Genomic DNA, 288358 nt, shown 5'->3' on the forward strand with positions numbered 1-288358 from the left:
CAATCATTCATGTTTTCTCTTTCATCCTGTCTTTGCTAAAATGGGATTTTCATGGAGGCCGTGAAATTGCAAAATTTAGTCTGTTCTATGATTTAGATTCCATTAATGGTGTTTTGCAGCAACAGCTGGATAAGGAACCTCTCTCCACCCTGGCGCTAGAGAACATCCAGTGATGTTCAGTATTTCCCTTCCCTTTTGGTAGTCTCCTCTCCGTGTGACCCCTGTGTGTTTCTGCACACTTTCAGACTGATCATCCTTGGTAGCTCTCTGGTACGGGGTACTTGCTTTGTTCCCCAAGGATGCAAGTTGGTTACACTTTGCCGATGTGTGAGAGCAGTACTTTCCCCAGGACCAAGGTTAAAAATGTGTCAGAACTTTCACAGAGGCCTGCAATGCTGCAAGCATGCAAATACTAGTTATGTCTCCCAAGGTCCCTCCCAAACTGAATTATCCTACCACATTATTACATTCATACATATCAATGCAGAGATGATGAAACTTGAGGACACCTTCTTTCTGAAAAGACTACAAAGCTGCAAATACTGCTTATTTTTGCTTGTTGTGGAAAGGGAGAAAGAAGGAGATTTAAGAACTGAAATGTTCTCACGAGGGGCAGCCAGTAAGACCAGCTGATGACTCATGTGAGTTGGAAATTGCCTGAGAAGGGGACTTTGCTAAACAAAGACCCATAAAAAATAATAATCCCCAAACAAAGCAATTCAAAGAACAATCAAAACCCACGAGTTCTTATGACTCTTGCGTGGTTCAAGTCTTTTATAACAGCAACCAGCTTGGTTATCAGTGTTCATATTCACTCACTTTACTAATTATGTGATTCTGCTTTTCCAAGTAAACTGGAATTTCCTCCCTCTGATTTGTGAGGGCACTTCTCAGGGCCAGTATTTCCCTCCATTTAGCTAAAACAAACAAGAGCTTTCTCTCTGAAAGTATTTCAACATCATGAGATAAGTTTCCTTCCTCCTTTTAATAGCTGCAGGGCTCCCCAGAGGGAAGTGTCAACAACATTATTCCCTTCCAAATTCTAAGAGAGATACAACGTTCTGGTAGGTGTTGGGATTAGATTACAGTAAAATTAATCATTGGTTTCAAGCTTTCACTCTTCAGGCTGCAACCTCAGCTCTCACAGACCTGTTACCATACCTGTTACCATACCTGTACCAGGTTACACGTGTGGTGTTTATTCACCTTTCCCACTGCTCTGTGCCAGACACTCATGGAGCACACAGAAGCCACAGTGTCATTTAATTGCAACCCCCAACCAAAAGCCATAAAAATCCATTAGTTGATGTGATCACTGTACTTTAATCCTCTACCTGTTGGGGAGTGTTCCTTAGGACAGGACATGAGCACTTGGGATCAGAAACGGGATCAGAGGCTCTGTCTTGATGAGCTTACCATGTCATTTGAAATATGGTAAGAAAAGCCCATGCAGCAGCCCAGAGGACAAAGGAAGGAGCACCAAGGAGACTGCATGTCCAGCTACTGTACATCTCAACCCAGTTCCTCAAGCTGACCCATTTTGGATATTTCTTTTATGAATAAATAAGTGAATAAATAAAATCAGCTAGCTCCATCTGTTATTCATCTGAACCACAACAGGGTGAATTGATAGCTTGTAGACAAGGTTTTTGAGGAGATATGGAGACAGTGTCCTTCCAGATTAATTCAAGGACAGGACTCCAAGGAGTCTGTTGCCCATTTTTCAAGTGATCCTATGTTTATTTACTGAAACAACAGGAGTAATATGACATCATAAATCTTTTAAAAATTCAAATAGTAGTGCCAGTCTTGAAAGATTAATAATAAGGAACGCCTTTTAGAGTGTGCTTGTGGAAATGTAATATAAATGATTAGTGTTTTTGAACGTTAGAATTACAGTGTATAATTGTAATGTTATAGCAGTTACATAGGAGCCAGAGATCCCTTAATGGGATACATTGTGAATTTAATTATTTACATGGAAAAATCAGGACTGATATAGTCACTGAATGACAGACCTACAGTTTCCTACATTCTTCAAGTGTCATGAAGGAGCAGCATTGTTATCCACGATTGTTATTTAGTTAGATTTAAATTCTACCCTACAGTTGATATCCTTTGTGCTCTAGAGCGTGGAGCGTCTTTTAGGCTATCTTCCTGCAAGGCATACCATAGGTGCCAAAATTCATTGAAGAAGGATTTTGCTTAAGGAAGGTTGGTTCCTGGAGCAGGAAGGGACCTGTCTCCGCTAAGAAACAAGCGGCCACATAGGGTGCTTTGCCCCTACTCCTTCTGCAACAGTTGCTTCAAAACTCTTTGGGTAGAATCACATCCAGCAAAAGCATGATTAAAAAATATCTGTATATCTTTGGGATATATAGATTTCCCTAGATTGACTTCAGGGTATATGTACAGCCACTCAAAAAACCCCTCTAGAAGTTCTGTGGCTGTTTTTATAATGTCAGTAATACTAAAAGTACAGTTTCAGGCAAGAGCAAAACATCGCTCCCGTGCAGAAAAGACAGGACTGTGTAGACTCAGCATCTCTGTGTCGGCAGCTCTCCCTGTGCTTGCCACTTGCAGGGTGCACCTTGCAGAGCTTCCCAGCTGCCCCAGGACGCAGGCATGTCCCTCTGTGCCTCCCGGCTCAGCCAAGGGGCTTTCCAGGCTGGGCTGCACCACTCCAGGGGTTTCGCTTGCTCGGTGAACAATGGATATGATAGCAAAGGGAAGAAAGAAGGAGGATTTTTAAAATCCTCTCAGTCCCAGCTGAGGGACTTATCATACAACTATCAGACAGTATTCAGCAGAGTGGAAATCCCTCTTCTGATAAGCCCTAGCCCTGAAAGGTGAGAGATGCAAAGTTCAGGATGGAGGTGTGCTGGTTGGATGCCCTGCACTCCCTCACACTTGGCTTTCCCAGCTGTAACCCACGCCTGGTGTTGAACATTGTTATTGTTGAAAAAGATCATCTAACCAAATCGAGCTGTGAGTGATTCACACCCAACTACAGACCTTCCCTTTTGCTGGAAACAGACTGAAATTCAGTGAAACACTATTTCAAAAAAATCCTGGTGTGTGCTTCTGCACATGGGCACGTGTATTTTGCATGCAAGGAACTGTAAATGCACTGCATAAGAGCACATTTGTTAACACAGTTTATTGGCACACTTATTGGCAAAGCATACATAAAATACAGTTGTATTATATAACACACTGACTCACCGTGTCTTTACATAATGAGTTGAACATATTAATATGTAAATGAAAAAAATTAGTTTCTTTTATAAAGTTTCACATAAATACACCGGAATTAAAAAAAAAAAAAAAAAAAGAAAAGTAAAACAAAAAATGAGGGCTTTACAAAAATATTATACAAGAAATATACTATGAAAAGAAATAACAACAAAGCCAACTCAGATACAATAATAAAAACACAAAAGTTTTAGATTTATTAAGCTGCCCACAAAGTTAATGGATTACATGGCTTTAAAATATCTGGATCGACAGCAATTTTACAAAGCATAAACTCTCATAGGACTGGGTGTCTTTTTCCACATAAAAATATTTCTCATGTCTTCGATGAAAAAAAGACATTTCTTGTTTCAGTATTTTTATTAAATGATGGATAGAGTATCTACTGGCATCAGCTAAATGTAAATTAAAAATGCTGGATCCTTTATATGATTAACTGATGGAAGAAAAGTTAAAGAAAGAACGAAAGTTACTTTAAATTACTTTTCCTTAAAAGCTGATCTTTTTCTGAAACAAGAAATTTCAGGTGCAAGTTGAAAAGCAGAAAATATATTACAATTGTAAAAAGTTTTACATAGTTACGTTAATGAGATCCTGAGCACTGATGACTTTAAAATATGGCCATTGTTTGATGAGGAAAAAAACAACCCCTTCCAATAAAATGCACTGTCAGAAATTTTTCATGAGATGCTGTATCATTTCCAATTATTTTAATCGAGGTCAGTGCCAGTATCATGTTGTATGAGAATGCTTCCAAGGTATGTATATGGAAGCTTATTCAAGAGTTTTTCCTAATGAAAAAGAATTGGATAGCTTTAGTTTAGAAATAGATACTGTATAATTTGAAAGGTGTTTCTTTTAAATTTTATTTTGAAGAATGCTGTGAAACAGTAATTAATAACCCACTGACATACATTGCAGTGGGTACGGCTGCAGGATAACCTATTGGGAAGCTTGTGGTGTGGGGTTTTCAGATTTAGTCTCCTGGTTAGCAGGAGGTTTGCTGTTCCATGGGCTGTTATTTCCCAGTGCAGGTGAATTGTTGAAATCTTCTTCATCATCCATGCCATTTGCTGCATCATACTGTGTGTTCTCTAATCTAGTGATAAGCCTTTCGTCTTCATCCCCAAATTCGCCTCCCATCAGAGTTGGTTCTCCTACCACCATCACATCCTGTGAACAGCACCCAATATTTGTTATATGGAAACCTTGAGAGAGAAAAAATCAACTTAAAAAAATTATGTTAGAGAATTTGCATCGCTTAACTTTGTGATATTTGAACAACAGAGTTAAAAGTTCCTGCATAGTAGGAAGCAGGAGACAGGCTTACACTTTATTTCTAATTAAATGAAAAGCTGTAACACATCTCTCTAGCTGCATGCTCGTGGCTCTGGATCTCAGAAACCCCAGAACTGAAAAGCAGGTAGACTGAAAAATGTGCCTGATTTTAAGCAAATAAGCAGGCTATGAAACTGCCTTTAAACTCCTCCTTGAAATATTTAGCCTTTATCCAGTAATTCTTTCCTAAGCCATTTTCTTTGGAAAGGCACCAGGGTGCATCTCAGTTGGAACTTGGCGGTATGTGTATTTTAGAAGTAGTTTAAAACAAACTGCATTTCTTATCCTCAGACTTCTCAAATGTGGAGCACAACACTCTAATAAAGATGGTAACTCTCTAATCCATAGCCAGCCAAGCCCTTTTACGCATCTAATATACTTGACATTCTGCTACTTAATTATGGTAATTAATTTAGGTAAAGTTTTCGATAAAAACAATGTTCACACTGATTTGACAATTTGCATAGCTAATTAAGTCATTAGCAAAAACCTGCTGATTGCCAACAAGCCCTGAATTTACCATCTGTTATTTCATGGTGCCTGTCACCTAACTCCATGTAGGCAACCCTGCCGCCAATCTGTGCAGTAAGAGGACCAATCTGTCCAGCTGGTACCGTAAAAGCAAGATGAAGAGTGCTAATTATAATTACACTGATGAAGCTGGTAGTCATCAGAAATAAAGCATGCAAGAAAGACAGAATTCATCTAATCACTGCTTTAAGTACAAATTGTCCTTCCATGAAAACAAGTAAACCGCCTACTGTACTCCAGTGCATCACAGATTTGCTGCAAAAAACCTAAGCAGCACGGGATAGAAAGGTGCAAACTTGAGATTGGAAAGCAAAGGTGCAAAGCCAGAGAGCTCTCTTGTTCTCTCTGTTCAATGAAGAATCAGGCTGCTGTGCTAACTGCTAAAGAAATATGTGGGATGCATCTTTTCATGCAGCTCAGGTGTCAGGGCATCAGCTAGTGCTTGGTAAAAGTGCAGTAATTCCAGATGTCTAGCTTCGTTCCTGCTGATTTAACAAGCCCTTCCAAGAATCCTAGTGAACAACAGATTCATATTTTAAAGTATCTGTTCCTCCTTTTGAATGTAAAAGCATTTGTAAAAAGCAAACAGAAGACACGTTTGCATTTAATAAGGTTTCTTTTTAATCAGATGTGTACTTCCTTCACCACAGAACAACACAAATTATTGCCTTTAAATGTTTATACTATTTTTTGAAATCCCTCAACAAAGGCTGGCGTGATACAGAAGAATTTTTGTATCACATTTTCAGCCTATGCTACTTAAAAAATTTTTGAGTATATGGAAACTGTTACATGACTTCTTCTCCACTTTCTATATTTTGTTACTCTGTATATCCATAAAATATTTGGTTAAGTAAAACTCACACATGGCTTTAAGACATAGAAGTTTTAAAGACAAAGGTGTTCATAAGCAAAAGTTTATTCTAATTTATTCCATCCCTCTAAACAACAAGACAATATATAGTGTGCACTGCTGAACCAGACCTGACCCATTGTATTGCGAGAGCATTAATGACAAGAGAGACCTGGCAGAGGACAGCAGGTTGGGTTTGAGGTGTGCAGTGTGATATTGCAGGCAAAAAGACCAGAGTGGCTGAAACACAGAATCACAGACCGAGGTGGCAACAGTTTGTTTTACTTCAATGCTTTTGAGTACAGGCCTCAAGTTCTCCCTGTTGCCACACCAGCAAGAGGTCAGTGACTTGGATGAGACTTAGAGAAGCGCATCAAAAATCACTATGGGGCTAGAACAGCTGGCTGGGGAGGCCACATGAAAGAATTAAATATGTATTACATCCACCAAATGATTGGGAGGGGTAAATATGCTTAACAACTGCAAGTGCTGAAAGGAAGATGATCACTTTAGGCCAATCTGAGGAGATGTAAACTAGGGTACTATGATGATATTAAGCGAACGAAAATGTAATCCCCACTGCTAAGACAAAATTCCTGTTACTGATAATGGCAGACTGAGGATTAATGACCCCACTGGCACAGTGCTAACTTTGCTGCTCAGGTCACCTAATGCTGGGCTGGGAAAAATCTCAATCTGTGGTAGGAAACATTTGTGCATCAGTGGGGAGATGTTCAATTACCTTGTAACTACTTCCATCTCTAATTTCTCAGATTCTTTGCAAATATTATTCCTTTAGCATAATGACATCCACTGAGAGGGCAGTTTGCATTTCTATTTCCCTCCATGCTATGAAGAGTCTCTTTCTCTCTCTCTCTGGGAATTAAACTACAATTATACTAAGGTTAGTGGAGTTTTCCCTCATTCTATTTAAAAGATAGATATCACAGCATTAGTTACAGGACATTTAAAAAAAAACACCTTGACAATCTTGCCACTTATGTCAGGCAAAAATAGTGTCTCAGGAAGCGCACATGCTGTTTCCTCCCCAGAGGATTCTGCTCCTTAGATTGAAAGCTGAAGACCCCACCAAGTGCACCCCATTGAACCTCCACTCACTAGATCCCGTGCAATGACCACCAACCTCTGAGGAGGACTGGAAGTGACTCCTTTTAGAGCCCCTCAATGCTTCTCCTTAAATTGGCCAGTGGGGGTCACTGCTGTTGAATGACACAAGGCTCCATCCCTCCCAGGGTTGAGGCTGCAGCTCTGGAGTGCTCCTAGCTCCTGCTCATGGAGTGAGAAGCAGAATCCAAGAATTAAACCCTAGTCTCTTGCACGGCAGCACACACTGCTATGGCCTAGTTATGGTAGCACATATTTGACTAGATTAGTTTAAAAAAGATTTAGACTGTAGTCACTCAATCTTATTAATTTACTCTGTGATTAGAAACAATATTTTTGGTCAAGGAATGTCTCATGATAGTAAAATATGGTTGCAGTGAAGCACTATAAATAAAGCAGTGGTTGTTTTACATTGTGTGATAGAAATGTATTATTTTATAATATAACCACAAAAGCAGCTTTCATGTATATCATACCTTTCATCCTGAAATAACCCTAGTTGCCATCCAAACTTAAATTGATGCATAACAACTACACACAGAGGTCACTTCATACACAACTCAAATACAAGCACTTCTATTTAACAGACCGGTCGCTTCTCAGGCTTCATCTTTTTTTATACCAAGATTCAAAATTTAGCTCTGCTCTGCCCAGTTATGTAACTAAACTCTTTTAGTTTATCACCCTGTACCTAAACAATGTATTAGTGAAGTCTGGAGGTAAAGAAGTCTGGTGGGCCATATAAAATTCCCCATCCCTACGCCTGCTATCTTTGCTCCTGTTAATACGTAGCCCCGCCCAGTGTGTTACAGTGATTAGTTCATAGTTCAGGTGTCACAGTCCTCAGAAGTAGATGAACGGTGCTTCACAAGCCTGAGATAACTAAAAATGCCCAACACTAGCAAATATATTGTTCAAGCACGTGTCATACTCCAAGGACTGCAAGTTGCACTAGTTCTAGCAGCTCACGTACCTCTAGTGCTAAGTCAAAAGAAGAAGGGTACCTCCTCCTGCTTTCCTTCTTATGGAATTGTGTTAGTGGTGATTATTTTAATAACTGACTTCTTAGCTCCTTACCACAAAAAATTATTAATCACTGAGAGACCCAATGCTGCCCATACACATCATGTTCACTGCTTCCACTACAAAAACATCAGACTGACGATGGTGTTGAAATGATCTATAGAAACAGAACTGACATTTTAATTAGGCTTCAGAGTAAACACTTTCTAGAGGAAAATCTTTCACATCTCATCATAATCCTCCCTGTTAACTTGACATTCTGGTCTTGTTTGGAATATTTTTTCCTAAAGTGCAGAAACTGTAAACCAATTTATTCTCTCTCATCTCCTTATGACTAAATCTTGGATTCTGAATTGCACAGTTCTGAGACATGGGATAATTTCTGACACTAATCTCTGGCCTTGGAACTGTAGTTCTGGTTCTACAACATCCGTTACAAACCACCTAAACCTACCCTCTGTTTCTGAAACACATAAGAAATTGTATTGCTCCCTTCCACATTAGCAGGTTTTTTTATGGATTTGGTTTCTGAGGAGCTTACAGAGAACTACAAAGAGAAAGAGAGATTACTGAGGTATGTAACTTGCTTAAAGAGTGCAAGGAGGTTCTAATTATGGCTCTGGATGCAACAAAGAACGTTTGATTTACTTAGTGGCATTTAGTGGTGCTTTATTCTTTCCAACCCAAATGATATTTCACTGGATTCATGGTTACAACACTACACTCAATAGAATCTTCATTAGTAAATGAAAGCAAAATCCAACTATTAATTTCTGTGCTGATGACTTGGAGCAGCCTGGAGCAATGGTTCTTACAGTTTGTGAGAGTTCTGCATTGCTGTCAAATTTCAAATATATGAAAATGGATCAGTGTGCCCTGTTTTTATTAAACTTAACAGAAAGTGATATTTATTTGATGATGGGTATATACACCCTTCTGATGATCTTGCATATACTTGTAATCCACAGATCACAGTGAACAAGTCACTATTCTACAGTACAGGAGCCTGGACTTGCAAGAAAGTTTTATTTGAAACAGAAGAGAATGAAAAATGCTAAGGATTATGATTTTAGCCAGTAAAGAGGCTTGAAAACTGAGCAAAGACTTGGGAAAACACTGCAGCTTGCTTCAAATATCAGAGGAAATGATTAGTGCTGTGCAAGTGATAAGGCAATGGCACACCCAAATTAGATAACTAATTTATTTGAATCATAGAAGTCTGACATTAGAAAGGTTTTCTATGAATCTTGCAGGAGGAGTTTGCCCATCTTTGTTTAGAGAAAAGAGGAAACTGGTAACTCCAGTTTCTGCTCAGGGGGCTAATGTTTCTTCCAAAGATCAGGTGTGATTAAGAACATGAATAAACCCAAAACTAGTTTAAATTACTGGCACCTGCTGAGGCTAAGGCACCTGAGTGAACTACAGCTTCTCAGTCCCTGTTCTGTCAGTTTTCTTTATGCACTAAACCCTGCCAATGAAGTACTGAGCCTGCACCTATGAGGGTTTGAGAAAAGAAAACTTCTGGTGAGAAAAATGTTTCTGTGTTTGTGCTATTGGAGTGACTTCAGTGGGATTGAGTTCTACTTTCAGCACACTACAGTGTGTTGCCTCAGCACCTACAGGATTCAGGTCAAAAGCATCACTGGACAAGCAATGAGCCAACCTAGGTATGAGTTGTGTGGTGCAGTAATGAAGCACACTGGCTAACTACATTTGTTTTAAGAATGTGGGAAATATGTAGGAAATATGGAATATGTAGAAAAGATATTAAACATGGGACTTGGGCCACAAGAGTTATGTTGACAAGAGATGAGTGTGCAATCAGTAGGTTGAGACCTAACAAAATCACAAAAATCAATGTTTTTCCCCCCATCATAAGGGAAAATGGGTGCAGTAGAGTGCAACTGTCAAAAGGGCAAGACTTTGTATTTTATTTACCACAGTTTAGAAAGTATAAACAATAGTTAGAGACAAAAGAACGGACTAAGACTGAACCTTTTCAAATTACTGATGAGAGGGAAGATGCATACCCACCCACTGGCAGAGACCCTTAAGACGCTTTTAAAGACTGTGTTATTAAAGATGTATCAGAATGTGTCAGTGCTGTGAAAGTGCTAATCAATTTAAAGCAACACAAAGAGCACAAATGATACTGATTGATTAGGCTTCACCAACCGAGCATCAGGGTGCAGTGCCAACCTGACCCATGCATGGAAATACAACCACATCATTTCACTTTCTGGGCTTGGCTCTGTACTGTCAGCACTGTCCCTGCCTGAAGAAATGATCAACAAATAATGCAGGTAGAAGAAATGGCACATCCTCCTCCTCCAACTAGAAGAATGTGTATGTGACAAGTACCATTCCCTCTCATTAATCAAGGTTGGCTCAGCCCAATGTATTTATCTGAAGAGCTGGAAGGGGCTGTGGGGAAAATGACAAAACTCTGAGAAGTTTCAAGCTTTGCCACAGCTGCTGGTACTTCAGCTGTTTTCTGGACACTACCCTGAACATGACACTTGCCTCTCCAGGCATGAAGACCTCATTAAAAAAACAGAAGTTAATGATGTGAATGAGGTGTGGATGAGCTGAATGGTAAGTTCACACATTTGCCAGAGTGTACAAAGCATTACTGTAGGAGCAAAACTAAATAATTATGAATGTTCTAAACCAAGATTACATAGAATAGAAGCTAAGAAAACATTGTCTAAACAGGATTATTTTAGTATCAGAGAGAAAACAACACAGAAGTGTAAAAGTGACAGGAAATTTGTAATTAGATATGACTATGGTGGAGAGACTGACTTTGCTGGCTGAGAAGAAATCATTGGAGAAAAAGAAAAAGCTGGACCTCATATTAGTTCAGATTTGATGTGGATATGAGCCCATTTTCAGGGTTCTCTAGAGTGGAAGATGAGAAAAACTAGGTCTGGTTATGTGAGTCATCTGGATAGAAGATGCAGTGATTCCATTCCTCTTCTCTAATAAGGAGGAGGGAAATCCTTTTAACACTGAAAATGAATTATTTCAGTAGGGTTTTGAGGTTTCTTATACTGAGCAAGACAGTCACAAAAAGCTGTATGGCCAAATGAAGCTTTTAATGGGTTGAAAACTGCCAAATTGTGTTCAAGGATCTCGTCTTCTATTGCATAAGGGAAACCAAACATTTACTACTAAATGATACACTTCAAGGTACAGTTACGGGAAAGAAACAGAAAGCAAGTTACTGCTACCTGCAGATAACTTCAGAAAGCAGTGGTATGCCTGTAATAATGTCCACTTCAAAGAATGCATAATTTTGAAGAAATGTGATAACAGCTCTCTATTAAGCTGAAAAGCATCGAATAGTTTTGCACCAAAATATCCTACTGCTAAAATTATTTCGAGTTCTGTCTACTCTACAGGGTGGCCCAACCATCAATTCCATCTGGTTTGCTATCTTTGCTGTGGGGAAGATAGAAAGAGCTGTTAGTATGTCAAATCAAACAGCTAAGCATTTCCCCTTTGCAGATGGAAAAGAAGTGTCCTAAAATGGAACCTGATCCTCCATAGGAAAGAGTTTGGACCATTTTGCTACTCTGGTACAGAAAGAAAAGAATATTGAAAAACATTGACTATGCAACATCCTGAAAGTAAATGAAGGCTAAAAATCCATCCCTCATACCATGATAAACTTCACCAGTGTGTCTCAGATGCTCAGGTATCATCTCCATCAGGAAGAGCAGCCTTGACTACTTCATCTGTCAGGAGTAGCCTTTCAGTACCTGAAGTCAGCTTCGATATCAGCAGGAGTGACAGGTAACTATCAGAGGGCTTAATTATACTCATACACACAAGTACACATGGCTACCACTGAAGCCAACAAAAGTTGTCTCTCCAGGGAGGGGCAGGATGAAGAGTGGCAGGGGATCAGATTCTGGTCTTACTGAACTGAACTCAGAGCAGGAAGTAGCTGAGATAAAGTGATTTTATTGTCTTTTAAACTTGGGAGACAGCAGGGAACTAAACGGTTGCTCAGTTTTGCACTTAGTTGCTGGTTTTTTCTTAAATATGTTTGAATATTGATCCAAGCAGTTTTGTAGCAGATGTTGTCAGTGAGTCAGAGTGGTCCCTGTCACCAGGGGAGCAGGTAGCTGGCTTCTAACTGTTTTGTGCTGCCAGAAAAACACAGAGATGCCTATATTAGGGAAAGAATCTGTCTCTGGGGATGCGAGTCATGTGAAAATGTTAATATGACAAGGAGGAAATATGAGTTTAATGTACTGAAGCCCAAAGCTTCTGTAAACTAGTGGATTGCTGAATCAGTTGCTAAACAAAAAAATCTTCATTTCATTTCACTGATGTTAGTCTACTTTTTTTATCTGGGTATTCAAGCTTCCTAGGAAGTGTCTGCTCTGTGCTAACAAAAGGCCTATATTCTTTGTCAGGTTTCAGAGGAGACCTAGTCCTTTCCTATCTGCTGATCAGAAATCCAATAAAAATGCCTGCATGTTATTCCCATGGTATGACTTTATGTTTCCTATAATATGAAATTAATTTCACAAGCTTTAAAATGCATAAGCTATCTCCTTATTGACTAAAGCACACTTTGTTGCAATTTGGGGACTGATTACCCCTATATTGTGAATAAGGCAGTAAACGTGACATTATTAGTGCGGGTACAGCTACTCCTCTGGAAATGACTCGGTGTCTCCCTATACAATTAGGATTTCAACAGTTAGAGCTATCAGGGCTCATAAGCTGAGAGCCATATTCCAAGGGATCTACCCTCTGCAAGTGGAGTGGTTGGAAAAAGAGATAACCCTTTCAGGTAAGTTAATTCATAACCTGTTCCTGTTCAGCATCTGAACCTGGCACCAATTAGAAATAAGGTACTAAAGTAGAGAGACCAGCAGATTCCTCAGGTATGACTGCCCTGCACCACAGGGACACATCCTCACTTAGCACCTAGCAGACAGAAGTCTGCAAGGCTCTTGCTATATCTAAAAACACGAGGCCCAATCTAGTCCCACCACTAGTGGAAGGACTCCCATTGAAAAGAAGAGGAGCTGGCCCAGGCCTTTAAAAAATCATATCTGATCCTCAGGACACCTGGGTTTGAGGGTCCTTTGTTAAAGCTGCACTGCAGAACAGTTCCTTCACATCTCTTCACTAATTCCCCAGCTTCCACAGCACGCTGTGCAAGATTGCCTTTTGCTTGTGACAGTTTTGGCTCAAGAATGCACCTTCTTTACAGTGTAAGGAAAGAATAAAAGCACCGTAAGTGATTCAGGCCTAAAAGGAAAGCGAGACTTACAGGTACCTGACTTGATAGACTCAGGTTTGCAGCAGCTGACTTTTTCTTGCTGTTGGTACTATTTGCATTGTTCCCAGCACTACTGTTGGAAGTGCTGCTGGTAGAGTTTTTCCTTTTTCTCCGTTTGGTGGTCGGTTGTCTTGTGGGTTCTGCTGCAATAAAATGATAAGAAGGAAAGCAAATGGCAGACACTGTAAAGCATGAACTAAAATGATCCATAAGCAGAAGTGCTAGAATATTTTTTCATCTAGTTTTAAATTTCCTAGTTAAATACTAGTAGTAGCAGATTTAACATATAAACCATAGAATGATATTTGGACCCAAACCAATGGAATCTGCTTTCAATTTTGTGTAATGGATTACCAAAGCTTATTGTCCCACCATCATCTATAAAGACACTTGAAAGTGTTTTACCAATGGGAGTATCATGAGAACTGTTACGGTGCTCAAAGTGACTGTGTAACTTGCTGAAGGTGACACAGCAAGCAACAGTGCTAAACAAAAATCCAGGTCTTACTCTGATGTAGGGTACAGCCTCAACTGGCCCAGCCAGAGAGAAAGGCTGAGGTAGCTCTCTACCCTACTGCTGAGCACACAAACAACTACCATTTAAGCTCCTTGTGCCTCTGACTGTGGCCTTCACCTTTAAATCAGCCACTCCCCAGAGAGCACTGCTGAATGCCATTTCCCTGCAAACCTTCAAAACTCAGGCCAAAACAGGACAATTACCACAGCTTTGCTTAAACTGGCAAAGAACAGAGGGGCAATTGTACTTCTCAAAATTTGACCTGAGCACCCGTGCGAATAGTCTTAGATACACAAACCTTTATAATCTGAAAAAAAGAGAAAATTATTACTATTTTGAGGTGTAAGAAGAAGGAGATTAGGTTCAGGCCTGTAAATAACTTTATATTAGTCTCAAAGACAATTAATTATGAATTGTAGCTGTAATTTCAGAGTCACAGCAGGAAGCTGGATTACATAAACGATGAATTCTAATGGAGCCAGTAGGCATTTTGCATTCCATCTACACATTTTTTTGTACTAAATTATATCCCAGTCATAGTGAAACCATCTGAATGTGCACATCTATAAATCAGTTGTGTCAGACAAATCATAAAACATCAGAATAATTTTCAGGCTTGCTTTTGGAGCAGTGCTAATTACTTTCCTTTAGAAGTAAATTTTCCTATTGTTTCTCCATTAAACTTACTGTAAAATAAGTGGAATACTGGAAATGAAACATACCTGGTGGGGCCACCATTCTCTGCCATTTTTGAAATAAGCAAGTCTTCAAGCAGTCTCGAGGACTTAGATTGTAAGTTTTATGTCTTGACATCAGTTCCTGCATTGGCTCCAGTATTACACACAACTGGAAGAAAAAATCAGAATCGAACAATTTCATCCAAGCAAAGCACAAGTTGATCTGTATTTACATAACTGGAAATCATATTGCTGCTTTTTTTTTTTTTTTACTCTTGCTAACTGAGTATGACTGTAAAGTTCAATTTAACCTGCACTGGAATTGCAGGATAAAACTCTGAATTGGGGAAACTTTTGCTCACTATTTGCTATCTTAAGTATTTTTTAGATATATCAGATAAACTTCATCTCTGGTCTTTCAGGCTACAGAGATTTCAGAAGACTAGGAGATGTTCATGCTTGATTGCTAAATCTGCAACGAATAATTAATAAATAATAAAATGCCCATAGTGGGTTATCATCCCCACACAGCAAAATGTACACACAATGTTCTTCTGACCTGCTGCACTCCAGAAAGAGGACTTCTCATAAATGATCTTTCATCTTCCTATTGCACCCAAAATAATTCAGATAATTTTGGAGGGTTTTTTGTGTTATGAGGACTATACATTCTCTTCCTATGACATGAATGTCACATCCGAGAACAAAGAAAAGTGTTTTATTTTCCTTGTCTGCTTGAATGCTGCATGTATAAGGTGGAGATTTCTGAAAACAAATGGAATTTCAAGCAAGCACTTCTCTTTTTTAAATCGTCTTATATATTTTCTATCTGTTCACTTAATAATTAAAATCACTGTTCACTGCTTTTTTTAGAGCATAAAGAACCCTGAGCTGGTTTCTCTTCTCTCCTATTTATCACCACAGATCATTTCCAGTCATTTAAACCTCATGAAAAACCACAGAAGAATACAGAACTGCACACATATAATTGAGAGGTTACTCTTGCTTGCAGGATCCTTGGTTTTCAGTCATCCTACATGAGAAAAAAAAAAATCCAGGTTGACCCATAGGTTCCACGAGAAGTTTGCAGGGTTGGCACATGTAAGGTAAAGGCACTCTACTTACTGAGCACATATGAGAAAGAAGTATCTGGCACAGAATAAAAATGGACTTTGCATGCCATTTTTAGTCACTTTTCAAAGCAGAACTGCATTTAGAAGCAGGGGCAGGGTTTTTTTTTAACCAACAGTGAAAGTAAGTTGATCGAGTTATCAGAAGTTAGAATGGCAACCCTAGAAAGGCATAACTTAGGCCAAGTCTTTTTTTTTAGTTATTTACTTAATTTTAACAAGTTCTGCTGAAGGAGCATCTAAGATTTAGTTCAGGAGGAGATGTTTTCCCTTCATGCTTTTACAAATACATAAGACAGGACACAAATTCTTCTCTCTGTGCTGCAGAGCTGATCAATGTTTGCTCCATTCTGCCCGTGTGCACCCCACTCTCGTCCATATAAATGGAGATGCAAAGTATGCAGGAAAAAAAGCTGAAAGGGAGCTGCCATGAGGACTAAGAGACTAATTCAGCATTTAAATATTACTCTGTATTGGCACTGCCATTTGATGAGCCTTTCATTAACAGCAGTTAAAAGAGAAATAACATAAAGCAGCAGGGAGAATGAAGAGCTACAGTATGAGAAATTATTTTTTTCCAGTTGCAGAAATTGAATCTGCAGTTGCCTCATTGACTTTTTTCTTACATAGAGTTTTTTGCATATTTTTTGTAGATAGATATCTACAAGATAATGTAATATTCAGAGAGCTGCTATCAGATCTTTGCTGTCACTTTGGGCTCAGATTTTCCTCTAGCTCAATATTCTAACAAAAATTAAGAGCATCAGGTCTTAAAATATGTTTATGCTGTGAAAGATCTGTTGTATTTTGAGATCTTATTCAATTTATTCTGAAACCAGCAGACACTTGCTCAGGTTTTGTGCGTGTGTGTGTGTGTGTGTGTGTGTGTGTGTATGTGAGAGAGAAAGAGAGAGATTCATGATAGCATGGACACCATTGTTTTGGTTCTCAGAAGTCTGGGTTTCTGGCATGGCTGCCTAAATTTTCTCATTATAAGCAGATAGCTGGATAATTCTGAACAAACTAGTTACCCTGGGCAGAGCACGAGATTCACACAGCTCTACTGCTGCTGGGACTAAAAATCTGTAAATATACACATCGGGTCTTCCAAGATTTCCTTAGGGACACTTTATTCATGACACATTGACTCCTCCCTATATATTTACTATTGGCAACAAAGAGAATGTTTCTTTATCATCTTGGCAAAGATATTTTCTATTGTGCTCTAACTGTAATGTGCACTGAAAACTATGCTGTCCCTGCCACCTGTAGATATCTTCATTGCTAGTCCTGTCTATAATCTCTTTCACTTCACACACAAGACAAAATGGGTTACAGACCCAAAATGTAGAAATGTCTGACTGACCTCACATGCACAGAGTCAAAATATGAGCACAGAGGGACTTACACTAGGACATGGGACAGTCTCATCTTCTGGATATTTGGGAGCTGTATGGACTCTTGTGAATTTCTCTTCTGGTTTGGGGGAGTTCACTAACATTTTCTCCCTCTAAAGTCTGCAAACTGTAAGGTCAGCTTTGGATGCCTGAGTAATAGGAGGGTCTTGCACTCTATAGTTTTAAATGCATCTAGCTCATGTGAATTTGGCACAAGTGTTAAATGATCTGGATTAACAATGATTGATATTAAATCTCACAGTCTTTTTCAGTGACCTTTGAAACCTACTTGAAATCTAAAGTGACTCAAAACCAAATCCTTGAAAGAGGAAAAGATCGTGCTTCAATTATTTTAAGGCTGAGTAACTTGCCACTGAGCTTGGTTTATGCAAAAAGCAAGATTAAAAATGTGGGGACAAGGTGCATTTAAGAGCTTAGTTGGCCAAAACCACCTGCTATCTTCAACTACTACTGAGCAGGCTAAATGGCAGGCTGGGTTAACTGCATTATTTTACAGAGTGACATCTGAAACAAAGCTAACAACATGTTTTAAACTCCTACATTCATTGGCATATAGAAGAAGCCTGAATTTTAAACTGCCTAATCCCCACAGATCACCTTGTCTCACTCTGTGAGATTTCTTCAAAACATCCATTTTAACGTTTTTTTTTAAGCATTGGATAATACCAAAACATACAAGTCTTTACTGTAGTACTATATTTATAATATTTGGAACACCAACAAAACCAATCTCTTCTACAAGGAACTTCTTTGCAGCTTGAAATCAGTCACCCAGGAAAATACCCTAAAGACTTCAAGAATTTAGTGCAGTGATGATGTATGATTACAGAAATAATTTCTACATTCCTAGGAATGCAGAAATTTTCATGGTAATGCTTCACAAGACACAATTAGATATTTCCAATCTCCACGCTTAGGCAACACTAAAGGTGGGACTCATTTGCCCGCAGGTGTTTAGTGCCAGATGAAATGTCCTAGGTGATGCAGAATCTGATCCACCAGGTCACTCTTGCTGTCCCAGAAGACCTGGATGTTTCAGGCACTAGAACACGTCTTAATCCCACGGGCAATTGAACAAGGCCCAAAATTCAAAGAAAATTTATGTTTCTTTTAGCCTTTAAAGCATATTTGGAACAACGTGTATCATAGGAGATTAGATATTTCCCCTCTGCACTACTAAAATCTGCTGAAAGAACTCCACATGATGCTTAGTATCCCAATATTATTAGAATTCGTTTCCAGCCATCTTTTCTTATTTGAGCTCATTGCTATGATGTCTGACCATTACTCAGAATCAGAAATTGCTGTTTCACTGCCATAGCTGCAAGGAGGAGACAGCGATAGAGATGAACACAGCACTTCACAGAGAGAGAAGTCTTTGGCATGAGAAGCCTGTACTTGTGGGTGCCCAATGCACACTTTTTGTTACTACATAGAGTGACAGTGATTTTCTGATTTTCCTAGGGTTCTATACGGATCCTATGGACAATTCATCAGTTACAGGGCTTGGATCCAACTTGACAAAATGGTGATGTTATATCCTTGGGGCTCAGGGAGGTGAAAGTACAGAACATAATCAAACACTTTTTTTTTTCTTTTTTTTGGTGTTAGTAAAACACATCTGGAAGGATTTGATTTTTTAATGACTTTTTATTTTAGAGGAGAAGACTAGCATTTATAAGTTTCAAAACCCAGTGTGTTTTAAGAAGGGAGTTATATGAGGAGATACTGGAGGCACTGCAGACAGGGGCTAGAGGGTTCTGAGAATATGGGTCCACACATAATTTCCTGTAATACTTCAGTTATCAACAGAGCCCAAGCCAGTCTTCATCAGTAAGGGGGCCGTATTCAGCTCTGAGATCAGTCCAGTCACACCAAGGATAGTTTTAGCCTTCTGATTTTTGTTCTAATCGTGGGTTTTTATTCTATTCCGAGAACAGACACTCATTCTGGTAGCAGTGAAGATTTAGCAGAAAGACCGATGTGAAAGCTCTCTTTCACCTTACTTTTGCATACCATAAGCTTATGTATTCTATTGCTAATTTAATTAGCAATTACCGTCTTCAGTGAAATCTCCTGTCTCCACGAGATTTTTTCCATTTGCAGCAGGGAAGGAAGGTTGTGGGGCTGTTGGTGAAGGCGCTGCGGTCCTGCCGGCGCTGAGCTGCAGGTGGCAGAGCTGCCCCAGCTAACAGGCGTCCCTGCCTCCACGCCGGCAGCACAAAAGAACTGCAGCCCTTCGGTTTTTCAATGCTTTTTGCATTTTAAAGAGAAATCACTGAGACTCGAGTCTTGCAATACTTAGGTGGTGAGACTGACATAATCACACAGCCAGTTTCTTTAAATCAGGAAACATATCTGGTCAGTAAGTGCTGGACGGCCAACAAGTCCCACAGTCTACCAAAAGAAGCAAGTTTTAAGTATCTTCCCATGGTTACCCATTTTGTCTGTAAAACCATAAGTTTCACTAACCACAATTTAAAAAATGGAATTAACTAAAATTTTCATGTAGATGACACTTACAAATGTTAATGCATAATGTAACATCAGTTTTTCTGAATGAGCCAGCAAGGAACCAGGCAGCAACGAGAGTGTTCCCTGAAGTTTTACTGAAATGTACTTTTAACTCTTTAATGCTTGAAACTTCTCCTTGTTGAATGCCTGTATTAATCACTTGAAAATTACAGGAACTGCTGAAAATTCAGAGCTCATGGAAATTTACAACCTTTCTTAAAAGTGACAAAACCCACATTTGAATGGGAGTATTAATCACTGTCTAATGTTCAGGTAGGATGTTGACAGTGAAGGTGTACCTGGAATACAATGTACAGCCTTGAACGGGTTCAGTGCTTTCTTTTAGAGCTCATTTTTTATCCTTCACAAACATTCTGAGTTATTAACCAACGACTCTCTGGCATTTTATTTCTGTGCTGAAATGCAGTCTTCCCTCTGCATATCCTGTATGTGCTCTAGGGAAAACAGTCCAGTTGATGGTGCTAGTGAAATTTTGGCCCCAGTGCATTTCCCTGGGAAAGGCCCCACTTCTTCAGTGGAGCAGGATTTCTGAAAAGAACTGAAATGTCTCTGCCCACTGCTTTATACATAATGCACAGATACATATTTCCAGAGGTCCATGATATGTTACTGATACACCTGTGATTAGGAAGGGGACACATTATGGGAATTTTTTCAGTCTCTGTGAAACAGCTATACCTGGAAGTCTGACTTCCTGGATTGGTTTCAAAGCCCTGTATGAATGCTCTGCACTCCCAGCAGTATGGCACTGAAACAGGAACACATTGCTGCAGTCCTCGATAAAGTTCATTCTTTGGAGTTAGAAATAGAGAAGGCTTATAGCTGAGTTTAAATTTCTCTGCTTATGCTTGTTTTTCAGAATTAATGTTAGTATCATTTCTCTGCAGAACAGAGGGAGGAATGAAAATTTCCTAGGAACATATTGCTGCTTCTTTCACTGGCTGGCTTGCAATTCACTGCTCAAAATAGCTTGTGTTTTTTAAGGATCACATGTGAATACAGAACATTTTCATCTTTAAAACTGTCTTTGTTTTCCATTAAAAACATGAAGATATAAATGACAAGTGTTTTGGGTTTTTTCTGAACTGAAAGAAATGAGGTGTTTTTTTACATACTTGTTTCTCTGGAGGGGATTGCTTTGGCATTGTTCTAAGTTCCTGCCCAGTATGTCAAGTCAAATACAAGTCTCTTCCATCAGTACATTTCAGTGGATCAACTATATCTACGCTCCTTCCCTTCATAGTAGAATTTAAGCCAAAAGAAGGGGTTTTGAGATTCCCATCACTCAGCTTACTACCCTTGCGACCTGCTTTCCCTTTTTGAAGAGACACTGTGCACTCCTGCTGAGATGTGGATGCAAACAAATGTTCATTGTACTTCCCATGTAATGGTATACGTGGAATAAATATATGTTCAATTTTGGGATTTTGCAGTAGTTAGTGTAGCAAGCAGCAAATTCAGGAGGTGCTTCAACTTAAATTATAAACCCAGTAATTTTAACCTGAACATGCAAAATCCAGTCTGCACAAGATCATTTATTTTAGTGCAACCTTAGATGATCTTTGGGACAGAATGAAAAGGCAGCTCTTAGCCCCAATAGCTTAAGTTAGTCCAATACCACAGAGTAATCCCTGAACTGTTTACTATGACTGCTGTTCTCTCCATATTTCCAATTCCTTCTGCACCAAAGATTTTTAAATTGGCAGTGTATAAACAGACTGAAGTCCTTGGGTTTGCTACATAAGTAGGGAACAATATGAGCTTTTGGCATCTAGAAGGAGGTGGGAAATTGCTTGGAAGCACAGTAGGCACACCTACTGTATTAACTCCTAAATTAAATACATTTGATCTAAACAGATAGTAATGGAAAGGTTTGAACCTGTTGCCAAAAGTACTTTCTTTAGACTTAGACTTAAAATGTCATTGATATGAATGGGATCACGCCTCTCAAAGAAATTGTTTTAGGCTAGTTCAGGGCTCATCAGCAAGGCAGCACCACATCAGATTGAACTTAGCTCATATTTTAAGTACATTTCCAAAACGACATGGAGTGGATATTTTATGTTAACTTAAAAAAATACAGGATGAGTTTCTGTAGCACAACACAAGAGAAGATTCTTGGACAAATTCCATAACTGGAGATTTACAGGGTCTGGTATATATATACGTGATAGCCATCGCTCCCAACTGGAGAAGGTTCCATGTTTTGTAATGCTTACCACATTGAGTCAAGAAATATTTATATTTACAATCACCTAACAAGCTAAGAAATAGAATTTCTAGCTTAACATTTGCAATATTAATGATCATTAGCATCTACAGCTTATTATTTATTAATTATACAATGCCAGAGATTTACATGTATTTAACAAACTACTGAGCCCCTTGTCCTAAAAGGATTCCTATCTCAACTAGATATGAGGTAAAATACTAAGCCGGGAGTCATTTGGCAATAGAAAGGTACACATGTAAAACCAGCAATTTCATGTAGCTATCTACAAGTCCCTTAAGGACTACTGATATATTTTGTCACTTGGAAATATGGCTGTTTTGTCTGCTGCACTTTAAAAAACAAAAAAGTCATTAATTTCATTGATAATTTGGTTATTTAGGAAAAAAATCTGCCACAGGCTTCTGGCATTCACTGTTCCTTTTGTGTATGTTGCCAACCCTGCAAGACACAGTGGGATGACATGCAACTGCTGAAGCTCCATGCTGGATTCACCAGTAAATACTCAGCACTCAGTAATGTTTATTCATCCTACGCTCTACCCTGAATGCCAGTCTAGGACTCTCCAGTTTCTCACTAAGACCCAGAGGTAGGGAATGATTTCTCAATAATGCAGTATTCAGCTGCTCAATTGCTCCCAAGCTACATAGCTCATCATGTTTTTACACTGCTCTATATCTGCAGCCATTTCAATTCCCAGCAATAGTGATAATGGAAAGAAGCAGCATTCATTTCAGGTAAGACTAAGCTTAAAAAACATGGTTTTCCAGGCAAATACTATGAGTGCATAGAAAATGGATCTTAACACAGCACAGCCATCACCAGTGTTGCAGCTAATTCTTGTTGGACTCCAATTTAATTTCTCCTTCCCTCACCCCCCCCGCCCCGCCCCCCTCTTCTTCACATATCAGCTAGATAACAGCTTCCACCAGTGCCCTCTCCTTCACGCACTCTGGAGCAATTCAGGTGATTATGGAAACTTTGTTAGTTCTTGTGGCTATTAATTCTGCCCTTCCTTGTGCTGACATCATGACAGCATCAAAACCCTGCCCCTGGTCATCAGGGAATCCAATTTCCTTTACAGTTCAAGAAATTTCTTTCTCCTTCCTTGCATCCCAGCCAGGATTGCAGTTCCTCACATCCTGCAGTGTGCCCAGACTAGTAGAAGGGCTTTGAGTTCAACATATTTGTAACCTGGAAAGAATTCCTGTCAGTGCTCCTGTTCCTGTAGAACTGCTGCTGAAATGCTTTGCAGAGAGCTGAGCCCACCCACCCCCGAGAAGAACCTCGTTGGAGGGGCCTCCTTATCACTCATATTGTGTCAAACTAAAACTAAACCAGGAGAGCTCGCTTACCAAATACCATCACGGGCAAAACAGACTCAACTGTGGGATATTAATTGAATTTACTGTGAACAAAATCAGAGCAGAATAATGAAAAGCAAAACAAATCTTAAGAACACCTTCCCCCCACTCCTCCCTCCTTCCCAAGCACTACCTCCTCCCCTCTAGGGGTACAGGGAGACGGGAAATGGGGGTTAAGGTCAGTTCATCACAGATAGTTTCTGCCACTGCTCAGAGAGGAATCTTTCTGCTGCTCCAGCGTGGGCTCCCTCCCATGGGAGACAGTCCTCCATGAACTGCTCCAAGGTAAGTCCAGCCCATGGGCAACAGTTCTCCATGAACCGCTGCAATGTGGGTCAGTCTTCCATAGGGTGCAGCCCTTCAAGCCTTGACTGCTCCAGCGTGGGTCCCCCACAGGGCCACAAGTCCCACCAGAAAAACAGCTCCAGTGTGGGCTGCTCTCTCCATGGGTCCACAGGTTCCTGCCAGGAGCCTGCTCCATCATGGGTTTCCCATGGGTTCACAGTACTCTCTCAGGCATCCCCCTGCTCCACCATGGGTCTCTTCCATGGCCTGCAGGAGAACAACCTGCTTGACCATGGTCCACACCACAGGCTGCAGGGGAATCTCTGCTCCAGTGCCTGGAGCACCTTCTCGCCTCCTTCTTCACTGACCTTGGTGTCTGCAGAGCTGCTTCTCTTGCATATTCTCACTCCACTCTTCTCTGGCCACATTCCACTTTTCTCTGGCCACAGTTACATCTCCCCAGTAACTTTTTTTTCCCTTCTTAACTGTGTTATCACAGAGGCATTACCACCATTTATGACTGGTCTGGACCTGGCACATCTGTCTGGGAGCCACCTGGCATTGGCTCTGATGGACATGGGGAAGCTTCTGGCAACTTCTCACAAAAGACACCCCTGTAGCACCCCTGCTACCAAAGCCTGACTATGCAGATCCAATACAGTGACAGCTTCAGTTTGTAAGTAATGAATGGTGTGGAGCACCTTTGAGGTGCCATGCAATGCATGTTGAATTGGACAGATGTTCTCTCCTCCCCATGCAAGGGGAAGCACTCATGCTGGAGTGCATTCGTGGAGACAACTTTGACATGTCTCATGTAGTTATCATTTTGTCAGTACGTTCATTATTACAGGATGTGCTGTAAGGAATTCTGTTTCACAATATTCTTTAAGCATTAAAAAATGTTTTAGGCCTCTCGGCTGTTGCTGTAACTATTTGAAAACCCTTTCCCCTCAAACTCTGAAAAAAGTCTTTCCCTGTGATTTTGCTTAGTCTTTTTATTTAAGATCCATAGTTCATGGGCTTAGAAAGGAGCTCCACTGTTTGTAGTTTTGCTTCTCTCTTTGAAGTTTTAATACTGTTTTTTTAATAGATTTCTAATTTTTGATTCTTTGCAAGAACTTTGCAACTTTAAATTATTCACTCTTCCTCTCATCACCCAGACATTAAAAGAATGTCTTTGTAGCAAATGCTCTTTTTCCTCTTCACCCTCTGTACAATAGGGAGATGTTTTGAAAAACCCTTCCTTCACAGCATCACACAAATCTTACGAGCTTTTAATATTGTTTGCCCAGCTGGGCTCATGCTTCTTTCTACACCAAAGTGGACAGGGAAGGTTATCTTCTTCCTTTCCCACAGTGACAAATCAGACAAAGTAAGGGCACTTGGTTTCAATAACATAAGCAGATATTCCTGGAATCCTAATGGCACAGGCACACTGCATCCAGTTGCTGCATGTATTTTCAGCTAATGAAAACAGAAGGACTTACAGGAGAAGTCCCATGTTCTTCCTGATGGTCTTAGTTCTGAAAACCATGAAAATCTTTAACCTGAGTTGTCTAACTTCTAAATCTTCCTTAAGGATCTCTTGGTGAAATTTGGTCTTACCCAAATTGTATCGATTGTTTGGTGTTTTCTTCAATGAGGACAACCTGCCTGAGCCTTTCCTTCAGCAAAGATCCTAACCTAAGGATCAATACATCAAATCTCAAGCCTGTATCATAACAAAAAGTCTTGGACAGCTCATCATATTGTGTGATTCTTCTCTCACAGCTATCTGTATAGTGCAGTGATCAATAGGAAAGATTTGTGTCTTACACATCTCAGATCAGAATTAAGCTCTTAAATGATTTTAAGAGAGACCATAAAATTTATCTTTGTAATTTAATTTAACATTAGTGTTAAATTACATTGCAAAGTGCATCATGTTGACTGCATGATATGATCTTTTATACTGCATTCAGTATTGCAGTGAGTATCAATTTCAGAGAGCTTGTCAGGATAAAATTAAATTTTAATGTAAATCAGAGCAGATGCATTGATTTCAGCCTATACTGGATTTGGATGGAGTTCCACCATTAGGTAGGGCTTAAGGCTGGTCTGTAGTAATTAAGAGAAGGAACTAAGCTCTTTGCACCAAATATTTTTTACTTAAGCCTTGTCCTGTGAACTAATATCTCCTTTTTTACATCCAATTATAGGTTATGAATTGACATAGAAACCCAATAGCTATTGTTTTATCTCACTGTGTTTCAGTGGCCTAGTACAAAGCACATGACATTTGAAAGCTTTCTTAATTTCATTTTCTCTTGATAGTTCAAAAATCATACAGCTTAAAATTTGTCTCATTTCAATATTGTTGCCTCTGCTTCTAACACAATCACCAATTTTATTTCTTACACAGTACTGAGCTAAAAACAAAACAAGGGTGACTTTGGAGACTTGTGTACTTCAAAAGAGGTTCGTTCCTCTCTTATTCTTTGCCAAGCGCATATACTTAATAATCAGAATTCCTTAATAATCCACCATCACAGCCAGTCCAAACAGTATCTCTAGGAAACAGCATCGGAAAGGTCTATTTCCTTGTTTGCCATCTCCCATCACTATCACGTGTGATGTTGCTGCATGACATTTCCTTCCTCTCTATTTCTCCAATGGTAAACAAGGCAAATTCAGCAGTTCTGAGTTAAATCCTAACACCTGATATTTCTGATATGCAAACTGTTAGCTTTTCTATTTGTGCAACAATGAGACCTTATCAGTTTTGCTGCTTTTCATTTTGACTATGAAATGCATCCACTATCACTCTTCACCTGTGTCCCTGGCAGCTCCCTCAGGTTCAGATGGAATCCGGTATGTTGTTTGTCTTGTTCAAACTACTGCTGATTCAAAACAAATCACAGCATTATAAAAAAGATCACGAGTGTAGGGACTGCATTTGAATGCTGACAATTTTTAGTGTGCAGCTGTATTGCAACTTGGAAATAAGTTTAGGAATGTTTTCATGGTGAAGTGGTCTGCAGACAGCAAGTGCTGACTTAAAGATACTGAAAGTGGAACAATAGGTGATGCTATGCCTGGAGAAAATGCAATTCTAAAAATTTAGTGGTTAGATTGAAGTTTTGGTTTAGTGTATAATTTTTGAGGCTAGTTCAAAATAGGTGCCACAGATGAAGACGGTCTTTATATTGAAAACCAAAACATCACCTTCACCTTTGAGTTTACAAATTCCATACATTGTGCTATTTTCAGGTTTCCTTGTATAGGAAATCATCTTTCCTTCATACAATAGATACACATGAAGATTCATACAAACTGAGGCAATACAACAGCTGTGATTCATCCTTCAGACTAACATGTACATAGCAACTCTATTTATCTACAATCTAGCAGAAAGAAAGCTTTTTCCAGAGTATAAGCAGCTAGCTCTTCTGTGTCATGAATCTCTTCCCCCATCCATATAAAATCCTCTTGTTTCTATACTGCAGCTCAAGCACAAATGCAGTGTTTTTCACATAACCAGTTCTATTTTTAGCCTGAATTGTAGGAAGTCTGCAGCATTAATAAATGGAAGAGAAGTACAGAACTACACCGCACGGTAATGTGCCAATGCAAAAGCTAGCTTGGCCTTTAGCCAATGAACTGTGGTTAGATGTTCGAGCAATGAAAGTAAAAACACCACTTGTAATGGAATGATTATTAAGCTCACAAACTTCCATGCATTTATTTCATACTTTTTGAATGCCAACCTTATTAATACCAACATATTTTCTTTTTATTAGAGATCTTTCAGCTTGAAGCACAGAGGATATGTATACAGATATGTATTTTTATACATGCAATTGAGGTTTGCTTAATTCTGTGTTCAAATAGAAAGCATGATACTTTGCAGTGCAGAGCTTGACATAGGAAAAAAGGAATAAGGAAGGAGCTTTGCTTTATAAACTAATAATGCAACTCCACTAGGCATTAAGCCCATTGTTTCATGATTTTCTCTCCTATTGACTCTGCAATTCCCTTGTTTGCTACCAAAATTCTGAAGGCAAAAATCCTCCAGAGCTGTTACACAGAGGACAAAAGTTCACAGTTCTTACAGGGACACAGAGTCTTCTGTAATCTCTTCACTTCTCACCCAATCCACAAAACTTGTCCCAGCACTGTTACGCTGTGGACAGATGGATGTTTATATAAAAGACCTTGTGTCTGAATAACATTCCATTTTGAGGTTATATAAAAACAGCAATTACTGGAAAATGGAACTTTTTAATTAAATGTATTCGAAGAAAGTAGGGATTAATGACTTTAAAGTAGGGAGTATTTAATGCTTGCAGTCATAGATCATCCACTAGTGAAGCTTTATTATCACCATCAGGCAACGATGCTTTCAAGTATTGATAGCATGTACATTAATAATGCTTCAACTGTTTTCAAGACACTATAGTTAGCAACACAACTAATATACACTATACCTATTATTAAAATAGTGCTTTAATAAACTTAATTCAGAGCAACATCTTCAAAATTCTTAAAGATACACTTCAGATCAGGCTAGCTGTAACTTAGCCCAGCGAGGTGCAGATAAGCTACATTTTGAATCTTTTTGGTAATGCTGATGTAGTACGGTACGGTACCTGATAATTACACCAGAAAAATGTAATAACTGCCCATCTGATCCTCTGATTTGTAGGTAGGAAGGAAATTATTACTTCGCGCTTCAATTAAATATAGGTAATAAAACATAGGCAAAATTATTTACTGGCTCTGAAACTGTGCCTGCACAAATAACAGCCTGGGTCATCATGGACTTGATGATCTTGGAGGTCTTTTCCAACCCAATCTATTCTATGATTCTATGATTCTATGATCTTAAAAATCAAGCTGCAACTCTGTACTTCACATGGATCAAATGCTATATGTGAGTACAGAAGCCCACACACAAAAGTCAAAAGAGATAAAAACCAAACCACCAACATTAGTTTTGTTTTTCTGTTAAGGATTTTATTCAGGTACAGCAAAATCAATACTTGTCCTCTAACTGTACACAGTGTACTGGAGCTGTTCTGTCAGGATCTATACAAAAAACAGAGATGGAATTTAAGGCGGGTGGATATGATGATCAGGTGGAGGTAAAACACACCGGCAAGTGCAGTCCCTGCTTCCCAGAATGACCGCCCCTCACAGCGCTGTGGGGACACTGTGTACAGCAATGGCCCTGCCTTACACCATCTGCTCTCACAAGCGCTTGGGGGTCTGAGTGACTGTGCTGTGAAAGTAGCCCCCAGGGGAACAAAGCTAAGATCCCTCCTAAGAGGGAAAAGTGCCATGACATGGCAGCCACGTCCAAACGGAGACAATCCAGCCTCTTCCCACCCACCCCACACTGCAGCATAGCATAAACAGAAAGATGGAGAAGTAGCAACAGTATCAATGAACTGACAGTTCCTACACACTTAGAAAAATCAGATTATCCAATCTGCCTGGTTGCTTAATAAATTAGATACCAATCATTCAACTGTGTTATAACACATGATGCTGTACCTCAACTTGGTTTCCTCTGCACTAATCTTTTGAGACATGAGCTGACTAAAATCTGTGCTCCCTCTTTGTCCATGTCCAAAGAGACTTATGCCAAGAAGTCAGCTAAAAAAAAAATAGGAAAAAACAATCTTCTTAACTCTTTCCCATCTTCTGTTTTTCCCTCTCTGGTACATGAAACTGTTCTGTGATAGTTACCAGCATTATCACACAGCTTGGTGTGGCTGTTGTCTGGTCCCAGTGTGTGTCTTGATATGCCTGTGTTGAATTTCTGGGTTAGTTGTACAGGTGAAATGGAAAAAGGAGAGAGCAATAACACACAATTGTTTCACAAAAAGAAACCTTTCAGAGGTTGTCAAATTACTTAATCCAAGAGTACTTAGATGAATAACTGAGCTGCCAGCTGAAAAGGAAATGTATTTTCTGGGAAGTCTTTCAAATGCATCCATTCATTTGAAGTTCTCAATAACAGCAATATTGAAAAAGGTCTTCTGTGTATGTATCAGTGCTACCAACTGCAGTGCAGCACTGCTCCCAACGCTGTTAACTGTGTGACTAAGGTAGTGCTTCAGTAGCACAGCAGCCCTGGTGTTAAAGCTCCTGGGTATCAGTAATCCAGAGAGTTGTGCCTCTGGAATTAATCTGACCAGTTTTTTTTGAAAATATTCGACAAATTACTTTTGTATCAGAATGCTTCATGTCACATAAAGAATCATCTGCCAGTTCCATACCAGCATCAAGTCTGTTATTGTCCAGCACAGACAACAAAGTCAGCCTAAATTCCACAATGGATGCTCTGTTATTATGACAGAAATGTAAATTTGCTCTTATCTGATCCATTCTAAGTTTATATGGCTTGATGATCCAATGCACAAGGATACATTACTAATGGGCATGGAACCACAGACTTATGGGTACATTATAAAACACAATATTCCCAAATGAAACAGGTGAGGCCCATTCTTCAGTTCTCAGGGTGTGTGCCAGTGTAGCACTTGTGTGCACACAGCTCAACCCTGCCTGCTGCCAGTGGAGGGTGGCCCCAATCACTCTTCTTACAGAAAACCATCCCTTGCCCAGGCTGCTTCAAGAATGGCACCAAGACAGGTTTGGGAGAGAGCAAGGTGGCACGGGATAAATTGAGAAAGTGTGCCAACAGCTCACCTGGGTGGATATTCATATGCCAGCTCTCAACAGCATCACAGGTCTGTCTGGTTTACCAGCAGAAATGCAGCTGGAGACAGTCATGCCAAGAACATCATCTACCCAATGACAGCTGCAGGTCTGGTGACTGGAATGTCCGGTTTATTTTCCACAGTGAAGAGAAACTGGACTAATTGGATGGAGCTACATTTCTGTATCATGAAGTTACAAAATCTGTGATCTCTTGCAAATAGCACTGTCCATACATCACTGATGCATGCAGTCAGTGTGTAGTGGTCCCAGTGCTGCTGGTGACAGTGCAGTTGTTATTTCCAGAGTGGTCACAATGTCTTTGGAAGCTCACAAGACACAGTGTCTGTCACTGCAAACTCTGACCACAAAAAACAATTATGATTTGGCTTTTTATACTTTATTTATATATAAAAAAATACAATTTACACCTTATTATGTGAGCAAGGCAATGTGAATTTCACTTCTGGCATGTGGTTTGGGTAATTTTGCCTATGCTAACACATCTATTTTCTTCAGGCAGTGCAATGCTTTTAGAGAGCAAGGACAGATTTTGAACTTTTTTTTGCTAGTGTGATCACAGTAATGTATCCTCTATGTTCAAAGCAGCTTTTTAATGTGTTCCAGCCAGGACTGAAAATATCACACAAGTCACAGAACAATCGTCAAATTCTCATTATCACCCCTAGTGTCAGGAGAAGTCAGTTTTATGAAGAAGGAGTTACTGAGACCTTAAGATTTCTGCGGTGTTTTCTTTTTTTTTTTTTTTTCCATGAGAAAATAGCCTCTTGGTAGAGCATGCAGCATCCAGAAAGACCTTCCAATGGTTCCCTGAACTACTCTATGTCCCATCTATATAATAAGGAAACTAATAATTCCATAATTTGAAATGGGTACTGTGAGGATACTTTCTGCTCTTGCCAAACACCAGTTATGTCTCAGTGAAATGGAAGTCACTAGGCTCAGTTTGGCAGTAATTCAGTAAAATATAATAGCCTATGATATACACAAAGTCTGACTGGATTCTCTGCTGATGCTTTATGTCCTTTAACACCACCTATCTGCGAATCAATGATGCTTTTATGAGTATTTTTGAGGTGTTCTGACACTATAAGAACTGAAATTTAAACTAAACGATGACTACTTTTTACCACATTTTAAAGGGACCTTTCTAATTTTTACAATCACATTCCAGAATACTGTCCTATTCAAAACCAGAACAAGGGACACAGAAAATTCCTTTCCTTTTTTTTTTTTTTTTTTTTTTTTCCCCTTGCAACTAAACCAGAATTTTTCAAGTCTTTAAAGATGGGACAGTATTTGCAGCTCTTATGTGTCATCTTACACAGGAAGCCATTAATCATCAAGTTAAACTTCTGTGCAAATGTCTTTTGAATTCCAGAGCCATTATCTTTTGTGGCACAGACTGTGAAGTGCAATTATTATCAATTAAATAAGTAACAATTCATTTACATTTCTTATAGCAATTTATATTACAAGGGAAAAACTGTAACTTCCAGTATTTAAGCAGTCTTGATGAAGAGAAATAAACACATATTTTCAAGGGTTGAAATGAGTTGGTATATGCTAATACACCATATGACACTTCAGAGAGAGATGCACCAGTGTTCCCAGACTACCACAACAATGGGATATTTTCTCCTGTTTTATTTTTCCTATGTTTGGCAATGCACAAATCCAGTATCATCTTTTGACTAATACATATTTTACAATAGTATCTGAACAATAAAATTTCTCAGCTTTTGATCATATTTTCCAGGGAAGCATTCTCAATAACATTATTGATCCAAAGATCAGCTGAAAGGTTCCAAATGTCTCTCACCCACTCTGGACAACACAACGGATTTTTAGTAAGCACCTACAATGTCTAAACCATCTAAACCACAGTCAGTCTGTGGCCGTATCCTGGTGACTTTGTCAAAACCCAAACTTTGCATGCACTCACAGCATTCAAGCACATTTTAAAAACCTGTGCTTCTCATTTTCTGTGTAATAATTTCCATGCTTGTGTTTCCTATAGTTAAATAGCAATTCCTATCTGAACCAGACTCCAGAGTAGATGATATTAAGCTCCACAACCTCCCCCACTCCTAAAAATGGTAAATGAAAAAATCAAATCTCTGAGGTCTATGAAATGACATCATTCTTCCTTCCCTCTCCTGGCTGCAGACTTGTAAGCACCCAGATTTTTGTTTTCATAGCTTTCTGAAACAATTTTCTTTTTCCAAATGTATTTCAACACACAGTCCCATGTGTCTACTATCCTTTCCCCTTCTGATATTTGGTTCAGCAGATGGTGCAAATGAACTGGCATATACAGTATTTGCTTAATCCTATGCTCCTTCGAATTGCTGTTTTGAGACTAATGCAGCTACTTTATTGTTGTGAATTGTCTGCATTATGTCCTTGCCTATATTTGATTTATCTTGTTTTTCGTGAGTGGGTTCATTCTGGGAGACGTTGTTAAAGAATCATACAGTTTGAGGAGCCCTTTAGTTAGCTCCAGTGAAAGGTGGAAACCCTTGCTAAAAAATTTCCTGAAGTCTAAGAGATGACACAAGGTATAAAGCACAGCCAGAGCCAGAGATTTCCAATCATTAAAAACATTCTGATATTGAACGGGAAAAGTATGAGATCATTATGGCATGAGTCAATTGATCAAGACATGAGGATTAATTAGTCTGCAGACACCACTGACCAGCAAAGCTTTAGCAGGAATATGCTCTTTCAGACCCTTTGTTTTTAAGCTTTTAATTAGTTTTGCAGACTGCAAAAGAGCCCTAATCTGGGTGTTCTGGGATGCAATATGGTATTTGTACCATGAAGTGAACATTTAGGGTGTGGAAAACATGAAACATTATGGTGATATTTTTACATTCATAAGTATGCCCCAGTTTCCCCAACCCTAACCCCTCAGCAATCTGTGGCTAAGTGGAGAAATGAGTTAAACTTTTCTTCTAGGAAGACTGCAAGTATTTGCATCCAACCTGTGATTGAATGGTCGATCAAATATTGAATAAACTGCTACTCAGAAAAAATTCTCATTTAGAGATGTTAGTGCTAATTGGCTGTTTTCTTCTCTTTCTTCCTCTCTCCCAGAAAGCAAGGCTAGAAGAAATCATGTGGGTTTAGGAAGGGACAGGATCCAAAGGACACTATGCATAGGGTTCTGTTTCTTAGGTGGCAGTGGCAGCTTAAGCAGCACCATGCTGTCCCCACTGCTGTGCAAGCCCAGCTATTTGTGTGGCTGTACAGCAAAACAGCTGGGGGAATAGATCTCTCCAAGAGATAACTAAGGAAATAGGCAGCATGTGGGCAGAAATGCGTGGCTGAAACCTGGTGATGTGGGACAAATGGTGCTAAGAAACTGGTATAGACAAACAATCCATGTGTGGGTTTCTGAAAGCAATTGGAGAAAGTTTTCTGCTTGGTGATAGACAAAGGCATTTTTAGGATTGTGTTCTGAGCCAGATCCTTGCTGGCTTGTTTAAGGAAAGCTATCTTACTTTAGCTCTAATTGCTGCTGATTATCTCAGCCGCCCAGAAAGGGTTATTCTGCAGCAGAGACTGAGGTACTGTAGAGGCTTGTGGTTCTCAGGTCCTGACTGAGAGGAGATCTTGGGGATCACCCTTACTCTGCTATGGCTGGGCAGCATAACTAAGATGACATAGTTGGGGATCAAATCTCTTTGGCCAGAAGCCTGGAGAGATGACAACAGAGAAAACTGCATTTAGTTCTATATAGCATTTAATTTTCTTTTTATTTGTGTATGACTCTTCTAGTTTTCCCAGCAGCCAAGTATGATGAAAAAAAGAAAGGGGTATTTAGGAGAACCATTTTCCTGATGTAAATCCAAAGAATGGTCATATAACTTGCAGGTTGAGCCAAAGCAGTTTTTCTTCTTATTGATTGAAGCTAACCTCAATCCTGGAAGAGTAGCAACGCTAGGAACTCACCTTCATCTAGGGCTTGGTATTGCAGTACCATGTAAAGTACTGGGGACATGCAAAAAGACTATGGTTGTTCAGCCATTTAAGATTCAAGAGACTGTATCAGAGTTGACCACCTATACAACAACTTGCATTCTGTACTCAGAGTGTAACAGCTGGCTTCATTCCAGGATGGAAAGGGGCGGCACTGGGCACAGATAAGGCTAAATCTTTACTTTTCATGGCTTTACTTTCCATGTTGATCATTTGTAACCTCAGATCTCCCCAATATTTGTTATGTGCCAAGAAGGCAAATTAAAACAGACTGGCCATGGGCAGAGTATGGGCATAGCTGAGGACGCACAATCTTTTGTCCCAGTCACTGGGTTTTACTGCGTGCACAACACCGCATCCCCTCTGAAGAAGATCAATCCCTACGCCAATACCACTGACCAGTGGAGCAACAGGTTTGCATAGCCTGTTACATCTGACAGAGGAAAGCCCATCTTCTGGGCATGACCATGTCAAATAGATCATTTTGGGGGGGAATTCCTGCAACGCTCCCTTAGGCAGAAAGGTCAGCCAGTGCCTGGCTGCCAGGTAGGCAGCACCCAGCTGACTGCCAGGTCCATTGAGTACTGGGGCAGCAGGCACAGCCACACTGTGCTGCTTCACCCCACCAGCACAGCAGGTCCTTTAGCCAGAAAGACCCCTGTGTGCTTGTTACGAGATGTGTAAGAGGTCTAAATCAGACATTCAGAGAAGAACCTAAATCATGAATGCTCCCTCCCATTTTATGTGGGAAGATCAAGCAACTCTCTCTGCTGCTCACAGAAGAAAAAATATATTGAAACTCTGCACAGTCTCTAGACAAGACTTTGAGCCACGTAACAGTCTAGCAGTAAAAAGAAGCACTATCTTTTTCCCTATTATTGACTACAAAATAGCCTAGGGCAAAATGAAGGTGCAAAATATCAACCCCATGTGCAGGCTTGAACCAAAAGTTAAAATTATATCAAATCAACAATTACTCATTCCCATGGTGTTCCACCTGCCCTCATTAGGTTATAAAGAACAAATGTCAGAGATAACATACAGGAAAAAGGTGTTCTTCTGATAAGGAAAATAGCTTTGTAGCAGTTCCTTTGGGGGGAAATAAATAGTCTTCCTTCCCTCCTTTTAAAAACAGACCAGCTGATCTATTACTAGTTTTGTGCAAAGTTTCGCACAACAATGTCCTCAAACTGCTGTTATACTTCATTTGTGTCTTGGTAAAATAACGTCATAAGGTCCCAAGATTATTATCTCCGCGATTTTCAGATAAGACTTTCAGTTTATGTGTAAAAATATCTTTTTCCTAATTGCTAGTACTGCAAACTCTTGCTTGGAGTTTGAAAGTCAAGCTGTGTTCCTTCTGTTTCATATATCAACACTGCACTTGGCACTTAACAATTGTGTTGTAAAATGAGACTCAGAAAGGAAGAACCCCTCTAATCTGTGCAAGCTGCCTGACTTTGCAGCACTAACAGAAGACATCGAAGGGTAAATTCTTACTTTACTCAGACAGACATGTAAGGGCTAGAGATAATTAAGAAGAGCTGTTTCCCCCCCCCCCAATTTTAGCCCCATTTTGTGTACCCAGATACACACTTCCAAGTGTTACAGGTTCTTCATGGCATTCAGAAGCTGTCCTCACATAATGGAATATGTTCTGTTATGTACCAGTTGGGCACTTTGATGCTTGGCTCTACATGGCTGCTTCCAGTCTAGGCTGGCCTCTTCCACAGAGGCAAGTTTCTTTCACTTCTAGAAGTGTATATGGGAGGGGAGTAAAAAGAGACTGCCATCTCTCCTGCTAGCTGACAGTGAAAAGTGTTATTATCTACTGTGATCCCACTATGCAGAACAGTAGTAGCATTTTCCTGTGACAGAAAGGAGAGATACACACAAGCACGTGTTTCTGTTAATATGGGGGAAAAAGCTGAATGAAATGGTGTTAATGGTATCAGGGAAAAAATTAGGAGAGCTGGTCTTTAAGCTCATTGACAAGTCTGTGACTACAGTTTTATGACTAAAGGGAACGTCAGAAAAAAAAAATGATCCCAACCTTTAAGCATTCAACTCCAAGAGTCTGAGCCATAAAAGTCCTGTGTTTCACCCACCTTGGTTGAGGTGAGCCTGGCACATATTCAGACAATTCAGAATTCATATACTTAAGCCCCCTAAAGCCATAGAAACCCAAGTAAACGAAATATGCCAGTACAGTTCTGTGGCAGTGAGACCAACTGGCAAGGAATGTCCCACCTTCATAAAGTTGAGCCTTCTCATGCACCAAGACAGAAGACCACATACAAACTCCCTTCCAGCAATGGACTCTATATCATGCCAGCTCCTGAACTGTGCCCAGGAATTCTTTGAGAGTCAGCAAAGCAGGCAGGAACAGCTCCAAAAGAGTACAGACATTCCATTCAGATACCCAAGAACACCACTGGATGCCGTTTACAAGGATGAGCCTAACCCAGGAGTTTGAATATCCAAATGAGCTCTAAAGTCTGACAGACCTGGATGGCTTAAGTACACAGAAGTGCAAGTTGAGTACATAGAAGAGCAACCACTAACACCTTCACTCCAACCTGCTGTTCAGTGATTCTTTAATTAAAAAAAAAAGAATCCTGAGAGCAGATGGGAGAAGAAAAGTCCTCATACTTAGCCATGAGTGCTCTCTGCCAGCCAAGACAACCTGGCTCCTTTTCTGACCCAGGGAGCCATGCCCTCCTGGTTACATTATGGCCCAGTCTCAATAGGTTGCTCACAGCACCCACTATTTTTTTAGCATGTTCATGGTGTATCAGCACCCAGGGCTTTGAACTCCCTCAGGTGAAGGAGGATATTGACCCATACGTCACGACTTTGGGGCAAGGGTTCTGGAATACCAGATAAAGCTGGGCATCACCTGCCACCTCCCATGCTGTGCTGTAAAAATAAACAACAGAGTGGCTGGCTGAAACCAGGATGGTACAGATGCCTGTGGTGTCCTAAGCAATGAAATCTAAAAAGATAAGACTCTAGCTGAAGGCTGCAGTGAAACCACAAAGTCTGACTGTGGCTTTATGTCCTTCTAAGCATCCTAAAGCTCCTCAACTGTGCAGTGAATATAAAGGTTTTTATAACAATATTGCTTGAATAAAAAAAAAAAAGGCAAAACGATGAGATACTGTGATGATGGGAGTGCAGGTAGATCTAGACTTCCAGAGTCAACAAAAAATGGGAAGGCATAACAAAATTCATTATAGGAAATGGCTTTACTATGCTAGAACTTGCAGGCACATTTTCAATGATGACATGGACATATACTATAGCAAATGTATGTGGATGAACTTTTTTCCCCTCTCCATAATTATTTCTATTTCATAATAGCTGCAAGGGGCTGCAGGCAATGTACTTTCTTGTACTTTTTGGATGGCTGAAGTCATCTGGTTTTCCTGATGCTATGCAATTTATTCAAGGTGTTTAACACTGATAACCAACCACAGATGCAATCCCTAGACTTTCCCATTGCCACAGTAACAGGCTGCCTAAAATGGCCAACAAATATAGGGGTGTTTTTTTTCAACTAAACTGAGGAAAACACAAAATTTTATATTCATATAAAATATCTATATGATAAGCAAAAAAGCAAAAAATCATCATAGATTAATCCCTTTTGGGTTTTGTTTAATTTTTTAGAGCTCTCCCAGGCAGAAGGTTGAATTGTTTATCACCAAAGGTACTTTCTGCACTGTGTCAATTCCTATGATATTCTATAGATTCATACAGCTGTATTTATTAAAATAGAGAGTGGTGTGTTAGTAAATGGATGTTTCTAACAGCTCCTCCAGATTGGAATAAAGTAGCTAATGAGAAGAACTGCCCATATTGCCTTATTCCTAAGGCACAGACCATCTTTAAGCTAGACCATGATGACAAATGGTTGTTTTCTCCTTTATATACATCACCTTCCATGATTACAGATGTAGATGAATAGCTCTTTGGACTGCATCCGTAACTATCCTCAGACACTGTCTCAAGAACTTGATTCCAGCCTTACTAGTAGAAAGCTGAGCAAAGATGAACTTTAATTTGTATTAATTGTTTGGGAAAGCATATATTCATGTACCCCAAAGAAACAAGTGTGAGCAAAATGTAAGCAGATCACCTTTTAAATGTTTTGTCAAAGCAAGCCTGAAGAATATTAAATGCATTTACTTCTCCTCTTTTTCCCCTGTTTTGACCTGATTTTTTATAACTTGGTATAAAATTCTACTGAAATCAACAACCCTCTTGCAGCTGATATCCTTTGAAGTTCTTTCTAATCTAATTTTTGTTCAGAAAGAAACTAGGAAAAGAAAGAAAAAAACTTTGAACAATGAAATCAAACACTGGAAGTTCAAAATGTAAGCTCCCTTTAGGTTCATATGAGAATATGAATTAGGGGTAAAACTGACATGATGCATCCATCTTGAGAAGTACTAAACAGCCACAACTTCCCATTACACAAAGATATTATCAAGGACCAGTAACAGCCTTCATAGCAGGTATCAAAAAACACTGCTTTCTTTAATTTCACTTCAAGGAAATGGAGAGAAAAAAGCCTAAAATATCACTCCAAACCAATCAGTATTGAAAAAGTATTTTGTTTTATATTTAGTTCCTTTTGATGATTTCTCTGGTTTTCTTTCCTCTTTAAGGAAGTGGTCTTTAACAGAATTTGATGCAAGAAATGTGGGAGGACAGTGTAAGTAGAGAAGTGAGAGCATCTTCATAGATAGCATCATTCCCAAGTCCCCTTGGGGGCTCAAGTGCTTTGGCTTATGTGGGTAGATTTTCTTTCTGCTGCTTTTCCTCTTGCTTCATGTATTTATAATTTCTAATCCCTGCTGCAGTAGTCAGTGAAAAAGAAAAAGACAGCCCTTGAAGACTTTGTGGTCTTTTATGGTTTTCTTGGTCCATAAGGGAGGCAGCCTTTTCCCTCTAAACTGGGTTTGTACTCAGAAGAGTCTTGAGAACTGCCTGGTTGCTCCCTGTGATCTCAGCAGAACTGGCCCGATTAGCAGAGGCTTGGGAACAAGCCTTGGAGGTCAGACTATGACAGTGTCCACATGTCCTTTGCTGATGTGATTAGTCTGATAGTGTTCATGCCCTGTATTTCTAAAGGTAATGAAATATACAAATACCACAGGAGAAACTTTGCACCCACTTATGTCACTCCAGAGGAAGGTCACTACTTTCTGAGATGGTATTCCAGTTTGTATACTTCTGTGATTCAAAGAAAAAATTTTCCTTACCATTTATTATATCAACAGGAAGCTTACTTCAGGTAGCAAAGTGGTCCACAGTAGGAATCTAAATATTAAAATACGACCAGAAGAATCAACCTATCCATATATTAAACTAAAAAAAATTGAGGAAGCTGAGAAATAAAGAGACCAGATGGTCTTCAAAATACAATTAGACACCAAGAAGGTGCAGAAAAGAAACTAAAGTATCAAGAATATGATTTTGGTGATAACATTGAAAGACTCTAAGAATATACATTTTTATCTGAATCATTTGTCATTCTCCTTACACTGTTAACTATAGTAATGAGCAAGCTGTATTTCATGTTCTGTTTCTTACTGCAATTATTTTAATAAAATTAATTCATTTTTAAAATTACATTGTTCAAGGGCACTTTTAGCAATAGAATATATGACATGGTCTCCTTTGTAAGGCTGAACATCTCATCTCACATACTGTGAAAGAAAATCAGTAAGGCATCCAAGGATACACTAGAATACCAACATGATGTTGGGGGAGTTATAAAATAGAGACTTGCTATTAAATAGACTATAATATTCCAAATTACACCATAGCTCTAATACAACTTGTCAAAAGATAAGTGAAAAGGTCTAACGTAGTGTTTAGAAGACTGAAATTTACTTCCTTCCTTCCTTTGCATATCACTCTCAAAAGATTATTCCGTTTTATATTTCATTACTTTGAATGAAACTGGAAATTCCCTAGAAAGAAACCTCTGCCTTCTTATAGACTTGGGATCTACATCACCTTGTGGTATATAGTAGTAATACTTCTGATGAAGCTGGAGCAGCAAAGCACCAGAGTGAGACAAGGTCTGCTCCAGAGAGTACTGAGATCTCTGTCTCATCACCAATACCATTCTGTTTAAACAGTGCTTGTGTTTTCCTTGAAGATTTTGATCCAGCATGACTGGGTCCAATCTTTGCTTTATAAACAAGATGCTATAAAATCTCAGCTGGGGAATACAGCTGTGGGGTTTTTTTTCATGTGACTCATACTTATTTTATGTAAAATCATCTTATCTTGGGTAGAAATGGTGCACAGTCCTTTAATTAAATCAGTTCTAAGTTTTGCCTGAATGATTAATAAAATGAGAAAATTCTCTGTCTTGCTATGAAAGCTCTATTCTTTTGTATTCCTTCATTCTTTTCTATTCTTAAACCCTTTCTTCAAATCAGATTCCCAAGCTGATATTTGTTCATTTGGGCTCACCTAAGAAATATAGTCTGTGGTTAATCAAGTTAATTTTCTTTTGTTACAAAATTCCAAAACAACAACAAAAAAAGCAATAAAAGTAACCATTTGTTGTTGTTGTTCATGAAGCATAGCATTTTCATGGCTAAAACTGCCTAAAGGAATAGAGAAATTAATTTCAATAAATTGGATTTTATGTGTATAAAATACCTCTGAATAAATGAAAAACTCTGAGATGACATTTGGATCAAAGAAGATATATCTATTGACTCTAATGGATGTTGAACTGGATCTTTGTTTAACAAACCGCCTTATTATGAGCAGTGGGGAGGCACCAACACCAAGTAGAAGAGGTAAGAGGGCCCAGGAAGCAATTCAGAGTAGGGAAGAATATTTAACACAGCACAGTTTTTCTAGCTGTGCAGAACACACCACTGGAAATGGCACAGCTTAGATGAATCCTGTGTTATATTTCTGATAATGTCTTTTCCCTACACTCTGCTCACAAGCCTTATCTGTGTGCCAGTACAGGTCTGGTCCAGCACCTTTGCTCATCGACACTGCCTAGAGATTCTCCCCATTGCATCCTGTGGGTCTGTCTGAGGCAGGGTGAAGACAAAATCATGGGCATCCGTTTATGAGTCTGATACATCTGTTGATGCTCCCTTTAATATCAACAGAAAGTATGCTTAGAAATCAAAAGGAATGCCCAGATTTGCACATTGATGACGGACAACTGATGGACACCAATATTGTGAACCAATATTCAGTGAACAAGTTTACTGAAGTTTTCCAACAGGTTAGTACAAATAGACAATACTGGCAATTAACTACAAAGTTACTAAACAGTATGGTTCATAGAATACCTACAAAATTGATATTCCATTTATAACCATACATATATATTTTTTTTTTCCACTCAGAAGCAGTGCAAAAGATCAACTGTTTCTTGTTCTGCTTATTTTGTTTTCAATTCAAGTTTTGTAAGTTATGGCAATCTGTTCTGAGCAAGAGTCTACTCCAAATTCTACTGCTGGAAGTCAGTAGTCAGTCCAATGAAGTAAACACATTTATAGCAGTGTCAAACCATAATAGGTCAGACACAATCAGCAGAATGTTCCAGATCCAGAAGTAAGAAAGGGAAACTTACAGCTTTACAGCATCCTACTTAACCTGTAGGATTCCCCAGCACTTTCTTGCCTTCTCGTATCAGTGCTGGCAAATTTGGAGATGAGGTCTGACTTCAAGATGGGTGCCAGCTGATACAAATTCATACTGCTGCTCTTTTGTCTGCCCAGCACAAGTAGCACTTGGGGAGCTAATAAGAATGGTCATAATTTAGGTGGAAAGGATTAGATTATTTTTTTTCATCAGATCAGTCTCCTGACCCGGCTCCAGCAGTGCTTGCACCAGTACGAGGGAGGTGACTGCAAGACAAATTTAGATTTGTGTGTGCCAATCTCTAAAACTCACACAAACCCAGTTAATAGTCTTTAAACTATTTTACTGCTTAGAGCCAGGTTTTGGTATTTAGGGTTTTTGTGAATATAACATGGCAAGATTACAAATTAAAAAGTGGAAGTATATGGACAGACTAAAGTGACAAAGTGGGGAGATATCCTCCATAAAGACAAGAAAGATAAGAGCTTTTCAGGAACATCTTAGAAACAGGATCAATCTCAAGAGCCCAAAGAAATCCTCCAATGTATGTAGTTATGGAAAATCAAATTTTATTTTGAGATGCATCAAACAGGGTCTCTCCAGTAGAGAGAGGTAAGCAATAATGCTGTTTTACCTACAGAAAGGGTGGCAGAGGAAGGGGAAGGGATAAGCAGGCTAACCAGTAAAGTTAACTACATATAGAAAATTATTTTAAAAAGGTTATATGAGCTAGTTGCTTGTGATATCACAATAGACCATGAAATTATCTTTACGAAGATTAAAATCATGAGTGGATGGGCTGTAGGATTACCTTTCCAGATGAAGAGCAAACCTTAGGGAAAGCCATAAGCTTTCCACTATAAATATTTCAGATTCTAAAACAACTTCCAAGAACAAAGATTTGAATGACCAGCTTTGCATTAATGCCTATTTCTTGACCTCTCCTGAGCACCCACTCCTCCCTGCATAACAATTTGCACCAAATACCCATGGATATTCAATATTAAACAACTAATTAAAATTTTTGCTGTTTTCATTGCTTTGAACAAGAAGCTGGTTTTGGCATTTTCAGGTCTTCATACAAATTGTACCTCTGCAGGTCTCATTCCTAAACTTAATTAATAGTTATTATTATTTATGACGGCACTGCATACTAGCCCAAGTTTTAATTTGGTCTTCTAAAAAGAGAGCCTGTGGCTGTACTCTTGGACTTTTTACTTCATCTTTTTTCTTTTTTGAAATAACATTATTATTTCAAATCTTGTAGCTTGTTTTTATATGACTAGTGCTCTGTCTTTGTCTCTCTTTTTCTCTCTTTTACCCTTCTGACATTTTTAATTTTAACTGCTCCAACATAACTTCATTTTGATTTCTTACTCATGGATGCTTCAAGGACTCACATTGCTGATTATCATCCTTCCATTCTCGTTAGTCCAGACCTTAATTTTATTTCAAAGGTCATATGGGTTTGTATGTCCAGTGGGCATGATACCTGGCTTGTGTTCATAGACACACACATTTTTGACTTAACTAATACTCATGAGCCTTGAAGTGCTCTTTATGTGAAGACTGGCCATTAGTATCTCCAGAATACTGGCAAAATATGCCATTTTTGCTAAAATCCCAATTTGTTCTCTTACATCTTTTGTTTCTTGTGCTCTGTTCCCATTCCCCACTTTTCACTGACTTATGAAATTCCTGATATCCACAGACACTAAAATCTGTTTCTGAGTCAGGAGAAGCAGAAGTGGACACTGTTGCACCAGCTCACTATACTCTCCAAAGTGTGGTTTAAAATTGCCGTCTGATTTTTTTTTAATGCTCTTGGGTTTCCTCCATCTTTTTTTTTTGCATCTCACATGCCATAATTTTCCTATTTTGTTTCCTAATTTGTTTTAGCAAAATGCTAGAAATCCATGGATGAAAAGCACACTGCTATTATTTCTAACAATATGAATGTGATCTTTCCAACCCATGTCCTATCAGAGATTGCTTCAGATTCTATCTTCCCTTCAGAACATTTCTAAGTTGGTGCTTCATTCTCTACCTGTCCTGTCTTCTGCAACTCTCCGATTCCTGTTCCCTTGTCCCACTCATGCCATCTTGATGATTTCTTTTTTAAAAAACACTACTGTATCATTTTATGTGATCTTTCATGTTTATTACACAATAACTCTTGATATAACTGTTCTGTGATGTTCTGTCTTTACTAAAAAAAGTGAAAAGCTAACATTTGACTGTACAAGCTGTTGCAAAGAATACACTTCTTCTCATTTATTATTATGAAAGTAACATATAACACTGTCCCTAAAGCATTAGATGCATGAGAGGAACAGAAACCACTGTGATCATTACTAAAATAAATGCTCAGAAATTACATTACCAGAAAACCTTGGCAGAATCAGCTAATTATAGTTGGCAGAAAGAGATTATGGATAGCCAGATATAGTCATCTGAATCCTTCTGTGTGAACCCTCTGGTTCTGACTGCATTTTCCTAGGGAGAACTGCCCCAAGTTGGATTGGTTTAGATTGAAAAATTCTATCATTTATTAGGAACTAAGTTTACAAAATGTTGTGTCTGCTTTCAGCATCTACAGTTCAGAGCATTCTTTAAAATTTTGACAGCTTTCACATGAAAATCTCCGGAATGATTAAATGATCCAAACTCTCTCCTTTGAATGCTTGTGAACCCTTAATAGAACTTATTCACATCCATTAGGATATAGCATCTTGCTACATGAACACATACTCCGTTTCCCCAGCACCCCCCAGTCAGTGCACAGCACAAAGTAAATGAAGTTGCCCTGTGTGGGCTTCATTCATAGAAACATGGCAGAAGCATGAAGCAGGGGACTGCAGAACAAGAAAGAGTAAGCTCAGAGTAACACAATGGTGCTTTAACAAACTGCCCCTGCTCCCAAGCCTTACAGTGGTACTCAGTCATGGAAAAAGCATTTTCACCAGTGTGTTCCCAGAATCAACATCTGCTCCTTTTTCAACTACATAGCTACAGCTAGCCTGAGACAACAGATTGCAGCCAACAGCAATAGTTCTGTTATTAGTATTTGGGACAAGATGAAATCCTAGTTGCTCTGCAAAATCAGACCCTTGTTTTCTAAGAAGGGCCACGTCCCCTTAGCTGACCCCTCAGACTGCCCCAGGGCCTCAATGCCACATGTGTACACTGGGAATGACAGTGCCTCTTCAGCTGGTGGAAGCCATGCAGCCATAAACATTTGCAGCTGAGATGAAATCATAAGAGTCATTTAGGTTGGGAAAGATCATTGGTTCTAACCACTAACCTAGAACTGCCAAGGATATCACTAAACCATGTCCCTAAGTGACACCTCTAGAGGACTTTTTTAAATACTTCTGGGGATGGTGACTCCACCACTTCCAGAATGGTAGAATGGCAGAAAATGAGTAACACTGGAGCACTCGCTACTGAGTGAGGGCTGGTCATCCTGTGCACTGCATGTGGTTCAGCCTCTGTGGGAAACACAGTGCTTAGAAGATGATGGCATACTGCAACTTGCAAAAGGAAATTAATTCATATTGCATGAGTGACTATAAATATAGCATTTCTTATCCCCCAGGTACCTGACTTTGCATCATTAACATGCTTGTATGTAAACTTTCTCCTTCTGCACTGAAAATACACTGTAAAATACTGACCAGATAGCTGCCACAAACTGCTACATATTAGGAGCAAAATAGCTCCAAAATGATTTGAGCTCAAATCTTTCCTGTACATGAAACCATATTTAGAAAATCAAATTGCCCTGCACATTATTGGAAACTGTTACATGTGTGTCTATTTTTCATGTGCAAAAGAAAGTTCTATGTACACAATGGGTATACATAAAAATGGCTTTTGATTACAATGTAAGTAATGTCTTTAGAAAATTGTGTCCCATTAAATAATTCACATTAATTTTCCTAGCAGAAGAAATCCAAAAGTGTCTAGTGAGGAACTAAATTAGTGGAAGTGAGGACTCTGAAAATATTGTCCTCTTTGTAGCAATAGGAACACCTTATTATTGGTTTATATAGAAAACAAACAAATTGGATAATTTGTAGCTCAGATAAGCCTTGGTTAACAGAGTCATACAGGATGTAAGGGGAAATGGAAGTGTGCACTCCCCTGCCTAGATACCTCTCTTGATGCAGAGTGGGAGTGTTTTGCCACACTAACCCTAACTTTGCAAAGGGCAGATGCAGATTCAGCTCCATTAACATCAATAAACTGGCTACCAGAGCAGAGCACAGTGTGGGGAGGATGCAATAGATATATCTGTGGTAGAGCTCCAAGAAATGACTCCAGCCCAGCCAGTGCAAGAAAGCAGAGACAAATTTTAAAAACCAGCTGGCCAAGATACAACTGTATTTGATATTTCATGCCAGGTCGTCCTGCATAATTGACAGTAGGGGCTGACTTTTTTATACTATCAGAAATTTTAGGAGAATAAATGAAAGAAATATCCAAGCTCCAAACTGTGAATACTGCTGCTAGTCTAAAGCTGTTGTTTTTAGAGTACATTCAAATCTATTACACTGAAGATCTAAATAAAGTAGCTCAGCAACTAAAAAATTACAAAGAAAAATAGAAGGTAACATGAGGGGACTGAATTATTCTAGCTTGATGGAAACTGTTCTTCTGAATGTTAGTCTCCATCTTCAAACTCCATACAGGATTCCTTCTTGTTCCTGGACTCATACTGACTGAGACTAGGCTATAGGTCTTGGCCTTATTATCTGATAGTTCTTAATATCTACTACTTGATGACTTGACGAGAAATTACATTTTAAAAAGCTTGATATTAATTTTAAACCTACAAGGTTTTCCTCATTATTTCTCAGACAGCCTATTCGACTCCTAGTCAGCAGCTACAGCAAAGTACGCTGACCCCATTGATGAGGTAATCAATTATGCTGGAACAAAACAAACTCGTAACTAGAAAGAAAGGAAGCCTATGGTTTTATACAGAGCCAGAGAAAACAGAGAAAAAGAGCATTTGGCAATTGACACAGGATAAAACATTTCATTTCCAGGTTCCAAGAAGATATATTTTAAATTTGTATTAAATACGATTTACAAAATCAATGTTCTTCTATGCTGGACAGCTTTACTTGGAGTGAATGAAGACAAACCGGGGCACACATCCAAAGCTGTGGCTCTACGGGCATGTGGCACTCAGGAATGGAGGTTTACATGCCAGCAACTGCAATTATCCCAACTAGCAATGATTTAGCATTCTGTGATGTCTAGAGCCCAAAAAACACAGGCTCTGCCTTTATATCACAACCATCTGAAATCCAGGTTTAAATTCTGCCTTTAAAGAAACTGCAGCACAGCTTGCTGCTGTGTGCACATTAGAGAATAAAAATGATTAATTCCACCCATCAGTGAAGTCTTGGCTTATGAGTATCACAAGCCTTTGCTGTGTGCAGCAGGAAAAAAAAAAAGGAAAATAATTTTTATGCTTAGTTTCTGATCCTTATTCAAAACGATGTAACAGTGCTAATTACTAAACACTGGGAAGACTGAATAAAATATCATAAAATGCTTACTTAAAAAAGCACAAAACAGAACACTTTAAAGCTAGGTACATTTACCACACTATTTTGCTTCATGATTTTACAATCCTGAGCTCAGAAAAGATTTTTATGTTAAAATTAACAGAGGAAAGTAAATGGAAATAAACCATGTAATACGAGCCACCGTGATGAGCTGAACATCTGAAAAAAAGAACAGAATGATCAATTCCTCACCACAAGAAAAAGAAACATATAAAGATTGGCTTGGGAAAAAAAATTTCCTCTTGGAATCATCACAGCAGGAGTCAGAGGAAGCTTTGCACCCAGAGACCTAATGTTGTCTGTTAAGCTACCAAAACTAGTCCAGATGAAAAAAAAAGGTAAGACTTCATCTTTTCATCCCCTTCCACTTCACTGCTCATCTCCCTAGTGCTTATCTTGATCCAGTTTTCTTTTTCTGAGGTTTTTTTTCCCTCCCTCCCCCTCTTCCTTTCTTGCTTTTTCTGATGCTGACAGAGGTAGCAGCATTGGTGCCTGATGCCAGATGCCTCCTAACAGGAATCCTGCCTCTGTCATTTGCATCGTCACATCCAGCGATCATAGACTATACCACAAAGCACCCAGAAGAGGTCAGTGATAGAGACAGTGCTGAGAATCCAGCATGGCCCTCCGAGCCTCATGGGGGACAACTACAGAGTCCTGGTGTGTGTCAGCCCAAGCGCTCGACAGTGCGTCCCTTCGTGCCAGGGGGATCAAAGACCTCAGAGGAGACTCAATGCCACTGGACAATTTGTAAACAAATCACAGAAACAGCGTACCTGAGCCAGCCACTTGCTGCCCAGTTTGCCACTAGGGTGTAAAGCCAAACTTGTGGTGACCGAGGAGGAATTCCCAGTAGGATTTTCTGTAGAACAAGCTCTAGGATGCCCCACCAGGTGACAATGAGAGTGTGACTGTAGGCTTGTTGCCAAAGCACAAGGGGCTGCTCTCTGTACCAAACCACAAACTAAACTAACCAAGAGAATACAATATGCTTTACGTAAACTTGTCATTCTTACATTTACACATGGAAAAATTCTAATGCAATGTATTATTTATTCCTCTGAGGTTTTATGCCATATTCTTCTTTCAGCTGTGCTACAGCAGACCTGCTCTGCTCAACTTAGGGTATAATTTTAATAGTAACTTTTGCACTAACACCAAATAAGCAAAAATCAGCAATGGCTTATCCTACTGGGAGAGTAAGTACAACTACAGGCTGTCTATAAATTGCAGGGATACAGTGAGAGAGATCTCACCACACATTCAGTTCTGCAGACTGTCTCCCCTGGAGTTCAAGACACACTGGGGATAGGACTCCATCCATCCATAGGGAAGGTATTACAGGGTTCACAGAACAGAATGAAGTACAGCTAAAATATAGACTCAGGTACAGCTCTACAGTAGACAGAAAATAACTGCATTTTCTAGTGTTATTGTTATCATTAATGACTCACACAATTAAAAGAAATAAAACCAGATACTCTTGGCCAAGTTAGCTTGGTGTATCATCAAGCAATTAGCCTCATTTTGTCTACTGATGGCATGTCTAGAAATAGGAAAAATCTGAATTTTAACCTTGAAATATGAACTCTACAAATCTGTATTTCAGTGTATGTATTGTAAGCCCACACCGGGGAATACTTTCAAAAATAAAAATAAACATCCAAACTTTGAATGCACTTTAAGGGTCAAAAAGCAATGGGAACAAATGCATTATTTAATCATAAAAACCACACTTGATTCAGTGCAAGGCTGAGGAGGAAGCTCAGGCTCCCAGAGGCATGTGAAGTGAAGACTGCTTTGAGGGACTGCTGCAAAGAGGGCTGGAGCTGAGCTTTCCCTCAGCCCTGCCTCTGCCTGGGAAAGGTGGTGAGCTAGAAAAAGCTGAAGAATATAGGAAGCTTTTAATAAGAATTATCTGCCATTTTCTCAGGAACATTGAAGCAGAAAGAAAAAATGCTGGGAACATTTTGCTTACAATAAAATAAAACCATTATTCAAAACTGAGAAGAAAGACTTAAAAACCAGAGCTATTCAAATATGGCTTGGACTCCATGATAAAATTCTTAGCCTTTTTAATGGCACATTGTTATCAGCTACATCTCAACTACAGTGTCTGTGTTTTTCCTTCACCTTCATTAAGGGTTAGGTCAATTTTGTACCTGACTGACAAAGGCTCTGCTCTCATTACCTTGACTCAAAGCTAACAGTAACTTTTAAAAAATGCTCACAATAATCATCAGCTATGGTATGCTTACCCTGAGGTAGTTGAGGGTGAAGTTTGTCAGACCCATTCGAGTGATGTTTTTGGACAGCTGCTCCAGCACCTGAGGGTCTTGTGCCTAAACAACAAAGGAAAAAAGAATTTTCACTTTGCTTTTTGTCGTTTTGGTTTTTTCTATGTCCTTAGTGAAATCCAGGGAGGGTTCTCGGAAAAGCAGTGCAAATTCTATGGGAAAATTACACATTGATACTAAATTTCTGTAATAGGCTAGAGCTCTGTATGCATAGGAAAATAAACACTTTATGAAATGGGAGCAGAATAAAGACTGTTTTCCAATATCTTCCTTTGGTCCCTGCCCATTCAAAAGATAGACCTAGGAGGTCTGGTCATGTAAGCGAGCATGGCCCCACCAAAGAGCTTCCTGAGGGATTGCAGTTTACTTTGAGCCTTCTATTTGTTGGCTGGAGACCCAGAAGACTAAATAGAAAAAGGGAGTAATAAAGAGGGTATCACTTTCTTTTTGTGGGTAAGAAATTGCAGCAGAAAGACCTCATCAAGGCACCTTCAGCAGCGCTCATCACGTAGGTGACATTAAGCACAGGCTGGAGAACCCTTCTGATCCAAGTTATTATCCCAGAATTAAACAGGCAAAATGCAAGTATAGTCCTTCTCTGACCCTAGACAGGAGCTTTACCAGTGAGACCAGCCTCCTCTTTAAAATGAGATCAATCTCATTATTAAAATTAATACCTGCTGGTTTCTGGCTAACCTGCTTCCACTCTGATTTGTAGAAGCCTCCTAAATACATAATGTCGCTCATGGCCATCCTCATTGTCCCTTAACAGGATACTGTTGAAATGTTCAGTTGATCAGTCCCTTAAAATAGCAGATAACACTGGGACAGAAATGCTGGGGCAGATTTTCAAAGATGTTTTCTTCAGACCTGCAGTAGGTCTTTGAAAAAAAGTCCAGGCTGCTTAAGCTATTTAAAATACCTCACCAAGAATACTCGTTATCTATGGATATCCAAGTAACTTGATGTCAAAATACAGGAACATCTTTGGGGCTGTGCTCTTACCCTCTATAAACACATACTCCTGCAACTGATTTTGTTTATGGGGGCACTACTAGGAGGAATGCTTCTGTGGTGCAGAACTGAAAGTGTCAATGAGAGTATGTTCTTTGTATGTTCTTATTATTTTTTAACTGCAACTTACAGAACATTTAATATTTTAATTTCCATTGTGTAAAATCTCATTCAATTACAAAAGAAAGTCATGAACTGTGGAATAAAAAGAAGATCTGGATTAAAATTCCAAAGGTTCTTAGGTAAATATATGGTTATTACTTATCTTCTGTCTATTCAAGACAACATGAGTTTGCTTCATTTAAAGCATAAATATAATTTGTACCTACAATGATAAAAATTCACTGACTTTGCTGTAGTTCATATCAGTAAGAACAGATTTTGGACCCAAATCATACAGACCACTGAGTGGGATTAAAAGGAAAATTACATGCTAAAACAGAATGAAAACACAGCAACAGTGGCAATATTATAGCACTGAGGAACAAGGGAGTGATGAAAGGACTTGTAAATGGCCATAGTTGCAGGCAAACCAAAATATTTAGAGCTAATTGCCTTGGGTGTGAAATTTGCTGGTGTTTTTCATAAACCTCATCTCTTTGTATTAGGTCAAATGAATAAAGGATTACTTACATGCATGGCTAGAATGCTGCGTGGGACTAATTCTCTGTATTGTCTAATAGTAAAGTGCCATGTTTTTATTCTCATAAGATCATCAAAAGTAAACTCCAAGATAAGACGTCCTTCTGTGCATACCTAGAATACACAAAATGCATGAAATGAATTCCCAGTAATTTTGTTTTCAATGGTATTGTATCATCGATTAAACAACATTCAAAAATATCAGAGCAGTATTCTATTGCTCGTCTCTGCTAGATTAATTGTTTCTAGTTCTCTTGGGGAGAAAAAACAAATGTGGGAAAATTACTTCATTGGCCTTACTTCAGAGACAGTAACTTATAATGCTATGGATTTTATAGCATTTCACAAACATAGAATATTGTACGCTAAGTCTTATTTATTGCAACAATTCCCTTTCCCTCACAGTTCGCTACTGCAAATTAATGACTGAACCTTGCAGTGGAGGTGACTGTGGTGTACCTGTGTGCACTTGATGGCAAGTTGCTGAACCAGTCATTCCCATATGTAGCCCTTTCCTTACAACAGCCTGGCATATAAACCTTTCTTTCACGTCCAGTTGGAGTGCACAGTGCCCTTAATGCCTGTGACCAAATCTGATTTTTTTCCTCTTTTTTCCTTATCTTTACCAAGTGTTGTCTTTTCCAAGCATTTTGTCCTGTTTTGGTTTTTTTTTTTTTGTTTGTTTGTTTGTTTGGTCTTTTTTGGGTTTTAAGGTTTTTGGTTTTGTGGTTTTTTGGTTGGTTGGTTGGTTTGGTTTTTTTTTTTTCATTTCTTATCTACTTGTATTAATCCTCCCTTCCAAGGAAAGGCAGGTGGGGTGCCTGTCACGCAGGTGAGGGGAGAAGAGGAGAGGTTTTAGCCAGGACAATGGAGCTACTTCCACAGAAAATGGCTCATGCAGCTTTGTGAGGGGTCTTGTCTAAGAAAGAACAGAAAATATAGGAGGAATAAATTCAGAAAGTGGGTACTACCTGAAAATGAATAAATTACTGGGGACTTTTAAACAACTGTCCACAATTTTAGGTGGAAAAAACACAGTGGTTGTGGTCTTCTTTAAGGTGCAAAATACAAGCCCAGCAGGGCATCTTGACTAGGAGTACTGTGGAGTATGGTAAATGCTGTCTGATTTGAAAATAAACTACTACTGCTGTTGATGTCTTTTTAAATTGGATATTTAGACTTACAACTCCTGTTTGACATAAACTTGCAAGTTAAGGGTGCATAGATATTGTGGAAACAGGGTGTAATGGCTTTCAAAAGAAAAGGTTTCTGCAACTTTAATTTTAATACACCTAGCATTTGATTGAAAAATAGCCATCCTAAATTCAGTCGAATCTGTTGAGCCTGTTTACAAGCCCCAGCTCAGGTTTGGCTAGCTCTCACTTGGGCAATGTGGGGTTTTTCTGGTTAACAGTTCACTTAACATCATCATAGTTTTTCTTCCTTGCTGTTTCTGAGAAAACACGTAGGTAATTTTAACAGGCATACTATACAGATAAATTCCTGTAGACCTATGAAGGGGAATCTTGCAACAGGTTCTCGTTTGCCCTTCTCAACACACCTCAGTGATGCCTTCAAATTTTAAGGTGTCTTATTTTGTCATTTGACCCTGATTTTTGATATTCCCATCACCTGCATTATGATGAGAATTTGCAGAGGGGTACACATGCACACATATAAGGATTCTCTGAAGAAAAACATTTTGTATTAATGTAACTGTGTTGAGGCCAAAGATCGTGGTTACTGACTAGTTAACATGAAAATATTTCAGGTTTAAAACAATTTTTTTTTAATAATACCTGTGGTTTTTCAAATATTTCTTCTCTTAAGCTCAACCCCCCTCAGCTCTTAACAGGTTTTAGGCACTAGCATTAACAAATTTTAATAGAAAAACCAAAACACATTCCTCATATCACAGTGGTAAAAATTTATACATCTTATAAAGGAATTTAATTTCCTTATGTGGAGCAGAATTTTACACATGGCTTTTAATCAATAGAATTGGCACAGTTCTTATTTTAAAAGGGCTTTTTTTTTTTTTTTCTTAAAGCTGCCTTTTACATAGAATCCAAAAAATCAAAAGAGTCTCCAATTAAGAAAACATTTTCTGTTGTGCTGAATTCATGTTACCGTACTGTGAGCTCTGACATTTTGTTTCTGTGGTAACCAAAATCAGCTGATTAGTTGGCATGGCAACAGAAAAGATGTAATCCCAGCAGACACACTCTAATCAATGCCCCCAGCACAGATGGTCTCCGGAGGATCAACAAGAAAGAGGCTGGCAGGCATTCAGTGTATCACGTGGTTGCTCTAGACTAGGCCAGGAAAAAACTAAAAAAGAACATTTCTCAAACTAACCAATAGCTTTTTAACCCCTTCACTGCACTTATTAATTGTAGGAATTTCAACTACTTGTTCCTATGAAAACCCACTTCAGTCCTGTGCCCTATTGCTCACAGCCTCACTCTATCACTAAATACCTTTAGAAGTCTTTGTCCTTTATTAACTACCATTTCTCAAACATGAGTTGTTGCTTGAAAAGAAGCCTAAAGCTTATACAAATCTGGGCAGTGCCTGAGATTATTAGTAAGGATTAAAATCATTGGGTTTCAAGGGCTTCACCTATAAAATCCAGCTGATGGCCCCACTGTTGGGAGCAGGAAGAGAATAGTTTGAACAGGGGGTGCTCACTGCTTTAGTGGTGAAGGCAAAGCTCGCCTCTGCCAAACTGTTGGGAAATATAAACATTGCTAATTGCAGAAAAACAGTTTGCCTACACATAAAGTTGGAGTGTCAGTAAGCACAGTGAAAAACAGAGACTTAGGAGGACTCCTAAAACTTTCCTCTACCTGAAAAAAATAAATGGAGCATCTCCCAGGTAAACAAACTTGGTGGTCTTGGCTTCAGTTTTTTTCCACATTTTATTTATGCCATTGAACTGTTATAAATTATTTATAGTGTTTATTTATATCTTGATAAAACAATTTTTAAGTGTGTGACACTTTACAAGGACCTCTTACCCTCTCAAGACAAGCTGAACTATTCATATTCTTACTGCTAGGCATGTTCTGGCCATATTTGTTTGAAAAAAAAATGGAAATGCCATTTTATATATTCATCCAATACTGCAGTACGCAGTAAGTTGCTCTAACTAGCAAAATGTCGAAATGAATAAAATACATTGGATTCTCAACTCTGTGGATTCTTGATTCAATAGATAATGAGAAGTGTTTCAATCACTTATATTTGAATTTGGTTAGAATTTGAAACTTAGAATTTGTTTGTAAAACCGAAAGGGTTCGTATTTTTGCATTAAAAGCCTCCCTCATGGTAGTTTCACTGGGTCAAATTCAGATGATCTAAGGAACTACATAGTCCATTGCAGTGCTGCTTACTATGGAAGGTCTGCTTTGTTTCTCCAGCAATGCTGTGAGAGTAGGAGTTTACCTTTGGTAGGATCTGTGCCCTCAGTATCTCTGGTAGAAGTTAAACACGCACAGCTGAGACACCATTCGGCTCCAACTTACTTATTTCTGAAAGAGTAATATATTCTCTTCTCCCCTTTTCCATCAACTACTGTGTTTTTCATTTCAAATTTGCTTTTACTAACTGTCATATTTTAAACATAGAGGCATTAAAACCTCCTAATTTTTCTCCTAGAATCCAAATCACATCCCCAGCTGAATTTTGCTACTGGAACACAAAAGTTTATATCGGAATCTGCAAGAGAAAGATCAGGGCTGAAGCACTGCCAGGGCTACAGCAGAGAGACCCACTGCACACAGCAGGACAGTGCCATGGGAGGCAACTGTAGCCCTCTCACATGAGGTGGGCACCCAGCCCAGATCACGCTGCTAGTCTGTCTTTGACTGCTGGATGTTAACCTCCTTTCCAAAATAACAACACTGTCATGTGCTGCCATGATAAGTAAAATAAACTAACTGAATTGAGAAAAGTGTTCTCTATTAACCAAGTAAAAAAACCAAAGCAAAATCCTTTTATTTGATATTGTATTAAAGCTAACACAAAAGGAAATGACACAGAAATGGCTTTAGGGATCTCAGCAGAGAAGTAGCTACTGTATACCTTTGCCATGTCCCCTGCACAAGGAGCAGCGAGGTGGTAAAGAAGTGCTACTAGGAGTATCTGGTCTCTTCTCTGTCTGTTTTTGTGCCTCTGTAAGTCTCAGGGTCTGTGGTGTGAGAGCTGGAACAATGACAACACTAAATACACATTTCCTAGCTCACCACTGCACCACACACCAGCAGCTTCCTCTCCCTCTTCTTTGAGCCCCACCCCAAGAGCCAGGAAGATGGCAAAGAAAACCCTGCAAAGGGATGGGACTCACGTACATGCTAAACCAGCCTGGGCCATGTGGACCCTGGTCATGATGCTGTCAATAACCAGTGACTTAAAATTAAAACCTCCACAGTCCTGCGGGCCAAGGGCAACATGGACAAGCTATCTTCTCCTGCTACCCCTACTACTTTTGTTCTTGTCTTCATGGAAAGGTTAACGATGAACAGGTACAAGATGGAAAATCATTATTTCCTGTTAATGTATTAAAAGAGACATTTCCATTTTGAAAAACATTTTACAGGGTTTTTTAATATAAGGAATTTTTTTGTTTTGTTTTAATTTTTGTTTTCCACCCTTTGTACTGTTTCTTATAAATGTATGGCACTCGGTTTAATTACAGGACTAGAGGTGGCCTATGCATGAAGATAAGTCACTATCAATTACACATATTGAATATTCACTAACTGCCTGATCCAGAGCGTGTTTAAATCAATTGACTCCTTCCATTGAATTCACTGCCCTTTGGACTGGCATCCTACTGTGTTAAATCACTATTTTCCTAGAGATTTATAGTCCTTGTACTAGGTAAGTATCAAATGTAATGCATACCATCCCAAATGTTAGGTAGCAGGAATGTGAAATCTCATTGTTTTTTTAAGATCAAGCCCAGAGAAAAGGAGATGGTCAGGCTGAATTTAATTCACATAAAATTGATAGTTCTGGCCACTTGGCATTATGAGCTTCTCTTGCAATCTTTCTGGGAGAATTGCAGAAGATACCCACAGAAATTTTCAGTCACATAATGACTATAGAAAACAGTAATTAAATGGTTTCAAGGGTATTCAGTATTAGAAATAATCTCAGTCTACCAGAAAAATTCAACAGCCAATATCTTTTACCCTTATACACACTAAAAAAGAAAAAGAAAACCAAAAACCAACAACATGCTTTATTGAGTCTTCCCTGTTACCTTGGTAAACATAGGTTTTCCATGCTGAGTGACCATGGTGCATTGATCACAGTCCACTGTGATGGATGAGTTGTGGTATGACTCTTTTGAGTGCTTGAGAATGTAATACAGGTCTGTTACACCTCCTTCAAAGACAGTGCTAAAATAACGAGGAATGAGGGTCCTTCCAATTGCTGTGAGGGAAATACAAAACAGAATTCAGCAAATGCTCTAGGTTATAAAATCTCAAACCATTTGCTAACAGCACATGAGTAATTTTAAGTTCAATGAAATCAAACTTTCATTTAATGAACATAATATATGTTCTTTCCCTTTTGTAGAGACAAAGTTGCGCCTGCTCCCATTGAAATCAATGAAAATGGCTGATTCCATTCAGAGGGAGTGGGCTCATCCTATTTAATCTTTTTACATTGATGGCAAGTTAGAGTCACTCTTGAAACCATCTGCAAGGTTTTTTGTCCCAAAGTAATTATTATACAAAAAGCCACATGGTGTCAATTACGATTGAAAGTTGTATATTACCCATAATTGTATAAATACAAGTGGTGAGCATTTACAGAAATATACTTTTACACCCAAAAAAAGCAAAGCATATTTGTATACAGGGGTTGTGTACACATATATGTTTATTTGTGTGTGGGCAGACGTTTATTTATATATTCCCATGCATATGTGCACACACACACACACACACACACACGCACATGCACTCTTGATTGAATAGGAGGGTTGCTGCTGAGAAATCTGAGTACTGGGGACTGAAGGAGGACCTGAGAATGCAAAATAATATGTGTTATACAATATATGACTACCCACAGGTCTATCTGAGATCTCCCTTTAGACCAGCGTTTATGTGATAGGCTAGAAAGTCTGAGCAGACACCTGAACTCAACTTATAAGCCCCACTTACACCCCGAACTATGGACTTCAGGTACCCAGTTCAGCAATACTTACTAGGGCAAAACTCTCACCAAAGCCACAGCTCTCACTTCCATATTAGTGTCAGGTAAGTACTACACGGTCTAATTCCAAATATGTAATAGTAATTCTGAGTGTACTTTAGATGCACAAACTAGCAGAAGCGCTGACATCAAAGGCAATTATCTCACATGCAACTCATGCTTTCCACCTCCTTCTTTACAGATAAATTTGGATATAACCACAAGCCTGGTATGACAAGACACTTCAGTTTGTAATGGACCAATACTTCCATACCAAATGACTCATTGCTTTGCCTTCATTAATCAATCCACAGTAATTCTGAGTGGCGGATACATAAAAACTGCCTCCATTTTAAAGGGAAAAACTAAGCAATCTAAATGGTCTCTTGGAAGAATGAGATAGAAAAGTCACTATCAACAGGCAAGATTAGAGCTTATTAGTTCCTAATTCTTATTTGTCTGTTAGGACTATATGATGACTCATGCCTCCCTCACTTGCTGAATACTTTTGAGAGTAATTTTTAAAAAGCTGTTTTCACAGAAATTTTGCCAGTAGATGAAAAAAGGCTCCAGAACCTAAAAATGCATTTGCAAATGGGTGTTGCAAATTAAAAAATAAGGAATTTTTACAGTAGTTATGTGAAAAATGTGTTTTTTCTGTGTGTTACAATGTAGAATATTGTATGCGCAGTCATAATGCACACTGTATAATGAAAATATGCAAATGTAGAAAATTAGGACTTGTTAAAGCTTTTGCTGTAATATCAGATATCAATGTAGTTTAATGTACAAAAATATACACACTCTCTGGAAGTGGCTGACAATTCAGTGAATACATTGAAAGATTATTCTGTGACTCTAGCTCCTAAAAAACACCCCCCAGTCAGCATGCACATATTATCTTTTCATAGCCTTTTAATTTAATTTAGAAAAACTGAAGTCCAGTGTATTAGCATAGCATTCAACTCATGCTTTAACTCAAATTTCTCCATGTTGGTATGGTATATAGTAAAAAGTGAAATTTACCCATCAAGTTAATTTCTTGCTCCCCTAAGGCTAATTAGTGCAAATTAAATTTCCTGCTAATCATCTTAAGCAGCAAATGTGTGATATGAAAATCCAGCATTCCTACTGATTGTGATAAACCTCTATTCATGTGACTTATGCACTACATAAATATCTTGAAACTATTTAACTGCAGTTTATAGACTGTTCCCAAAGCAGCATGGTCATATGGTGTTGCTTTTTGCCTTGTATTCACAGCTACAACACATTAAAGAAGGCTAGAAATACATTAAATAACTTATTACTTTTCCTAGTAAGCATTATCTATGTTTGCCACAGGGATATGTTACTGTGAACAACAAAGTATGAGACCAAAAGGATGAAAAGGAATAGAGGTGCACACGAGGATACGCTCCATGGAACCTGATTTTCCATGATAGATGCATATGTAGACCCTGTCGGTCTGTAAAACTGAAAATAGCTGATGCAAATATCCAGCATAAATGATTATAGCTAAATATTCAATATCACAAGAAACAGAAATGGAAACCTGTATTGATGAGCAGACCTGTCCTCCAGCACACTATGCTGCTTTGCCACAAAAGACTGAAGCACGTTCAAATTTTGGTTCTCTTCCTGAAGCACTCAATGCTTTTAAAAGATCATTTCATTTCTAGAATAAACATGAAACTCTCTTCAGCAGCAACAAAGTTTATTTGTGCAGGAGACGGCATTTCCAAGAACAACAAAAGGCTGTGGAGTAGCTCTTATAAAGTCTAGAGATCATCACAAACTTAGTGCATTTTTTAACGCAAAGAACTTTTCCTTGCTTTTTCTTTTCTAAAACATGATTGAGTAGATGAGTATTCAAGCACATATGTGTGTGCATACCCTGCTCTGCTGCATGCATGCATACAATCCTTTCTTGGGCAAAAGAATGGTAACGTTGCAAAGATGCTTTTCCTTCCCTTCTCCCAGTAGGTGACCATGATCATGTGTGGAGGTACACACTCCACCTCTGTCTGACACTCTACTTCTCAACAAGATTTTAACAACGCCACATACCTTTTGCTAGAGGTAGCTGAAGGATACTTTCTAGGAGGATCCTGGGTAATGAGAAGGCAGGATTATGGGATAACTTGATACTTATGGCCACTTCAGGATGTTTAGCCATCCTTGCTCCAGTACAGTGAACTCACCTCGCAGAACTCAGAGCAAACTGTATGCTAGCTTGGTCTCGGGTCTGCAATTCTGCAGAATTTTCTTGGAATTTTCCTTGGAAAGGGAGGCCTTGGGAATTTTAGCTGTCAAACTGCAGCAAAACCTGCACTGCATACTTGGGAATGGGTGCCTTTTTTCCCCCTCAAATATTTAGAAATCTGCTAAATTCAGTCAGATTTCCACAAAGAGGACAAAAGGGACACCCCTACCACAAAGGTGACCAACCATACTCCAGAGCATACAGGTTTTTAGACATTTAAAAAACGAACTTGCAAGGCTTTAGTACCATGGAAAAACCAATATTTTTCCATTTGAGGGGAAAAAAGAAATCTTTTTTTGGCTTATATAAAAAAGAGCTAGATAAAAGCAAAAAAAAAAATTCAGCTTTATTAGATCAAGCTTATCAAAATTATAAATAAGTAGAAAGAAAGCCTTTTCATGGGACTTGTCAAGCCATACTAATAACAGATATCATCTGCCTGCAAGAGTACATTGGAACAGCCTTGACTTCAGGTGCTGAGGCTCTAAGCCCAATAGTCAGGCTTAGGAAAGCAGGCGTAGCCCAGGAAGGTACACCTGCATCTACAAATACTAACAGGTCCCATTTCCCAGAAAAGAACATTTAATACTGTGAAATGTGACACCCCACATTGTAAGATACTGTATATACTAGAAGGAAAATTCACCCGGCCCTCAGCATTCAGGCATTAATTCCAGATCACTGGAATGCTGCTTTAAATTATCATTTTGTTCTGTCCCTAGCTGAGTGTCTGAGGATGCACCATTTCTCATGAGAAGCGGGCACTGCCACAATGTTTGCTTCACTTGTGCTAGCAGTTGCCCAGATAGCAAAGCAAACTGACAGAGATCAGCTGGATTTAGCAACGAGAAATAGTTATTTATACGAAAATGTCTATAAGAAAAGGCATATCTGAAATTACTATTTTGCACAAAACAGAATGCTGTCATCAGCTGGCATGAAACAACTTTAGCCTATTTTGTGGTGTAACAGCTTGGCTACATGTGATTCCATATACATTTTCCAACCAAAAAACAATTTTAGACTTGAAGTAAGATAGATCTGTGACACTCCCCCAAATACGAGTAGTCCAGAAATCAATTAATTCAATCTGTGAATGCAGGCAAGAAGCTTAATAGGTCAGTTACAGTTATATTATATATAATTTCTTAAGTATCACACCTGGGGAATTCTAAAGAATAGATTTAAACCATCTAACATATTAAATGGCCCAAGGCCTGCCTCCTAGGGAGAAACTACTAGGAGGTCACACTCCTGCTTTTTGGCCTGGGCATGCAACGATGATGATTAGGGTGCTCTTCTGTAACCCTGATCCTAGGAATCATTATTTTCATGCTGTCCTTTAATTTATTTTCCCTTTTAAATATGTTTGCTTGAGTGTAAAATACTTCATTCTGTCAGGGATAAGTTTAATTCTAGAATTATTTTTCTATCCCAAATTAAGTCAAGATGTCCAATGATCTCCAGATGGAAACGTCCATAACTTGTGAAGTTCAGAGCTTTGCAAGCCTCAGATGAGCTATGGGCAGAAAACCAGTTAAAAATACAGTTTGTAATATAATTGTGGTACCACTACACAGTGTGGTGGTGATGGTACTGTTGGTTGGGTTTTTTTTTTCCCAAGGAAGATTTGAGTAAAACAGAAAGCAAACATGTTTTTCTAGTTCACAGGAAACTGGTATTATTTGTGGGCTAGGAATAGAAGAACATTTCCTCCTTTTGTGAGCCAAAGATAGACTGTTAAAATCTCAGTGCCCTCTCTACAGAATGAAGGGTCATGGCCTCTTTGCAGAAGCAGGGCTTGATAGCAAACCCCTCCTTGCTCACTGAACTGTTCATGTGTTGCCTTTACAGCAGAAGCTCTCAGGGGCAGAGACTTGGTTTTAGCATATACATATACACCATGTAAGATACTGCCAAGTTGGTATAAAAAAGAAACAATGGAAGTGTTAATCAGTTAAATAAAAATATTGGGTTTGTTGCTTCCAGGCTGGTTTTTGCAGCTCTGAATCCTGTCAAGTCCTATATCTTCAATTAAAATTAGGTTATAAAATAAGTAATAAAACAGAAACAAACAAACCCCAAAAAATATAAAATATAAAAAGCCTTTAAAAATGCCACAGAATCAGTGGCAGAGTGAGAAAAAGACTCTCTGCCTATAGTTTAAAGGAGCTCTGAAGCTCTGGTGCAGTCTGCAGCTGATTATCTCATCAATATACTATAGCTGGGCTTGAGGAACTCGGCTGGTTGGGACTGTGGAGTTTTTTTGGCTCCCAATACAAAATGTTGAGCTATCCCATAAAGCTCTAGGCAGAGATAGATTATCGCAGTTGGATCTCAGTAATTAAATGAAGATGTAACAAATAACTCCCCTCAGCCAGATGCAGGGACTAGGGAAGCCAGGAGACAACATCCCATTGAGTGCAAAGGAACCTTCCTGAGCACTGCAGAAGAGAGCATGAGCTTTCTGTTAATTGTTAATTGCCATCTCTGGTCATGGCTAAGTAACACCTGGGTGGCCCAGAGCTTGGCATGTTCATTTACATATGTTTCTATAACTGAAACAAGCACATCAGTACTCACAGAGCAAACTTTAATGGAGTTACGCAGTAATATCATTGCTGTTATTCTGCCTATACTTCTATTGGCCCAAAATTGACCCAGTGAAAGAACACATCATCTGTGTTTTCTTCCAGACACTTCTTCCCCTGGCTAGGATGTGAAGGGAGGGATCCCCTGATGAAGCTGGACAACAGTACAGCTCCAGTTTTCAGTACTGTGTGACCTGCTATCTGGAAGAAGCTGTAGCTCAGGCTGCTCCTCCACCTTTATCTGCTGTGTGGATTCGAACCCAAACAACACAAATCTGCCAATTCCCAGGAAAATCTACTGTCAGATTTGATAGTGTGGCACGGAAGGCAGTGAAAAGACAGTCTAATAAGTCCAAATTCTGTCTCAGAGACATGTGGGCCATGTTGATTAAACCACCCACATGTATCCAAAGCAGAATCTGGCACACACAGACCTGTCCTTTTTTTCTCTATATCTAGTGGGTAAGATTGGGCTTCTATCATGTAGACTACTTATAGAATAGAAATTAGAATGTATGATTGATTTCCATTTACAGAAATTTATAGTTATTTATACAAATTAAGCATTAAGTAAAAGTAAATTTATTATATGAAATCTATACTACATTAGTAATAATAATACTATACTATACTATTGTACTTTTAATAGTAGTATACTAGTAATATACTATATATTTGCACACTCAGAAAAACATCTGTATAATCTACAGACATTATAGATTCTAAACTCCATGAAGTCTAGAAGACAGTGGAAGCACTACCTGCATATTGATAATACAACACACCTTTTGAGGAGTAAAATTAGCATTATATGTCTTCTTCCCATGTACTTACAATATTGTTTTTATTTAATGATCCACTTGGCACTTCCTGGAAATTGTGGAAATCTAGTGTTTCCAACCAATTTGCTTATGTTCTCAATTTTGTAGCAAATTTGCAAAGTGGGATGTGTGACGTTGATTCAGCACTGTTACTGAGTGACTTTTCCCACAACCAGAACCCAAAGTTTTTGTTTAGATACATAATAAATGACAGTATCTGGAATATCTTATTTATTTTATGTCAATAACTTTGCCTACAGTTAAAGGCTATAACCCCAAATATTAAAGCTTATAAAGTTGTAAATGTCTAGGTTTCCCTTTCCAGTCCCTTCTATCCTGTGCAATTCAATCATTGTGTTAGGTTTGACTTTGCATTTTGTCCAATAAGTATTTTCTAACAACATTTTACCCTAGTGAGGGTTTGTGTGTATAATTTTGATTCATTTGACAGTGTGTTTCCTTTTCTCGAAAGAGTGTAACCAGCACTTCAATCCTCTAAAACACACTTGAGTCAAGAGCAAGTAACAGAAACTTTATGACAATGAGACCTCAGCTTAACTCCCACACCTTATGACCCTTATTCTCAACAGTCACATAATCTGCAACTCAGTCTTAAATCCTTCATCTCTCTGAAGAGAGATAATATTTCACTATAATTCATTTTTGTAAAAACATTCAGAAAAGAACTATAAAACCCTCTCTATATCTCAGTACAAAGCTGAACTGCATCAGTGTAGTTTTTAATTAAGGCTCAGCCAGCCTACCTATTACAATAAAATCTCCTCCCAACCCTTTCCTTATTACACTGGCAGCAGACCACCAGTCTTTAAAGAATTACTTACTACAAAATTCAGTTATCAGTTCTTGAGTATTTCAGCCTCAGGCTAAGAGAGTCTGGACCAGACAACGTAAAGAGAAAGCACCAGTCCAAGATCCCTTTCACAGGATGTGGGTTTGGAGGGCATCATCCCTCCCTCCACTCAGAGCAGGGTCACCTGTAGTGTCTTGTCTAGGGCTGTGTCCAATTGGGTTTTGAATATCTCCAAAGATAGAGCCTTCACGATTTCTCTTCTCACAGTGTGCAAGTGTTTGACCACGTTTGGAGGAAATCAGTTTTTCTTGTGTTTAAATGGAATTTTCTGTGTTTCACTTTGAGCCCAGTGCCTCTTGCAATACTGAGAAGCCTGGCTCAGCTTTTCTCTGTCCCCATCATATATTTACACACATTATAAGCTTCTCCAGATTGCACAGTCTTAGCTCTCTTAGCCTCTCCTCATATAGCAAATCCTCCAAGCCCTTAATATATTCATGGCTCTTTTCTGGACTCATTCCAGTATATCCATGTCTGGCTTCTAAACAGTTAGTCCAAACTGAGTATCCTACACAGATGTGTATCACCAGGACCGAGGGAAAGATCACCTCTCTCAAACTCTCCCTCACACAGCCCAGGAGGTTGTTGATTTCTTTGCTGCAATGGTACATTGCTGGCTCACAGTCAACTTCAATTCAGCTCCTTTCCTGCAGACCTCACAACCATTGTCTCAAGCTGAAGCACAAATAGCAGAGCATCAGCCCTGCACAGTTCCATACCAGCCTCAAGTTTTCGCTCTTAAGAGCAGGCAGACCCTTACCCCACACTGAAAAATTCAGAATTTCTGATGGCAGGCATATTTCTCAGGAAGCATATGGTCTAAGCTGATTTTTTTGGCTGGAGGGGAGAAATGTTTGGAGGGGCTTACCCACAGACAGACATGCCTTAGATGAGGAAGCTCCAGTTTTAATTGTAAAACTTCTACATCTTATAAATCAAACCCATCACTTCCCACCAAAGATCTATACATGAATATTTAGCAAACAGAAGATTTGTATTTGCATAAAAATTCTACACTCTGAATGCAAATAAAGCCAGAACAAATGGTTTGCCTGCTTGCCGCATTTAGCCACTCACACTTCTGTCGGTGCTATCGTGTCTGAAGAAAGAGTAGTTCAGTTAATTTTGTTCAACAACTGCAAAGAAGGAAGTTTTAAGAACAAACCAAAGAGGTTATTCACAGCTGTATGACAAACCACTGTCAAAACATAACAAACCACAACCAAACTCAAGCAGAAAATGACAAAATGTAAGACTGTAAAAATGATGGAAATTGTACAGGACAGGCATTTTAGATGAACAAATGCAATCTGTACCAACATAAAGGACCAACAGAGCACAGAAAATGATACCCAGAAAAGTCGTCTCAAGAAATAAAGGCAAAAAACATAAAATTCAAATGACAGGACACCAAAAGGAACAGACAAAAACCAGGGAAACCATCCAGTTGTATTAAATCAAGCACACCCCTGACCCCTGACTTCATCTGACCTAGTAGAATGCTAAACATGGCATGAAACAAAAAATTATGTAAAAACATAAGCAAAATGACATTAAGATAAAGTGATATTGGCCATACTCTCCCATACTGCCACAATTCATTTAAGCAAGTGCCCAAGCCGGTCTGGGGCAGAACCCAGAGCTCCAAAAACCAAAGCTTAGTTGCTGCAGAAAACACGTGTCTGCCTTTCTGTGGTGTGTTCATGCTGGTGGTGGGTTAAGTGACCAACCCACACATTTCACAGCCATGGACTTGATTAATCTCTTGCTAATGTAAAACAGTTCCATGAAAATTAAGCAAATCACTGCAACCACACCAATTACCACTTGCTACGAATTTGGCCACCATGCCAGGGATATCCCTTCCCCACTTCCCACCCCCCAACTATAGAAATATTCTAATTATTGCTGTGAAAGCACATAGGAATTTCTGTTGTGCTATATTTGCTGAAGTTGTTCTGAAGACAGATGTCTGCAAATATAATCCTACCAGGTTTTAATTTCCAGCCTCTCCTCTGAACCATGTTTAGATGGGAAGCTGAGACAGAAAAAAAACAACTTATGTTTGCCCTAGAAATACTATTTAACATATACAGCCTATACAAGGGAAGAATAAACAATTGACAAAGTACTGATCTGAAATATGCATAGGTCTCCTTCACTCTTAGAAACACTGGAAGAGAAGAGAAGCTGCGAGTGACTGAGACACAGTACCATGCGTAGTGGAGAGCTTTTCTTACTTCTAAAGTTCCTGATTTTCATCCAGGCAAAATCAGCAACAACACACACCTTTAAATAGATGCAACTCTGATAAATTCTATTTTTGGTTTCAGCCCAGTTTGTATCTGCCAGAATAGTACCTCACGTCATCACCACCATGCCTGATGAGAAGCCTGAGGACACCATTCACAATGAGAAGCCTGAGGACAAGCACAGGCTGCTGGAACCTCAGAGGGCTTAGCTCAGACAGAATTTATCTTTCTTCTTAGATGCTTTCTGAGGCTCTCCACAAGCTCCCTTCCACTGAGAGATAGACAGTAACAGTACTTATGGCAGCTAGTTTAAGTTAGTCGAAGCTATTCCCTCACTGTGGTTAGTACAGTGTAAACATAGCCATGAATGTTTCTATAAAGCATATTGTAGGCAGACATCAACTTGCTCTGCTAACACTCTGAGTAACCCAAAAGCTACATGTTTGCATAGCGTGGCATCACGTCTGAGCAAGCAAATCCCGTGAAGAGGCAGCAGATACTTGTTTGGGCTCCAAGGCAGATGAAAATGGCCACACGGCATCTGGTCAGCTCGGTGTGTGGGAAAAACAGGCTCATGCAGGCATTTGCCATACAGGCATAGCTGACCTCCTTAAAACTGGAAGGATTCTTTTCCTGGCAAGACTGAAACACACAGGTTGGCCATATGGAGCAGGAAGATAGTCCCTTCCCCGAACACAGGACTTCTCACTCAAGCACTGTCAGTCAAGCATCACAGCACGGTCCACATTCAAGTGAAAAATATCAGAGGTGAAATGGGTTGGTATGTGCATCAAAGGGGATATAACGTAGTGGGGAGTGTGTCTGGAGAACTGGTGGGAGGTGAGGGGTTACGGTGATATGATAAAAGATATACATGGCATTCTCAAAATCCTCAAACTGCATTGAGAACATGTGGATTGATAACCAGCATGATTTTTCTGGTAATTTTGTGCTGTAGATGTATGAACAATATCTCACCAGTGGATAATATCAGTTGTCGCTTATATACATGTTTTATAACAACCAGAACACTCTTTTTCAAAAAGCTGTTGGTGGTTGGCTTTGATTTCTTTTTTTTTTTTTTTTTTTGCAGCAAAGCTTGCTTTCCCACTCTCTTTCTCTTTCCCTTTCAAACGCATGGAAGCTAACTGCAGAGACAGTAAAAAGGTATTCAACACACTGGATGAAATAATTAGAAAAATAGTCTACCATTTAAAAATGTTTTGTTGGTTTTAAAAGTGCAGCTTGTTTATTACCCTTAAAACGAAGGCAAGTGCCCTGTGTTCAGTTATACAAATCGTATGTCTGACAAAATAACATGAAATAATAAATAAGCACTTTCAGAAAAGGGCAAGCAATGTAACAGGTTTATAAGCTTTAGTCAGAACACACATTATACTTAGTTTTTAATAAAATTTTATGCAGCAAGTAATGCAGAATGCCCTTAACTCAAAAAAGGTAACATCAGTAATAAGTACTATAACAAATCCGAGCTGAAGTTGAAACAGCCTCTTCCTGTTTTCTGTCCTTTTAGCTGTATGATATAATTTTTTTGTGTTTTACAGAGGCATTATATTTTCTTCTTGATATAGTTTTTCTACAATGACTCACGGTGATTTCTGGAACCACTAGAGGTAAGATGCAGTTCTCATATCAATCTTGAACTGCCACTGTCAGGACATTTTAGGGACTCCCAGAATATAAAACACAACAACTGGTACACAGGGTCAACCCAAATGCCCACTGAGACCAACATCTTTGACTAATCACAGACAATCTGAAAGAAAGAATAGAAAAACTAAGGAAAAATGGAAAAAATAATCGGACAAGTGTGGCATGATCCCAGCCCAGGTCCATCACACCTACTTCCAAAAATGAACAGGTGGAAAGCTACAGGGGTTGCATACATTCAGACATGGAAGTGGAAGTCGTGGTTTTTAATAGCTATTGACATCCAAGTACAATGAGAGTACAGAGAATCCCACACTTCAAATATCACCCTAACAAATCTTAGTTTATTTGAAGAAAAATAAATACAAACTTCATGGTCCCAGACTAGAAGCAGATAAAAAAATGCTCTTGGAACACATTTTCCCACAGAACTGAAAAAATTCAAGGTGAGAAGCTCTTTTCTAAAGGTTTAGCTGTAACTTTTATCTATCAGCAGTGCCGAGAGGGTTACAGTGTAACTCTGCCAATAAGAATCCCTGTTGACATCAGGGAGAATGATCCCAGATACATAACTCAGTGTTCTGGTGTCTTAACATATACATGAGCTTGTAATTCAAAATAGTTCTTTGACAAATTAAATATATTTTTTCAAAATCTAACAAATTTAAAAAATGTACAGAAATCACCTAATGTGACAAAACTAATTTAATTTGGTATATTTCAAATTCATTATGGTCAAATAGGACTCTCAATATCCCCCTTGGAGTGTGAATATGCCAATCTATTGCTGTATACATATGCATTTGGAATATACCCCTGATTTTCAAATAATTTGTACATATCTCACAAAAAAGAACATTTTTTTTTTTAATAGCAGCGTTGCAAACACAGCTCAGGATCTGGAAACAAATTTGTGTACTGTTGCAGTGCCAGCTACTGCAGTGAATAGTGAGCTAACATTTGTTTACAAAACCTAACACCACATAAGAGTAAGCTTGGTAGGAAGCTATTTGTACTTTTGTTATAAGACATAAAAAAAGGATGCTGGAATAAAATGCAGAAAACACCAATCCAAAATTGTTCTGCTGTGGGCATCCATTACACAGAAGAGTAATAGAAAGTAACGCTCCTACCAAGTAATTTTTGTCACCATAACCATAGGAAAATATCTCTGTCTGAAGTCAGCCTTCCTTCACTACACTAATACATGAATATTTTCAAATTAGTTTTCCCCCTGCTAATACAGATCTTACTTCAGACATTATTCAAGAACAAATACTGGTACCTCATGGATCTCCACTTAAACAGCAGGCATTTTGTTTGCATAACGATAAGAAGAATTAAAGAAAATAATCTTCATTTTTATGAAGTTAGTCATCTAAGAGGAGAGGGCAGAGGAGGAGTGCTGTACTCTGATGCAGGACAAGTGGATGCACTGTTTCTGCTCCCTGTGTTTCTGGATTATGCCAATCAAGCACACTGAATGCAACCTGAAAACATGGGCTTTGTTCTGCAAATGCTTGCTAACACAAAGTGAAGCCTGTGTATTTTTTTTTTTCCAGCAAAATTGTGGAATAATTCAAAACTAAAACGTCATTTTGCTACAAAAAGTAGAAATGGAGGAAAAATCACCCACAGTGAGGTATAAAGCAATTTAGACAACAGAAGTTGTTCCCAGACCTCTGCACAAGCTTTGGACTGAACATGACATTTAAAATTTTTTTGGATCAGCACTCCTGTATTTCATACAGTACTTTATTCACATCTCTCCTATCCTCCTGTTTGTAGAATCATCACAACAAGAAATATAAATTTAAAGGTTGTTCTTACATACCTCACACCTGGTTAAGAGTTAGAAAGTGATAAAAATCATATGAGGGAGTTTATTCTCACTGGCTCTTTAGCTTGTGATTCTTGTTGTTTCCTGCCTTTGCAGGAACCTCAGAGGAAGTGGTTCTTAAAAAGGGATGGCTGTTTTGCTTGCCATTGTAAAAAACAGAAATTACTTTAATGGTCTGAGCTACAGTTTTGAACTTATTAACTCATTAAATACTTGAATATATGCAAGATAACTTAGAAAACAATTCACAGCAACCAATGTGATACTAAAATCTCTCCTCCCCACGCTTCGTAGGTGCCCACACTGACTGAACAACGTACCACAATGCATGTCACACAAGTGCAGAAAAGATTCATGGGGTGGTTTGGTTTTGCCATATCACGCAACTGAGTCTCACCTGTTACTGCCAATGAAACTCATGTCAGTATTGTAGGGACCCATACCTCTGAAAGAAGAAAATACTGACCCTCTCTTACAGTATGTGCTTGGTGTCTACAGAATGTGCCCACTTCAGGAGCAATACATATTTAGCAAAGTATGATTCTGAATTTCTTCAGGATAATCATCTATGCCTACACACTCATGAAATACCCTACTAGGGTGGAAGAGGAGCTTCTAACTGTACACACATTGTGTCAGCAAAGCAGCATCAGTTTCATTTCCCAGAGCTATTCCCATAAGGTGGTGTGCAATGTAGTCACAACCAGTGGCTCTGAATGACTTTTCTCACCTTTAATTTCTCCTAAAAATCCACCACTTCCGAGGCAGATGGCAGGCTACACCCCCAAAGAGGCATCTTCACAGGAAGCCTTTGCTCTGCGTGGGGATGCTGCGTAGGGAAGCTGAACTTTTGCTTCTCCTCTGCTATTTCCACCTGCTTTCTTCCCCCTGAGTTTCATCACTTGTATGTCATCCCATTCACATTTTACTCTCCCATGTTGTGAGCTGTCTGCTCCATTCAATGTCCTTCAGAGAGGTACTCACATGGAATTTACTTGTAAGAAGTTCTCCCAAAGCATTTCCATTGAAGAATTTGTGTTTGCTGCTTGTTTGTTAGGTTATTGGTGCTTTGTACAGTCTGCATAATTGCACCCAAAACTTCAGAATCACAAGAAGGGTGATGGGGATGGTTGAATTTCAGAACACAGGTTTTCATGCGACTGTGAGGAGAATTAAGAGCAAATGGTAGCACTAACAAAACAACATTTTTGTTTACTGCATCAGAGTTACAAGTTACACTTGAGGAATGACACTCTTAACAGTGTCAAGAAAAACTGGTGATTACTTTATAAAGAGTAAATTTTAACCCAAATGTGATCAGAAGCAAAGAATTTTTTTTTTCAGAGAAATGTCTATGTTTACACTCCAGTATCACAGAAAAAAATGACAATATCTATATTGTGGGTGTCTTTGTCTCCACGGTGATTCCAGATATTAAGAATATTTTGGCATATTCTACAGTGATCTATTTAAAAAAAAAAAAAAACCCTTTATATAACTAGCCAACTGATATGGAATAATCAACTCCTTTCCATAAACTGTAATGACTATACTATGTTGGGTTGACATATCCCAGGCAAATCACAGAGTATTCTGAGTTGGTAGAGACCCACAAGGATCATCAAATCCAACTCTTAAGTGAATGGTGCATACAGAGATTGAACCCACAACCTTGGCACTACTAGCACCATGCTCTGACCAGCTAAGCTAAATGTAGCAGTGATCCCTGCTGCATTTGCAGACTAGTTCCCAGAGAGTTACTGCCAGCAGATGTTTTTTAAGGGACATAGTGAGATGACAATTATGGGGGATTCCTCCAACTACCTGCCCACCTATGAATCATTCTCCTAGATTTACCAGGAATTATTATGTTGTCTTTATTAAATGTGATTCTAAGCAGAAATCTTGCTGAAACATTGAATAAAAACTGTACTGCTGGTGACATTAGATATGGTGGAGCAAAGAGTCATCAGCCACTTGTATATCTGTATTGCAAGGAAAACAGTATTGCAAGATGGATGATCCTTATCATTGATACCACATTGGTGTCACTGTGATGTAGAATTGTACAGGTTTTCTTTTTGTCTTTTTCACTGTTTTTTCTGAATACATAACTGACAGTAGTAATGTGAAACTACTCTTATTTGAAATATAGTGGCCTAGAAAATATATAAACTGATGCCAGTGTGTCTGCTACAGAGTAGAAGGATCCCATGGACCTCTGTTATAAGATTATTCCAGTATGGGTCAACTGTTGCATATTCAGCAACCTAAATATCATTAAAGCAGCTGTTCCCTACTAGGTCCTTTCCTATCTAACATCTTTTTGAGTGAAAACCTGGATGTTTCCTCAATATATATTTTTTAATATCCTGATCTTGCTTGTTCTTGTAGAACAGATGGGTGATCTGCAGAAATGAATCTCATGTTTTCAATGGCATGACAGTCTATGTTACAGTGGTGTATTCATCTGGTTCACTCTACACCAGTTTTGCTTCCTGACTCCTCTGCATGGTTACAAGAGACATTTACTTCATGTATTATTTTACTGGCAAAATGAAGATTCTCATTCCCTGAAAAGGTTTCGGAAATGTAGGCTCACTTCAAGAACAATTCTCTATATGATCTGGAGCAAAGTTACTGTCATGAAAGGCACTGACAGCAAGGGATGATTCCCTTCCAAAGCTGCAAGATAAATACCGTTTGAAAACAGGAAATATACAATTGTATTTATTCACTTAGGCTCCTGAAGTGTGCAATACAGAGCCCCCCCCCACTCCCCAGCATCACTGGGAAGAGTCACTGGCAGTTCAGTCTTTGCTGAGATACAGAAGGAAGCCTGCCTGCCTTTGAGCAGACAAACTTTCCAGTAACTCTTACAATTTAGACTGACTACATGCATTAACATTTGTTGCTGCAATGACTGTCAATTAACATATGCAAATTGTGGTTTAAAATATGCAAACCATATGTAAATCACACTTTTTTTTAGAAGGCTTACCTAAAGAGGGGGATGTAGCTGTCACGTTTAACAATAGCAAACACTTAATAGCAAACGCCTACATGTAAAACTACTAAAAGACACAGCAGTGGTGCAGTGTTGAAGCACATCTGAAACCACATCCTCTTTTAAGACACAAAGTAAGTTTTCATAGGTGTATTTTTTTGGCATTCATTCTTGATGTATTGCATACATATGCCTACTAGCAAATGCTTTAAAACAGGATGGATGGAAATATTGCAACAGACAAGCTTGCAGAGAACAACCTTTTCCCCAAACATGTAAGTGAGCATATAATGCTCTACGAGAGAGACAGTAAGATACAAAACCCACTTGTACCATGAATAAAAAGTAATGAGTTGGCCCACATTATTATGTCACTGCTTTTCTCTGAGAAGTTGAGCCCTAAAATGGAATCACAAACTCATGAAGAGCTCCAAAATCTTCCTTAATTTATCATCATTTTCACTTGAAAAATCCTGGAGCAAATTTCAAAGCTCTCCTCTGTAATGTCATGTGGCACACAGTAAACTGGGGGCAATTATTTCATAAAAAGTAATTTTTTTTGCTCATGTCATGAAGATGAGTACTGAACATGTGGCAAACTGAAACAGAAAGCTTATAACACTTTCACTGAAAATATTGCTCTTATAGCCTAGTTCCTAATCTATAAACAGTTTGGTTGTAGTACAATTGTAGGACAGTAAATATTACCGAAATACTTAAAACACCAACATTCCAGGAGCAGTCGCAACAGTATTGGGTAACCAGATACTATTCAGGTAAAGCTTATCCCTCTTTGTGTACAGGTATGAAACATGCAGTTATAAATGCATCATCCTGAAAGGGCTTAAGGACAAGCAAAGACCCCTGCTCACAGTCAAACCCCCATAGTAGGCAGAGAAGGAGCAGTGCAGGACATGACTGGCCTTAGCTGCTTGCTGTCGTTCCACTGGGAGCTAAAGCCCAGGGGGAGACACCTTGCTGGCCCCTCCAAAAGCTCCTATCCCAAATGAGGGCTTGGTGTGGCTGACTTGCCAAGAAGTATTTGACAGAAGCCCCCCTCTGACGTCCTCACCTCCAGAGGAAGAGCAGTAGCAAACAGGAGGGATGGTCACTTTTAAAATAACTACAGCTGTTTCCACATGTGACTGCATTCTAGCTGTGAGCTGCAACCATTATTTAATTGTAATTTCAGCTAACCATTTTGCAGTAATTGATGGCTGAATAAGAAATCCAACAACTGCCTATATGGCTGAACAAATTATGCTCTACTTATAATACCTTCTTAACTCAGCCACCCACCATGGTTGAAATATTTGATTGCTAAATTGATTTTTCATTAATTTAATCTTCAAGGATGATTATTATTCTGAAGCTGGACCACACACAATAAAAACAGGCATTTTATTAGTCATATAGTCACAGGGTGCATAGAGAAAAAGGCACGAGCCCTGGCTGATATATAATTTGTTGTTCCAATGCCAACTTGCAGAATACCATTACCTCATCACAGTTGGTAGGATAGAAGTGAAAAGAAATTTGGGTCCCATTAGTCTTTTTAAAAATTCTTGACCTTGAAAATATGAAACTGCTTGCAAGAGATTATTACATGGCTGTAATAATAAAAAATAATCCCAACACTGAAATTTTAAATTAAGAAAAGCTCTTTCTCATTTCAAGACAAATTTGTTATCAGGAAGACAGTGTGTCCTGGAAGTACTTTGTAATAGTTTCACAGTAAATAAATGCTTTTACAACCATGGAATGTCACTACCATAAAAGACATCCTTGCAAAAATTATAATCAATTATCAAAAGGTCTTTAAAACACTTTAAAAACACATGTCACTGAAACTACTCACACAAATAAATGTTTGCAGCAGAGCAAGAGGGAGACCTTAGTGCTTTTTCCATGAAGACTTGCTAGAAAGAAACCACTTACTGCAGTGAATAAAAGACCTGGCCAGCAATACAAATCAGTGGTCAGTGCAAAACATCTCAAAACTCCTGCTTGGTAACGTTTTCAAATTACCTCTTTTTTAATGGCAGTCACCATTTTGTAGGTCTTAACTATTCCATTAAAGTACCACTGACCTCCTCATGGTCTAGAGAGGCTGATTTTATTTCTAAGGCTAATATTCTCCCTTTTGGCAAGATTTTCATTTTGTTTCTGGAACTAACCCAGGCCCAAAAGGTTTCAACAGGATGCCCATCAACAAATGAATTAATCATCTACACCAATAATGCCTAAAGCCTTGGACTGACCTGAAACTAGTAATGTCTCAACCAGATTAGACCCACTAGGGACCTGCCTTTAACACTAGATCTTTTAAGAAATGCAAATGGAGAAGAAATGAGGAAAAACCAGCTTCTGTGTCATTTTCTCTCCATATTATGGGTACATAAGAATCATAACAGCTTGTGTGATGAAGGTGTGAGGGAAGGAAGTGTAGTAATACAAAAGACATAGATGGTTCTTGACATATGTCCTTTTTGCTGCTTAGCAACATGTCAGTGTACTGCATTCTTTTTCTGTTTCAACTTTCTGCAAAAAGGATGTTTATACTGGAAGAATTGATTTTTTGCAGAACCCTATGCACAACCTTCTGCAAAGCAGTGGATACTGTGCTCTGAATAGAGCCCAGAGGGTTCTGTAATTGAAATACTAAAATATTTTTCAAACAAGACAAGTATTCTCTGGTAATGTGAGCCAGGCAAACCCAAGATGCTCCCCACTAAGAATTTTCTTCTTTCTTTTAATAACAAGCTCTATTAAGACTTCCCCTCTCCTTATCTCTATCCCTCCCTCCTCCCCCCCGATCCATTATTGTAGAGGAGCAAAGTGAAGAACCACTTCAAAGTTGAAATTAGGTAGCCTGGACTTGCTTTGTTCACCAGATTCCCTTTCTTTTCTTGGATATCTTTGTAAATTATTTTTATTTCCTAAAGTCAGAATAGTCTATTAAAAATATTTTTAATAGGACAACTTTCATATATAGTTAATTATTACTGACAAGCATCTAACAATCAACATTTTTAGCTACTCAGAACCTTCACTTTTATTATCCTGCTAGAAATGATGCGCATTTGAATTTGTACCAGTGGAATTCACATCTCAAGGATCACAACCTCCAAGACATTCCTTCCACATTCTGTGCCAAATTCAACCTTTTATTTCAGTAAAACTTACTGCCACACTATTCCAGTGAAGTTGTTGTGGAAGTTAGCACACAATGGAGAGAACAGAGACTATGTTTTTCATATTTTTTAAGGTTTGTGCTTGTGTCAGCAAAGAAGATGTAAATTTTACTGGTATTAGAGGTGTTTTATGCCTCTCTTAGCAGCCTAGAAGTTTTGCTTACACCTGTTCTCTGTTTCATTTGCCAAAATCATGAAATGCAACCTTAACATAAATGAGAATAATTCCATACTTTTTTTTAGAATACAGTGTAGCTTTTGTACAATCTATGGTACCTCTAAGAAATATATAAATCTTCTAAGTACTTTTGAGCACTGTTGTAGGTATGAATTAGGACATCTGAGTACTTTTGAGCAACGTAGCTATGAATAAGGATGCTTCTCAATAAAGGTTATGTTTTGCTGTTCAATATCAATTTGAGGATAAATAAGTTAGCATGGTCTAAGCAAGCTGTATGCATCACATATCATGCATTCATAGGTGATTAAGCAATAAAGAACAAGACTTCATCAATCTGCCGATTTCGTCCCTGAATGATTCAGCAAATCACATCACAGAAAAATCACATAATACAGTCTTTCCCACAGGCTTACTGAGCTCCGCTTTAAAACTGGTCCATTTCTCTCTTCCCTGCTACTACTGATTCAGACTCCATTGATCTGATGACTAGAAATGTTCTTTTAATTTCCAACCTATATTCATATAAGCACATATCCACTTATTTTAGTGTCAAGTGCCACTTCTCCCACCCTGCTGTTTCCCCCCATGAAGAGCATGTGGACAGCAACCTGGTCTCCACTCGGCCTTGTATTGCTAGACTAAGCAAGCCACAACTTTTATTTTTTTTTGCACTACATAAACCTCTGTATCATTCTAATTGTACCTATAAACCTTCCTAATGCTTGCCTCACTTGGATTTAATATTCATTAAAAGTGGGTGTACAGTTTTTCAAAAGCAAGCTCTCCAGTGCTGCTACAACATTAACATTTTTCCGCCTCCATGGAAAATATCTCCTTCGATACTTTCTAGGATCACATCGCTTACAGTTGTATCCCATCGGTGACTCATAGTTATTCTATGACTGATTGTTACACACAGGTCTTTTGCCTCCTCTGTCATTTTCAACTGCTAAGTCTCTAGCAAAAATTCTTTTCAGCAGCCCTTAAGTGCCATCAGTACTCTTAAATTTCATCCCTTTTCTATTACTTTAGTCCTCAAGGTCAGAACATTTTTCCTGCGTAATATTCTGATCATCCTTTATATTAATGATGCCTCACAATATTTTGCCACCACCAAATTCCATTCTTCTACTTCTACATTTTGTTCTAACATCATTAATTAAAATGTTAAGTAAGTCAAGTACTCTAGATTGATCCTTGAAAAATTCTGCTGACATGTTCCTTCCAGTGTGACAGTTCTCCATTTAGCATAACCTGTTGTCATGTCTTTTTTATTCAGTTCCATTCCATTCTGCAGTACCACTACTAACATCCACCTTGTTTAGCCGGACTAATAATTTCCTATGTGTGATTCTGTATAAAATGCTGAAATCTGAATAATATCAGGTCTACCACATTTCCTGTAGCAGTGTAGCCTGGGATAATAATTTTGACAAATCTATGTTGGATTTGTTTGAATGTTCTAATATTGTGGTTACCTAAAAGTAATTTGAAGGTCAGACAAGATGAGATGGTAGTAAATCACCTCTTAGGAAAATTGTCCACTAGAGAAACTTTCTTGCACGGCAATCTCTATGAAATAAATACAACCTATATGCAAAAAAATAACTAAAGCTCTAAAAAATTAGGTATTGACCAGCAGTGATCTAAAACAGAAAAAGTATAATTCATAATGTAGATTTGGTATAGAGCCTTAGAATACAATGTATTGCAAGAAATAAGCATTCTTATAAGAACTTTTGTTTTAAGCATAACTATTTTCCTATACCTATTAACAAATTAAGCATTCAGGCCTCTTCACAATACAGGGAAAGAACTGGAAAAGCACAGATCTGGGAGAATCTAACAGACTTCTCACAGACGATGGAGTACAGCAAGAATAATAAGTGCTACAGAGAAAAAAATGACACATACATGCATTTTTGCTCTTCAAACAGATACCAAATTTTCCAGGCTGGTTAGAGATACAATTAGTGACTGATTAGCATGTGCTCTGGCAGGGTTATTGAGTTTGCTATTGCTAGAAAGTAAGTCAACATTGCTGGAAGATCCATAGTTGCTAGCCTAAACTCAGTAGTTAATATGTGGCTGTGGAAAGAGTTTTGGAAAATGTTCTGCAACACCAGACCCAGTCTTTCCTGAAGCTTTTTAGATCTTTACTGTGGAACTGTACCCACCCAGAAGGCAACTGCTAAGCATTGATAACAAGGATGTTTCTGAGAGCATGCAACTAAATCAACGTGCCCTATCCATAGCTGAAAGCAAGGTCGGACCAGACTGTAACACTGCAGCTTGCCTGAGCTTTAAACATCACTATTAAAGAAACCACAGATAATGAATGCGGCAGTATGCCATTCATTTTGAGGGGATGCTCTGAATGAAAGACTGCCCAGGCCCAGAGCAGAGGTCAGCTGTGACTCCTGGGATTGCCTCAGTGCCTTCTCCTGCTTTCTGGAACTCCAGTGTCCCATCTGTCACATGCTGGGATTGCTCCTGCTGTTCCTGATATGATGGAGGCTGCTTACAATTTTCCATCACGGTTCAGGAAGCACATATGATAGGATATATGCATATATGGATATATGCATATATGGAGCTGCCATATGGCTGACTCCTGGTTTACCTGGATCACAGGACAATCACCTCTGTAGTCAGACAACAGGACAGGGAGCCACCTAACACTTCCCAAAGGGTCTCTATAGGCTACTTCAGCCAAAAGTTTGGAAATACTGCCAAGAATATATCAAATCAATCACCAGTTCCCTTCAGAATATTACATTAAGGTCATTTCTGCAGCCTTAGCTTCAACTGACTTGAAGATCTGGGTGTGGGATGTTTTAAAAGCGTTTTAAAAGCTCAGGAGTGATGACCCCTTTCCTCTGGTGCAATGTCACTCTCTATCACGTGAATAAAGTCAGTTTCTGCAAGAGCTGCCTCCTCTCCTAAGTGAAGACTGTGACACACACTTACAGGCTAGAAGAGCAGGTTTTGAATTTATTTCCATCACCCTGGATTTTATTAATATAAACCTGTAATGTAAAATGTTTCTACCGTTTAAATATGATCTCTCCATGATAATGAATGGGTTCCTGCATCACCATTGCAATAAATTTCATCTCAGAATCATTACAGAGCACTAAGGAATGCTGATGCCGCTTCAGTGATTATTCAGTTATTGAAATTAGTCAAGACCCTCTGGTATACACTGTAACATGCATGAAGGCAAAGTTAGAGTTAACAGGAGGAATGGAACAGTGGGAAAAAATAATCTAACTACATGTTTTTTCCAAGAAGAAAAAAATGAAAAAAGGGATTACAGACAGTGAGAGCAGCAAAATGGAAAAAAAAAATGGACTGGAGAATAGATGAGATGATATTAATTAAAAGATGAAAACTATTATTTTTCTGAATGAAGCTATCAGCCAGGACTATCAGGCAGATTTGATTTTCCCCTACACTTTCTAGATAAGAAATTAAAGTTCTAAGGTATAATGCCAAGTACATTGGTAAGGAACAGCTCAAAAAATTGAGGAAAATGAGTCGTTTCCTACACTACTATAGTATCGTCTCTTACTTTCTGCTAAAATCTTATATATTAATACCTATATGCAGTATTTACCACAGTTGAATGTAAGACTAACTCATGTTTTTCCTATGTGATAAACTAGACTATGCATTATTTTCTAGAGCAGTAACTTATATAAAGTTATATAACTTATACACACTTCATATACATTTATATAAAGTTATATAACTTACATAAACGTGGGACTGAATTTCCCCAAATGCTTTTGAGCAGTGCTTTTGCACTGAGCTACAGTGCTCTGAGCAGGAAAGTTAATGAGAATGGGGCTCAATATTTCACTTTATAGAAAACAGCAACAAAAATAGTAATTAAAAACCAACCAACCAAACAAACAAACAAAAAACCAAACCAGAGTTCATTATTGCATGAGCTTCTTTATTACTACAGGAACTGCAGGTGCCAGAATAATTCCTCTTTCGCTGTACATCTATCAATGGAGCTGGCACTATCTCTAATGCCAAAGATGTCCTTGCAACCCATAGGTACTTGCATTTTAACAATCCTCCCTCATGGACAGCAGTACGTTTTTGCTCACTACTTTTTGAAATTCCATTCCAAATGAAAAATCCAGCAAATGGGGGGGGAGTACAATCCTGTACCATCATTTTAAGAAAGGCCCCACATGAAAAAGGAATCAGTTCTGTGACTTCATGAGAGTCTTCCCTCTGGCCTTTCCTCAGCAACTGGAGGTCTTCTGATCATGGCATGGACATATCCCCACGCCAGAGCAAGGAATGCAGCACAAGAGAGTTGCTGACCTGGCTCCTGATGATGCACCTCAGTTGGCCTCATTCACATGGCTCATGTCTGCCAGACCACAATCTGTACCTCCACTAACACACAGTGGGGGCCCTTGGTGGTGTCTGGTCTCCTGGGGAAGCTTCTGAGAGGCTGCCCTGCCATGGCAAGTACGCACAAATGCAATATAATCTGCTGGACAAAATCTAACTCTTAGATTAGTTGAAACCCATAGGAACAACTGCTTGCCTGCAGGTATAATGCAGGAAAAGGTTGGCATGAAGTTCTTTCACACTTCTGCACAGTGGAGTGGATATGAAGTAAACAGAATTTAACTCACCAAGGTGAACTTCTGGTTAACCGCTACTTCTATTTTTTCATTTTTTAAATTATTTTAATACTACAGTCTCAGTTTGCTATGGAAGAAGAATTATTCATGGTTTATTCATACCAACATAATGATGTCAAACATTTAAGCTTAAATAGCTCACTATTGTATAAACTGTTACCTCATTATTTTATACATATGTCTAAGGGTGTGTGCCTGTGTACACCTACACAACTGCATTCCAAACATAATCACCAACAAATCTTGATTACAAAATAAAGGAAATCCTTTAAAAATCTAATAAGTATTCTCACATAAATTTTAGAAAAATTGCATATAACAGACCAACATGCCAAATAGCTGTCTTAGCAGTTTATATTTGGCACTCAGATGATAAGTACGTGGTACTTAATAGTCAAACATGTCACCTAAACAGAATGCTCTTCAGATATTTTAAACTGTGTAAAATTCAACATATCCTTTCTAACTTACAGCTTTTTTCCAAGCTATGTGACAAATGCTTATACAATTTAAATAAAATAAATACCTTGCATCTAATTTGCAGAATCATCATGCATAAAACTCTTTGGAAAATGCTTATACACTGTTTCTACTTTCATGCATAATATGTGAACACACACACATTGTGACCACCATCAAAAATATTTTCATAGGATTTTCATCTCTCCTAGAGAGGACTTTAAAACTCAGAATTCAGGATTCAAGTTTTACATCCTTCCTTTGAAAAATCTAATATTCCTTGTCATTTATTATGTTTTAATTTAAATACTCAAAAATATATTAATTAAAAATTATATGTAGAAGAGTAGTAACATATACCTGGGCATGACCTATAGGGTGAATTAAAGTAAAAGCTGAAGTACAATTGACAGTCTGCACATTTTGGTAAGTCAGCATTAGATTTTTATCTGAGAAGTGGTTCCTACTGGGATATATTTAATATGGTGACAGATTCTAACCAGCTGCTCCTTTTATATCCAGGGAAACAGAAAGAACAGACTGGAGATGTCTTACTATTACTTCTGCAAGCTCCTGCTTTGAACAAACTACTTACAATACAGAAAACAGCTATTGATTCTTTAATGAGTGGAGTACATAGCACAGTATTTGATCTTGTATGCAAGGCATTTCTTATCATGGAAAGTATATACATGAGAGTACGAAATTAAATAAACTATTAACAAGAAAAATCAACAGCACACAGGTGCAAAGGTAAATATCAAAAAAGAAAGGAATGGATAATACCATTCCCGGTATATTTGTGAAAAACCTTAGCTCTGTTATTACATTAATTGCACTAGTCATGTAAATCATAACTAGCTGAAAGGGTTTATTAGAACAAATTTGGGTTTTCTCATACAGGGATAGTCTCTGTATTAAACAAACTAAAAGTCAAACTACTTCAAATGGAACAGTAAACCATATGCTGAACCACAGCAGTAAATCTTGATTTCCAAAACCAAAGAAGTTTTACTTGTATATATTCAAATTGTTCTTGGCTATCTTAATTTTCCATATGTCATAGGTAATTAATTTTATTGCTACTTTGCATTTTGCAGCCTTAAACTTTTAATTTTATTAACCCAATACAGAATTTGACTCTGATATTGAAAAGATGAATATTGTCATAAGCATCCAGCGTCTCTGCTAACCACTTACTCGACAGGTGAACAAAATTTTTCCAAGGAAACCCAAACCTTTCCAGTCTTAATTAACAGAATGTAGCTAGCATTTGTCCTGACCAAAGGTGTACAGAATCTAAAATAGATACTGTAATCGGATAAAAATGTGGATATACCAACACTATTTCCTCTCTTAAAATACCTCTGCTAACAGCAGAGCTGTCTCTCACCTGGAGGAAAGCTAGAAAATCACCTGCTAGAGTACTAATTCTCAATACTTTTATGCATTTACAAGATATCAAATGGTATTAAAAATGGCCAACTACTACACTAATGTACCTCCTCCTGGAGAGACTGAGGGGTTTATTTCCACTTTTCTATCACAGTGAATCTCAAGGAGAGTGCTACATGCTTCTGTGCTGGATACACATTAGTCCTGTGGCGTTTTTCCTGAAATTACACATTAGAGAGGTTCATATAGCCTGGAGACAGATTTGCGATTAACTGATATTTCTTATTAAGATCCCAGGTTGGAGTGCCTGAATGTTGACAGAAAACAGGTTTGTACCTAATGCAATGGAGGAGTTATTATTTAAATATTTGATCTATACTTAGCACTGTGCTTTTCACCTGCAAACCAATTAGTACTACAGGTTGGCTTTATGAGATTATGGGATGTTCATTAGCACACCAGGCACAAAACAGAGGCCAAATTGCTGGGTGATATCTTTGTTTTATTTCTCAGGGATGGTTCTTACTGTCGGGGGGGTTGCACATAAGGCTAAATTTAGAGCACTTTTCGGTTACACAGCTCCATTTCAGTGAACTCAGATATATCATCTTCCCTCTTCTTTGGTTCCATACAGAAGTGACATGGGGATAGGATGTGTTTACAGATGTTCTCACAGTAAAAGTGGTTTGGAGGAAAATATTCAGTTTTTCAAGCAGGTTACATGTAAGCATGTATTACCTGTTATTAAATACAAACACCACCACCAGCAGCATACAATACTTGTTCCATTATATGACGTATCAGGTGCCATTCAATGGACAAGATTCAGCATAGAATATAACAAGTTGAGTGTGTTGGGATATTCTAATGAAAAGCTGGTATATCACTTTGATTTCAGCTCAGGGATGATGAAGGTACTTTCTAACTTTCTAACACTTTTGTGTGGGCATTAAAAAGTTAGTAAATGATGGCAAGAAACTCTTCTTCAAACACCAAAATATGGTGTTAGGTACTAAGGATCCTGCTCTCTTAGTAATAAGATTATATGACTACTTCAATGTTTTGTGACTATTTTACCTTTCATGAGACTTTAAAAGTAATTTTAGAAAGTTAAACACTCTACCAAGGGTTTACATTCTGTATGCATCCAAAACAGCTGTCCTATACATTCCCTCATTAAGCACCTAGGGAACGCCAATATTAAATTCATAACAGACACATGTTTTGTTTCTCTTTCAACAGTGGTGAGTTCAAAAGAATAAACATTTCCCATTGTTAATTAGAGAATATACACTTACATTATTCAAATCCATTTTCAAAACACATTGGCTGAGTAGTGAACTGCATTGCTGAGCCACATACCAAGACAGAAGTCAGTAAAAATTACAGCTGTCCACTGCAGCTGTGGTGTACATCATGCTGGGATTTAACAACAGACAATAGAAATCCCACTGCAGACAGAAAGCTAGAGAGAACAATGGACTATAAATCGACCAAGTGCATCGCTGTTGCACTTTAAATGACATCCATCCATTAAAGATGTCTAAGTAATGGATTGGCAAATTGTGACAATATTATAACAGAATGTCATTGCATTTTTTAAGGATACAGTTAACATGAACTTCACATTCACATGACTTTTTATACGTGTCTAATTTTAACGTAGAAATGCTGGGCTGTTTCGTTGTTCTGAAACTTATCTTATGATGCACAGTGTCAAGAGGTGTCTTAACAACAACTGGAACTCTGCCTTGTTACATGAAACCAGAGTGGCTGGTGGGTGTATCTGTCCCATGTGCCACCCATCAGGCAGAGAAGGGAGGAACGAGAATATGTCCTTTATGGATATAGTAAGAGAAGGTTTCTCAGTTTCTGTGATTGGATGGATGTTCATGTTCCCAAGGATATAACCTACAAATAGAAGCATCCCTAAAAGAAAGGTGATGCATAGATGAAAAAGTTATATGCCTACAGTTTAACTTAACCTTAGTTAGCTATTTTTATGAATGGTTATATGCTCAAATTATAAACAGCTAATATATTGGAACAATTTTTCCCATCAGGAAATGAGGCTGTAACCTAAGTGCCACCTTCAATTTTAAGCTCCCTAAGATACACCAGTTGTTCACTTAGGCCAGTCAGAGAAGTTTAGCAACCTAATCTGGCCCTTTGGTTCCCCAAAATCTGTCAGAGATTATTCCATTCTCATCCCACAAACAAAACTGACCTGTAAGTAAAAAAAGCCACCAGTCTCCAAAAGTTTCTCCTTAAACCATTTCATCATGTTATCATGGGTTCTATTCCCTATGGCTTCGGGTCTGCAGGCAACCTTCTGTCTACACCCAAGGAGACTCTCAAAAATCTAGTAAGGATCATTTTTCATGTCAGAAAACACCTTTTGGACTTGAGATGGCACCAGTGATTCCAGAAGGCAGATCAATTTTTGGAATGTGTTAAAATATGCAATGAAACTCACTACAGTTAGGTTTTGATGACCTTCCTTGCTCGATAGTTGTAACCTGTTTCTCCTAGAAATCCAATTCTCGAATTTTGGGGGGATTTGCATCACCATAAAGCCTACAGCAAGAATAAAACTGTGATGAATTTATAGCTGAAGTTACTATGAGGCTGAAAATTCCTTAAAAATGCCAAAGAATATAAAAAGATAAATCCAATATAAAATAAAACTTTAAAATAATACAAAGGAAAGTAGAACAAAATCAGAAATCAGAGTTTTCAAACTTAAACTATTTCTAGAAAACTCTGCAGAAGTTATGTATCTGAAATTATTTGTACATTGAAAAATATTTTGGAGCCATTTGATACCAAGCTCTATTCAGTGTAGACTGAGATTACAATACCTTTGGTTACAATTTTCATAATATACCTAGGATTCTTGCAGTTTTCAAATTAATTTCTTTAGGGATATTTCAAAATACAACTTGAAGATTGGAAGAATTCAGAAAGAACACTGGATTTCCTGTGGTGTTTGGGCTCTGGTTGAACTCCCAGTGAAATCCATGGAATTAGCAAGTGCTGGTTGTCAGCTGTACATCACAGATCTTCACAACTGGGATTCACAACAGTGCATATGGGCTGATCAGCAGACCAAGTAGAGTCCTCAGGAAAATGAAAACTACAAATTGTTAAGTAGCTGAATGGAAGACAGTTTTCCCTACCAAATCTTGGGTCTATGTCAGGTCCTTAAAATTACATTCATGTCATATGGCTGATTCCACAAGGTCTCAGCTTATCCTCTTCCCTAACTAATCAGGGCTAGGTTGTGCCTGAAACATCCAGAGAAATCTTTCTGGCATCATCCCAACACCAGCTCTGGTGATTAATTCTGCCCACCCATTGCAATTTCTTCTCTGCAATTTCTGTTATTTACATCCTGTCCTACCTATCCTAACATTTTGTTGGTGTTATTTTATTGTCAGTAGTGGTTCTGTTTCACATGACCGAGCACAGCCACAAGACAGGACCTGCCAGTACTCCTCACCTTTTTAAGGTGGCCTACTCAGTGTAATTGATTCAATGGCTTTCTGAGTCATCTACCAATTACCTGGCTGAATAGGATATATGAGTGAGAGACCATACCTATTTTTTAATTTTCAAAAAATCAATAATTATTTTTATTATAGATGTAAGTTGAGTTATCCTAGTTGCTTTTGTTGTTGTTGTTGTGCACTGTCAAAGATATGTAGGAAATATCTAAATGCTAAGAAAACAACTTCAACTGAGGAAGAGGAATATAAATATTTCAATTTCAAAAAGACTTCACAGCTTAAAGACCTGTTGTTAGTCATTATTTTCATGTAATTCTTCATCCTCTTGTTTCTCTTTTCAAAAAACATAATATGATTTCATCATGACTGCTAAAACCTCAACAATTGTATTTCTGTTTTTATAGAACAAAAACTTTTCCCAGTACTCACCCATTTCCATTTATCTGCAAATGCATTGTACAGAGAATTCAGAGTCACTAAGAGCTGTAGCATAATAAAACTCTTCTAAGTTTCTTTTGAAAAGTGGCTAGAAGTTGTAACTTCCTGAAAATAAGTTTGCTGTTGTATTCTGTATAACTTCAGCACCAGATCCCATCCCAGCTGCCCATCCATGCCCATAGTTGCGTTTTTCCTTTACATTAACAGCTAAGAATGTTCAAAAAGATCAGACTCTTGGTCAGAAAACAGACTTTGAGAGTATCTGCTCATGGAAGGCTCTTTATTCAAGAAGCTCTAAGTCAACACATGTCCCAAATCAGCCTCCTAAATCTGCACCTCAGCACAACAGCAACTGGGGCTTCCACCTTGCCTGCTGAGGATTCATGCACCCAGCTGTCAAAATACTCCCTAAACCAGCAATATGAAAACTCTGTGTTTGCAGAGGTCCCTTCCCTTTCTCTTCTAGGAAAAGAAAATACCCCAATCAAATAAAAGAAGAATATAAACCACAATAACTTCTTTTTTTTTAAATCCCAGAAGTTAAAAATTTTTTTTTCAACATATTGCAACTGTTTTACACAAAAAGGCATGAAAATGTAGAGGGCTAGGGTTTGTAATTTAATTGTCAGTATGTGTGTAGTCATATTTTAAAATATTCTGGATTTTCAGGCAGGTAACTTCATAATGTGAATACCACATTAATATTGTAGGATATGATTCTGCAAAAGAGTTATGCATGTATTAAACTTTACATATACAATGAGACCCATTGAATTCAGAAGCTGGCTTAAAAGAGTACTGCAAATGATACAGTTCCAAAAATAATGAACTGCATTATTCATTACATATATAAGAAAATAGCACAGTATATACATATGTATGCTTCCATACATTTTTATTATAGACAAGAGCTCTGGCTAAGTTGGCTTAATATTTTTTATTATAATACACTGGTTTCAGTTGCTTACATATTTGCCAAGCTGCAATTATTCTCCTGAAATTTTCCAGGCTAGATATTTGCCTCAGACGAAATTTTGTTCTTTAACTTTCAGCATAAGCAGTTTCTGTCTTTCTAAAAGAAGAAAGCAGATTAGAAAAACATGTTGTTTGTCTCTCTATATAAAAAAAGAGTAAAAATCTTTTTCTTTCCTGAAGCTCATATACCTTGATGCATGAAGCAAGAATATGGTAGGATTTAAAGAAAGGGTAAAATACAAAACTTTCCCTAATATCTAGGATATGGTTGTACTGTGATTGAAAATTCACTTCTCAAAATTCTGATTACTAATGTAATTCATAGCTATGATATGCTTGGCCTTTTTTTCTATATATCTATATTCCTCTCTGCATCTTTATATTCCAACCACATGGTGCCTTCTTCTCTTTTGCACCACCTCTAGCGCATGTGCAGCCAGGTGGCAAGTGGGTTTAGGGAGCTGCTATGGCAGGAAAATAACCAGCATTTAAGCATTTAAAGTAATTAAGCTTCCATGGACCTGCACTTTGAAAGATGTGATGCAAATGAAAGCGGGGCAGGGGGAATGCAGGAGAGGTAAAAGAACTATTTAATCTAAAAAAGAATGTTGATTTGACCAAAAAAAAAAAAAAAAAAAGGGTATAAACAATCCTGGACAAATATTAACCAGATATTACAAGAATTTTTAAGCATTACCGCCTTGTATTCTAAAATAACTTTCTGGCAGCACTACTGAGAAAACAATCAACAATGGAGCTTGACCAATTTAATAAAGGGATTATATGACATGGTGGCCTGTGGTACCACACTCCTCCACTTACTGCATTTCTCTGTTACACCCCCTCAGTAGTGGCACTGAAAACCAAACACTCTGTTCACAAAAGCGATGTGCATTGATGAGCATCAGCGTGATCTGTCGATGCCCTCTAGAGCATGGCAGAACCTGTGTGGCCTCAGAAAAACGTGCACCTCAGTCTGATGCCAGGAGCAGTCAGAGCAGTTGTCAGTGGACAGCTTGCAACCCACCACACGAGAGAAAGCCACAGGTTACTGACCGTGTGGTATTTCTACCTCCCTTGCACTTACCACTCAAGTGCCTGCAACTGCTGCTAATGATGCAGGAGGACCCTCTCAGCATCACACTAGAAACTCAAACATTAGGAAACAACTGTATTACTCTTGCTTACCTAAATTGAGGTCTTGTCCTTGTGTGTAACTTTTAATTACATGTGCTCCGGTTATTTTTTCCACTGGCACGGGAAAAGATCATTTAAAAACATCCTGCTAATATAGTATATACATCCTGATTTACATGTGAGGTGGAAGTAGTTACTACCTACGAAACTCATTTCAAGGTGTTTCTCAGGCAGCCACGAAGGTAACTCTACTCCAGTTCCTCATTTCACTGCATGCTATAGTTCACGCATTCCCTTAGGACACAATTTTTATTTTTAGAGAAGCCTCTATTTGCTGACTGTTGTGAAAGGAACACTCAGGAGATGCGATTAGCAGTCACTTGTTTCAGTAAACATTGAATGTAACATATGCCTCTCAAGTAATGTGTATCCAAACATACAATTTACAAATAATTAACATCATGTTAATTAGTCACATTAATTTATGCCACTTTGTGGAATTATTTCCTCAGAGTCTTTAGGAATGCTGCCAGCAGTTTGAGCCAAAGAGTGTGAAAATTTGCTTGAAGTAACTGTTGTGACTGGCTGTGACACACAGCTTGAACAACAAGCAACTAGGGGCCATAAAGACTGATTGAAGATCAGGAAGCCGCCGAGGTGGATTGCTGCTGACAGCGCCAGGCACAGGCAGCACCCGGGGAGAGCTCCCCGGGCAGGGCTGGAGCAGGCACACACGCTTCCTTGCGTCCTGCCCCACACCTCCCTCTAAAAACACACGCAGGAGGTGATCGGCAACATCCTGACAAATCATTGTAATTACTGCGGGTTATTTTAGATGATAAATCTTAGGATAAAAAAGCTGTTGAAACCAAACATAACTTCAGAACTGATAAATGCCAAAATTAAGCTTTAACTTCTGAAAAACAAAAGAGAAGCCATTTGGAATATTGGCACAATCTCAAAAAAAAAAAATCAGGCACAGCTATTCTTAAATGTGTGAGAATGGAGCTACTAAACACAGCTGTACATTTCAGTAATACAATATGAAATGTGCCTTGTGTAGAAGAAAAAGAGTTGCTGTCTGGGAATTGAGATGGTGAGGCCAAACACAGTAAGGAACAAAAGAAGCTATCTGCAGTCACTTATGTTTTGAAATTAATAGTTCTGCTTTCATAAGTAACAATATATTAAAACTGTATAACATTTGTATCGGGATTGCAACTGTTCAATTTTTAGGAAAAATAAAATGATTCCAGATCAGTAACTGACTGGGCAAAGAACAGCATCATGAATTCCCCTATTGCATCTGAATTCCAAATCATGGGGCTATTAGAAACATCCCAGTTTGCACTATACATTCATTACATTTCTACAGAAAAAAAAAAAAACAGACTGAAAAACTATCTCAAATGATGAATACATGCAGCATCCTAGGAAGGCCACACTATGACTAATAATTAGATACCCAGAGAGGCAGGCAAAAATGAGGGCCCTGAGAAACGTATTAAGAATCTTTTTTTATTAATCCTACTTCCTGTGCCAAGGACCATGAGCCATGATGTTAATACAAACTGACTCATGCAGACTCTGAAAATGTTGTCCCAGTGTTGTCCCAGACTTGGGGTTTCAGTGCAGGGAAAATCCACACTGGTGCCTGTCTTGCCTTTGTCCACATGAGGACATTTGCTCTCCCTCATGAGGACATTTGCTCTCCCTCAGACAGTTGCAACACTTCAGTGAATGATTGAAATTATTTGCAGAGAAATAAATATTTTCTTCTGCTGCAGTTTGTACACCTCTCCAGAAGCAACTGCTGGGACTTTAAACAGTTACCATGACAAATGGCATGGGCCTGATCTCTTGTCTACAGAAATCACTGGACAAAATCCACTTTTCACATGATCCACGTTTCAGTTTGCACTGCGTGCTTCTGCACAATACTTGTATATATGAGTGTATTAGCAAACTGCTGCCTCTGCTTCTTAACAAGCTGCGTGAGGAGCTACAGAAAAGAGTACGACATACAGTGCACATTAAATGCACCTGAGATAGAGATGACACATAAGGGTTTGAAGCCCTCTATCACCTTCTATACACTTGTCTCACATACATTTGCAGACAAAGGTATCGACATGCATACCTCTGCTTGTACAAAAACTAAGGAATTATTTTCCCCAGTCCATCACAGATACTTTCCCAGAAATATAGGAATCATTGTATGTTATCTAGCACAGCCAGCTGAGCTAGCCATAAACAAATAGGTAAACAAATACTCTATAATACATATTATATATAACTTTATATGTATGTATATGAAACCTGCTATATTCCAAGTACTACAAGTTGTTTTGAGGGATGTTTATCTGGCTTATTTTGTCTTCTATTTTCTTTATTCTTCAAAATAATTAACCAGACTGTTGTAGAACAATGTCTGAACACGTGAAAAGTAACCAGTAAAGTACAGAATGCCACTGATGATTTGAAAGCAGGCTATCTTTCACAGGGTTTAGATACACTCTGCCCTTCCAAGTGATCAAGAAGAAAGCAGTACAACTCTTCTCAATCTAAAAACACACTTACTACAAGCATTCTTAGTGTACCCCCATTCTAAACTTATTTTAAATGCTAGGAGAGGTAGCATGTCTTTTCTTTGAGCTGGTGATAAAACATCCATTACTGCTCAGATATTTTTGGAAGAATGTGTTACAGAACAAAAGTATGTATTTCAAGGGTTTTCAAGAAGTAACTTTAATGACTCAGTCCAGCTTCTCTAAGCATGCCAACATCCTTACCCTCAACATCTTCTAAAAAAAGGACATTGAAAATATTTATATTTATGTAGGCCTAGATTCTGTGCAATTGCCCTCTGTGTCCACAGGGCTGTGGTACCTTCCGCTGTTGATTCTGATTTTTTGACAATTCAATAAAATTTTCTCCCTGTCATTTTTAATGCTAATCGTGAGCCTTTTGCTAGAGCAGCCAGTCTTGCTGAAAAGCCCCACAGTACCTTCAGGCATGTCTGGCCAGATGGCACCTCATTCTATTCAGTAGAAAATCTTCAGTTCTACCTGGTATTGTACCATCCCTCAGCCCCCTTCAATGTGGCTGTTGTGGCCACCTGTTGTCTCTCATGCTTTCCTTTGAGTGTAAGTTCTTCTACAGTCCTTTTTATATATAATTCATTACATGCATGTATACATCAGCAACACAAAAGAAACCTAAGTACTAGCTGGCCACAAAACAGACCACATTAGAAACGTGTGACATTAATTAATAAAAAATCAATGGCAGTTATGCTGCAGACATCATAAGAAGGAAGAGTCTAATGCAGGAGACAGTAAATTAGTTTCTAGTTTGTGTTGAAACATCATTTTCTGAATTAGTTTGAGTTTAATTCATAATTCATGCACTCTGTGGCCAAAAGGAACTGCTCTGATCGTCTAGTTCTGACCTCGTCTATATACAGGATAGAATTTTTCTGAGACGCAACTCTTTTAAGAGTTATTTCATTTTAGTCTCCAACTGATGAGTCTGCCACCTTCCCTGGTGAGCTGTTCCCATGCTATATTACCTTAATACAAGGAAAATCCATCTCCTTCAAGGCTGAATTTGTTCAAGTTCAATGTTTACCCATTGGACCTTTATGTGGGTTTTTTTGCAACATCTAAGCTTCCATCAAGCCTGTCTTCCACAGGTAATTATCCATGTCCAGTCCTAAAGTTATGTCTCAATCACAAACTGACTCAGATCTTTCTACTCCTTTGATAATTCCTTTAAGACTTTTAATTGTACATTCTCTGGGCCTCTTGTTTCTATAGCATTTAATTATTGCAGCTACTGTTCCACATTTTCTTTCACTGCAGATGATAAACTTCTCATTTCATTCACCATATCAACTCCTACTTCTGTTCAAACATTGAACAGAATTATTAACTGAACATTTCTGCATTTTTTCGTTTTCTGTATTATTTGATTTTATATTCTTCATATTGCAGTGGAGCTAGTCTTGGATTAAGGTGATTTTTATACCTAATATGCTTTAAAATCTTTCTCACTCTTTTAATTCTATTTCTACTTATATCTCAATGATTTCTTCAGCTTCTCTTTTCTGCTGCATGCATTTTTAACCTGTAATTTAAATTCAGTGCTCCTCATTTCACTTTTCCCTATTATTTCTATGTTTACTTGTATTACTTTTTGAAGATGATCCTTTATGTCTTCTATAAGGGACTTTTCAGAATTTTTTTCATGTTTTTACAGCCATGGCTTTTCGACCAACTAGTACAATCTCTTTCAACAATACCAAAGATGTACAATTCCAAATTTAAATATAATATTGCCATCATTTATGTCAGGCGAGATATTAGTTTTAGTAAAAAGTGGAGTTTCTAAAAGATGAAATGTAGACATTGTCGGCTGGTGGCAATTTCTATTCACAGATATAATGATCACAGATATAATGATCACTATTTTCATATGCAACAAATGCTTTTTAGATATTCAGTTAACACCTGGTTCATCAAAACTCCCTGTACTGAGCAGTATTTCCTGTGCTAATGAACCAGCATCTTTGCTTTAGGAATTCAAAGGTATCTCTGATTCTGCTTATATCCAAATTCTACATCATGGTGTAACTTGGGAATCTTTATGTTCACTAGGATTTATGTGCCTAATGGGGAAAGACTTTTCTTAAGAATATATCAGGTTTAACAATGACTGCCTTAGTTGGAGAGAAAGAAATAATCTGGGATTTCATTTCTGTTACTATGTACACTGAAAAATGATGAGCCATGTGCGTCTTCAGAGACTTGAAGAGCTTTGGGCTCATATTAAGACGAATCACTGAGATAAGAATGAATGTATTATTTGGTCATTTCCTGAAACCATGTAAAATCATTCCCCGAGGTACACTTCCGTGACTTTTTCCAACCTCTTATTTACCTAATTTTTAATCCAGCTCAACTGTTTTATTTAACCACTTCTCAATGGAGAGCACTTTAAGGCCCATATAACATTCTCCAACAACATTCAGTCTGTAGCTCCTCTTTGTCACTTCTCTCCCTTTTAAACTAAGGGACTTGCACTTTCAAGCAATGGTGGTTGGTCCACACCCACTCAAATACAACATTCTTGCAAAGTCTCCCAGAAGCCAATTCCGGCTTAGTCACAGATCCCTTTATGGTTCTCCTGTGGCAAGGAGTTGTGGTAATGAACCTGGGGGCAAAGACACAATATCTCTCAATACTTTGATGATCTAACATTCAACGATCCCAACAACTAAGAACAAAAACTATCATCCTGGAGAGAACAACACTGCCTGTTTCCTGGTGTGTACAGCTCAGTGTGTTTCTCAGTGCTTACATATGGATGCAAAAAAGATAGCCTTTAAATTTTTACGTAAGCAGAGGCATAAATAAAGCCAGGCACATGTAAATGAATTCTTATGAGAAAGGCAATCCTCAGAACTGTGATGTACAGAGCTGAGTTGTATGTTTGCATGTTGGATGCGCACTATTTGCTTGATAGTCAATCACAACGAAACTTGTACGTCCCTTTTAAATATATTAAAAATACAATATTTAAAAGCTTCTTCAGTGCCTTGATACAAATGCTCTATAGTTCATACTGATGGATGAATAATTATATTAAAGTCCACACTGAATTAGTTGAGAGCACAGATTTTTCACAGACATTATTAATTTCCAGGAAAGGTTATATATAAGTCTAGAAATAGAAGATATTTGTAAGTGTTCCTAAGATGCTTATGTGTCATGCAAGTTTGTCTGGAATTTATATTTTGTTCCATTTCTGAGAGTTTTTTGAAAACTGGAAATTGGATCCCATTTCTTTTTAACACTAACAGACTCTTAAAACACCTGCATGTCAGGATAAGACTGGATTCCATACAGGAGGGGACTAACAAAAAAAATTCACCCATTTAACATGGGACCATTTGCCTGTGTGGGCAATGTGCACCTAGATTTTGAAAAAGCCTAAACCTAATTTAGATCTTAGGCTATCAAGTTATCTTTGTACAAGCCCAGAGGTAAACACAAATTGTAGAAAATAATTTATAACAAAACCATAGGCAGTGGCTTCAAACATAACCAAAGAGGGCAAGGGTGATCAGCAGCGAAGAAGGTAAGCAGAAACATATAGCCAGATTCTGCTCTACTGATGTGGGACCACACAACCTGGAATCCAAGGTTACTATTTAATAAATGTCAATGCAGAATTTAAAAAGATACTTTAAAAGGCGCTTATGCTGTGTGTTCATCTCTTCATATTCTTTATATAAAAAATACATAGTCAATGTAGTGCAGACAACAAGGGCTAAAGAAAACCTGAGTTTTTTCAGTTTTTTTCATGTGCTTTGAAATTCCCCTTTAGACATATGTTTTTGCTTAAAACAAACAGAGGTGAATAAATCAGTTGATCAGCCTTCCCCAAGAGCTGCCTGCATTAACTTTCTTGGCATGATCACATCACTTAAGTCAATACGACTTCAGAGTTTCTCTAATAGTTTATTCATCTCTAATTCTATACTCTTCCTGAATCTAAATTTCCGTCTACTGAACAGAAAAATGGAGTTTGTATAAATGGAGAGCCCAGAGATTTACCGTCATAAGAAGCAGAAATTCTCCTTGCAGACCTGAAATAGTGAGCTGGGTTTTTTTGCAGACACAGAAAATTCTCCATATGGTCAACTTTGTGTTTAGAAGTAAATCAGAAGTATTCCAGATGGAAAGTAATCTTTGTACCTTTACCTTGGTACTCCATATTACTAAATCAAATACATCTTTCTCTCTTCTCTCCAGACTTTGCTATACATCGTTTGGCTGAAAAAGCCAGACAGTCTCTCTGAAAAAGTGTATTGTGGGGAAATGCCACGTGGATGTGTTTGGAGACACTGGCTCTTTTTCTCACTGCCTGTGAACACATTCGGGGAACAAGGAGATGCAAATCACCAATTTGTTCACTCAGATGTTTACTTATTGACTTATTTTCCTAAGTGACTACATACTTACAGCCAATAATGAGGCCTTCGTTTTCACCTAACAAAGGCACGCTTGGAAATGAACAGATGTAGGATGTAATTTGGCAGCCGCTGCCTGTCCCTGGTAGCGGGTTGTACAACCAGGAAGAGAGAAAAGAAGAAATATGCTCATACTCTAATCCTTGCATCGTCCAAGTGGGGAACTGGGGGCACCCACATGAGTGGATCAGCTTTTGAGGAGGCACAGGAGTGTGCTGTGGCTGGAAAGCAGCAGAGTCATGCCGTGCAGCACTGCCAAGGGTGGGTATTGTGGGAGACGGTGGTGCCAGCAGTTCTGGCAGCCACGGGAGTGCTGAGCTCCAGCAAGGCCACATAGCTGGAGGCTGTGTCCCCTGGGTCATGCCCCCGTGGGCATGCTGTGCTGGGAGCTGCAGCCAGGCAATGCAGAGACACGCAGCACCTCCCCAGTGGTGCCCCAACTGCCACAGAAGGACCCTACAGTCAGTTTGGGAAACAAGACTGAGTGAGCCAGGGGCATTTCACACAAGAAAAGACTTTCTGCATCAGTGAACAGATTCTTTCCCCCTAGAAGCACTCCTGGCAAAGCCTAAGCTCTCTCCCAGGTCTGCCTCAGTCTGCTGCTAACTAAGCACAAGCAGGTAACAGCACAGCCTGGTGTGCAGTCTCCAAGGGGCCCTTTCTTCCCACAAAAACTGGCCATCAGCGAAACACACAGCAACAAATATTTTTGCTCTAAATCAGCACTCTCTGATGACAGCCTGCTGGAAAGAAACATTTGCACTGAAGCAGCACAGCAGTGGGAGCTCACCGGGGCCCCCTCAGGTGCAGCGGCACACAGTCCTGCACCCAACCTTCCCTCCTGGGAGTCCCAGCAAGCTTAGCCAAGAGGGATAGCATTCATATATCTGAAAAGTACCTGACACCCTAATAAAACACACATTTTAGCATTCTTTCAAAGGAGCTAACTGCTTGATTCTCTCCCTTTGATCAACACTGAATTTTCATGAAACAGCAGAACATTTCTCAGATCTACACACAGAAATTGGTTTAGTTTTCTAGGCACACACCATTATCCTCTCCTCATATAAACAGAAGTGCTTCTAGGGTTTTTTATTTCGGGTTCTGTGTTGTTTTTTGGTTTGTTGTGTTTTGGTGTTTGGATTTTTTTTTTTTTCCTGTTTGACTTACTTTCCTCCTGTTTTCTTCTAATTCACATGTGTTAGTCTTGAACACTCCAATCTTCTTACAAGAAAGAAATCTAAGGTCTGACCACTTGGGACATGGGAAATCTTATAAAAAAATTCAGGGTGAAGTGCTAGTTTTGCCCAGTTTGCCAAAATCTAATTTGGGTTGTCACATTATGTCTTTGTAACCTTCCCCTGTAATTTCAGCTGGATAGAGCTGCACACTATTACCATCCTTTGTGTAAAAGATGCTTCCTGTGCCAGCATTTCTGGTGCAAGTGATTTCAACCCTTTATAGGTTGTGTCAGACCTTCAAATTTCCTTTTTGTTCTAGTGAATTATTTCTGAGACAGAATATCCACGGACATCGAAAGTGTTACCAAAATAGTGAACAAAATCGGAACGAGAACAATAAGAACACACTTGAGCAAAGTAAGCATCCACAGGCTTAAAGTATCTCTCTGTTGAACTGGCACATTGATCCAGAATTGATAAAATGTGAATACAGGAAGTATATTATTGTCCTACTTTGTCTCATCAACTATATATAAGAAATAAACATAGTAACATGAACAATAACAATAGAATATACCAGACTATTAGCTAAACAGAATAGAAGTATGGTCTCCTGATATTCTAGCTAGCTCAAAAAGCAACCTGTCCAGAGTAGAGCATGTGATCTCCTGGGGAAGAATTAAGAAGGGCTTTGAGCTTTGTACAAGCATTTGTAAAGAAGAATTACATATACTTGATTATTTTAACTTTTTATATTTCTGAGAAAATTCCCCGTTTCCCAACCAAAAAAAAAAAAAAAAAAAAAAAGGCAGCCCACAGCATTCCTTAACTTCAGTGTTTTTTCACTCCAGTTTTAACAGAACCAAGATATAAATTCAGGACGAATAATCTTTTTGATATTTAGTGTACTTAGCTACAAATACAGAACTGTTTAGTAAAAAGCTGTTACAAGTTGCTGTGGTGCATTTCTTGGGAGAGCAGCTGTACTTTGGAGGAGGCTTTCATGAGCTACTTGCCCTAATTAGGCTTTAATCTACAAATCTCATTATGTAGATCAGTTTGTATTGCTGCAGTTGCATTTAAAATTACCCTTCACATTGTACTGGAATAAGTACAGGACAGGAACAAATATTTTCAGATTGCTTTGCAAAGTTTCAAGGCTTGCATTTTCCAGAGTAAATTGCACAGGAGTCATACAGTTACAAAAAAACCCCACAGATTTGCCAACTCTCCTTAGCAGCAAGTTGATCTCACATCTTTCACTAGAATTTTTTACACTTTTGTTAATGCCTACTTTGTTAGTATTTCATATAGCCAGCAAGACACATTCCTTCAATTATAAGTACTAAGAATACATCATATCTGAAACTTTTTTTTAGGTGAAAATAAACTGCATGGAGTAGTAAAAATGGCTACTGCTTCCCAACAGCTTGTTGGACTAAATTTATTGCTGAAAGGAAAACCACATAGCTCCTCTGCCCATCTCTTAAGTATCTCCAAACACTTCACACCAACAGTTTACAGTGGGTATTTTATACAATTCTTACAGACTGTGAAATGCAAGGCTTGTTGGAAGCACTGATCAAAGCAAACTTCATTTAATACTGTGTGGTGATAACTGCACAGGAACGCAGGCACAAGGCAGAAGCATGATTTGCGTGAGGTGTCAGCACACCTCCTCATGATTAGTATGGAATTAGTAGCCAAGGATTAGTAGCCATTTGAACCCCTTTTCACCTGTATGTGCTTTCAATCTGTACCAAATGAAGATGTCTGATTTTCAGCTTTACCCATGACACTGACTTCTTTATACAGAGAAAACGTTAAAGACTGTTTCAGCTCTGTTTATAGTCAGATGTGTAACTACATACACATGCTGGAGAGAGTTGTGCTGTAACTTCACCTGTCACATCATGGGAGTCAGACCAAAGAGCTGCAATTTGTACAGCAGTTACCTCTATCTGCCTTTTTCTAGCTGGGCCCAGCACAGAGCACTTCTGCAATCACAATCAGAGGGGTAATGAGTAACAAAACCAATTATAGCTCCTACAGGTGTCACATCCACCTATACGGACTTTTCACACAGTATAGTGCTTTTCACAGCGTACTTTCACATAAATCACATTTATACATCACAGGCAGCACCATCATCTGGGCAGGACACCTGGAAGGGAACCTAAAGATGGCAGAAGTGAGACTGCAAATTCAGCAGAGGTTGCTTCTCCCCAGGAGCCTGGACTGCAGGCCTGTTTTCCTCCTGCAATGCTTTGGATACCATGCTGCCGGACATACTTTTGCAGGAAATGTAAAAGTCAAGGCTTTTTGAACAGCCTGTGCCACTCCATAAAGATGAGGACCCCTTATACACAGATTTTTCCATAGGATGCTAAGGCTACTGTTTCACTGAATCATTCCTAAAGTTTCTGTATCAAGAGAGACCTTCTTTTCCTAGATGTGCTGGTTCCTGAATTGTACTGCTTTTCTAGGCACTTTTAAACAGCTGTCACAGCTCATTCATGGGGTGGCCACTGTGATCCAGTTTTTATTCTAAAGAAATAAAAAGTCCTACCTATTCTCCAATAACAGCACAAATAATTTCAGTAGCACTAATGCAATCTGTAGCGTTTCAGACCATTACTCTGAAAACAGCAATTGTGTTCTGTTTTAAAAGTGCCATCTATGTAACAGTTTAAGTTTGTAAATCACCTTTGAATCCTTTGTGATGAAAGGTGCTATATAAACTCAAGCTATTATCATTCCTACATTTCACTGTTCCATAAATGAGATACTACAGCAGCTCCACTACAGCAATATGTTTGTGATCACATAACCCTTCCTCCCCTGTATTTCATTTTTACTGGAATTAGTGATTAACATGAACATCACACCCTTTCCTATATCCCACTCCTCTGTGGGGTTTGGATTTTATGCCTGGCAACAGCGCACAGCCTTTCTGTAAGTGGTTTCATTGGAATCAGAGAAAGGCAATTAAATTGGCTATTAGGATGCAAAGTGTGCAGGTCATTGCAGCCTTTGCCAGGCACACTCGCCTTGAAAACACAGCCCTTAGAGTCCCACCCGTTTCTGAAAGATTCAGGAGAAGATGGCAAAGCACTTCGTGCACCAATTGCAGCAAAGAGCTCCTTTAGAAACAATGGGATTATTCCATTATAATTGCTTTATGCACAAAAAAGTTAAGGAAAACCATCGCTGATTTCTATAGAAAGTTTAAAATAGGAGGTAGTTGGTGTCCTGGTCTTCATTCTTTCCTGCTTACCCCACAACTTTTCTATTCTGTTTCCATGGGTTTTTCTCTCATCAGGGCCCCACCGAGCAGATCCCATTTGGACAGTTTGCTATTTCCCCTCCTCCTTTTTGACGTGCTGCAGCAACCTGAGGGAGCCAATAGTCGAAAGAGATAACAAACTTCGACAAATAATGTAAGAAAACATGGTAAAGTAAAAGTAATTTAGCAGCATCCGGTTGATTTTTTTTTTGCAGAGAGGGGGAATGAGGTACACCAGGCACACTGCCAAATTTTCTGTCACCAATGTAAATTAAGCAACGTGGCAAAAGCAATCAGAGGGTTAAAAGAATCTTGTCTTTGCCCTTGTTTGCCTCATTTCTTGTTTTTCTCTTAAACTGCACCACTGGGATGAACCACAAGACTTCCCTTCTCCTTATTAAAAAAGCAAAACTGCTTATGCAGCAACTGCAGCAGGGCTCTGTTGCTAGCAGATAGTAAGGACGTATGGAGATGAGCTACAAACAGTATCCATATCAGCGGAGACACTTATGGGGAAAAAATTGTTCTGTGAACATTACAAATTCTGGCACTAATTAAACATTCATCTCTCACTCTTCTGGGGGTGGAGAAGAAAATCATTGTCCCTTTATACTGCAGTTAAAAGTGGAAAACATTGCATCCAGAAATACAAAGAAGAAATATTTTTCTATTCTGTGACAGCAATGAACAGTGAGGGTTATGCTGACTGAACGTAATTACTACAGCTCTTTGCTTGTTCTTTAAGAAAAGAAAAAGGACTGTTCATGCTTTAAAACACTGCCTTTTAGAAAATATCTGTAAATCATTCTGTGCTATAATTTCTTTAAACAGTTGGTACAAGTGTAGATATGATTCTCCCCTTGCTGAGCTTCATGGTCTTAAAAAATATGCTCCAAGATACATATGCACAAAGTTGAACAAATAGAGAAGGGGAGGTGTTCCCAGCTGAGATCAGGTTCACTGAGGGAATGAAACACTCACCATCCTAGGTCTCTGGTGAGGTGGATGAAAGGCATCTCAAGTTTCTTAAGTGTGGAAAGAGGCAGAAGAATATTCCAAACATTAGACAGGGAAGGACCAAGGAACCAAAAATGACCAATCTCACCTGAGTCTCTTTCTTGCTTTCCCTCACAAAAACATTGGATGAAAACTGCCAAAACCTAGAGCTAAGCTACTTTATGAGAATAACTTAGTGACATTTTGGAAGGGCTTATACACTGATTTGGGAACATCTCCAGTTTGTTTTTCCTCTTGCCTGTTTGAATTCTTTTCCTGTTATCTGTGCTTTCTTCGTTTTTCAGATGGTGAATCCTCTAGGGGTTCACTGAAGCCTGAAGTTTTTTCTTATGGAGTAGAGAGAGGGGGCTTGTATCTATCAATAGTAATGAAGCATTCCACATGATTGATATAAATGTTTTTGACTCTTTGCATGCATTTGGGAAAGGCCTCAGCTGCCAAAGCCCATCGTTCATATTATGCTCCCATTTGCCTTCAATATACAGTGAAGGGAAAGACTCACTCCAGTGTTTTTGAAGATCTGATGGCAATGCACTGGAGCTCACTTCTACAGCAACATGTGGTACCATCCAAGGCAGAAGAGGAGGAGGAGAAGCATTCAGTGTGGAATAATAGAATCATAGATTATCCTGAGTTGAAAGGGACCCAAAAGGGTCACTGAAGTCCAACTCCTGGCCCTGCACAGGACAGCCCCAGGAATCACACTATGTGCCTCAGAGCATTGTCCAAACACTTCTTGAACTCTGGCAGGCTTGGTGCTGTGACCACTTCCCTGGGGAGCCTGTTATTTGGGAATACATTCAGTGCAGATAGCTCAGTGTGCAGCTGCAGTTCGAGCTGCAGATTGAACCCTGGGTGGTGGGAGCTCCCAGCAAGAGGCCGTGAACTGCCCACCCTTTGCATAACAAAGGGCATGGGGACCTGTGGCCCTGCCAGGGGACTGGACAGAGGCACGGCAGAAGCCCATGACTTAAGACTTCCACCCACTCAGACTCCAAGAACATAAAAACCCAGCGCCTCCTTTCTTCAGGGTCCCTTCTCAGAGTCGCCCAGCTCAAGATGTTATTTTGTTATTGCATCATGATTAAACTATTTTAAGGAGCAAGATGTTTGAGCCTCTGCTGTGGGACACCTAAGGTTGAGCTGGTAAGGAAACCTTGTCTGCCTCTGTTACTGTGGGGTGTGTAGCTGAGAAGAGGCTTCACTCTTAGCCCAGGTGGTGTGAGTGTGACTGCCAGAGTGACTCCTGAATGGTCAGATGTGGAAGTTTTCTTAACACTGTTTCAGTGCCCAACCACCCTCTGGGTGAAGAACTTTTCCCTAATATCTATCTCAAACCTCCCCTGAGACAGCTTCATATCATTCCCTTGGGTCCTGTCACTGGTCACCACAGAGAAAAGATCAGTGTCTGCCCCTCCTCTTCCCCTCACAAGGACGTTGTACACTGCAATGAACAGACCAAGTGACCTCAGCTGCTCCTGATATGGCTTCCCCTCTAGGCTCTTCACCATCTTCATAGCCCTCCTTTGGAGGCTTTCAAGTAGTTTGTATATTTCTTACATCGTGGTGCCCCAAACTGCCACAATATTCAAGGTGAGGCCACCCCAGTGCTGAGCAGAGCTGGACAATCTCCTCCCTTGACCGGCTGGCGATGCTTTGCCTGATGCCCCCAGGACATGGTTGGCCCTCCTGGCTGCCAGGGCACTGCTGACTCATATTCAACTTGCCATCGACCAGGACCCCCAGGTCCCTTTCCATGGCACTGTTTTCCAGCATCTCATTCCCCAGTCTGTAAGAACATCTGGGGTTGCCCCAACACAGGTGCAGAATCTGGCACTTGCCTTGGTTAAACTTCATACTGTTGGTATGAAGTGTGCAGTAAACAAAACTGGTCTCCAGGGCCTGAAGGCTCTGAGATCCATAATTTCTGTGTTTTTAGATCACCACCGTGGACTCTCTATCCCCCTTGCTATTTTTGGATGGCTGTGTAAAAGTTAATCAACAAAAAACAATACAAAGCAACCATGAGACCAAAAGATACAAGTAACTGTTTTCACAATGCCACTGAGGAGAAACACAGAAATCCAAGTCTGAGAAGTGGTTGAAATCTAAAATACTCTTATTGAACTGTGTGATTTCCGTTGAAAGATTAAAATAAAACTTTACTGCAAAACATTGGTGTTTATTGCAGAAGATTTGTTCATGCTGTCAAATCAGTCAACTCCAGCTTGATTTCTTTTTCAGCCCTGTTTTGCTCTGTCAAAAACTTCAACATCTTGTTTCTTACATGCACTCTAAATTTCTGACCATGGAATTCTAATACCCAAAAAAGTAAAGTAGCTTGTGTAAGGACTAAGACCTAGATGGAAAAATGACCAATTTTCTGCTATTACAGTTACTTGACAGTGGTGAAGGAAACAGAAACCCAAGATTTTATTCCTAGCTGTGTGAGAAGCATGTATTTTAGCGCGTATGGGCAGGACAGCTGAGCAGAAAGAACATGTTTTTTCCAAACAAGTGGATATTCTTTCAGATTATTTATCTGTAAAATGAAAAGGAACGGTTTGTTTTCCTTCTAGGTCTTGTAACAAGCTGAAATATTAATCATACCACTAGTCTAGCAAATTATACATACAAATTGATGGGATTTCACTGAGCTAAAACTGCAGTAATCCAGACTGGGTGATACAATACAGAAATCTGTGATTTAAAGACCCACTTTTTAATTTCTGGAAGAGCTGCCACTTATTTTCTTTTAGAAAGGAAAATTAAAGTAAATAAATTTTAAAAATAATATTGAGTAGGTTATTTTGTCACTGACAAGACCCTAGATTTACACCTCTCAGAATATCTTCTAACTTTGAGTCCTACTTTGAGACAAAGCATGGAACAAATGGCCTTCAAACAACTCTAGCAGCCTGAATATTTCTATGAATTACTTGACTGATTTTTGATTTAAAAGGGTAGTAAGCCTATGCCTATTTTTCCTTACCTAAATATGACAGCCCTCAGTTTGTAAACTGAGCTAGTAAATGAAGCATAAGTATTACAATCCCATCATATTTGAAGGTTCACACCACACTAGGAAGCTAAATTAGCCCCCAAATATTGACAAAAAGTGATCTTTTTATGTTCATAAATCAGACATACACTCAAAATTTACTTCTGTAAATAACCAAATTCTACTTAAACATGAAATCAACTTGAACAAAACTTTAGTTTAAGCTACAGAATAATTTCTTAACATGTGCTGAAACATTTTTATCGATACTGCTAAACTGCGACAAACCTTCACGCGAGGTAGTGGAGTGCACATAAAGCAACAAAAAGTAAATGCCATTTGTTTTCACCTCACATATACAAAAGAGAATAAGATTTACCAAATAAAATGCACTTCTACAACAAAGAATTCTGTGGCTCTTTGTCGCATTACTAATTTTCCCTGTTAGATAACTAACATCACTTGAGTATAAAACACCAAGAGACAGCTAAAATCTTCTTCACTGTTTAACTCAAGTTAAATATTTGTGGAAGGAATGTGTTTTCAAATTATGAAAATACATTTGCATTGTAGTTTTCTGTCAGTTTGATAGTAAAAGGAAGAAAATGTTAACTTGATCACTAAAATTATGCTTTTATTCAGAATGTTACCATTTATCTGTCTTTATCTTCTGACATGATAAGCAATTAAGTAAAACAATTATAATTTATAATTGGAATTATTATTTAATTTCTGGGCTAAATATTAAGATAAAGCTCTTCATTATGTAACTTCTGCTACTATTTCAAACGTCAATGGGGAGTAATTTGCAAATACTACCATAACTTTGTGAAAATCTTCAAGGAGAACTAACAGCATGAACAAGAATGCAGATGTGGAGAGCACCACGGAATAAGTGTAGAAACTGCTCATAAACCTGAAAATTAATCACAGCAGAAAAAGATTCTATAGGCATTATCTTTAAAAGTCTTAAAGTTACAAATGCGTAGGTCTGAGCTCAAATCTAAAATTAAGTTACAATAAAATAAGGTCTCGATCATTGTTTTGATTTTATTTTTCTCCACCTAACTCTGGTACATATGCAGCCTGTATGGGTTTGCTCTTTCAGATTTCTAGTAGAATTCATGCTTTTCATGACTGTATCATTCTTCATCTCAAAGGAGTCAGAAATGGTGGCCTGTGTGTGAGAGCGTGTCTTTGGCTCATTGACAGTGCCCTGTAGCTCATTCATAGTGCCCTGAAAAATGCACTCTACCATAAACGATTAGCTGATAATTTGAGCGAAAGTCTCATGATCGTTGATAGCTTTCTTAAATAGTAGGTCCCAGAATAAGAATCAGCCTTCACATGATAAAAGGAAAATCTTTATAGATGTAGTGGTTGCAAAAGAAAACCAAAACTGAACCAACACATATCCAGAACTTTTGAAATTAGGCAGCCAAATTTAAAAATACTATGTTCTTTAGAGTTTATGCTATTTTGAATAATGATAAATAGTTAGTTTTGGGCATGCTAGTTAAACATTTGAGAATGAACTCATTTTCTGCAAAAGTAAGTTCATTAAATCAACTCTTTTTTGGAGTTAAAAAAACAAGTATTTTTTATTCTATAGACATTGGCTGAGATCACCCATATTGCTTTCACTCTCAAAAATACTCCCACTCTTACAGATTGTCTTAATCTCAAAAAAGAATGCAGTAATAAAATCTCTGTTGGTATAACACTCATATATATTTCCCTCCACCTTTTTCCAACAATAATGCCCAGATTCTTAGATCTTGGGGTTTTGTGTTTCATCATTTTGTTGTTGCTGCTCTTTGAGGGTTTTATTTGTTTTTTTTTGTTTTAATCTGTCCCTGGTAATCTGAAAGGTTTGCATCAATAGCTTTCAGAACCTCATTACAGCTTTCTTGTTTCAACTGACAGAAATGTCTGATGGACACCAAGGATGCTGCTGCCTTCTGTGTTGACCGGCTCAGGCAGAGATAAAATTACAGAAACTGATGCTTGTAGGCTACACAAATACTTTGAAGGCAACAAAGAACCACGTACCTTGGTGCCCTCTTCTTTCTGCAGGGCATTACACAGAGAGGCTCAGCACTTGCTAACAGTGTAGCTGTGCCTAAGCCCTGTCACCTGCCTGAGCTAAATCAGGAATTGCTGAATGCAAGAGCTAAAATTTCTGCTTCTTCAGCTGAAGGGCTAACACAGAAGCTTCAGAAGAGTTCTAATTAAACTGTGGTCTAAACAAGGCACATAACCGTACAGGCAACGTCATTTGTCCTAAACACAACAAAATGATCAGTGAAAAGTGGCATCTAGATCTGTTCCAGAAGAAACCTGGATTCCAACCACCACTCTTTCTGAGGTGACTTCGCAATAGTCTCACTGACTTCAAGCTAAGAGCAATGGCATGTATACTGATCAGAGAGGGTTGCCACAGTCTGCATTTCAACTAGTAGTCCAGAGACCTGACAAGCTTGGTTGAACAATTCAAAAATTTTGCATCACTCATGTCTGTCCCAAATTTATCACATAGGTAGAAATATACAACTCGCACCTGGCACTGTACTGTATGTGTGAGCAATACATTTCTCTCAACCCCTTTTTCTAATCAATTATTCACTAAGAGTTGTTTGTGAGACAAACATCATTGTCATTATTATATATACTGTTATTGTTTCATTGACATATTATTATTGCTATATTATTGTTATATTGACAAAATGATTGGTAAACCACATTAGAGCAATATTTATTGCTTAGCATTCCAACCATTTCTTTCTCCTAAAATCTACTGGAAAAGTAATGGTAGGGAAGCTACACTGAGGATTCAAATCCCTTTCAGGCCATCAGCATTTTTAGTGGAGGACTGAAAATAAGATTATTATCATGGGTATATTTAGCACATGTGAGTTTCTCATCAGATAGTGGTCAGAGGCAAAAATAGCTTTGAAGCAAGTGAATACTTTAAAGAGACAGATGTATTGTAGAATGTTTAAGAACTACCACACAAAATACAAAATTTAACATCTTTCCAAATCGTTATGCCTGTCTGTGACACAGTTACTGAAGTTTATCCAAAATGGTACATTTTTCTCAAATATCACTAATTCCTTCATCAGGAAAGAGAGAGGAATGAATTTAAGAGTCGGTATTCATTTCCCCCAAAACAGTCTTAGAATTCTGTACACAGAAAAGATCGACTCCTGAAGCACTAATGCACAGAACATGTAGTACTGTCTACATTAACAACTGACAATCTACTTAATTTGTTTATTTATTTAAATAGGGTAGCATTTCTCTAAATTATGGGAACATCAACCAGCCCAAAGACAGATAAAGATTATTAAGAAAATGAAACAACATCACTATTACTGGCTATGAGCAGCTTGCAAAATGGAGATTGGAGGCAGGCACAAAGATGCTAGTGTGGCCAGGGTATTATGCTGAAAATGAAAAACCAGGTTTGACCCAATGAGTAAATTCATTGTAGCCAATGGAGAAGCAGAAGTGTAGCAGCTTTAAAAAATTATCCACAGTATCACATGACAAAAAACCAAGAAACTGAAGAGTATTCTTTTTGACTTTGGCTTAGGATGGAAGTTCTTCTGAAGCATTGTCATATGAACAGTAGGGGCAAAATTACAGATAGGTTTTGTATAGGAAGATGTTGCAAATAAATGAAATAAGGATGTACAGAGTCTGTCTGCTGGTTATACAAGACCCAGCAGAAGGTCAAAAATGTGCTTTAACCATATAGGAAGTGTATCTGGGAACATCTCATCCCCTGCAAGAGCAGTACTCAGCTAAAGTGAAATTCATGACAAAGTGAATTCCAGGCAGCATCTACAGCCTGAACACCAGTGCACTGCACAGTGCGTGTTTCTTGCCCAGATTAGCAGGAGAGCCTGCTTCCCTACACGCTCCATTCCTGCTTGTATGGGTCCTTCAGATTTAGGATGTCTCAGCCAAGGAATTTAGCTGCTCCAACTTCCTTCCAGCTTACATTACTCCTCCCAACGGACCAGTCAAAAGTTCTTTTTAACCATGTAAATGAAACAGGTCAGAATATTAGTCTCAGCCTTTGAGAAATTCAGTAAAAGTTCACCATTTCCTGAATCCTGAATCCTTTTGCTGCTGAATATATGTGTATTTAATATGGAACCAACATCTACATTGACTAACTTCTAATATACAGTAAAACTGAAAGAATTGCAAAGCATCACAGAATCTGGACTGAAGACATTGGGTTTCATTTCTTGCTTCATCTCTTACTGGTCAGGCAAACTTGAACAAGTCATTATTTCTCTCAGTGCTCTACAGTCCACTTCTACAAAACAGATGTGCAAATAATGTATATAAAAATACCACAAACATTTAAGACAGGATACTTTCTCCTTAATAGTGTAATAGTTGATTCAGAATGAATCTTTTCCTCCCAGCACCCAGAATCTATGAAAGGGTTAATTCAAAACCACCCTCAGAAACCAGAGAACTACAGGTACTCTTGATACCCTGAACATGTAATATTTATAACAGTCATACAACTTTAATTTTACTTCTTTGCCTTAGAAAAAAAAAAAAAAAGAGTGCAATTTTTCTAAGCACAGCACTGCAGAAAAAAAAAATGAAGCGCTCGTTAGTTTGGAATTTTCCATTCCTTTTTGCTTCTGCCTGAAAGGCAGAGGACTGTGGGGGTTTCGTAGTGGAAAGAATTTAGGCCTGTCTCCCTTTGACTTGCAAATTTTAGAAACAGCGAGCTATCCATCTAACTGGTTGGCAAGGATTTAAGGTTGATTTAATATCCCTTAAGCTAGTCATGAAGCATTGTATCCTCTACCTCCTCCCTCCCTCACCCTTCAACTCCTGTATAAAAGCTCAGTGCATGTAGAATTTACGCCCATAACAGCGGTGGTCACTAATGTCACTATCAAGTGTCAGGGTAACAGCAGCTGGAGGTCTGACAGTGATACCACCATAAACTCCATATTTCCTTGGGCAAAATGAAGTCTCACCTGTTAGAACTCATGTTGGTCCAAAATATGGTGCTTATGCATCAAATATCACAATTGAAAAATAGTATTTTCACACTGCGGACTACGAAGTGGTAAGACATTTTCCCATCACATTTTCAGCACTACATCAGCATGCATTTATATGTCCTCTTTCTTTATTTTAGTTTATTTTCTCAGATCTCCAGAGTAGGTAGTAAAACGAGAGACCTAAAATACTAAATATAAATTATGATCAAAAATGTATCATTATTGAAAAAGCTCTTCAGAAAAAAAAAAAATTTCTAAAGCGATTCCATCTGTTGTCCTCAAGCCATACTGGAGTTCTTCTACTGTGCTCATCACAGTGACTATATATAAAAAGACACTTGTCCAGTATATGCTTGCGGGTTTTTTCCTTCTTTGACTGACTTGTGCTTTGAAAAGCAGACTTTTCTGGTGAAGGATCTAATTAAAGAGACAAGCACTTCTAAGCTAAAATTGTGTACATTTTTTTAAATTGCTTGATTAGTCATAGGAACAGGTAAGACTGAAGGAAAACCTGAATATTTATCGTGTCACAGCCCTCCTGTACTTTCAGAGGCAAAAGGTAATTTGTATCTAAAATCCCATTTGTACATGTTGCTCTCTCAACTGGACATGACCTTTGAATGTAAAAAGGCAGGTTGGTGCAGACATTATCTCCCACAGGGGGAAACGGTGGGCTACTTATCATCCCATCAACCTCAAAGCCTAAGTCACATTTGACATCAAACTAATGTCGCTGAAATGAATGACATTCACCTGTTAGATGGTACTCAGAACCAGATAAACTAGAAAACTAAGGTAGTAAGATGGGGCCATAGAGGAAATAGAAGCACTCTGTTTCGTGGCTATTGTGCTCACTTTAGTCCACGTAATACACAGAAAATAATATTAATACTACAGAATTGATACATAATTTCATCAAATATCCACATAAAGACAATAGGAATAGTTAAAGACATAGTCAGTAACCCAGTATTTCATTACATCTGCTTACACACTACTAGAGCTTTGTATGCATCTAATTGTTCCAAAAGAAAACAAGATTTTTAGCACAGTTAATGCTTAAAAATCATCTGAAATGCATAGCATGTTTTGTGTAAAACCTCATTGTGCCTTCACATTACGTGTTAGAAGCACTCTTGTACAAACTTTCAGACATGTTACTCTCAATTTTTTTCAGAGGATGAAATAAAAGTCCTGCAGCAGAATCAAAATGAGTTCACAGACCCATTTTGCAGTCATGTTAATGGACAAGGTATAGCAAATCAGCTACAAATGGAATAGCAAAGCAACCTTACCAGTAAATCACTTCCTATGCTCCAAATAGTTGCCTTTCAAAATGTTGCTTGCATTATTTGAAGAGCTATATTGATTTTATATCTATCCCTGAACTTGTCTGCGTTTAAGTTTAGAGTCTGGAAATAACAGTTAGCTCTTAATAAAGTGCTATCTATACAATTATATTGCAAACAAGGCTGAATTTCACACATACATGAGTGATAACCTGCCTGCCTCTCTTCCAAAGAAAGGAGAGGACTGACCATTATGAAAGGATATGTCTTTTTTTGGTCATTTTGGTGGTATTGTCTGTGCTTTTATTTCCTGCTATGGATCAAAGAAGGAACAGCTAGTGGCTTTGCTTCTTCTCTCCTATTAGCAGAAAAGAATGATCTTTGCATAGCCAATAATTTATTTACTGACATTTTCAAGCTCTGGGGCTAAAGTGATTTGGGCAATTTAATTATACTTTTTTCTTTGCAGCACCTTGCTGGAGATGTTTTACCTTTGGAAATTTTTCCATTTTTCTTCTTATTTTTTGGTGGGTTTTGTTTGTTTGTTTGGTTGGTTGGTTTGTTTTGGTTTGTTTTGGGGCTTTGTTTGTTTGGGGGGTTGTTTTTGGGTTTTGTTTGTTTGATTTTTTGTTTATTTGATTTTTTTGTTTTGTTTTGTTTCTTCCCCCCCCCAGTGGTCATAGTGGCATCCTGTCCTTTCGACAGAACTGGATTCAAGGCCAGGACCCAGCTGTTGAACTTACTTTTCAACTGGCACCACCCCACTACCGTTTTCTGCCATTCTGTTGTCTGTATGCCAGGCAGCTGGGAGAAGGGTAAGGCTAACTAGTTAAGTATTAAAAAGTGAAGAGATACCAAAACTGCCTGCATTACAAGTCTATGTTTTAATTCCAGAGGATGCTGTATTTTCAAATAATATTTCATACAACGTTTGATTGTACACCACCTTCTAATGTTTTAAAATTAAAATGTCCCACTGTCATAATCTGTACATCTCCATTGCCCAGCTCCATCCTCTCTTGCCAACAAACACATACTAAGCATTTTTTCCATACAGTCTGCCCTAGGTTAACCAATTAACAACATAATTAATTTAGTAGTGAATAAGTTGGCTTTGATATTATGTCACTCTGTACTGGGGAGTCTGGCAGCAAAAGGCCTAAGGAAGAAAAGCATCCCTTCTCTGAAATCTCTGTGGGGACCAAGTCCAAAGGGGTCAGGAGTATTATTGGCTCTGACAGAGCGGGACACACCAACCAGCAGACAGGCCTGAGCAAGCGTGAATGATGTGTCTATTTGGCATTTCTTCTGGAGGAAACAAGTTTGTAATAAGGACAAGGGAAATAGGAAAATCATGGTATCCTTCTATGACAGGTAGATCTGCCCTTGGTCTGGCACTCTGACCTCCACCCACAACTTTTAGTGAGGAAGCTCTGGTGAAGGAAGGTCTTTCAGAGAGGGTTTTTTCACCTTCCTGCACACAAGTGAGAAGCTGCTTTGCTCCCCAAGCACTGGCTTAATTTCAGAACCTGTGTTTGTGGACAGGGAGTCAGGTTAGAGCTGGTGGAGGGATGTTTTGGGGAGACAGAATCTGACCCTGTGGAGGGGTTACGTCGATCAGTATCTCTCAGAGGAATTATAATTCAGTAGGGCTTTAGGCAGTAAAATTGCAGTGTAAAGTGCTCAGGCCTGCCACAGAGCCAGCCTTTTAAGTATATATTGGGTTCAACAGTTTAATCAGCTTCATGGGTGATGAGATTGAAGATCCACTTATGAAGGGACAGCCAGGTGACATAGCTGCACGTGAAAGGATGCGCAGGGCTCAGTCAGGGAGAAAGGCAGGGAGGTTCAGGGGAGCTGGAGCCATGGTAGAACCCGCAAGATCTCAGGAGAGCTGGTGCCTGCCTAGGCAACAAAAGCTTTCTGGAAGGACCATGCCACAGATTCCTTCTTCTGTCCTATGCCATCAAATCCTGAGGATCAGTTTGAACATTAGAGATGACTGTAGAGACCCTAAGGGAAGGGTACCAAAATTAAATTTTAAAAAAAGCTTTGATAAAGGACTGGATGGAATATATTATCTTTGGAAAGATGGTTGAAAAAAGGGAATTCGAAGAAAATTAAAAATATAAAGATACCTGAAGATGGTTTTTCAAATATTTAAATGTGGGATTGATGTTAGCTACAGGGGAAGAAACTAAGACAGCAGATATGGTAAATGATATATTAGATATAGACCCTGCTACCTGGATCATGGTGTATATGACATGATAGATCTGCTGGGTTTTCTGTAGTGTGACCATAATGTCATTTCAACTCCAGAAGATGCTAAAAATAACTGTACAAAGTCTTTTCCTTCTTATATTTCTCTAGGGCAGAGCAACATGACTCTGTGTGTAGGAAAACCTTCTTGCTTGTGTTAGGAGCTTCATTTAGGAGATTTCTAGGAACAGAGGAGAAGAAGCTGCCTTTGGCTTAGCACCTAAAAATTGAAAGTTCTTTTGATGTACCCCTCATAACTTAAAAAGTTCCAGCCTCAGGTGCCCCCACCCATTTTCAGAAATATATTTCACTATACTCTGCACTTTCACTAAATTAACCATATGCACAGAGTCTTTCCTCCACCGCACACCCTGTAAGCTCAGAAAATAAAATTTTGTTCTACTTCTCAAAGGCTTACAGCTCAGTCAAATCAAAAGCAATTTTCTCTAGAAAAAGTAATGGCACTTCTTCTTAAGAGCTATTCCCATGCCAAATTTCAAGTTACTACCTACAGCTGAACAAGCTGTCAGAGTCCACAAATATTCTCTGAAAAAGTGGAAAAGTATGATTTAGCTTGGCCCATATCAGAAGGCCACGTCCAGACTGAAGTCCCCGGGTACCTATGCAGCGGGAGTGTTTTTAGCCCCCAAGTGAACACTCTGGCAAGTTTTAATTGACTGAAAACAAGAAGTTCAAATGAAAACTATTCTGCAAGTTCATCATGTAATGCAATCCATAAGAGCCCGTAATTGCATCTGAAAATTTGCTAGTGACCCGAGCTTCAAATAATAACAGCAGTCAAAAGGCATTTGAGAAAATGAGCTTTGTTTTCGTGTTTGTTTTGCACACATGGCAGAAGTTGCACATCATCAGTTTTACTCTTCCCTGAGCACTTTCTCAGCTCCTGCTATTTGTTCAGGCATTGCAGGCAGTAACCAGGAGGAGAGATGTGTTTTAAGGTTCAGGATAATATGATTTAAAGACACAAAATACAGCAGCAAAACAAATGGATGGGTTCTAAAAATCTTGCAGTCCTTGTGGGCCTTGGATTGCCACTGCTTGCTCTGCAGGATGGAAAATCAGGCCAACTTCTTTTGTTCTAAAAATAATTAAAACCTAATTGAGGCATTTTCTTTGGAAAATCCTTGCCATCACCTTTAAGTCTGTGATTCTACTCCTTAAAAAGCAAATCAAAACAACAAAAATCCTAACCCTAACCTAGCAAATAGTAAAAATATCTTGCCTTTTTAGAGGCTGCCTCACTTATATCTTGTCTGACATTTATCTCATGCAATGCAGTCTAAGGTCTCCTTCCTTGCAATTTCAATTTTTCATTTTGTGTGGAAAAATAAGTTACAACTAAAATTCTGTTTCCATTAAGTGCTTTATAAGGTTTTAAGTGTGAAACTAAAGGAGTTAATTTACATCTAAAACTAAATAAGCACACTCAGGAACTAAAGCCCATGAGAAGTCCTAAGATAGTTGTTTGTTTATGACAATAACTTTATTTATTTATGTGGACTGTATGGTCCCTCTGGCAGACAGAGCCAAGACACAATTTATAAGAGATGCAACCTGATACAGTCCATCTATCCATCTCTGATAAAACAGCAGTAAAGAGGCATACAACCTTTTCTGCTTCATCACTTTCATTACTTCTTATGTTACTGAAAGCCTAAACTAATATTAACTTCTGTATTATGTACAGTTATTCCTAAAATGGTATAATATAACCTAGGAGAAAACCCTATAAGACAGAAATAATTAAAAGCCTATACAAAATAACCTGAGTTCTCTCCTGGATTAAGTTGTGTTTTCATAGTATCAAATATTTTAACTTCTAACAGGAATATACACACCTTAAGAAAATAGATGTGTGCATATGTGTAGGTATATAATTAAAAATTACACATGTAGTTAAAAAAATTACACACTCCTAAAATTAATAAATACATTTTATTACTGACAGTTAACAGAATTTGCTGGACTGGTTCTTTTCAATGGCAAAGCTGAATGCACTTTCAGAGTGATAATTTCTAGGGTTAATTGTCATAGCTTCCTTGACGCAATCTTCTCCACCAGCTTTATTTTATCTGCCAGAGCACCAATATGCCATGATTAGCATAAATTAAACTAAATAAATTCGGTGGGTTACTATATTATTTTATGCTAATCCGTTTATTTATTTATTTTTAAGCTTTCAAGGTTAGGGATCGGTGAGCAGTGTGATGGCAAATTCCTAACACCAGCTTGTTCAAATTCACCTCAGAAGTGCTTAAAAACTGTGTGGGTTTTTTTCAGAAATGTTAAGGAGAAAAAATTCTGCGTGAAAAATGTTGTCAAGTACAAACTGCTATATCATTATATACTGACCTTTTACAGATGTACCCATGGCACGCTACTGTGAGGCAAGGAACTCAATACGTGCAACTCAATAACACAGAGCAGGAGAAAGAAAAACAACATACCAAGCAAATATGCTTGCCTGACTCAAATGAGAGGCTTTCCTGGTGTTAACAAAGATACATCCTGACCGCTTACTGCCCCCTTTCAGACTTCAGAAAGCAGTTTACCCATCTTAAACAACTGGTTCATGCCAGCTGCTCTTGACATTACTCACAGATGCCTTCCTTGTGAATCTGCTGACAAGTAAACTGTAGGCAGCTGGAGGATGGGGCAGTGGTGCACATGAGCAACATACACCCGGAGTCACATCAATGACCATTCAGCCAAGCTGGTGCCTCTCCGATGCCATTCTGCTCTCACTGGAAGTTTTCTCAAAAGGGATGTGAAGAACACATATGTATCACTGACTGACTCTCTCTTCAGGAGAAGATCTAACTCAAAACCATAGCCAACTAACATTTGATAAGACTGTAATTGTTTAAGGTAAGTATACATTCCCCATCCTATCTGTCAGCACAGCTTGTGCAAATACACTGTACCACATCATGTAGAAATGAAAAGTAGTTTCACAAAACACTTTAATTTACTTCTTGCACATGACAGCACAGTAAAAACACGTGCTGTTCTGGTTTGTCAAGTGTGCATCAATGTAAGAGGTGATGGTTACAGAAGCAGACCTTAAAGGAAATGAAAAGAGAGGATGAGATTTTCATCAGAAAGTTTTGATGAAGTAAGAAAGGGGGTAGAGTAGCTGAAGTAGGAAAAAGATGGTGAAATTGTAATTGTTCTAAGTGCCCTTGCATAAACAATTCAGCTTTTCATTTATTGATGATGTTAAAATTATCTTTGTCCTCTATTATCAAATTTTAAAATATTTTCTTGTTTGTTCAGTTATACTTAAGACAAACTGTGACTCTTACTTGTGTTCCAAACAAAATGAAGAAAGAGCATGACACTACAGTACAGAAGAAGAGACATAGTCTTTGTGTAGTCAAGGCACAGAATTAAACACAAGGATCCAACCAGTAGGAGAAAAACTAAAGGCCCATCCAAAATGCATACTTAAGACAAGAAAATGCAGATTTTTAAGTGCTTAGTATTGAGAACAGACAAATTCATCACTTAAAAATAGGTCTGCATAATCTCTGTCAAATTAACTGTTAGCCATAGGAATCTTTTATGGTCTTTGCTTAAATTAAGTGCCAAAGTGGTAAATGATCTGTGTATGTTCTGTACATTTCACAGAAGCAGAAAACAGATGAAGAAAACATCAAATAAGAACAATATGTCCCACTAATAACTTCCAAATTTCTACTAACCCTTCAAAAACCAAAGTTGCAACCTGATTAGTCCTGCCAGTGGACTGGTTGGTCTTATCATATGTTTTCTTTCTGTACATCGTGAGAGCTAATAGGGCAGGAAAGATACATGACAGCACCTTCTGCAATCCAGAAGTGTATGCCAGCAAGAATTTGAACTGAAAGCCTCCAGTTTGGAAGCCAGAATGGACAGCAAGGAAGAGTTAGAGCCTCTACTCAGACCTCACAGTTTTCTTATAGTTCATATGCTGTCAGTGCCAAATCTCAGACAGGTCTCTTATTTTGCTATCCACTAGAATGCGCCCTCCCCAGATCCAGCAGCCAGAAGTGAGCCCTTCCACTAGCACTGCACTGAGTCAGTAGGCAACTGAGATGAGTGTTCTGAGGTAACCCTCATGAGATCAGCATCCCAGCAGTCAACACTTTGTAAGACCCAGACCTTGGTGAATTATATGAAAACTGTTGTCAGTAGTAACTGTTGGCTATGGAAACCAGATCAGAAATACGTACGAGTTTAAAACACTTGAAAAACGGGCAGTTAAAAAAAAGCGCACGAAAGCAGATACCAGATGCATTGTATCACATACATCATAGTAGCTTTCTTTCACAATGAATTTCAAGATGGTATCTTTAAGGATCAAAACCTAGAAGCATTAATAAGGGTGTCAGACGCTGAAAGCCATCAGAATCCCTTGTTCTATCACTCTGAATACATTATTGTATCTCACTTTCTAATGCTGAAAATGGATAGATTTTCAGATAAAAATTAGAAGTTGAATTGCACTCGCTCTCTGGATTCTTGTAATGTGTGCATTTTCATAATGTTTTGTGAAAAGCACTTGGGGAAAAAATTGCACATATTTATGGTCAAATTACTGGCAGCTTAGCTTTGCCAATGCTGTAATTTAACTGTTTAACAGTAAATTAAATTTACAGTTTGTAATGTAAATAAATTCTTCTTTTTAATTCAAATAATAGAAAATAATATGTGTATAATAGAAATTCTGTTTAACAATGACAAACTATTTTAACAACAGATAAAATTTACTTATTTCAGCTTGTATTTATTGCTATACAATCTCACTATAATAGAAATTATTTCCAACTATAAATATGTGTTTAAACATTTAACTTTAATAGTGGAACCTTGACATATTGATGTACAGTAATAGAACGTCATAAAATCTTATTCCAAATTGCAAACTGAAGCATTAAAAATTAACTTTATATACAAAGAAGGACAGGTTGAAGTTACTGCTATATGGTCAAAAAGTTAATCTAAAGCACTGATTAAAATTTTGATTCTGCTTAACACACTTAAAATTAAAAAAATCCTAAAATTGTTGAATATTTCTAAAACAATCAGAAAGAATTTAGGTTTCAGTTCTGCCAGGATGATCTCTGCTAACAAATGTTGCTGTTCTATCAAGCTGCTCTGACTTTAGTCCTCTAGGGTGTGCAGAGGCAGACAAGTTCACAAGATAAGGGCCCTTACGTTAAAAATTCATAGGAAAGGTCATGTTTCTACCATTTCTGAAGTGCTGAGAGGATCAATGGAACACACAAAACAAGACAGCAAGACAGAAATTATTCCCTGATGGTTGGCAGTCTTGGAAGCAGCACTTGGGAAATATATAGGATTAACGATTTGCCACCGCTACCCAACTTTGGGGCATTCTTGCCTTCTGGCCTGTGACAAAGCAAGATATGGAGAAACAGAGTCCTTACTCCACTGGCAGGACCAAGCACAAGGATACCTTCAAAGGCCCCTAATGAAGTCAATATGCTGAGCAAAGCCGAGAAACCCCACTTCTTAAAAAACAGGACATAGTTACATGGGAACCTTCCGGTGAGCAAGCAAGGCTAACTCTCTGGTAATCAATTCCCTCTAGTGCTAGAGGGAATTTGGCTAGGGTGCTAGCCATAAGACTTTGTGTCACAGGGAAGCTATCCATGCCTGGAGCAAGGGATCTCTCCTCATGCATGGCCGGGGCAGTTTAAAAGCCCACGCTGGCCAATAGTCATCATGAACATGAAAGGAAACACTGAGCTGTGCAACATGCCTGTTTCAGGTTCTATGGTATGAATGTGGTCGTACCAACCCCTGCCTAGTCTGGGGCTGCAGCCAGTCCCACTGGAAGCTTTTGCCTTTGGATTAAGTCCTCAATATATACCTTTTGGATCCAGCACAACCTGATCCTGAATTTCAATAGCCAGCAGTAAGAAAGTCATAGCAACACAAAGTTTATCTCACACAATCACAGTTACCCTTTTGATACTTTTCTTTCATTTATACCAGAGTCTCTCAGTTTACTTTCTGTTTCATCTGCTTCCCAGAGACCAAATATACCTTCCTTAGCAATGTTTTGCCCCATAACTGAACGCTTCATAACAGATGCACTGCTATACCTTAAACCTAACATTTCCTGTAGAGCAAAGAGGACTCTTAAAGGGACTTGGTGACTTTCCTCGACTGAAGCCAAAGAAGCCCAGATATAATTAAGGATGGCAGTTGGTTGGCAGTCCCTCAACAGCAGCCCCACCACATCAGTCCTTTCAACAAACAGCAAAATAAAAAGCAGGTCATTCAGAACAGAGTTTTGGGGCCAGAAACTTACAAGAGAGCTGAAAATTATCTAAACTCACAGCCTGGTACCATTCAAAAGCACACCACAAAATAAAAAAAGCTTATTGATGATTTGGAAGTAGAGGTCTTAGTTATACTTCTGAAAGCTCTGAACATTGTTTTCTGAAATTTTCCTCTTCCTGTATAGCCAATAGTTTTGTAAAAGGCATTTGCTTAAACCATATCTATTACATAGTAATGTGTATTCTTTTGAGGATTACATCAGCTACCCTAACTCATGTTTAATAATATTGCATTTGACACCTATCCCCACTGAAGCTGGTACTGGATTAGGTACTAGCTAATATGAGGACTAGCATCAGAGTCTGACCCTTAGTACTGGAAAACTCAGAATCTTAACCTCACAAAGAATCCAAAGTGTTTTACGGATTGAATATGCAGTAATTGATCGTTCAGGCTGAGCTGTCCTCAAAAATCTCTCATCAGGGTGTAAGTTGTACATGAGGTATGATAAGACTACAGCAAAGATGGCACATTTGCAAACATAAGCTGAAAATATCTAGCAGTCTTCTAAAATGAGGGACAGTCTAGCTATTAAGAGCAAAATCAGCTCCCATCTTTTAGCTGTTCTAAGTCACTGACAGCTGGTTCAATCTTCCTACAAGTAACTCTAGTTTATTTAAGAATGCTTCATTTTGCCTGTGCCACCACTTTCAATTTGCTATTTCCTGCCTAAAGAAAAAAAAAAAGATGGTTCATTGAAAATGTAAATTATTTAAATCATGTATCAGAAAAATTAAAGCATTCCTTTACTTGTTTTACAAATTACAAGACTTGGGACCCATGTCTCCTCATGCTACGCCAGAGCTGTGCCAGAGCTCTGCCCACTATATCACACTGCCTGCAAGGACACTGCTGAGTTACTCCTTGTGGTTTTCTCTGCAAGTGAAGTATTCCTTGCAGATTCTGCTTCATTTAGTCAATTACTAGTTAACATAATTTTCAAGTGGTCACGTACTGGTGGATGAAGAAGTTGTTTCCCATGTGCTGTAGGGAAACATGATTTTATTCCTATATTTGTTTCCTTTGGAATTTAAAAATAAATGTGACCATCATCCCTGTAACAGGTTCTGAAAGAACTAAGTTAAAAAATTAATGTTAGAAGGATCCATTGTTTTCCAACAATGGACAAAAAAAACTTGGTCAGAATAAGAAAGCGAGCAGTACTGCTAAAGTGATGTGTTGTCCTGCCACTCTGCCTTGGGCTTGCCTAGCTTTCTTCTATGCATTTTAAAATAACACAAATACTTTCACACAGAGCATCTCTGTGATGCTTTTTATTTATCTGGTTCTTTACACTTCTAGCTAATGTCCAAGGCAGGAGGTCCCAGCTCTGTTGTGATGGCATCTGGTTCAGCTTCACAAGAGAGCAAGCTGTGAACTGCACAGCCTGTGCAGGAGTTACGCTGCTGGACTTTAACAGCAATTCTCACTTAGCTCTCAGCATCCAGAAGCCCCTTTGCATTCAAGTGATCCTAACTTAGGCATAAAGTATATAGTGCTCACAAGAAATAAAATGAAAAAAGGGAAAATACTACTTCTGCCTGCACTGACAAATCTGTTGGCAGGGCTGTGCTTTCCACTCCTGTACAAGGGACAAGGCAGTGCAGTTTTCATTAAGCTTTTTAACTGAATCATAGAAAAACTGGAACCATGCCACTGACTTATAGTCACCCTCCAATAAAGATGGCAGCTTGTTCCACCTCTTGTTTGACTTCAAGGATTTTATCCAGAACAGTGGCATTTTTGTAGTGAGAACTGTGCCTGCTAATGTCACGGTGGTCTAAGTTTAAACCCTGTTTATCACAAAAGCAAGAGTGTCTAACTATGGCACATCCCTGCATACAGTGAATCAAACACAGTCAACGAGCAGGATTTGATGAAGTTCTGCCACAAATTCTGTTTTAAAACTGCGTTTTCATGTGGAGTTGACACATGAAAATCAGGCTGTGTGGGGGAAAAATTAACAAATCTTTGAAAAAAAACAAAGCTGCATAATCTGTGGTATTTCAGTTGGTCTTTATCCGCAAAATCCCAGATCTTTGTTTAAGCTACAAACAGACTACAAAAATCAGCTCGCTGGCCTCTCTCCTTATTATCCACATCCCTGCACAAATCAAATGAAGCTTTTGCTGTAAAGCTGATAAAAAACACCACACACATGAGCAAGCTGATGTATTTAAAAAGTGGTTATCATTGCTAATCCTTTCCTCTCTCTCCAGGGAATATCATATTTCCAAGGAACACACAAAACTCCACCACTGAGCACACATCAGCACTTAAACTTGTTTTGATTAGGGATTTTCTAGAATAACAATGAATGAAGTAGTCTGGCATTATCGTTGATTTTTAGCACCTAGGGAAGCAGTACGACAGTCATCCAAATGTTTAAAATCAGTGAATAGCCAAGACCAGTTCTGACAAATATTTGCATTCACATAATCTATTTCAAACACCTCCCAAAATGAACTATAGTACCTGTTTTGATAGCATGTGGATGCTTCCCCCATATCTTTGTAGATAACCCCATTTGTAGAACCCCATGTGTAACCCAGAATGAGAAGTGGTCACAGATGCTAAAATTATGCCTGAGCTCTCCTAGTAGGCACTGGGATTTGTTTGTGATTCAGATGGGGATCTGAGATGCTCTCCAGTTCCACTTCCTTGCTGATTGAGACAGGAAAACAGACCAATTTTTACTATTTAATTTAGACATATCCAAAAGATATATCTAAATCCACTCTAGACAACAAAGCTTAGATTTAGGCATGAAAAGGGTAATGTACCTTTCACACAGGTGTAAGTCTAAGTCTTGCAACTTGCCACAAGCCAGTGAGTGACAACACTGGGAAACCATTGTGGAGTAAGATTCAGGCCCCAATGCCTAGAATTCAGTTTTTTTAATGGGAACAATTCCTCCTAGGATAAAATTCTGCTCAAAAGATTAATCAATCAACCACTGCGTTCCCTGATTTCAAATTGATTTGTTACAGGCTTGAGACAAAGACTATAGAGTTTGACTAAAAACTCATGCAGTGCTCAGAGGTTTAAATGCCTCTCTTTACATTGTGCACATGAGAACTTTGTCCCCTCAAAGACTGCTGTACAAATAAAACTGCAGACATGAGTTACGATTTTTGTACTCTTGAAAAGATACACACACACATGCAAAGAATATGGAACAAAAACAAGCACTTAATTTAATACACAGATTTATGATGGCTGCAGAATGGAGAAAGGTGCTTCTTCAAAGTGGGCTTGAGCATTCATAGCAGTGGTTTGTGTGTCAAATGCCATTTGCATTTCATGTCCTGTATGATTTTTAACACATGTAACACACCACATACATTATGATACTTAGTTTCTATCAATTCAGCCTCCTTCTAAAAGCCTAACCTTTTACATGAATGAAGTAGGCCATTTACATTTATACACATCATAGGGAGCAGGGTGAGGTAACAGCCCCTTCCCAGCCAGGCTGTGGCTGATCTTGAAAACAGAAAAGGACAAGGAACCAGAGATGAATCTACTAATGCAAAAAGTCTTTGCTATTTGTAAATTTTTAAGTGCCAGTAAACAGCAAGAACAGCATTTTAGAAATAGGTACAGAATTTTGGGAATCGTGATATAAAATCTACTCAATCAAGCCAGTAACGTGTAGAACTTTCTCCTGTAAATAAAGTCAATTTTCTTTGACCTTTTCTTACCTTTTTTTTTTTTTTTTTTTTTTTTTAAGGGGGCATTAGAATGTGTAAAACAAAGATTCAAGCATGGCTTTCTTCAGAAGCAGCACAGACAAGTAGCTGTTTGAGAAAACTAAACTTAATTGAACATGGATATGTATTATAAAGGAATGGAAACAAAACTGACATGAGGGAAGGAGTAAGCATGTATTCCAGCAAATTCTCCTCTCTTTAACTAAAAGAAGTTGTCAGAGGTTTTTTTTATTTGGCAATTTCTGTTAAACGAATAATCAGATAAAACAAATAAAAGCAGAAGTAACACCTGCGTAGTCTGACATGAGCACAGACTTGAATCGGATTCAACCTTTAACGGCCGCCCTCCAGTGCCTGAGGAATCATAGCAAGGTAATTCAAACACCGTTAGCCCAGTTTTCAATGGACTTCTGTCAGTTGAACAGTTGATAAAAGCTGTCTGGATGATCAAATACTGCATAGTTCAAGATACAGAAAGTCGTGAATATATGTAAGCCCAATCACTCTGAATCTGCTTCCTCACTGCCTAGTTTTTTGTTACTGTTTTTGACAGCTATATATATTCCATTTTCAACAGAGTTCAGAAGTCCAAGCCCTATCTATGTGGCATTTTTAATTCACATCTACACAAATGTCATGGTATTTCTCTCAGGGGAAAAAAGTGTAGAAGTTGGTTTTTGTGTCAGCTAATAAAATTATTGTACAATTCATTCAATTATATTTTCTGAGACATGTATTTATATGGTTTCCTAACAGTTACAAGACAAATCACAGACACAGACAAAATGAAGTAGTCTACACAGGCCGTCACTACTACCCAAAAAGATATGATTGAAGAAGTGGTATGGAAAGGGCTGGGTCTTTCACAAGGACTAAACGGGTTACCTCTCCTATCCAAAATGAGACAGCGATGAATCATTAACAGTTTGGTATCACAAATCTGAAGCACAACTGCCATGTGATTGAACAAGTATTGCCCTTTTCTATCAGACATTTAATAACAGGGGGAGACACCAGCATTTATCATCGGCCTCTAAGAGGGCTTCTCACCTATAAGAAACTTAACATTATAATTCAAAGGTATCATAGATGGCTAAAAATTTAATGGGTGAAAATGCTGGCTATTTGCATGACAAGCTTTTTTCATTGCTCAGATCTGCTCTTTAAATGTGCTTTGATATACAGGTCTGTATTTTCAACTGCACTAATAATATCAGCCACCTCACACTGGCTTGCCACACGCATGCAGCGTTTATCTCTTCTTGTGTGCCTATGACAATCCTCCCCTCAACCATGCAAGTAACTTTCACTGGTTTTGTGGAAAATGTTTTGGAATTTTGAAAATTAGGCCAATTTTTAAGGCTTTAGACACACATTTTAGAACACATTCTAGGACCCTGTTATGGAAACCCATTGTCCACATCCATAATCTTCAGAGTCTGTCCAACAGAAAAAAATCTTACCTGAATTAATTGCCACAATCTGAGTAGAAAAGATTTTGATCCTTTGCTAGCTGCATTCCTTAGATCCTCTCCACTTATCGCGGTGTAACTTCAGTCATAAATCATAGCAGAAGGCAGCAGCTTTGTTTAGCACACACAATACATTGTTTTCACGGTTTTATCTACGGATTTTTTTATGAATTAAAGAAAGTTTGTAACAGGACAGATTCTCAGAACTGTTACCGGACAGGAATCACTCTGTATAAAAATTTTTAACCTCCAGAATGATGAAAAGTGGCAGAGAAAAATAAATGAGAGCATGGTAATTTTCCTCATAAAAACTAGAGCTTATATAATAAAAAGCTGAAAAAGACTGTGTGATGATATGGAAACTATCTCTTCTCCACTGATAATATGATGCAGTCAGATACAGAAGATTAGAGGTAACCTGCAAGGTTTTATTACCTTTAAATTTTAGCTCTGCACTTCATAAAATTAATTTCTATTTTGTAGAAATTTGTATTCTGTAGAAAATGCAGGATTACTGATGGCAATGTGGATGAGAGGTTTTTTTCCTGTGCAAGATTCGTGAATTCTTCTCAGACCTCAAGCAGTATTTACAGCATGAGAAAAATATCTGCCTTGCATTTTATGGTGCTGTACAACTCACAAGAGATCCAGTTTAGGTCATGCATGCTTTCAAACTTCTGGTTACATAGCTGGACCTCATTGACTCTGATCTTAGTATCAGATTTGATCGCTTAGAATGATAAGCAACTTAGCATGGTATTTGGCAATTTTCCAGATCCTGAGGAAAACAGCAGTTCCCATGCTATTTCAGTGCCTTCTATTGAAAATGAGGTAAAATGTGGCAAGGGTGACAATGACAGAAAAGTTAGATTAATAAGTAATAGTAAAAAAAGAAGTTAAGTAAAGAAATAATTTTAAAACTATGCAGTATCTTGTCCAAACCTTTAGGAAGGGTGTCTAAAGAAAAAAATCTGATTTTGTAGTGAAATTCAGGAATGACAACTCAGGATTTGTGTTCTCTTCCTGTCATCTATATATAACTAGAACAAGACAATTCATATCAGACTCACTATTTCCAAAGTTTTTAGAATACTGCTTATCCAGGTCATATGTTGTCTTTCACAAGAGATAAAACTTCAGAATACTCAAAAATTGTATTAAAAAAACACCAACCATGTTGATGTTTAGTTTAAACAAACCCCACAGCAGTCTGGGGAGGGTCCCTATGTTTTTCAGATGCTAGGTTTCCCTGCATGGCCCTTATTGCTCTAAGCCAAATACTGAGGCTCAATTACTTAGCAATGAACACACAAAAATAAATATTTGTGATCTGTTCTTCTCCTACCCCCTTCTTCTGGGTTTACTCTGCTGGCAGATACTACAAACTATTACAATCCCTCATTCTACCCTATAACAGGGATCCCTCAGGTTCTCAGGTTCTGTTTCCCTGGCAAGCCCCAACAGTGACTTTCTATCTCCAGATAGAAGAATTTGCTCCTGTGGTAGGACCTCTGCTGTCTCTTATGCACTGAAGAGGAAGGGATGAAGTGGCAGGTAACAGGGAGCTTGGAGGAGCTGAAATGTCTGCAGAATACTCAGATACTCTCAAATACTCTCAAATACTGCAGAAATGAGAGTAGGAAAACTGTTCCCAACTGTGTTAAATTTGTAGACCGTAACACTTCCTGAGATTCTGAAGTGTGGTGCTCTTTTAATTCCAAATTGTCTACCCACAGAGATGTAGCACTAATGAACACTTGTGTCCCACTAAACTTAAAAGAAACAGCACAGTCTGACCAAACTTCAAATGAAAGGCAGGTGGTCTAAAGTAAAGTTCTGCATAACAGTGTATTGTTGTTTGAACAGGGAAGGAAGGTCTGAACTGAATCTTGTGGATTTCTTACTTGGACCAAAATTTAGAAAAAAATAATCCTAAACCCCCAAAGCAGGCAAATCCAGATACCTTCTAACAGATGGCTCAGTTGGGTGGGAGGAATCAGTGAAGTTGTAGTTTAAAAACATTTCAAGGATCATAGAATCATACAACAGTCAGGGTTGGAAAAGACCTTAAACACCATCTAGGGATCCTTGGAACTACAGGCATTGAAGTGCATAGCAGGCTCAATGCCTGGAATGTAAACATTCCCAAACAGGAAAAACAGACAGTTCTTTCTAGTAAGAGGCAGGAGCAGTTCCTAGAGCCAATTCTGCTTCCAACCACATGGGAATTACAGTCATCCCAGAGGCTGCAGAGAGGCACTTCTGGATGTCACATAGCATGGAACTATGCACTGACAGCTTAGGATCTGGGAAGGGTAACGAGTCCTTCACAGAGGGAATCCAACAGGCCAGAGCCCCTTCTTGCCCTCTCCCACTTTCATGTTTTCAGATTATGCACAAGGTCAGGATTTGAAAGCGTATGAGGGAACTGGGCACTCAACTGCCATACAGAAAGAACTGTCAAAAAAGAACTGAGTACTTAAGATGTCATTTTAAGTAGAAGTAAAGGAGGACTTTGAAACATCACTACCCACCCTCCTATGCCTTTTTTTTTCTTTAGGTAGAAAACTGGACTCTTCTACTCTGCAGCTTGTCTAGAGCACTGGGTGGAGGACTCTGATGAGATATACCTTTAGCAAAGCATCTTATGACCTTTCAGCCATCCTGAACTAATTTTCATTGCACTTTTGGCAATGGATAAAATTGGGTTGATTTCAAATAAAAGGATGTTCTCGTGTGGTCCACGGGAAAACAAATAAGAGCTTGAGTCACTTGTGACATATCTTGAGGAATTCAATGCATCAGATTTAATAGCCTATATTAAATATATTATCCCTGAAATAACTTCTTGCAGTTTTGAAGCACCTGAGAAAATACTACGGATTGGAAACTTGAGGAAGATCATCTTTAGTGCCACTGCAATTGTAAATTGTAATGATGGTAGACAGATGAAAGCCTCTCTGCTGTTCTGAAAGATAAATACATTACAGAAATCATAAAAGTATCTTCAGTGACAGCAAAGGAATCTATACAAAAGCTCTGTAAGAATAAACAGGATATTAGCTGAGATTCATTACTGCAGTCTTTGTAAATGTCTATATTTAAGATAGTTCAGCAACAGGATAAACCTGATTGTTGTTATTCTCAGTGAGCACAAGGCATCTGAGATGTGAAACATGAAGTTAGATTTCTTCTGGTAGAAGAAAAAGAAGAAAACGTAACTTTTAAAAAAGGTTTTCACTGATCTAAATCTGTCAATGGTTCTCAGCAATCCCCCTAAAGAAGTCTGAACTACATTTGAAATAGGAGAAAAGAATGAAAATTCCCTTTGAGGATTTGTAGACGTTTTCACATCATCCACGGAAAGTTTTACATGTTTTGTTAAATGATTCTTGTGTAATCTGTTATCCCTACAACATGAACCATGTTTATTTACCTTTAATCTGAAAAATAAGTGAAGAGTTAAAATGCTGGTTTTTTGGTTTTTTTGTTTTTTTTTTTTAATTTTAACAACCAGAGTTAGAGGGGAAATGGACAGGAAAAAAAAAATCACGTACTCTTTGGTTTGTACTGAGACAGGGAATTTCTGTCATTTATTTAGAGCTGGTAGCACTGGGCAGAAATCATCCAAACACAGGTAACTATGACAGGGTTACAACACTGGTGATGAGAGAAGAGGGACTGACATCATCTACCTAGACTTGTGCAAAGCATTTGACACTGTAGCACATCTTTCTCTCTAAACTGGATTTGACAAACAGACCATTCAGAGGACAAGGCATTGTCTGGATGGTACTCAAAGAGTTGTGGACAAGTGGCATTCCTCAGGAATCTGTACTGGGACCAGTGCTGTTCAATACCTTTATCAATGACATGGGCAGTGGGATTGAGCACACCCTCAGCAAGTTTGCAGATGACACCAAGCTGTATGATGTGGTTGGCATGCTGGAGGGAAGGAATGCCATCCAGAGGGACCTAGACAAACTCAAGATAATCAGAGGGCTGGAGCACCTCTCCAGGTGTTGAAGAGAAAACTCCAGGGAGACCTTAAAGCACCTTCCATTACCTAAAGGGGGCTGCAAGGGAGCTGGAAGAGGGGCTGTTTACAAAGACATGTAGTGATAGGACACGGGATAATGGCTTTAAACTGAAAGAGCGTAGGTTTAGATTTGCTATTAGGAAGAAATTCTTTACCATGGAGGCAGTGAGATACTGAAACAGGTTGCTCAAAAAAACTGTGGATGCCTCATACTTGGATGTGTTCAAGGCCAGGCTGGATGGGGCTTTGAGTAACCTCTAGTGAAAGGTGTTCCTGCCCATCAGAGGGTTGTTGGAACTAGATGACCTTTAAGGTCTCTTTCAACCCAAACCATTCTACGATTCTATGATTCTATGAACTAAATATGGTGTAATTTGAAGTCTAATAGTAAAAATAAGTAATGGAAAACTAGAGTGGGAAATGATAAAGAGGAAATCTGAAAAGGAGCTGCTTACTTTAGTCCAAAAAAATCTAAAACTAAGTTAAAATTTCAGACTAATATTTTGATGAGAAGTACTGGAGCTCTACCATGAATTAATAAGATTATTTTTCTTTATATTGACCTAGTTGGACACTAGCTTACCAAGGTAATTATCAAATGAAAGAGAACTGCTCTATTGCTGTGAACCCGCATACTTAAAATTACTGATGTTTTGGCATATCTTTGTTTTAGAAGAACCATGCATTTTAATATTTTTGCATAAAATATGTTCAGCTACACTGTCGGAAATAGTACATTTACTCATAAGTAATCAATCAAATATTATCTTTCTTAGACTACTTTTCTAATAGGAAGGCTATGCACGACATTTTACCAAGTCAGTTGTACCAGAAACCTGGGAGCACTAATAATTATTCTATGAAAAAGCAAAAGTATAAATTTCACAAATGATGGTTCGACTCTAAATTCATAAACCAGTGCTTTTATTAACAAGTTTTCTTTTCTTCAGCTGGTTGTACATGATGGCAAGCATGGATATATATTAATGACAGGTTTACATGAACACTTGTAAAAGTGACTGTAAGTATTCTCTGCCTCTGAAAATTTTGGTCTTTGTCCCTTTGATTCATCATTGCATAGGTAAGACACAAGAGCGTATACCAAAAGCCCTGCTTATCCCAAACACAGTTAATTTCATTATTGTTAGTATACTAGGATGCTATTTTCTTGCTGCTTCCTTCCTTAATAACTAAACTAGCTAGAGATGTCAAATATCATCTTTCAAAAATTAAAACAGTGACAAAAACAGTATAACTATGATGGTATAAAAAAAGAAGAGAAAGGCATAAGTACTTGAAAAGTTTGCAGAAAAAAACCCCTATAACATTTTTCAGTGAGAATGAAAATCATATAGTAATGTATACATGAAACACCATACATTCTATTGCAACACATCTGTCTGATGCAGGCTCCCAGCTCTTTTTCTCATATTAGTACTGTTACAATATTCATGGTAAAGGAATCATACCCTTTCAATCCTGTTGACTTTTGCTTGCAAATTCAAAGCACACAGAAGAAGTACAGCTCAGATCCTATCAACAGGTCTCAAGAAATGTGTCATGGTCTGGTGAGCAAATGTATCAGTTTCATCATAAAGACAAATTATATATGCTGTGCAACTGCAATAACCCTTACTTTAAAAAAGATGTGACAGAAGTGGAATACTCAATTGGCAAGGCATGCAAGCCAAAAAATTCTCACATGCCAATATTATCTCATTAAAGCCTTGCTTAAAAATGGCTTTAACATGCTCTCTGTACACAACATTTTTTGCTTGCTGTCTCTGCATATTAACTAGCACTTTCAGTAGATACTACAATGTCTTTAAACAATCATTCAACTTAAACAGAATTGAATTACAACCTCATGGTGCACCATACAAACAAACAAAATACTGACATTCTCCTCCTTTCTAGAAGGAAAACTAAACGCTGGATAATGATGAATGCTGGTCCTTTCTAACTCTCTCACATGTCACTTCATTTTTTTCTTGTAGTAAGATGCATTAATGGTGGCCAGGTCCAGAGGAGGCTCTGCTCTGTGCACTGTGGCATAGTTCTCATTGACCACCTCTGCTGAGAAGCTATGCTGCCATTTTAGGTACTACCTAATATTCCCCATGGACACTGCATTAATTTCTGTTACTCCTTTTGTGTGCTGCAGGTGACCAATGCACTCAGAATGATCAGGTCCACATACCTTTGTTTAGGATAGCAATGACTTGCCAAAGAGAGGCAGGTATTGATCCCAATTCCAGAAGCTGCAGCAAAAGCCTCACCAAAAGCTAATGTTGCATTGCAGTGTGCTCAGATGCCAGGGGATACTCAAATTGAAGCTGACTGCACAATCTTAATCCTGCTTCCCTGTGCATCTGTATTGCAATAATGCAGATTGTAATTACATGATCACATATATTTGCACAAATGAACTCAACAGTATATAAATTTACTACAATCTAGATATACCTGTGCACCTTCCTGCAATCTAGAGACATATCTAGGTATATTAATACTAATCTGAAGCCATGGCAGTCCACAGTGTATCTACTGACATACTGGTCACATTCTGCTGAAAAAAGTTTTGCTAGGAGCAGCCAAAGTCATATTTCATATATCTGAGCTCTTCACTGTAAAATCACACCATCGTATTCTAAATAGGTCTTTTGTTTTTGTTATAACTAAAGAGAATTGATGGGTGGAAAGAAACTTTAGAAGAAAGCATTTTTGGATTTAAGACCAGCTTTCAAAGTATATCAAGAACACACGTGATGACCCCATTCCCTGAGGAATGGGGTTTCCATACAGCACTCTAGGACTATAAGCTGGGGCTAACTGCTTGACCCAACATGGGCGAAGTGCGTCCAAAGCAGAAAAACAAGCTACCACCAAGCCTAGCCACTGGCTTACTCTGAGAGAGGTCAGCAGCACTGGAGGGACTGAGACACAGCTGCAGAGCAAGGCTGCAGACCTCACAATGAATAAAATAAGTAAAAAGAGTGAGAGATTGTGTGCTCAATAGTCTATCTTCTCCACATCTCTAGAAAACAAAACAAAACAAAAAAGTCAAGCTGAATATAGATGATATCAAAACTAAAATTAAATGAACTTTTCCACCCAGGATGACAAACGTTATCACAAAGGGGTTCCTTCTCCATACCTAAACTCACACTCACTGTTTAGCTCAGTTAAGGGATACTTGTCTGAAGTCAGTGGCTGAATCACCCTGCTTTGGTCTGTGTTGTGGAGAGGTCTCCAATCTCACAAACTGTATGCCCTTCACAAGAAAGGAATCTAATGGACTCCAGGAGTGGACCTAATGTATGGCAGCCATTAACAGGCAGTTAGTTCTCTAGACTGGGCTGGAGCTGTTCTGGGCAAAACATGTGCTCTGTGGATGTCATGTCCTCAACACCTCAACTCCTACTGCACTGCACTGCTTGCTAATGTTAGTGTAGCATCCAGCTGCTAGAACAGCAGATTATAAATTAAATCAACAAGCTGCCCCTGAGAGTACTAACAGTACAAACTTTACCTTTCTAAAGGTGGTTGGAAGGTATTGTCCAGACTTTTTCTTTCTATTTAGTCAAGAGCCCTCTCCCTATCATAATACAATTCCCAAGTTGTATATAATTTCACATTACAGGTTGTGCACCTTTTACTAAGTTAAGTTTAACCCTCCTCAGCATGATACCCTCTGTTTCATTTGTATTTTAAAACTATTAACTAGTTCTATTAGTTGTGCATGCATAATGAAAAAAAGCAGAATACTGAATAGAAACAGTCTGGAAAGGACAGATATTCCTTTGTTCTCCAACTTGATATACCTTTTCTCAGTGCAAGGCCATATTCCAGTTCAAATCTCTTTGCCTGGACCTTTTCCTCCTTCTATTCTTCTTCTTTTTTCCCAAGACCATGACCTGGAGCATCCCTTTGGATTACAAAATTTGATGCACAGCCAGCCATGCATGTGCAACTGTCCCTAAGAGCCAAGCCTCAGCAGAAAAGCTGGTGTGCATACAATCTTGAAACAAAAATAGCTGTCAAATCAAAGCCTATTTGCCACAATAGAAAGCACAGATCCACAGTTAGGGAATACCAAACTATTTTGAGTTCAAAATAGTTTTAAAAAATCAGGAACTTGATTTTATAAAAGTAAAAGTAAAATATATTTTTAATCTGATATGATTTAATAATGAATGAACTGATTTTCCTTAAGGCAAAAGGTGGAGGTGGAGTGGGGGAGGAACAAATAGGGGTAATACTGAGGTATACTGAGAGTGAAAAAGGTTTCAAAATCTCTCAGCAACTGAAAGAGGGGAGGGAAACACAAAGGGTTGCACAGCAGACTGCTGCTATCGCATGTGCTACCAAAAATATGTTAGTTCAATGTTCCCTGGACCAGGCTTTCATTTTACCTCATTTTAGTGAATTAAATCATGTACTACAAAGGAATTCAGATCTGAATGAAAGGAACAAGATTGATATCAGGATGAAAAGTAATGCTGTATTAATTTGGGTTCAGACATTAAAGACAAAAATAAAATTGAATTACACAGTGTTCTAATATTTCTGGACTAGATAAAATTGTATATAAACACCTTTTTCATAGCCAAATGTAGGTGGGAGTAATGGATTTTTAATAGATACAACAAAACGGTCAACATCTACCTTCAGGTACCCAGATAACTGCACCAATGGTGCTGACTCAAAAGCTGCTGTTGAACAGAGCTGTCCACTGGTGTTTCTCTGCACACATTCCTGCACCATATCCAAAATGGTAAAATTCTAAGATTAGCCTGAATCATAGATAAAAAGCACACGTTTGAAGTTGAATGGTGTCAAAAAGGTAACAGTGTTGAAAGAATAGCACTTTCAAGACACTGTAGTCAAGGTGGAAGCCCTTTTGGCTGAAGGAACACTTATGTTTAGGAAGTGTATTCTGGAGTAGAGGTATGGAAGAGACATCACCTAGACTCTTCATGTGATAGTGCCCTTAAGCAATGAACTTTTCTCAAAAATTGACTGATGATCCACATCTTGTCTGGGTGACAGCAGTGAAACCGACCTACACAGTGAAACCACAAGGCTGCAGGTAACAAGCGCCATGTGCTGCGGCACTGTCTCCTCAGCAGCCCAGGCCATCTCTAGAGTATCAGAGCTGGCTTGTAATCCTTCTCTTGGCTTTCTCATACAATAGAAAATCAAGATACCAACTCTTAATGACTCGAAGCAAGATTCTTCAAAGAAGAGCATATCTGGAACACTGGACCTGGATTAGCATGTTTTCCTGTGCAGGCAGAGCTGGGTACTGTCCTTCAGGAGTCAGGATAACCCCAGCAGTTCAGTAGAAGACTAGTTTACACTCCACACAAGAGCAAAGAAATATCACAAATCTCAATCATTCTGTTCCAAATCCAATGCATATACCTATAAACTGTCCTCTCTGGTGTAAACTTTTAATAGCATCTATATATTGAGTGCATTTCTCTTGAAAAATCCTAAACAAATACATCACAGAACCCACTTCACTTAGAAAGTAAGGAGAGAAGAAACAAGAAATGTAAGGTACTGCTTACACTGCTATATGCACCAGAATAAACTTAAAATATTATGGTATAAAACTTATATGGATCAGAATAGTGGAACAGCAAAATGTCAGCAACATTTTAAAGGTAATATAATTTGGAGTGCAGAATTCAATACGATAAAGAACGATAGCCACTGTATAATATCTCAGCCTTCTCATATACAGCAGACTTTTTAAAAAAAATCATGACTACATTAATTCAAGGAAACTTTCAATATGGAATTGGGAACAGTATCTCAGTGTCCAGAATCAGCTTTGGGGTCTATTTCTACTAATCATGGTGCTGCAGCTGACCCAGTTTAAATGTATTTCTATAAAGATTCTATAATTTTTGGTGATGTTGCATATTGTGTTCTCCTAAGCCATTTAAAAATATTGCACTACAGTAAATATCCAGTGCCTAAAAATAAGGTGCATCATGTGGAATAGCATTACTGCATCACAGAAATACAATGTAACAGTTTTGTTAAAGTTTTATTTCTACATTAAACACAAGTATGCATATTTTGTGTAATAGAACCAACACTATTTTAGGATGTACATTTGTATATCTGACACGTTCTATTTGTGTGTGCATACAAGTCTGCAAGATAAAATTTGCGGGTAGAGGAGCAAATATTTTATTGTCTAAGCTTAAAAAGAGATCATCTGAACTTACAAGCCTTGTCCTGACAGTGTGCTAGAGCCATGAAGTATGCAACACCACTAACTGCACTGTTTAGTGTAAATGCAAAATACGGAATTTATAAATTATTATAAAGTTATCATAATATACATAAAGTTCCCAGAACCAACACGAATGATGCTCTGATTCACCTACATCTGAGGATTGAAAAGGGGAAGAAAAAAATCTGATGGCCCACTGTTTAATTATTCGGTGCTCTATAAAAGGAAATTTGTTTGTAATACCCGCAGACAATCCACGTTCTCTGAAGTGTTATAGGTTATACTAGTTGTGGATAAAACTGCTATAATTAGTTAAATGCCTCTCTTTGGTCTAGAACAAGATGACAATATGAAAATATCCTTTGCCACAAAGCTCTCATTTTTATGAAACCAAAGTTTATAAAATAGTATTGCTTAGGTAATTCATAAAGTGGCGTGTTTCACTTCTGAAAATGAAACAAGTGTAAGAAAAGAAACAAAATGAAAAATGCAGGGAAAAAATTCCTGACTACTAATTGAAACATGAATATTCTAACTGAGTCTTGTTTCTTACAGGAACTCTGTAAATATGTTAGAAAATTTTTCTGCTAGAATGTAGCATGTATTGACTGATCATATTAGAAGCCACCTGATAATTTTAAAAGCTGAAGTTATAGCCACCACATATTTTCAATTTCATAGAAAAAAACCAACAAATACCTCTAGAATAGCACCATTTTTATTTCTCAATTTAAAAAAATAAATTTAATGTACTCATGCCATTTGAAGACAGACACAGTTATTCAGCAAAACAGAAAAAGTACTGACCAATTCCTCACAATTGCCATTACACTATATACACAAAAAATAAAGAAATTATTTAACCTGAGTTTGCAATAGTGAAAAGTTGTTTAATATTTTGATGTAAAAAGATATTGATTTCCATTGTTTTGCATGGGTTTCCATCATTTTATTATCACCTCCAGCAGAGAGAAAGAACTGAATGCTACATAATTTGGACCAAATGAGTGAACAAAAGCGTACCACAACAAAGGGATTATTGGGCAGGGGAAAAGCCTGTGATTCTCTCATGTTAATTTTGCCTATTCTTTCTGCTCTCTGAATGGACCCTAGACTCCTAAAATGTATCATCTCCTATTATATTATGATTTCTCCCAAAGAGGGTTTATCACTTAATCTGTTTATACAGCAGCAGAACCAATCTGGTTGACTCGGATTTCAGTGTGCCATTGCAATTAGAGGCTCTATAAAATTGTGCAATATTCACATTAGGAGTTAGTACCCCTTAGTACATTAGTACTCCTTTCCAGGTGCCACTTTACAGGCATAGGGTGTCCAATAGTGATTTGTATAACAAGCTGAGTTACAAACAGAAGATATCTGTGATTACACTATTTGTCAGATATTTTAAAAAGAGATTGAGAGAACAGATTTCATGATAAACCTTCCACAGAGTACCTAACCGAGGTTGTGTTAGAACACACATGCAATGAACAAACACGTTGCACATGGATGGCACTTCACAGTAAATCAGTCTGTTTTCATATTTTAAAGGTATCCATAACTAAGAGGTGCAAGAACATTATGCTAGCTAACAAGACTGCAGCTGGCAGAGGTGAAGCTCTAATTCATATCTGCTAATAGCAAGTCAGGAACTAGAAGGAATTATTTCTTCAACACCTGTCAGTAACTTGGAGAAAAAGAAAAATGCTTTTTCTGAAGGAAAAAGTCTTGCACAGCCAGCAGTATCAGAAAAACATTATTTCTGTTGCTAAAAAATCAGAAATAGCAGGGTGTTTCTAATGACAAAAGGTTTTGCATTCAAGATGAGAAAATTGTTCCATAACAGGTTACAATTGCTGAAAATGAACTGAACGGAGGCCTGAAAGCTGGCACTTGCTTTGGGACCAGCAACTTCAGGGAATTAGAAGTGAAGGTCAGATAGCCCCTTTATTAAGGGAGGTTCCACAGCCTCCCTGAGGAATCTGTTCATGTACCTCATTTTTCTCATTGGTAGGAACTAACCCCTCAGTGTACTTTTTTTCTTTTATTGCAATTCAAGGCCAGCATCTTTTCCCCTGCTCATCATGGATAGGGAAAAAGACCGTATGCCTATCCTTGATGTCTTGTTATTATGTGCCCTTTCCCTCTCTCCTTTTTGCCATGTCTTTTCTTCTGTAGACTAACCAATTCAAATTCTTTCATTCTTCTTAGTAAGTCTTATTTCAACACTTTTGTTTTCCCCTGGACACCTTCCAATCAGAGCACATGTTTCTTAATAAATGCCATGCAAAACATGTGTTCAGTATGGACAAAGAAAAGGCAAACCCAGTCAGTAGGAGAGATACAGCTGGTGCTTCAGAATACTGGATTCACCAAAGCTCAACTGACTGGAGAAAATACAGATAGCAACCATAATGTGAGAAAGAAAACAACTTGGCAAAAAAAGTTAGTAGAAAAATTAAGGCAATAGTTAGAAGGAAAAAAATATCCGGATAAAAATGGTGACTACAGAAAATAAAAGCAAAGATTAAAAAGAGGAAAATGTTCTGTAAAAACACATTATGAAACATAAAATATTAGAATGAGATGCTGAAGTTGTCAGTGAAAAGTCCATATCTGTATAAGCTACTGAAAGAAAGACTCTGAATTTTATTCAAAAGTTAAATTAATCTGGAAAGAGAAAAACTGTCAAAATCAATATATAAGAAGCTTTTTTGTTCTACTTTTGGAAAGAATGTTGATCTTGAGTGAAAAGTACTTTCTAGTCCATCAGCAGTTAAGATGGATCTTAAATAGTATCTATGAAAAGTAAATGTTTTGAAATTAGCAGTTCTAACTTTTTTTGCACATTTCTCTCTGTTGTTACAAAACAATAATTAAAAAAAAAAAAAGACCTTCTGAGGGAATCTAAAAAAACCACTACTGTTTTGCTGATATTTAAGAAGGGACACTAGACAGTCAGGGAACTGCATAACTTGTTTGATACCAATACAGACAAAATAGTGAAAAAATTATACAGGATTTAACTGACAAAGATTGAAGTGAAAGGGATGTAATTAATGCCAGTCAACATGGGTTTATGTAAAATAGGTCTTGTCAAACAAATCTCATTTTATTCTTTGATGAGCTTTCAAAAGTTTGGGTGATAAAGATAAGTGCACGAGTGTAATACACTTAGACACCTGTAAACCACCTGACTTACTAGTGTATTGCTTATATTCTTACTAAAATATACAGTTTTAATAGAGCATATGTAAAATGGATTAAGAGGACGTCAAACATCAACTTTAGGAAGTAATTGTTAATTAGAAATCATTAGCCAGAGAGTGGAGGGGCTAGTCTTGATCCAGGCACTTGTGGACCTGGTGTACCTGATTTTAATGAAATTTGCATCTGTGTTCTGAAATAAAGCTCAAAAGTATTGCCAAGAAACTTTGAGAAAAAAAAACAAACTAGAAGAGGCATATATAAAGATGAAGACCAGGGAGTCACACAAAATAATCTCTCTCACTTACTAAGCTAGGCCAATTTACTGTGTTGCACCTGAATGCTCAAGTCATGTTTAATGACTGAGATTTCTTGTGGGGGATGGGGGGGGGAAATAAAGGGAAAAAGAAAGAACATGTTCCTGGAAATACTACAATCTGTTTCTCTTGGCAAATTTAATTTTCTCTCTGAGAGTTATATGAGAGAAGCCAGACGACAGTTTTATAGAAACCCGGGGTGATAATGTAGCATGCTGGCCTCTCAAAACCCTGTCTTTGACAATAGTTATGCAGGTGGATAAGATGTGGTGAACTTTCCCTGTTTATTCCCAAGCCATGTTCCCTGCTTGTAAGAAATACCCACTAGATACAGCTTCCCACCATTAACTCCTGTAAAACTTTTTCAACAAAGGGCTATAAAGTTACCTGTATTGCACAGGTTACAAACAGGGACAAAGGCAGAATGAATCTGTTGCAGTTCACTTGCTGTGTATTAATTAAATATTTTGTAGTAAAATCTAGATACACCTCTGTAATATATTCTAAAGGCACACAGAATAACTTAGATAAGCACTTTAAAGCTGATGATTTTACCACTTGGCCCAAAGTTCCCTGTGGTCTGAAACTACTGCCCAGAAAATTCTTTTTCTATCTATCTATCTATCTATCTATCTATCTATCTATCTATCTATCTATCTATCTATCTATCTATCTAAATAAATAAATAAATAAATAAATAATAAGAAAAATCAAGCAGGTTTCATAAACCAAGCAGAGAAAAGGGCATAAAATGCAAAGCATGACATAGTTATATTGTACATTCCAAACACAAACTGCAGTAGAAATTATAACACAAAATACATATTCAATTATCAGCTACACATTCAGAGCAACAATAAAACTGGAATCACTAAATTTTCCTAGGGAAAGGGAGAGCAAAAGAGCTCAAATCATTCCTTCTGAAATTTCTACTGTGTAACATTATACAATGCCAAATAAAATTGGGTGATGGAAGCCTATAAAAAGTGCCTGAAACTCTCAATACATTCTACATCTATAGGCTTAAATAAATCCATTTTGAGGACTCCATCATACCTACCACACATGAAATTTTTTTACAGCTACAAATGTGATAGCTCATGCTTTTGCTGCCTCACACTATATAGCTCCTCCATGGACAGAAAGCATTTATTGAGCAGAGAAGTGCAGACAAGCCCTAATTTTCTGTACAGTGGCAACTGCATCCGTTCTGCGTTACAGTGGCACTCTGCCCTGAAAGAGTTAACTTGCTAGCTCCTATTCTCTGCAGTGCTGCATAAACACTGCACATTATTCTTACTGAGCATGCTTCATCTTTCCTGTCTCCACAGTCTTGGGCTGTCAATCACCTGTCAGTCCCTACCACATCAGCACAGTGCGCATCACCAGGCTGTCAGCACAGCAGCTGATGAGACTCTGCTAAGAGCTGTCAATCAAACTTGTTTCTCTTATCTGTTCAGGAAATATTTTGTCTCTAAGAAACAAAGAACCTGGGCAACAATGGATCAGAGTCTAGTATTTACTCTTTTACAGGGATAGAAGCTTCTTAACAGGAAATGAATGCTTTAACCATAACAAGGAAGCAAAAAATCTGCTCCATTAGGCCTATTTTCTTTTTTTTAGTTTTGTTGAAATCCTATTTACTTCTTGATCAAACTATTCAGGGTATAATATATTAGAGCAAATTTCTTTTTCCTCTCACTGTAGAATGAACTTCATGGGTTTACTTCTTAATTTCTGTTGACTATAATTCAATGTAGTTTAAAACAGGTAGCATCTCTTTGGTTTTGGGAATCTTTTCCTGCCCTTAGGCATTGGAATGTGTGAGGTTTCTCTCCATCTCACGGTAGCCAAAAAGCCAGACTAGAGAAACATATAATTTACACCTTTGTTACACTGAAATACATCTTCATTTTCTGTAGCATTTCTCATTAAAATTTCAACATAGAATTTAGTAATGTGAGTAGGGTTCATAGATAATAGCAGACCATACGAATAGCTGAGGGGTATAAGCAAGTAGGAGAAAAACATACATTTTCAGTGGCTGTTTGGAAGAATATAGTATATTCTTTTTGGAATGCTGTGCCAAGGATAAAGAATTGAGGAAGGTAAAGTTCTTGCATCTACAGAAATTAAATTCTGAAGAAAGACAAAAAGAGCTGCAAAGATGGGCACAGGAGCTATTTCAGGTCTGACACAGAATCTCTGCATGAAAAAGTTAAACTGGTCTTTCATCAGCTGAACATCTATCCAAGGTAGAATAATACTCTGCAAAGATAACTGGTCTGCATCTAACAAACTTGGCAATCAAATTAATTAGCACTAGGGGATCACTGAACTAACAAACCTCTGCTCTTTCCAGGGTATAAGAAGTATCTTTACATGCTGTGCCATTCAGATATACAGGTATATTTAAAGCTAGCTCAAGTACCAGTATATAGTGCTGTGTTATGCAAGGCAAAGTAAATATAACCCAGTGACTTAAAATCCACATTTTGACCCATATCTGTTTTTCCATACAAATTAAAGAATCTCAGAGCTGACAGGTGACGAGAAACAGTGAAAGTGGCAAAGGGAAGAAAACTGCTTTTCTCAGTATAGAGAGGAGTGCTGTAAAACATGGTAATATCAATGGCAGACCCAAAAATATTTGGTGTTTTTCATAAAGCTTCAGTTTTGGGCCATGAAATTAAATAAGCAACATAGTTTTCTGAGACAAAAAAAAGTGAGTTTACAACCCTTACGGTTCCTTGGACAGAACTGTATATTAAAAGTTAAAAAAAAATGGAGACAAGTAATAGTAATGTATTTTTTTACTTCTTCTAACACTTACATGAACAATGATTTACAGGCCTGATTCATGTGTTCTGAACATTTGCATTGGCTGTGGGATTGAACTGTTCAGGTAAGAGAAGAGGGCAGACAAAGCCAGCTGGGAAACAGGCTGATAGGAAACTCATAGAAAAGAAAAGTTTAAAGCAAGCATGGGAAAGAAGCCCCTAAAGGGGCTTGGGAACTGCAGTTAAGATCAGACAAAAGCAGAAGAGAATATGCAAGCTACCAGAAGCCTCCCACAATTTTCCTGGGGGCTTTGAAGAAAGGACCTGGGACAAAACACTGTGTTCCTCCACGTCTCTGGTGGCTTAAGGCAAGATCTGGATAGCCCCTGAGAAGAAGGAAGGAAAAGAACTGGCAATTGCCATAATCCAGAGGAAAACCATGGCCACTGACAGACATAAACTATTTGTCCTCTCCACACAAGCACACACACTTAAGATTTTTTATAGAATTTGTTTGCTCCAATTATGTTTTAGTTCCCAAAAGAGGGAAACCTTTGCCCAAAGGAAAGAAAATGAGGTGGTGGCCACAACTAATGTCAGAGATGTAAGCAAATCTCTCAGAGGCTGAAGTAAGACAAAGGTGAGCAATTTTGAATTCTGGAAGAAAAGGCAAGAGGTTGACATCTTTCATCACTTTCAATTTTATGAACAAATTCTCAAAGGATGCCTGTTTCTCTTTTCTTGGGCCTTATCTTGGTTCCCTCCATTACTGTGTGTGCCTGCAAGAGTAAGAACAAACAATTTATCTTTTCTCTTCCCCCTCTGCAAGCTCCAATATTTTCCATGCCCACTACATACTAAAGAGCATGCACATTGGACAAGGAGGCAGTTGTCTTGCTGGGGACAGCAGGGATGAAGACCAGGCACTTTTGTTTCATCCCTGTCAAAGCTCCATGCTTGCGACTGTAACCATTCCAGAATACTCTGGCTCACCTACAGAAGCCACAGCCCTTGGCCACCAATTTCACAGGTTACTTGGAATAAAGGTACTAGGTGACATTATGGTCTTTGGAAGATGCCAAGAGCATCCATAAAAGCATAATGCAGCATCAGCGTGGCTTGGGCAGACAAAACAGAGACCCGAATCAGGTCTCTGTGCTCACTGAGTACCTGCTACGGGTGAAGTGATTTTGTGCTGTTTGTACTCAAAGGGGAGCAAACTGCTCTGTTCTCAACTCCTGGTTTGGAGTTGGTTTGGAACATGGTTTTGGACAGAGACTTCTCTCCTAGGAAGAGAAAGCTACTCTTAACATGCAACCTCCTCTCTGCATCCTCCCCTGGCAATGCTGAATGTGTCCCCAGGCAGGGACCTGGACAGCCTGGCACCCCAAGGCTGGTCTCAAGCCTCCTCAGAGGGCAGTGGAAGTCCCAGACTGGAACAGCACAAGCATGCTCTTTAGAGTATCACTGAACAGTCATACTGCTTATGTCACAAAGAATCACTAATACTGTAGTTCAGAGTTACATAAATATTTACTAATGAAGGAAATGAAATAGGAATAAACAGCAAAGAACCCCAAATGAGGACCCTCGATTTCAGATGCTGAGAATAACAACACCAAAAGCAACAACAGTTTGTGCAGAGGCCAGAAATAAAAACCAGAGGGCAAATCCTGTGTACTAGTTCTTTTAAAAACATGCTTACAGTAATTTGATCTTTCAATCATGCTTATCAGCAACAGTGGTAAGAATACAGTATTACTCTGTACCAAACCGTCCCAGTTACAGACAGTACAACCGTTATCAGGCATTTGTGACAACAGAAATATTTTACACTTTGACAAATTCTTTCATATGCAGCACTGTTTTCCAGAATCACAACTCCCTCTGATCTAACTGGACATTAATTGCTTTTTTGATGATATATCTGTGCCTTCTGGACTGATAACACAACTAGCAAATCTGATATCTGACAAGTTGACTCAACCTAATCAGGACAGATCAGCTGTTACCAACGTTGCTATAGGCTGTAATTTGAGGACCTTTACAGAGTTATCACTTGCTTTGAAAGGCAAGAAACCGTAATTCTGTCAACACTAATCCCAGAACGTGCTTTCAAAGTGGCTGTTATTTTTTTTCCAGGAGAAGGTAACACTTGTCAAATAAATACCTGAGATAATTGATAAAAGGAATTAGAAGCATGTGAGTGATATGCTGACAATCAGTCACTCTCATGAAAAAGAAGAATCTCACAAGATTCAGAGCACTAAGCAGAGACCACAAGCTGTCACCATAAAGCATGGGTCACTCTGAATGGAGTGAAACAATTGGCAATGCAGTTTTTCAATGTTTACTTCTCTCTCTGTTGCTTAGTGCTAAAGCTGAGTGAATTATTCCCTTCAAACAATTTGTTCGATGAATTTTATCCCTTTTTGCTGCTCAGCGTGTGCAGGCAAAGGATATCAATGCCATCAGATTTATTCACTGCTTCACTTCTATTCAAGCTTTCATTTAGTGCTTGATTTAGAGTGTTCTAGACTTCCACTGCTGTTCAGACAACATCCAAGGCAGGTCCTTAATGTGGGCAAGCAGCATAGATAGATGCAAGCAGCTGATGGAATAATACTTATTTACACTGGCAAGGATATAGCTTTTGATTTGTTTTTCTGATCCCTGTTTAAATTTGCAAGCCCTTCCAGCAACAATATTGAAATTTGCTATGAAGTTCCCTTTCTGTGAACAACTTTGTCCACAAGAATCAAGATCTGAATGTTTGCAGAAACCAAATTAACAAAGAGAGCAAGCACAGCTACAAAGCATATTTATTAAAAATAAAATCCAAAGATTATATTTTATTATTTGCTTCACTTCACTAGTAAATGATTTATTTTCATGTAATAAAATTCAGAGAACTCCACAAAAAGAATGTATTCCCAACTCGTGCAATTCTTTAATGGAACCTAATAGTCACTGAATACATACAAGTGACTTTGTCATTGCCAGGATCGCATCTGTCTTGTACAGACAAACTGTGTTTAGAAACTCAGACTTAACATTAAATCAAAAAATATACAATTCTTACTGTATCGCTTTGGTCCATCTTCCAAACAAAATGAAAGGGTTAAAGTTGCATCATCTTCAAAAAATTCAGTTGCAAAGGCATCCCACCAGAGGTTGTCACTATCCTAGGAAGCAACAAATCATTCGCTTAACACGAGGCAAAATAAATATATGTTCATATGTTGTAAAATATATTCAACAGGATCACACCTAGTCTGTCTTCTTCACCAATGGTTTTGGGGTGTAGATGTCTATATGGTATTTCAAACTAATTTTCCTAGATAAAGTTCCATTTCTAACTTAAGAAAAAAAATAAAATGCTTGGTTTATTATACAATAGACTGTCTTTCATTTTATCAAGCACAGTAAATACGTAAAAACTTTCATTTCCATTAATTCCTTGTTCAAATGTTAAATATAGTTTCATAAATCAGTAGCAAATAAAGCAACTATGATTGTTCCCTCCTTTTCTGGGCTATATGTCTGAAATGTTTGGTCCTAGTAATGAAAAAAACCTCAGGACTTAATTCTATAATGCTACATAACCTGATCATCAGCATGACAATAAAGTTATTCAGAAACTACATATAATGGCCATTCCACTACAATGCATTTAATATAAATATGATGCTACTGCAGGTTAAATACCAGTTAGTTACTTAAATGTAATTGTTGTGAGACAACTTTACTTTTAAGTGTGATACATGAAGTGAAAACGATATGTTAAGATGACCAGTGTATACTTAGACTTAAAGTAATACACATAGCTGAAACAATTATTAGTAAAGTGTAAAATGTAAAGCATATACCAGTACACCACTACAGGTGGTTTCTTGACTTTGACAATTGAACCAGGCATTTTCAGACCTGAATGATCAACGACAGCCACCCAAACTTCAATGTCTAACACCTGACCAAGCGGTCCAGCCTGCAAGCTTTTTCACAGAAGTCAGAAAACACAAAACACATTAAGGGTTTAATTCAAAAGCCATGTATATACTTAATAGATGGATTATAAATTTTTGGTATAGTCTCTTCTGCTCCTTTGAGGTACCTAAGACTTAAATCACTTGCAGCACACAGGAACAGCAACAAAGCAGGAAATACACTTGTGAAGATGCTGAGTTGCACTCAGAGCCACTCTGTCCCACTCATGGCAGCTGCCTCTCCAGTGTGCAAGGCCAGGTTCACTCAGCACAGTGAGCACTGAGCACTTCTTAATGGCTGAGCATTATAGAACTAAGCCAGAAAATATTTGTTCCCTTCACAGGAAAAAAACCCCTGAGATAAAATGTCAGTTTAAGCGAAAATATGCATCTATCATAGTCATTATACGTACACATGCAGAGAAATAACTATCTGGAAGTTTTAGTTCTGCTGCTATATTTCCTGATGATGTTACCGTTGGATTTCACTGCAAAATGCTGAGCAAGGTATCTTTCCTGCCTCACAACTTCACTTTTATTTTCGTCCAGCATACAATGGAGAAATGGCAAGGAGAGGTTTTAGCAACCTGGGTCGTACCAGAGACACGTCTGGGCTGAGTTCAGAGCCTGTAACACACCCTCCTTGCCAAGGCCCATCCCACCTGGCAGTGACAGGACCATATGGCCCTGCAGTTCAGTCACACAAAGAGGTATCAAAGTTGTCCCCGCATCTGAGACATCTGTTGTTACAGAGTTGCTGCTCTTTCCTGGTGTAAACCTGAGGAGTGTTACCATGTGAAAACAATGCTGTGTTGAGAGCTGAGTAGCCATGGTAAGTATGAAATATATACACAGGTGTTCAACACACCTCTGCACATGGTTCCTTCACTCAGCACAGGCTGGTGGGTTACATTATTAGCCCATACAAAAGTGTATTATCCAACAAGTAGTGGCAAAAGAGAGGCTGCAGAACTGTTTAACTGCAGTCTTTTGGACATACTTGTCATAAGGAAGGAAGATGGGAGGGAAGGATTTAAGCAATGTCACATACCACATTTGCAGTTCTTGTTAACTGAGTATCACTGGAGTTACCCATGCAGCATCCAGTGATGCTGGAACAAAAATAGGAGCATCACATAGCCAGGATGTAAATGCACATGGGAAAGAAAGAGAAAAGTAAGGAAAGTGCAGGGCCTCACCTCAAAACCACACATACTTGTGCTTATTCTGGCTTCCAAGAAGTCTTGAAAGCAAGAGAAATGTGGACATGGAATTACTGTGGATTCCCTCCCTGGATAGATGAAATATCCAGACTCTGTCACAGTTTGAATACTGTCCAAGGTCTTTATCTTAAGCTTTTGCATATTTTATGTCAGGAAGAAGGAAAAACATAAAATGCAATATACCACCCCCAGAAAGAAAACCAAACCCTAAAATTATATATAAATCCTGTCAAGCTTGGATATGCTCTGCTGATTAATTCTCTGCTCCACCCTTGTCACAAGTGGGCCCAACTACTCTCACAGTCAAATGTGAACAAAATCAAATGAGGTGTCCCCAAAAGGATGCAGTTATTAAAAAAAAAAAAAAATCACCCCTTTTTTTTTTTTTTTTTCCAAAAAGGGGATGGTGAAGGCAAGGCTGCCCTCAGGCATCTTTAACTTATGCTTTGACAGGTTACGGGGGATTTTGCCAGAGTAATTATTTTTCTATTCAACAATAATGAGAAATTACCATGGCAACCTCCCTTTCACATACTGCACTCACATGCTCAAACATTGAAATAATGGCCTAAACATAACAAAAAAATATTAATACTTAAAAAATATTTTGTATTAAAATATACATATGGAATGGGTCACAGGAGAGAAGAGTGCAGAGACAGCCAGCAAGTTGGGTTAGAAGTAAAGGTGCCATGCTGCTGTGGCCAGGCTACCCAAGCAGCAAAACATCTTCTGCCACAACTGTCATTGTTCCCTCTGATCCCTTCCACCCCTGATATTATTTGTAATTTGAAGCATTGCTCAACTCTGAATAGGGTCTCCAAGTGAATGGAATCCTAGGGTTTCAGTATTTTTTCCTGACTCTGATTTCTTTGGCAAATGTAATCAGTTTTAAGTACAATGATGTTCTTTTTCCCCCTCCATCTAACAGTCCCATACGTTCACTGTGTGATCTGAGAGTCAAGCTGGGTTCTTCTTTACACCTTACACACTTACATGATTAAGAGTCTGCAAGCTAAATGAGGCTTTTCTTCTTGTCTGTGATGGTGATTGCTGAATCAAAATAGATCTTGCAACTGGAATATGAGGCCAACCGAGAAGATGGCATTTTCTCCAAACTCCTTTATTTTTGTTTAATGACTTGGAAGGCAGAATGCAGTTCATGTAAAATGTACATGAAACCACACTTGAGAGGATGAAGATGCCTTGCAGGACAAAACTGGAATTCAAAATGATTGGGAATTTTGGAGATTGGAGAACTGAAATGAAGATGAAGTTCAATAAAATTAAGTGACAAAAGCACAAACAAAAAATGGGAAATAACTGGCTAAGTGGTACTGTAGAAAATAGTCCAGCTTATAAAGCAAATGTCTTGCAAACAAGGGAAATGTCTTAGATAAAACAGCCTTCCACTCCAGCAAACACATCTCTGGAAAGACTTCAACTGGAATAGTCTGTCCACTTCTGGAGTATTGTGGCTAGGACTAAGCTACACCCTCTAAAAGAATTTTGCTGAGATCCACAAGAATCAATGAGTTTAAGGACAAATGCAAACAAATAAACCAACCCCAAAAGATTCACAAGAAGCAAGGCAGGAGGATCTACCTCCATTTTGTATAAGACAGAAGAAGCTCACAGGGAATGTGATGAGAGGCTTTAACCATATGAAAAGACTGTCATAAAGAAGAGGGAACACTTGTCCTTGGTGGCTAACAAGTATGGAAAAAGTAATAATTGGCTCAGTTTGCTGCCATCATGGGTTACGTGGATTAATCCCCTGTTATAGATTTCTAGGTTAGTGTTTTGCAGAGGGGAAGGAGCTACAGAGCATGACTGCTGTGTTCCCAAGAAGAGTGGATACAGAGATCCTGCTGCCAATGAGCCTTCGGCAGAGCTGCCCTTTACAGCAGCTCCATGGCTCATCCCCAGTGAGAAGCTGATTTTTGGTTTCTCCCTCACATTGCTTTTGGCTGCTGCACATGTGTAACAAGTACAAATAATATATTAAAATGAAGGTATGGGAACAAATAAATATGATTCTGAATATACACACAGGAAACACATCTGTTCTGAAACAAGACTCTTTTTTTTTTTTTTTTTTGGTATAATCACTTTTCAGGGAAAAATATGAATTTTAAACATCAACCTTGGCATTGGACAAGGCAAAAATAAAACGAGATAGTGCCCTTGGGAGCTTACATTTTTCTTCTGGCACCTGCAACTCTTCCCTATTGACAGATACTGTTTTCAGAACTCTATACATACACACTCCTATTGGCAACATACACGTGTCTCATATTCTTTCAAGTTAATGCTGTGTGAGGAAACTGCTGTCTCCCCAAGGAAAGAATGGCATTCCTCCCCTCCTCCTGTTCCCAGCAAATTAAACTACACTTGAGCTTTTAAAATGCAACTCAAGATAAGATTTTGCCATTAAATACACCTGTAAAAACTCTGCAGCCATTACAAATTAAAAAACTCACAAGATAAGTATATAAAAAAATCTGACATTAAAGTTTATACTCGGAGCACAAAGTCCAAATACAAGAAATCAATAATTTTCCTCATTAGTTTTAAATTAGATCCATCTTGATTCTCCCTAACATATTTAGGATTCTGGTACAAATTTCACAGGAGTAACAAATTAATAAGGATCTATATACCTTAACTTTATACATTGGGACATTTGAGTACTGATCTGCTGACCTGGTCCTGCAAAGCACAATGGTTTTATAATCTGGTTTTATAATAGGGTTTTATAATAGGGGTTTTTTTGCTATTTATATAAATTCTATATGGAATACAGATACTATGAGTCTTAGATTGATTTTCTTGGAAACAGTATAAACAGCGTGAAAGAGTGGAACGCTCATACGTATGTGGGTGAGAAACCCACATAGTCAAGTGGCTGTTACCCAGGTACAAGAAGATGCACACTTATCTTATATTCCCAGTATCTTTTGCCCAGGGCTGGTTTGTAAGGGCCACTCCCATTGCTTTTGCAATTTGTTATTCTATCTGATTTATTTTATCTCAAACATAAGGCATGCTTTACAAAGAATTAAATATACTCTAATCTTGAAGCTAGTGGTATTTTACAGAACCTCCATCTCCCTCCCACTGCCAGAAATGGCCTACTCTAGTCCTTCCATTTGTTATATCACACATACTCACAGTTTGAACAGTGTTGCTTGCTTTTATTTCACTCACTAGTGTGGCTGGATTCCATCTCTCAAACAATGTGTAGTAAAACTGGCTGAAAGATTTTAAGACTTGGCTGTGGTCATAGGTAGTTTTCTGTTCCATTATATACTTGCAACTTCTTGCCAAAACTCTGCTCAATGCCCAAAACATATCAGTTTCTTCAGCTCACTTAATAATTAATTAAATTATTGTTTACATTCCACTTAGGAACTTATCTTCATTTGTACAGTAAAGAAACAACACCAAGTTTCTGTTTTATTGAAAAGGCAGATTATAGTCATGCAACAGATCCCCACAGCAATACCTCCTCAGAGAGACCGACTGGGGTGCAAAATGGGGGCAACGTTTCTGTTTCTCATGTAAATCTGCAGTAACTTTAAGAATCTAATGGAATTTCAGGGAATAGCTCATAAAAGGGAGTTACTCTTACACATTCACTTGAAATTCTTAATATATCAAGGATCCTATTTTATTGCCTATAAACCATTACACTCTAAGGTAACAAAATACGGGGGGAGGAGGGGTAACAGCCCATTTTCTGAATGGGGAACTGTGAAAATTAATTACTCAACTTTAGATAAAAATGGGACAGAAAAAAAAAGAAAATAAAAAGAGAGAGGCTTTGGAAAATATGCAGATTGATTTATGTGATTTATGCCATTTCTTGATGAACTCTCAACCCAGCCATGTAGGAATCAGCATCACTACAGGAAAATCATTATACTGTAATGACACTGGCCATACAACAGCTTTGCAGATATACTGCTTTGAGATAATGTCAGTTAGATTCTCAAATAACAAGTCCACACCAGGAAATTCTACCAGGAGTTCAGATTAACTGAAACATGCTGACACTGAAATAAGAACAACAAATGTTTTTCTTCTGTTCAGATCGATGGTTGACCTCTTCCTTGTTATTTGACCACTAACATATATACACAAATTAGAGAACTTTTGTTAGGGTAGTTGTGGCAACTACTCACTAGGCTGGCAAATAGCTTGACTGGTCTACAAACAGCTATAAAAGTACAGTTATTCCACTATACCTAAGCCACCCAATTTTTCCATCTACACAGATGCTATACGCATAACAATTTGGATAACCCTTTAAAATTGTAGACCTTAAAATTACAGAGATTTATAACTTAAGTTGTCAGCAAAGGATAAGACAGAGAGATACCTCGTTTAGTCTAATAACAGAATCAAAGAACAATGCCTGGTCTCAAACCAGTTATTTGTCAGGCTTTAAATTTTCCTGCAGTTTGTGGACAAAAGAGAAAAGAATTCTTCAATATCCACTCTGCACCTGTTTCACCATTCACCTACAGCAAACAGGGGATTGCAGAGTTTAATACTGCATTGTAAGTAGTACAGAGCAGAAAGAGTTAACTTATGAAATGTGCCATTTCACCTGCTTCTTTAATTTGAATTCATTATTCCACTCCTGGAACTTGTGCACAAGAATGGAGAGGAGAAAGACAGGGGAGAAAAAAGCCATGAAGCTGGGCTCAAGACACACTCCACTGCCAATTCCTTAACACCAACACGGCACCATCCTTGATATTTCACAGCAATATTGTCAATGACCAGCAGAAGATGCTCTTTTGTCCTTTTTAAATACATGGGATAAGATTTCACTTGGTCTCTATGGGTAAGAAAGACCTATATTTTGGCTGTGTGAACAAAAAGACTGGGCATTAATAACTAAATCACGTGCAATTTTTAACAGAAATAGACACCCACAGCACCCATAGTTAGGCCTTGCTATATATACAGTGCATACTAAATCCATATTCAAAATTGTTTTAAATTTGAGCCCTCTTTTCAATAGGCACGAGGATGTCTCTAGCTGGCTGGGAACAGTAATAGATTTTCTTAGTAGTATTCACAATCCATGATCATTGCAGACAAATCACAGACCTGAGTTTTGTGTTTATCAAAAATGAACCACAGTTACACTTCTCTATTCTGCCACAGAATACCCCACAGCCTCTGCCTTTGAGAATGTTTTATAGAGATGGAATATTAAGTGTGTCTATTATCTACTGTACTACTGTCAGCCATACAAATGTTCTTATTTTATTCTGACATTTTGACCTGGTTTCTTTTTTACCTTGTTTACTTCCATCTATACGAGTAAATGGAAGCTAGTATGCCATCTATCCGAATGAAAAGGCAATAACTAGTATTGCCATGAGTGAATATAGAGCATCAAACATTATGTGTCACTAGGGCACAGAAAAAAAGTCATATTCCCAGCAATATTAGTAAATTAGCCTCTCTAGACCTATCTATCCAACTGCACCAACTCCCAAGGCTCTAAAAAAAAAAAAATTTAGTGAACACAAATCCCTTTATCAGTTATTACAGTGAAAGTAAAATTATTACTGACAGCATTTAAATACTACATTGGAACATGATGAAATGAAGATGGTCCTTGACACCTCCATTTCACACTGGACTCTCACCACTTCTTTGATCACTGAAGTCTCATGAAAGCACCACGTGTATTAGAGACAAGTACAAAGCTGGGACCTTCAGAGGTCCCTGTTTCTGAACAACTATAATCTAAACTATGATCTAACAGACCGTACTTTGAGAGGTAAGAAACAGTTCTTCAGCTGTGCTGAAAAACATACTTCTTTTATCTCTTGTGCCTTATTCTTATGCAAGTCTAGTGATCCAGGTAAGAAAGGGAAATACAGATAAGACAAACCACACTTCTACCCACATTCCAGAAGTATCAAATGGTGACAGGGCTAAGTAATGCAGCAATGAAGAGTTGATTTTATCATAAAAAAAAATATATGGTTGAAAAGACACACATATGAAGAGATATATATCTCTATATAAACAAATAAAGCCTTAGAGGGATTATTTACAAGGACAGTAAATAGTGATAGGATGAGGGGTAATGGCTCTAAACTGAAAGAGGGTAGGTTTAGATTAGCTATTAGGAAGAAATTCTTTGCTGTGAGAGTGGTGAGATGCTAGAACAGGTGTCCCAGAGAAGCTGTGGATACCCCATCCTTGGGAGTGTTCAAGGACAGGCTGGAGGGGCCTTTGACCAACCTAGCCTAGTGGAAGGTGTCCCTGACCACTACAGGGGGGTTGGAACTAGATGATCTTTAAGGGTCCTTCCAACACAGACCATTCTACACAACTTTACCTTACGGGACTTTGAGAAAATTCTTGCTAAGACTCAGCAAGAGACTTTTAAAATTAAGGATATGCTTAAATGAATGCTTTGCTGAACTGGGATCCAACTATGGATATGTTAGTCTGCAAGTCTAATTAACTGAAGATTATGACTTCCTATTATGCTTTGCAAACCAGGTAAGGGAATATCAAAATTATGAACAGCTCTGTCTAACCAAAGAGCCACCATTTCTTGCAAAGGTACATGAAGTGGAAAAGATCAAGTATATCATATGTCCCATCTCCTTTAGAGGACAGATAATCATGTGTTGAATGTCAGAAAAACAATTAAGAGAGAAGTATTTAAGAAATCACTTCCTTTTTTTTTTTTTCTTTACAATTTTCAAGCATATTTACACTTTACATTATATATTGTTTAAATTATATATTGCTGCATTTAAGTGTTTTATAATAATATTGTAGTTCTGGGTGTTCAGGTATCACCCAAAGAAATTGTAACCACAGTATGTAATTCCTCACGGTGCAGAGAAGCAAACACTACAGCACCTTACAGAAAAATTTTGGCAAAAAACAATGGTAAAGCAAAATTTGAGTTCTTGTTATGTGTTGCTAATAAAAAAAACCCTGTATCTTTGCTACAAAAACAGTGCACATTCTTTAATCAAAAAAAACTGTGGGAATTTACAAATAATTTCATAAAAGAGATAGTCACCTGCAAATTATGTCCCTTAAAATTTCATTCATATTTTTTATTCAACTCATCTCAGGAGCCCCACTCTTGTGATCATTTTAAAGGATTACTTTTTTAGTATAGCAAAACTACACTTCAAGTTAATTGCTCTATGCCTTCTGTACTTATTAGGACTAGTAATCACCGCTATTTTTGTGAAGTGGCAATGTCACTGTACCCACAATTATTTGTGTAAAATGTGTTTCAGAATCTAAACTCTACTTAAGAGAGAGACAAGAAAAAAGGTAGTGCTGAGGTATTCTTATTAAGTCCATATTTTAGTCTCTACTTACTTCTTCCAGTTTTCAACACTACATCATAGTTAGTATCGTCCACTAATCAGCTGCAGTTGTCAGATGCTCAGGTTTTTGAAAATAATACAGCTACATTTATTGCTTGTAATTTTTAATATACAAACACATGTGCATTCAGACTTAATCAAACATTAAGGCAGAGATTGTCAAAGCTAATTAAAAGACTTATGCATTCATTTTCCATTAAATTAAGTGGAAATCAGATGTTGGAATATTCTGTGCAAGGCTCCAAATCCCAGCATGGAAATGGAGCTTGTTACATTTGCTGAATCAAAGCTGGAGGGTGACAACAGGGCTGGGATTCAATTCACCCCAAGACAGTTGTCTAAATTCATATGAGATAAAAAGCCTCCTGGAGATATCTGTCTCTTCACTGTCTGTAGAGGGAGCCTAGAGAATGGTTCAGTCTAGACATGTAACTTTTACAGGGATAAAGGTAGGTAAGATAAATCCTATTCTATGTACCTACTAAGAATTTAAAAGTCAAGAAGAAAACTGGTTGAGGTTTTGAGAGCTTACATAGTGAAGGACAAAAATAAGTGAATAGCTGGGTGAAACAACTGTATCTACTTTGTCTAGATTTTTACAGTCTTGGCAGGAAAACCTATAAATGATGTTCAAGTTTTTTGCTCGCAATGCTCAAAGATCTCCAGGCTGCCAGGTTCCTGCTGTTTCATATAAAAAGCTCCAAGTGGCAGACAGAAGTTGGAGCACTGGTTAAAGATTTCTGCCAGTATGAAATGCTTTAAATGAAGAAGATGTGACTATTTGCCTGGCTTCCTAACTTCACTCCCCAGCTAGCCATGGTTGCAAATAAAGGTGCTCAGATCCTGTGTTTTATCTTGTACTGTATTTGGATTCAAAATCCTGTACAAAATACAATTAAACTAGAGACAGAATTGTTCATATGTATTTTCATACATCCTCAGTAATCTGAAATATAAAGAAATCCTGGGACAAGGCAATACTGACATATCAAATACTGACATTTCTCACATGTTATTCTGTGGCCATCAGATCACTCAGTTGCTCCTTTCTTCCATGGTGTAGCACTATCCTTCTCAAGTATATAATGCTCACTACTGGGCCTATGACAGCCAAGACTGATCAATGAAGGAACAATAATGAATAATCAGGAGTCCAGATTGCTTTGACAAAGTGAGGATAGGTTGTGCTTGAGATACTCGCATACTCTCAGTATATACAATGCTTTACAAGTCTTGATGGTGAGAAGCACAGGGTAGTGAACTTCTTAAACTGACATTTGTGTTCACAAATTAAAATTCTGATTCAAATGACGATGTCTGAATCACCTGCTTGCCATGAAGAAGCTACTTAGAACCAAAACTTTTACTGTTATTGCCGCTATAATATTGTAGAACAGTGTAACAGATCACTGACAAGGGTGTTACGGTTGCTAAATCAAAGGATATACTGTACTGAAAGGTACCGAAAGAAATATAGAGAGAATGAAGCATGGAGGTTGTGATAACAGAGTGAGTTTGTGTGCTTGTTTTAATTATTAACTTTAAATTTTCACTTCAAAAGAAGTGGGAGAATTTATGCATACCAAGAAGTGCTCCTTTTCAAAACTCGGTCTTCACTGAGAAAAGTAAGTACAGCTTTCTTCTAAATGGCATCTCTTATCTTGTCAACCTCATTTAAAGTAAAAAGGCATCAGTAGTAATAATAAGAATGCAGCTTGGTGAACAATTCTTTTACAGAAGCCAGTTATTACATACTGTAACAAATTAAAAACTCCAAAAGTCTATGCAGGTCCCCAGAGAAATGCTATTTAATAAAGCAAACACTGATATTGAATGTGACAGAATTCCATTTGCTTCAGAATCCCATCCAACTGAGTCTGGCTGCAGCTGAAGCAATTAGGGAAAGCTGTGATTTAATGATTATGCTAAAACCCTAGACAAACAAAGCTCTCACCTACCAAGTGGCCACTTAGCTGTATCACTACCACCAGAATGTATAAAAATCCTTGTAGGATTTCATTTGCTGTCAGTCAACTAGTACCAACATGAGCAATTATTTACTAAAAATGTCTATTTACTAGCTACCCTACTGCTTAAACATGAAAAATGTATAAATCTAAATTTAAACAAAGTAAGCAAGGCCAAGTGTGAACTACATATGTCAGGGAAATCACCCACTAAGGTCATCCTTGTAGCTGCGATCTGATATGATTCAGTCAAAAGCTCATAGCAGGTCAGCATTTAATCCTTTATTTTTTTAAAAAAATAAAAACTTTATGTTGTATATGATAATCCACTGGGGCCTCACCTCTGGGTCTGTAAACATCTAATGAAATTTTAAACATCTTTTCATCACAGCAGTAGCCTCCTATGAACTACAACCTATCACTTCAGACTCTATGGACCTGTTAAATCAGCAGTAAAACTGATTCACTTGAGATTTCTTAGCTTTCAATAGATGGCATTTGGCCTTCCCTATTTTCTAATGCCTTCCAAATTTCCTCTGTGTAAACTTGCAGAACATAAAGAAGTATAAAAAAGCTCTGTATGCATGTGACAATTTGAAAAACTTGGACATGGAAAACTCGTGAATTTGCTTGAAAACTCTGGACTTTGTTAGTGTATTCCTGCCAGTGCTCTATTGCAAAAGAATGCCTAATGATATTTCTGATTTTTACTTTTCTCATTAGTCCAAGAGCCAAGTAAGTGACACCTTGGACTGCTATGTAGATTTTTACCCTCCTTGCCTTCCAGGTGAAGGCATTTTCTGACAAAGAGGAAGAATAGCCTTTGAAAAAGCAGTTCTCTTCCTTCCCACCATTTGTAAGGAACAGTATTTAGAGACATGGTTCATATCTATACCCTAATAAAAAATACCACTGTTGATACAGATTTTTAAAACCATAAAAAACATGAAATCCAGAAGAAATCTCAAACACACAGAAAACTATTTTAAGAAAGAAAACATTATTGTGTAACATGGAGAAAAATTCACAGAATTGCTGCAGAGGAAACTGAAATAACTCAAAGAGCTATACGTCGAAATGCACCTATTGAGCAGCTCAGACTTATTTTAATAAGATCTAAATCCTCATGTCTTAACAACAGTATATACTGTGGGCACGGTGTTGTCTTTTGTATTACAGTTGTGCATTTCTAACTAAAATACAATGATGGTGTTCAAAATCCTAAATTTTTTTAAGTATCATGTTCCTCAAGAGTGCCATAAACCCAGAGCACCTACAATTTTGGAGCTTTTCTAAAAGATTTGTGTTCAGAGTACTAAAGAGCCTGAGAAGGCAGCAGTAGCCTTGACAAAGCCAAGGAACTACGTGGTCCCGTATCTGGGAATGCATTAACTGCCAGAGGAGCTGTCATCTGAAAGTGAGACAGAAAATCAGAAAAGATGCAGTGCTAATGTCTTTTTATACTAAGGGAACCTTATATCAAGCTCAGCCCAGAATATACGCATCCACACCAAGCAGCTTGTTTACCAATGCAGTGACAACCACTGTGAGATGTTATCATATTTTTTGCACTATGTTTAGTCACCTATAAAATTGGTTGTAGCTGGATCTCTCTAGGTTCCCAAAGAAATACTATATCGAAATATCACAGATCCTCTTTGGTTTCAGGTGCTGACTGTTTTTAGGATTCTCCTTCTCCAAATGAGTTCTTCCAAAATCATTTGATTTTTACACCTGTATGGCACACTGAATGATCACCTCTCTGTTCTAGAATAAAATTACTATTTTTCCCCTCTTGCTTTCTTAGTTCTACTTTCTGATTTGTAGTTTTCTTCTAGAAGCAGATGCACTGAGACAGACATGCATAGACACATTTTTTTGTTGATATTCTCAGCTTCTCTAGTAGTGTCTCCTGGATTAGGTCACCCGCTTCTTAAAATCATATATTGTTATCCCTGGTCTGAGGTATTCTAGAATGAATGTGAACTTTTTATAACCTCTTCAACATATGAGGAGGTCTGAAAGCTGCAAGAACACCAATGGAAACTGCTAGGTCAGCATAGAATCTACCATGTATCTTGTGGTGTATTAGCAAGGACAAAGGAGTGTATTGAAGACCAAATATGCTTTTTATCAAGCAAGCAGCTCCTTGTTCAGAGTCCTGTGAATGTTCTAGTTCAGTAAGGCTCAACATCTGGCAGCAGTTAGACCTGGGCTGAATTCCTTCTGACTTGATTCAACCCTCTCCAGCACACTTGACAAGCACAGGCCTTCACGTCCTAATGTCTCAATGGACTTGCAGAACAAGTATAGAATCAAAGCAGCTTCCTCCCTCTCTCCCTGCAAATACTCATGCACCTTGATCTGAAGGGACCACAAGGAGGACTACACTGTCAGTATACTCCTCATCCCTCTGCCAATATTCCAAGCACTCATTAGTAGCAGTCAAAGAGGTGACACCAAACTGCCAGGGCACATGGCCTAGAAACTGCAGAGATATTTTCAACAATATTACACAGTATGCTGCAGAGATACGGTCCTGTGGGTTGTGAGCTGATATATACCAAACGAATACAGTGGTCAGGGTGGGATGTGAAAACAGACGTGTATTTTACATTGTATATGATCAGCCTCACAATAAAGAATGTTGTACAGAAATATCTGACTTATTGGACCACCAGCAGCAGTGCCTCTCAAGCATAAAAGGAGACACAATGTTCCACAATGTTCCTATGATAGTAAGCACAGCAGTCAAGGATAATAAATGTCTCCTAAGAAATATAAGGTGAAAAGGTGGTACCTCAGCACTAAGAATTGATGTTTCCTATTTGAAAGGATCTTTTTTTCATGCCTAGAAGAGGTCCACTTGCCAGGTGTACTTCTCAGATTTAATCAAGTAATTCCTTTTGTACTTCCATCTGTTCGATTTTAAGACAGAAACCCCCAAAAGTAACTTACCCTATGGTAAAATAAAGAGAAGCAGTTTTTCCACTTTGACTACTGCTATCGTAAATAGCTCTAAGGAAACCACTATATATCGTGTTTTGTTATAAAAAAAATTAATATTTTCCACTCAGATAATGATCAAAGTAATTCTGGATATTTTCCTGATCTACAGGATCTACAGGGTCTACCTGAGGTGAGATGCAGCAGTGTTTGTTCTGTGCATGGAGTGCTTGGAGCAAACAGATAGAACTGTAGCTCGGCATTTGAAATTGTCAGTCTGTAGTACCTAATTTCTTGATACAAGCTTAGAGTAACTTGGTCCTCTATTCTGCTGTAGACTGTGCAGTTTGTAGCTTGTCTTATCAAAAAATTAACTTGAAATCAAAGCTCTCAGGCACTCTAGATAGATATCAAAGTGTGGTATTTTTAAGAACAGGAGCCTATCCCAACGGTAGACATGATTGCAGAGAGATGCTTGAGTGTGATGAAATGCATTTAAACATAAGCACAGGAATAAACAGAGTTCCAAACTCTTTTCTTCTTCAGTGGGATGACATTTAAGCCAATGGCATGATCCTTCAGAGCCTGGCTCTGCTTTGGGTAGAAGCATGGAGTGGCTTACCTATTGTAATTGTGTATGTTCATTCTCATGGTCACGAATATCAGACAACTGGAAGCTCATGTGGAGGCAATCTTAAACAGAGTGCAAATTTCTCATGTGGAAAAGAAGCCTTGATCATCCTTGATATTCTCTTTTCTCATTTGGCTTCTTTGAGTGTTGGTATCAAAAGGAAGTGACCTGAACATATTAAAGATGATGCAAGTTTCACTATTCCCTTTTGCACATAACTTAAAAATTAACAGTTCATGAATATCCAAACAGATCTGCTTTGGGGAGACCTGATCAGAATTCAACACTAGATATCACAAGCATCTGAGAGCACTGCCTATGTGTTCTTAAAAAGCCCCAGAAGCAGCATTATTTCCACTGCCTTCACCTACAAAAGTGGCATCTCTCCTTCAATACCTGAATAAATAGATAGAAATTTAATTGTTTTTTTTTCTCCAGTTCTCAAAGTGACTGTATTTTGCACCAACATAAGAAAAAAATCTGCTTATTTTAACTAATACATGACATATCAACCACTGGAAGGAAGAGAAAGATGGCAGCTCCCATTTCCTTCATGCTTTACATGCTTTGATAGGGAGTCAACAGAGAAGTAATACAAACTGACAGGTTTTTATGACTGACCTCCTGATACCTACTGGTGCATAAACATGCAGTTGTTAAAACTTATCACTAGGGCCAGGGTTATCCCCTCTTGACTAGGAGTCTGCCAAGTCATAAATAAATAAGCTAAAATAAAGTTCCAAAATAATGTGTTCTATTTAGTGGATTCTGCCCCTAAAATGTCGTGTCCCAGAAAAACTTCAAACAGGAAAGTTCAGATTTCACCATTTCATGTCTTTACCTTCCAGATGTTGCACAAAACCCGGTGGATAGGAAGGCTGTCTATATGTCTCTTCAGGGCTGAGTAGTGTCCCTCAGGGGTCCATATTGGGCCCAGTACTGTTTAACACCATCAGTGACACAGACAGTGGGATGAAGTGCACCCACAGAGAGTTTGCAGACAAGAGAAAGCAGAATAGTGTGACTGACATGCCTGAGGCATGAGATGCAATTCAGAGGGACCTGGAAAAACTCAAGAATTGGGCCATGTGAATCTCATGAGGTTCAACAAGGCCAAGTGCAAGGTCCTGCACCTGGGTCAGGGCAACCCCTGGTGTCAACATAGGCTGGGGACTGAAAGGATTGAGTAGCCTGCAGAGAACGGTCTGGGCATACTGATGGTGATAGACTGGACATAACTCAGCAATGTGTGCTCACAGCCCAGAGGGCAACTGGACTGCATCAAAAGAGACATGGCCAGCAGATGGACAGAGGTGAGTCTGGCCCCTGCTCTACTCTGGTGAGACACCATCTGAAATATGGCATGAGGTCTGCGGTCCCCAACAGGAAGGAAAGATCATAGAATCATAGAATTGACCGAGTTGGAAAAGATCTCTGAGATCATCAAGTCCAACCCCTTGATCCAACACCGCCATGGTTACTAGACTATGGCACTGAGTGCCACATCCATTAAGTCTCATCTTAAAAACCTCCAGGGATGGAGAATCCACCACCTCCCTGGGCAGCCCATTCCAATGTCTGATTACTCTCTCTGTAAAAATTTTTTCCTAATATTCAACCTAAACCTCCCCTGGCACAGCTTAACACCATGCCCACTTGTCCTACTGCTGGTTGCCTGGGAGAAAAGACGGATGCCCACCTGGCTACAACCTCATTTCAGGTAGTTGTAGAAATACGGACTTGTTGGACCAGGTTGAGAGGAGGTCCACAAAAATGACTGGATGGCTGGAGTACCTCTCCCATGAGGACAAGATGGGAGAATTTGGGTTGTTCAGCCTGGAAAAGAGAAGGCTGTTGTAGCCTTCAAATACTTAAAGAAGGGGCTTACAGGAATGGTGGGGACAGAATTTTTAGCAGTCATGTTGCAATAAGACAAGGGGTAATGTTTTTAAACTAAAAGACTGTAGATTTAAACTAGACATAAGGAAGAAATTTTTTTATATATACTGAGGATAGTGAAACACAAATAGGTTGCTTAGACATGTGGTTGATGCCCCATCCCTGGAAACATTTAAGGTCAGATTGGATGGGGCTCTGAGCAACCTGACCTGGATGAAGATTTCTCTGTCCACTGCATGGGAGTTGGAATTAGATGACCTTTAAAGGTCCCTTCCAAACCAAACCATTCTACGATTATGTGACAGACACTGTGAAGGTGATAGGCTTCTGGTAAGTACTGATCACAGTATCTGGATGCTGAGCAAAACACAACTCCCTTTCCCAGTTAGCATTTCTGCTCTACTCTGGGGCCAAACTTCTTTTAACAAGGCAGCCTTTTTTATTTAAGCCAGCCCTTTTGATTAGCTTTAAATCGCTGTGACAAACATCACCTGAACTTCACCCTCAAAAAATTATGTCACTCTTTTTGTATAGTTAACCCTATATACTATATAGAAATAAAAGTGGCTTTTGAATAATTTTTATTTTGACAATATTTTATCATGGCAAGGCCCATAAAATTCAGCCAGAGAAAGTACATCCCATTCTCTGTTATTAAATTTAATGCCTCGTCCTACCACAGCATTGCTGAATAATCTACAGGCAGTTATTTGTAGTGTAAGATTTAATATAAGAAGTCACTGAATAATGTAAAAATTTTTGTGGGGAATTTTTCAAATTACAAATCTGATTTCATTTTGATTTCTTTACGTGGTTTTCTGCAACCAAATTTTAGCTCATACAAATGTTTGTGAAGAATAAATTTAGAGGTAGGTTGCCAAGATGAATGTAATCATCAAAAGAGAAATAATTTTGTGATTAAATTAAATTCATTTCCAGCAGAGACAGAGGTAGCTTATAAAAAATTAGGTGCAGAATTAGAGAATATAAGACTCAGCATGCAAACCTACTATTGCCACTAGTTAGTCTGCCACATGATGGGATTTCTGTATCCTTTAAAAAAAATACTAGGAAATGTTGACTAAAGGTGACCAACCATAAAGCAAGAGAAGCAAATCTGAATAGAGATAAGAAATTTGTTACAAACTGCTAATGAACAATGAATAGGGAGACATAGCACTTGCCTGAATAATTTCCAAAAGTAGTTAAAAAATTTGTGATCTGCTTTTGAACATTTCATGAATGGAAATCTTACAGATGGGCCATCCAGAAAGAATAGGAAGGCAGGACCAAAGAATGCCTTTATCACCTGAAACAGACTTGATCAACTAAAGTCCAGCCCCATCCATGTTTTTAATAGAAAAGCCCCCACAATGCAATCTCGCCCTCTCTGCCAACACCATCATGTCTGCACCAAGAGATCTAAGTCAGTTGGATTTCAGCTGCATCCTACCCAAGATCTCTCCTCCCCAAACAGCCATAAGATGGTTTGGTAAGCACCAGACAGCATCTAAGCCTCTGAAGAGCGGAGCCAGTATGGGTGAGAAGGAGAAAATTCCTACATGACAACTTCACATGACTCAAATTCAAGGATCTTGAAGAGATTCAAAGCTGCCTTCTCTAGCACCCAGACAATGCTCTGATTTCAAAAGAGTCCAAAAGAGGCACTGTTTATGCCTTCTCAGACACTCTTTTGAGGCTCTGGCACTGCTTTTAGAAACTTTCAGGGCCAAGAAGGGACTAAGCAAGAAGGAATTCTACTCTAGAGCGATGGGAGCTGAGTACTTCTGGGAGATAAATATAGAAGGTTTCTTGCATTGCCACACTGCAACAAGAGCGCAATAGCGATGGTAATGATGATCCAAGGCCCAAAATATAGGGATTTTGGAGGGCAAGGTAGGAGGAAGGAAGGGTTAAATTTCAATGAGCTTGAGACTATTCTCATGGGCCCAATGCCGAGGAGCAGAGACCTTAAGGTCCAGTTAACACATGCCAAGACTGCTTTGCAACACGACCTGACATGGAGTAAGTTGAGACATTCATGTAATTTACTTCAAAAGCGACAATCCAAGTAAAAAATAAAACATTAGCAAGATGAAGATGCAGCCCCTATTACTTTATCCAGACAAAAGAGGAAAAGTAGGGCTCATTTCTGTGCCCATTTTTTGAGAAGAAAATTTTAGGTTCCTATTCTCAGGGATTTGGGTGGGCAGCTATGGCTAGGTGAATCCCAGCTCTGGAATGATGCAGAGCTTTCACAACAAAACAGAAAATAATCCTACCTTCTAAAGACCACCCCATCAATAGCTTAGAGCTGAGCTCAGCAAATAGCTTGTTTTTTGAAACTCTGCTCTGAGGTGCCTGCCTTTCACCCTACACTGGAACAAGCCTGTGAGTTATCCCATTCTGAGGGCCAGTGAGATTACTAAATCTTACTTTTCTCCCACTTAAGTGGTTTTTGCTAACTGTGTCATCTAGGCCACTCTGCATATGAGAAATACTCACCAAAATAAGAAACCCAAGAGCTTTTAATTATGAGTTTATTATGAGATAGTAATACTCCAATTGTACTACACATCCAGCTCCTAAGAGAGATCTGGGGCTATATTCCGAGGTCAATTATGCTAAAGCAAACCCCACTGACTTCAGAGAGTCCCTTCCCTTTCTGTGACAGAATCTATGTGACAGAAATCAGAATTTGGCACTTAGGGCAAATTTCAAACTGGCATGGCTCAGAAATGCCTGACAGGTGCTGCCTATGAGAGGGTCTTCCTCTGTTTCTTCCGGGGAGAATAAAACCTCTCTGATGGCTTTAGGAGTCTCTTTGCCAGGTACCTGCCACATGCCTCAAGGCATTAGACAAATATGATTACATTTATTATCATGAGACTAGTTGGCTTTGTTAGAATATCTGAAATAAACCCCACATTTTTTAATGGCCTGATTTGTTTTTGCAGAAAGCTGAATCTTGGTACATGAGCTGTCATATCAGATTCTATTTTATTCTTTTATGTTTACAAAGTATTACATAAACAGGAACAGCTGGTGTTGATTTATAAACACCAGAGTTGTCTTGAGAGTTTGGATATTATTTTGCCAACATTTAAGCCTAATCATTTGCAAGCAATTGTTCTGTACCATGGTGGACAGTGGTTCTTCTGCTGCCTAGAGACAAAGATATTTTCTAATAATACTAATAATGTAATTCTTAATTACACTTAGAAGAATCTTATGTCCATATCTGTTCATGTATCTGTGTGTGAGTGTCTTCTCTCATCCAAAACCTCTTAGAGAATGCCACAACATTCACTCTTCCAATCTTCTGTAGAATTACTGTAGCCTGTTGTAAATAGCCAGGCAAAGGTATTTGCCTCTATGAGAACCTGCACATTATTTTCACATGTGAGTACCTTGAAGTAAGATGTGAAAACGCAACCAGTTGTTGAGCTTACTGTTTACCCACCTTAACCAGGGGACATTTCTACCCCTGTTTCATTCACAGTACAGTTGCCAAATTCTGAAACAAATATTCTCCAGACAACAGTCTCTTCCCTTATGTTACCCTGATTTGCTCCCATTACAGAGCCACGTGTGCACTGAAGAAAGCAGGAATCATATGATCAGATACTGTGAGATCAGTTAATTAAAGAATTTATTATAAGCTAAAAGATGCCCATTAAAGTTTCATATGCAAATTAAATTCCTGCATCTCCAAGTACCGGCATTGAAGTTTTTTTGTGAAAGTCCGAGAGTTTTTATCTTATTTTAAGTTTTAATAAAGGAAAACCCAAGACTGGGTTAATAAATCATTAAAAGATTGCAAACAAAGGTTAGAAATAACTGTTGAGCTTTCACAAAAGAGGAAACCTACCAGCCCAGTTCCCAAGGACCTGAGATGTTAGGTATAGTCTTGTAGGACTCCAAAAGAAGATGGATAAAACCATGAAAAAGTTTACCAGGCATGGAGAGTCACTCTGACTAGCTCATCTGAATGCAGAGAGTTGTGGAAAGCTTAAAATACTAAACAACAATAAAACAGCAGAGGGTATTGATGAATGCAAAGTAATGCATATGAGGGAAAACAATCCTAATTAGATCTAAACCACAATGGACTTTAGCTATTATCACTCAGCACAAAAATCTCTGAACCATTATGGATAATTCCATGGAAATGTTGGTATAATGATATGTAGTGATAAAAAAAGGCCAACCACATGCTTCCAGATTGGAAAAAAGGTAGCTGGGGATGGGTACAACAGAGGTTTGCAACCCATAAAAGTTCTGGAATTTCTTGTCTGTGATTAGGGACTGATTATTCAGTCTAAAAATCATCACTGTAATAAATAAATTACAAAAAAATAATCTGAGGACATCTCATAAAATCAACTTACAGTTTTAAATCCAGCAAGAGGAACTGATTTTTCATACAATGCACAAGCTGTCTAACTCGTTGCTGCCAGGCTTCAAAGAAGTCACAAGCATAAACAAATTTTAAAACATATTAGGTGTATTAGCGGAGGCAGAATTGGCAATTCCTGAACGCAGTGCTCCAGGCACAACCGCCCACTTGGGATGAGCTGATATATCAGTAAAAATGTTTGGTCATTTCCCAGTTTTGCTCAGTTGTACTTTCCCAAAGCATCTGCTGCTGGTGGCAGGACAGTTGACATCTGACCCCTCTTCCCCACAAATCTTTCCTTCTCCAAAGGCTGATTCCAAGGCCTGATCTTTTGTGAAGGAAATACTAAATCCTGTAACTCCTTTTGGTTTCCAGTTTCCTATCAGTGTGTCATCCCCAATTAACTGCTTCTCGGTTCATGTCCATCTCTCCCTCTCTTTCCACCATTGCTTCCTATTGGCACCAACCAGAGACAGCACTATTTATTTTCTCAGGTAATTCCAGTTTCCTGCCTGCCTTCCTCACCTTTTCTTAAAGATTTTTAACTTCATGCAATGTGATGCCTTTCACAACCATTTTATAAGACAAGAGCACCCTCTGCCAAATTACAAATCCTTATTCCCAAACAATAGGATGGGGGCAGAGGGAAGGAGGGGAAGCTACAGCTATTCAGTGCAAGGTTTGCCAGGACTTTTCAGTGTGGTCAAAACAAATATAATTTCTTGTTGCTAATGCGTGGAAATATTTGAATAATTTTTGCTGAAATTTTCCACAACAGATTCAACTAAGAAGAAAACCAGTATGGAAAACTTCATCTCACAGAGATGCCAAATGGTTAAAATCCGACAAAGGTATCAGCAACTGCCAACAGGGAGCTACCATGGAGAATGTTAGGCAATCTTAGTAAAACTTCATCTATTACAGCGTCAAAGAGCACAACATGTAGTAAAAAATATGTGATTACTGATGCTTCTGATACAATGGAAGCATAGATTTCAATGACAGATTTTGGCAATCATTTCATTGCACATTATTTTAAGAGTGCAATATTTTATTTTGCAAGATGTCATCAAATTCAAAAAATCCTTTTTGTCATGGGCCAAGAGGACTTTTAAAACTACAAGTAATGAGAGCATCAGCCCTAGCAATGACTGCAACAAATAATGTCCTACAATTCTCTTTGTTTGCAAGTATCCACAATTTTTTTTTAAATGACTGTATTATGACTGACTCTCAAAAATGGTAAACCAGCCATATTTAAAGTGTGCCTTACTAACTGAAGAAAAGCCAGTTTTATATGCAGATAAATATACACAGATCTGAGGGGACATCAGCTACAAGGACATGTACAAAGTTCCTCCCTTTTCTCTGGACTATCAAGAGATGCTGTATAGATATGAGCAAAATAATAAAAGATAGATTTGCATACGTGACTTCTGAGTTTTCTGGCTTTTGTGTACTTCTAAAAAAAATAGTGGTCCATTCAGACTGATCTTCTCCATTAATTATATTTAAGGAGATAATTACACTCCCAAACTAACTAATAAAACCAAGTTTTTAGTTTCCCTGGAGAGTGGTTCAAGTGTCTACTTTATGGCTTTGTAGACAAGAACTTTATTTTTCACAGATCAAGAAGACCTAATTGAGCTCACTTATTTGATTTCTGAATGTAAACAGAAAGAGTTTCCACAAAAGAGAAAGGCTACTCACCAGTTTAGAAGATCTGATCGTTAATGAATCTACTGTTTTCAATCCAGAATTCTTGCAGGTCTTTTTCACATCAGGGCCCGTGATGCCCCTCCCTGTATTTATGCCACAGGGACCCTTTCAGAACTTCTCTGACACTAGCCTGAAGGCAAGCTAAGTATCATGTGCTTCTCCTTCCAATAAAAGCATCCAAAGGAAAGTCTACAACAAACTTCACTGAATTTTATAGGGATAAAATGTTTAAATCTCCAGGGGTTTGCTCCAACTGAATGAATACAGGGGTGAATTGGACTGTCGTAAGAGGGCTCAGCAGAGAACTGGTCTGTGACTTGCGTTTGAAACATGCAAAGTTACTGTTCAGGCTGAATAAATTACACCGAAATACAGGTGATGAAAATATTGCTCAGAGGAAACCTCAACTTCTGCCTCACCATTTACAGTCCTGTCTTCCCTATGAACCAGTCAATATACTAACGTTTAAAAATAGCCATGCACTGTGAATTTGCTGTCAAGTAACCTCAGCTTTTTCAGCTGAAAAGAATTTAAACTTCAAACACAGTAGGGCCATTCTCAGCTGGGTTTGATTCCTTTCACCAGAAGATATTCTGATTCACAGGCTGAGGAGAGAGAATTCAGGTTGGCTGCTCACAGAAGGAGTCTGCTTGAGCAGGTAATCAGGGATTTTATTTTTTTTTTTTCCTTCTTTTTTTTTTATTTTTTGGTCCCCCTTTTAAATGGATCAAATTTTATACACAGAATCATGAAGAAACAATAAACATGGAAGCCTAGAATAGCATTTTTGCAGAGACAAGTTTCAGGATAGAATAACGCTTTAATTTTTTCCAGGCTTCCCCCAGTATTGCTGGCAAGCCTTGAAAGCTGCAGAAGAGCAAGCAAACGGATTCCAAATCTCTACCATGGGCCAGATTGTATTTAGCCCTGCATGGGACTGTAAGAAGCGAGCACAAGGGGAGTGAGAACAAAGAACCTCCTCCTGTGCTGAGGCATAAACCAGCAGGGAAACATGAGCACTGTCTCATGAGAAGATGAATCATGACATCAGTTTCTCCCAAAAAGGGCTGGGAAGAGTTCAGGAGTGACTGGTAGTTGTCCCTCTTTGGCAGTGGCCATCAGAGCTGTTCAAATATGAGAAAACATCTTTGCAAAGGACTGCTGCATTTCACCTGCCAAATTTCTTTATAAGTCTTGAGAAGATCTCAGACAAAATGCACACTGAGACAAACCCTTCTTCTTTCAACCTGACTCCATCATAGGCCCTGGTCTCAGTCAGAGTATGGAAGGGATGTCTGACACCCAGGTAATCAGAAATTCCTAGGAACAAACATATAATGTGTGGACTGACTACACAGACTAGGCTTCTGCAGGATTTTTGCTTTAGTTAGGTCTGTCTTCTGTTGTTTTTTTTTTTTTTTTCTTTAAGTCTTTTCCCTTTATGATCCTAGAAGCCGAGGAAATATTATTTCTAAGAGAAAAGGCTTTGAGTATTTTAGAACACTACCATCATATGCTTGGAAGGAAGTAAAATATTCTGTCATCTCCACTTTGCCAGGCACAAATGAAGATTGGGTGGTTTGGTTTTGCCATACAACAGCTGAAGGTGAAACCAAAATGAGCTTGTTGCTTCTACGTCTAACAGACTGGTATGCTTTTACACCTTATCATTAATTCAGTTAAACGTCTATGCAGTGTTGTCAAGACTTCAGATTTCGGTGTCTCTTCTAATGGATTTACAAAGTAACCAAAGGAACTGATAAAGCCTTTCTATGGAAATATAACCTCTTCTTGACAAAACTCTGCTACTTACTCAGCACACATGCTGTATCACTGTTCACGTGAAAACAACCAAACAACTAAAGGAAAGAAAGTGGGTCAGATTGGAGGGCAGGAATAGAACCATCTTCCTGACTTACTTTCTACCAATCAAATCTGCGCCTCTAAAATCTCTTTTGCTCCTTCCCATTTGTTTATTTGTTCAAACTTCTAACTTTGCTCCTAACTCAAATTGTCAACTATGGGGGATAGTTGACAGGATAAGGATAATAAAGAATAATTAGGGATAATAATTTTCCAAAGAGACCTCATGGTCATGCAGCTATACCCTTTTTCAAATTTCTTTTGCGCAGAATTCTGCCATTGCACCTCCTCCACAGGAAAATCTGATCAAGATAGGTGTAATCAGTACAAAACTTCTCCCTGCTTTTGAAAACAGCAAACCAAATTCCATGTAATTATTTATCAGTCTACTCATATGACAATAGTCTCTTTTTTAACTATGTAAGCACAAGAGCCCTTAATATTCAGCAGCATTAAAAATTAACAGTATTTTTACTACTGTGCTTTTAAGCTATGGGGCTCATTCCTTTAAAAATAAACACATTGGATATTAGTTCATCAGTTTCAAATGCAGATATACACAAAATGCTCTGAACAGTAGAAATGATCCTTTTGTAATCATCAATTAAAACTTGCACTTCCCTCTCTTCACTGTTATTAACATTTAAAACCGCTAAAACATCAAAACACCATGGTAACACGTTTTTATCCTGCACAATTTAATTCACAAGCTTTTGACTCTTGTTGATATATTGTGACTTTCAAAAAGTTCTTCACATGCAACAACTCAGGTGCATAGGGTACATGGTAGCCTTTAACAAAAACATCACCAAGCAATCTTCCTCTCTCAGTTTCATCCATATACACCAACTGTGGATGCAGCAGCATGATCATTTGTTATAGCCAAAGAAATGCTGAAATGCTTATACAATTAAAAAACCATGCAGCCTTCACAATTTTAAAGTAGGATGCACTGATGCATCCTTCCCAAACAAACAATCAAACAAGTATTCTTGGCAAGACAGAACTGCTGACAGTTTTTAACTTAGGTTTCTAAATGAATACTCCTTTCTTTCCCTTACACTGGCCCCTGGCGTGTTTTATGTGAGGATATTTAATAGACCCCATCAGGTCATAGTACACAAGGCTCAGAATTGGTTGCCTTTACTGAATAGGCTGGGAAAGCTGCCTCAACAAATCTGTTCATGCTTAAGGTCTGGTCGCTGCCAAGTGACGTGCTGGAGACGGCTGCCTTTCCATCCTCTGCTGTTAGTTTAACTGCACATTCACAGCAGAAAGGACAAAAGATATACACCATGACTATGCCAAAATGAGAAGCAAGACTACTCTTAGACGCAAAATTCAACCCTGGTGGTGCAGAGCTAGTGTTTACTTTACTTTTTCTCTGGCTCATGAGTTTTGAAACAAAAAAACCCCAGTCCTGAGTTTCATCAGTCCTCTGAGAGACTTGAGAAAGCTCAATTGTACTTAGAGAGCTTCCTTTCATTAATCATAATAAATACATTTGAACAATAAATACATGTAATCAGAGGAGGAAAAAAAAGGGAAGACATAAAATAACAGTAGATGCAAGGTTGACAGTGGGGCAAAACTGATGAAATTGCTGGAGGATTCTGTCCTTATATAAAGACCCTGTCATGCTGCCAAGGTCAGCCAGAGTTTGGGTTATCTGTTGCCTGAGGCTACTCTACCTTGTTTTTCATTCAGGGATCATTGTTCTTTGGTTGTTTATGTGGATTTTATTCCACCCTTTTCTTCATAGTGTCTTCCCTTCTCAGCCTGCAGTCCCTGAGGCACACACCAGAAGCCCATTCTGGTTGTGCAGTAAGAAATCCAGACTACTCTAATAGGAAAGAGCAGTATTAAGTGCAACAGTTTTCTTCTTTAAAAGGGAGAGACACAGAGAAAAGGTATTTAACAAATCCTTTGCAAAAAGTGAAAAATTCACTAATTACTTTTAAGGATAGTTCATGTATGTGAAGGGATGCCATCTAAATAGCTTTATCACCATAAACCAAGGAGTTAAACAATACACAGTTTTCCCTGTATTTTAATGACATTTAATGCATTACATGTATCAGTACCATTTATCAGTACTTAAGAGATTCAGCAGATGGAAAAACATAAAGGAGAAATTATAAAGGAGAGGAAAATGAAGGGGAGAAAGAAAGGCAGATAACACAGCGTACAGTACTATATCATACACACAAAAGAATAACTGAGATTTTTAGAATGGAGGTTTTAGGTAAGATTTTCACAGTGAAATGTTGTATAACATGGGGCAGGGAAAGACTGAGAAACCAGAATCTCCTATCACAGGTGCTACAGTTATCTCTCGCATCAGTTGATTTAAAACCATTGCAAGGTATGCCAAAGCTTTCTTATTCCTTCCTTTAGGGTCAGTATCTGTAGAAAACTTTACAGGAAACAAATTCAGCTTTCACAGCAAAAATTTTATCAAGGGGTAGAATCAAACCCTACCATTAGCAATGCCAGCTCCCACTGACTGAAGTGGGAGTTGGATTTGCTTATATCAAAGCTGACTTTGGCAAAGGTAGTCCCAAAGAACCATGTAATAGGCTTCTTATCCTTTCCTCGCTATGGGATTTGAGATGATTCTAATGTCTCTTACATGCCCCTGAATGCAAGATACAGAATTAATTAAACATTTTGCCTATTTTGGATTTCAAACTGTTATTTTGTTATGCAAGAAAAGGGCAAAAGAGTTTAGTCTAAAAAGAATAACAATGAGTGCCATTAACACAGCCATTATTTTTTGTCTAAGTTTTGTCTCAGATATATTTCTGTATTTTAGGGACATTTCTTTTATTTTTTTAATTGGTTCCCAAGGTTATTGCATCCTCCAGGACAATTAGAACTTGCTCATGAACTAAGCAATGTATACATCTTTAGGATAAAACTACTGCATACATTTGAAAGACAGTATGCATAGAAGGAATCACTGTAAAAATCTAAATAATCTGTTATTTAGACATGAAAGATAACCACTACTATAAGCTTAAGGAGGCTAGATTTTTAAAAGATTGCTTGATGATTGAAATCAGACGGGATCAGCTCAAAGTTCCTCATGTACTTAATAAGAAACAACTAAAAGTGGTCTACTCTGTCTAAATTGTACACTTTCCATTATACATATATGTTTTAAACCTATTTTTATAATGCAATAAAGTTTTTATAGCAGAATAAGTACACAGCACAGCCCTTGGTGATGGCTCTTGTATTGTATAACATAGCTTAGTGAAAAGGAAACACCTGGCAATTTTTTATCAGAAGAAACTTTTTTCTTTGAGGGAAGGAAAAAAAAAAAAAAGCTTAACTCATTCTGTGTCCACACAGAAAGTTCATTTACTTTCACCAAAAAAACCCCCACAAACCAGTAAAGCTTTGAAAAGCACTTTCCAAACAGTGAATCTCATCAGAAATAGTTTTATGTCCCTTGTATGGGATTTACAAAATTCTTTGAGTGAACAGCATTTAATCAAGGTCACGATTTGATTCAAGATCTGTCCCTACAACCATGTCACTTATACAGCTTTGAGAAAAGATCTTTAAACCTCTGTAGAAAAGACTACATGGAAATAGCTGATAAACTGGTATTGATTTTCACATATCGCCCTTGTCAAAAGGATTTATTGATGTGTCAATGCATGTTGTGGCAAGGATCATAGCAGGATAGCTTTAAAGGATTTATGGTGAATCTATAGGCTTTAATACACTCTGTGGTAAATAACTAACAAGTACTGTGTATATTGATTCTTGTGATGTGGTCAATGGAATCTTTAGCCCACTAATTGTTAGTATTGACAAAAGGTTCATGATCTAAATGAGCAACAGAACATCACTCCTAACCAGCATTGCTCCAAACATCATTTCTTCACCATTTACCCCCTCAGGAACAATGCTTAAATGCAGAAGTATTCATCAGGACTCTGCCTTACCAACTTTAGCCAGAGCCTCCTTAGTTTTTAGATCCCTGCTCCACCCTGCAGTGGTTCCATGTATGTTTAAGCATCTTTAACGTACTTTAAAAGTCAAAGGACAGTTAACTGTAGCTACAACTTTCACCAGAATTATTCCTCATTAGGATTTCTAAATGGGCATCTTACTCCAAATTCAGACACTTGCCTGTACTACTAGTGGTTTATTATTTTCAACATTTTAAAAATTTGGTATTTAAAAATATGTGGGTATATAGATGAGACTCTGATTTGATGTCTGTGAAGAATTTTGTGAGAAAAGAATTTTAAAGAATTATTTTGGGGTTTGTATAGGTGTGTGCTCATTCCTGGAAACTTAATGTCTCAGCCTAGATCTTTAATTTTATTATCTACAAACAAAGAAATAAACAATTAAATAGTTGTAAAAAGATTTATCAAATTTACTGCTAGTGTAAAATCAATACCCAGAACTAATATAGCTGGTTAATTAATTATCAGTTAAACAATAAATAAAATTTCTATTCATACTTATGCAGAACTAGGTAAACATAGTGTGTGTATACAAAGCATTATCGATTCATTCCATTAGCCTTGTGCCTTACACTGAGTAATAAATACAGTTTACAGTGATTTGAATGCCTATCAGATACCTCAGAGACCTACTAGCCTGTCTTTCAGTATCTCAAACACATGGAAAAAAAATACACTCATAAAAACCCCAACACCCCAAGACAAAACAAAGAAAAATAAGGAAGCAAGCCCCAAAGCTTGCTTTCTAAAGACCAGAAAGCTGGTCTTCAGTACACCTCTTTCTCATCAATAGCTTGAAAAAAACCCCAACATTATTTTATCAGAGTTGGATTAATTTATGCCTAAAACAGAAGAATAAATTAAGAAGTGAAGATCCCCAAGCAAAAGCATGGTGTTTTGGTTTACATATGTATCCAAACTAATCTGTAGGAAGGCATCTAGGGATGGGATTTCAACCTTAAGTTTAAATACTGATAGGTCATATGGAAATTTAACATTACCTTCTTTGTTTGGCACTTTTTTTTTTTTAAATTTTTGTTTGAAGCTTTAATTGCCTTTGTGTCTTTCTACAACAATGTTTGCAAGCACGTTTAAAAAGTGGTTTTGCCTGGGCACTGCAGATTATCATTGCCTTAAGTCTGCTCTGCTTTCCTAAAAGGGCAATTTGTGGCTTGTGGTGAACAAGCTTGTGGTGGGGACAGTAGTAAAACAGACAGTCTTGGTGTCTAGCCTACTTTAAAGAGGGCTGGCTTGAGATGGCACTTCCCCTCACATCAGTTCTATACAAGCCAGTCATCAGCTTAAAAACCACAGAAAAACTCAACAACTTCCTAAGTAAATATTCATCAGTTCAAAGCACGGAGCCTACGCGATACTTGTACATACATCAAATGTGTGGTCAGAAAAACTGCTTCTAGCATATAGCAACAAATGTAAACCAAGTAATTTTTAGCAAAATTCTCTAAAATTAAACCTATAAATGTATTTAGTGTTTGCGTTCTCTTGAGAACTTGAGCCAGTCTGTGTTATGAGCTCCCTCAGACCTTTTATTCCCAATAACTCTTAGGTAAAATGATGTGATTGCAAACACCATTTACTGAAGCCACAACAAGTCAAGGAAAATGTACTCAAACAATTTGTCTTGAGTCAATTACAAACCTTAATAAACTTTCTGATCCTGATTAATAACACTGAGGTATGTGTTTAACATTGCATATATGCCTAAATCCCATTTACTTTGGCAGTTCTTAACAGCTCTGCTGTACTGGGATCCTTTCCTCAAAAAGAACCTTCATTACAGGCTAGCTACTGGCCTCATTTCTTATCCTTCTAAATTCTTACCATTATATTATAAAATTATCTTTCTCCCACATTCAGGTCATGTGTCTTAGAAGCAGTGGATATGAATATAACATACAGCCTGAATATCTTATATCTAGGGTAACAACATCAGCAGAAGGACAGCAAAGTACATTCTTAAATCTTTTCAGCCTCCATTAAACCAGGACCTCATTTCAGAAATAAAACCTGCCTTTTCAATCACACACACACTAACCTACCAATCACTGATTTATATCTGAATAAATAAATTTTAACCTGTTCAGTCCAATTGTATTATTTAATTCATATAATGGATGAGATCTTCATTAAGATCCAGAAATCGTTCTTACATCATAATACATGAATAAAATAGGAAGTTATTAATAAAGTATACTGTGATGGGTAATATAACTAATGGGTTCTGCTTTGCAGGGTTGGAAGACTGACTAATTATTGGTATTGTTCTTTACAATCTCATGATGAGATTGATAATGAAATACCACATGGGACCTCACCATCTACTGCTCAATTCCATATTTAGCTGGCAATTTAGCTTTATCTGAATATCATTTTCAGCAGCTCCTTACACAGCCAAATGTTACAACTAAGCAATAAAGGCACCCATTGCAGGCAAGTGTGGTTTACCCTATGCAAGATGCAGGAGAGGCAATACAGAGCAAGGAGATAAGCATCCTGCATCTAAGCTGTGGCATTCAGGCACATAAAATGCAGTAAAAACCCCACCAGTTCTTATAAGTTACTTGACAGGCAGAAGTGAAGTTGGAGAAGTCAGAATGATATATGATCTCTTGCTGAGACTTCTGCCATTATATCTTAGTTGTGTACAGTACCCTACAAAAACACCACAGTTTTTAAAAAGCATAAAATAAATAAAAAGTTGCAATAAATGATACTTAAAAGCAATGCAAAAGAATATGTTCTAATTAAGAAAGACTAGGAGGCTCTTTGACACCTGGATTATCAGTTAATTGTGATATTTCACTCTTCAAGGAAGTAATTTTCTTCTTTGTTCCATTCCACTAGAGTGACATTCAGTCCTATGGCACAATACCAATAGAGTGGCTAAAAGGTTTGTAATAAAATGCTGATCAAGGGTAGCAAGGTTTGGAAAAATAGGTTTAAGCCTGATAGGTAACTAATATGCCTGCTTCACTCCAGGCCAGAGCCACCAGAGCCAAAGGCAACCTCAGAAGGATGGGTTTATCCATCCCTATCTTACAATTCTCCAATTTCATTAATCTTCAGTAAATTTTAATTTACAGTTGTAGAATATTTTGAAGAATGGGAAAGGTATTGAACAGAGCATACCTTTATAAAATGTATTTGGTAATGATGCATATGGTGTTTGCTGGGGACATTGTCCTGGCTGATGAGAGAGAAGGCAATGAAGCTCCACCATGAGAGATTTTATGTTTTCAATAACTATCAGCACTGTCACTAAAGGCTGATCTGCAAGTGTCTCCTGTGTCCAATTATCACTACCCATTTTGGTAAATGACAAGTTATCAGAACAAATCTGTCTTCCAGACTCCTTCTGGGTATTTAAACATAGCACATTTCCCTGTTTCAAGCTAAATCTGTGAGCATAAGCACTAAAAATACAGTTTACCAAATTTATGGCAAGACTGCCTTTCTTCTTTTGAAGAAACCAAACACCTTTCTATGGTTTGAATACACTTTCTCACTTTTCTTTTTCTTTTATATAGAGATGATTTGATCCTTTTTACACCACATCAGGTTACAAAATGAAAACAGGACTTCAGAAGAAACAGGTGAATCCAGATACTTTCAAAGTGATAGTCATTTGCAACAATAAATGGGATTCTACCTAAATATGATTTGTTTCTCCTGCAAATCAGCCCAATATTATAAACTGCTCTCTTCAAACTACACTGTGTGATGAAGTGTAACCACTCTTAGCTGGCACAACTTGGGCAACTAGCTTCAGGCTAGTTTCTTTGGGCAGGCCTGTGAGCTATTTCTTAGGTCTCATAGACAACAAACAGCAGATTTCCCAAAGAATCCCAAAACCTGGATGTTTTTGCTTGGGAATGCTGTCTCCACTGGACAGAAAGGCTTCTCCTCTACATAACCAGAGACCTTCACTCTTCATTCACTCGTATTCTTATCTGGGAGAAAATAGATAATGTAAGATTTACCTCCTCCTCCTCCTTTACCATCCCTGCTGATGACAAATGTTTCTTTTTAAACATTCCCAAGTTACAATTTCAAGTGTCAATTTCTTTTTTTTTACGTTTTAAACAATTTTTAACTGTAATCTGTAATGCATTCATAATTAGAGGGGCCCTTAAAGATGTGTGTGAAATTCAACCTTGCAATTAATCTTACTCCAGCCACTGGAACACACTGCCCTGAGGTGGCTGGCAAGAGCTGAAAGGCTGGTCCCAGCAGTCCTCTCACGGTTGCTTTCTGTAGTTGCCATGCTGGGGAAGAGATGAGGCAAAGGAAGGAATTTCTATACAAGCCTGACTGCCTCAGTGTCTTGATTACGTTCTTCTATGTCATCCTCCTACTAAAAGCACATAGAAGACAAGCTGCATCCTAGAAAGAGACCCCATTTGTTTCACTGCCAGCCAGGCAAAAATCTCCTCAAGCAAGCCCTCTCTGTAAACACCGAGGCAGACATCTCAGTTACCTTCTCAGGCTCCTCAAAACCACCTGAAACTGATCATTTCACACTCAGAGTTTGGTCACATGTTTGCTGTGTAAGCACAGCAGAGAGACTCCAGACAAAGGCACAGCTCTAGGCAGCATTACAACATGGAAAAGCTGCAAACTAAACTACCAAAGGTACTCAGGAGCCACAGAAAACCCCCAGAAGGGCTTAAAAGTAGTGGAAAGCCGTTAATCCCCATAACCTCTGGGATGCCAAGTTCTGTGCCATTCTTCCTTAGCTACCCAAGCAGATTGCAATGTTTATTTTTCTTGAAGTACGTTTCCAACTGTTTTCAACTTGAAAATATTTTCCAAAACCCTCTGGCCCTGCCAGGAGCAAACGTTTTGGTGCCTGTCAGGATTGGGGCTCAGTGCTCAGTTCCTCTCACTTTCTGGTGCTTCCCCCGTGAAGTGGGGAGTTACTGCTTCTTCCCAGCCCTGTTAACCTTGTTTATTTAGATAGAAAACTTGTTGGGAGAGGAACTGTCTCTCACCATATGTATGTAGACTACTCCGAACAATAAGGCCTTTGCCTTTCCAGGCACTATCAGCATTTAAGTAAGAAAGCCAAGTGATGATAATTCTTAAGAAAAAAAATGCAGGGAAAATAACCTAAAAATCACCAGAATTGACATAAAACTCTCCAGCAGATGGGGGCCTAGCACTCCCTGAGGGCCCTGCTTATGTGAAGCCCAGTTACTTGTAAACATTTATAAATTCTGGCAAATATGTACAGACTTCCTTAGAAGTAATTATACTCTCCCCCTCTTGCATCATAGGCAGCTGGTGCTGTCTGAAATATACCCCATCTTTACGTCATATCTACACACACATATATGTACATAAAATAAATTCTGTCTCCGCTGATGTGTTGAGGGCAAGGAAAAACTCCCATGAAAAGGTGGTTCTAAGAATCATTGTTTTTGCTAGAAGTATTGCCTGTGCAAGACACATAAAGCAAGCATTGCCGTTGGCTCACTCAAATTACTTTAGATCTCCCAGCCAAGGTAAGTCACACTGTTCATTTACTGGTAGGGGCATTTTAGCCTGAAGTTTATCTGACAAAATAATGAAAATCTGTTTTCCAAAATACAAAATGACAAGTTATAATGTCCCACTCAAGAGTTTCAAGTCATAAGTCATTTATATTTATAAAACATAGTGGCTGCTGAGTATTGCAATAAAGTAACAAAAGTCAGGTTCAAATTAACAAACTGCAATAAAACCAAATAGCAAATATAACCCTGTCATGGTAAAAAACAAAAATATTTTAGGAAGAGAGTGATTAAAACTATCTTTATTGATAGCAATAATCACTAAATAAAATCAGTCCTTTAAGCCCCGTATGACAACTACACTAGCAAAAAGGATGCCCAATAGGATCACAGTTACAATATACAAAAGCCAAAGAAATCTAACTGCAATTAGACACCCAGTTCCAGTCTGCTGCTCTGAATGGCTCCTGCTCTGACAGAAACCTCTGGCAATAAGGTTTTCATTAGGGAACAGGCACTGGATAACTACTTGAATAAATATGGCTTACCTGTAATGGCATATTTCTAGAGAATATAGGTACAGAGAATGCACTGAATACAGATGGTGCACAAAAGTCACCACATGGTTTGAGAGGAAACCTCTACCTTCATGTATTTGGGAATATATATATAATAAGGACAGTGGATGAAAGTAGTCAAGTATTTGCCTTGCACTGCCTGGTGGGGTCTGTCTGTCTGCAGCCTTTGAATCCTTGTCCCATGGCACCCAGTAAAGCCCTCTGCAGTTTGCAGGGCTGCATCATTGAAGATGGACTGACTAGACTGCAGACTTGCTGCCAGGGATGGAGCACTTCCTGATCAAGCATATCAAAGGTTCAGCCCTTTATGGCACTGTTAAAAACAAACTTTCCAGCACCCTTCTCCAGTTTGGTATGTTCACCAGCCTCACTCCTGCAGGTGTGCTGTCAGCACAGCACAAAACAATCCACCACAACAGTAGGTTGTTATTTCCATGTTTGAATTTCCAGTCCTCCAGCGCACTGGAGGCTGATGAAGGTTTCCAAAAGCATCAGCTGTGATCTGAAGAGAAGCACCTTGATTAGAGAGGCACTGAAGAGCAGTTACAGGAGTTGTACAATTCTGGCATGCTGAAGTGTGAGGCCTGATGGCTGTTTCCTCTTTTCCCACCAAGATGAAGAGGAAACTCACTTGGTGCTTCTGAAGTCGAGTTTTCTTAATTATATTGCCTGATCACTTTAAAGCACTATTTGCACACAAACATTGTACAAGTTAACTGCATGAGAACAAACTAGCTGATAAGGGTGGCTTTGTAGGTGGTTTGAATCCCTTTTAAGACAGAAGTTATTTACATCTGTTTTGCAACATGACATCTGAGGCCACGCTGTATACTCGCCTTATGTTTGTATCTAACATGGATGGTCCAGATTTCAGGTTTTGCATGAAACTCGGCTGCACTGCAGATTGCTCAGAGAACAGCCACTCTGTCCCAGAGTGAGAACAGCTCCCTCAAAGCCAGGGAGAACACCTAGTGTTCATGTCCAGATCAATCTGGTGAGACCTTCTTAGCAAAAAGTAGCCAATGTAGATATAAATAAACTGTGCTAAAATTTGAATGCAACTCTTGAGTGTTACTTAACCTGCCAAGGTAATGAGCTGACGGAGAGCAAAGGCAGCAGGGAGGAGTGACGAAAGGGAGGAGAACAACCAGTACTCTGAGGTACTGTTGGTACTGGGGGCTGCTGCTTTCCTGGAAAAGATGCAGCACATGAAAAATTGAGGTAAGAGTGGGAAGAAAAGGCCTGAGGGGGAGCACAGGTAGGAAGGATGGTATAAGAAGCAAGGGAAGAGCAATGAAGGCAAGAGTAGCCAGAGAAGGGAAGATTGCCAGGAATCACGCTGATTACTTATTTTTAAGCAGTCTATAGTTCACAGTTAACAGGCTGTGTTTGTACAGACAGGTACGGATGGCTATTGGAAAGTTCTCACTCCAGCTCTACAGAAAACAGAATCCTTGCATGGATTCATGTATAACTTATATAATTTGTTTTCTGTGTAACAGCTCTCTCCTGCAGGCTCTCATACTAAACCTATTTCTTCCAGTGCAGATGATTCTTGGAGGTTTTTTTTCTGAACTACAAATACGGGGTCCAGAGAACTACATTCTCTTCCTTCTCCCCACCTTTGCTCTTATTCTGAGCCAAGCCAGTGTAAGGGATTTTACAAAATGAGGCAGTTATAAAGAGGTCAATATCACACTCCATTTACAGTTTAAGGAGTTTTAGGAGAGGTATACAGGAGTATTGTTCACCTCAGCTTGTTCTATTTAGGAAGGCTTACAACAACATTTCAAATGACATGTCTACTCCAATAAAACACTAGAGGGCTTGGATGCCATCTCGTACTTCTGCAGAACAGTAAATACAAAGAGCCCTACTATGGGAATATGAATATTCACTAGTAACAGAGGGAGGTGAATTGTTATGCAAGTGGCAATATTCACCATATACACTGAAATTCCTCTTGCTTCACTCTAATGCACAATGTTCCTCTGCCTTTAGATAGACGTATCTAAATATACTATGCACTGTTAGCATTTTTATAGAATCTGACATGAACTGATTTAGTTTAAAAAACCCAACACAACTGAATACCACATGATTTATAACATTATTACATTAATCAGCTTGCTATAAACAGCTAAGAGAAGACACTGGTTTTTACACAAGCTGAAATACTATCTCTGCAGAAAGCAATAGATGAGTTAAATACAAATAGGAAGGCTTAGTGAGGTGTAAAGTCTCATATTTGAACTTCAAAAGTGATGTAATTTTAAACTGACTTAACACTATTTTAAGTCTGATTGTTTGAAAGCCTCAATCACAATATTTGTTAAATGTATCTTATAGTATTAAAAAGTCTCTGAAACATGTTAAAAGGAGTTCCAAAGTCCATATCCATCTTCAGCTTTGATAGTCAGTGCCGCTATTACCAAGCCTCAAGGAAGAATTTCAATAAAAAGCAGTAAAACCCTTCACTAGTAGATCTGCTGGAAAAGTGTCCACAAAAAGACATTACTTCATCACTTGGACATAGTAGAAAAGCCAAGTTTGAATTCATCCTACATTCAGTGGATGGACTACACAAACAAATAAACCACGGAGAATAGGCTAATGGAAGAGAATAATCTGGCCAGAGGAAGTAGTAGAGGAAAAAAAACCATTACTAAAACGCATTATATTATTAACTGTTACCACATAGTATGACGAGGCAAATAAGGAATAATTTAACTGAAGCATTTAGCCATTTCTCCTGCTTGCAACTGTCTGCAAATAGGCTCCTATTATTATTATTACTATTACTCTTCAGAGTTGCTCAATGAACAGTGTATTGAACACATCTTAGCATATAATGTTTGCAACTGTTCACAGAGCATATTCCTTAGATAATTCGTCAGATACAGTTCAACATTTGCCCTGTAGAATCTTCTGGGTAAAGCACAGAATAAACTTTATGTTCCCTGACTAGCTAATATAAACTTATAAACAATTTTTATCTGCAACACACTGCACAAATATTTTGTTTAATTTTGGCTCTATCTTCAACAACAGAGTTTTACAAACCTTCACAATGTCTACAGTTGAAAAAAAAAGCTTTTAGGCATTGTGGTGGACTTTAATCTCTTTACATTTAAATTGGCAATAAAAATAAGCCCCAAGAATAGGCATCAAGTGTCTTTTTGTTGTGTTAGGAGGCAGTAAGGAAAAACACTTGCATAAGTGCATCGAGCCCCAGAAGCCACTTATGTGCCATGTTCTGCACATGGTAGCAGAGCAGTCAGAAGTGAGGCAGATAATATTCTACAGAGATGCATTAGAATACTTTTCAATTTAAATTTCTCAAGACCTCCATTACAGCAATAAAGCTCACCCCAGTAATTTTACCCTTCTGAATAGGCTGAACATTAACTAAATCAGAATCAAACCACTGTGTGAAGCTTAGAAAATAAAAAAATAGCTAAATCAAAGCTGCTACGAAGGAACAACTTCCAATAAAAAATATAACTTTTCTGCTATTCTTTCCCAAAACTGAGACTCAAATACAGGGAAAATTAATGGTTGAGATTTAATTAATTACTGTGGTTTTCTCCTGTTGCTTCAATATGATTGGTACCATAGTCACTATAAAGCAACTGTAATTTGATTGAAGGAGACTGCAGTACTCTGATATATAAATATAGAATACTTAAATTTGATTAGTTGACCATGAATTTATTTTATTCTCATGCTTTTAATAATGGATAATTGTCTTTCTTTAAAATTTGAGCCCATTTCTACTGAACTATTACTGTTTCAATGAAAAATTCAAATGTTGATTTTAGACCTAAACTGAAGAATGATATTGATGGGAATATATCCCAGCAGTGCCACTGCATGTCACAACCTATGGATAATCAGTGGAGGACAGAGGGGTCTTTATTTGCCAATGCTATTTGGTCTTGCATAGACTTTATTCCTATGCCACAATCCCTGACACCAACCCTTTTGCATCACAACCATACCTGTTATATGAATATGTATATGTTTGTAAGACTTTTGGATGAAAATCACTTTACTCTGGGAAACAAAGGTCGTGTTCTATAAGGTATCATGACGAGATCTACTAAATTACTTAGACGCTGATGGGAAAATTCAGGCAACAGAATTTTAAAGTGTTGTTCTCAAAATACCCCTGAATTCCTCATTTACTCTTTGGAATATTTATGTCAACCAACCTTTCCGGTGTAATCATCTACTTTTTTAATTCCTTGTAGTTTGAGAGAAAGAGATGCTCTGAAGCTGCAATTCATCGGGTCTCTTTTAAGTGTCCACATTGGAAGGAGACAAGTTGTTTTCTATGCCAATGTTTCTCTCCAGTGATCATCCATGGAAGTCTAGGAATGTGACTCGGAGGTGATCATCCACATTCAGTTGGGTGAATTCCACCCCTTGTGTTTGCAGAAGTCTCCTCTTCTGCACATAATGAGAACTGTGGATAGTGTGTTGGAAGCAGGGCTGGATCTCAGATTTCCCTACTTCCCGGTGAGTGACCTATTCCCTAACCTGTGGTCTAGAGTCTCTTCTCCAACCCCATCCTTCCTAGTAAGCATAGATGTAGCTCTCTGGGCCCACCTGCTCACCGTAAGAGAGCTGAGGAATATCTTCATCACCAGAACCTCAAGCAAAGAAGTAATTTTGGGTCAGAAAGGGATAAAAGGCTGCTCCAGGAAGCATTTGAGCCAAGAGCCCCAGTGAAATAAATGTTTGCCTGCAAACCAAAGGAATACTCCTAGCCTTCCTCCTATCTTAATAAAGTAATAAGAGTTGCAGGTTCCCCACACAGTGTCCCAGCTGCTGTAAATCCTGTTGTGAGTGCGAGGTTAAGCAGCACAGCTGATCCTGTCCAACAGCACCTTGTGTCAAAATGAGCAGCCTTTCAGCCTCCTTCCCTTTCTCTCACGGCTCTGCAGGCCCTCCATCTCCTACATTTGGGTTCATCTGACTCCTGCTGGCCAGGTCAGGTCATTCGACTGACGAAACACTGCAGGGATTTGTTGGTTTGCTGTGGCAGCTTTCTGTTTCTTTAGCAAAGGCAACTCAACTCATGTAGGGGTTCAACACGTGCTATTGCAACTACAAGAGCAGGCACGGCTGGAGGGAGACAACCTTGACAAGAACCAGAAGCTTAGGAGGCCATTGACAAAACAGGCCAGCCAGCAGCAGACCTCAGTTAGCACCATCATTTAGCCCTCCCTCGCTCCTTCACAGTGCCCCCCCGGCTGCACTCAGACCCCTCTCTTCCCACTTGTGCTGCAGAGACACTGCCCAATCATTGCAGCCACATGAGTTGTTTATCCACTTTCTAACCCATTTCTGTGAATTGATTCCAGTTAAAACCAAAAGCCATCCTTTTTATCAGAGAGGGGTTAGAGAGCAAGCACGGAGTTAAACGGGCACAACCTCCAGCTGGGGCTAAGGAGTGATCCATTTGCTCTGGATCCGCAACTGCAGTCCCAAGTGAGACACAAGAAAAATGGGCATCACTGTGCTTCCCTCACAAGGCTGTCTTCCTTTCTCAAGGAAGGAGTGATGGAGATTTTCAGTTCTATGTAGGACTGAGCTCAAAATAATATTACCTAGCCTGACCAATTTTGGCATGTTTTTCCATCTTTAACACTAGAAACCACAAGATATCCTCCAACAATTAAATACAGTCAGCATGGGAAATTACATATTTCTTGGCAGAGCAAGTACCCTGGAAAGTTACACTGAATTTTATTTCACAGACACATGCCATCCATACACTTGTTAAAATTCAACTGAACTATAACTAGCTCTTGCATTAGCATTTAGGAGCAGACTTAAATTCAGAGGAAAGCGTCCCTAAACAGAAAAGAATATTATGTGCTCTTTCAAATATTTTAAAATTTGGTTAAATCAAAAAAAACCCTGTGCTGACAGCTATAAATATCTATTATGTCATAATTCTGAAATGGGTAGAGTTATGCAGCTTTGAATGAAACACGGTCACCTCAGCTTTCTCGGATGATCTATTTTAGATTAATACTAACTAACTAACTAACTACTACTAACACCCTGCTCTACTGGGTGTTTTTTTAATCAGAAAAACACATTGTTAGCTATATTTATTAAAGAGTGTATACATATACAAATATATACATACATGCATATGTACAAATATATATTGGTCAATCAAAATCTGAAAATTTAACTCTCTGGACTGAAATACTTTAAGTTGTACCAAGGATAAAGCATTTATTTTCTGGATGACAAACATCTGATGCATGAAATAAAATCAGGTATACAATTATCACAAAACAGTTTTGAAGGTTTACTCAAAGAGACTAATTTGGATTTAGATATAAACAACCATAGCAACTTTTATCCTGTGCTTTGAAATATTTTTAAAACTACATTGTTAGCTACAATTGCTGATATAATGCTCTGAGTACACCAAATTTCTCATCTTCCACTCCGGACTGAAATAGTTTCCTACTGGAAAACCTGTGTGATACTAACTTTTGTTTCTTAAATGGTGTGGTAAAACCAACAAAATTTTTTTTCTTTTTTTAAATTTTTAGCTGATGTGAGATTTCTTTGGAGACCTGGGAAATTCCAGGGAATCTAAAGTTTTGGCAGGTCGCTGGCTAGCACAGGAAAACCTGAACAGATTTGCAATGTAAAATTTTGCATGTTTTCTCTGGCAGTGAACATAGTGTTTTAGCAGTCTCTATCATCACAAAATCCAATAAATATAAATAAATAAATATGAAAAACAATTAATGGAAACTTCTTAAAAAAGAAGGAAAACTAAAAATCAAAAAAATCTTTGCATTGACACAAAAAATATCAAATTAGCCTTCTGTTTTCCCCAGTTGCTTTATCTGAAATATTTCCCTGATCTGGGAAAGTTACACAAATGCTTCTTTTAGCATAAGGAAAGAAAGGAACGGTGGGCAACAGGGATAAGCCCAAAGAAGAAAAAGTCACCATCTTCAGTGACAGCAGTAGCTTAAGCCTGCTAACAGTGTTTCTTGGGAACTGCAGCTTCTCCCTGCTCCTTGAGCTTCGCAGGCACTAATTTTGTACGCTGTGAGTCACAGAGATGAAAAGTGTGGGCATTGCTCTGTAGCAAGGAGCATACAGTGATGCCAGGATTTTATTCCTCCTGGGAATTAAACTGGGAGGGGGGAGGAGGAGTCTCCCAAAATTGGAATTTGGAAAGACACAGTCTGTTCATACAGAGGGAAAGAAAGGTGAGAACTAGCACACAAATTACAGTCAGAAGCTTGAAGATTTAAATCTCTGTGTGAGTGTAGGTGCAAACTATTGCAGTTTTTCTGGCTTGGCTTAGAAAAGTGAGTTGATGGATGAAAAATCATAACTGAAAAGACAACAAAAAGATATAAACAAGCAAAACCAACAACAACAAAACATCACAGAAAACCAGAGTGAGAGCAGTCAAGAGGAGGAAAAGCAGGGAGAGGAGGTGACTTGGGGGTAGCGCTAGAAATAAGTTAGATGAAACTAATATAATAGCAACAGTTGCTCTCACAGATCCTTTCTCAGAAATCATTTGCCAAAATAAACAACTGAAGACCATTTCTGGGGATTAAAAAAAAAAAAACAAAAAAGGAAATGGGGATGTTACTTCTCCATCTCACACATTTGAATTAAAAATAGAATGACCAGCAGAGGAGGCCTTCAAGTAAGAAATACATGTAGGAAGGAAAAACACCGTCCCTAGGTCAAGGAAAGTAACCTCCCCAAATCAGCTGTAAGGAGCTCCTTCCTAGAAATACTTGTTGGTGAGCTCAAACGCTTATGGTCAAGAAAAGAAACTGGGCAATATAAACCAGGACACAACTATCACAAAGATACAAGCTATTTTTGCAGAATCTTGCCTACAGTAAAAATAGATTGTAGTATTTCCTTGCAATACCTTTATTTCCAGTGATTCTCTACCACCTTCCTAAAGGTAGAAGTAGCCTTCTTCAAACTTTCTTAGTCCAGTGTTCAGGCTGCAGCCAATGTCCAGTAGGCACGTGTGGGATACCTGTGATTCCCTGAACAGCCATCCTTAAACAAGGGAATTGTATGTGTAATTGCCTGTATCACAAACAGCTGCTGAAATAGCATAGTATTTTACAAGTGAACTGAATTCTTGTTTAGCCACCCTGAAGGTAAATAATTAAATAATCCAGTCACTTCATTTTTGAGATAAAGTTGGCCAAATGTTCTAAAACTCTGCAGCAAACAAAAACTTAAAAATAGGGTATTTCCTTAGCAGGACTGCTTTATAATACTGATGAATTGATATTTGTTAGACAAAAATAGCCTTTGTGTGTGAAAGAGCAAGAGATCAACTGATTTCTCCCCCAACCCCCCCCTCACCCCTTTGTTATCCATTTCTAGATCTACAGCCACTGCAAGCACAGCATCTCCTGTCCCCTCCTATACCTTCCTGACTCCATACAGGATATCCACTCCAAGGCAGCCTGCTTTCCTTAAACAATCTGTTTTCAGATTCTTGTATTTCTTTTATCTGCCTACAAAATGCCTTTCTGCAAACAATGTGCTTTCCCAAGGCCGGAACACTGAGATACACCATGGCATCTCTTTGGCACCAGAAAACGACAGGTGCAGAAACCTAAATTTAAGCAAATACCAGTCTGTGGAAGAAAGGCTGATAAGAAGAGTCTAGAGATGCATATATAAACACTAAAATTTAGTTTTTCTCATGATCTGATTCACATATATGAGAAGTCTCAATTCCCTATTGACAAAACAGGAAACTATAGTCCTAAATTTGGTGCCTAACATTAGGCAGATGGAGCGCCCTTTTAGCCATCAAGCCACTACACTGTTGTTCTTCCAACCAGTTTAAAATGTTCATCTCTTGTAGACTTTTCTGTTTACCCAGGACCACCTTGCCAGCCCTTTTAATAACCTAGAGAAGTTTTGCCAGCTGCATCGAGCATGGGCATTGCCCATCTCCAGCAGGGCCTTGCAGGGCAGGCTTAGGCAAGTACCAAGACCATCATCCACACTGGGATAAACTGCAACTAATCATTTAGTGCTCACAGATGGATTATGAGAATTAAATAGTTAAGGCTTTCATAGCATTTTCAACATATCTATGGCACTACAGCACTGCACAGAATGTTGCAGAAATGCCTTTTCCAATAAAAAGCAATCATGCTGCATGTTTACAAGAAGTCCCCACAAGGCATTCCTCTCATCTTCCTACTTTAATGTATTCAGCATCTCCAGTAACACTGCAAGGCAACACCTCCTTTCTGGATTAAAAGAAAGAAAGCCAAGGGGAAAAAGCTGTTTTAGACATCTGCAATCCTACCTGCTGCCTTGAACAGTTTTCTGTCTAAGGTGAGGTATACTGCATAAGGCTGATGAGAAGCCATTTGTAGAAAAGCTAAAATATGTGACAGAATCAGATGGTTTTTGCCTTGTTCCTATATATTTTAGTTGAATAAATGCAAGAAAACAGTATCACTCAAGGTACAGAATCACAGCATCACAGCATGGTTAAGGTTGGAAAGGACCACGGTGGGTCATCTGGTCCAGCCTCCCTGCTCAAGCAGGGCCATCCTAGAGCACATTGCACAGGATTGCATCCAAGGAGTTCTTGAATATCTCCAGTGAGGGAGATTCCACAACCTCTCTGGGCAATCTGCTCCAGTGCTTGGTCACCCACACAGGGAAGAAGTTCTTCCTCATATTCAGGTGGAACTTCCTGTGCATCACTTTCTGCCCATTGCCTCTTGTCCTTCTGCTTGGTACACTGAGAAGCACCTGGATCCCTCACTGACACCCTATCTTCAGATACTTAGTCGATTAGTGTATTCTCTCCATCTGCTTGAAAAGAGGTTCATATAGATTGCCTAAGAAAGCTCTGTGAGTCTATCAAAAATACAAAGTCTTAAAATTGCTACCCATTAACCTTGGGGACAGAACAATTAAGAGTGCTAGAAGGAGAAAGAACAGAGATTCTGCTTTTCTAGTTTGCATAACCTGTGAAAATACTTCTTATTGTTATTGCCATTCTGCACAAGTAGTTACAAAAACATTTGCAAAAATAATCCTTTGTATTAAGATACTAAAAACATATCAACCAGACAATATAAATCATGCCTAGGAAACATCCTTCTGTCAAAAAAAAAAATACAGTTTATTCTGACAGTTTCTGAGGATCTTTGATATCAAAGTCTCTTTATAAGACACTGACAGTCATCAAGTGGATGTTTGTCAAAGTACATTTTCCAGATGTCTAAATAAAACTGGTTTACTTTGATGAGTTTTATAGTGATAGCTGAAGGTAGAATACAGGCATTGCTTCTGTTTGCAGCTCTTTACTTCAATGGCTTGTAAATTTGCTTTAATGCTCCATCTATTCTTGTTGTGTTTTTTGACAATTAATTATTAAAAACATCATAAAATGATGAAATCCCTCACTGTATATTTTAGGTAAAAAAACTATACAGACTCCTCTGGCTTGCATACTTACAACAACAGAAGTTGTAAGGCTGGACTGTGAAGCTGGGATGGCACAAGGTGGTCACACCAGAAGACAACCTCTAGGGCACGTAATAGAGACTTTAACTTTCTTCCTTTGAAATACAGGGAAGCCCTGGCATTGATTTCAATGGGAGAAGGATCAACCCCTCTGAGAAAGGCTCTGACTGAGACAATCAGCTGCCTCATTCCCCAGAGCCCTACATGCTGAGGGGCAGGGGCAGAGTGGCACACCTGCACTGACACTCATTTGCTTCCTGCACATGATTTGGGTGCACAGAAGACCTCCACGCATTCCATGAAGTCCCTCCTGTTTGTCCACTTTAATTCCATTTGGTCTGGGGCCAAGTTTTGGCCTGCAAGTATGGCATTTTCGGTTTTTTAAATCACAATATATACTATGAAAATAAACCTTCTTCTGACAACTTCTATTTTTTTTTCAGTGTTCACAAGTTCTTTTCTTACACAGCTCAAATAAAACACAACATTTATTTTAAAACTTGGTGGAAGACGTAGCTGAACAAAGTAAATCTACTTACAAAAGTACCAAACTGTGTTATCAATAGTTACATCTCACAAGCTAATCCAAATAGTTTTAAAAAGAGGGTTACTGTGCCCAGCATTTTTTATAAATATTTATCTCAGTTTGCATAAACCAGGATTTAGGGAATGGAAAAAAGCAAAGCCATCTCCATGTGGTGACATTTTTACTCTGTTTTCTCTGTATTTATAATTTAACTGATGAGGATAAATTGACTTATTCTTCATTAGTAGACAGTCAGAAAAAAATAACTTGGCTGCTAAGTACAGGCTGAAGCATAAATAACCCTGCAAAATGCCTGAGGAAATTAACTGAGTGAACTGAGCTAAAAACAAGGGACAATAAAGAGTTCCCTATCTGTAAGGAAGGCATGAAATAACTGTGTGTGCTGATGGGAGCCACAGCGAGCCCTCATGGACTCCAACATCACTCACCACACCACTGAGGCTCCTTCTGCCCAGCAAGCAGGAGGCAAAGAGTTTCTTTGCACCCCTGATGCTACAGCCAGTTCCTAATCCACACTGCACTCCTTGGAGATATGCTTGCAGAGTGCTGCACTGGTGGGGAATTTCACCTAAATACCATGCCTGGACAGATAAAAGTGGCCTTATTCTAGGTGAGATGGCAAGGATCTCTAAAGCTAAAATTCATGTGCTGCTGCAGCCTTGCTGGAGAGCTGCCCCAGTTCCACTGCACCCAGACAAGAGACATGCATGCATGTGCAGAGAATAGGGGAGGGCCCATATAGACATCTGTACAGCCCAAAACGTTTACATGCAGGGGACTACATCTGCATTGCGAACACTGTGAGAGGAGATGGTTTCCCTAAGTCACAGGCACTTTGAAAAGCATTATTAGCAAATTGTGCCGTTTCATGAACTCAAGTCCCAGAGAATCATGAAGCTAACTTTAAGGATTTTATTTTTCTGCAGTAGAAACAGAGACAACCAAGTTTCTTATTAAATCACAGTTAGTTTATGAGATATGAATTAACAAAATAAAGTAATTTTTTTCCCTGTCCTGCTGAAGCAACACATACACTGGGAAACTATGCAGTTTTAGTTATCTAGAAGTTTTTTAGCTAGGAGACCTGTAAAATCGACTGTCAAAAAGGGTATTGTTAAGATCCATTTTTAATCAGATATAAATTTAACAAAAAAATTACTTTATTTTCATTTGGCACAGGATCCAGTCTGTAACATTGTCAGTTATCTGTGTCGCCTGGAAGGAACTCTGGGTAAGTCACAGGAAAAAGGTGGGAGCATTGTCGTGGTTTCCTGATGGCCAGAACACTACGGTATTGTTTTGCTTTGCTTTTTTCCTTTATTTTTTTAATTTTTTTTTTTTTTTGTAAGAAGGGTTTATCGCAGCATGTCATAATTATTTCTGCAACATCCTCTTTCCATACTGGAGCTGATGCACTATTTATTGACTTTGAAAACTACATCAATATACACGTGCAACTCAGTACTGTTAACTCTAAAAAACAAAGTCTAATTACCCAGTAATGTTGCTTTTTAAAGATAACTCTGGTACAGCTTTGTCTGCTATTTCACTAAAAATTCTTTTTTATTTTAATTTTTTATAAGTAGTACCTTAAATTTCCAACTACTTCACTTTTTGTCAAGACACGTGCTATTACCTCATCTTTACTGAAGCACAGAATTCAATGATTTAACTATAAAACAGCTGAGGTATTTATCAGTAAATTAAATGTCTCCTGAAGATGTCCAGGAGACTTTATAAACAGAATTTACAGAAAGTTAATAGGCATATTGGTTTTAAACAAGCTCTGAGCAGAGACAGACGGTGCCATATACTAAACCCGAAAAGACACAAGAAAGGAATAGGCAGTGCATGTTATTTATAATTATTATAGATCATGTTGGGTTTTTCTCCCCCAATTATCTGTAGAGGACATATAAAGATAAAAAATTAACATAGTACTTTAAGGTACATTCTCTTTTAACAGTGTCAGTGGGACACGCTCAAAGGGTCACTTGAGCTTTGTTTTTTGGGTTGGTTTTTTTAGGACTGAAACATGGGAAGAAACCATGTGAGTCAATAGAATTTCAATATTTTACTATTGAATTGCAATCTATGATGAGGACTGCTGCTCTGAGTAGGGGAGAGATTCAACACTTCAAGAATATAACAGATCCAACATTCGACATATTCCTTCAATGTGTGAAAAACTGCCTTGTTAGCGAGAACAGATTCAATATTTCAGTGCAAGTATGAACATTATGGCCAAGATATTTAAATCTGACTGCTGAAACTTACAACTAAGTCTGAATTAGACACTTCAAATGAAAGTAGCTCAATTCAAGGAGAAAAAACCCCACAAAAATAACAAAACAAAAACAAACAAACAAACAAAACACAAGCAAAAACAACTAAACAAAAACTCAAATAAAAACACAACAGAACACTAAAAAAAACCAATTAGCATGATTCAGAGGTGGCCTAGAGAAGAAGGGTAAAAGCGAAGAGGCATGTACAGTAACAGATCTCAAGCTCTGATCAAAAGGCTGAAGGTTTAAGTAGGGATGCCTGAGAGTGATGACTGGGGTAAAAGTTCCATAAAGCAGTTTCCTCCTGCTTTTACTTTGTCACTCTGGACTGCTTAATGAAGGATTATAGCAGAATTACATGGGTAATGCTATGTCCTCCATCTTCTCTCATTTAAACAGAGAGTAAAAACAAAATCTGGCAGTTATAATAAAATATGCCTTTGCTAAATGTACTTATATATTAACATACGTAATATGTATTTGGGGGGTATCAGACTTTGAAAAATCAATTACTGACTGAAATCTCCGAACAAACTTTAAGAGGGAAAAACAGGATCATGAGAACAACAAGGGTTATTAGGTGTATTTATTCTTTCTCCAGGTTCCAAAGCAGTACTTTTTAGCTAATGGATTGTTAACACTTCATAGAGATGTTTCCTCATTTTTTGTCAACTAATCTCTGCTCATCATAGTGCTAAGGAACCTCTGTCTTAGAGAGCTCTTACAGTAGAAGTGCCTGTAAGTAATGCCTTTAAGGAACCCTGTTTTCAAACCCAGTCATCTAAACTTAGGCTATTCTTTCTGCATCACCTGGGTTTCAGACCCAGAGAACAAGTTACTACCACCTAACGAGTGTCCACATCAGTCAGACAGTAACTGACTGGGGACATCCTCAGCCTATCACAAATTCAAGGTAAGGCGTCATGTTTCCAAGTCATGGAAACTACTGACATAAAGCATTTAAGCAGATGTATTTTATTCCACGTTGTGTGGGTTAGGAGTATGCGAGGTCAGACACGAGATTGTTTAAACTCTGTCTGCTAAAAATGCCACCCAGTCCTAAAGGAGGAAGCTGAATTTGAAATGCTCCAGTATGGCAGGTCCCTTTCTTGTTTCTGTCGGTCAATTATGTACTCCTTATTCAATAACACAAGTGTAGCATCAGCATTTATCAACTCTGTTGACACAAACTAAGACAAGCTTACTTAAAAGACACACACTCGGAATTTTCCTCGGTTCTTTGTAGAAGTTTTAGGAGACTAATTTCAAAACTAACAAAACACCATGTATTATCACAGGTTAGCAGGAATGGCTTTACTGCATATTCCCCATGTCCAAATGAACAGGTGTTGCTCCACCTGGGAAATGCTGAGTACTGATTAGTGATCAGGTCAATTTACCCTGATATTTATGGGTTTACCCTAATATTTATGGGATTACAACAGCTCTCAGAAGAGAAAAAAGTCCTATGGGAATGGAGTGTAGGAACAGCACAACATGGGGAGATGGGTTAAGCTGAATCATGTCCAAGGAAAAAAGCTTGGACTAGCATTTTTACGTAGCGTTATTTTAAACACACGTGCTAATAAATACAAAAGACTGTAGAAAATGTGGGCATCTGTGAGGAATTGTATTTATTATTTGAATGAACTTCAGTCCGTATGCAATCCTGTGAACATACATAAATGTTTGCTGAAATTACTAATGCATGAGAGCTATTTTCTGGATCATCCTCCTGAACTGTTAAGCCAAAGTTAATATGCAGATAGGATGAAAGTGTCTAGATTGTGTTATTCAGTGTAGCAACTGCCTGTAACTGAGTCATGTTAAGCTTTTTTTACTTTTATTCTTGATCTCCAAGGCCAGAAGGATCAAGGCAGCACTCAATCAACAAGTAATGGCCAACGTTATTTTCTACCACATGAAACCAGAATGGTCAGGAGACACTTCTTTTTTCTGCCATCAGCATTTTGCCCCAAATACCGCCCAGGTTAGTTCACACTCCTGTAAGAATTCTCTGCTATCACAGTACACACAGATTTCCAATATAACCAAGTTTTGGGTGTGTGGAAACTGTTTACAGAGTTGCAATAACATAAATGAAACAATTACAAATTATTTTAAACAAAACCAAATGATTGTCAGATAAATGATTTTCAGATAAACCAGGCTTTACAGTCTTGGAGGGGAGACTATCACAGGGAGTGATGTGGAAAGAATTGCCTCTGATGCTCTGGCTACACTTTATGAAAGAATAAACATGTGAACGAAATCCAAAGTCAATAGGAAAATAGGAGAGTAGAGTCAAATCTAGCTTGCAAAACTGACTCAAAAGATATCTACAGAAAAATAACATATGCTGGGTAGAGCTTTCCAGAAGTGTGCAAACCTCAGCAAAGACAAGGGATGACATCACTGAAAAAAAGCAAAAAGGAAGGCTTTTCATTCTCTCGCAGCTTTTAAAGTCCAGTAAGAGGTGGATACCTGTATTTTCTCTCTCCTGTTTGTTTTGTTTTGTTTGTTTGGGGGTTTTGTTGGTTTTTGTTTGTTTGTTTTTTCTACATTGGACTAACATTTTGCAGTCTGAATCAAAAGTTCTGAATTGTAAGATGAAGATTATAGAAGATATTCTGACTGTTGCTTTCATAGTACAGGTGAATAGTTGTGCAAGTTCTCAGGATCTAACTCCCAGACAGTCTGGCAAAGCTGTTCCTTGTGAAAGTTGTTCTCTTTCCCATGGGAAATTCCCATGGGAATGCAAGGAAACTCAAACTCTAACAGAAAACAAGAGGAAAACAAAAGCCCTAAACCATTCTTTCTTCCATTCCAGAACTCCTAAAATATCTAAATTTGAAGTATTTTTAAAGCCAAAGCAGAGCCAAAGACATTCATTTTGGAAACCACTGTGTAGCCAAGGGAAAAAGGAAATGAAGCACAGCAAAGGAAGGGGATGCAGAAAGACAACAAGGTTCAGCAAAGAATCTATCAATCACCAGATAACACTGGAACATTCTGTGCATTTACAGCTACTAAAGACATCAGCTTTTCTGAACCAAAGGTGAGAGAAACCAAGGAAGGGTTAAAAACTAAATAAAGAAAAAAAAATAAATAAATAGAGAAATGAGAGGGAAAGAAAGAGTTCTCAAATGCCAGGAACTTTCCTTCCAAAAAAGAAATAAGGTAGATATGGAGGAATCTTGTACTACAAAAACTGAGAAAACAAAGGGGTTTTATGGCCAGATATCAAGCAACATATGTGGCAAATTGGTTACACATGAGGGAATCCCTCAAAAACTAACTCAGTTCTCAGATTTAACCCAATAGTAAATTTTGACCCCTGCTATTTTTAGCTGCCTGCTGTTTGCTGTTCTAGCAATGATAGCTGCTGCCCATAGTTCTGGCAGCAATTCACACTGCAAATACTCTCTGCATTAAGAAAGCTGTCAGAATTACTGCCTGTAGTGGACACATCATGCCTTATGCTGCATTGTTGCACTTAGTTGTGCCACTCCTGCTTTTTGTATGGAGGGTTGGGGTGGACACACAGTGCACAGATATTATCTTCTCAAAGAAGAAATGTAAACCCCCTGCCCTTCACACACTCTGAAAAGCCTAGCAAAACATAATGCATGAGGATACGGCATTCCTTTGATCAGACTGTACAACCAGCAGGTCTGTTTGAGCCGGTGTCGTCTCCTGCCTTATCCAGGCAGATTAGTCCTGAGCCCTGTAGTCCTCTGGCTCTGAGCTTCTCAGCACCATCCTGTCTTTGTCACTTCCTGCTGCCATCCAGCCCATCTCAAGGTAGTAAAGGATGAAATCTCTCAGAACTGTCATTCAATGGGTACGTGGACACTGCTAAAATGTTTTGGAGATAAATAAATAATAAACCCTTGGCCAGGAGCATATTGTGAGCAGCAGATTTTTAAGTTTGGGGTTTTTTTCCCCACACAAATATTTTCAGAGTATACTAGAAGAATCCTGCTAAAGTCATTGTCTTTGGGAGAAGTTACGAAACAGTACCCAACTGCAGCAAAAGCTGAGGCCTTGCCATCAGCTACATGATGTCCACCATGCATATTTGCCCATACAGTTCAGGTATGACTGAACACTGGTTTGTGACAGCAAACTAACTCCTCTTCCTTTGTTATTAGGCCTTCCACAGAGTTCTCTGCACTCTAGTCCATTCCTATGGGGATTCATAAGAGAAAAATACATGACCTCTTGCTACTGCAATAAATCCTTCTCAGCAGGTCTGACTTTAGCCTTTTAAAGCTCCTCTATCTGATTGTGTCATCAAGCCTCTTCCTTATCAGTCTGTTTCAACTTCTTACCTCTTCCCAGCCTCGCTTCTGCACCCAGCCACTTAGAGCCTTCCTTTCCTCTTTTGAGCTGTGCCAATGACCAGGAAGGAAAGCTGGCAAGCAAGCGTGCAACTACCACAAAGCAGGAAGAAAGCAACAATGGAGATGAAATCCACCCATCCAGCTAAGTTACAAAACCATATTGTTAACCATCCTGGCTCCCTGACCCCGTTTAAGTTCCCTTACAGGGAAAGAACAAACTAACTGTTTCCATCCCTGGTGAGGAAGGAAGAGGGAGATATGATTGTTGTTCTGACACTTGGGAAGTGCTCAGACACATTGGCAATGAGTGTTAATAAAAATCCTAGGCAGGCAGATCAGGAGATTCTCCAAAAGTTGTTTCACTGTAAGAGAGAGATATGCCAGCCCATTAATGAGCTCTGGTCAGGGGCACCAGAGTATGTTAAAGTTTCACTGTTAGCCTTGAGAGCTCCGCTCCTTCCATTCATCCAGTCATCCAACTTATTTCTTAAAATTTCATGCAATGTAGAAGGCTTGAATGCTTGTGCTAGCTTGTGACACCCTAAAAAACAAAACTGCAAAGCCTTTTCTGACATGCCAGCCTGTGAGAGCACTGACATGTGAGAAAGTGTTCAGTCTATAGATGCTCTTTCTGAGTTTCTATGCAGATTTCAGTCACTGTCTTTGAGAATTTAAACAGATAATGTCTGGCACTTCAACTCAGGCATCCAGGCCTTTTTTACCTTTTTTTTTTTTTTTTTTTTGGTGCAAGTGACGATGGTCATTTTAAGGCTTTGTTTAGTATTTTTTTCAATTAGCAAACAAACTCAGAAGCTCCAGTCAGAGCTACTGAACTTCAATGGATCTCTGTTGAGGTCTCTAAGCCTGCATAGTAGGACAGAAGTAGAAGACAATTAACGAGTTTATTTGTAATCTGGACACTGCACAATGGAGTTAGTGTTTGAAATATGACAATGAAAAAAACAATGCACCATTTTTCTTTTTTTTTATATGCAGACATCTACAACTTTTAAACAGAAGATATGCCAGCATCTGTAAGGCAAATAGAAGGCTGCCAACAGGGAGTTCTTCTTAGTTACCTTTTATGAAACCCTTATAAGTAGTCCTGCAGGTCACAGAATCACAGAGTCACAGAATATGCTGGGTTATAAGGGACCCACAAGGATCATTGAGTCCAACTCCTGGCCCTGCACAGGACCATCCCCAAGAGTCATATTGTGTGCCTGAGAGCATTGTCCAAACACTTCTTGAACTCTGTCTGTCAGGCTTCACACTGTAACCACTTCCCTGGGGAGCCTGCTCCAGCACTTAATTACCCCCTGGGTGAAGAAACTTTTTCTAATATCCAGTCTAAACCTCCCCTGACAGAACTACAGGCCATTCCTTTGGGTTAGGTCCTGTCACAGGTCAACTAGTACCAGAAAATCCCTCCAAGAAATCCACCTCAAACAGACCAAAAAAAAAAAAAAAAAAAAGATCAATATATTTTCACTGCCAGGTAGAAAACAGTATGCAAATTTGAACTATACACAATAAACAGTACTAGGTATAACAGACCTTTACAAAAAATCTTCTATCTATAGAGCTACTAGCAAGGGATTCTGATGCCTTATGTTTTTTTTTAATAAAGCTGATGGTATTATTTTTAACTAAAATTTCAGATATTAATCTTAGACAAAATCAGATGCAGTGTGTGGATGAAAAAGCGACAACAGAATTTTCTAGAGTTTTGTTTCATGTATTTTTAAGCACTCAACACTCACTAAGTGACACTGGATTCAACTATGAGAAATTCACAGGACCTGCACCCATACTTTTTATAGCATATGTATTCAGTTGCTCCTTTTGGCAATATTCTCCTGTTGAGAACATACAACCTATACTATTTCAGAAAGTAGAACTGCCACCTTTTGGCTGCAGATCATCCCAGAAGCTTTAAATGTTTTCCTTTCTTTCATCTATACATTCTTTTCTTACATCCTGAGGGGTAGAGGAGGATCCTGGAGTATCATTTCCCTTTACAGTTACTTAGTTCTATAAGTATCAGATATATTTGTAGAGTTCATCCTTTGCTTTCTCCTCTTTCTATTAGACCTCATAGAAAGTGGTCAAATAACATATTTCACGTTATGTGTCAGTTCTGGCCTTTATATGAACACAATGGTCAGAGGCCAATAATGCACACACTCATGATAAATTACAGTGATGAAAAAACAAAAGTTACTGTATTGATCATCACTAGGTGACCCTTCTTAACCCTTCTGTTAAGTTCAGAGGAAGATTCTTCTATGAAGAAAATAAAAGATTTACTTAAAGCAATCCTTAGTATTAGAAAGAGAGCATCAAAGCTGACTAACCTAAATAGCATCAATCAACTATCTTTACTCTTACAGACTAACAAAAATAAGAGCCTCCAGGCTGTTCTAAAACCAAAGCTGTTACTTTGCCAATATTTTCCTTTCTCTGCTAGACGGCCCACAGTATTACTGAGTTTGAATCTGTTTTTTCATGGTGTTCCCAGGAACTGAGCATGAGGGCTTATGCCAATCTGTCTTTTCCTGATCTCTCTTTCCAGGCAGGCTGGCCAAGCAACACAGAAGAGATGGCACCATATCTCCATGTTTGTGCCCAGACAGCCAGGACAATTAGAGCTAGCTTTAGGGTCTACTTTAGTTCTCAGAGCTTTGCTGGCATTCCTATAAGTGAAATTACTCTGGCTAGTCTATACACCTATCATGTATGATGCCTAAAGTTTAAAAATGTGCTCATTTACTAAACCAACAGTTGTGTAAAGGGCTTCCAAAAAGACAGGGGAAAAAAAGAAAAAAAGGAAACTGCACAGCTATTCTGGTGTTTCATCTTTGTACACAGTTTGCAAATAAAAGCCTAGACTGGTTGCTACTATAAAAGCAAACAGACTGTTGAGTAAATATTTTGTATTTTCCATCCTGGGATACATAACTTCCTTTTTCCTTTTTAGTGCATATTATTGATTGCTAAGCAGTATCAGCCGTGCAGACACATATTACCTATTGGTGAAGCATTTAGTCTTGATGGCATTGTCTTTTTTTCCCCCTATTTTCTATTCTTTTTTCTCTTCACTTAAGCAGCTTTTCTCCTCTGAAGATCACTAGATCACCAGATAACAATCCACTCCTAAGCAAGATGCCCTAGATAAAAGATTTGTGTTATGATTCAGAGTGTGTGCAATGAATACACTATTCAGGACATTCTTCACTGACACCATTGTATTACATATTCATTTGCAACACAGATATGTGATGAATGTGATGATTTTCAGAATAATACTGAAAGAAGTTTCTTAGGTAGCTACCATTAAAAAAATATACAAAAAAATTAACATCAAGGTTGGAAAATTCAGAATTGTGAATATATTGGTCTGTTGGGTGCTGCTCCAGAAAGGCAAAGAAATGATCCAGAGAAGTACAATATTCATTACTGAACTTCACTAGCGAAACCATAGCACCGTGTTATTAACAATCTTTCCAGGCCAGAGGAGAAGAGGGGTTAGAGCAGAGTAAGGCACTGAGGAGGTCTACATCTGGGTCTGAAAGCAAACTAAAAATGAAAGGGTGCTGCTCAACAAAGGAAAGACAACCAGCATGGCTCATACAAAAAGGACAGCAACCAAGAGGGACACAGACAAGCCACACATTTTTAACAGCTGAATCATAAAACAGGTGAGATGTGAACAAATGAATCTTTTGTGGTCATGGCCTGATTGGCTCTAATGGTCCCACCTATTCAACTTTAATATGGTCTGTGGTAGAGCACAGCAAGGTACAGGTACGGATTCAGTCTCCCTGGCACTGAGCCAAAGCACCCACAGGAAGGGCAGTAAGCAGGTAATTATTTATTATTTCATTCACATGTACAAATGGTTTGTCAGTTCAATCCAGTGGTGTAAATATAATAGTGACATATCAGCCAGGTATTCTGAGTAATGGTTAATCTAAGCTTGCATACATTCACATAATTTATTAAAACACAGTACAAGATACATCATTATTAAAATGTTTATTGAGTCTGCATTAGAACTGCAAGGATTATTTTTGTAAAAGATAGAAGTCTTTTAGATCTAGACTGTAAAGTATCAATTGGGTAAGATAACATATATATTAAAATTAAAGATTGTAACTATAATTTTGGACTTTCTTTTCCATTACAAAAGCAAAATAACATCTTTGCTCTGCAAATGAATTCTTATAAATCTAGAATCATTCCAAGTGATTCCACAAATCGCCTTGGGATGACATGCTGTAGCAATAACCAGAAACAAAGGGAATGTCACAGAGACAGAAAAGTCACTTCAGTCTTTTCCTTAACTCACGAGCAGAATTTTAACAAGGAGATTTTACAATTCATCAGTACCTCTTTCTAGACTACAGACAGCTGATCAGGTCTGTGGTACTGTTTTTCAGAGGTTTTAATTATTTTTATTTTTAAACAATTACGTTGTGGTATGAACCTATAATGTTTTCAAAACATAATAACAAGGACTTTAAAAATATTTTGATGAAGGTGTACTAATGTGCCTTCAACATTTAATAACTGTCACTTCATTAAAAAACGCCAACAGTCCAAAGACAAGTTAGTCAATGGCATAGATTGATGGTTGCAAGTATCACCTCAAAACCAAGAATTTTTAATCTGGACTAGTCATGCAAGGTAGTGATTTCACTCTAGTTTCCCTGAATCACATTTCAAGAATACACAGCTCATTGTCCCCTTCCCCTTTAAAAGCATCCAGATGCTTTTAGCACCTGACACATTAGCCATGGCTCCTACATGTACAAGAAAAAAGTAGAAACTTAAAAAGTAAGCAAGAACTCATATTCAAGAACTTTAAAGGCAGTTTGGACAATAACAGTATGGTGCAAACAGAAATATATAGGCCTCAGTTTTAACAGAAGTTACGTTTTGTTACACATCATACAGTAGGCTGAGGAACAGCACAACAATTATGAAACTATTACGTGAAATATTAATACACGATTATTTTACAGTTTTAGTAGAAATTATTGAGCCATTATTGAAAAAACATAACAAATACAGATATTTCATAGAACCATAAAATGGTTTGGGTTGGAAGATCATCTAGTTCCAACCTTTGAGCCATGGGCAGGGACATCTTCCTCTAGACCAGGTTGCTCAAAGCCCCACCCAACCTGGTCTCAAACACTTCCAAGGATGGGGCATCCACAACCTCTCTGAACAATCTATTCACCACCCTCACAGTAATGAATTTCTTCCTATTACCTAAGTGAAATCTGCCCTCTTTCAGTTTAAGCCATTCCCCCTTGTCTTATCACTATATACCCTCATATAAATTCCCCCTCCAGCTCTCCTGCAGACCCCCTTCAGGTACTGAAAAGCTGCAGTGAGGTCACATCAGAGCCTTCTCTTCTCCAGGCTGAACAACCCCAACTTCCTCAGTCTTTCCTGGGCTTTTCTTTTCCTATTTAAAAACTTTTCTCAGCCTTTCCTTTCCTATTTAAATGAGATCAAGTTGTGAAGTTGTGGGAATTGCATTTGAGAGAGAAGTAATGCCAAAAAAAAAAATCCTAGATACCGTACCAAACTAAATATTACCAATTATTACATACAAAGTTATGCATATTGGCAATAGTAACAGAAATATTTAAGAAGAGTGATTCTAAAATGTGAATTTAGAAAGGAAGTATGTCAGGTATAAAAATTTACTTGAAATTTGATACTTGATTTCAGAAAAAAAACCTCAGATCACCCTAGGCCAGCTAATGAGAAGTGAAAATATTAAGCTCTAAAAATACACAATTTTCCAGATGTGAAACTGTATTTTTTTATGCTTTTATATTGTATCTATTTCATTAGCTGTATTCCAGTAAATTAAGGTTTGCATAAAAAGCTCTGCAGTGTTATTTTGATTATGTGAGTTCTTCCAGATCCCCTGCAGCAGCATTAAAATTTAACCATTTCTTGTTAATAATCAAAAGAGAAGTTGGCCTAATTAATATTGCTAATTGATTATAATTAACATGACATAGCATAATTAACAAGACACTGGCACTGATGTTGGCTCCAAAGATTTACTCAAAAACTGAACACAACATATGAATGAAAGATAGGATTTTCTAAGACATTTGTTCCGTTTTATTGTTTTCCTGTTGTGAACCACTTCACTTAAAATATGCAAGATGCCTAATGGAAGAACAACCTTATAGGCAAAAAATATGACAGGACTGGGGAGAGAGCAGTGATGTACTCTGTAAGATGTGGCGCATGTTCCTAGTATGAGAAACAACTTGGGGACATGACATAGTGGAGGAGAGAAGAGGGCACCAAAGGAGAGATGAAGCAAGAGAGATGAACTTGCAAAAACTGAACAATAACTGAAAGCATCATTTGGAGGGACTTCAAAGCAAGTCATGAGACTCTGCAGACACCACCATCTGCCACACACTTCTAAGATTTCAACTCTCAAGGGGCTACTTCCTGCAAGACATGAACATCTTCACAGAAGAGATTAGAGATACATCATGAACTATCTCATCCTGACTATATATCACGATAAACTTGCCAAGTGCATTAAATTTGCATAAAAGGATGTGGTCGCCTTTAATAAGCCACCTATTTCTCGATTTCTCAGTGACAAAAACTGAATTGAAACACATTTAGTAGGAGTACTGCAACTAATCACTGAGTGAACAATCCTTCACAGAATTGCCACACTATGATCTAGCTCTGAGATACTGTAAATGTGTTTTTTCATTCATAGTATAAGTTTAGGTTGCCAGCTATTACAACATAGCACATCTCTCTAAATGAACAAGAAACATCAATCTAAACTTGTAAAACAATAAATCTCTCTTTCAACATCACTTAAAAGGAAAGCCCCATAGCATTGATATTTTGAATGATAATCAGGGGTGAAATCATCTGTATTCATTGCAGTTCCCTGCATCAGCAATGGGGGTTCTGGGTGAAACTTTAACAAATATCATTCTTCTTTAAGTTTTTATGCTGATGTAGCTAAAATTTTCATGGGTACATTGTGAAAAAAACCTAAAGGGAAATCCTGAAGGGTATTCAAATCTGTGCAATATAGTTAACATTTGTTGCTACATAATGCATTAGCTTTTCACTGAGTTACTACTTCAGTATAGTTTTTCAGATACATCCTAAGCAAGCTTTAAATGTAGCTCATCAAGGTAATACAAGTTCAATAAGTACATCATCTTCACTACAGGATATTATCCAACCTTGAACTTGCATGTCAGGTCACAACAAATTTCAAAATGTCCTTTTAAAGACACTGTATGCTGCACCAGGAAACCCTTCTGCTTTTACTGTTCCCTTTGGGTCAGTAATGTCTATAAAAATGGTATTTAAACATTCGCCTGTTCATGGTCAGTCAGACTGGTATATTTGCTGGAAAGTCACTTCTGAAAACCTTTCCCTTCCTAAAGCTAACTTTCACTATTTACTGTATCATTCTCTTATTTCCCTGAATCCAAAAGCAAAGAATGGAAAATTCTGGTAAGACTCACTAAGAGAAGCCTACCTTGAATGCACCTGTTCTCTGAAAGTGTGCATCCTTTTTCCGTCCTCTTCCCAACAGTGCTGTGGTTTCTCAATAATTATTTCCAGATATTGTGTTGAGAGTCTTCAGTGAAATCAGTTAGCCTCAGACAAAATCCCAAGTATATTGTAAAAGAGGGTTTCTGTGGGATGGAAGAGGCTCAGCCTCAGCTGAGGGACCGCTACCTGGTACCAAGCATCTCTTTCCACCAGCCACTATAAGTAGGATTTACAATCTTCCTCCAAAATGCCTGTAATACTCCAGTTTAATGCGTGAGATCTCCCCCTCTCTAGTGACTGGTCCCAGTTAGAATAGGATTCAGTTCCTTACTGATGGCTAACTGGAGCCCTTCCTTCAGCTCCTGCTGTTGGTGTGAGGAGTCCAGACGCTGTGGGTGCAGTATTGCGGGCTGCCCTCTGCCAGCACTCAATTAACGAGAGCAGCCTACCCAGTCGTTTAGCTTAGGAATTAAATGTATTGGCTGAAGGAGGAGGAAGGGAGAAAGGTGTATCTACAAAGCATCAACATGAGCTTGCAGCCCCGAACATTTTGGCCCCAACACAAGACTTGCCTCGTTCAGGCATGGGTACTGCCTTCAAGGTGCAGTTCTGTGGAAAACTTGACTGCATTCCCACTCAGGCCTTTCCTTAACTGACCTCTGAAAAAGCCCAGTAGCCACAGTGCCTGTTGCACTTATGTCAGTCTTTAGCAATATGTTTGCAATCTGCCAGGTACTGTGATGACAGAGAACCTCAGAGGCTGTATACAACCCCCCATCCCGTGCCCCTCTCTCTCCACAAAGTCCAGAGGAACACAGGAGAGCGGAACAGATTTAGCAGAGTTTGTGGCCTGATGAGGCCTGGGCCCCTGGTCTAACAGCCTCCTTCCTCCTTCAAAAATATGACATGATTAGAAAGGCAAACTAACAACAAAAAACAGTGTCCTTTGACAAGGGTGCAGGCAGGCGAGTATTTGGCAGTGTGGTAGTGAGACAACTTCAGGCCATCACCTCACAATAAAGACTGCAACAAGGTCACATCTCAAATGCACAGCGTATAGAAAGGAGATAAATGCAACAGTGAGGCATTTTCTGTGAGAAGCCATGAGAGAATTGAAGAGTCTTATCTTTGAGAAGAACTTGGTAAAGTCTTTCTGTCACCACAATAAATAGATAAACCCACGTTCACCAGTCATCACCTTCCTTGTGATTCCCCTGCAATCACATGGTAGGGTCCTAGTTTTCCAGCCTCAATCACTTTACCATGAAACTGTTTGTGTTGTGAGAGCTTTCTTTAATGGATTCATGCTCAAAGTGTAAAAGCCAAGCAGCCATACACATCTCAATATTTAAAAGCATAAATAAAAATCTTAATAGATCACAGATGTTTCATTTCCTCCAGCCCTTGTCAGTGATTGAGCTGGTGCTGATGTAGATGATTTCTTAAGATCAGTGGTCAGTTTCATGCTGAAAAAGGTTTAGATGTCTGGGAATTTCAAATGCAATTCCTAGAAATAAATAAATCAATTAAATAGATGTGAGGGAGACAACTATAAATGCAAGCAGCTGTTATTCTGTAAACTTATTTTATGGCCTGAAATGCACCCACAGGTTTTAAATGCAACTGAGTGTGAAACAGACAGTAACATTTTGTCAAGATATATAAAACCTTGTAGAAATAATTATTTCAATCTCATTTTTGTAGCAAAAGAACTCAAAGGTTCATGCAAATAACAAACTGAAGGAATCCATACTTTATATGGTGCTGGTGCTGTTGAAGCTAATGAAGAACTTGCTATTTATTTCAGCAGAACTCAGGATTTGCTGGCTGCATTCATTTTTCACTTATTAAAGCAGCAAGTTATCATTTGCCATACCAAGCAAATAAAGCACTATACAGAAAGCATGTCTACGAAAACAAGCTGCTGCGCCCAGTAACTCAGATCATGCTGCCAAGCACACAAGTTTGCAAGTGTAATGAGCGGCTCAATTCTCTCACTCTCATTTTTACTGGGAGAAGTTCTTAGTCTCCTAAGTGAAAGCAAGCAGGGAGGGAGGGGTGGGTTGAAGCTCATATTTAGCTTGCACAGACCCATGATGTGTGCACCTGACGTCATAAAAATGCTGTAAGTCTGCCAGGTCACAGCCACAAACCCCACACGCTACCAGTCGCCGGCTGAGCAGGCACTAAAAGGCTATGAATTTAATTTAATCATATTCTTTCTCCTTCCTGGTAAAGCAGTAGAAGCTAGCAGCTGCTTCAGAAAAATGTTGAAAAATGCTAACTATGAATGTCCAGAATTTGATTTTTGATCAGTATTAGAATTTAATAACAAATCTTGCAAAATTTGTTATTTATTAATACAGCTAACAATGTAGGCTTTGGAATCCACTTTCAAGGAGTGCAGATAAGCTCAACCAAAGGATGTACTCCATACAGCCTGCCAGGTCTACTTACTCCTCTGCCAGTTTATGGGCTATACATTTCTCTCCAGTTAAATTTCTGATTGAGAAAAACTTCATACACTTTCTGTTATTTGTTTTGCTACACAATACTCCTTAATACGAGTGCTGCTTATTCTTAACTATGCTTTTTATTATACCTTTGGCATTGTGTGAAATGGTAAGTGAAAACATAATATAAGTCCGTTTAACATGCAGTTTTATCACAGAGCCAACTATGGACAACACTGAAAAGCTGAATATGCTGTTCTAGTCCTTTTAGGGTGACTCAAATTCACCTCTAAAAACTAAGTCACCTAAAATTGATAAACCCATACAAATAGGTAGGTCCCACAAAAGCAAGTTTTTTGCTATACAAGCTTCTGCACCTTCATCAAGTATCTTCTTACACAGGGCCAAATTCTCATCGCACTACTGTAAACAGGAAACCTTTGCATGGGATGGGGAGCTGCTGTTACAAGATCAGGATAGAAAAAAACCTAGGAAGCTTGTGATAGAGAAAAAGAATTTTTAAGAAATTTTTTTTTAATTACCACAACACCGCTAGCCCACAAACTATGTTATTTGGAATTGTGCATCTGTGTGCCATCAATCTCTAAGGAAGGGAAAGACTACTGGGCTGAGCTCTCAATTTATGTTTCTCAGTTGACTCTTATAATCACACTCAGTGTTCTCAAGCTTAGTGCAGCTATTCTGGTAACAAAATTTGCACACCAAGTGGGTTTATTCAAGTTCCCATGGTCCTAATAGTTTCATATACTTCCTAATAATCTTGAAAATTATACAGGTAATTCTGTTTCTAAAAAACCACCTTCAGCAAAATTGGGAGAGTTCTTTCCTCTCAACAGGAAAAGTATTTTAATGAAGTAGTTACTATATGCCTATAAAAATTGTGAGAAAAAAGCTATTGAAAAAATCCACCTTTTTCTGATGCTGTCTTTACATTTGCCATTATACCATGCTAAGGAATTCTGGGGTTCACGGGTGATGAAAAGTGCCAAAATAGCATGGACACAAAGCAGGATCCACTGACAAGGAACCCTTGGTCCTGCAACACTGCGATCCAGACAAGGCATTAATATTCATATTCTAGACTGCGATTAGAAGGCTGTAGCTCTGTGCAAGGGTGGGCCTAACCCAGCAGAGGTGCAGCGAACTGCTTCACTGCCTTATTGAAATTCAGTCCATCTAATTGATACTGCAGAAGGCAGTAGCATAATGAAACAGAGCAGAGATCATTTCAGTAGTTTTATCAGTCTATGCTCTCCTGCTCCTGACCAATATATAACCCCACACAGAACTCTTTTCAACTTCAAGCAGACTTAGGAACAATTCAAGTTTCTGTAATATGGTAACCATTAAGATATTGCTATTAGATCACCATTCAGAAATTTATCAAGACTGTGACTACTTCCATTTTTATAACACCAAAAATGTACTGGTTTTGCTTAAGGTAGCCCAGTTTCTTTCAAAATGACAATTTAAGCAGTGCCTTTTCCTCATAACCAGAATAAAATATTTATAACTACCTCATTTATTTGCAAGCAAATACAGGTAACTCCTGTTAAAAAGCAAAATCCATTAGACTCTGGGTAGTTTTGGTACTGTAAGTAGCCTCCAAAAGGCAACAGATGTGGGGACGGGGGAGGGGGAAGTTGATTTTGTCTTTTTAATATTCAAAGTGGGTCTGTTCTCACTGGCTAATTAAATCAGTAGAGTGCAAACAATAAAAGAAAAAATAAGTGTTGCCTTTCTTCCCTAGAACAACCTCTCTGATTCATCTGTACTTATTAAAGAATTTATTTATCACCAGACTTTACAATATTCCCTTCCCAAACTGTCATGAAATAAGATACATATTCCAAAGCACCAGTTCCCATCAGAAAGAATATGCTTTTCCTGTGGAAAGATAAGATGTTTTTTCCACTATTAAGAAAAAGACAGATTTGGAATGAGCTTCTTTGATTGACGTGAAATTATTGAAGAATCACGCTAAAAAAGCAATAGATTTAATAACAATATCAGATGTACAAATCAACCAGCAGAATGCTTCCCTAAAACATATTTGTACTTGCTTGGCAAAGCCAGTAGGTTTGCAGGGGTGTGCTGAATTACTTGAGAAGTAGCAAAATGTGTTAATAACATTAAACAGTCATCTTCCAAGAACTTAGAATATTATGGTATTTTCTAGTCAGATAATTCTTTGTAGTGCATAAATACATGCAATATCAATTAAAACATTTTGATTTATGAAATCAAAGTGACAATGGTATATTTAGATTCAGTTTTGAAAGTATTTTAAATACTACCATCTACTTTAAGCCTAGTTAGATTACTGAAGCACAATAATCACAAAGTACTACAGATACAGATCAGAACTCCACTGTACAAGAAAAGAGAAGGCAGTCCCAGCCCTGAAAACCTTATAATAAATATAAAGGTGCACATTATGAAGACAGGGTAGTGTATGAGCATCAATAACCACCTGACTTTAAGAGCACAAAGCTCAGCAAAGGATCAAAATACCTGTACATGAAATAAGGCAGATTGCATGACCTGAGCCCTGTGCTGCTACCGCTTCCCACACCACCAAATTAAACGCAAGTTTGGGTTTGTTTGTCTATGTATTATGCTTAAGTGACAGCACTGTGGCCACACCTGAAAATAAGGGACACAGACCTGAAGGACACAGAATAGAGGGATGCAGACCCCTTGTATCATAAGGCAGCGTATTCAGCAATAAGTTGGTATTCAGCAACAGAAGACAACTATTTGAGCCCAATTGTTGCTAAGTTTTTGAAGGCATCAGAGACAAAGAAAATGTTAGGGGACATAATGCATGAGTTTACAAGCAACTCCTCTCAAATGCTCAGGATCGTTTGAAGACGTAACAATTGATAATCAAGAGACTAGTGTCTGGTAATGTTCTGAGCATTTAAAGATCCAGGGTTTCTTCTCAGCTCCATGCATTATTTGCCTAATTTTAAGTTTACTGGTAACTCTCAGCAAAATACAGCTTTATTGTAATTTATGAATAATCCACAGCTCAAACACTGATCTATTTAACCCCAGATTCAGGGTTGTACAGAGTTGCATGCCCAATGCTAACCATATATATCTGAGTTAAAGCTACTGTAAAGATATCTTTTAGACATAGCACCAAAAAGTACACCGCACCCTTCAGGCACTTTTTTGGTCAACCAAATTAATGGTTGCAAACAAATAAAATATTTACTCCGTACTGCAGCCAAAACCAGTGTTTCTTTATGTAATCTTAATTATGAGCAAACACCCAGCAGATAATAACAGCAGGTCACACTGAGCAAAATGATGCCCCAACTTATTACACTTCTCAGAAATATACATACTATAAAAACCCCAAACAGAAATTAACCCATTAACGATTAACTTAACTGCAGTTTGAAAACCCAGCAAAGACACTTCTGTTGATAGTTGTATGAAGGGACATTTCTCAATACCCATTAACCTCTGGCTTTTACCTATTAGTTTTCTAAAAGATGCTTGTGTTGCTTCATAAGCCACAAGGTGTCACAGTGGCTCAACTGGTAGGATTCTTGTCAGTCTAGACACGCAGGTTGTGGCTTCAGGTTACATACCAGTGCTAAACACCGCTCTGTCTGTGCTACACTGCGTATTTAGAAGTGCAGTCCTTCGGATGCAACAATCAGTCAAGGTGTAACTTGGTTGCTTCAGGATGTTCTTGATGTGGGTGTTAAACAATCTTACAGCACTGTCAGGGAAGAGAGGTACTTGGTGCACTGGCATCTTGACCAATCTTTTTACTTCGCTTTATTAACCCTGCCAGTGCTAAGAGGTACTGAAAGGAGCTGAGCTAATCATTCACAAGAAATAATAAATTTTATGAATTCCACTGTGTTCTGCCCAGCGTTGCTAGGAATTAATAATAATTTATCTGAACGCATTAATTATTCAAATTTAAGACATATTTTTGCTCATCTTTCATAACAAGCAGCGTGATGTAAGCATGCAATATTCTGCTAAGACTATATGCTGTGATTGGTCATATATTGTGCATTATTGTTTTGCATCCTTGACTGGATGAGCACAGATGGAGTGAGAGCTTAAAATGCCAGGAAGCTTAGAAAATTTTTACCGTTTTTCTAATATAACTGCATGCTAAGCAGCATTCCATTCCATGAAAAAATTACGCACGTGAATCATATTTACTGACTTGTAATTTTCCCATTGCAACCAGTCATTGTTATTAATTTGCTTTACATTCATACACCAGTCAGTCCTCACTGCAAAGCAATCAGAGATTCTTCTCTCGTGTATTTAATTTCTAAGTATCATGGTTCTATCTGGTGGATTTTGGAAGCACAAAACAGGAAACACTGTCTCTCAGCTTAGCCCATATAAAATAAGCAAATTCTTTCAAGAATGCTTAACACATTGAAATTTGCATTCTGCAATGTAAGAATCAAACTCCATTGATCAAACATTCACAGAAACGCATAAAAACCACAAACACAGCCACAGCAAATTCACTGTTAAACTCAAGTGACTTGTCACAGAAATTTTGCATGTAGTATTTGTTGCACTCAGGTAATGAACGTTTATCAAGTGTGTTGGCTTTTCATGTCCCATTATTCATGCCAACAGATTCATTAAAATGGGCCTACGCTTTTTAACATAATCAGCAGCGTGCATAGGTGTGGCCTTCAAAGAGTTATTACCACAGTTTACAGGCACACTGTTCATAAATGCAAGTAGAACTCCAGTCAGTGCAAAACGCCAAGCTTCCCACAAAACATATGGTAATTTTTCTGTGTAAAATGGATAGATGCACTATACAATGCATAATTGCATCACATTATATCTGAACTTCTAATTGCTTAAAATGATACTTCAAATCACATCAACAACATTATTACCTAATTACCCTAAGGGTTAACTGATACTCCAGTGATTAAGTCTAGGTAGAAGTGACAGAGCTATTGTATTGCCTTCATCCACTACAGCAAAAGGTATGGTTGCAAACACAGATCTAGAATCTATATTCTGTCGATGTCTTTAACATCTTGGTACGGTGAAGAAGAAAGGTGGAGAAATGACGGCTAAATACCAGAAGGAAAGAAGGTCCCTCTTGCAAGATGCTGAACAACAAAAATTATTTTCATTTGCTCTAAAGGAACTATTTTATAGCAGTTCTTTTCCTTTGACATTATTGTGTTGTGAAATAGAGTAACACGAAAATATTTTTGGTATTTAAAATGGCTACAAGAATTATGGAAGATGGTGACACTGATCTGAAAAGACAAGTTACTATCAGAATTTGAGGGACAGAGCAAAACAGACAAGTTTCAGGCCCTTCTCCACTGCCAAATGACCCATCATGAGACTTTTGTAAACTGCGTGAAAAAAACATAGCATTCTAGGTGCGAGGCACTTCATACTCCCTTTTTCCAGCTGTAAAATACTATCCTGGTTGCAAACTTAGAGGTAAAGTACATGTCATGCCTGCCTTGCCCATCACACCTTGGAGGACATCTAGTTCACAGATGATGGTTAGGAATGTTGGTGCTGCTGACTGCTTTCCTAAGGGATGAAGTATGCTGAGGGTGCTTCTGTTTAAACAGGAATAAAATTTAAAAGTTTCACTCTATTTACTTTCTTGTTTTCCGAGCATTTTCATCTCTCCATGTAACTACTGTATTTAAAGATTTAGAATATTTCTTTTTGTATAATGTGATTGTTAATATCTCAGAGATCTTTGTAACCTACTCTAGTACAGATGGCAGCTCTTTGTGTGATAAAATCTCCAGCTACTGGCTGAGGCAAAACTACACAATGTGCTATAAGTCATAATTTTCTCAATTTACTATTTTAGAAAATAACCTAATAAAAAATGTGAAAAAACAAATCTTTGAAAATCCAAAAGAAAAGTAAAAATAGTCCACTACTCACGTGATGTGAGACTGCACCTACTACTCAAACAGGGACAGTTGTTTTTTTCCCAGGTATTTTTGAAGAATAAGCAGAGCAAAGCTATGATTCGGTCTATTCTTGGATCTGCCTTAACAGAAGTTTCCAGTATGATCACTTTTATATACACATAATATTTCTTTTGCCCTCTGAATGCAACAGATAAGGTCATCCAACAAGCCGGTGCAATTCTTTTGGATGCTCTAGTCTGTAGCTAGCAGTTGCAGTAAATAGAACTGCAGTAAATGGATGGGATCTGGACAGATACTGAATCTGTTCCACGTGAGTAATCTGATGTCAAAACTATACCCACAGGTTAGATTTCCCCCTTCCCTTTTTAAACACAGGCACAAACAATGTTTCTGCTCAGCTAATCAGGCTTGGCAAACTTAGAATCAGGGAAGACAAATATCAACAGGTATTGCAGGTCACGTGTGACAGATATTACAGCAATGTTCCAAGTTATTAGTTGCTCCAAAGGATGAAAAGACCTAACTGTTTAGTTTGCAGGTGACAAGACACTAGATTTCAAGTACATTTAGAAACCTACATAAAGTTATGGCTTTACTGCATCAGTTTGGAGTTTGTGGCTCTCCTCTGGCCAAGTATCTGAATGCGAATATTGACAACAGAAAGACCTGAGGGAAAAGTTCTGGTTTGATACTTATATTTTGACTGTATTTATCAGAGTTATTCATAAAGAACTAGACTGCTACACGCAATTCTCGTGCTTCAACCCAAAACAATCTGTGAGTCTATGATTCAGGTCTATATGATGAGGATGGGAACACACCTTGGCCAGGAGCTTCCGCATGGTATGCAGCCTTGATCACAGTGCAGACACTGCAAGGGGGTGCCAAGGCAACCTAAGTCTCACACAGAGAACAACCTGTTCTTGTAAAATTTATGGCCTTTGCAAAGACTCTACACCACCAACACTCTTGAATCCTGAAGAGGTGATAGGCTTAGAAACACACCAAGCCCTACTTCATGTTTAGTTCTGCAAAGGTCTCATTTTTCCAGAGCAGTTGGTTTTTTCACTAACTTCTTAAGGCATGAAAGCGCCAGAGTTGTTTCCAGAAGTGTCAACTGTTCCCATACTGAGGTTTAAGGTCTGCAGGTGTTTCTAGTCATGGTTCTAGTGGTTGTAACGGTTCTGGCGGTTCTGGTCCTGTTACCTCAGGAGTACCAAGTGGACTATTGAGCTTAGATCAGTAACTTACAGGCTTTAGTTTAGTAGGGCATGACTGTCCACCACAATGTGATAGAAATGGATTCTGACTATAAAAGTATTTCCCTCTGAAATTTTCACAGTAACCAAACACAGAAAGAACACACACGGAAAAGAAAGACACATGCCTAGGGAGAATATTTTGGCCAGGGGTTTGGGGACATTTCTTTCATTTCTATTTCTGTCTAACAAATAAGACCATTAAGACCTGACCCTGCCCTACAACAGTATTTTTTTGGAGACTAATCATCAGTCACTTTGGGGCAACCTTGTTCCTGCCAGGATCACCCCTCTGAGGCATCAAGTAGCCCAGAAACAACTTTTGGAAAGGAGCACCCAGCAAAACTGAGGATCTACCCTGGCCTGTTTACACAGTACAGTGCAGGAAAGAAGGCTCTTCTTGGGGAGGAAATAACCGAACAAAGTACCAGCGTGATTGGAACGTCTGTTTACAGTAGATATGCAACTTCTGGCAAAGAGATACAAAAAAATACCATTTGAAGTAAGGAGTAGAACTAAAAAATATTGCAAGGAGTTTAGCAATCCACCCATACCCTTTTTTGTAAACAAGGAAAGGGTATATACCAAAACCAAATTATTTTCTTTTATATCTGACCTTGCAATCCTACTGCAGGCAAAACTCCAGCTTAAGTAAGAGCCCAGGACTGGGTCCTTGTTATGATCTGTTTTGTTCCTTCTCACTAACCAACAGCTTCTATTTTTGACACTGGATCTGCATAGTGAATCTTATTTACATCAGGGAAAGACTAGGTTTAAGGTTTTTTTAAGTGGATTAATGGTTTAAAGAGTAAAAAATGAAAAAGAGAAAAGGAAGGGTTGAAAAGGTTTCTTTATAGAAAATCATCTAATAATCATCAGAGTGATAGCAGACAAGACCCATTCTTACACTTTTGCACTGACTGTTTCTCCGCCCTCACCAGTCCCTACCCCCAATAGCTCCCTGCTCCTTACGTGTGCGGTTTCCCTTCTATATTATAAGTTTGGCAGGGGAGGGGGAGCAAAAGCAGCAAGACATCCCTGATTGTAAGCTAAGGATCAGCATGTAAAGGAAGTAGAATCTTTTTTTTCTCCCTGGCCTCATAAGAATTGTTAGTTTGTAACAATTTTAATTGAAAACAGCTGCATCTGAAATATTTTAAGGGATGAAAAAAGTATATCAAATAAAAGACAATCAGTAAAAAGAGCCTTGAATGCATTCTGAAGTCAGTGTCTGCCTGAAGGCATTCCAGGGTTTTCTTTTTAAACTGACCTTTTAGTTTCAGCAAAGCATGGTTCATAAGTACACTCAAAATACTTTATTCATGTTCCTAGAATTACTAAGTATTAGTATATATGTGGGTGAAAGAGTATTTCCTCAAAAATACTTTGAGACAGAAGTTTATGTGTTTTCCCTTCAACAAAACAAACTCATTGGACAAACTCAGACTTATGTACACAATATGAGAGATCTGTTTGCCATACCAAGTTGCTATGTGAACAAATGTGATGTCACAACATAGATTTTTATGACTAATCTATTAAAAATGTATCAGGAAGAAGATTATTTCATCAGATAGCAATGTGAGGAAGTAAAATAAGCAAATTTCATTAAACTGCAGAAAATTTGTTTTGCTTTGATTTGCTTTAAATATTTGGTTGCATACGAATGTCTGTGTAAGCTTCCAGTTCATTTACTAGCTTTTAAATAATCATTACATCCTCCTTTATTTTCCTTTTCATTTTCTTTACATTTTCTTCCATTATGAAATGTCTACTTTGTTAAATTCACTATATAGTTTAATAGGACTTTAATATCGTTTGATTAAGGTGGTTGTCTTTAAAACAAATATGCTACTAATCAAGCTCTCCAGTCACCCTTAAAACATTGTTCTATTAGCCAGAGGGAAAGCTGTGGTTTGCATATGATGATGATGTAAAGCATAATCCCTTGTAGTTACAGAGAAAGATACAGGTAAATTTAATATATTGTGATACACAAAAGTTCTAACAATACAGGGCACTAAACAAACAAGTGAAAGGCTTGATACATTTCTTTGATTACTGACAATAAAGCAACGCCTCAAACTTTAAACTGTCAGCAGCTCTAAGTGATCTCTCCATGGCACACTGTAATGTTACTGAATAATTATATACAAGATATAATCACCTTTTGTTTTCTTTTAAGTGTGAGCAATTTCAAATGATTAAAAATTGGAACAGAAAAGGATTTACAACATCAAAGAGGAAAAGAGATGCCTTTTTAAACATCAAGTTTTATGAAAAATGGAGAAAATATTTAAGCTAATTTACCTATGTTGTGTATTGCTACCTAGAACTTCAGAAACTGCTGATTATACCTCAACAGGATCGCTTTCTTGAAATGGTAAACCAACACAGATATAAAAATATTAAGATAAACTGAGTTCGAATGAATGGTAATGGAATCCTTAAAACCACACACAGAGCAAGGAAACAGCTGCATTTTGGTTAACCAGAAAGTTAATCAACTATGAGAGAAGTAAGCAAGATCTATCTTTGCATCTGCCAGAGATTATTAAGCATTTAAATATTCATTTTTCTTCTTTAAATCAGGATTGTTGATGCATTACAAAATGGCACAAAGACGCTCCCAAAGTATAATTAAGAAAGTATGTATTAATTTAGAAAAAAGTATTATGTTAGATTTCTTTGAACAATTTGTAAGGAAGGTAAGGTGTTCCTGTACACTATTTAGTAACTCAGACTCCCTAATTTACTTTAGATCACATAAGAATTAGCTAGGTGGTGGACTTTTGCCAGTACTTACATCATAAAACCACCCCCTGCCTGGGTGTGATTGGAATTCTTCGCCTAAGACTGACCCTGAATTTAAAAAGGCAGTTGTAGGTTCTGTCTGAGGAGCTCATAAACTTATAAGAAGTTCGGAGAGCAAAAGTTTGCACATCTAACACAGGCTAAAGCTGCTAATTCTTTACTTTCATGACTTCCATTTCTTCCTAAAGAAAACAAGAACAACAAAGATAGCTATGCTGCATCTAAATGACCTTTCTTTATCACTCTGTACTTCATCTGCTTAATACACTGAGCACATCCTTCCCACTGACTGTTATTCCCTTCCACCCAATGCTGACAGACACCAGAGTGGAAGCAGTGGATTTCTCAGGAAAGGTCCCCAAGCACAGAGTTGTTTTGAGGACACTTCTACAATGCCCAACATACCATCGACCTTACTGCTGGGAGAGCAGGAGAAGAAATTACATTTACTGGTGTATTCCCCAAAGGTGCTTCCACGAGCCCATTGCTTTTTTGGAATCGTTTCTCACCTACTTGCAAGCTCTGGAGAGTTGCTACAGGAATTCACTACAAAGGCTAGCAGATGGAGGGGAGAAAAATACAGACATGACATACAGATACTCCTTCCATAGCCTCTCCATCCATCCTCTGTACAACATTATTAAATTATGTATGTTTTACTCTGCCTTGGAACTTTCACCACTGCAAGGGACAGTAGAGAGTCTGACTCTAAAGGATTATTAAGAACATTTTTATTTTGTAGGAAACCAGGAAAATCCCAAAGGCTTTCCATGGATATATTTGGGATAACAGCTGGTTCCCATGTATTAATGTATCTCCACTTGGCACTGGCTCTCTGCACAAGTTGGGTCCACGTGGAATCTGCCAGCTTGCTACCCCCAGTCTTTAGGAGAGTTTCTTTGTTATTCAGTTCCCCTTAAGCTCCTTTGCCTGTGCTCACCTACCCCCTGGGGCTCACAGAGCACAAGCAGTCTCCTTCAGAGACCAGTGCCTACATTATTCCAAAGACTTCCTGAAGAGAAACGTTCATGCAGTAAGCCTGTATCACCCACAGCACAAGCACATTCTTTCCATGACATACAGGGCTCTGGATTCAAAAAATTTAGAGCTAGTTATACATGCTCCAGAAGCCTTCAGTTACCAATCCCAAATATGATTGGAACTGCATAAAATTAACATAAAACTTCCACTCCGGACCTGCCCTAGAAGCCAGCATGTGTCGTTACAGACTAGTAACTGTCACTAGTAACACCTAGTCACTCAGTGTCCCAGGAAACTCGTTTAATAATTTTTTTTATTAAGGAGATTTTTTAATTGGAGGGTGAATGAGATGAACTGAAGTTCACTAGAAAACACATTTCAATGAACAACAATGCTTACAGGACAGAGTTCAGAAATTTAAAAAAAAAAAAAAAAGGGGGAACCAGAATGTAAACACTGAACAATCACACAGCAAAAAATTTTTACTCTGAGCAACTAAAAGCAATACTGGAGCATAAGGCCTTCATTAGCTAAACACTGTCTATCAAAGTAAAATGCTGCTGAAAACTATGGCAGTCCTAGCAAGGAAGAGTAGGTTATTGCTTTTTGCCCACAACAGTCCATCTGAACGTGCGCAGCAAAAACTGCAATTAAATGCCCTGAAATCTAACTCAGCACACCTCAGCAACGAAGGAGGGGGAAGTTGTTTCACAAGTCAGTCAAAAACTTTTCTAGTGTAACATTTGTAAAGGAGCTGCAATCAGAGACGGGTCAATGACTAAAAGTACCACTAAAATAATATGTAAAAACGCTAAATTAGCACTGACGGCTTTTAGAGCAGCTTGTATATAAAACCCTGAAGAAATCACTCAATGATACATATTTGTTCTTTTCACTTGAAAAAGTCTAGAAATTTTTACATGAGTGTGTACAGGAATGCAAGGAACAGAATTACAAGACAGTGACAAATAAACAGTAGCAAACAAACCCTCACAAACCCCCTCTTTCTATTTAAATGGCAGTGACCCTCCGCAACCAACAACTTGGGGCAGAACTGACAAACAATTGCCGCGATTTTGGGAGCAAAGAGCCGCTTGAGTTTTTAGCCAGCACCAAGTGTATTACCAATTACTCGCCAGCAATGTTCTAAGTCTGGCAGTGGTAACTGCTGGAAAAGCAGTTACCCCGTGGTGGTACCCAATCAGAAAGCAGGTCACATCTCGTTAGCTGTATCATATACATTAAACGTCACAGATTCTCCATGGCTAAGCTGACAATTCAGACATGTGTGTTTTATTTTATTATAACCTCATGTTATCTTAAAGGATCACAATACAACAAACATATCAACACGAGATCCTTTACCATGCTTCATGGCACGAATCTGGCAGATATTTGCTGTTATATAAAGCCGTTCACTATAACAGATTAATACTTTTTAAAAGTCTTTTCAAGGCACCACTAATACACTACTATGAAAAATTGCAGCAGCAGGAATGTTTGCTGCACAAACACAGGCACATGGACAGAAATCCAGCCTGATTCAGTCCACACACTTTTTACTTCAGGAGAATTAAAAGTGTGCTTTATTTAACCATGTAAATAACAAGACGCAGCCTCCACTATTTTTTTCTTTAAGTGACAGAAGTATTTCCCTCTCCCATTCAGTGTATTCTTTGTGGTGGCTGATCTGGATTTTGGAGCCTGGGTGTATAAACCACTAGCACATTATACAAAGCATAACCAACAGTGAATGTAGTTTACATTATTGGGTACTTTTGACAGCTATGTGATAAAGTAGCGAACCGACCATCTCTCTTACTAAAAGCAACAGCATTCTAAATGTAAACACAAATTTCTCTTGCCGGTCGTCCCGAACATGTGTTCTTTAAGAGTAGCCTAGGAATAAGTTTTTAAAACTCTGCTCCTGTTTTCAGTTATCATTCATTTTTAATTTTAATGAGTTTACAAAACAAAACCAGATAAATGTTTGCCTCTCCCCCTAAACCTGCAACATTTCAGAAATAATTTTGTGCAAAAGCTGAAGCAATACCTTGCAATATTATATCTGCAAATGCCAGCAGGACAGATCCTGAGCAAACAACACACTAAGGCAAAGAAATTTCCTGAGACCAGCATTACAATCAACCCTGAAGTGCTGTACTGTAATTTCATGATTTCAGCCTAAGCTGGTATCTCCTCAAAGAGTTGCTCTGCGTGGAAACATAATGAGGGATTACCCAATTAAACTACTAAATTAATTAGGGTTCATGCCTGCATATACTGTACTGTCTAGTGGGACGCTTCAGCTGGAATTCGGGCTGAAACCTACCACGGTCCATGCACAGGAAAACAAGGCTGGGGGACTTACCTCCGTCCGCGACTGCAGCCTCTTGTTCATTTCATATATTCGGTACTCTGGTTGCACCATGTATGGTGTGTGTCTCCTATAAAATGGGCCAAAAGGAGAAGAATAGAAAGGGTCATGTGGTGTGCTGGACATCTTGCCTGCTTGCAGAGATTCAAGCTACACAGAGTATCATCAACATCCATACAGAGCACATGGGCTGTGTGTTCTTCACAGTACAAAGTAGCGGCGCGCACACACACACACACATCCAGGCTGCACGCACTGGCTGGGGACTGCTGTGGGAGCCCGCTCCGGCGGAGACGGGCGGGGGGTGGGGGGAAGCGGGAGCGGGAGCGCACAGGCTCCAGACAGGGAGAGGGAGGCTGGATAGCTTCAGGCACCGCCGCTCGGTTTTAAAGCAGCAGTTTCTGGAGGGGTCATTTCCTGTCCGCGCCGCCGACTAGTTCAGAAACAGCATTCCCCCCGCGGCGGGCAGAGGTGCGGGGCTGGGGCTCGCCGTGCCCCCGCGGCCCCCCCACCCCCCCGGAGCCGGCAGCGGGCTCCTCAGCATATAGGTGGTTTAAAAGCTGCCTGAGCCAATCACCCCGCGCCGGGAGCACGCTCGGGTAATGTCAGAAATGTGATTACTACAAAATACATAAACACAGGCCACGGCCATCCCGCCGCGGGCAGCCGGCGCTCCACCCGCGCCCGACGGCTCCCGCAGCGCCTGCTGTGTCCGCCCGGGGCGGCCGCGCCGCGGTACCCGGGCTGCGGCTGCGGGGCCGCCCCTCGGGGGCACGGCGGGATGGCCGGGCAGCCCGAACAAAGGCATAACCCCCGCACGCCACACTTCACACAATGGAGAGCACTCGGATGCCAGCCGCAGAAACCTCCCGGAAAATGGGAAAGCACAAAGGGGCGGGTGGGAGAGCGGGACCCCCGGAGAACTGCCGGCAGTCCCCTTCTGCGGGGGCCAGGAGTGCACAAATGGGTCATTTTAGAAGCGGGTGTCCGGCTTAAAGGCGGCGGCAGCTAGGTGGGAGACTGGTCCCTGTTTCAGGATCATTGTTGGGCATAAATCCAGCAGTGGTTAGAAAGCATTGCCAATGAAGGATATCTAACGTTGGGGATGGGGGGGGAGGGGGGTCCCGACGGAGGAGGGGAGGGCAAGGGGAGTGGATCCCTCTTTGGAGGTGAGGGATGAACTTTATCTGTTGAATCATACTTGCAGGAAAGTGCTGGGAGTGGATACCACGTGAACGAAAAGTCCTCAAAATATAGAATAAACAAAAGGGTCTCATCTGCTGCATGGGAAAGTGCAAGGTTTAAGAGGGGAGCCTTCAAATTACCTGTACGAAAAAGCCCTTGAAGCACAGACTGTGTCCTCATACACAGCTGTAAAGTATCAGGCATTATTTACAGTACTGAATAAATGTAAAAACAACAATAAACAGTGCTGAATTAATCTCTCATGTAAATTCATTCAAGCAAATGGAACCACTCTAGGAACAGATTTAGTTAACTAATATGATTAAGAGAATAACAATCAGCTGCAGCCACAACGGTTCTCAGTCAGGGTGCTCCGCATGAACGCTGCAGGATCGCCCATTTCACAGATGGGGAAATCAAGGCACGCGCCATTACTTTTTCTAAATTTTTGTAATAATCCCAAAAAATTTTGATCATGATATGGCTTTACCCACTTTACCCACAGCCAAAAATGTAACTCAAATATGACTGAATGTAGGAATGTTGTAAGACATTTTTGAAATATTCCAGTTTTTGCTGGTATTTGGCTAAGTCTGGAAAATCTGACCTCTTTTCAGAATAAAATACAGAATTTTACATGTTATATTCTACTGACCACTCATCTGGATCACAATTTATCTTTGCTGTACCAGTAGCTGTTTAGCAAAACTATTTCTGTATGCTCTTATGGAATAACAGTTTCCATAAGAAGTGACGTATTGAGCTGCTTTTACAGACTTCCCACAGCTTCTGTCACTAAACACAGAGACAACAGATAATACATGGGGAACTTCACTTCTCCCTTTAAGTGAACCCCAGCTAGGTAGCGAAACTATGCTGCCACTCTGGTACCGTTACTGGAGGTGCTGAGTTTAATAAACAGCATGTGCAACGTTTGGCTCCGTAGTTCTGTGGTGACTGTGACACTGCTCTGCCAGGGTTTGTTCACTGGCCCCATAAAAAGCCTGTATTGTGGCTACGCACCTAGGAGAAGACTTCCCTGTGTGTACCTTGTGCTCTAACAGATCCCAGCAGATACCTTAAAGCCTAAGGACAGAATGACTAGAAAAATTAGAATTACAGCACTAATATACACCAGTTTTATAACCAAAGTACCATCTTCTTAAATAAACGTAAAAAAAAAAAAAAAACCAGCCAAGAATCCACCAAGTTACAGATTTTATTTTCTTTGCAAAGCAAATCCAAAGTAAAACATATTTGCCCAAGAAGGGACACACTGCTTTTTGAATTAAAATGGTGGAATTTTGCAGAGTTTGAAAAGTATTTCTGTTTCAAGGACTTTTAGATTAAGCTAAAATTCACTGCTTTGAGAAGTTAAATATGGCCATTATATTAATATTTTTTATTTTGGCTGCTGGTGGGGAAAAGGGAAGAGATTCCTTTAAATTAAAAAAAAAAAAAAAAGGAGAAACTTGGTGTAGTGAAAATGAATGAAGAGGAATGAGCAGTAGGATTTGCTTTCATGACTGAGAACTGCAGATATTCCCCTCAACCCCTGTATAAGAGCTTCTGTGTACGGGTCTAGCACAAAGCAAAAATATGCAATGATATTTTAATAATTCCCATTGATTAACTGGCAAATTATCCAATACCTACAGCCCACCAGCAAGAATCAAGTCCCAGGGTAGGAGCCTGCTAATTGCGGGCTCTGGCAGCTCTTCCAGTTGCCTATTGTCATCTAGACTGGTGTGATGCTCAGAACAGAAAAACAGAAGGCAGAATCAAAGGAACATAAAGTTACAGAGATCCTGACAGTGTCAGCTCGATTCCCACTTGGATCTACCACCTTTAAAGTTTTGTGTGTGCTCTGGGGGTGTGGGTTAGGGGCGTATAGCCATCCCCATTGCCTGGGCTGCTCCAAACCCCCATACCACTGTCATCAAGCTGTTACCCAAAGCGGCTCAGGGGTCAAAAACAAATATCTGACCCAGTCGATAAATTCCTTACTCTGGAAAAGGAGTTTAATGTGAGCAGAGGAAAACAGAGGTGGAGGAAAACAAGAAGAAGAGACGAGTCTTCCCAAATCTGAAAATGAGTCTATTCCTTTGCCTGCCCAATATGCATGGCTACCAATAGATGAGGAAACAGAATGTGCAGAGTTGCATTTACATGGGTGTGTGCACATGCAAATACTGCTGCACCTCAAAGCACTGAGCCTTACCCCAGAACTCAGAGGCCAGAAGGGAAGGACTGTGATGCCTTCTCGCTTAACTCAGTCCCCAAACCTGCAAACTGCATTGGCTCACCCCAACCCTGCCTGGGTGCTGCACACAGACATGAAAGGAGACATCAGAGCAGGGAAGGACCAGGACACAAGCTCGTGATTCCCAACTAGGGAAAATAAGCTAGGCAGAAGTGTGCCATCAGACCTCATCAGCAGAGACAGAGCTATGTTTCGTGTCTCTCTGGTTGGGCACTAACCACCTCACAAGCCCTCGCACCCCAAAGAAGGGGTGGGATGATCTGGCTGCTCTCTGGGTGCCGGATTGCCCTCTCCTGGGCAGAAACAGAAGGACACACACAAGTCAAGTACTCTGACTCTGCCAGTTCTGGAGGGCAATTTACTTTCATTTCGGAGGGAAGCACGGGTGGGTTTGGTGGAGCCTCTGCACCTCCCGTGTGACATCTGTAATGCCCATGAGTAGCCGAGTTGCACTACAGTGGAAGGACTAAAACCAACAGCCCCTGAGCAGCATAGACAGCCCTGTAACACAGCACTGCCAAAAGCACCACACGCAACCAAGGCACAGTCCTTGTTTTGCCAAGCTGACAGTCAAAGCAGCTCTGAAGGCTGCACTATTTTTAATAACCACGTAGTAATAATAATAATAATGCAGAAAAGGGATACAGCTGTAAATATGTGTAATTTCTGTATTTATCCCTAGTATGCGTTGACTGTTCAGTCTCTGTCAGTAATCAGATTTACAAAGATACATTTAAGGTGGTTTGTAGATGTTGAAAGACAGAAAAGAAGAGACTGATCTTAGTTAAAGACACATTGCATATGAGGAGCTAAGAACTAGAGATATTTGAAATTAGTTTTCTGGAGAATACTCAAGTAAACATGTGTTTTGTTTTTTTTTTTTTTAAATAACAAAACTACCTTTTCAAACTGTCCTTTGTTTATACAAAAGCCAGATAGTATTGAAGACTTGTGATGAAGTGACCTTAGATAAAAGTACAAAACTGTTTTCCTGTGGATACTCAGGAGTGACTAAATGAAATATGCTTATCAAAAGCTGGGATGCACAATGAAGAACCACCAGCAATACCCCACCATCTGTAATATATACTCAATTGCAGAGCTCAAGCACAGGATTTTGACAGGTTTCAGGTTGCTTCCATTAATTTCTACAGCTATAGAATAGAGTGTACCAGATGCTTGCAATTTATAAGAAATCTAGAAGCTGTAATTTGTTTGCATTAAATATTAATATATTGAAATAAAAAACATATTCTGGAAAACAGTGTCCTTTCATAGATAATTTGTGGACAGGAAACCAAATAAATCTGTTCAATCCATCGTTAAAGTATTTACTGAGCTCGGTGTACACTTCCAGGCTTTTTCCATGTAGATTACTTTTTTTTTTTTTTGTGATAATTGTCCTTTTCTGTAGTAATAAATGATGTGATTATTTTTATCAGAAGGATTTTATAAAATTCATAAGTGGATCCCACCAAAACTACTGTGTTTCAGAGTTTATAGTGCAGCAAGAAGCATTCACATCTTTTAAATGCTTCAGGCTTTTTGCAAACACAAACCTACCTTGCATAAATTACATATAATGATAATTCAATACATATGAAAATTCTAAGAATTCTCTTCCCCTATTTAATCCTAGTAAATGAGAGTTACAGCTCCAGCATTCGCAGTGATGCTAGAAGTACCTCTGAATTGATGAAAACACAGAAGGGATTTTAAATATTTTTTGTTCTGTTGATATGCAACATCTTTGTCCTCAGTCAAAATGGGTATTAAATTTTGCCTGAAAACTTTATGAATGCTCAGTTGAATGCAGTCTTTGAGGAGCCTGCCCATGTCTGACCAAGCTTTACCCATCCAGTACCTGCACAGCACCTGCAGGAGACAGAGCAGGGGGAGTAAACATGAAACAAACTCAAAGCTGTGAAAATCATATCTTGATGTTAGATTGATTAGCCTTCTAAACTCCCCAAGATATAGCAGACAAACTGACTTAACTCTCTTCAATTAAGCTGTGGTAAGCCAGTACTCAGTGTGTTTTAAGTGTCCTCCCTTTTTGCCAATGCAGAGGGGAAACTGGTCTGTAGGAGTTCTCAGCTGCAATGTGGCTCCTCAGCTCACAAGAGACTTACACTTAAAGCATTAGAGGCTTCATTTTGCTCCTCACCGTGCTATCAGTGTGGTACCCTGAGTGGACAGTACACTTGGGCAGCCTCTACCTATCCTGCATCACACATGGGTACTGTAACTACAAAGTAAGTACATTGTGAATGTGTCAGAGGGACTGTTGTCAGGGGAAATAGCTCCACGAGGTGCTGGGAGGAAGAGGATCAGGTCTCAAGTGTGACATATAAGGCCTTGACATCCAGGGGAGCTTCCCTGGGCTACAATAACTTCAGGATACCAAGGGACATCTGCCTTTTGACAGAATTGAATCATCTTCCAGACTAGTAAAACACCAAAGGGATTTTATATACCTTGGTTTTGCTGAATCTCTGAGGACATCACAAAGGCTGCTTTCCAGAATCCAGCAGCTTCAAGAACATTTCTGTCTTGTTTTGTTCCATCTCCCACTTCTTTCTGTATTCACTCCATTTCTTCCATTTTCCTTCATTTTATGCATAACTGCCTATAGTCCCTTTTGGAGTGAAGTTCCTTTTCCAGGAATTGTTTCTAGGTATCTGCCTTGGTAGCTTCTGACCCTGCATATTGTGTTTCCCCACCCCCACCCTCTGCATGGGGATACATGCTGCTGAAGTTTGGGGTGGATTATCACTGGAGGCTGATGCTGGGGAGTGCTATTTGAAGCACCTGATTCTTCATTCAAAGTGCTCAACAGGTTTTTCTGAGTGTGTTTTCCCTGAATAAAGTATGAAGGGGTGATGCTGAGGATGGTGAATCCAGAGCAGTGAAGCAGGAGAATGAAAGTGATAAAATTCCTGTAATTTGCCTTTTGCAGACATCTCGCAGTGGCTGAGGAAGAAAACAGCCTTCAGCAGCAGAGGAGACAGTGCTGCGGTTTATAGCATTGGCAGACAGCCAAAAAAAAAAAAAAAAAAATCTCCAGAGTGGTGGGGGAGGCTACAGGAGCAGACTATGGTCTGGGAGACTGACCCTCCAGCGAAAAATCAGACAGGCCAGCAGAGAGGTAAGGTCCTGAAGAGTCTAAACCCCTTTCTGATATGCTAGTTTCCCTTACAGACAAGCTAAATATGAATTAAATGTAGGTGAAAGAGTCACTCAGCTTTAATGTATTATGCAATGTGTTATTCCAAATTTCTTTAGTCTATCTCAGTCCAAAGCAAGAATTATTATAACTACCCCTCGATATAGTAAGAAGTAAGAAACACCAGACTTCAACACAGTCTTTAAGCAACCCTACCTCCCTAATCTGCCCCAACAAATATACGACAGCATATTCTGCCTGTGACAGATCACAAACTGGGCCTCAGAAAGGGAACAAAAATGTGAATATGAAGAAGACACTCATTTTGGCTAGCTTTTCCAGACAGGAACAGTTTAGTATTCCTTCTACATAACCAAATCCACCATACTGATTTACCTGTTACACACCTCACCCACTGCTCAACTTTCAGCATATTTCAATTAGTTGAAAGATTACTTTTTAAAGGACTCAACTGGGAGCACTCAGCTTTGGAGGCATTTCAGTTGAGTGCTAATTAGCAACTAGCTGACTGTCAACTTTTCTTCTTCGAAGAGAGGGAAGGGTTGGTGATTCCCTTCTGAATTACCTGGCAATCAAATAGATGTTGAAATTTATTCATTAACTTATAATAATCATCCCTAGCACTTCTTTGGCAATTTTCATCTTCAAAGCACTTTATAAACATTCATAGAGACACAGTGGTGATTAGCACTATGACAAAACTGTGCAACTTCCTGCATACGGGTCTCTCTCCCTATTTTACAGGTGAGTAAGGTGAGGGAAGGATGAACTGCTGAGGAAGTCAATGGCAGAAATGTAGCTTTACCTCAGGAAATTACGACTTCTGGATCTATATTTGGATCTTACACAACACAGATATACATACTAAGCAGAACAAGTCATGGACAGCCAGGAAAACTGGTGTGAAAGGGAATGATGGATGGAGAAATTCTGTGCCTGGTACCAAGGAGGGATTAATTTGAGAACAATTTAGATTGTGACTGTGCCTTTACCATGTAACTGGATGAAGGTTGCACCAAAGCCTAGACTGCATTCACCTTGCTATTTTGAACCAAGGGTTATACCTTACTACAAAACATACAGTACCACTCTGTTTTATTTATCTAATTATTTTAACACAAAGTCCCACCAAATTGTATAAAGAAATCTATGTTGGAAAATGTTATTTCCTACACAAATTCTTTTTTTTTTTAGTCTTTTGTTTCATATTTCTAATTCATTCTCCATTTTTTTGTAAAGACTTAGTCTTAAGTGTTTTTATTGTAATTTGATCTTAAACCTTTGCACTTGCAAAACACAAGCCAGAGCTTGCCAGGAAATGAAAGCATTCAGAATATGATCCACTGAGATTCTGGATATCAGTGTTGTAGACTGTACGCTCAATACATGAAAAATGCAATCAGTTACCTGTATGCATATTTTGTAGACACAATATATTTTTTAATTTGGCCTTTAAAATTTAAGTACATGTTATCATTTTAAATTTTGTAATTTGAAATGTTACCATGCTCTGCAGTGCTTGAATTTTGTTAAGGCCTTGTATGGCTGCATAAATGTGACTGAAATAACCAGAGTTTTGCTTGGAAAATCTGATTATGCTGCAAGAGCAAAATGTTCCAGCTCATGAGGGCGAAAGACTGGCTGTGCCTCTGTTTTTAGTGAATAATGACTTTGCACCAAGAAACAGAGACTAAGCAAAATACATACTAATAATTCTTTATGTCTTCTGTGTCATAGATTCTGTTCCTTCTACATCTTATACCTTCCAGGTATGCTACTCAGTAAACTACCTCCAAACAGTGACAAAAAAAATTGACCATGTATCTAATTCAGTATTTAAAACACACTAGACTCATCTTAAACAAGTCTGACATGCACATATTGCAGAGAGCATGGAATTCTGACATCTCTGGAGAAGCAAGCAGATCTGAGCTCCTCTGACTTGAAACTTGGCCCACATCAGGATCTGCTCTCTCTCATGGAGACAGGACACCACCAACCAGCTGCTCAACGGCAGCAGCTGCATCTCCCAGCTTCCACTCTCATAGATAGCTTTGATTTCTGATTCTAAGAGTGCATTGTGCTCCCTGCTGTCTCCTGTCTTTCCAGCATCATCCCATTGCGTGGATTCTGCAGCCATACCTGCCCATTTATGCTGGTGCATTAACAACCCTCAGTTTTAACAATAGTGCAATGTTTTGCGCATGAAGAACAACAGCTTGTGGAATTCTAGTACATTTGTCCATATCTCTTTGCTTGTGAAGTTTGAAGTTTATTGATTAGTAAGCTTTGTTTCTAATTAGACAAACAGCAAAAAACTTCCAACATACTTTATTTCTTCCTGACGCTGTATCCAGAGAACTGGCACAATGCTCTTTCTGTAGCAAACCTTAAGTGTAAGTGTCGTAATAAATATTGCCTTGATTTCAACATCTGGTTCACATTAAATAAAACTACAGATGTGAATCCAACAAAGATAGACATTTTGGAGGGAAGATAAAAGGCTTTAAATTAACCAGCAAGATATTTGTGTTAATTTGCAAAAGAAAAAAACAATTACAATTTCCACAGGACCTGTGTGTCTTAGCTAGAAAGGGTGGCAAAAGAATGCCCATTATTTTAAAACCACCTCATCCTTAACATGATATGAATTCTGGACTACATTCAGGCATTACAATTCTAAGTGACAACATTCTAGGTTTTTGTGTTTTTAAAACTGAAATCTCAAGACTTGAGAGGAAATATAAATGGAAGTGTGTGAGAAGGGACATTTAGTCATCTAAAGAACCATGAACATAATAAGGACAATTACAGGGCCATTTTACATTAACAGCATGAACACGGAAAATTTTCTCAAGTCTTCATACAACCTTTGTACTTCATGTATATACACACATTATAATTGCCCCCTAGTTATTAATATGCATTATGTAGAGATCAAAACAAAGGGTGAGTTTACATTCCTGTAGTTAAATATATTCTGAAATATGTCATTAAAAAACCCCCCCAAAAACCCAAAAAACAACCAAACATTTAAATCATTTCACATTCTGATGTACTGAGTTTAGATTTTCAGAACTTCTTTGCATTATGAACCTGACCGAAGTGTTGGCAGACATATCTAAGCTCACTTAGGGTTTTCTAGTGAAGTAATAAAAAAGCATAATGGAAGGGGAGTGTCAGGATAAGTGCATGACCAGTATGTGTAGTCAAGTTCTCCCAACACAGGATTAGAACCTCAATGCAAGGCTCACCGAAGCGATCCTGAAAGGCACCTATTCTGAAGTGTAGACATCATACATTGGTTAATACTCATAAAGTAATGGATCACAGTTAGTGACAGGCTATTTCACAAAGGCTGGAAAGTATAGTTCAGTTCTACCAAAACCATAGACACAAAAATCCTAATGAAGCTTCCTCTTCACTATCATCCTGCCCTTCGGTCACCATTCTCCCAATCCAAACTCATCTTTTCGTTTTCCATTTATTCTGCTTGATTTCCAGTTTTCATTTCCCCCTCATAGCCCATTCCTTATCCTGAACCAGAATACTTCTATCTTCCCTTCAATTTCAGATATTTCTGAAACACCTACTAACTCTTCCCCTGCCACTGTTTTTAGACCTCTCCTCCTACCCAACATCTATTCTGTTTCAACACTATTCCTCCATCCCTCACCAACATTTACTCATCTTTCTTCATCCCCTTGACAGGTCTCAGCACTTCTGGCAAAATGCTGGGGGAAGCTGCAACACACAAACCTTGTTTGGTCACAGCAGCCCAGTGATGTATTGTGCGTCATCAGTCCCACAGAAACCCTGAAGGACATAAATATGGTAATGGCAGCCAGCCCAGAAGAAGCTATCAGATCTGCTGATATTCTGCCAGGGTATTGTGGAAGATCAGGAAAAGTAAGGGGAGTACATGGGAAATCAGAGAGATAAGAAACTTGGAATTATATGGAAATCAGCAGAAATGGAAAAAGAGTTGTTTTTTTGGTTTTGTTTATGTTTTTGAAAAGGCAGTGATTTAGGACAGAATATTATTATTTAATGGGAAAGCAAAGTGCTGCAGGTTAAAGTTTGATATCAGGTTCATTGTCAATGTGAAGATATACTGAAAGTTTACTCTACTGCTATTGTGATCAATCATCTGCATTCAGGTCACAGTTCTTTGAAATATGTATTCCAGACTTGGATATTGTCAGAGGAAAGAGAGGAAGCAATGGTGTTCATGACATGATCTATGTGGCTTCTAGTCATACCCATTTAACCCAGAGTTATGTCCATTTGGGGGTTCAACCAACTCCCGTTTCAGTGTTAAGCCAAGTAGTAGGTTACAGACTTCTATTTCTCACGAATACAAAAGCTTGGTGATTTTTAGGGGAAAATAAAAGGCTGATATGCCCCTCTTGTATATTGTTCCTACATGAGAATTGATCTTAATTTAGGTCCCTCTAATAATACTCAGTGGATGTCCTGGATTTTTATTTTGTTTTTACTCTTACCATGACTTCATCTTAAATCAAGGATTTAAGGTCTTACATTCAAAAAGTTCATTTAACAGTATAGCCCAAACTAACCTGCAGACACACATGCAGACAGCTCAGATGAGTTTCAGACAAACATCTGAAGTTTTGAATAGTGATTTGAGTTTAAAATCACCTTTGCAGATTTCCTATTCTTGATGAAAACTGGACAAAGAAAAACCAAAATAAAATGGGAACACTTAAGTAATTAAACCCACATGAGATCGCAGAGTTAAGAAAAATATGTGGCATCAGAAAGCTTTCTGTTGACTGTTGCAAGGCATCAATTACTTCTGATTCCAGGTACAAGTCTCAGCTGTCCTAAAAGCACTTCAAGGTGCAGATTTCTAAAAGATGTTTTTTTTGGCTAGGCTGCAAGGTCCTACTTCATCAACCTTTTTTTTTGTTTGTTTTGTTTTTGGGTTTTTTTGTGTGTGTTTTTGTTTTTGTTTGTTTGTTTGTTTTGTCGGTTTTTGGCGGGTTTATGTTTTTGTTGGTTGGTTGGTTTGTTTGTTTTTTGTTTTGTTTTGGGGCGTTTTTTTTGCCTGAGCACCAGAAACCTGGTGTCCCCGCGTCAGGCTGTTGTCATTATCATTTGGACATTCTATTCTGCTGCTTCTTATGTGTTCTAAGACAAGAGAGCATGATCTTAAGCTCTTCCAGGGGAGGTTTAGGTTGGATATTAGGAAGAAATTCTTTACAGAGAGGGTAATCAGGCATTGGAATGGGCTGCCCAGGGAAGTGCTGGATTCTCCGTCCCTGGAGGTTTTTAAGATGAGACTGGATGTGGTACTGAGTGCCATGGTCTAGTAACCATGGCGGTGCTGGATCAAGGGTTGGACTTGATAATCTCAGAGGTCCTTTCCAACCCAGCTGATTCTATGATTCTGTGATTCTATATTTGACTCCAGGACTTTTCCTGAGGGAAGGCCAGAGTGATGTCTTCTTAAATATTAAGATATAACCTAGTGTTTATGGCACGCTCCCAAGAACTGTGAACCCCTTAAGCAGAAGAACACAAAAAAGTTAGCTTTCCCACTTTGTAACCCCAGAGCAATTGAATAAACAACGGGTGGAGGCAGCACCACTCCATATTTGTGTGGAGACAGTTGGACAGCGAAACACATACCAAGAGAGTGTTGAGCGTAATAATCAAAACCAACAGTGGTATACAATAGACCACCCAAAACACAGCTGTAACAGTTTTCCAGCTCTGCCATGGAAACAATGAACAGAAACAACAAGCAGAATAGTTTTGAAAATAGCACTTCTCTGTTTCAAAGTAGAATCTTAAACTTTGAACCAACCAGGATACTATTTAGAATCTTTTTGCGGATATAATTTTTGCTGTATGAGGTCAACTGTGCTAACAGCACTGGAGAGACGTAGACCCTAACAAAGTGGTAGGTTAGCATGCTGTGTAGGAGTTAGGCATGTCACAGAACTGTTTTAACTGGATATTTACTGGTATTTAAAGAATTGCGTTTAGAGGTAATGGCTGTCAATACTTAATCAGAACAACCATTATTTTATATCATACAGACATAAATACATTAAAAAAATATTTAAATAGTTTTGAAGTCCTTTCCATTTTCATTCTGCTCTAGAAATTATGAGCTTCCTGGTAGCAAAACCACTTTTTTACAAATGAAGTCTGTGAAATTATGACCAGAGTAACTTTGCAGACTTTCCCTAGAAGGGTTTGAAAGGTGTGGCAGATGTACACTAACAGAAGGTCAGAGTTGATATGCATCCTGGGGTGATCATAGTTTAGAGAACCTCTACAAGACTGACCATGATTCTGTTGGGTGGCCTGTGGACACCTCCCTTCTACTGATGATGACTGATTTCTTATCATAGGGCAAGGTTCTCAATAGAACATATTCATAAATGGAACCTTTGCCAGCCCTGTCATACAATATTCACTACACTTTATCCCAGAGCTACTTGAATGAGAAACTATCAATTTTCTCATGATGCTCTTCTAGAAATTTCACCAGTACAATATACCTCCCAAGTAGAGGCATCTGTTTCTATATTGATGAATTCCTCTGCTATAGAATAAGGTGTAAGTACTTCTGTTTTTGCACATGAGCTCCAAAACATAGCAAGATTAAGGCTAAAATTTGGAGTGTCTCAGTGATTGGTTGCCCAGGTTTAAATACCTAGGCTTTGATTTCCCTGAGCTGTTGATCATCTTTTGCTCCTTTAGATTTCATCTACAGGGGGTACTGCCAGTGCTTCAGATATCCTTACCCTGACTGTCAGAAGTAGAGCCAAGAAATTATTTTCATATCTATTAAAGATTCAATAAATAATGTCTATCCCTAGTCCAGGTTGGAGGAAATATTTGGAAATATTAGGCAGAAAGACCATGGGAAATCAGTGGGTGATCAAATCCTTTGCCTGAATGTGTAAGTACCTGAGGTGCAAGTTCCTGCTCTGAACCAAATGGTTCAAAGCCAGATCTACTCTGAATGTTCCCTGCAATACAGTATTAGTTGAATAGGGTGGTAGCAACTCTTTCATTTAGAAAATAAATTCCCTATTGCATTGAGACTTTCCATCAGAAGCAAGGATGAATCCAATCCTACTTTGGAAAGTTTTGGTAAGACAGCACTTTCCTGTAACCCTTTCTTCTCTCCAACATTCCCCAAAATGTTTGACAGAAATAATCAAAATCTAAACCAGTTCTTACCTTAAGCTTGACAGATGAAAAATCCCTTTCAGAAGCTAGTTATCACACAGGAATAGAAGCCAGTTCACTTAAGTTTCATGTAAGTTTTGCATAAAACCACAAAAGACCATCTGCCATCTTCATGTTGTCCTTTTGCTCTGCAGGAGCAGAGCACTGCATACCTACTAAATTGGCAAGTCATGGTGCTGGGTGGAGGATTCCTAATGCCAAGTTCATTCATTAAAAATCCACATTCCTTCTTTGAAAATCTTCCAGCCTGAGCCCCACATGATGTAGATGTTTAGCTTAAGTTAAAACTAGGCTGCAGAGGATCCTGAATCCCATCCTTATTGGAGCTGCAGTGAGAACAGGTAGTATTTAACAACTGGAGGGTATTCAAGCTGTTTTCAACATTTGAAGACATTTAATGGTATTCTAGGGGAAAAAAAGTAAAATGCTAGTATTTACTGTGACTTATATGGCCTACGTGTGGCACTATGACATTTAGGGACAACAGTGCTAAAGAAAAGAAAAAATATATGATAAATTAGACATATTTCTGTAGTAATAGAAATCTGTAGTAATATAGATTCAAAGTAGCACAATATTTATTAAAAAATTCAGTGTTTAATAAAAATGTAAGGGCTTTTTTCCACTCTAAGTAAAGGGAAAAAAAAAAAAAGGAAAAGTCTACCTCCCTTCCATAGTTCTATGCTCTCTTATTGCCAATATCTCAATCTCCACTGGGCACACATAGATCATGTCTGCCTAGAACATAAATACTCAGCAGTGCAACAGAAGAATTAAAATTAACAGCTACATTCAAGGAGCAAAAACAGCTAACTAATGTATCTTGTTAGACTTCTGTAAGAGAACAAGATTTTTATCAGAAATGCTGTTTTTCAGAGGACACTAGGATAATTTCCTACTAATAAATTTCCATCTTATTGAGAGCAGCTAAAGTTCTGCCAGTCAGAGAGAATCTCCCAAGGGTATGTCTTACGCAGCTCTCCTACCACTGGATTAGATGTATGCACACGTTTTCAAATACAGTGAGCCCAGAGTACCTCTGAAAGTGTGTTTGGGTATTAAAAACACACAACAGTGGTAGAAGTTTGCCTTGTTTTAAAAAAGATTCACTACTTTGTTTATTGAAGTCTTTTTCCCTGAATTCAGAGGAAATGAGCGTGCATAATTCCATATTCCCTGGAAGACAAAAGGCAAACATTGGTCTAAATAGTTTGTGGTGTTGTTTTGCAATTTTCATGAATCAAGGCTTATTTTTTTACTGCATCACCTATAATATCTTATAAATCTTCCTCCTTTTCCTTTAAAAATATTTAGAGGGGAAAAAAGAACTCTGTGTCATAGGGTATTAGCTGATTAGTTCATTCAAACAGTGCTAATTATAGGTTTAATTGCTTAAATGTGAAAGTCATTTATTTAAATTAGCTGCATCAAACATACAGTACACTCAAAACCTGAAACATTTTGGTACTGAGAACCAGGGTTATATTCTGTAAACAGAACATGCAAAATATAAGATGAGAAACAATGTGCCTCTATGTACTGATTGGCAAACTCATTTAAACCCCAAACTCCCTCCTCCCCTGCCTCTGGGGTCGGAGAACAGCCTCATTTGAACAATGACTAATGGAATGCACTGAAATGTGCGGAGGGTTGAAAGGAGAAATACTATTCAAGCCAACAAACTCATTTCATTTGTGATTTAGAGGGGCACTGCACCTTTCCCCTGAACTCCTCCTGAGAAAGAATGGATAGGCATCTCAAGGTTATGTAAAAATGGGTATTTTGGGTGGAAAACTATATTGGTTTTTAAAATAATGAATGAAGAAATAAATAAAGGTTTGTTATGTCATAAAAATACTGCAGAGAAAAGATGTTTGCACCGCAACAAAAAGGTAGTCAGAGCTGTAGTGACTATAGCAATGACAGAAAGAGTGTGCTTGTGAATTAAAAAATATGCTGTATTAAATATGCAATGTGAGAACTATGATCAGAGTGCAAGAGATGGGCTCAGCTTTTAAATTTGAGGGGAAAAAAAAGGAAGAAAAATAAGAGAATTTTAAAGAAGAGAAAACATTAGATAATTAACATATTGAAGCATACCTAACTACCAATCCCTCCATCTTCCTGTGCTGACAAAGGAATGCATCTATATATGTAGATAGATGTTTATTTTTTAAGAAAGATTTTTTATTTTTTTTTTAAGAAACAAAGAGATTCAAAAGAGCTAGATTCCCCAGACATATCAGTTTTTGTGTTCTGTATCTCTGCTTGGTCTGTAATCAAGTTGTATATGAATGTTATTGCATTTTTCTAAACCTTCAAGTTGCTATTAAGCCACAGTATTCTGAACAACATTATGGAAGTACACACAGCAGCAGCGGCAAAGGCTGGTGGATGCAGAAAGCTCCTCTTAATTTAATAAGGGTTTTTAAACTGAACGCTATGCACCATTGACTATGCAGGAAAGCTATTTTTTGCTGCAGAATTTCCCAGCTCATGAATATCCTTGTGTGCTTCTCTGTGCACAGCCTCCCTCCGTGCCCCCTTTTCCTGCTGAGAGGGTCATATGGCCACAGGAGAGCCTGACCCCCTGTTTACATTTCACTGTGCAGATTACACAGTGAAGAATAATACTACAGCTGGTTACTGCTTACAATTATTTAATTTAAAAAAACATAATCAACCAGCACATTAAAAGCTGAATTTATATAAATCCATCTGTCTCTGTGTCTCTTTCTTCACATGCGACTTGCTATTTATTTTTTACTTGTGAATTTGCTGTACTCTTTCATTACAAGCTCAGAGCTTCCTTTTTGGGTGGGGATAATCGTTGTGCTTTTGCTCCATGCAATGCAGAGCCTTAACTGGGAAAGATTAGAAAGTTAAAATTGTTTGGAAAACATTACGGTCCTATTTTTGTAAGAAAAGTGAAGCAGGGAGAAGGTAGAATCCTAACATCATGCAGCAGTCAGTGACAGGGGAAGCGATATGCCCCCACGCTCGAGGCTGAGCCAACAGTTTCATCTCTAATTTTATGGACCCTTACCCTCCTGGCACTCAGTGGTGCCCCCAAAGAGAAGCAGATTTGAGGATGGCTAGGCAAAACTGTAGTTAAACATAATAACCCAAGCAAAATAAAGCACCAAAAAGATAGTATGGCAAATCTAGAAAGTCCTGGGTAGACTTTACCGAGATTAAGTCTAAATTGAGTGGATTTCCAAAGTGATCAGGGAACAGCATGTTAAGGGAGAGAGTTGGAGACATATCCTCAGGGGATTTATGTGGTTATACCTCCAGATGATCCCAGGGCAGTTGGAAAATGAGATACAAAGGGCTCTATTCTGCCCTCATTTGCACAGCACTTAACTCTGATTTTCATGCCATTTAAACAAGAATGTCATGAAAAGTGTCTTGATCATTGAAAATGTTGCCAAATACATATTCTCCCCTCAAGATTACTGCATGCAATTGAGATCATGGGACATTTACATTAGTAGAGCTGGCCTTAAGAAAAGAGGTACAGACATTAAAATAGAGGTTGTAATCTGAATTGGCCTGTTTCTCAGTTACCTAGCCAATATAACCATCTAAATTACAGTTTCTTTATCAGTTTTACATTTGTATTTGCCAGAGCGAACTGGTATTTATATACCAAACATACTTCATATAAATGTCCAGGATACATAAGAAGTGCTCAGAATGCCATCATTTAGGACTATAATCTAATTTGCTAATATATGTAAATCTAAAGTATTGCCAGTAAGATGCAGGAATGGGGTGCATCACATCTTCCGTTCATTATATGATATCGTGGTAATATGTCTCCTCATTCTTAGGTGTTTTAAAAGCGTAGCATTTCCCAGTTTCAGAGAGTTATGTTGCCCTCTGGATAAAAGATGGAGAAATACATGGCAATGCTGACTTTTTGAAGGAAAACTATTACACAAAATAGTAAATATATGATATGTTAGCCCCCACTTAGCTCTGCTGTTATATGTTTTGAACAGGCTTGTTTTATCTTATTCCCATTGTTATAATCCTCGGCCACCTAAATGATCATGAGACAATCAGCTCAAAGCTGTTAGGGTATGTTATTATACTCAAGGTTGCATTTCAGTCATTGAGTTTAGTTTTAGTGACACTTCCTCAGATTTAGTTGGCATTGAATTTAAAATGCCAGGTAAAAGAGCTGAGCAAAAGAATCTAGCAAGTTCCCTTGCCTAGCTTTATGTATTTGCTTTACTGTCTTTAGATACAGTAGATTGACCTAAAGGATGGGTATTTCTCTGAAGTTGGCTCAGGCTCAGCTTGAAACTAAGCAAAACCCCTCATTTATGAAGTAGGAATAAGAGGCAAAGTGAGTTTCAAGGCTCAGACTCATGCTCAGGACATGAGGAGGAGTCTTTAATTAATCAAGAACCTCTTCAATAAACACTTTGGTTTATTTCAGTTCGTGACTAGTTTTTTTAAGTAGTTTGTTTCATATTTGGCCACTGAATCCCAATTATGTTTGGGAAATAGACAAAGATAATGCAACAGAACTCAATGTGTTACAGAAACAGTGAAGCATTTTTATGCCTCTCTGTTTTCAATCTCTAAGAGTAATGCAGCAAATACATTGTATGATGCATTATGAATTACATGCTACATAATAGTAATCATTATCACTAACCAAATGATATGGAACATAACAAGAAATACTAGCAAATATTCAGTGAAAGCCAACTTTGAAATTATGTTTCAGTTTATTGTAGGAGTTAGTCCTAAAACAAAACAACAGAGAAAAAGATCATGTAGTCTACCTATAATCAAAACAAAACACATAAATTCTGTTAAATAAAGTCTAAAACTGAACAGCCAAATATCTATTTTGTTGTCAGATTTTGAGCAGTGTGTATACTTAGGAAACTAAAAGCATGTTTGAAAAAATGAATGGACAGGTGTAAAAAAGGCAAAATTCCTACATTGTTATTTCTTTGCCATCCTGTAGGCTGAACTTTGTGGGAATGTTTTTCTTAAGAATTTCTTTTCTTAAGAATTCTCCTTGTGCTCTTCAGACTAAAAAAATGCAGATATATGTCAAAGTAAAAATAATGCCCACTGAGAAGAGAGGAGGCATTAGCTTTTCTTCCCCAATCTCAATTAATTTTCAACTTGAATTTGCTGTGAGTACTGTGTGAGAGGTTAGAGGGATTCCAGCTGCAGTGCTTTTCCCTGCAAGACACCTTTCTGCATGCTATAAAATGACCAAAAGATGGTGTAAGTTTGGAGGGAACATATGGTCTTTTCCACATTTGTCTAAGAATTTGTAAAGAGGACTCATGTCTCAATTTCGAAAGGCTTTTTCATTTACAGAAATAGAAAAGTTAGTAAAAACTTAAGGCTAGCAAGGGAGTCTAGTACTACTTTCTTAGTCAGTGAGTACTGACTTGATTTTTATATCTCTAAGCATTATTAACTTTACTGACATCAAAGAAGGCCCATACCCTTAACACAATATGAAGAAAAAAGGTATCTGGCTGCACTGGCCTCATGTTTCATTGTACTATCACATCACAAGCTGCTGAACTGATAGAAGAAATCACATATCCTCTACAAAAGAGAGAAGAGAAACGTATATATAACAGTCTTTGAAAGTTCTGTAAATGCACATTATGCACTGACTGCGTTTTGCTGGCACAATACATGGCACTCTGACAGCAAAGGCACAAAGTCATGCATCTTTAGCAAAGACAATAGAGAATACAGGATTTAAAGTTGCCATTAGGGAGCACAAGTGAATAAGGAGTAGTGCTTCTGATGGGAGCTGCCTTTGAATTTTTAAAGCATGATAATGTAACCAGAGCAGCAGCTATTCTGTTCAGCCATATTGAGCACAGGTAGGGTGGTCATTCCTAAAAATATAAAATGATAGAATAATTAATAGCTTGCCACACTCAATTCTTACCTCAAATACTTGCAAAAGGGAAAAAAAAAAAAAAAAACAAACCAAAACCAACCACCAACAAAGCAATATTAGCATAACTATTACCGCTTAAAAGAGTAGCACTATAGAAGAGTATTTCTGCACCTCTATAATCCTGTGGGGCCAGAGAGGGACTAACACTTCTGCTTTCTGCCTACAACCAGGGCTGTTGGGGCTGAGAGTGGGTTTCAAACAGCCAGCTTCAGACAGGCAAAGACTGCTCCATTTAACTTTTTATCAAATAGATATGTATATTTTCCCTCTCAAGCAGAGACACGAATTATGGATGGAAGGAGATAACCATTGGCATCCAAAATTCTCCTGTAATGATAGGAAATGGAGGACAGAAGGGATAGGACTGAGAGGGACACACACACACACACACACACACATGCACACATGACAACAAGGGGGATGGGGCGTGGGGATTTTTTCACCCTGAAATATCTATCACAAATGTGGAACATGAGCCAAACATTAATTAGATAAACTCTTAGGTATTGTGATTGTCTTGGTTATGTGTGTATATATATATATATATGTATATGATCTCCAGAGGTTTCTTCGAACTCAAACAATTCTGTGATTCTGTGATATGCTTAATTTAACAGGGGCCAATAGGAACCATATCACTACTAAAGGCCTCTGTGTTCCTGTAAATACAACTAAAAGCAAGATCCCATAGTTATGGCATATATCTCAAGAACTGTGTGTGCATACTTGCTATTTCAAAAATTCCATGAGTTTTATTTCCAGGTATAACTTTCACAAACACCGGACAAAAGTATGTATGTAGGTGGTAGCACTTCAGTGGAATTGGCAGATTTCAGATAATCTAATGGTGTAACATGATATGTCTTTTCTATTTAATGTGTTGTGAAAAATCTAAACATAGTTAAGATTTTTATTTTATTACTTTCATTTTCCCTTTCTTCAAACTTCTTTCAGTAGTATGAGCACTGAAAGCTGAACAAAACCCATAATGTGATGTTTTAAAGAGTTACCATTTTTCAGGAGTATTTTTTTAGGAGGTGGTAGAGATTGAGAGATTGTTTTCTAAATTAAGAGTCCAAGATTTATGGGCAATTTGAGTGGTACCTGGAAAATCGAAGGAGTGGGAAGGAGAGAAAGAAGTAATGGTGTTGTATTCCAAGGCAGAAATAAAAAGCTTTTGTTGTCAAATTCTTATTACCAGGATTTAGTACTTTTTCTTATTTATTTGAACAAATACTTAAACCTGTTCATCTCAGTCTTGAAATACAGCTGGATAAAGCCTAGGTCAGGCTATCAGCTTGACCGCTAGTCCCTGATGAGGTAGCAAGAGTAAAAAATGTCACATCCCATGAGTACTGTACTCTGATATATGAAATTTTGCCATGAGCAGGGAGTGTCATGGTGTACGAGTTAAAACACAAGTCTTACAACCTCAAGTATAAAGATGAAGTAAATATGTTACAAAATCCAAGGAAATATGGACACAAGATTCAGGTTGCCTGTATCTCTGTTCTCGCTGTACCTGCTCATTCAAATTGAAAGGAGTATGGGCTGGCAGCTGACTTCAGGGCTGGACCTTCTTCTCCCAGAAGTAATCTAGAGCTGGTCTATGTGTTCTGCAGAGGTTCCTGTGACACACTGAGTATTTACTGGGAAGCACCATCATACAGGAAGCACCACCACTAATACTGTGTGTCCTCTCATTTGCTCCCCATGGAAAAATGCATATTATTAAGTATTTACATTAGAGAGAATGGGGTCAAAAAAGAGTGCTTTGCAACTGGAGCAGAAGGGAGTGAGGTCTATGGGGATTTTTTTAAAATTTCCAGAATTCAGTCCATTGTGAGGTCAGCCCTGAAGAAAGTTATCCTCTCCATATGGATGAGGTTCACTCCTAATACAGAGCCCTCAATTTTTCATAGAAGTTTAATGAGCAACAAATCCCTTCCATAACTTTTTATTTATCCTGGGCAAGGCAATGAAGTATGCCTTCTTTGGCATACAAGGCAATGCAGTATACAGCCGAATATAAGCAACAGCTCCCTGAATCTTATTTAAAATCTGAGGGGAAGCATCAGAGGGCAGATCTGATGTGCTCACAGTAGGTTGCCTCGTTGAAAAGACACGTTTTTTAGGAAGTCTCTATTCTCCAAGGCTGTTGTTGAAGACAACATGATGGGTTTCCTGCATGTTCAAAGTTCATACAAGAGTAACGAATGTGCAAGTATCTAAGTGTAGATCTTTAGCTGGAGATGACAGCAAGTGTTTAATGCATCAACTGCATTCAGGGAATTTAGCAACTGCAAGGGATTCAATTATAATGTCAACCTGTAACCCAGGTTCACCAGGTCCATGATGTACACAGGAAGGTACATGGCACATGTTTAGATGATGGGTGGGCAGTTGGCATGACAGAAGTCCAACACCCTACCTAGTCCTGGGGATCTGGGCTGTTTTCTGCCTTTATGGGAGGCAGATGAATCAGAGCACCTTGGGACTATATCACGAAATCAAACCTACATTTACATTTCTTTCAAAAATGCATGCATGACATTTTCTTTTAAAATTACAAGTTTGGTAGTGTGGAATAGATGCCTTCAGGATGCTATTATTCCTCGACCAAAGTTACTGATAACTTAGAATAATCACTCACCCAGCAATCCCCCAGTGTTGCTAACTTCCAACATTCTGCTTTTGTCCTTCTTTCCCATGTAATTGTTCCTAAAAATAATCTCTCATCAAGTTAGTGAAACATGGTCAGGGTCACTCAAATTCCATGAAAATGAATATAGCATTTTCTGAAATCAACTATTTCCTCATTTTTTCATGCTTCAATTTTCAGCTTTCCTTCAAATTCGCATTCCATGCCTGGTGCCTTTTAAATCAAAGATTTTATATCTAATAGATTATTATCTCTAGCAGTCTTGTTATTTGTTCAAAAGTTGTCAAAAAAATTACACAGATATTTCTTGAGGAAAAAGAAACAAAGTTTATTTCTTTTAGGATATAAAAAATTCAGCCATTTTTAGACATCCATCCTATTTCATACTCATGCCACACAGTGTAAATCTCTTTTTGTAGTGTTTTAAGTGTAAAAATCTAATTTTAACCAAGTTTAAATAATTTATTTTACTTTACATACATATATTTTAGAATTAAATATAAAATATTTAATTTTCATTTACTCAGAGGCCAGCAGGAGTAAAGAGTGTATGAACTGTCTGTTGTTGCATCCTAGTAAAAATCTCATCAAAATCCACTATTTTCAGATTTTAAGAGAACATTTCTTCTGAACAGTTGAAGCTGATAATTTACTTGGATCCTGGAAACTAACCCAGAGGAAAGAGTTCATCTGTAATATGTAAAATAGTGCTAAAAACCAGTTTCACACAACCTGTTTATTACTTATCCCTGTATTTGGGCAAAGAAACTCAACTGCATTTCACTCATAAAGTACAGAGTATAATTTGCGTTAAACGTAGCTTCATGCCTACCCTTGTAGGTAGAGCAATTGCCTTGCAATGGTGCAATTTGACAATGTTGCAGCACGAATAGTCACAAACAACCCCAATGAACAAGCTGCCAGTAGTTGCCCTCTTTTCCTGTCAGTTTTAGAAATGTGTTTTATGGCAGTAGCAACAACTATCTATTTCTTTTAGCTGATCCAGATAATGTATTACTGGCTAATTAGGGAAGAGGTCCTTACAATCTCACAGGTGAGGTTACTAAACAGTTTCATTTACTGTTCAGTATAGTTAAAATTTTAGTGCTCCTGATATGGTACCAAATAAGCTTAAACAGCTGGAAAGAGGCAGTCTCTTTTTGTTTGACTATTTTGCAAGCTTCAGCTAAATATCCGCAGTTGAGACACTCTCATAAAAAAAATCATAAAACTCTTCTACAGTAGAAAATAGAGCCAAAATACCTTTTTTTTTTTTTTTTTTTTTTTTTAAGAAGAAGAAGAAGTTGCAGGAAAGTTTATACTAATTAAAACTAATCCAAAATATCCACAGAGCAGCATACATACTACCATTAGTGCTACAGGTATGCATGCTACATATGCCCTTATTGAGCAGTCCACTGTGTTAGAACAAGGAAGAAGATGGGTGCTGATTCATGTGGGGAAGTGGATTAAGCTGGAACTGTTACAGGAACTCTTGCTCTGTACTCTGTGTCCCACCTCTCTCAGTAGTTGGTGTCCCCAGAACAAGGGCACACAGAAGTTTCATAATCTTCAACCAACTTTTTAATCTGAACCATAATAGGAGAATTTTTTAAACAAGATCTTGCTGTACAATTAGATAAAAGCAGCAAATGTGAAGGCTAATATGAGAACTAAAATAGGTTTAAACCTATGAAAGTCATCTTTGCTCATCCCAAAAGGATTTTACCATTCTTGTGTTCTAGCTTCAAAAGAGAACTGTAAAGTCTCTATGCTTACACAGCCAGTGAAAACTGTTTTGGAATGTCTAGATTGAGAAGCCTGGGTATCAGAAAAGACCGATAAACTACCTTAAATTCTTGGCCCCGGTTTGTATTTGACAAGCCCAGAGGAACAGTTACAAGGTGGAAACTGCTTTTCTTCCTGTACATAAACTGGTGAAGTTTACTTATTTTGTAAAAATCATGAGAAGTTTAATTTCAGAGCAACCTTTTTTAGTTCTGGCTCCATGTCTCTGCTATCACTTGTCTTTGCTGATGTTGTTCCTGGCCAGGTGAAATGGTGGAAAAAGTGTTCTCAGTGAATAGCAAACTTGCTGCAGAATGCGGTAGGTAAACATATAGGTTTTCTCACAAAGATCAGAAAGAATATTTGTGTTTAAAATTGTTGAATATTCATTTTCAAAATAGCTTTTGTGCTTTGACCTGTCTTTTGAAGGAGTTACATAAGTCAAAATGAAATTAATGTTTTACCTCAGGATCATCTAGCAGTTTTAGTTATTTGTTTCCCTCAAGCAGACAAATTTTTGTTTGAATTCTGGAACAGACTTCAGTTATTTTCCTAGCCCAGTTATAATCTTAGAGTAATTTCCAGTGAGAAGAAATCCAGCCACACAACTAAGAATGCAAAGCAAATCTATAACCAGACTGAAAAGAGGATATAGACAAATAATTGTATGTATTCCAAATGTTCTGTATTGCCACTAGAATATCAAACACAGCACAAGAAAAGAATAGGGAGCATGGATCACAATACTGTACTGAGAGAGATGTCCCCCCACTCATCTCTGGCATGAAAGACCAGCCAAAATTTAGCATTCAGAGATATGAATGGGAAGATTTGTAGAAAGACAGGAAACTATATTCTATTGTAAAAGAAGTGACACTCATCCTCTTTCAAATTGCCAACATGTCATTCTTAATTTGCGGTCTAGTTTTATTCTATATGTATATCAGATCTCTTTCACTGATATATGTAGAACCTAGGACAAAAATAATATTAAATGCAGAAGGTATGAACTTGAAGTTGTATTTGTATTGCTGTCGTTTACCTGCTCAACTGTGTTTGGGGAACTTTATGACGAAATGATCATTGCCCAGCTATAACTGCTCAAGATTGCTGTAAGATTTCCAAAATCTTAAATTTTGTCAAAAACTTCATTGTATATCTTTTGAGGATTCTCACTGTCAAACATCAACACAAAAGTAATTTCAAGTTTCTACACACATCTTCTTTAGGACAAAATCAAAGCTGCAGTGACTAAAGACTGTGAGTAACCTGAGCGAATCAGCTCTAAAATATATGACAGAAATGAAAATGAAAGTAGTAAAACTGTATAAAGAAAGGATGTTGTCAAATGCCCATTAGATTTCAAAGTGTTTACTTTCCTTATGTCTCTGACACGGGTTTAAAATGGGCCAAATCCAAATGTAGAGGCATATGCCTTCTAGAGAATTCTGTCTTTGGAGAATTTGCTAATGGGAAAGCCTTAAGAGTCGTTGAGTTAGTCCTTGAATTTGGAATTGATGTATCTGCCCTTTGCATCTTTAAGATGTTGCACAAACTACCTTAATTACTAAATAAAACAGTTCAGATCTCAGAGGAGAAGTACTATGTATTTGGCAAAAGGAAAGGGAATCTCATGAAGCAATCTAAATGCCTTCAGGTAATGCAAGTACAATTGCCAGTGAGGGATGTGCATGCAATCCAGAGCAAATTTTGGGCCCATTTAATGCAATTAAGTATTAATTATTTCATTTTCCCACAGTAGATCAGTATATTAAAGAAAAAAAAGCTGCACAATGATGTAGAACCTGCCCATCTGCCCCAAAACGAATAATACTGTAGTTAGTCAGGCATAGTCTATTCTACTTCCCCTAAATAGCGTGATCTAGTGATGCTAGAAAATGGTCATGACCAGATTATTTCTCAACCAACTTCCACAAAATACTGCAGAACACAGTGGCATGAACCAGAACATGTCATATATACTGTTAAAACTGTCAGTGGGGTAGGAAGCCCATAACTGGCTTCTGAAAGAGTCCTATAAAGAAGGATGACATGGAGGTTTCTTTGGATGCAAGTAGTTTCAGGCCTCCCATGTGAAGACTGATGCCTGAAAACAAGCTGACTGCAGAGCCCCCCTACTCAGGAGTTCTGTAGAACATGAGAGATGCTGTGGTATTGGTGATGGAAGCAGCAAATATACCTAACAATAACAGACTCCACTTCAGCCAAGCAGCAATACTGTTCTGTGTTTATGGGAAAATAATCAGAAACTCAAGCTTCACCAGCTCTTACTGGGGATTATTTACCCCATTGTGAAGAACGTAACAGGGCACAAAATGCCTCTACTCAACAGATTGAAAATCCGCAATGCTTCCTTTCCACCTGCCTTTTCTACAGAAAGTGAATGAGAGACAAATGCCTGTTTAATCATAAAATTAGCTTCAGCAAAACAAATGAACTTACTCAGGTATTTAAAAGGCAAGGGAAGCTTTAAATTCGCTCCTAAACTCCTTAAACTTCCTGGACAGTTGCATGCATTTCTTTCTTCCAATGGAGCTCTTTTTAATTCTTTATTGCTGTCAGTTCCCTTTTATTTCAGAAGTGAAGCTGTGACAGGGCGTGGGAGCCCTGCGACAGGAGGTTGTGCAGGCAAATCGATTGCTACAGACACGCCAAAGTACCTGCTGCCGACTCTGGAGCAGCCTCGAGGGCCCGCGGCCACCCGGCCACTGCAGGCAGAGAGGCACCCATGTACCTTCCCTTTGGATGCTGAGCAGCACACTAAAGCAGCCAAATCTCACTTTCCCCCCTCCCCTAGTATTGGTAAGGAATGTGCAATATCTCTTTTTAAAATGGAAATTTACCTGGTTTTGGTTTGGTTTGGGGTTTTGTTTTTTTGTTTGGTTTGGTTTTGTTTTGGGTTTTTTTGTTTGGTTTTTTTTAGCCACAGGGTTTCTTAAAAAGATAAAAAAAGATCATAAATTAATACACAGACCTTTTAATACCTACAGTAATTTTTTTCCTCTGTTCTCATTATGCCCGTTTGTGTGTTGGCCTGAAAAGTTGCAAAGCCAAATAAGTGACAAAGGAAGATGAGGCAGGGCCGGTCTGCAGGGACAGGCAGCACTTGGCAGCATGGTGCTACGAAGGAGAGGAAGCATGCAGGGCAGGGGTAGGATTTTCTTTTTATAGGTTGGTATCTGAAACCTCATTTATCCTAAGGTAAGTTGGTTTGCTTGCTTGTATATTTATTGAATGTGTCTTAGTCTAGTGAAAAAGCACCATGATGTTCCCAAAGCTGCCCCTCTGGGTTCTGCAGGAATCCATCCTGGCAGACAGATCTGCAGACTTGGAGGAAGTTCAAGTATTTTCCAGTATATCAACAAATATGACAAGAAATCCCACTATATTCTGAGTGATGCCATAATAAGTGAGGAAGAAAGTAGCAACATTAGATAATCCCCATAGAAGACTAACTCTTTGATCTCCAGCATTTACATGCATGCCTTTACACTTTGAACATTGTAAGCATTTGATTTCTTACCAACAAAATATAGCTACAAACTCCTTTTGAATGTTCCAGAAATAAAATTCTCCTTGATCCAGTTATATGCTTTCTAAGTAGTAAGGAAGAAAACTGAGGCCTCAGATGACCACGATGAGTAAATGAACAAGTTATCATACAAATGCCAAGAACTAATAATGTCTGTTTAGTTTAGCTGCTTCTAAATATTAAGTCAATTATAGTTCTGCTTTTTTGTGAGTCAGTGCATTATCACAATTTTAAATACTTTATCTCCAAACACATAGACAAGCCTGTGTAGATGGGAGCATTAATAAAAACATTTTCATCGCCCCATTTCTGTCTCTGTTGGTAACTAAACATAATTTTAACCAAAAAAAAAATTTTGCATCAATTCATGTGAATAAAATCCATTCTCCCTTGTGCCCTTGACCTCCCTAGGCCTAGAACCTTTTGATTTTATTCTGTCCAGGAAACATTCACATACTTGAGCAAATGTGAAATAATGAGCTATGACCTCTCGCGATACTGCTTGTCTGGTTACATCAGTGAATTTTCAGCAAGGCAGCCATTTCAATGGGTGTCAGTGTAAAGGAAATGACTCACTAGGCTGGCTTATAGCTGCTTGTAACTACAGAGACTGTTAACTAAATCCTAAATAAATAGCAATAAATAATAGAAAATAAATCATGTTTCATTACTAGCACTAAAATCTAGTACATGCATTATTAAAATTAAAGGGATGCAAATAGTTAAAATGAGCAACAGAATTTTTTTAAATAAAAGAACTGAAATTTTTGATAATCATAAAGAAGAGAGAGGAAGAAACAAAGAGAGAGAAAAAGCCAAAAGGAAGACATTTTACAGGCTGTAGTGCCAAAGTCATTCTTTCACAGACTTTACACCACAGAAAGCTCAGATCCAGAAGACGTTGAAAATGTACATCTCCAGTATACACCCCTCACATTTCAAGATTTCAAGCAGGGTTTATTCATGGTTGGGTGCAGCAGTGCTAAAAGGAAGCAGTTAGAACCAGGACACATTCCTGGGACATTATAATGCATATTATGCATTGTCTCAGCTTGACTGTGAACAATGCACTTGAAAATGAACATCAGCTAATTAGTTGCATACCATAGAGGAGATTTGAGCCTATTTCATTTACTGCACAAACGATTTCAGACTTTTTTCTTCAGCTCAGAAGAGCTCAGAAGAGGCATAGCCCTCCACTCCTTTCTTGGATGCAGAATTTTACATGTGACATGGCGATGCAATCTGGAAGAAAACAGAAACCCTGGAAAGCCACAGACATAAAAATAGAGATAAGAGAATTTTAGCTTTCTTTCTGCTTAAGTAAGTGTTTGAGAAACTGAAATCTGGATCTTGCTAAAGAAGTTTGCATCCACACCACAAATGGCACTGCAATGTAGATACGCACCAGGCAGCTGAAAAAAAAAAGAAGGCAGCTCACTGTGGTAGCACATAGTCTTTAATTATAACATCATGCAGCTTAGCTGCTCATCCATATGGATACTCCACACTGAATTGTGTGCTGCTGTGGGTCCTCAAACTCATCTCTCTGAGCAAACTCACCTAAAACCAATTTAATAGCTTTATATTGCAGTGAAGTCTGCAATAGATGTACCCCAAGCTTGTGCTTTTCTATGCTAAACTCCTGTCAACCCCACTCAAATGTTGCTACCACTTTTGAAATATGAGTACTCCAGTTTCCCCCCTGACAGACCACAGAAAGGACAACAGCAGTCTTCTGCCAGCTCTGTGCTAGAGCTTGCCTAAGAGGCGGCTGGCTACTGGGAAGCTCTGTGAGCACCACAATATAAATGTAATGAAATGACAAGGTTCTGCCATTTCTCATCCTTGTCACTAATTGCATACTGTCACAGCTCTCTCTGAGCCCTAAAACTCTGTGAACACCAGAAATGTGAAAGTTTTAGAAGATGACAAACAGCCTGGGAAAAGTTGGAGGTACAGACTGAGAAGGCATTAAATGGAAATAAATTGTGACTGCAAAAGAGGTATTTCCCAGTTATTCCTACACCACTATACGACTTCAGCAAAGTGTGCAGCAAAGTAACGCTCAGTGGACACAAGTTAAGTAGTTGTCAGCACAGCCAAGGTGAAACCTCCACACTCTGTGGTCACCCTGAAGTGACTGCCTAGACCACTTACCTCACGCCTAATAAAGAAACAAAAATGTCTCTCCACATCCTGGTGCACAAGGTGTGTACCAAGGGAACTTGGCTACTAAAGCATGCCTGTTGTTCTCACGTGCACACACAGAGCTTTAGAATAAATAGTGCTGAACATCACAGTAATTGTATCAAATGACCCAGCATTTGATTCCATTGATGATTTCAGAAGTTCAGAAAGTGATACAGCTAACAATGGCAGTTCAACAAGGCCAGTGTGTGATTGCATATGATACTGGCACTTTAAGCACATAGCAGCATCAGCTTCCTGGAAGAACTTCTGACTGCACTTGAACTTGTTATTTTTTTTCCCCATTTCATTTATTAGGTATTGAATGAAACACAAGAATTAAATTCAGAGAAAAAAAAAAAACAACAAAAAAAACCCCACACCAAATAAAACTATTTCTGAAATATGTCTACATGGACCAAATATGAGCACAACATTTATGTCACTGATTATCAGCTATGAAGGGGTTGATCTAAGTCATAGATGTTACTGACAGCTGTGGAAGTGTAGCTAGGGACAGGGGTCTCCAAATAAAAGGAAACGTCTTCTTTGGTGAAGTGAGTTCCTATGCAATTCTTGGGTAAACTCCTTGGGCAATTACATTCCTTTTGCTTCAAAAGGAGTTTTCTGTCAATCAGGACAGTGTTTCCTCAAGAGTAGTTGTACTACATGTAAAATGTAAGCTCTTTCTATCTTTGTTTGTAATTTAAGTATTTGAAGGACAAAAAATACTTATATTTAATGAATTTCAAAATTCTCTTCCTACTCCTAACACTAAGGTACAGTTTGACATCAGAGCTATGCCACTATTTTTTTCTCACGATTGACACTACATTCTAGTTGTCTGATTTTTTTGTAGTTCTCTAAAACAAAATCTTTCAAAGATAGAAAATAACATCTGAATTTCTTGTCCTTTTCTTCTCTCCCTTTGCTAATGCTCTCATTTTTGTTGTCATGAGAACATAAACAGTAAATCCCCTGAAGTGAACTCTCCTGGATTGGACATTTCTTACTCTCTATCATTTAATCTCTGAAACAGTTTGTTAAGTTTTCCTCCAAAGGAATGCTTTTATTGATTGTTTCTATGGCTGTGAAACATATTTTCTATATTAACAGAAATGTTTGCATTTTGTCTTTGTAAGTTCAGAGTTCGAACTCTAGTACCAGAATTTTATTTTTTTGTTCCACTTAATGTCTATATTAAGGATCTCCTAACCTTTAAGGCAAGCAGTTTCAAATCAATTGTGTTGTTTTTCAAAAAGGAGGCTAGGGAAGAATTAAGAATCCAAGTTAGATTCTATTTACTCTTTCACTGTCACGGACACATTTACAAGTGCTCGGCTAGGAAAAGTCCGGACAGAATGAACAGAAGATTGTAATTGAGGAGTCTAAATCAGAAAAAATAAAGACAGACACTGTATAAGAATAATAAGAACAACTTCAACCGTGATTTAGCTGTTGTAGTAGTGTTGTAGTGTACATGACAAATAACTCATCAGTATCTAGTAGAGTTCAAAAGAAGTGATAGAAATAGAACACCAACAATATTATCTGTTGCATACTGATGGTATGAGAGAACTGGAAAGTAAAATATTGAGTATATTTTTCTTTATTGTTTATGTTGGATTGGAAGCTAGGAAAGGTCTCAAGAAGAATTTTTCCCATATAAAGAAGTCTCAAAGATTTCAAAGTATTATGTTTGCCTACGACATTCTAATCACTAGAGATTAACAGTACTGATATTCATTAAGGAGAATTCAAATAAGTTTCCTTAAAGTAAGGAATGCAGGCCTGGACTCACGATCTATCTATTTGAAAAATCCTGACAAAAAAGCAGTTTACAATTACCAGCTGTGATCTTTGCAGCCTCTGTAATTATGTCAAGCAGAACACACCTTATTTGAGAGTTGCACATGTAAATATTGTCAGAACGTGGCTTAATGCTATCATTAGCTCTTACCTAAGGAGAAGACAAAGGAAAGGTGAAGAAAACAGTACTTTTGCAATGTTTCTTTGTCAATTATACAGCAACTTAGATTAAATCAGTTATTTTCAAAGTGAGAGACAAAGTTAAGGATTTGGTGTATGAGGTCCAAAGTGACAACGCTCACTCCACTGCAACCAGCTGGGGGAATAAATCAGGCTAACCAGAGCAGTGACAAGTGTTCTTTAGCTGTCCCCTGAGATGAAAACAAAAAGACAAACCACCTTAAGTGTATGTACACCAATGCATGAAGCCTGGGGAACAAACATGAGGAATTGAAACTCCATAGCCAGTCAGAAATTTATGGTATAATAGGAATAACTTAAACACGGGACAACTCACATGACTGGGGTCACGGTGGATGGCTATAGGTTGTTTCATATAGGCAGGGAAGAAGAGGAGGAGGAGTCTTGCCCTATGTTAAATACAGCCTTGAATGTAATGTACAGAAGTCAAATGTGGGGATTGCAGAAACCCTATTGAATGCCCCCGAGTCAAAATGAGGTGAGTTGTTTCCAAGGGGGTTCTTACAGTAGGCATTTGCTACTGACCTCAAAACCAAGAGGAACAGGCTAACAAAGCAATATTTGGGTCACTTAAGCAATCTTCGGGTCAGCAGAACTTTGTTCTTGTGGGTGACTTCAACTACTCAGACTTTTGTTGGAAGAACAGTACAGCAGCTCACATGTGCTCAAAACCAAAACCATGGATGGAAAAGCAAACATTTTTTAATACCTGCTGAGAACGACAAGGGCATTGCCAGGGTGTCCAGTTCGAAAAGCAAAAGCTCAGCTTGAATTTAAATTGGTCAGAGATGTCAAAAACCACAAGAAAGGGTTCTTCAGGTACGTAAACAACAGGCAGACACAGAAGGCAACTATTGGCTTGCTGTTAAACAGGAGAGATGAATTAGTCACCAACCATGCTCAAATGGCAGAGGTTCTCAACACTTTCTTCACCTCTGTCTTTACCAGCACTGTTGAGCCTCACGCCTTGGGAACAAAAATCCAGGATGCTACACAGACCCACAGTCAGCGAAGGAAGGCTCAGTATGTGAGCTATTACAGGGACCTGACTCCTCGAATTTGGTGGTCCCTGACAGTATTCGTGCGAGGGTGTTATAGAGCTGGATGATGTTGCAAGGCCAGTCCCAGTCAGTGGTGGCCACTTGAAAAGTGTTGCAAGAGCAATATGAATAATTCTATATATTCTGCCTGTGAATGGAAGGGAAAATTGATCCAGACTTGAGTGTTAGAAGACAGTTCCAGGTAATCTTAGATAAGCACAGTCCTACGTACAGAAGTCTGTGGTATCCTCACTGGATAAAGATGTTTTTAGAAGAATTGCTTACTTAAAGTTTAGGCTTTGATAGCACAATATTCTATAAGCATAAAAAGTTATAGCATGTATATCTGATATACATAAAGTCAGAAAAAACCCAACTACAAATTCCAGAAGAAAGCACGAACAGGGCAAGGATTTTAAATTTATTTTCTGTCACCAAGCAAACTCAGAAAAACAATGGGGACATGAAGAAGTGCATTTTAGCCCTCTCCAACTACCAGTTGCCTTTATAATAATTTCCAAAAAATAAAAGCTTCTTTTCTGGTAAGAATGAGGGCTCCCCAGTGAGAGTTTTAAAGACATGTAGCCATTAGTAACATTTGCAGCCACTTCATTGGTTTTTAAAAGAAACCTAAATAGTGCAATTCTGTCAGCTAATTAAAATGGTTCTCTCCAGTTGCTCTGAATTTCTTTTGGAGGATCGTTAATTTCTTTGCAGCAAATTTTGGTACTTTGTTTTAAGATTTCAGATTAAGGGAAGGAAGGTTGAGGGGAGACAATAAAACCACACAGCAACACCAGGTACGTAGGAGCACAGACTTTTTGGTACAGCTGGTTAAAGCAAATGCTGTTGATTGAGTCAGGACTTGAATGCTTTCTAATGAAAAAGTCCTATAGACTAGTATTTCCAGAAAGAATAATATCATAAACTATACAAATAAAGGAAGTGATATTTATCTTTCCTCTTACATCACATATTAAAAAGAAATAGTTATGAAGGATAAAGTTTACAGTTCCTCTTACCCACTCGACAGGGGACAGCTTCTGACCCTGTCACTGTGCAGTACTTGTTAGCATTATTTCTCGCTGGTATTCCCTAGACACAAACGTGATTAAAAAGACTTCTCAGAGGTCACTGGGCAGAATGTCTATTATCTATCCTAAGACATGAATTACAAGAAAATAAAGCAGTGAAAAAGATGACTGACCCACTGACTAAGCAGAGGTACAGGACTTTGCAGAGCTGAACTCCAGACCCTACTCTGCTCTGGGAAGACATGCAGATGGAGATAAATGTCTTCAGTAAGTCTTCAATATGCCTAAGCATTTCAGCTTTTTTTTTTTTTTTAATCCCATTTGATATTCCTCTGCTTTCTCAAGTATCTAGACATCTCTGAAAACCTCTTACCTAGTCTCCTAGAGGGATAGTGATACTACCTTGTTTAGGTGCTGAGACTCCTAAAAGTCATTTCAGAGACTGAAGTACAAGCCAGCATGGCTAAGTTAACAGCTTGACCTTTTTTATAGCCCATACTGGAATCGAAGGCAACAAAATGAGGCTTAACTTAGACAATTAAAACTGGACGGTATGAATTACATACACTCACTTATTCAGAGAGGCCCGGGGCAGATTCACACATTAAAGGATATGAAACTCATATATTATGGTAATGGGAACCATGAAAATAGATGAAGATAAATAACCACATTTGAAGAGCACACTCCATGAATCTCCTGAACATAAAGAAAATTATCCTATTAGGGTATTTTAAAAAATATATTAAAAAGTTAACCTTATAGAATAGTATCAAAAATTCTGGTATTTTAGGTTATTGACATGAGAACCCTGTAATTTAACTGAATTAATTAATGCAATAACAATCAGAAGAATCAAATTTCTTGTATTCCAAGAATTGGGGCTGAACAAATAAGCTCATTCATAGTTACAACACTCCCTGGTGCTCCCTCATTTTGTACAGAACTATTCAGGAGTCTCTACCTTGCACTCCTGTGTTAAACTCTGGTAAAGTATATATAGAGGCAAGGAGTCTGTGTCCACACCTCTGCCAAAGCTCATCCACAAACCAGATAATCTTCCTGCTGGTAATGGACAGTTAACTATAATTGCTTTTTTTTTTTTTTTTTTTCCCATAAGTATATAAACCAGAGACAGATAAAATGAGACAAAGGGAATGTCTCAGATGAAATCTGAGATGTGACCTTTTCAAAATAGGGAGCATTTCGGTGATTTTAATTAGAAGCCCAGGAACAAGAGTTAAATAAGCTTGAAGATACCTGCTCTTTCAACTGAGCCTGGTAGGCTGGTAGGAAACTTTGTCTGCCTGCTTTACAGCACATAGGTTTTATAGCCTCTCACTCCATTAAAAAAAATAAATAAATTAGAAGCCCCAAGGCAGCCACATATTTAGAAGCAATGAAAACCCAACCTGTCTACCTCTAAAGCATTTAAAGGCAAATGTATTTGGGCTTACAACCCAGGAATGAAAGCATAGCAGAATGAATTAAAACATTGTGACTTTTCTGTAACCTACATTACTGCTCATGGCACAAGTCTGAAGATCCAGAATGCATTCTGTGTTTCTTAATATTTCATAAAAATAAAGAATCTCAGTGCTAACAAAATTAACATTGTGAACAAACGTATCTCATTACAATGTCAAACTACGTAAAACCACAATGGACCATTCCAGGGGAGTCAAAACCAATTAGTTGTATCAGAAAATCTACGAGACTACAAAACAGAGAGACCTCTGAACTTCTGCAACTGGTTCAGAGATTAAAGAAACTGCAACACAGCATGGGGATAAGAGATAAAGTGAGTGGGTATAGAAAAACTCCAAGGGAACTGAGAAGTTCATGCCCAGTTTCAAAATGTAACAAAGTTTAGAACTGACTTTCTAAGCAATTTTAGACAGCTTCTCTTTTTATAACTAAAATCATGCTCCCAACCCATAACACACAATTCATTTCACTAAACTGACCATCAGTACAACACTGTGCCATGAGAATGATTTCTTCATTCACCCCTTTGTGTCCTGATGCATACTTTTATTCCCAATGTGAATCCTGAAATGGGAAGAGGATAATCTAATCTGAAAGCATAGTCATTTCTGAGGCTTAATTGTAGCCCGAATCACTTCTTTAAAAATTACAAAAAAAACCCATCACCACCACCACCACCAAAAATAAAACAAACAAAAAAACCCCCCCAAAAACCCCCAACAAACAAAAAAAAACCCCAAACCAAAAAACCAACACCCAAAAAAGAAAACAAACCAGAAAAAAGCAAAAAAACATTTCTCTACTTTGTTTCCATGACCATTACCAGATATGCAGATAGGTCTTATGCTTCAGGTCAGACAGGGAAAATTTATTGTTTCTTAGTATGCTCATAACATAGAGCACAAGACATGGATGATCACGAAGTAAACTCAGCTGTAGACAGTTTTAATAAACACATACTAATTGGAAAAATGTGTCAACCCAAGACTGTATGCAGCTCATGCAGTGCAGACTTGAATCACTTTCATCATGGAAATACTAGGTGAGTGAAAGATTAAGCTGAAACAAGGTAGATCACTAATAAACTCAGAATACAGAAGCTTTATGTACCTGTCTCCACAAGTGCATTTTTAAAGTACATTTATGTATGTATTAGTTGTTGCCTTTCCCTCCTGGCAAGTATCCAGCATTGGCTGGCTGTAGGAAATGTTAAGCAACCCCCACCCCTGAATAACTACTTGGCATAGAAGGATTGCTTGTAACTTGTGCAACATGCTTCATATTAAGGACTCCTCAACTTCAAAGATACTCTTGAAACTGGGAATTAAGCACTTACATTGCATGCTTTGCAAATTTAGCTCTGTGTCTCTTGATCATCATCAAAGTTACCCTACAGAAATATTTCTCCCTCAATTTGATACCAGTATTTGAATTAAAAAAAGATTCTGTACAGTATTTTAAACACATTAAAGGGAACATTTCCTAGCATAAAATCTGGCTTGCTATCATACTGGTTTTGTGGTCTGCAATTCTAATAATAATCATAAGCCTGTTTATTGAGCATGAGGAAAGAAAACATTGTGGAGCAATGTAGCTTACAATGTAAGACAACCCATTATGGGCACTCCTTTGGATTCTCATTGTAAGCTTTTTTGAACTAAGCATCTCATCTAATCAAAATATGAAATCTGCTCCAGTGCTTCACAAAGGAAATATTGTTTCTTGTGTCTCACGCTTGTCATTTTCACCCTTGTCCAGCTGGTTATCACATAAAACTTTCATATCAAAGAGAAAAATTTGTAGAGGTGCAGTTTTGAATTCCTCCCTTCCTCTTCTTTCTACTGTCTATATATGAGAAGGGAGTGGGAGGAGGGGGGCAGCAGTGTCTAAAATACATTAGAAATACTGAAGAATTAAAGTATTTTAATGCCAATTAAAATATGAATGTAGTTTAAGTTTCCCAAGGCAGCCATTTCCCACAAGACTTGTGTTCTAAATGCATTTCTTATAGATAAGTGGGGAAATGAATGTTTCTACAAAATTTAGGAAAAAAAATTTCCTGCTTTTTGGGGTCTTGACAGAAGAAAGTATTCACTTGGATCAGGTATGCCAGACATAACTGGAAGACACTTCTTGGTGTGTAAAGAATAGATTTGCAAAGAAGATTAATTAACAGAAAATGAAGAAATACATTTTGTGGGATTTGCCAGAAGAGATTGGGTCCAATAACCAGTGGAGTCGAAGAGTTCAACATCAAGCCTAGTTTTATTAATCTCATCTTAAAGCCTCCTTGCTAGATTTTTATCAAAACATACATCACCCTAATGTTTTTGAAAGAAAATCTTTGGAGTTCATTTTCCAAGTTCAGCATGAATTTTGCCTCAGTAGTTTGTAGGACTATGAACACCTACTAAATGGCATTGTCACTATTTTCAGCAATGAAATTCAATAAAATCTATATGCTGCATTAGCTGCAAATTTATGCAAAGGGATATACAAGAAGGCCAGCAATGTCATGTTAAAACTCTTTTAAGTGAATATTTAATCTGTGTAACTTTCAAAAAAATGCATCCGAAAAAAAATGTCAGTGTTATTTAGCTTAAGATGGGAAGCTGAACAGAAATTTAAATGACAGGGGTCTTTCTACAAAGAGATAGTGCAATTTTTTTAGCAGAGACATTTCTCTTCACAAGTTTTTCAAATTATATGTTCTTGTGAAAGATGTTAAATGTCTGGGTTGTAAATTTCAAATTGTCACTGCATGATGAACTCCAAGATGAGGAAGAGAGGAAAAAATTTCTTGTTTTTAATTCAAGCTGAACATAAGCTATTGAAAATTCATATTTCATTTGTGGATTTTACTCAACATTCACAGAAGCTTGAAGTGCTACTTCAAGAGTAGCTAGCAGAAATGAATAAAAAAAAATCTGACTTATGCTGCTATTATTTCACCATTCTGAGACAAAAATTAGAGCTAGATGAATTTCCATTTTTAAGAAATTTTTAATAAACAGTTTTTTACATCTGCTTGTAGTTAAAAAATTATTCTTTACTGTTAAATTCCAGCTATTCAGTTCAGTTTGACTTGTGTGCATGATGCTTAGCATCCAAGCAAATTACAGTGTTCTAACCCAAGAAGTTATAAACATTCTGCTGTGATTCCATCAGAAACTTTTAAAATGAAAACTCATCAGAAACAGCTGATTTCCCATGCAAAGTTGCATTCTGAGAAAACATTAGTTTCCAAGAGAAACACTCTTGGCCAGCTCTAGAAAGGATGCCATGCAGCTATGCTGACAAAACACACTAAGGTTCTACATAAAATTTTATGTCTGTAAGGAACATGAAGAATATTTAACATCAGTATCTTGAGGATTTTCTCCAAAATCTGGAGCCTCGTTTGATTTTGCAATACAGTAAGTTGTAGATATTTGACAGGAAAATGAGAAGGGCAAATTTTTCCCTAAGGATCATGAAGACATCTTGCTTAAAATGTGTGTCAGGGGCCTGCATCAACAGAATCAGGCTTGAGATTAATTGTTCAGAGAACTGTGATCCTCTGCACCAATACGTTGACTCATACAGCTTTGGCCAGGCACAATCTTTCTGTACCTCGAGCTACCCACAGCTGTTCCTTCTAGGGCTGCTGTAAGGCTCATTTAGCTCTTCTAAAGGACTCTGAATCTCCTGGAAAAAAAAAGATGTAAGCTATTGCATGCTGTCCAAATCGGTCTTGGCTCAAGAGCTGTTTGTCTTGGAAACAGTGAAGTGTCCAGGCATGTTACTGCAAAAGCCCCATTTTTCGCAAGAGATTCAAAACAAAGTGCTGCAGTAATATGGGGAAAGCAGCTAGTTTAGTCCCTCGATTGTCTTGATAAGAGGATTTGTAATTATTGTGCCAATAACAGGGGTGGATAGAATAGGGGAAAAAATGTTTACCATCAGCAAGAGAAATAAATCCCTATTTACTACCATAAGAGAGAGTAATGGAAAGACTACTGATGGACTATCCAATGCCTCTTTCCTCTCACTCTTTTTAGACACAACACACAATGATGTGGGTTTATATATTTTTAAGCAGAATTGTTATGGAACTTTTATGTATTGAAAGTGTTGCGCACTGTAATTCAAAAGGGATGTAAGGAAACAAAGTAAAACTAAGGAATTGAGGTAGGAAGGGAGGGGAAATAAGCTTTGAACAAGTATTTTTTTCCCTGTACATCAGATTCAGAAAAGCATAGCAAGTAGTTTTGTGCAGATATGAAATACAAGCATGTTTTATTTATAGATGTGTTCCCCATGTGTTCACCTGTGGAATTCATTGCAGTGTACCAGGAAGATTGTTGTAGTGGTCTCATAGCCACCATTTGCTGCACACTCCTGGCAGTTTCCAAAATGTCTCGAAAGAGAATGCATTCCAGCTGTCTCCTGCATTCATCCTCCGCCTGAGATGCAAGCGTAACAATGCAAAGAGAAAAAGCTACTCCCCTAACAAAGGCAGCATTAAATACTGGCAAGGAAATAAGAAACAAAATATTGCCTTCAACCATAGGGAAGGCACACAAGTTCACATTTTTCTTCTACTTGTTTTCTTAGTAAGGGTTTGTGTATCTCAGAGATTAAAAATGTAACACATACTTGCTTCAGTTGCTATGGTAATTCTGTTGGGTTTTGTTTTTTTTTATTATTATTATTATTTAACTGAATAGCACTGTAAATAGCTATATAAATGTCCAGAACACAAAACACAGCTTTGCCCCAGGCATCTTCTATTTACACACCCCTCTTTTTCGGCAAAACTTCATTATTGTTGCTTTTTAATGAATATGCATAGTCTATGCATTGAAGCAAAACTGAAGCAGAGAGGTACAGGAAATTGAATCCCCACTAATGAACAGCCTGGTATTTGAGACTGTTTCAGAACCCAAATGTCACAGATGTTCAGGTGGAAATTATTTGTCATCGTACGATTTCAGAAATGGAGGGTTACCAACAGTACCTTCAGTGATTGTCTTTACAGTATCACCAACTCACCACTAGTGAAAAGGGATCCCTGTGGAAGATGTCCTGGTAAAAGAGTTAGGATAGACTTGATTTCTTGAAATCATGATTTGCTGCTATGCCTGTCTGAGGGGAAGAAAGGGATATTCCCATGCATCAGAAAACTTTCCAAATTAAAAGTACCAAAAATCTTGAGCGTGTTTACCATCATTTTAGCCAAATTACCTAATTTAATAAGATACTGACTGTACCTGTCAAACATCATTAATAGCAGAAGATGTGCTTTTCTGAAGGATTGGAGAAATGTAATTTAAAAAAAAAAAAAAAAAAAAGAGAGAAGAATATAAGAGAGAGTCAGACAGGACATCTGTCTGATGAGGAAGGAGCATCTCTCCAAAACTGGTCTGAATAGCAAAAGGTGTTCAAACACAATCACAGGAATGCAGAAGCATCCCTGTAGGTCTGGTCAGATCCACGTTCAGTGTTGTACCTAAGTGTGGAAGCGTCTGAGCTGTGTGCCTGTGTGCACGCAGCGCTTTTCAGAGAGCAGGGAGCGGCAACATATAAACAGCAATCCATCAAAGTGTGGGTGGAGCAATGCTCTGGAGAACAATTTTAGCATGCAGAAAGATGCAGAACACTAACGCCGCAGGTTATGGAAGAAGAGCTGATTAAAACGAATAGCTGGGGCAATACAAGGAGAAAGGTAAAATATGAGACAGAAAAAGGCAGACAAAAGGGAGAAGGAAAGTGGAGAGGCAACAAAGAGATTTAACATCTCTCTTACAGGACATGTGTCGTGGTTAGAGGGATATTGCAGTTTTCTATCCTTTTCTGATAAATGTTATCCTAGGCATTGTACATCTGCCATTTCTGAAGAAACTTCAAATAAATTTGGTCTTCCCTGAACTGTTTCTAGACCACAGTACTTTGAATATGTTCTGAGTCTCTCCTGTGTAGACTGGTTCCCTCTGTGCCAGCCCCCAAAACTGCACCAAGTGGGATAAATAAGAGTCTCCTTAGCAAAAAACCCTTACACTGAACAGAAGGAATGATTCCCTTAAGGAAAACATGGAGGGTTTTTTAATATCAGTCTATCTACAGATATATCTATGTGCCTTATCTAAAGGTATACTATTTCCTGAAAAAATCAGTAGGTCAATTTTATCCAGCCACCTAATGGGACCTCCAAAAACTAATCCACCTCTCTCCTCAAAAAGTCAAATTGCCAGTTTATTCTTCTACCTTTTGGAATTGTTCTGCTAAAGCAGTTTCTGAGCCTAAGTGGAACAAAAGTTAAAATTGACCAACTTCTATAATATATAGAACTGTCCCTGAAAGCAAAGGGTTTAGGAAGGGGCTTTTTCCTTTCTCTCTCTTTTCACTCTTGCTCTACTATACTAAACACATCAATCTGTATTACAAATAAGCTATAGTTAGTATACCATTTAACATAAATACGTCAATTCAGATTGGCAACATAGTGTGCTTTTTGAGTAAAAGCAACAGTGCAGGTATTTTCAGAACAGTTAAAAGATATAAACAAAAAGCAGTTTACTTTCTCCCTCCTCATTAAGTTAGCACATGGTTTCTCCATCTCTCCAGCTTTATCAAACTGTAAAAGAATTAAAACACACTTCTTTATTGCTTCCTCTTCAAGTGTTAGTTATTCAGTTGCTAAGGTAACATGAACAGCAACTACATAGCTCCAATGTACCAAGGTTCAGACTGCCTGATAAGAGTGATAGAGGAAACCAACACGCTGAACAACAGAAACACATTCCCAGGCAAATAAAAAGGAAAAACTAACTATTCTGTGTATAAGAGAAATTCAAGACATGGCTTTAAATGTTATTACAGACCCTTTTAAGCAGTGCTGCTATCTCTATTTATTATTCACTGTCTTTATCGTTCCCTTGGCATCTCTTCTTCCTCTCTTCTCAGGACCACTTTGGAAGACCTGTGTTGATTTTGCAAAGGTGCAAAGAACTGACCCAACTGCAGTCAGAACTGCACACTCTCATCCCAGCTTCCTGTGATTGCAGCTTGGTTGATTACAGGCTACACCCTCAAGCATCAGCTCCTGATCTGATACCTTTTCTCAGCCTGACTTCACTAACATCAACAACTCCAGTTAAAGCTCCCCTAGTCTGGTGCAATTTTACCCCTGACCAACCCTATGGAAAGCAAAACACACAGAGTGGATGCAACTTACAGTTTCTTGCCAAGATCTAAATATGAACAAGTGTTTGGTTTTGAAAATTAAATTTACTGTACTTCAAATATCAGTCTGTCTTCAGGCCAAGAATACTGCTGCTTGAGAGGCAGCAGTCTCAGCAAGGATGAGTTTTTAGAAGCAGAACGAAAGACAAATTTGAGCTCTGTGCTCCAAACTTGATTTTAGTATCATTAGGATTGTTATTTGGCAATGTGGTCAGCTGAGTGGAAGGTACAAACAGACTGAAGTTAATAAGGTTTCAAAGAAATGAGATCCAGGAAGCCCACACTTGCTCCTGCCTCCACCAAAAAATTATTCAGACTTGTGAGTGTATGCACATATGCTCAGAGGAGGGATGTTAATGGCATTTTATTGATGTTTATTGCTTTGGGTCTCTCAAAAGCAGCTAGATTTCAGGGGAGATTTGAATCCGTGTTGCTAGCCAGTATCCCAAGAGCTAATATCGCCAATGGCAAGGGCAGGCTTGCTCAAGAACAACTATTATCTTCAACATATTTATTGCTAGTTGAGATTAAATGAAAGGAACTTAATATATACCTATATCTGTTCTTTCTAATCAGGAACTGACAAACAAACAAGTAGAGACACCTGTATAAATCTTATTAATCCTTCACTGAATTTATGGCATTTTACAATTTTTTAACAAATTATTTTAAAATTTTATCTAGTGTTGAAAAGTCCTTCCTGATAATTATGGATATTTTCTTTAATGTACAGTAATGCAAATACTTGTTAAAAATTTTGAAAATACATCAGTTAGAGCTCATATGGCACTATCAGCCTCACTTGCTCTTTCAGTGAGGCTTTTTCAGAAGCATTACTATTCCTAAATATAAACATATTGAAGTATTACTTTAAAAATCAATCACAAAATTTCTGATGATATGCTTAGCAAGAATTTTTCTTTGGTTTGTTCTTCATAAAAAAGTTCTCAATCAGAAGGAAAACAAGAGAAATATTCATGCCTATACATTAATTAATTAGTAGTTTAACAGTCAATTAATCCATCCATGATATTTAGATGGACTTAAACATATTAAGTGATGTTGAAGAAATACATAATTCATAAAAATACTGTTCTGACATAATTTTTATAATTCTGTTCTACAATGTTTGTGCTCTTATGGCATTAACTTCTAAATTAGTTCTGGTCTTAATCACAAAATAGTAAATTTATACCTGTGTGACAGGCAAAATTTTATATTCATCATATGCCCATAAAGATTTTTTTTTCAATTAACAGCATTTTTAAAAAATGCTTATGTTGATCCACAGCCTTCCTAGTAGGTTTGTTTGGGGTTTGTTGTTCGAGGGTTTTTTTGAGGTTTCTTGGAGTTTATGTTGGGGTTTTTTTTGACTTTGCAATCATTACAAAGATAAAGTTTCCAGTACAATGGTCCTAGTTAATGTCTGATGCTTTCACTTTTCTTTTACATCTATGTTGTTCAAATGTCAGTGATTTTAGCACTGAATTTAACCTTTACACATTTTTCTCCTCTTGCTCCTGAAACCTTTCTAGTCTCTGCTGGATTTGGCTGACAGTAGACTAGAATGCATCATGCACACATACACATTCCTGTTCCAATTCCTCCAGGCATTTCATGGTAAGTCTGCTAAATGATATTGTTCCTTCAGTGCTGACACACAGAACCTCAGCTCTGAAAGCCTGTTAGATCCCTCAGAGGAATGTTACAAATAAGGCAAAAACCCACCTCTGTGTGGACTGTGGCAACCTGGGAGGCCTTCAAACACTTTGCTGTTTCTTCACATGAGTTTCTAAGAGTGAAATGAAGAACTTGTAACCCTTGTGGTGCAAAAAGCTACCTTAGCTAAAACTAATACTAAAACCTGGAAGAACAGTTAGGAGTCATTTCTCGTGAATCATTCCTCCACTGGATAACCTCAAGCAAAATCTAAGATAAGATATAAACCAATATTCCCTGTACTAAAAAAGAAAGTCATCTTTCCTTAATAAAAGGCTATTCTGCAGTCTAGTATCTCATTTATAATGTCCATCTTATCTCAGTCCCTTTTTTAGGGGCTCAAAGTCAGAACCAAATGTAGACTGAAGCATTCAAACAATTTCATGTTCTCAGTAGAGATAACATGAAGGCATTTGTGATTCATTTCTGGTTAGCTACAGAACAACTGTTCTTTTTTAACACCATTCTTATCCTCATGGCTTAATGAATTGTACATGAATGTTCATCTTGTTTTCTAATAGGGAAAATGAGGCAAAGAGAAGAAAAGGATATCACTTACAAAATGGGAGATGTACTGCAGATCCATGCAATAGTGCAGTGCAACAGCTCTTTTCTGTTGAGTTACCCATCGAGTCATGTTGCTTCCTTCAAGAATTGAAATATTAATTATTGACTGTGCACAACAGGGTGAATGCACTGTTCATCATATCTACCTATAGGTTGAATTTACTTTTCTGGAATACCATAACATATTGCTACCTCTCTGTAATACAGAGCACACAGCTGGTTTCTGAGTTTCTCTGTTCTTTCTGCTAGCGAATTCTGATTAAAACCTTAATAAAAATAGCAGTTTATCAGCTGATGCTTAGAGCATGCATTCCATGGAGCTAGCAAACATCATAATGCTTGGTGGTAAGTGGTTAGCATGAATGTTTATTTAAACCTGGCCAAGCCTCTCTGGTTCTGGAAGCTGTAAAACTCCTAAGGCTAGGCTTATGAAAAAATTGTGTGCTAAGAGGATGATCATAAATTCCAGACAATGGAAATGAACTTTTCTTAATGTATAAGACACGGGCAAGTTACAAGACTGGGTCTACTCTAACATTAAAATAGTTTGGAAGGGGATTTTTTTACTGTGCTGCCATCTACGAGTTTGTCTACGTCACAAAAAAGCTGAAAAGAGTCTTTTGCACATTTTGATTATTTCTACTGCTAGTTTTCTTCCAGTTCCAGAAGGCAAGATCACAAAATCCCACTTTTATCACTCATAGAATACAGTATAAGCCCCTAAAATGAAAAGGAAAAATGCAGGTGACCAAGAGGATACTGTGAGTGGAGCCCAAGTATCCCTTTTTCCTGGCATCTTCATTCACTCATTATAACCATACATTTAAATGCTTTGGTACCTCATCTAAGCAGGTGCGATCAACAAGTCTATGAGGATTTCTTGGAATGTACATCACTGAGGAACTCCTACTTTAGAGCTAAACTCTAAACAAAGACACGCTGTAGGTAAAGTTTTATCTTTCTCCCTTGCTCAAACAGCAAATTTTCAGTGATATTGCTTAACTGACGGAAATGTATTAACATTGGCTATTTATATAGACATATATATATATATGTATGCATGGCATATATTTAGAATTCATCTAAACCTTCCATCAAAAGAGATCAAGTCTCTTCTGAATTTAATGGGAGGGGGGCTCAGGCCTTTAATATACCTATTCTGCAGTTATCATTTATATACCTTCACCCTGTTCCTAGCGTAGTGAAGTCAACAGAAAATGATATCGCTTGACTTCAGAGTAAGAACAGTTGGTCATTTAGTCAAAACTGGTAGCTTGAGGCCATTTCAACAAAGCATCAAAAACCAGGGTAGGAGAAGTGAGAAGTCATCTAGTCTATTCTCTGCTTTAGAAGAGTATCTAATATAACTACCACATTCCTGACAGATGTTTATCCAATCTGATCTTGAAATCCCCCAGTGACAGTAATTCCACAATACTGTAAGGTAATTTCTTCCCAAACTAAAATATTCCTATAAGAATCCCTAATATTTAACCTGAATTCTTCTCACTGCAGTTTATGAGTAGTATTTTCCCTACCCAGAGAAGGAAAAGGGTTTCTTCAGTTGATCCACATTTTCTTGGAGTGTTATGCTTGTAAATGGGCACAGTTCTCCAGCTGAGGCAACATCTGTGCTGAGTAGATGAAAAGATGGACCAGACAATAGCAATCTCTCCATCCCAGTAAAACAGCTGACCTTTCCCTAGCAGTGTGCCATTGCTGATCTGTGCTACCCATTGATAAATGTTCAGCTTGCAATGTACTGTGCCTCCCACACCTCCAAGACCCTATTTAAGCCCCTTGTTCCTCTTTGTACAGGTGTTCATATCTAACCCTGTACTTCTCTTCCTTGAACTCCATGCTTTTTTCAGTTTTGCAAGATATTTGAACTTTATCTCTTCTTTCCCAGAAACTTTTGTTTTCTTCCAGCTAGGCACTGTGAATTTATGAGTAAGTATGCTCTTTTTTCTGCTATCCACTTCATTACTGACAACATGCAATTCACCAGGAGAGATTCTTGCAGAGCCCTACTCAGTGTCTGCTCCTGGCTTAACACATAACCTGACAGAGTTCAAGAAGCATTTGGACAATGCTCTCAGGCACATGCCGTGACTCGGGCTGACCTGTGCAGGGCCAGGAGTTGGACTCGATGATTCTTGTGGGTCCCTTCCAACTCAGGATATTCTATGACTCTATGTTTCTACTACACACACCACTTTCCAATTGGTATTTTATTCAGTTTATGGTGATTTAATCCAGACTGTGCCATAAGACAGTGACAAAAGCCTGAATACAATTGAGATGTCTGACATTTATTTCCTTCATATTTATACTGTTTGTTACCTTATTAAGCAAAGAAATTAGACTCGTTTGACACATTCAGTTTATAAATCCATGTTAGCTCTTATGCTTTTCCTTGTTATATGGTTGTTAACAAATCTTCATTATTTGTTCCAGTGCTTTTCTGGGAACTGTTGCTGAGCTGGGTGGTGTGTAAGTCCTCAGCATCACTGTAGCTGTGTTTTACGGGTAGGTACTGCCTTTTTCTCTTCCTATCACCACATCCATGAATGAACTGCTCACTCAGGGCTGTGACATGGATGACACCTATGCTTGAAATACTCTGTGGCAAACTTCATTAGGTCCACCCCAATTAAAGTGGACATACATTCCTTTCAAATTCATTCATTAATTACTGTAATTTCTTCACTGTGTGTGTGTGTGTGTAGCACTGGTTTTGTTGCCTTTTTTTTTTAATTATAAACTAATCTTCAAAACATTTTATCTTGTCTTACCAGGATACTAAATACAATATGAATTGCCTAATGCATGCTCTGATTATTCCCTGCAGCACTGTGAACATTACACTGACTGACACTTCAGCAATAAAACGCTACACAGTAAAATAAGTCACTAAAAATCTAACATGTTAATTACAGAGGCACTTCTTTGCAATAACCCTGAATGAAAGACAGATTGTGAAAGAAGCCAGTAAAACAAACATAAAATTTAGAGTATTTATTATTTTCCTTTTTTATTTTTTTAATTGAAAAGGGTTCTTTTCAGTATCTGTGATTAATTAAACATTCTAAGTCTACATATTTCTGTAATTTTCACTTCTCCTAATGGTCATCCTAATCTCAAAGAAATTAAACTTAAAAACATGAGTGATAAATTACAAATATTTTTGTGCCATGATATTCTTTTGAGTGGTTACTTGATTCAAAACAATTTTAGTGTATCTTTAGTTCTCACATTCCATAGACTGTTCTTTACTACAGATTTGTGTTCCTTTAATTATTCAAGAGATATGCCCTGATGATGTAAAATATATTCCAAAACCTACATTTTATTTAATACCAAGGACTGCAAGTAAATTGGTAGCCCACAGTAACAACATATGTTTATAATTATGATTACCATCAGGGAATTCAACCTTACTGAAGGATAGAAAAGAGGCCCAAGCAGGGAAACCTCAAAAAGTCTATGGGAAAAAAAAAAAAAAAAGGAAAGAGAAAGTTGAAATGGGAAAACCACTGATGGATAATGGAAAAGACTCAGTTACAAAAACAAGCACAACTTTCAGCTAAGTCTGCTACAGAAATTTCAATATTTTAGTGACCAAAAAATATTTAGTAACTACTTATTTTCACTGTTCAACTGATTTTGTGCAGTGTTCCTCTTCTAAGCCCTAAACATAAACTCTCTGAATTTGTCACAAAAAACCCCTAACAGATCAGCTACCTGACACCAAGAATAAAATGCTGCAAACAGTGCTTTATGTTATTAATATAGTATGTATACATTTAAAAGTGTCGCAGTTAATGCTGAATTGTTTCCATTACAAAACTCATTTTGAGTGTTCAATAACTCAGCTGTTTGAAATCACACTGAGCTGAAGCTGGCAGGTTTTACTTGTGTGTGCACAGTAGATATGAATTCTACAGCATGTAAGTAAAAATCTCTCATTTCTGGGTGAATCCTGAAAGATTCCCATTTAAAGTTTAGCTTGACTGAGGAAAGGTGCAAACCTCTTGTATCTAATGAAACAAAGGGAAAATATTCCAGAATTGTCACCATTCATTCTATTAAACTCAGCAGGTTCACAACCTAAAAGTTCCTCCACGTTACAGGTACACATTTATCAACATTTTTTTAATCAAAAAAAAATATTCCTACTTAAATTCAGTAGTGGATTAAAGGTTACTTACATTACTTCTACTAAGAGGTGATAAATAATGAAGACTGAATTCAAATTCTTTCAAATACCATATAGGCTGAGATTTTTCTCTACTTTTTTCCTTACATGAATGATTTTCTAAAGAAATTTTAGGCTAGGTCAGTTTTGCAATTTTAAAATTAGATAAAATTTAAATAACAGGTATCTTACATGACCAAACCTTTTGAGGTAACTTCAAAATGGTGCTAGACACAATTCACAGTGACTTGTTTTACATACCTGTAACCGAAGAAAATTTCTTTCATATTGCAAAGTGACTGAAGCTGCACCTTTTTACACTGTTATGGTGAATTAGAACATGAAGTTCATGTAACATTGTGGGAAGCACCTCTCTTACCTGGCTCCAGCCTCATTCAAAATGTGATTCAGCCTGAAGAGGCCACACTAGTCTGATTCAAAGCTGATTAGAGCTAAGAAAAGGAGGACCATGTGACAGTTGTATTGCAAAAACAAAATAAGATGAAATTCAATATACCTGCACGCCGTGCCAACTTGCAGGACTTTAAGGGTATGTATCTTCTAGTCCCAACTTTGGTATTCATATGGTTATGTCTGAATCTCAACTTTCTTTCTTTTATTTTTCACTTTCGTCATTTGTAAGAAATGTATTTCCATACTTCATGATTGTAGGAAAAAATGTCTAATAAGGAAATTGTTTGAAAGTGAACAGTAAGAACTCAGTCCAGAAACTAGAAAAAGTTGAAAGGAGGCAGGTCTTCAATAGCATATTGCACATATCCTCTGGAGTGTTAGGTAATAGAAGCTTTAAATTAAGTTAACTTCTAGTTGAACTAATGGTGATTTCTGATGCTTAATTGGAATGCAAAAAGATTAAAAACTAGTAAATAACAAACCTGACTGGAAACAATGCTATGCCCTATTGGTCAAACATTCATTAATTCTCATACCCCAGAGTTACTATATTGCAGAGGAAAAGCTATGGACTGAAGTTTTAGTTTTTTTATTTAGTGTTCAGGTTCTGCTATGAAGTGTTTCTGAAACATAGTAACCTATCTACAAATTTATAACCTCATCTAGAAATACTATTGCTACATTCAGCTGAAATAGTCATTGCCCCTTTGAGTCATCCAAAGCTCTGGAAGGCCTTGGACATTGGCTCTCTAGCAAGCGGTGGTTTAGCAGAAAGGTCCCTACAGGAAGAAGTCACATTGATCCAAAGACTGACTGCACTCAGATGGAGGTGTAAGACACAACTTTGTGACAGAGCCAATAAGAGCACCTGTAAATAATTTTCTGTTAAAAGAAACCTTTGACCACATGAATTTCCTGGAATAGAGGAAACTGGGATGGAAAAAAAATTCCCCCTTTGAATTCTTATTTCTTGATTTTGCTTGGGACCTGAGTCCTCAAACTTATCACTGTGGTAATTACTGGCTACTTCTGGCAAGTATGAGGTTTGCTTTAGACTTTATAACCCAGCTTTTAACTTTTTCCTTTAGTCTCACAACAAAGGTAGCATTCCATTACTACATAATAAATAGTAAAGCCAGTCTTAGGCCCAAAAAATCTATTCCCAGTAGAAATGACTGACTACAGGGCCCCGTGTTTCTTTGAAATATCTTCGCATAGTAGTTACATGGGAAAATCTTATGAAGATCTTTCATTCTTTCCTATATAATGCAGACTTTATCCCTGCACTTTGGATCTGAACTAGCATTACATGATCAGTAACAAGATGAAAGCAAATAGCCCTTCAAGCTTTGAGAAGTGGGAACTGAACACAGTTCCAGTTGACTTCAATATTTCTTTGTGTGCCTCACAGCCCTGTGAATCACATCCTGAAATGCTGAGCAGGTATGTCTTGCTGAAGATTTATAATCTTAGCAACAAATTTTTATTTCTGAAATCAACTCTCAGAAGCTAAAATGCTCAAAGTTATTCTTAGATGAGAAAAATTATGTACATATCTGAGGAATGTATAGCTTACAGCCTTTATATACAAGAATTGACTGGCCTGTTTCCAAAATGTATGATGGATTGATTGATTTGAAAATAAATCTGAAAGATCTTTTTACAAAATGTTTAATAAACTGTATGTATTTTATAATCATGCCGATAGTAATTGGCATGATTATAAAATTAATATATTGCTATATACATTAAAAAAATCTTCAAATGTTTAGCTCCACAAACTTTTGGGAATTTAGTAATTGGAAACTGTGACCAAAATCATAAACACTGTTTAAACATTTAAATAAACAGTATTTGGAAAGTCATTTTAGCCAGATACTTTTTATTGATGCTGACTTATAAAACAATAAGTCTTGAAAACTGTAATAATCACATAATAAGGCAACAGTCGGAATGAGAATACTGCAGGGAATAATATTGCATCTGGGGGTAGAAATCATTATGTAGACTATAGGAAGACATAGCAAAGGTCCCAAGACTTAAAAAGTCCCCTAGATCCTAACATTATTTCAGTGTTGAAGGGGTGAATGGACTCGAAGAACTGATAGAACAGACTGTTTGTTATTTCATCCTTGTGATTTATAAGTAACTGAAACCTTTTGCATTCTTTAGTTTGGTTCAAGTTCTTTATGACTTGCCATACCATTCAGCTGGGACAAGATTTTATTCCATGAACCTCTAGTTACAGAGGACTTGGTTCTGCTTCTTGACTTAGGGGGACACCTTTTCCCTCATATGGGGAGAAAGATATTTTGTATTTCGGTTTCTTCTGACACATATACGATAAATGCATGTTTGAAAGATGCATTATAGATGTCAAAGACAAAAAAAAAAGAAGTCTTTAGAAGAGCTTTTGCTTAGGAATTTAAGTTCTTTATGTATACAAATGCTTCTTTCAAAACTATATTGCTCCCCCATGCATATTGAGAAAATGGTGGACAGTCACTGAAACCTGGGATAGTCTGATTACTAATAATGATTACAGAATTAAAGTATGATTATACACTAGGTGTATGGGTGGCAGTGGAGGGACACTTATCCCACTGCAACTAAAACCACAGGGTGACCCTCTGCTGAAGACAATACTAATTTTAGAGCTATTGCTCAGAGGCAAAGGATCTTGAATAGAAGCAGACCAACCTGCCATGTGACAAAGCCCACAGCAAGGCTCTGATTTAAAAAAAAAAAAAACAACACACACACACACACAAAATAGAAAACAATAAACTAAACCAAAACCAGGATGAAGTACTCCTTAACTTTGAAATGTGTGGAGGAAAAATATATTATGAGGTACTTCCATTTGGAAGGCAGATGTGGAAACTCTCACCTAACAAATAATAACAAACTTGTTCCTTGCAGTTCAACCAGTAAAACAGTAAAACAACTTAAAAGAAGTTGAACTCAATATGAGATAACTATTTTAGACTGTTCTTGATATTAATTAAGGTCAAACTATAAACTATAGATAGGATGTATTAGTATGATCTGTTGACATTTAATATAGGCAGAGTTTGAAACCACCAATAACATATATGCATTGAAGGTTTCCAAACAGCTAATTTCCCAAAGCTGCAGAAAGTTCTAAGCAAGACTGACCAGGTAGAAAAGTTAGAGACAACAAATAAACTGAAATAAGAGATTTTTAAGGAAGAGCTTATTATCTAGCAGGGAAAAAAAAAAAAAAAAAGGCATGATTCTGCAACTGAAACCCAAGGAAGTACTGGGGAAAAAGTTAAAGGCATTCAGAAAAATCCAGGGCTTGCAGGACTCATGATAATTTTTTTTTCACTAAGGATATTACTAACAAAAAGGATTTTTAGCAATGTCTTGACTATTTCAAGGGGATGAATTGCTAAGACATATATAATAAACTAACATGTTCTTTAGCTATGACAAAAAGTAATGTACAGTGACAGTGGGATGATTTTTCGTGAAGACTGGCATTAGTGGTATAGCTGGGCATCACAAAAAAAGTGAGTTGGAATAAATATTCTGAAGTCAATGGACCTCAGTAATCTGCAGCCAATATTATATTATATATTAAAAGAATGACTGAGAAAGTGTTTGTCTTACTGATATTAATCCATAATAAATCTTGTTGCATTAAGGAAATTTTAGATGATTTGCAGAGTGCCACTGTGCAAATATTCAAAAAGTACCAAGTGATAAAATCTGATAACTATTGGCCTAGGTTTAATCCAGTGATTAAACCAATGGGATATCACATATGCTACTAACCTGAATAAAAATTAACACAAAGAAGTCTCAATAATGCCAGTTAATCAGTTCTACTGATAATAAATTTAATCAAATATGACTTATTTTTAATAGATTACAAGTCTGGCAAAAATTGAAAAATTGATAAATTGAATTGAATGCAATATACTTAACCTTTTCGTAAGGCACACAAGTTATGATGTGTAACAATCCAATTGAAACAGGAGCACTCCACAATATCAAAATAGCCCATATTACATGAATGAAGTCCTGACCAGCTGTCCAGTTGCTAGCACCAGGAGTTTGCAGGGAATCCCTAAGTGGGGATATTTATAGTGGCAGTCCCATCCACTTCTGTTTGGCTTTGAAATACTCAACTTTTTTTTTTTTTCTTTCAATGCTGATTTGGAAATAGTAATAAGATCACTGCTTGTCAGATTTCAAGTTAAAACTAAAACTGAAGGTGAAGATACAGAATAAAGAAGAATGATGACCATCGTGGAGGGCCAACACTAATATCTTTTAGGTAGCAGATATCTCACATTTAATTACCTGCACCCTGTAACTAGTGCCTGCACTCCAGTGTCTATCGACAGGCTCCATGTATTTCAGTGTACAATCCTCTTTGCCATTCTTTTGTAGTATAAGAGAGCTGTAGAGATTCATGCGGTGTGTCCATGCAGGGTAGTGAAGATCAGATATGAATGAGCACATGCTGGGCTCAAAACATCTGTTTACCTCCTGTAAACAAGGCTGAACCAGCACGTGTATGCCACGACTGCACTAGTGCAGTGCTGGGCCACTGGGAATGTAACTCATCTTCTTACCCATTAGGGAAATTCTCTGTTGTTCTCCCCTGTGTATCAGAGGCACACCCATAGAGTCTCAGAGCTTGGGGCCACAAGCAACCATAAGCTGTCCAACCTCATGTATATTGAAGAACATGGATTGTCATAGTTTTTCTTTGACAAAAATGCAAACACTCCTTATTTACACAGAGAGAGAAAATGAGACAAAGGATTTGCACAATTGTAATGAAAGTCATAAAAATTCATCTGGTAGTAACTATTACTTTTGCCCAAAATAAGGTACTTTGTGCACCGAATAAGCTGACTGTTAAAAGAACCTCAATTTTTTTGTTACATATTTCACTACTCTTTCCAATATATGGGCTTCTTTTCTCAGTTCGTCTTTTAGCCTGTGTTCCCCCCAGCTTCTTTCAAATGAAGGACTTAATATCTGTAATTCTAATACTTTAAGGTTTATTTTTGCAAGGACGTTTAAATGGATGAATCATGAACAGAAGAATGGTAAATTGAGAGAGACAATAGTTTACCAATGAATATATAAGAATCATTCAGCAATGTATGTAGTTGTGGCACTGATAGGTTAGTGTATTTGGATCTTGCTAATTTCTTTAAGAAGAGAAAGTGAGTAGACAGCAGAGACAAAATTACTAAATTATGCTATTACACTTTTATTTAGAAATGTAAAATTCATGCAGACAGACTTTGAATAGATTGGATTTTAACAGCAAAGCACTGCAATTCGAGCTCAGGCACCAACTAGCAGGAAAGATATTTTTCACCATCTGCTTTTGGAAAATCCAGATTCTCATTCACAGTAAAGCTCCCACACATTTTCTCTTAGAGTTTTCATCTTCCATCCTAAAACATTTCTAACCTGGTAATACTTCTGAACTCAAAACCCTGTGTAAATTCATGTCCCTTCCTGAAATCAATGGCAAGGCTCACTTAGACTTCAATAAGCCCAATAAATTGCCCTTTAAATTTTAGAAGTCTGAAGTTGACCATCTGGCTCCAGATGGTCTGAAACTACTCTTTCAGGACTGATTCTCCAGAGCTATCTCAGAGAGCAGATTCCATTCCTGCTGGGACTGGAGCCATCAAGTCTAGGGGCACTTCGCCAACACAAATGGGAAGCCACTTCTATGAGTGAACAGCCCACCTGCTATTCAGTCAGTACTCCTTAACCTTCCTTTCACCAAATTGCTGACATTTCTCTTACCAACAACTGCACATACGATCCCCACTCAAAACAGTGTTACCCTAATTTATATGCAAATAGAATTACTGGGAATCACCTAGAAAATTAGTCGTTCTAACTTTATGTATCTCTACATTACTAACAGTATATATTCTGAATTATATCTGTATATATTCTTTATGTATTATATACACATGTATGTATTGGACAAGGAAGGCAGGAGACCAGCATGGCTGAGTAGGAACCTGCTGGCCAGATAAAAGAGAAAGAATCAAATCCACAGACAGCTGAAGCTAGGACAGGTGACCCAGGAAGAGCATAGAGACAAAGTTCAGTTGTGTAGGGATGGGGAGAGGAAGACCAAAGTGAAGATGGAACAGAATCTACCAAAGGACACAAAAAATAACAAGAAGGGCTTCTGCAGGTATGTTGACTGAAAAATTAAGAATAAAAGGTGTAGTCCCTCCCAATAAACAATGCTGGAAAACTGGTAGCAATGGATGAGGAGAAGGCTGCGATACTCAAAAATTTTTTGCTTCAGGCTACAATGGCAACCTCTCCCACACCACTCAAGTGAACAGACAGCAGGATGGGGACTGGGAGAGCAGTGTCTCTCCCACTGTAAGAGAAGACCATCTGAGGAAGCTGAATGTACATAAGTCTATGGGATCTGATGAGGTTCATTTCAGAGTCCTGAGAGAATTGGCTGATGTAGTTGCCAAGCCACTCTCCATGATAATTTGAAAAGTCATGGCAGTCAGGAAAAATCCCAGGTGACTGAACACACTGTACCCAGCTTTAAAAAAGGCAGGAAGGAGTACCCTGGGAACTAAAACCTGTCAGCCTCCCCTCTGTGCCTGGGAAGATCAGGGAACAGATCCTCCTAGAAACTGTGCTAAGGCAAGTGGAGGACAGAAAGGGAGGTTATTCGGGACAGTCAGCCCATCTTCACCAAGGAAAAGTCCTGCCTGACCTACCCAGTGGCCTTCTATGGATAGGACACTACAGCAATGGACAAGGGAAGGACTACAGATGTCATTTATCTGGAATTCTATAAAGCCTTTGACACAGTTCCCCACAACACCCTTCTCTCTCCATTGGAGAGAGGTGGATTTGATGAGTGGACTGTTAGATGGATAAGAAAGTGATTGGACAGTCACATCTGTAGGGTGGTGGTCAATGGCTCAGAATCCTGAATGGACATCAGTGACAAGTGGTGTCCCTTGGAGGTCCATTTTAGGACCATTGTTATTTAATATCTTCATTAATGACACAGATGAAGGCATTGAGTGAACCCTCAGAAAAGTTTTGGGTGACACCAAGGTGAGTGGTGCAGTTGCCACACCTGAAGGGTGGGAGTGCCACCCAGAGGGACCTGGATAAGCTTGAGAAATGGGGCCGTGGGAATCTCATGAGGTGTAATATGACCAGGTGCAAGGTGCTGCACCTGGGTTGGGGCAACTCAAGGTATCAGCACAGGCTGGGGATGAACAGATCGAGAGCAGCCCTGCTGAGAAGGACTCTGGAGTGCTGGTGGATGAGAGGCTGGACATGACCTGCCAATGTGCGCTTGCAGCCCAGAAAGACAACCACATCCTGGGCTGCATCCAAAGCAGTGTGGGCAGCAGGCTGAAGGAGGTGATGCTGCACCTCTGCTCTGCTCTGGTGAGATCCCACCTGCAGTGCTGCATCCAGCTCTGGAGTCCTCAGCACAGGAAAGATATGGAGCAAGTCCAGAGGATGGCCACTAAGATGATTAGAGGGATGGAGCACCTTTCCTACAAAAGGCTGAGGGAACTGGCTTTTTTCAGCCTGGAAAAGAGAAGACTTCCAGGTAACAGTTGTGGCCTTCCAGTTCCTGAATGGGGCTACAAGAAAGATAGAAAGGGACTTTTTACAGGAGCATATAGTGACAGGACAGAGGGAATGGATTTAAATTAAAAGTAAATAAGTTTAGATTAGATGTTAGGAAAAAATTCTTTATGGTGAAGGTGGTGAGACACTGGAACAGGGTGACCAGGGAAGTTGTGGATGGCCCAGTTCAAGGTCAGGTTGGATGGGGCTCTGAGCAATCTTGTCTAGTGAAAAGTGTCCCTCCCCATGGCAGAGGGGTTGGAACTAGATGATCTTTATATCTCACTTCCAACACAAACCATTTTATGATTCTGTGATATATTCATATATATATTCAATATGTATTTATCAGTATATATTCAGAATTATTTGCTGCTACTACATGTGGAACTGTAATATCAAAGATTAACATGTTTTCATGCTTTTTTCAAAACAGTTTTCAATGAGGAGCGTCTGCCTGTAGTCTAGTTTAGGCTTAGTTCAGAAAGACTGATTGTTTATGTGAGCATGAGTAAATGCAAACAAACCAAGCTTTCATGTATCAGTCCCTAATACATGTACAATATCATGTATCAGACCCTATACATCTCTTCACTGGGCAATTAAATTTGCAAGTGTTTTATCTACTGTTTATAAACTATTTCATTCTTCTGCATAACATGATTCACTGGTCATTTTTTGCAAAAATTTCTTTTAAAAATTAATGTGTATGTATACCAATGTATTTTTAATACAAAACACAACAAAGGCAGAAGCCCTCTGCTTTTCTCCAGAAAAGCTGCTATTACCCAGGCTCTAATTTTCACCACATAACCCCATCAGTTCTGCAAAGGCCTCTTGATATTCATTCTATAGAATTAAAAAGAAATTACATGTATACCACTGATGGTGTTTTAATGAAAATAATAGAATTGTGGATGTACTGGATTGAAGAAAAGCAAATGAAGTAACAAAATATTCATGAAAAAGAAAGAAGAGTTATAAAACTTACTCTTGCATAAGTTTGACTTCTATTCCCAAGAAATGACATGGAGTTAAAAAATTGCAAAACTATTTCATTATAATAGTAGAGCTGACTGAATATAACAGAAAAATTATTTCACAGAAAAATAATTTCAACATTGTTTCTATTTCACAGTGTACTGAAACTCAGCCCCATTTCCTGTTAAAAAGAAAAATGAATTTTCACATTTTTAAATCAGTAGAAGAATTAACACTGAAACCTCATCTGGAGCTAAACAAATTCAAGCTAGAGAAAAGATTTCTGCAGTGAACACAATTAACCCAAGAGCAATTTACCAAGGCTTGTAGTGGATTTTCTATTATTAGAAATGCCTAAACCAAGACTAGAACAAGGCTTTGTTTTTTTCCGTCTGTTTTTTTCCCCCTGAAACATAATCTATCATTCAACCAGAGCCACTGGACTCAAGCTAAGTTCAGGCAGGGGTTCAGACTAGACAATGCCCATTTGAAGGCCCTTCAGCCTTTAAAATTCATTAGCTAAACTCTACAGAGGAATGGTTAATGTCATTATAAAGAAATAACTTGAAATTTCATTTTTATCAAGAATTATTGCAAATGTGAACATGAAATACATCTTTGAAAACTTTTCAGAAGCTGATTTATGAATATCAATATTTGGAGATGTGCCAAAAATCTAAACCAGCTGGATATCCCAAGTGATTTGTAAGAAGATAAGAAGTTTCCCTCTAATCAGTTTGAATATTTTGTATATTCTGTTATCTATAATGCTTTCAAAGCTCTTTGGAAAGGTGTGAAATAATTACTTTCTGATTTTTATAGTTGGATGAATTGAAGCTCCGATAAATAAGATAACTTGCCTAAGGTCATACAGCTTGTCAGAAATAAAATTAAAGTCCTCATACTAGATTTGTTTCTCCAGCCACTAAACAATGTGAGCACTGCAGCCCTCTTGCTGTATGGGTGGCAGTGTAATGAAGGAAAACTCAGTTTTTGGAATTATGTACATAGGCCTCCCTTTTGTTCTCATATGCAGACAACGTGTGTTTCCCAAGCCAAATCTCTTTTGCAGCATTCACCTTCACCAGCCCAGATAAAAGTGGTCATTTATCGTCTTTCATGTGAGCTACAAGGGAGGACAGGTGAAGGCAAAATAATGACATTACTGACAGTCAGAACATCCGAATAACCCAGTATATTTATTCCTTTAAATATCTGCTGTCTTGTAATCTCCTTGGAGCCAAACGGAGTCCTATTCTGTTCTTTGTATTGAAGTAATGCACTTTTGGCACTTAATAAATGAATAATGATTTTCAGCAGCATTCAGGAAAAAATGTCACATTTCAAGTTATTGTTTGACAAGTGTGACATTGACTGCGACACTTATCAGACTGTATTTAGAGCCACCATCACAAGTGAATAGAAAAGTTTCCTAATCACAAAGGTTTAATGAACATTTACTCTCAGAATTGTTATAAATCAGTATGTAAGCATAAACACTTTGTCCCCCGAAAAATCTCATTGTAAAAGGTGTTTTATAGTCTTACATATGTTAATTCAGTGGAGTAACACTAGAGTTTATACACAGCCATCTCTCCTCATGCATACATGAATCGCTTTCTGTAAATATGAAGATCAAACTACAGTCAGACAGACCACTCTCTTTGAGAGGCTAAACATCCACTTGACAGAACAAATGAAGACTAAACCACTGGGCTCAGGTGATCCTCTCGAAGCCTTTTCATAATCCCTCCTTTATACCCCGAAAAATCCAGATCATATCTCCCACAGTTCTGCAGGAAAGCATCATTGAGCATCTTAGCTTACCACAGCCCTGGTAACCAGGCAGAAGATCACAAAAGTCCTAGTGCCTTTTTTAGGAGCAACTATTGTCACAAAAAAGCAGTTAGATACGCTACGGTCCTGTCTTGCAGAGTAGGCTGTTCACATCAAGTCCCAGTTTATATCCCAAGACAACTCCACAATGAAGAAAGAGGCCAAAGGAAAAAAATCAAGAAAGTAACATTAATCTTAGCACTGGTGAAGGTTAAACTAGGTATAGTGTATAGTCATTTACCTAATTCAAGTGAGTTAAAAAATTGTTTCAGCACAAGGTCAATAATCTACTCGTATAAAACTATTATAATGGACTTTCAAAAATATTTTGAACATATACATAAAGAGTGAATATCTGTACCTGCTCAGAAATACTGTGGATCGTCAAGAAACTGCAAGACTTTGAACTCAGCACTAAGTAATTTATACAGTCAGGGAAGACTGTATTTTACCTGGATTTCTGATGAAAGACAGAACACACCAAGTGCACATTTCCAGTTCAGCTTGTTTTCCTAGACATCTGCCCTAGGAGCATTTGGGAAAATCATGGAATCATAGAATGGTTTGGGTTGGAAGGAACCTTAAAGATCATCTCTTTCCAACACCCCTGCCATGATCAAGGAACATCTTCCACTAGAAGGTGAAATGAAAACAGATTTACCAGTTCACTTACCATTCAGTGTCAAATGGAAACAGCCAGCAGACCTGGGTTCTATCCCTGCTTTCATAAAAAGTCAATGTTGTTGTCACATATAACAATGTTGACCTTAAGAAATTCTCTGTCTTTTTAACTAGCAAGTCACTGGAGAGCTACATTTATATAATGATTATTTATATTATGTTCTTTATATATTTTAAAAAGTCATTCCTATTTTTACATTAAGCCCTTGCTACAACCTCTCCAGTTCACCTCCAAAGGGAAAAAAAACTTTTAAATAATTTAGATATCTATCCACCTGAAAAAGATTCAAGGTCTGTGCAGTGCTGTTATTCTGCCATTTCCACAAGTGGTTTAAAAGCTTATCTGAAATACAGCTGAAAAACTATTATTTTTTTTTCTGTTGCCTAATAAATCTAGATTAAGATGAAAAAGAAATAAATTGCACTTAAAAAAAAGGTAAAGTTCCATCACAGTGTAAAAAAGGTTTCAGAATTGAAAACATACCTCTTGGCAGTTCCTAGAACTTCAATTCCATCTTCATTCTCTTTGACTTTTAAGTGTTCACTACTCCAACAAACTCCTTTATTACTTAGCGTTGAGATTCCTTTTTTCATGGTCCTACTTTTGTCCTTTGCTTCTTGAGTGTGTCAGTGGGAAAGTGGTATGATCTGCCCTTAAATTAAATACAGTAAACAACTCACTGGAAATCAGTTTCTGGTTATCTGACTGAGTTGAGCCTCTAGATTAGCTTCTCCCATAGAGTTTGCCATTGGACTGAACCATGGCAAATAGCACTTTTGCTTATGTGTTTTTATGAGTAACTTCTGCTTCAAAGCTAAGCAAAACCACCACAGATTGGTCTAACAAAAGGGTGAGAAGCGAGCAAAACTATCAGGATCTGTATCATCTACATAAGCCATTGGTGGGGGTGGCCTGGGGCATGTGAAATCCCACAACAGCAGTGAGTTACTTGGTTGCTTTTATCTTCCAACACCCTGAAATACTGTCTTGCACTAATGTGCCTTTAATATCTCCAGTGTCCTTAGAGTGATATTCCCAGAATTCTGTAAGGAAAACAAATTTCTGCTAACTTCTCCCATCTTCATGCATTTACAAATATACAAACTGTGAAGACTGATATACCAAACAAGAAAAGTTAACCAACCTTTGGTAGGTTAAATATCTAATCTAGTGCATTAATAGATTTTATATATATATATGTGTGTGTATTTTGATAAATATATGCAACTACAATACACATAATCTGCAGCTGTGTTTGCTAACCCTCAGAGAATCACAAATTACAAGGCTAGCCACTTTTTGGTACTTTGATATGGCTTATGTCTTCTTTGTTGGAAAATTCCAAGATTTTACAGTTTTACGAGCTGCAAAGGCCTGGTGGCTCACTGGTTGACGACTTCCACTTCAGTAAACAATATGCTTATTAGAACTTCACAACAAACCATTACATGATCTCTTACCTTACTGGCGCCCTGTCCCCCATTTCGTTCTGACAACAACATGAATATCAGTCTCTTGCTGCTGCCCTGCAAGCAGTGATGATTTAGCTCAGATTGCCTTGGCATGCAGAGAAAGCAACTTCACCAAACTTAAAACACCATTACTTTCTCCTTTAACTCTTTCTTAACTACTTCTGCAATGGTATGTACAAATCTCTTCCATCTGGTATTGATTAGGAATTATAAGCTCTACTTTATTATTCCACTGTGTTTCTTTAGCTTTTTCCCCACTATAACCTCATTTCTTTGTTTATATCCTGGCACACATACTGAAGGCATCATAGAGACAATTATGCCTATACTAGTTCAGGTGTTTGATTAGGTCCCAGGCATTTCCACAATACATAACAAATAAAAGTGTGTAGTACCTCCTTTTCTCTAGGTAACAGTTGTTTTGTATAACTTCCCAAACTGGAAACAATACAATTCTATAGAGTGCAATGTCTTATTCCCATGGCCACATGAAAAGTTTAGTAGGAGCTGAAAAAGATCAGTTTCATCAGGAGCTGATAAGAGCTCAGAGACTGAAGGTGATTCCAAGTGCTTGAAAACTGAAGGTATATGAGGATTAGATGTGACTTATCTCAGCTGGTACAATGGAGTGCAAATCATGAGAGGTACTATTTGTTTCAATTTGATTTAATTTGAGTGAGTGTTGCCAGCAGGTGGAGGGAGGTGATCCTTCCCCTCTGTTCTGCACTGGTAAGATAGCACCTGGAGTACTGTGTCCAGTTCTGGGCTCCCCAGTAGTATATATATTGATATACCACAGAGAGTTCAAAAAAGGGCCATGAATGATGAAGGGATGGGAGCACCTCACTTATGAGAGAGCTGTGACTGTTCAACCTGGAGAAGAGAAGACTCGGGGGATCTCTTCTACTTATATCAATACCTGAAGGGAGAGTTCACAGAGGACAGAGCCAGGCTCTTTTCAGTGGTGCCCAGTGAGAGAACAAGAGGCAATGGACACAAATTGAAACACAGAAGGTTCCCTCTGAACTTCAGGAAATGCTTTTTTACTCTGGGACTGACTGAGCACTGGAATAGATTACCCAGAGAAGTTGTGAAATCTCCAATTCTTTTAGACGTCTGTCACCTGGAAAAGGTCCTGAGCAACCTGCCTTAGCAAAAGTGTGCTTGAGCAAAAGTGTGGGACAGGTGACCTTCAGAGGTCCCTTCCAACTTCAGCCATTCTACAATTCTGTGATTATCAAATTTCCCATCCAAACACATTTGAAACTTCAGATGAAGTTCAGCAAAATGCTAACAGGGAAAATTGTTCACCAGCTGCTGACACAAATAATCAAAACCTTTTCTCCATATAGTACAGGTTGTCATTTTTTTTTTTAATTGGGGTTTTTGTTATTTTTTGTTTTGTTTTGTTCTGGAGGGGGATAAATACCATTACAATGGTAATAGAAGCAGCATCCAGATCTATGTCCTGACATGCCAGTTACACATGCAGGATTTCTTCAGGCAGCTGTAAAGGCAATATGTGACATAGCACACTATTAAAGATAGTAAAATGTTTTTATTTCTAAGGTTCAGAACCTCAGTCACAATTTAAATAATCTGGATAGTGGAGAATATAAACATTTCAATGACATGATATGAATATATACTCTATATTTTTATATCTAACTTACAAAAAAATTAAATTAATGAAAAGAAGAAAAATGCATGGATTATACAAGCTAACATGTCTTAAATTCATGTAGGCCCAAAGCAAAATGCAAACAGAACAGAATTTGAGTTTAGAAAAAGATTTTTGAAAATCTCTGTGTTTTCCTAAAAGATGTCCATCAAATCCCAGGAGCTGGTGAATCAAATTTAAAAAATAGCTTTCTTTGATTTTCTGAACCTAGAACCAGAATCCATCACAGAATGCTTCACTCAGATGATTTAAGACTAAAATATTGCTAAGCTTGAACTAAGGGAGTGATGGCTGGGGTGCACTTGGATTTTACCTCTCTGTTCTTTGGTCAAGTGGTCCATTTTTTTAATTCCCTAAATTCATCACATTTTATGTGTCATCTTACATGCTTTACTGATGGCATCAATACAGGCAATATTACTCTTGCAATATTTTCATTGCTTCTTAATGAAGCTGACACCAATTCCTAGTGGATTTGTTTGTTCTCTTTATGTGCATATACATTCAGATACACTTCTTAGCACTCTCATTAAAAACTGCTGTGATTAGTCTATTTTTCCAAGTAAGATTAGTGTTCACAAAAAGGTTATGGCAGCAGACATTTAACTCTATCCATCACTGAAAACAAAAGAAATGCAGTCCTGCAAGGTACTTCACAAGTATGTCTCAGTCCTAAATGTTAGGGCTGCATAGAAATCTCTGTGTCTAAAATTTTCACCACAAAGGATGTAAAAGAACATGACTTCAGATTATATAATATCAGTGCACCTTTCATGAACCAGAATAAGACCAATGGACTGTTTCAGACTGGACAAGACCATCTTGCATCAAACTTCATAGCAGCACAGTACTCTACGTCTCATTACTAAGCCCTCAGTGCTTGTTTCAGGGCTTTTCAAGAGTTGAAGTCAGTAGCTCTCCTGTTGGCAAACAGAAATGCATTGTATCTGAAAAAGACAGTGTTATGTATTTGTCAACATTTCCTTTTCAGTTTGGCAGTGTAAATTCTGATGATGAGTGAGTGAGTGGATGGGAAAAGAGCCCAAGTCACACAAGGGAATTGACATGTCAGTGCCCATTGTTGACTAGAAGCTCCTTAGCATGCTGCTATGAATCAACAGACATTTCTACTTTCACACTTACATAGATCTGTTATAAAAGACATCCCAGAGCTCTGATTCATCTTGCTTGCCTTACAATGTTTATATGCTGCCACTGGGACAGAGAACAGATGTGATGGATTAACTAGCAATAAATCATATGACAGAGAACACACAGCATTATCATTCTAAAGAGGTAGCTGTAAGTATTGCTCTAGAAAAAATGAGAACATTTCCCTGAAAATAAATGTTTCTTTATCCCATAAATGACTATCACAGTCTGTGTCCCAAACTTGAAATCTATCCAGCCTAGAGTAGTGCTTTACTTCACTTAAAAAGCTGTATTAAGTATTTGCTCAGGTTCAACGAAAACAAACATTAATCACGCTCTTCAAAGTGGGGATACAGAGCACCGTGTCCCACCATTTTCTCTTTCATTAAAACTAATGAAGAAAAAGTTTCTTACAACTGGTAGAACTCCCACCAACAAAGCAGAAACAAAAATGAAGCCCTGCCAGTCCAGTCACATCCTCCCCAGGGAGCACTTCTACTCCCCCAAGCATCTATTTTCTGATGGCAAGATGCCGACTCCTACAACCTCCACAAGGAACCCAAGAGTCATAACATCGCCTCATTAGTATTTGCACACCATCTGGTGACTATTACTGAATTAACTTCTCACAGAAAATAAGTTTTTAGAATATAAGTATAAAATTAAGACTTTGGTATGAAATCTCACTATTCTCCTACTTTTTTTCCCCTCTAAAAAATTGCAGATTTTTCAAAAGAAATTTTTAAAAGAATTTTTAAAAGAAATTCACACGAGTGTGAGGAAGATACAGTCAGGAAGGTAAAGAGACTTTCCAGTACCCTCTTTGCCCTTCTTCTTAATTTATTAGGGTATGATTTAGTGCACACATGAGCTACTTGGGTACAGCTCTTATTCTTTTTGCTACTGTTAAATAGCAGGTACACTGTTGGGCACTGAAAAATACCAACTGATAACTTTGTAGTTATTTTACTTCAATCTTACTTTTTTTTTCAGTGAAGAGATTTGTAAGATTAAAACCTTATGTGTTTCATTTGTCCCAGCAAGTCCCCAGGTGCTGCAAGGGCCTTCAGATTTTGAAGCTCATTTCCCCTGTAGTAGTATCCTGGGAGAAGAGAATAAGATAAATCTTCAGTTTTGAGTCTTCTGTGCCAGTTAAGGGAATTTTTTTCCTTTGGGAGGGGAAAGGTAAAAGCAAGAATGTTTCGATAGTTTGATTTTTTTACATTTCTTTTAGTGCTATTTCTCTCAAAGGGAAGAAAATCCTGGCAACACATATTAACCGACTATTTGATTTCACTAATTACAATTAGAAATTAATCACTAACTGCAATTTAGAGCAAAGCTATGACAATGCAATGTAACTGAAACATTATTTATTAGTTAAAATAGAAACAAGTTTTCTCCCCAAACAATCCAGAGAGATAACTGTCTATTCAGATAAACCACTGAGTTTCAAAGAACCAAAAGTCTTGATGCTATGGCAAATTTAGGAAAAACAGCTGTTCAGGTTACATGTAGCAGTTATCTTTTAAATGAAATACATTGGTAATATTAAAGGAATTTTAACGCAACTGCAAAAATTAAAAATAAAATACCAAGGACCATATGGTGCTGCCATAAAACATTTATGTCCAAATATTTGCTCTCATTCTCATCCAACAAAAACACAGTCCCAACTAGGAAGCAGAACTCACTTCTCTCCTAACAACCAGTAAAATATCCTCCTGCCAAATTACAAACTGCAGCAAGCAAATTCCTCTTTGCTGATCATAACTGAAGTTGAACTTTATCAGAGAGGGCGGGAAGTATCTCAAAAATCAGACCCAAACATTTTACCATTCACAAAAAAGACCCCACCAGACTGGACTCTTTGTGAAAAACCTGCACTGAGAAGGCATGGTAATAGTAAAGATGATTTTTCTCTCCAAATCACTTGAAGTCTTTACATGTTAACACTGAAATGTATGGGTTTGTGAAGTTCAGAATATGTGCAGCTGTTTGCAAGATAAGAGTCTATACACAACTCACAATGATTTGTTTCTTAATCAATTATTTTAGCCCAGAGAGATTGAAAGTTATTTGAATTGCTGGTCTTGGAAATGTTAGATGTCTTATTTCACATTTAAGGGATCCAGATTCCACAGGTTAAACGTCTTCAGTTATAATGCTGAGCATTCTGGCCCAAATCCAACAAAACACTTAAACACATGCTTGACCTAAAACACAGAGACAGCTGCAGAGAACTTAAAAGTTAAGAATTTACAGGACCAGGGGGAGAATGCTTAGTACCATTCAGGATCAAACCTAAATACCATCAATCTCTTTTAAAGATTTTTATTTCTGAAGCCTCTTCCTTTTATAATGTAAGATAGAGGTATATGAGAATCTGATAATATTAAAACCTGACTGGCCTTAGGTTCACCTGTATTGACTTTTCATAATAACCTTCATCATAACCTTTCCCCTTTTTAGGGAAAATATTAAATCCCAACAAGTTTTCTGTAATTTTAGAAGGGGGGAAAGGTAAGCACTGTCTTAGCCTAAAGTAGGAGCATTAGGTAGAAAACATGACAACGAAGCACACTGATTCTTTGATCTCAGTACAACTTAGCCCTTAATTTAGTCAATGCCATAACAGTCCAAGTTGACATTGTAATTAAGAGAAATTCACACAAACTCAAAAACATAAATAAACAGAAATATCAAACAGACTTTTTAAAATCAGGTAGA

The 288358-nt window shown here is 38.2% G+C and overlaps 1 protein-coding gene across 9 annotated transcripts; it reads right to left on the minus strand.

Moving 5' to 3' along the window:
- Positions 1–3141: 3141 nt before the first annotated feature.
- LDB2 (LIM domain binding 2) lies at positions 3142–220761 on the minus strand. Of its 9 annotated transcripts, none has more exons than XM_050338340.1 (8): positions 220464–220760; positions 144318–144420; positions 56739–56911; positions 51461–51583; positions 49775–49858; positions 14670–14793; positions 13428–13570; positions 3142–4428 (listed from the first exon to the last, which is right to left on the minus strand). In XM_050338340.1, the coding sequence occupies exons 1-8, from the start codon at positions 220593–220595 to the stop codon at positions 4198–4200; spliced, it is 1113 nt and encodes a 370-aa protein (XP_050194297.1). In that variant the 5' UTR covers positions 220596–220760; the 3' UTR covers positions 3142–4197. The 9 variants fall into 9 exon arrangements, with proteins under 9 accessions (XP_050194297.1, XP_050194296.1, XP_050194294.1 ...); XM_050338339.1 differs by having other exon boundaries at positions 13428–13573; XM_050338337.1 differs by having other exon boundaries at positions 13422–13570; positions 220464–220759.
- Positions 220762–288358: the final 67597 nt, after the last annotated feature.

Source organism: Myiozetetes cayanensis, unplaced genomic scaffold, assembly GCF_022539395.1.
Source record: "Myiozetetes cayanensis isolate MyiCay16 unplaced genomic scaffold, myiCay2020 scf7, whole genome shotgun sequence".
NCBI classification, from domain to species: domain Eukaryota; kingdom Metazoa; phylum Chordata; class Aves; order Passeriformes; family Tyrannidae; genus Myiozetetes; species Myiozetetes cayanensis.

Coding starts and splice junctions, on each gene's coding strand:
- LDB2 (XM_050338336.1), bottom strand. CDS start 220,595: ATGTCCAGCACACCACATGACCCTTTCTATTCTTCTCCTTTTGGCCCA. Junction 144,421..220,463: donor GGCTGCAGTCGCGGACGGAG/GTAAGTCCCCCA, acceptor GTTGCTTCCTAG/GATAGTGACAACCTCTGGTG. Junction 51,584..56,738: donor GAAAACCTATGTTTACCAAG/GTAACAGGGAAG, acceptor TGTGTATTCTAG/GTATGCACAGAAGGACGTCT.